This window comes from Stegodyphus dumicola, chromosome 9 (genome assembly GCF_044657685.1).
Source record: "Stegodyphus dumicola isolate Sdum_Otavi_A_Nest chromosome 9, ASM4465768v1".
In the NCBI taxonomy this organism is placed as follows: Eukaryota; Metazoa; Arthropoda; class Arachnida; order Araneae; family Eresidae; genus Stegodyphus; species Stegodyphus dumicola.
In genome coordinates this window covers 126,446,933-126,690,725 of record NC_140776.1, presented here as the reverse complement: position 1 = coordinate 126,690,725, position 243,793 = coordinate 126,446,933, and the positions used below count along the sequence as shown (strand labels likewise).

The 243,793-nt window shown below is 34.8% G+C and overlaps 3 protein-coding genes across 4 annotated transcripts; 2 read left to right on the top strand and 1 right to left on the bottom strand.

The window, feature by feature from the left end:
* Positions 1 to 21,239: 21,239 nt before the first annotated feature.
* On the top strand, positions 21,240 to 21,692 carry LOC146995479 (uncharacterized). Its single transcript, XM_085823122.1, has one exon. The coding sequence runs from the start codon at positions 21,240 to 21,242 to the stop codon at positions 21,690 to 21,692; it is 453 nt and encodes a 150-aa protein (XP_085679248.1).
* Positions 21,693 to 24,946: 3,254 nt separating this feature from the next.
* LOC118200100 (uncharacterized) lies at positions 24,947 to 93,529 on the bottom strand. Of its 2 annotated transcripts, none has more exons than XM_085824074.1 (6): positions 93,380 to 93,529; positions 77,767 to 77,888; positions 68,356 to 68,667; positions 62,261 to 63,022; positions 44,853 to 45,058; positions 24,947 to 34,994 (listed from the first exon to the last, which is right to left on the bottom strand). In XM_085824074.1, the coding sequence occupies exons 2-6, from the start codon at positions 77,797 to 77,799 to the stop codon at positions 34,871 to 34,873; spliced, it is 1,437 nt and encodes a 478-aa protein (XP_085680200.1). In that variant the 5' UTR covers positions 77,800 to 77,888; positions 93,380 to 93,529; the 3' UTR covers positions 24,947 to 34,870. The 2 variants fall into 2 exon arrangements, with proteins under 2 accessions (XP_085680200.1, XP_085680201.1); XM_085824075.1 differs by having other exon boundaries at positions 77,767 to 77,802; positions 93,380 to 93,496.
* A 1,509-nt stretch (positions 93,530 to 95,038) lies between these two features.
* Positions 95,039 to 151,362, top strand: LOC118199881 (mitochondrial-processing peptidase subunit alpha). The gene is made up of 13 exons (XM_085824073.1): positions 95,039 to 95,174; positions 114,372 to 114,589; positions 125,376 to 125,455; positions 126,337 to 126,419; positions 126,951 to 127,053; positions 129,971 to 130,063; positions 130,721 to 130,893; positions 132,430 to 132,535; positions 135,999 to 136,210; positions 138,953 to 139,043; positions 142,243 to 142,305; positions 150,779 to 150,923; positions 151,035 to 151,362. The coding sequence occupies exons 1-13, from the start codon at positions 95,113 to 95,115 to the stop codon at positions 151,202 to 151,204; spliced, it is 1,599 nt and encodes a 532-aa protein (XP_085680199.1). The 5' UTR covers positions 95,039 to 95,112; the 3' UTR covers positions 151,205 to 151,362.
* The last annotated feature ends 92,431 nt before the right edge of the window (positions 151,363 to 243,793 follow it).

Genomic DNA, 243,793 nt, shown 5'->3' with positions numbered 1-243,793 from the left:
AAAAAATGTATTGAGCAGAATATTTCGAGAGTTTGGAATGTGCTTGAGCGTCTAAAGGCTGCCATGTGTGGGCAGTCAAGAATGTAATGTAGGGCATCTGCCTCACTTCCCCTTGCCCCACTGACGCAGGTAATATTTCTCCTAAGGAACCTAGCGTAGTCGCTGGAAATTTGCCGTGACTGGAGTAAGCTTATAACAAAAAGGAGTCAGACTTGATCATTTTCAGACTAACCTTCGGGAAGATGTCGAAACGTCCTGTATCGCCTTCATTCTAGTTGTTCTGCCAAATTTGTATGAAAGTGCCTTTATGAACTTTTTGGCTATGGTTTCCGAGGCTGAAACCTCTATGCTGATAGTCGGTAATGATTTTACGAGCGAAAAACCGCTCTAACATTAAATTTTTTAAAATATAAACAGAAAATTGAATAAGTCGCTTCATCACACTCTATTGTCATTCACAAGCAAGGGAGTAAAAAATTTGAATTCGAAAGCTCATTAGGAAGTAGTTCAAAAATCGATGACAAAATTTTGAGCATAGCGACAAGAGCTTAATAAAAGCTTTAGTCAAGTAAATTTTCCCCTATGATATAATTTTATCAATATGCTGTAAATTCTATCCCTAGCTATGTTGTAAATGTGAATAAAAGTGTTGCAAACTACCAATCTGTTACTAAATCATTTCAAAACTAAAAATAGTCCAAGATTTATAAAGCACTCCAGAATCAGTCACCGTCGACTTCGTCAGATGAAAAAAAAAATAGTATCTTTTTTCGAAGTCATGGTTGGTTTGCGAGATTTCAACAAAGACATTCTTTACATAATCTCAGATTGAAAAGAGAAAGTGCATCTGCTGATTCGGATGCAACACAACAATATCCAGCAAAATTTGCCAAAATCATTGCCACTAACTCCTACACTTCTGATCAGATCTTCAATGATGACGAGTCCGGGTTGTTCTGGAAAAAAAAATACATGGAATAAACTATTTAGCTAAAGCCTGCAAATCAGCCTAGTGGTCATAAAGCGAAAAGTCGTATCATAAAGTTTTACTTTATTCTAACCAGTTATTTTTAGTCTGATTTTCCTGTTCCTCCTGATTTCAATTTCTTTCCTGAATGTAAATTTTGTGTGACGTATATGTAAATTTTAAATGTGTTTCAGAAGTAGTATTTAAGCTGCGTTTCAGGAGTCTACTCAGTTCCGATGTTTATGATGCGAGTTTAAGATTAGCTCTCTAGTTCGGTGTTTGACACCTTTCAGTTTATACTGGCATTCCTCGGCTCGGCTTTGCTGTGTGCAGTCGATTTAGCGTTAGTTTAAGTAAAGAAAACAGTCATTAGATTATCTTAATTTACTAGTGAATTCTACATTCTTATTTTTCTGTTACGTAGCCATAAGTAATGGTGATTTTTGAGCACGAAGTTTGTGCATCTGTTTTAATATAGACTTGATAAAAAGGTTATTTAAACCTTTCTTCTGCAGTAGACATAGCAAGAATTCGCTCTTAGTCTTCAACGTAGGGTTTAAGAGTGTATGCTCACAAAGAATACACGCAAACTCTACAAAATCTTTTGATATTTTTGAATATTTTATCTAGAGTAAAAACTCTTTTGTTCTGAATTTATTTCCGTACGGCAATTCAGAATCTAATTATCCTTCGCCTGCCTGGAAAATCCACCTGACTAATAAATATGACATATAAAATGATGTCTCAAGCGAGAAAATGTTGCCGTTAAAAATGTGCTGCGGGAGCGAATTGCCGTCTCCACTGCCCTCCCCGTAGCTATGCCACTGACTTAGGTATATCCCCGAAATATGATCATTACTAGCTCTACAAAGGGTGGAAATGATTGTGAACATCCGATATGAAACAAAACTGGAAAAGGGCTGAACACTAAGCCATATTGGGCTAATGTACAAATAAAAATGTCAACAAATCGCGTTTAAAAAGCTCCTCACTTGCAAAAGCCTAACTATGAGTATCGGAACAGGAAGCAATTTATGGTATAATAGCAAAATCAACTTAAAATGTGGAATTCCCATAACCTTATAGCATAAATCCCACAAAAAATAATATCACATTAATAGACATTTTATAAAGAAGTTAACATCGTCCTTTACAGATGATACTGATCGTGAAGAAGAAAAATTTCATAGAGTATTGATTAATAAATGTTCTTATAGGTAATAAAAAATAAAGCGTTTATCAACAATTTTAAAAGTCTCTAAATTCTGCAGAAGTCTAGAGTCTGTTACTTTAAAATAGGCACTTCAAGGACACCATTACCACTATCGTTATTGCTTGTCTGGCATCATCCTCGCGGCTTTAAGCAGATCGCCGTGGAAATAATGCCGAAGGCATTTGGTGAAATGAGAAGAGAGAAACGAAAGCCGGCTAAAGGCGAAAAATCAAAGGTGAGAAATTTTGCGATAATAAATATTAGTCATTTCAGTAAATTCAGAAATACAGTTGTAAAAAGAAAAATAAGACTTGATAATATGCCTAGACACATTATATACAAATAACATGGTGCAAAAATAAGGAATCTAGAATAAAAAAGGGATTAAAAACCTTAGAAAAGAAAAATCAGTGGGATTCGAGCTTCGAATCTGACGAGAGCGTAATCCATTGCACTACGAGAGTAGCTCAAGCTGGTTTGTGAAGCATATTGTATGGCAGTTTTTACCTATTCAAAACTATGTGATCGCAATTTAAAATATCGGAAATTCAGCAAAGTTGGACGTGAGCATGTTGGTTACGAAGTAATTTTTGGGTATTCTTGGAAGCCCTCTTCAATAGTCGTGATCCTAAGGTCAGCGTGGATAATGTTACTGCGGACGAACCAGGGTGTAACGTTCCCCTTCTCTAAAGAACACTTGGTCACCCACCCTAAAAAGCAGGGACAAAGAACCCTCTTCTCGCCGCCTCGGCCGGAAAAGGGGAGTGGACTTTTCCCCTGGTCGCATGTGGGAGTAAAGAGAAGATTGAGATGTGAAAGGGAAAAGAGCGGACGCTAGCTTGCGCGCTCTACTGTAATGAAAATGTATTTGAAAGTTTTTCTAAATTGTAATCTGTACATAGTTGTATATAAAGATAAATATTTAGCCTAGAACAGGTCTTGTTATTCGACGGAGATATGACTATGGTACAACTGTGGCAGCAGCGGTGGGATTTTAAAAGGCCCACTAGTCAAACGAAGAAGTGATGTTTGAATTGGACACTGTTGAGTAGAATCAGCCTGATTCTAAGAGGTTTTCAGTTTTGAAAGATTCATCCTGATTCAGTGAAGTTTTGACAGCACCCTCGAGATTCTGTGCAGTTTAGAAATCTGCTGAAGTTCTGATGTTGATCTACATAAGTTGACGGAACCAAAATCATCCTGATTTTCACGTCGCATGAATCACCCTGATTCCAGTTTCTTTCATCAAAAATCATCCTGATTTTTGTGTTGTAATCATACCAATTCTATTTCTTCGTTTGATCTAAGTGATATTTTAGAGAACCGCCACGGTTCTGCAAAACGAGTTTTTTTTCCATCAAAAATCATCGAGATTTTTGTGTTTTAATTTTCCAAATTTAGTTTCTTCGGTTGATCTAAGTGATAGTTTAGCGAACCGCCACGGTTCTGTACAACGAGTTTTCTTCATAAAAATCATCCTGATTTTCATGTTATAACGTTAAAGTCCATGTTGTGAAGGAAGAGTCAGCACGTTCTCCAGAAGTTGATCACATAAATTCTGTGTTTGTGGGAATCTTGTGATTCTGAAGATCGTGTGGAATAGATACAGTGTCAGTGAATCTTCATCTAACAAGCCATCAAACGGGTTAAGTACCTTGATTTTTACATTAAGGCAGTGACTTATCCTAAGTAGTTAATTTTGTTAAAAGTTGATACATTGTCTTCCTTGCTATGCATTTTAACTCGTAAGTATGTGTATGTTATGGTGTTAGTTCATAATGATTACTCATAACAATTTGCATAATTGTTGAAATAATAAGGTAGAAATTCAGTAGCATAGAAAATACTGAAAGTCTTTTTACTGTTGTTATTCGTTTGTCCTGTTTTAACATTTTTGAATGTAAGATCCAACAAAAATTAACTATGTTTGAAATTAATGTATATTGGTTATATTGTTATTTAACAGTATAAGAATTATTGACAATTTTATATTGTTTTTTTTTTTTTTTTTTTTTTTTTTTTTTTTCCCTTAATGTATAAGAAAACACATCAGCACTACTGTAGTTGTGAAAACTGAGATTTAGTAAATTAAGTACAGTTGAAATTTACTTAATTGGATTGTTACTGATGTTGGGTTTATTATGTACTAATTGTTATTGAAGCTGTGATTGAATTACTTACTGTTTTTATTAGTATGTACTCAGGTAAAAACTTACTAAAACTCAATGCATTAATTCTGTAAATGTTGCCATAGTGTGTATTAGATTTTAATAATATTAAGGAATTTCAAGCGTTTTGAAAATTGTAGCACTGAGTATACCGAATTCTTGTTATATTAAGATTCAGATCATTTACGATATTTGTAAAATCACTGTGCATTAATGGTTACTATTAATAATGATAATCTCAGTAGCATTGTATTTTTGATTAGTGTGCGATAATTCTAAGTACAGAAATTGAGTGTGGCACAAAGCTCAAAGACTTTGGTTAAAATGGCTTTCTTGGGAAAGGGAAAAAAGATTGACTTATATAACCTAGCGATAGAATTAGAAGAGGAGGCTACAATGAGTCTAAAGATTGTGAAGTTAAAATCTCTGATTCAAAAAAGTGCAGCGTATGACGAAGAGTTCATTAAGGGTGTCTTCGAGGGAATAGTAAATGATAGGTTGGAGGAGGAGAGACTTCGAGAAAAAGAGAGAGAGGAGAGACTTAGAGAACAAGAGAGAGAGAGAGGATTGCCGGGCTAGGGAGATAAGACAATTTGAATTAGAAAGGCTAAGGATCGAGGCAATGGGTAGATCGTCCCCTGCGGTATCGGAAAATTCAAGATCTAGTAGTAAGCAGTTTCATCGTGAGATACAAAAAATTATTCAAAAATTTGACTCGGATAGTGGAGATATTAGTTTGTATTTGACAATGTTTGAGAGACAAGCGAAGAGGTTTGGTATCGAGGAGAGTGACTGGGTAGCTTATTTGTTAGCACTATTGCCCATGGAAATCGTTCAACTTATATCTAAAGAACCCGAAGAAAAGGCTTGCGATTACATATATGTAAAGGCTTTGCTCTTAAAAAGATTCAAATTGAGCCCCGAAACATTCCGTCTTAAATTCATTCAGCATCAACGAAAATCAGATGAAACATGGAGGGATTTAAGTTTTGCTCTGAGAAATTATTTAGATGCATGGTTAAGCGGTCTGGAGATAACCGATTTCGAGAAACTAAAGGACTTGATGGCTACCGATCAAATGAAACGTCGAGTCGCCAGCGAAGTCAAGGAGCATCTCTTGGACGACTGGGTAAAAATTACTTCGGCAGCTAAGTTGCAAATGAAGACCCGCCGAAACAAAGCATTTGAAAAAAGAAAGGCTTCTAAGTGTTTCGAATGTGGCTCAGAAAATCACCTTAGGCCCCAGTGCCCAAAACTCATAAAGGATAAATCACCAGCCATGGTAAACAACGTATACCAATATAAAAGCGCAGAGGAATTGTTGTCTCCGTTTATCACGGACGCAAGAGTAAATGGTCATTCTATTAAAGTGCTGCGGGACAACGGAGCAAGCCTCGATTTGGTGAGTCGTAACTACATCACTCCGGAAATGTTTACGGGAGAAACAGTATGGGTGAGAAGTCCTTTGGATATGGAAGCGAAATGTCTACCATTAGCATGCGTAGAGCTTGAGATGAACGAAATTGGGCTAATCCAAACTCAATCCGCTATCGTTGGAGAGGATTTAGACAGAGGTATGTACGAGTATATTCTGAGAAATCAAACCGCAGGAAGATTGCAATCACTAGTTCCAAATTCCATAAACGCCGTAGAAACGTGGGCTATAGCTCGAAAGAAAAGTCAAAACCCACAGGAAGTGGCGGATCGGGTTTCGAGAAAAGCGACTTTTCGGGAAGACGGGGTGAGTGAGTCTCCCACTCCAATCGACCCTACCATGGGAACGGAAATTTTGCTACCGCAAGCCAAGAGCAGCGGGGGAGAAATTGCTCTAATAAAGACTGACCGAAGGACGTTTAGTGACTCCCAGAAAAGGTGTGAAACGTTAAAAGCGATTTACGACTCTATTAGTTCAAGAAATGGAAATCAATTATCGAAACATACTTACCGTATTGAGAACGATCTTTTGTTTCGAGCTCAAAGAGATCGTTATGGAAATGAGAAAAAAATGCTGGTAGTGCCAATAGAATTTCGGAAGAAAATCCAAGCATTATGCCACGAAGGAACTTCGGCTCATTTGGTGGTTACAAAATCGAAGGATAGTTTTTTACGATATTTTTTTTGGCCTGGTTGTTATAAGGAAATTGAAGATTACGTTCGTTCCTGTGACAAATGTCAACGAGCCGGTAGACCAAATGAAATTAAAAAAGCCCCTCTGAAACTAGTACCCGTCATTCAAGAAGTTTTTTCTAAATTAAACATTGATGCAGTAGGCCCTCTGTCGGTCAGTTCAACGGGAAAACATTGCCTAATAACAGCCATATGCTTGTCGTCTAAATACCCTGACGCTATTCCAGTGAGTGATGTGAGTTCAGTTTCTGTGACGGATGCCTTGATTAATATTTTTAGTCGTATGGGTTTTCCGAAAGAAATCCAATGTGATCTCGGAACGTCTTTCGTAAGTGCACTTACTACGGAATTTTTCGATAGGTTTGGGATTAAAGTTAGTCATAGTTCGGTTAGCCACCCCCAATTGAATCCGATTGAACGTTTTCATAGAACAATCAAACGATTCTTACGAGCTCTATGTCTGGAAGCTGGAGCGGATTGGGAAAAACACCTTCCCTCGGCGTTGTTTGCCTTAAGAACGGTAACCCATGAAAGCATCGAGTTTTCACTTGCCGAATTAGTGCATGGTAGGAATTTAAGGACACCCGAAACCTTATTATTTGAGCATTGTACGGAGAAGCAGCATGAAGAAAATCCAGTAACTGAATATGTTTTCGAATTGAATTAAAACGGTGTCAGGAGATCGCAGTGCAAAGAATGGAAGAACTGCAAATTAAACGTAAACTATGGTATGACAAGAACGCCGTGAAGCGTGAATTCAAAAAAGGGGATTTAGTGTTGGTTTTCGCTACATCGAAACCGAATAAACTGGCAGCCCAGTGTTTGGGGCCGGGAGTTATCGAAAGTAAAATATCGGATACAAATTACATTGTAAAAATGTCTGGAAAGAAGTCTCATATTTATCATGTAAATATGTTAAAACCCTATTATAAAAGACCTGAGGAAATCAATACTTTATCATCTGAAAGTAATGAAGAAGGCGTGGATCAAGAGGTAGATTTTCCGTATCTAGATCCAAATCCTAACATTTACGATTTCGAAGACATCATCCAATCTAGCAACTTAGAAGATCGGTTGGAACCTCGCCATGTAGATCAATTACGAGATTTACTAAAGAGATTTTCTAAAAACTTCTCTAAACAGCCGGGAATAACGGAATTAGTAGTGCATGACATTGAATTAATAAGCGACAAAACAGTCAGATCTAGACCCTATAAAGCATCCCTAAGGCAAACGGAAATTTTGAAAACGGAGATTCAGATGATGTTAGATTTGCACATAATGGAGGTAGGGGAATCGGACTACACTTCGCCTATGATTCTAGTGGAGGCGCCCGGGAAAGACCTGAGACCGTGTATAGATTACCGGTGCCTAAATGAAGTAATACGCACTGAGTTCTTCCCCCTGCCAAATATAGAGGAAAGAGTGGAGCTTGTTTCGTCTGCCAGGTATATAACACTTCTAGATTTGGCAAAAGGATACTGGCAAATTCCTCTAAGTCCAAGGGTCCAAAGATTGGCCGCTTTTGTCACGACATTTGGGACATATAGACCACTGCGTATGCCATTTGGGTTGAAAAACGCTCCTTACTTTTTCAGTAAGTTGATGGCTGAGTTATTAAAAGGGTGTGAAGGCTTTGCTGTCCCGTATTTGGACGATGTTGCTATTTTTGCCAATACTTGGGAAGATCATATGAAGCATTTAAATTGCGTTTTGGGAAAAATAACTGCGGCAAATTTGACCATTAAGCCGTCAAAATGTCGTTTTGCTCAAAACCATGTAACGTATCTGGGGCACATCGTAGGACAGGGAATCAGACGACCAGCTGAGGCAAAGGTTAAAGCAGTAGCTGATTATCCCACTCCGAAAACAAAAACTCAAATAAGGGCATTTTTAGGTTTGGTAGGTTATTACAGCAGGTATATTCCCATGTTTTCGGTTATAGCTTCTCCACTTACGAATGCCTTAAAGAGGAAAGCAAAGAAGGGGGAAATTCGTTGGACAAAGGAATGCGAAGACGCATTTATTCAGTTGAAGGAAAAATTAACGAAGGAACCTGTGTTACACGCACCAGATTTTAATTGAGAATTTATGGTGCAAACTGATGCATCCGATTTAGGGATGGGAGTGGTATTAACACAAATGGATGAGAACAAAACCGAACATCCCATCTTGTACTTAAGCAAGAAGTTTTCAGTGACGGAAGCTAAGTACAGCACAACTGAAAAAGAATGCGCATGTATAGTTTTTGTTGTAAAAAAAATTGCATTATTATTTGGACGGTCCAAAATTTACTATAATTACTGACCACAACCCCTTAGTTTGGTTAAAAACTAATGCAGGCTCTAATCCCAGGCTAATGCGGTGGGCGTTAGCCCTGTAGCCATATAATTTCCAAGTTATTCATCGAGCTGGGAAGAGCCATAAAAATGCTGACAGACTAAGAAGGTCTGCAACTTAAAAAAAAAAATGCTTGTATTTATCACTGTATTCTTTTGTGAATTTTATGCATTTTAATTGTGTCACTGGCCTTGATGTAATATCACGGTACTTTTATGTGATTTTTTTTTCTTATGTATGTGTGTAACTAACCCTTTATCTCTAATATACTTAAACATTTTGATGAGCAAAATGTTTCTTCGAAGGGGGAAGGAGCTGTAACGACGCTCTAAAGAACACTTGGTCACCCACCCTAAAAAGCAGGAACAGAGAATCCTCTTCTCGCCTCGGCCGGAAAAGGTGAGTGGACTTCCCCCCCTGGTCGCAGGTGGGAGTAAAGAGAAGATTGAGATGTGAAAGGGAAAAGAGCGGACGCTAGCTTGCGCGCTCTACTGTAATAAAAATGTATTTGAAAGTTTTTCTAAATTGTAATCTGTACATAGTTGTATATAAAGATAAATATTTAGCCTAAAACAGATCTTGTTATTCGACGGAGATACAACTATGTTACAAGGGTGAGTAAGAGATGATATGTAGAAACTTGCTTTGAAAGACTAAAATTTTTCTTTTTTCCGGCTTCGATCTGAAGTCCCCACCCATACCGGGGCAGCATACAAGACTTGACTGATAATGAAGCGACCTGAAGTTTCGTAATTTGGGCACCGCATGGAATCTCGAATGCTTTGAAATACGCCAGGCATCCGTCGGACGTTTGCGATAGCCATGAAGATGCACTATTTCAAAATGCTGAATGCATTTCAAAACTTCCGAGATTCCATGTCTTATGCCAAATTATGAAATGTCGGGCATCTTTATCAACAGGAAAGTCAAGACTTATTTTTATGGTCTTTAAATGTCAGTTTGCGATCATGATGAATTCCAACAAATTTTTCTCCCTACCTCTGATTAGCTGGAGGATAAAACAAACATGCAAGAATGACAACCAATAATGTGTGGGAAAACTCTTTATTTAGCGATAATTTATAATACACATAAACTTTCAGTTTCACAACAAGTGCTCAAAGTTCCGACCAGTCACCGTTATGCAGGCTTCACAAGGACAATGCATGGATTGACGAAACTTTTCAAAAATACCCTCCATCAAGCCGACATTTCATCTGTCACGGAGATTCTTGCAACGAAGTCGGTGTTACAGTTAACGGGTAGTGAACGTAGATTATGGCTTTCAAGGTCACCCACAAGAAAAAATCCAGGCTAGATAAATCGAGTGATTGTGATGACCATGAGACGAGTTCTCTATGTCTAACCCATTCCTGCGCAAAAGTATTGTTCAAGTAATCCCGTACGGGACGTGAAAAATGAGTTAGAGTCCCATTGTGCTGGTACCATATTGCACGCGGAACAGACGTAGTAGTAGCAGTAGTAACGGAGGAGGTGGGCACCATCCCTCTATCATTACGGTTAATCGGTTCTGCCCACGTCCGCCCTTGTCTAGTATTTATTAATAATTCGTAAATTTTTACATTGTCATATAGTGTGGCTGTTTACAAATAAAGTCCATACAATAATTGTATTCACATTATTAACATAACTTATTACATAAATTTTGGTTGGAGAATTTTCTCTAATGAATTTCTTTCTTTTGTAATTTTTCTTTATTTTTAAGCAGCCTATATATTATTTCTCTATTGTAGAGTTTCTCTTTTGTTATTTTCACCATTGCAAAATTTCTTTCATTTTGCTGTTCTTTCATGAATTTCTCAGTTTCAAGGTTTCTATTGTATTCCTCGTATTATTATACCTTATATATTGTGCTAATGTCTTCCAGAATAGTACTTTTTCTTTCCAAAGTTTTCGTCTTTTCCCTTTTGTATGTCACTGAATCCTGTCTCTCTTTCGTCACACCGAATTAACATGGGTATGCTTTCTTGTAACTTGTGTCAAGTTTATAATATCTTAATGACAACTTAACTACCAATGCATCATGTCTTCATAATCGCAAAAAGTCAGTATGTATTTTTCGTAATTTGAATGCATTTACATATTAAATGAATGTACACTTTAAATATAATATACACGATACTTTTTGCTAGAAATTAATCACTTTTTTCAAATTATGAGCACTGATATTATTTGCTTTACTCTATTATAGATTGCATTTATTACTTTACGCCTTTATTTATTATATTATTAAATCTTTATTATAACCTGTTATATGAAATTATATTACTTGACATACATCTGTGTCAAATTTCGTTAGGATATCCATTGTTTTTGTGATTTTTTGCACTGTGTACTTTTGTTTTACTAAGAATTTACTAAAAGCTTGAATATTTGTTGTTGGCATTTTAATATGAAAATCTTGAGTGAGTGGACAGTTAGTAATGTAATGTTTAGGCGTTCCCAGCTAGCCACAAATACAGGTACTTGTGTTTGGAATACCAAATCTTTCGAAATATTCGGGTAAAGGTCCGTGGCCTGAAACAAAGCGCACTAATTGTGGCTTTGCAATTAGTTGTTATAGGTTTATCTTGGCAAAGTGTTGATGTGTTCTTTTACCCGTTTCACTGCTATTCCATTCGCCTTGCCATTTTGATATGGCAATTGATATAAGATGCCTTTTTAAATGACAGGTTGGAAATGGGATATCTATGAATTCTGCGTCTTGTCCTACAGCAGCCACTTAGCCAGCTGGTCTACTGTTTCATTGCCGTATATCCCGGCATGACCTCTTATCCATTCAGAAGTTATTTTGAACGAAACATTAAGTTGTAAATCTTTCTGAATTTCTGCAATAATAGATGAAGTAGTTTTCGGATCTTTAATTGCGTAGAGTGTGAAAAGGCTGTCAGATTTTATATTATGTCTGCAATGTTCTTTACTGTATTTTATTGCTTTAATTATTGCCATCGCCTCGGCTTGGCACTATTATTTTTGTGAAGCTGACCCTTCCATTGGTGAATTATGATACCATTCCTGAAGTGTTACAAAAGCGCATCCAACATTCTCATTAATTTTAGGTCCATCAGTACAAACCTCATATTCTGTAGCAGGAAGAAGGTATTTATTATTTGTTTTGATTCGAATCCCTAATCCTTGTATTGATGGATGAGTTTCTAGGTGATTTGGCTGTCGTTCATAAACATATGGGGAGAATTGAATATCATTAAAATTAGCTAAGTGGTGCAGTGGTTTTACTTGCTGCATTGTGGCTTCTAGTTCTGTACTAATACGGAGTAGTATTAAACCGGCCAGGACATTATTGCATTTGAAGATGTTGTTGGAAAGGCTTTAGTTATATTTAAAGTAAATGGTCTCTGTAAACTCAGAAGATGTATAATTCTTCGCCCCTGCATTGGATATGCCCATATGGCGGCACAATATGTGACAATTTTTTCAATAACGATATGAAAATAAAAACCTTTCGGATATGTGGGTTCAATCGCCAATGCTGTCCTTGCATTTGACGTAGTTTAACTGTAATAACACTAGTACGTTTCTTGATTTCTAAAATATGGGGTATCCAATTCAGTTTTTTTGTCAAATGTGAATTCTAAATATTTAAGTTACAAAGGAACAGACGTAGGAACAGAACGTTTAAGGAACAGACGTAGAAACATTGTTGAGTAACTGGAACAGTATCTCCTCCAGAAAAATGCGATATTTTCGACCAACCGGTAGGGGTGGTAACAGATATGGCCCGATTAAATAATCACCAATAATACCCGGCCATACATTCACGGAAAACCGTCGTTCGGCAGTATATGGGTGCATACTTCGTGGGTTGTCGTGGCACCATACATAAAAACAATTTATTGATGGAAGATCCTTCGCGATAGAAAATAGCTTCATCCGTGAAAAGAATGCAGGATGGAAACGATGGATTTTGGTTGCATTTATTCAGATACTAATGCGCGAATTCCCCGCATCGAATATAATCCTCTAGCTGCAATGACTGGGCTCATTGCAAATGATATGCATCTAAACGCTGATGTGTAATACGCACAATACACTGTGTCAAGAAGTTGAAATACCACGGGCAATGGTTTGTGTGCTTGTACCAAGAACTTCTTTCACTCGATGCATATCTCATCTTCTAAAGCGTCTGTATATGTCATTCGTGGTTGCCTTGTATAATGCTTGCTCTTGCAGATTGTTGCGTATTCACAAAGGTTACAATGCAATTTCGTAAACATTCCGTTAATTAAATGTACGTCTTTTCGGGTACCGTTCGGCATACAACAGTGCCGCAGCCCATTCGTTAGAGTGAACTTCACCATAAACAATGTGCATGTCTGCCATTTCGACGTTCATAAATTGTTCCATGTTTTCTGTACGCAATCCGAACTTGAAGTAACTAACGCTACATTCCCACTGCAGCTCAAGCAGATAGATAATCAACGCCCTCAAACGTCCAAAACTGTAGATAGTAAGAAAAAGGCATGTAGCCAGAAAATTTCACTAAACTTCATTATCGGAAATATCATGATATATCTTAAGCTTATGGTCTTTAAATATCAATTTGCAATCACGATGCATTCATATTTTCTATTTTAATACCTCTGCGACAATCCTTAATATTCCCCTCGTCTCGTTAGGACTGCATTTCTGACCCTGCATTGCTATGGGATCCCGAGTCGTATAGGTGTACTCTACCCCTCCTAGAAGTTTCTCTAGTTTTAAATCACCCTATACAGGAACCGAATTAAGAATAAAAAGATGATCAAATTTCCCTCGTGGCTAAAATTGTACGACAACATAAATTTACGTGCCTTGCAACAGTAAATGGAGTTGCAGATTTCTAACAAATTCTTAATTTCAAGTTTCATAATTTTGTTTATGAGGGTATTTTATGGTCTTTCAGTTAACGCCTGAAGTTATTTGTAATGTGAAATGTCTTCGACTCAAGTTTCAGAAAGGGAAAAAATTTCTCATTTCTTCTTTAAAAGAAATTAACTATTCTTGAACATGGGTAATTAGGATGGATTGATTTAATTTGAAACTTTACAAAAGAGCTTCTAATTAAATTGCGTTCTAAGACAATAGGTAACGGCTGAATCAAGGCTGGCACCTATGCATTCCCGAAGGTATGTTCGCAAGCCCTTCCTAAGCTGTACTCCAATTGTGATAAACCCTCCAGCAGCCGAGATATACTGGTAGCACGGTCCGCAATTCGAATCCCGGCGAACGGCAGGCTGCATGGGCGTTTTCATGGTTTTCCCCAAGTGTAACGTATGTATGAGCCAGTTTCCCTTAAAAAATCTCTACGAAGGCATCTCTCCCTTTAGGTAGACAGCCCTTGAATGCTTTGCCATAACCAAACCAACTATGCTCCAATTTTGATGGTGACCCCGGAAAGCGGTCCGAGGCTCTCCCACTAATAGAAAGTACATTTGGCTTTCCGTGTATTTTGAATACTCCCTTGCAGCGCAAACGATACACACTTACAAACATCCATAGCTTCCACAGAATTCGAACCCAAGCCCATCGTTACGACAATCAGCATCACTAACCACTACATCGTCTGGGCGTTCTAAAATAACAAAAGGGTAAAGTCAAGATGCTTTTCTTCTCTAGACAAATATAATTTTCTTTTCGTTTCAGCCAGTTCTGCAACTTTAAGTGGACCAAACATTACATTATTGATGTAACCCAATTTGCATGAATTGACTACTTTTTCTGATCGGATAATCGCTAATATCAGAAAAATGCAGCCAATAAGAATTTTCTTTTAAATTTACGCTTATCGTCGGCCTTCTTTTAAATAGCAGGTACTCCACTGACGTCTTCCACACTTACTTAATATACACAGCTGGCTTCTGATTGGTCAAGAGAGAGCCATTTTTATTATTATTATAACCCTCTCTTTATGTTTTTTCAGAATTTTTTTTTTTTTTTTTTTTTTTTTTTTTTTTTTTTTTTTTTTATGCAGGGCCTTTTACTGCTGACAATGGGCGTCAGCTGAGAAGATGGTTCGTTGACAATGAAACAGGCAGTTAAAAAATGATTGCCATGAGTTATTTATCCCTTCTTTGAAGTCAGAATGAGGCCACGGTCGATAAAGGAGAAACTATGTGACATCAGGTACTCTTTGTTGTATTTCTGCAGACCCATTTTTGTTGTTATCTAGTGAAATGAGATACTAAATGGATTTAACTTTTCTTTAAAAAGCAGATAGAAATTTGTCGTTAAAAATAAAGCACAGTGTGACACTTCAAAAATTTTGAATTTGCGTTAAAGTTGGTAACAGTTTTTGTTCAGAAGACTCTAGCGGAGTCACAACTAATAGTACTTTGGATTAAATTTGACAGAGAACGTATCCTCTAAGGCGATTATCAAAATGTCTAACTTCCTTATTAAATTAAAAATCTTTTGTGTACTATGCAAATCAAGGTGACACATTTCCAACTCTTGTTATAACAAGAATATATTGGGGGAAAATAGTAGTTAAATCTTTTTTCAATATCTATTTTTATTACTCCCAGAGTATTATTATTTATCCTATAAGCTTGATTCAGTGGTTGTGATACAACATTCTAAAAGTTTCCTCTTAGTCATAAATCATTTGTACCACAGGAGTTTACATATTTTTAGACCAGATAACCATTTTTCTGGTCTATAACTCTACACCATGATTTCCATCAAAGAAGGGATGTTCGTAAAATTTTCAGGGATATTGATTTCCATTCGTCTTCCACTACTTTCCAAACTTTATCAATCATGGTGGGTTTGCTCTTAGAAAGAGCTCTTTTCAAGAGACCAAAGGCATAATACCTCACAGGTGAATAATCAGGGGACTTTGCAAGTGTACGTTGAAAAGATATATACGCAATACCTCAATCAGTCTTAATTTTTTTAAAGAATGCAGCGGTACTTTTCGAAGTATGACTTAGTGCTATATCTTAATACCGTAAATACCGTAAGTAAAACTTTCTTTTGACAGTACGTTGAGTTGATTTTTTCCCCACTCTTTTTTTATTTTTAATAACCCAGTATAAGAGAATCCTACGAAAATCATAAACCTCTTACCGAAACTTTCTTTGCACTAATGGAACCGCGTTTATACAATTCTTCCCCTCGGTTTTCGATAAGAAATAAACTTTTTTTTGTTGCATCATTTAGGTACGCCCATGCTTCATTAAAGGGTCACAATGTGTTTCCATTCATCTCTTGCTAAGTAGTTTTCATACGAAGTTCTACAAGTCTGCGTCGAGCCACATGCCGCGGCGAAAGCTAGTGAACACTGTTTTTTAGCTTTTTAAATTTGTAAATCTTGGTTTATCATTTTATTTATTGTGCCTACAGATGTATTTAAAGATTTTGCAATTGATTTCCGAGTAGGAGGATTTTCTGTCGTTACCATCGATTTAACTTGAGATACATTAGATACAGTATCTTTTTTGAGTATTAGTTCGTAATCTTCTTTCCATGCAGAAGAAATGATTGACTGTTTTTTCTTACCGATTTATAATGTTGCTTATTTTACTCTTAGAAATTTTGATGAAATTTCACAGGGTTTTTGAATTATAAAATAGGAACACAGTACAACTCCAATTATTCGAACTACGACTACCCGAATCGTTTTCAAAATTTAAGAAAATTACGATTAAATTAAGACTTATTAAGAGTGGCCACATGCAACTTCTCATTGTCAAGCGGATGCGCGACTTAGTTGCCTGAAAATGGATGAAAACAGTCAAACAGGTTACTTTGACAGAGATGTTCAGCAAGCAATGATTTTCAAGCATTTGTAAATATTGCACATTACGCTATATAATACATACGTAAAAGTGTGGCCTTTTCATTTTAATTAATTAAAAGCATTTTAAAAAAAAAATAGTTTTTACTTCCATTTTCAACATACAGTAATTAATCAAAGACACCTTTTTCGGAAAAAATACAATTACCCGAATTATTGATTATCCGAATAGGGTCCCGTCCCAACTGATTCGGATAATGGAAGTTCCACTGTACTTCTCTTCAAAAACCGCAAAAACATATCATTCAATCAACAACTTGTTTACATGCGTCACTTTGAAAGAAGAATAAATTTAAAAGTAGTACTAAAAAAATCCTTCTAAAATGTGTAAAAATCCTGTATATGCATTTTACATGGCGCAACCGACGGTAGAAAGGAACAAAAGAACGATTTTGCAGAGAAGTAATCGAAAAAATTTCACAATAATAATAAAAAAAATAAAAGTAGTTATTGGAATTAAAGCGGCGAAGATAACGAGAATGAAACAGGTTAGTGGGAATGCTCGAAATTTAGAGGTATCTGTAAACTCTCCTGCACGTAACAGAAGTGTTGTGTGTCACCAAATCCTGAAAAAGACGTGTCGTCAGGTTCTGCAGATGGACATAACTGTGCTACTCGATTTGGTAGGACTATTAAAAAAACTATTATTTAAAGTGTATAACCTTATTTTTGCTGAAAAGGAAGATGTCAACGTTGATCATCAAAGGTTTGTTGATTGTTGCTGTTACTGAGCAGGTCGGTGATATGCGGGACCCTCGGTGCAAGGCAGTATAGAAACAGGGTATGACCTTCATATGCAGTCTTGTAATGTTTCCTGATCAAATAGCTAATTGGCATATCTAGATTTAAGTAATGAAGCAATGGTTCCTTTCTATGGGGATATTTCGACCCTTCAATTCTGTATACAAGGTGTATCAGTACAGCGGTGACAAACTTTCAGGAGAGATAGAGTAAGCCTAGACGATGAGAATTCACATAGCCATGCATGGTCAGAAGCGCTTTCCTAGCGCGGTAGTGACGACACAAAAGCAAAACAAAGAAAGGACACAAACAGCGAGACCGAAAACGTTTCATTATGTTTAATACAGCAGAAAATAACAAATAAGAACAAAAACCAACAACGATCGTTATTACAGGTGGGTTTCGAAAGTACGACTCCGGACCGTGATGGACTCACTTCTCTGACGTATGGAAGATCTGCATCACGAATGGAAAATCGCATGGTAGATGCATGCATGACGCACGGGCCCTACTGTTGTATATTTTATACCTTCGAATGTCAGAAGATGCAATGATTAATGTGATTTCCTTTTTTTTTATTAGCTTGTGTTCGCCTCTCAGAGCGTTAAATGACGCCATCTATGTTTTGGGGCAATCTGCCAACTTTAAACTCTCTTCAGTTATAGAGTTGTAGTAATGTTAATCGCTGCTGCGTTGTGCTTGCTTACTTTTCCATTCTCTTAATAAACGCTGATATCCCTGCGATGAAGTTGTAATTCAATTTATGCTATATGTAACAGGTTATGGGCCCAGCAAATTAGGAGAAGTCTTTCATAAAGGCGTATAGTAATATTTTGAATCAGTATTTTGGATTAAAATTGATGAAAAGTGATTACTTCCGTTTTCTTCTTTCATCGTTAACGGTTACGTAATGACGACTATGGATTTAAACCGCGTCTGCATCGAAAAGCTGAATGACCGAAATTACTATACCTGGAATTTTAAACTGGAACTCTTGCTGATTAAAGAGAATTTATGAGATGTTATTATTACAGAACCTCCATCTCCAGTAAATGCAAAGTGGGTTTCGAAAGACGGAAAAGCTAGAGCAACTATAGGACTTTTATTGGAAGATAATTAATTAGGAACATATAAGAAAGTGAACGACTGCAAAAGAAGCATGGAACATTCTCAAACAGTACCATGAAAAGTCAACACTGTCCCGAAAGGTTGGGCTTTTGAAAAAGCTGTGTAATTTGCGGTACAGCAATAACGAACAAATGAGCAATCATCTAATGAAAACGGAAGCTATTGCGGATCAACTAGTAGCGCTAGATGAGCAAATTTCAGAACCTTTATTCGTTGCATTTATTTTAAGTAGCTAACCTGAAAATTATGCTACGTTAATAACAGTTTTAGAAACACGACCAGAAGCAGATTTAACTGTTGAATTGGTTAAAAATAAATTATTGGACGAGTATACTCGTCAAAACGAAAATAAAGAACTTGATACAGGAAGCGAGAACAAAGCTGTGAAGTCATATACTTCTTTAATGCGTAACATTCCAGCCGATAAAAATAAAGTACTTAATTGTTTCTTTTGTAAGAAGTTAGGGCATTTAAAGGCTGACTGCAGGAATGCGAAATGGAAGCTTAAGCACAATAAAAAGCAACAAGTCAATGCAACCTTGAATTCAAGTGACGTTAATGAAGCGAAACAAGTTTCTAATCATAATTGCTTTACAAGTGCGAATAATTTACATGGTTACTGGTGTATCGATTCTGGAGCCACCATTGATATGTGCAATGACAAAACTCTATTCAGCAGTTTTGATTGTAATTCTGTTCCCGAGCGAATAACATTAGCTAACGGATATACAGTGCTTAGTCAGGGAAAACGCAATTGCTTGGTAAAATATCAGAATAATCAAAATGAGGAAATGCAGATTACGATCAAAGATGTGCTTTTTGTTCCACAGCTATCTGGAAATTTATTATCCGTAAGCTGACTGATAATGGATATGAAGTGAACTTTAAAGGTGGAGAATGCCATATTGTGAACAATGATAATATAATAGCTTTCGGCTACATCAGAGGAGGTTTGTATGTTCTTAAGGAAAGTGAGCATGCTCTTAGTACGAAACAAGTCTATACCGAATGCATTCATGACTGGCATATAGAATTAGGTCACAGAAATCCTGCCGATATTTTAAGGATGTGCAATGAATCTAGGGCTGAATGTATTAATATTGCTCCCTGTTCTACTGTATTGATATGTGAGGATTGTATTGCTACCAAAGCATGCAGAGAACCATTTCCGAGAAAGTCTACTTCCCGAACCTCCGAGATACTCGATTTAGTGCATACAGATCTTTGTGAACCAATGCAAACTATAACTCCAGGTGGTGCATGATATATACTAACAATAATTGATGATAATAGTAGATACACTACAGTTTACCTTCTGAAGCACATAGAACAACGTATCGCACACTTCATTAAACAAGTATTAACATGGTTTGGGAAAGCACCAAAACGACTGATCAGATCGAGGAGGGGAATATACAAGCAACGACTTTGAAAAATTACTGAAAGAAAATGGAATAATACATGAGGAAAATGTTCCTTATTCTCCGTAACAGAATGAGATCGCTGAAAGAAAGAATCGTACATTAATTGAGATGACAAGAGCGACACTAAAAAGCTCTAATCTTCCAAACAAGTACTGGGGCGAAGGTATTATTACAGCAAACTACCTTCAAAACAGGTTGCCGACGAGAGAATTTAAAGTTACACCTTATGAAAAATGGCATAAAAGGAAATCATCATTAGCACATGTACAAGCATTCGGTACTCCAGCATATGTGCATATACCGAAAGAGAAGAGACAAAAACTTGACGACACGTCTGTTAAGCGAATCATGGTTGGATATGAAGAAGGAACAAAAGGTGTTATCGTTTGCTGGATACAAATACCGACAGTATTGTAATTAGTCGGGATGTGACATTTATACCAAAAGATCCCCATCCTAAGGATAAACAGGAGGATACAGAAAATCTAACTATTTTTAAAGATAATTCAGAAAAGGAGTATATCTCTGAAAATACAGAACTGAGGCGATCTCCTAGGCAAAACAAAGTTATACCGCCTGTGAAATATAATATTAGTTCATTCTCAGCACAGTCAGAGGAAGCAGCAGATCCAGCATGATATTATGAAGCTTGTTCGGGTGTCAATAAGGAAAAATGGAAACAAGCCATGCAGGAAGAGATTAATGCTTTAAAGACGGATGGCACATGGATTTTGACAAATGCACCTGAAGGGAAAACCATTATAGGCTGAAAATGGGTATACAAGTCCAAACGAGATTGCAAAGGAAAAGTATTTCGTTATAAAGCTAGACTGGTTGCTCAAGGATACCAGCAGAAATATGGTCATGACTATGATGAAGTATTTGCTCCGGTAGCCAAGCCAACTACTTTGAGAATGCTTCTTACTATAGCAGAAAAAAGAAAAATGGCAGTAAGACATTATGATATCCAATCAGCATATTTAAATGGAGATTTATCTCATGATATATGCATGAAGCAATCTCCTGAATTTGAAGAAGGTGAAAAAGTGTGTAAACTTGTAAAGAACTTATATGGACTCAAGCAAGGGGCAAATGAATGGAACAGAAAAACTTAATGAAATTATCTTAAGCAAAGAATTTGAACGAAGTGAAAATGATCCTTGTTTTTATACAAGACAGGATAAAGAAGGGTTTGTATAGATCACTGTACATGTGGATGATATGGTTGTTGCAGCAAGTACAGAGGATTCACTTGAAAATTTGTGAATATTTCTCAGCGAAAAATTTGGGAAATATTCATTACTATTTAGACATGCGTTTTCAACGTGACGACATGGGAATCTTCTACCTAGACCAATCAAGCTACATTTCGAGAAAGCTGAAACAGTATCACATGAACGATTGTAAAACATCTACGTTTCCTATTGATCTCGGATATTATAAGCAAAGGAAAGATTCAAAAGCGTACAATAAAGTTGCGGACTATAAAATTGCAATAGGATCTTTACTGTACCTAGCAGTCAATACTAAACCCGACATAGCAGCTGCTGTTTCCACCTTAGCCCGAAAGGCGTCAAAACCAACGGAAGCCGATTGGATCGAAGTCAAAAGGCTCTTCAGATATTTGAAGTTAACCAAAGAACTTCAATTTCGTCTGGGAAATATAAACGAGAAGGAAAACAATTCGTTATTATGTTGTGTGGATGCAGATTGGGAAAATGAGCCTACTGATAGGAAATCCAACTCCAGATATTTCTTTAAATAGCAAGGCAATGTATTTACATCGAAATGCAGAAAACAACCGTGTGTGACTTTGTCGTCAACCGAAGCAGAATTTATATCAATTGCCGAAGCAGCAAAGGAGGCAGTTTGGCTCAAGATTTCCATGAAACGGACACCAATTGCATTTTTTATGAGGATAACCAAAGTTGTATCAAGATGTTAAACAACGAACGAGACAGCGGAAGAACTAAACATATGGACACTAAATACCATTTAGTTAAGGATCTTATTAAAAGTAAAAATTACGAACTTCGACATCTGAGCACCGATGAAATGACTGCCGACATTTTAACAAAGCCATTAGGACCAAAGAACTAAAAGCTTTTAGGCAAAAACCTTGGATTATGTTAAAAGTGTAATTTCATATTATATGTTGATTTATTGTTTTTATGCGTCTTAAGGTAAGTTATTTTGCTTTACTAAAGATTAATCATTGAGAAGGGGTGTTGTATATTTTATACCTCCGAATGTCAGGTGATGCAATGATTACTGTGATTTCCTTTTCTTTATTACCTTGTGTTCACCTCTCAGAGCGTTATATGATGCCATCTATGTTTTTGGGCGATCTGCCAACTTTAAGCTCTGAACTTCAGTTATAGAGTTGTAGTAATGTTAATTGCTGCTGTATTGTGCTTGTTTACTTTTCCATTCTCCTAATAAACGCTGATATTCCTGCACTGAAGTTATAATTCAATTTATGTTATTTGTAACACCTGCATCACAGTCTGCGTCGTAATTTCAAAAACCCTTGATGATGATCGTTGTCTATTTATGTTGTTTTTTGTCTGTTTTATTGTACTTTGAATAATAAACATGGTTTCTCACTCCGGGCCTGTACTTTCTTTCTTGACTTTTGTGTCGACACTACCAGACCAGTAAAGCTTTGCCGACCATGCACTGCTATATGATTTCGCATCGTCTACCGGCAATCTCTCTCCTGAAAGTTCGACACCGCTGTACTGATACACCCTGTATATGTAGCCATAGTACGCCAATCTTCTCTACACGAGTCGTCCAAAAAGTTGGGTGAGAGTCTGCTTCGTTGATTTGGATCAGATTGTTAGTGACCATGAAATCAATTATGGTAATGGCTCCCTGCATCCTCTCTCCTACTTCCCCACTGAGAGTTTATGGCATTGTAGTCACCCAGAAATGTAGCATATATTGCTGGAAATGGTAATCCTTCCTCATATTAAATAAAAGCTTATTTTACAAAACCCCTTTTTAATTGTATCTTACTTTCTGCTTTTTTATTTCAATTACATGTTATCAATGATGTAATTTTTAGTCATTATTAAAAATTAAGCAATAAATTATGAAATAAGGGGAAAACTAATCATCATTCAGAGAATGACGAAATTGCTTTGAATATTAAGTTTCAGAAACTGGAAACGTTACAACGAGCATTTTACTTGAAGTAAAATAAACACGATAATTCGTCATTAAGTGCGCCACGATGGCAAATTCAGAATGTTGCTCAATTAATATTTTTTATCATTGTTTTAAAAGAAGGTAAAAACTTCTTTTGTAATCTGTGAACATTTCAAAACTCTATATCCTATACATTTTTAGAGGTTGATATTTCAAAATCATATACGTCAAATAGTCTTAAAAAAAAAGTGTAAGCGATTTTCAATAATTCGGAAACTAAGTTACAATTTTCATACAAGTCTCACTGAAAAGATTTTTATTACCACTGTATTCAACGGAGAAAACAGTAAAATTCTGATATGTTTAGTTCATTCGTTAAACGAAAATATATGCGCAAAATCGTTTAAACATTAAATTCAGAAAAAAAATCTAAATCGAATTTTGAAGAAAATCGCTTCGGCACACTGCATTAATATCCACAAGCAACATGTATAGAAAATTTGAACTCAATAGCTTAATCAGATAGGAAGTTGAAAATCGAGGACAAAATTTTACCCATAGTGAAACATCATAACTGAATTAAATAAAACAAGCTAACAGTATTTAATAACAGAGTTAAATTAAAAGTCAATATTTCGTACTGCATATAAATTGTAAGGAAACAATAATTTCACCATTCGGGTGAAAATGAGCAATGACGACAGTAAATCAAGGCAAAACACATGAAAGCTATCTGCCTAACGGCAAGAATGCTTCAAGAAAGACTTTCTGAGGGTTTGGATCTTAACCATACTTAAACAGTTTTAAGATTACTAATGAAAATTATTTGTATACTTTAAAAGTACTCAAATGTATTAAAATCAAAAACAAAATTTGATACTCGCAAATTTCCGTGTACCCCATTGAAGTTGATGGAGATCCGCCAAAAGTGTGTCAACAATTCTGGTGGAAGTTTGAAGAAACAGACTGCTCTTTACTTATTTAGATAACAACAGATTTCTTTATATTTCATTAGATAATCCACAAGCACAAGTTACGAATATGGCATATAATACTTATATAACTATAAGCTCAAGCTAAGATTGTCTGACCAAGAAATTTAATAAAACTAATGCAAATTATTCCAACGGTCAAAATTCTCTAATGAAATATTAAAAAAAAAAAAAAAAAAACTGTCGCCTTTTTTATGAGTCTGACACAAATTAAATCTAAGTGGTATAACACAGTTCCATGGTGTCTTTAACTGTGGCACTTGGATAAACCAGTCCTTGAACTTTTGAAATACTCCACTGCCTTCTATTCTGTTGAAGGTAGATCCCAAATGTTAATCCAATTTTCAAAACAACAAGAAATAGCAGTTAATTTATAACTTTCTTATAAAACCTAACCTGGATTACTGAAGATCTGAATTACAAAAATGAAAGCTAAGTTTTTATGAGTGTGTCATAACGTTCTGCTTATCCATTATTGGCAATAAAATTGCACTTCAGCAACATTGTCAAAAACAGTCAATGGCAAAATACTTAAGTACATTCAGTTTCATATGTTACAGTTAGTAAAGTTGTCAGTTAATTGGTTAAGGAAAAGCACACAATGGCTATCAGCCCAAAAGCAGAGATGGCTTTTTTGGGAAAATTTGGCTCGTATTTATGCTGCATGTACAGAAAACCATTATATATTACATCTCGTAGGATCATTTGGTTATATTTCTTTAATTTTTCACTTTAATTTTTTAATTCTTTAAATTTCTGTGATTTCTTATAGAAAACTCTTCTTTGAGGTGTTAAGACTGTAATATGAATTTTATCTGTATTTTTTGTTTAACTCATATCAACTTTTGTGCATTGTATGAAATACTTTGCAAAAGAACTCTGAAATTTTTATTTAAAATTTTACATTCACACCACTTTGACATAAAATTGCGAGGCTGCCATATATTACATTGAGTAAAACATAAAATTGTATAATGCTCACAATAACAAAAAGTACATGGCAAAGGTACAGCATTATAAGAACACAAAGTAGTGGTAAAAAAATGAGTTATGCAAACTACCTTTCAAGAGCACATGTACAACTGCTTAACTTCTACAGAAAATGGACAGATTATTCTTTTCCTTTATGTTAAAATTCTGAGATCTTTCAGCAATGATTTATTGGCTATACAGTCCTATAATCACAGTATCATTATTACATTAAAAAATCACAACTATTATTATAGTATTTCATCACTTTTTAATTTATCACATTTAAGATACCTGCTCAGCATTTGAAATTTGGTTTGTATGCAGTACTGAACTTTTAACTAGCTACATTTTAGTACGAAGAAAGAAAGGCATTTTCTTAAGGTAAAAGTATTAAAATGACAGATTCAATTTCAAATGAATTTGTTTTTTATATCTACAGATACATAAAAAAGTGAAACAAAAGGAAAACTAAATTTTAATAACAAATGTTGATGTGGCTTTACATAACTGTATGAAAAATGACAAGATGAAACTAAATATTTCATTACTTTTTAGTTTTTACAAAGATAATTTTTTCCTTCATTCAATGTGCACCAAACTCCAAACATCTGCACTAAGTGAAACTACAGATATTTTAATAATCTGGAAAATTTGGTTGTAGGCCAAATTGTCACTGCATTGTTATTAATGACCAGACACACTGAAAGGAACATATAATCTATAGCATTAATACAAACAATGAAACTATAAAAAGATGATCATTTAGTAGACTAGTTACAGCTATCAAAATGGATACATGATGACTGCTCAGTACGGCAGAAGAATGATTAACAATGCCCATTAATTCAGCTATTCCATCTGTGAGATTTCTGGCAAGTTTTAGATATTATGTGCAAGAGCAAAGGGTATTTTGATGAAATGGAAATGATAGGAAATTGTAAAACCCCTGCTGTAAGCAAGAAAGCCAAAACAAAATCACAGACTAGGACCAAACATTCAATGAGTGGTGAAATTAAATTGGCAAATGTCATTAGAAACTCTCAACAAAACTTTTAACAAACATTTAAAAATAATGCCCAAATGCTTGTTAAAAGTTTTTTCCAAGAGCCTGTACTTGGATTTCAAGAGCAAGCTGCAGCACATAAGCCGATGATTACTAAACTGAGCACAGCAGGCATTGATGTAAATTGTCTGTCCCTTCATAGGAGGTAATGGTGGCTGCCTATTAGGTGCCTCCATAATAAAATGACACTGCTTTCATCCTTAGTAGTGGCCAAAGCCTAAAATGGCTAGTACTCGCAGGAAAAAAAAAAAAAAACTGAACACTCACTGCTGATTATAGTAGTACATAGCATGTTGGTTGTCAATTCTAGAATGATGGAGCAACATCCAGAGTCAAAAATCATGTTACAAATTGTGAACTCTGATGGACATGTTTTGTATCTGATAAATACCTGATGGATGTTAGTTAGCATTTTGTATCTCAAACCTTGATAACAAAAAAACTACATGGCAATACCAACTATTTTATAGCAACAATTTTAAATTGGCCCTTATAATTTTCAACATGACAGTTAATCTATTCATGAAGTGAAAGCCATAACTGAATGAATTTGAAACCAGAATTCATTTGATAGCTTGGGTTAAAATCCTATTGCAATCTAATCTAATATCTCTGTTATGAGTCAGTGCATCAAATGAGAGAACCAAATCACATAATTGCAAGAAAGGCCTAAAATTAAATATAATTAATAACAAATAAATAAAAAGGCAAGACAAAACATATTTGAAATATTTTATCAATTTTTAGTGTTTACAATCAAGATATTTTTCTTCCTTCATTCAATGTGCACCAAATTCCAAATATCTGCACTACCTAAGACAAAAGCAACCAATACATGAACTATTTGTTGTGCTGCAGGAGGAACAGACAAAAATAGCTTCAGACTTCTACCAAAATTTAATAGTGAAGAAAGAACACCAGATCATATCTATTTAAGCTCTATGGGCATCTAGTCATTAATAGCAAAATAGTGCATGTATTAGAACCTAATTTAAATGAGAGAAACTTATTTTTTTATTATTTTGTTTACCTCAACAAAATTTAAAAAGAGTTGTTTATTTGCCCAAGCTCATGACTAATTTCTGCTTCAGCTAAAATACAGACACTATTTAAATATATTTAAAACACATTTGTTACATTATAATTTACATTTGAAATGTTAATTTATTACTTAAATATTCTGTCTGATGACCTCTCCTTCAAACTCTCAATCTATATTTTGATTTAAACAGCATTCTTAATTGTTAAGAAATGGTGTTTTGCTTTTTCATTTCACGATTTCAAGAGTTTCTCCACCATTTTAAGTCCACATTTAGCAATAAATGTCTCTAGCAGTCAAACTTCACAATTATTATAAGACCTATTAGTGAACATTGAAGAAAAAGGAACAAAAGACAAACTTAGCACCTAACCTTTACTTTTATTTTTTTTTAAACAAATATAGCGACTTGAATATAGACTAAAATGCACAAATATATGGCTATTTCAAGAAATTTAATGATAGACTTTGACAACTCTGTGGATATATTTGATTTAATACTTGTTTTAATATTTCTTAATTTCATTTTCTTCTAGATGAAATATTAACAACAATCATTAAATCCTATTCCAAAACATTCTTTGAATCTAAAACTAAATCTATGTTTTCTTCAGTTTAAAATTTTTAAAAAAAATTAATTTATTACTTTAATAACAGTCATTTAAATAAATCTGATGAATCATGAACAATTGCAATATACATCCATCTGGCCTCCAGTAAATGATTCTAATAATGATTTCTCTAGCATGTACTACAACAAGTCACAAGCCTAGGCAAATGGGAATAAAGATTATGCTTTTTCAGCTTGTAGATTTCTTCTTCACTGCCTACTGAAATATTCATTAAAGGCTAAACATAATCTTATATATGCTGTATTAACAGCAATTACCTTTCTTTTCTGCAAAACAAAATGCATAACTTATTTCTACAATAAAAAGGGTAACCGGTTTTCTAGGTTTAAAGTGCATTTTAACTTAACATACACTACTGTATTATACAGCATAAACAGCATTGTATCATCTTTCTATGCTACTTGAATTAATGAAAAAAATGCATAAATTTATTATAACATCAAATTACTAGTTCATTATGAAGGTAAGAAACTATTTTTATCTAAAAAGTTAAGCATTCTGACAATAAACCAGCAATAATTTGAGAATATAGCATATTTTTAATGTGTACAATAAAATAGAAAAATCCTGATAAAATGAATATTAAAAAATTATAACTAAATTCCTAATGGAGGGGGGATAAAATTTGATAATTTTTTTACTCTGGAAATAAAATTAATTCAGTAGTTAGCAAAGCAAAACTACGTCATTCATAAGAAAGTTTCAATTTTAGTAACATAAATATTAGTATTGTTCAAAGGAATCTTTTAAAACTTTATTAACTGTAATTTACTCATATATTTTTGTTAAACATCTTTAAATTTATGCAACACAATACTTTATTATTAAATTATTGTTTTCTTAGCAAAGAATCACATTTCATACACTGAAAAAGGATTAATTATAAGATGCACAAACAATACTTTGATAAATATTACACTTGAGGTTATATTAGTCAATATAATTGAAGAGATAATTATGTGAAGCATAGACAAGAAAATGAAAGAAAAATATAGCATAAAACACCAAATTTAAGTTTTTCTTCTATCCTTTCAGAGAACAAATACTGTTATCTGAAAACATTTTTACTTGCATGTATTTAGAATTAATTTGAGATAAAGCTCACTTTGGATATACATATATAAATATATATTTCTAAATAAAGGAAAAATATAGAAAAATTTCTGCTTAAAAGGAAAATCTCCAAAATGTGCAATATTGCACTATATAATGACACAAAAAACTCACATTTATTATCTTTCAGAGAATAATGGGTAAGGAAAAAAAAAATGTCATGCATGATAATTTTAAAATTCTACATTTTCATAGTCCTCATCCTCTCTTACTTTTATATACAAGACCATTTCTTTAACAGGGAAAACATTTTCAGTACTTTCTGATTATCCCCCCCCTCCCGGTTTCTACAAATGGCAAAACTGCCATATTTTTGGGTAATATACAAAAACAGCCAACTCATGCATACACACCTCAGCCAACACACACATTTCAGTGCAAGTGGATTTACATGCTTTATATTTAATCGTCATTTCATTCAATAATATTTACTGGTTATAAAAATTTAAATATCGACTACATAGATTTTTCTTTTTCTCCTAAAATGTCTAATTTCTAGGAAAATGCTTCAATTCAATATTAGTTATCAACAAAACAATACCTTTATGAGTTGCAAAGAAAGCCAAATGAAGATTTTTTGCAAATTTACAAAGAAGCCAATGAGTTGACTTTTCATGGGAGTGCAGATAATCAGAAAATACCATATTTTCTTATTATAATGCAATTTATAAATTGTTTACATATATAGCAAATCTATTAATGAGAAAAATGAATGTAGGAAATTAGGCAGATTCATACACTAGCAATTTTATATTCAACATTTTTTACAAGTTATAAAAATAAATGCAAATGATTTATTTTTATAAACTACCTTCATAATTTCTCTTGAATATTGGAACTCTGTTTTAATATATGTGTTATTTACAGCTAAAAATTATCTTCAAATTGTAAGGATTTTAAGTTTTACTAACGTTTATTTTATTTTAAAACTTTGCTATCCTATCTTATTTTCCATTTCGGGAAAGAATAAGCGCAATTAGATTTGTTTATGCAAATGAGGTTGTAAACTGTATAAGTATTTGAGTATATGGCTTTTAGACAACAGAGAGAGACTTCTCGCTGCCTTACCACGTGTGTGTGCTTTTCAGTCAGTTCCTGTCTACCTGTAAGGCCAGAACTTAGTCCTCACTGATATTTGAAGATGCATTGCAGTTTTTGCATTCTGCTCACTACATGCATAGTGTTAAAAAGACCAATCTTCATGTTACTACTCTCTGTAAAGCATTTAAGTTTAGTTCTTATTTAGTTTAGTTTGCTTCTTATTTTCTAAGTTTTAGTCCATAAATACTGGTCTCTGTATCCCGAAGTGAAGGAACGACTGTACGCTGTAAGAAATAAGGGGTAAATTTAACCCTTCTCTGTCGTATCTTCTACACACACACGAACACAGTCTTGAGTAAACTCCCTGTTTTTACTCAGAACTCTAGTTATGTTTCCAAAGGCAATTAATTAGAAGCAACAGCAGTCCTGACAAAATGAAATATTTAGAAAATAAAATTTTCTTCCTTTCTGAAATAAAGACATATTTTCAGTTTGAAAAATTACTTAGAATCTTTGCAAGTACATTCAACTGAGAATTTACAGTGAGAAAGGAATTTGAGTATAGAATTAAATCCAAAATTTCCAAGTGAATTATTATTTATCAACCCAATATTTGTAAGCCAGACAAATTCTCCTTGTTCAATTTTATCTCTAGCATGACTAAAAAACTTTCCAATTAAGCAAGATATTTTCAATAGCAAGATAACGATTTCAATCGCTTAACAAAAGAGAGAGAGAGAGAGAGATTTTAAGCAGGTTATTTTATATAATATAGCACCGAGTTCACACTTAATGTTTAAAAATATTCTACCATTACCAGTTTACTTGTTAAGAGGAACTGACTCCACATACATAAGGAGTTATTCAAATAATAAAAACTTATATGTAGGATTTGAGCTAATATGCAGTGAATTATGAGTACATTTTCTGGAGGAAGTGCAGAATATACAGAAAAGATCAAAACACTCATCCACACATACATAGATTTCAAAAACATTTAGCATTTAATACTTAACCTTCAGTTTTTTTTAACACTTCCTTTTACCTCCTGCATTATCATTATTGTTTCCAAATAGAAGTTTAAAATACCACAGCAAAAGACACCCAGTATTAAGGAATAAAATTTATTTCTAAAATGAGAAATTTAATATTTATAAATTTATTTTCCAAAATTTCCAAATGTTCTAAAAACTTATGCCTAGTTTTAATTAAATCTTTGTTTACATATAAAAAGAAGTACCAAATTGGGGGGGGGGAGAACTTCCATACTTCAATTACAAAGTGAGTGAGTTCTTATTTATCAAGATAATGCATTTCAGAGCTTATCAGCAATTTTAATTTACAGAATTTAACTGCATTAGTTATATGTAACTCATATTTAAAAAGTAAGTACCTTTTCTAATATATTAATATGCACAAAAAAGTGTATGTAGGATTTATAGTGAATTAAATTAGAAAAATACATTAAAAAATATTCATAAAATTTTAATTTATTTAACATAGTGATGATTTTTTTTGGGGGGGACAGCATAGCAAGCTGCCATCCTGTAAGGTAAGAGTTCAAATTTGAGCAAAGACACTGATGTTTGTAGTTCTTTATATCCTTTCTTGTTTGTATAATAGTGTTTTTCCACCTGTGGAGATGACCAACATTCTCAGTGAACATCATGACCAACATTCTCAGTGAAGCAATTGCTAAACAATCAATGGATATGGTCATTGGTTCCCCCAGAAATGCTACTTACATCAAGCATCATAAATTTCCTTAAATACCGATATAATTGTTCATTTATTTTTCAACAACAAAAAAAAAAACTAATTCCCACTTAGGGCTAAAATATTCTGCTTATCACTTAGGAGGTGACATTATAAATTTTAGATTACTAAAGTGTGTAAAGGGGAAATGCATCCTTTTTAAGTATGTTAAATGCAATATGCTGGGCAAAATAATAATTACATAACCATTTATAGGATAAAGAATCTTCAGTCAGAGTATTAAAGGGATATTAAAAGATTTAACATCAGACTGTGTTTATCTTTTTGGTATGCCATTCTTAATGTTAGGCTACCCTCATTTTGATGCATTTCAGACTTTTGGAGCAAAATTACAAAAACCATTATTTTTATAGTTTTCTAATTTATTCTGATAATTAACCCATGAAATGAGATTAAACTCCTTCAGCCCTTTAATTTCAGAGTTCTGTAAGATGTAAACCTATCTCTACGGATATCCATCAAAATGATGGGTAAACTAGTTTCATAGTTAATCGTAATAAACTGATTTCTTCATGAAATTATTTTCCTGGTGACAAATGTAAAATTAGTTAAAACAGAGATACTAAATAATTAAATGGAAATATCTTTTGATCATAATTCAATGAAAATATCTTTCGATAATTCAAACCCAATATCAATGCACCAGGTTCACCACAGCAAAGGATACATATATTCCATCTGTCAATTGTATGCACCTAAAGCATAAAGAGTTAGGGCCAAAATTAATGAACGATCTGCAGTCGCTCAATTAAAGTCAGTGTGTTATAACGTTTTAGAAAATGTTAGTATGAGTACAGATGATCGAGAAAAAATATTAAATTATTATTAGCAATATCATTACAGAATTAGAAGAAAGTACTAATTTTAACTTTATTCTGACTAAATTTCCTTTCTTAGTCATCTTGAGTAATTAAAGAAAAGATGCCAGAGAGAATAGTTAGTATCAGCGAAGATTGCTGTGGTAAGTCTGTTAAAACCAAAAACTACCATTAAAACTTTTTTTACACCAATAAAAACAACTACAAATTCATCAAATTGATGAATGTCAATAGCTCTAGTATTAAAATTTTAAACTTTTTAAACTGAATTAATAGTTCTTTTAAGAAAATATGTGATTTCCTATACCCTTCAATTTGACGGGTGTCTGTAAATAAAGGCATACAAAAATGACCGTAAACCTAGTGTTCAAACTTCCTAGAAATAACTTAAGAATAAATAATAATAATAATAACCTTTGACTGCTTATATTTATTCCCTCTTTAAAAAAGGGGGCTATCACATGCTTGTCTCCTTTCAAATGCATTGGCTTTTTTTTAATAAAACTAATATTATACTGAAGTTGATTTCTGCCTAATTTTAAACTTGAAACTGATGTCTTCTCTTAAGATATATTTCTTGAATTAATAAGTTCAATTACTGCAAAATACTCAAAGCAAATTGTTCAGATTTTATACAAATTATGATTGTATTTACTTGTTTTAATTTTGGCGGCCATTTTCTTCATGTTCGATTGAAAACTTCCAAGATATTAGATAAAATAAGTTGCTAAGAGGATGTTATGTGTAAAGTTTAGGATATAAATTTTCCAATTTTCACAGTGTAAATAATTATGCATAAAATTATTGATATCTGCAAGCAATATACAAATACTTTCCATAAGATTATGGCTATTATCTGACCAAAAATCAATTTTAGAACACAAATAAAACCCCAAAAAGACACCTCTTTGATATGCATATTAAATGTTTCATAATAAAATATAATTGTGAGCTATTTTAAGCCTGTACAAACTATAAATAATAAAATATATAGCTCTTGTTAAACTGTTTTAATGTTAAATTAATACTATATTCTTCAGCAATAATTAAATAAATAACTAAGTAAGAATATATTAACAAAAACATATAAATCCCATTTTAATCATAAATTTTACTTTAAATAAAATTATAACAGCTCTTAAAATAGTTTTGGGGGGTTAAATTTTGTTCTCTGACGCTTCTTACATTGGCTACTTCTCATATAACTACAAAGGTATTTAAGTTTCACTCTAAATCAAACCCTAACTAATAAAAAAGAGATAAAGGAAGAAAGAAAAAGGAAAAGTTATGCTGAATTTTTTTAACTTCTCCATAAATAAACAAATTTTTCAAAAAAAAAAAAAAAAAAAAACTATGAAAATAACATAGATATGATTTACTCTCAAACTAAAATTTAATTTTTTTTTTTTAAATTAAACTTTGAATTCGTAATTCACCCCAAGTCACTATTTAAAAAGAAAAAAGCATGAAAGCCAAATGAATAATCAGGAATTTTAAGTAGTTTGGTCCTACGTATTACTTAACTTATGTAAAATATTAGCCTATTTATCATTTGTATATGTAGTGCCTCAAAGAGGCTAACCAATATTTCAGTTAAAGTTTTGCAAAGCTTCAGACACAGCTAAAAAAATTCATGTTCCTATGGCCTTCACTGCTATTCAGAGCTGACATAAGAAAGACGAAAAGTAGAAAAAAAAAATATTAATTTTCCTTTGCTCGCTGGTTTAAATGTTAATAAAAATTATTATCTAGAAACAATAACGTAAATGAGAAAATATTTCCTCTTAACTGCCAGCTGAAAAGGGTGGAAATGGTACTTCTACGTTTTGTTCTTTAAGATGCCAGCTCCTGATTTTAATCTCTTAACTGTTTTTCAAAAGATCACCTTATTTACTGCAATGAATACATTAGTAACAAATAATTCCTGGCTTACTCGTTAGACGATGACACAGTAAACATCAAGTATCTCCAGATAGCAATTTTATTCTTATTAAAGATACTGATTAAAATTACTTCAATTATTTTCTTTATTCCAGAAAAAGTCACTTTGTCAGAAATAAATGTTTCATCAATAACCAACCCACTTAAGTAGTGGATTATCCTTTCAATACTGATTTAAATGCTATTTATATATCATGGCTTAATTAAAAACATTTAAAAGTGTACTACATTTATTCACAACATTTTAACAGGAAATCTTTTTGACAAAAAGGAAAAAAAAAATTACAGCAACATACATACAATATTTACACAAACTTTTTGCCATTTCAAAATAACTTCAATTGAAAACAAAAGATACACAAATATGAAATCATTCTCATGGAAACAAAGTTTTGGAACCCAATTAAGAAGAAGGAGTTTTATGACGGCGACGAACAGCACGTTTTTTCCTTCGAAGCTTCAGCCTGTAAGAGTCGGAACTTTTGGTGCATATTCTGGGAATACTTTTCTCTCTTACATCAGCTGATCTAAAAGTTAAATGTAAGTAAATAAAAGCAAAATCAAATTTTAAAACAATATTATAGTTGCCAACTTTGAAATCTCACAAAACCAGGAATTTTGGGCAGATTTTTGGGCTGCATGGTGAGGCCATTTAAAAACAAAGTCCAAAACGACTTGAATTCACTTCATGGTTAATTACTAAACTGTTTGTAATATTATTTTGATGTAAAGTATATTAATATTTAATTAGATATTCTATATTTTATGTTTTGGAGCTAATTTCATTTTGCAAGTTTCACACACTTTAGTACTGAGAAAATTCTGAACACGGAAGAAAAGCTCTTGCTTATCAAATTGCTTTTAAATATGATTAAATAAAATTAATGATTAATTTATATACTATTGTATAGATAAAGTTAGGAATATTAATTTTTATTAATACAGTAATATACACATTAATTATTAATTGTAGTAATATTAATTTTATCAATACAATAACTATTACATATATTGATGTAAAACAAAATTAAACACAAATATTAATACTGATTAAACACTGATGAATTTTCCTAAAATGTTCTACAAATGTCTTCAATAGATTAAGAAAGCCCATATCAAATAGAATTTAATAAGAAAAATTACACTCAGAATCACTAAGTTTTGGAGAATGCATCTGCACAACTTAAATTCTATTAATTCAATAAATTCCATCTATTGTCAGGAAACATTTCCCTTAGAAAAGGCCAAAAATTAAAAACTGGGAGATTTTTGTTCTAATGGGAATTTTATGATAAACTAGCAGAGTTGGCAGCTATGCAATATGAATGCTGCAAGAAAATAATATAACTATGCACTATAGTTCAACAATAATTGACATTTTAGTTCATGCTTATGTTAATATAATACAGTAGTACTTCATATAATGAATATAATCTATCTAAAGATATCACTTTTTCTGTAATACTATCATTAACTGTAAAGTTATTTTGGATAATGATTTTATAATTTTAAACTGTTACAGTGTCAAGTTCATAACCTCAAAACAGCATGAAAAATTTTCAAACAATAACGAACCGCCATCAATGTCGGAAACACATGAAATTTACTTATTTATTAGTTAAATTACACTAGAGATTTTCAGTATAATTTAGTGCAATACAGTCAACCCTTGCTGAGTGTGGAGTTATGAAACATGACTTTGCATATAACCATAATTTTAATTATTTCCACTTAATTTATCTAATACAATAATTTCGTTCATATGTGCCTCAGTGTTTATTTATCAACAGAGAATGCTTGTTGGTATCAGCTCTGGCCAGAAGTTGTCAACAATCTTAAAAGGATTCCCATCAGTTGAAAATGAAGCCAAAGAAATTACTGTAAAGGCCCTTTTTTTCGCGAGGCTTTAATTTTTGCGAGCCCGTCGTAATCGCAAAAATTCAAGCCTCGCAAAATACTTTTTTTTTGTCCACCTCAAATAATAATAAAAAATCAGAAATTTTTCACTTACCCAAAATTTAATGATTTATTGCACAGTAACAAGCTTTTTCTTGACAACTTTCTTTCTTATAACTATTTTTTGAAAATTATACTACTATATTTCTCGAATATAAAACAATAAAATTAACAGAAGGCAGCTCATTCACTTAGAATACTATTTATACCAGCTTCTTTGAAGCTTCAAAATTATCTCATGTTTGGCTTCAATACCATTAAATATGCGCACAAGCCAAGAAGCGTAAATAGGTTTTAGTTGTGATATTTGCAAGTCCACAGATTCTTTTTCCTCTAGAAATTGAAGCTCATCAGAATAGCACTCAATAAACTCATTCTTGAGCAAACACTTGAACTCGCCATTTACAGTTAAGTCCAAAGGTAAGAAGCGAGCATAAAAACTGGAATAATAATAATATTCCTCTTCTCTAGCTCAGTCGGAAAAAGAGGATCTTGGTGTGCCTTAAAAACATCGAACAATTCAACTTTCTCAACTTGAATTTTTCAACTTTCTCAACTTTACTTAGGTACTTTTGAAATTTTTCAATTTTCGGTTCTGTTCATATAAAATTCGCAAAATTTTCAGCTTGCGAAATCACCGATACATTCCTTTTCATGAAAATTATGGCCTGCAAAAATAAGGGTCTTTACAGTATTCATATTGCAAAAGCAACTGGTGGTGAAGGATTTTCAAATATGAAAGAAGAAGTCTAAGAATCAATCAAGAAATGACAAATAACTGGATAATCCTACAACACCAGCTGATATTGAAGATAAACACACTTTTAAATTACAAGAAATTAAATTATTTTAAAAGGCATACAAACCATCTGATTTCACAATGAAGACTGACCCAAATAAAGAAAAGGATAATTTATCATAGGCATTGAAAAACTGTACTCTTTACCGCAAAATTTTAAAGGTCCGAGTCAGTTATTGTCCCAAACAAAAATCAGTTTTTTAAAAAATAATTGTATCTAGTACTTATTAAGGAATAATAAAAACCATTTCAATTAATATTTATTTAATTTTTTCTCTTTTAATTACAACAGTATTTAGGTTTGTTTAAATCATGCATGCTCTTTAAATCTGAATTATACCTAATACATTTTTTCTACACGAAGTTAACTTTGCAACACATGATTTTGATGTATGCAAACTGTATTAATAATGCAATCTCTGTGTTCTGGTTTGCTGCATATTCTTAGATCTCCGTTTGAGAAAGACCAACCTGCCCTCTTGCACATTTCCCTTTAACCTTCTGGGGATCCCATTTTCCAGAAAGTGTCAAGTTAGTCCTCTCCTTATTCTTCAAAATAATCTTAAGGTAGTGCACATCATTGTTACTGAAATGATCTTCCATTCCATTACCTAGAATGTCACTACTCAATGGCAATGTAAATCTTTCAAATTTCAACCAAAAGTCACCCTTAGTCACCCTTTCAGATTGATGACTGCAGCAGTCACAGACCTCTCGTGTTTTCCTCCACCTCACCAGAAAATATTTCCCCTTGGTTTTCATTGCATTTCTGTTAAAGCAATGCTTGCAATTTTATAGTAGTTATACAATACAAATAAATATATTAACATTGCTTGTTCCTCTGCTGATTTCCTTACTTAAACACAGATACATTTCCTGCAATTGCTTCTGGCCTGGCCTACACAGAAACTAAAACAAAATATGTATTTAAAAAGTTAATAATGCGCAAAGATATTTTCTAGCAATCTGCACATTTTTCTATTCTGTGTGTGCACATATTATGTGAAGCACTACAGTATAGCAATTTATACAGATACCCTGATTTATTTAATTTTTTAAAACTGTTGTTTTGAATTTTTTAAGGTTCTTGAGAGTGATATGCAATAGTGTTAAATGTAGTTCCCTACCAAAGCTTGCTTAAGTTGAAAGCATAAGATTCAATGGGTGCTTTTCTTGAGTTTAACAAAACTGATGAAAATATCATGGCCGACTATGGCATGCTAGTAAAACCATATGATGAATAACAGACAAATTTACTTGACTGGAACAACATGAGCTTGCTTAATAGTTCATTTGGTGAGGCAGATACTTGGCGGCATAGTAAATTATCTGGGATACTGTACTAGATTTCTGTTACAACATAGTCTTCCATAGCTATACCACAATACAGGTTTCCATGCCTTGAAATTGCCATACCATGGAATCATTCATGGCTGCTAGCCACGTCAATAAGACATATCCAGAAGATACACAGTCTCACTTCATTCATTGTGAATTTTACCACAGGATTATATACTTTAACTTTTTCTGCTCAACACAACCACAAAGCTTCCTTTGTAATTCAGGATTTAGAAATTACACAACATTTAATTTAAAAAATTTTAATTACTATAGTTTTGCATAGCATACTACCTATTAAATTATACATATTTTTTGCTCCATTTCATTTCAACTTATTGCCTCAAATTTTATTAGAGGTGTATTTCTCATTCAATTAACTAGTTCTCACTTCACAGCAAGGCAAAAATATATAAAAACTCACAATAGCTTCATTAAAATTTGTAAAACACAGAAAAACATAAAACACCAATGCAGTTAAAAAAAAAAATTTACAATTAAAATTAGTTTCTATACAAAAACAAGCATATCAGCCAGCAGGCAGGAAGATACATTTTTTTTGGTGCACAAATTTGAAAGTTTACTTTTGGTCCCATTCAGAAAAAAGACACTGTAGTTGGTGCACAAACTCACTTATTTCACTATTCTACGAAGAGTTTCAAATGTAAACAATTGGTGCCCTTGCTAGGCTTACTATCACTTAAACTTTTAAATTGTTGATAATTCTACATGCATGCAGATTAACTAAAGGCATAAAATCCTTAACCAGAACATAACATAGTTCAATCACTTTCAAAGCAAAAAAATTAACAATTTACCAACGTATAAGAACAAAAAAAAAAAAAAAAAAGAGAGAGAGAGAGAGAGAGATCTCACTGAGCTGGGTAACAGTGGGTGTGTATATATACAGCCACTCTGTTGTATATATGTATGCACACAATAAAGGACTTTGCAATATTGATGGAGCAGAATGTAGAAATTTGAATCTGTAATGAAGAGCAAGAATTTCGATTACTTGGAATGCTAATCAATAATGAATAGGAAACTGGCAGCCGAGGCAGATTAAATCTTCATTTTATTTTCACTAAACATGTTCCAGCCACAGACAATTTGGCACATTATTTGTGCCTATTTCAAAATGTTTACATTTTTTATCGCTTTGCAGTAAGAAGAAAGCAGCAGACAGCGGTCCATCTAGGCCAGTGATCGTGAACCTATGGCACGCATGCCACAGTCGGACACAGAGCCTCATCAGCCGGCATGCAACTAAAATATTACTTCTTTTAATCAATAATCACAATAAAATGATACTATGTATTTTAAATAAGTGTTCTTGAACTTTTACTTACCGTAATTTCCGGAAGAAAGGTTACATCAGCGTAAACGTCGCACTCAAAAAAAAAAAAAAAAAAAAAAAATGGCGGGGAAAAAATTTAAATTACACAGAAACGCCAGCCACATCAGCGTAAACGCCGCAATAGATTAAATTGCGCGTGACATTGTCGTGGGTCACAGAGATGCAAAATCTCAACCTAAGTACTGATATATGACATATCAGTTAAGAAAAATGCATGAAATGAAACTAAAAAATAAATTAAAGGTAAGAAATGTGGAAAATATATTTACGTTCACATATATACTTATATTTACCCACTAAAGAAGTCTATATTTGTAATACTCAGACTATATTATAAAAAATGTTGCAACAACGAAATATTAAATTTGGATGACAAAAGGAAATTTTAAATTTTACTTACAAAAGGAATTACAGTAAACTGTACATCATATGAAGCCATCAAAATCTGATTCTTCGCTATCTGAATTGAAAAGATTTAGTAAATCCTGATCTAAATCCAAGTCTTCCAGATCGTCACATTCATACTCTTGGTTTAATCTCTTTATCTAAGAATATAATTTCAGCTTATTTGAACCCTGCTATTATTGACGATATGTTTTTACCAATTTCCACGTACTTCCTACCCACTTTGCAACTTCTTCATAAGATGCTCTACATATTTTACTGCCAGTCCATTGGTAATTGTTGCCCGACTGTTGCTCTAGTACACACAAACAATATTTTTTTCTTTTCATAAATCTGCTACACCAGCAAGGCCCTCCTTTGAAATCATTTATGTTCATTCATTTTGCTATAAATTTTGCTTGTAAGTGAATTTTTACAGTCGAAATTGCCATTCCCTTTCCTCGTTGCTCCTTTATCAAGTTTGCAAGGTCGTCCTCTAGATTCGGCCACCTTACACTACCATGTCTTTTGGCTCGTTTCTGTTGCGGCATATTTTTAAGAAGTCCTTTTTCAGTTCTCCAACGTCAAATACATCTCTCGTCCACTTCAAACTCTCGAGCTGCTGCTCTATTTCCAATTTGTTCAGCACGTGAAATTACATTAAAAGCAGTACAGCTTCTGCGCCGTTTAGGTGACATTTTCAAAAATTTTTCCGCTCCCTTCTTACTTAAAAACTATCCAACAAATACTTGTACCCAAACTGATGGGATCTGTATCTGGCAGAATGCCAAGAAAAATCGATTCATGCTGAAAGGGAAATACGTCAGAGTTCGTTATTGCGAGGCATGTGGAGTCGTATCCGCCTTTGAAAAAAATTGCAGAAAAGGCAGGGGTGGGGAGAGGATGGGTCCTGGAAGATTCATCGAATGGCAGAGGAGAGAGACTGTTCAAACTGATGAGAATGTTGATTTGAAAGGGGGAAGAATGTTATTGTTCTGAGATCATGTTTAGGATGAATAAGGCATGTAGGTACCCCCCCCCCATTCAAGGGAAAGAATGTAAACAAAATAACATCCGCAAAAAGCAACTAAGTGGTCTTTTGGTGGGAACAGCACCAGTCTATATACAATGACAAGGCCATCCAAACTATGTACAATGGCCATCATAGGAAATATTTTATTTTTAGTGCACCTAAACATTGCATGGGTAGAAATGGCACATCCACTGAAAATTTAAGTTTTAAACATGTAAACACTGCGGCGTTTCTTCCAGAAATCACAGTACTTATTGCATAATGCCACTGGCATAAGGCATAAGCCTAGATATAACATTTTCATATATCGCCATAGAAATGATATACAGTCAAAAGTCATTAATTCGGACACCCATAATCCGGAATGATCTATAATCTGGACCTCAAAGCTACAAACTTATAAGCGCATGCGTCCTTTACGGCTGCGCATATGCGTGTGCGCATGCGCATAATACGTTTACGCATGTGCATAATACGTTTACGCATGTGCGTTTAATGTATAACGGATGGTATAAGCTAAAATTATCTAATTATCTATTTCAGTTAATGTTGCAGATTGTGTTGTTCCTTAATCTTCGAACTAGATCCGGCTTATTATTTTTTGCAGACTGTTGGAGCAATTTTATAAAAGTAAGCTTGAACTTTCGATTATATCAAATAGAATTTCCGATGCTGGAGCTCCCAAAGAATCTACGAAGCGAAAGTATATTTCGATGCCCATAAAACAAAAAGTGGAATTGCTACAAAAAATGGATAAAGGCATATCCTTTGTTTCTCTAACCATTCCGAAATCTGTTTATCAATTTCACGCTGCTCTGCGGCGGAAGGGGGGAAACGCAGTGGCGCGCAACGAATTGGAAGTTGATCTGTCAGCAGTATCCTTATCTTCAGGGCAGATGTTTTTATTTTATTTGGCTTATAATTCCTTACTAAATGTAATACTTCATCTCGATGTACTCCGTCTTTGATATCATTTAAATCAAATTCCTTATCATCATAATTCGCTTCCGATAGTGCAGAAAATGACACAGAGGTTATTGAAAACAAAAACATTTCGATTGACAAATTAGTCGGTATTCTCGACACAGCAATTATAGGACTTGAACAGCGGAACTTTTAACTGAACAAGAAATAATGTCTGTTTATAGAATTAAAGAGAAAGTATTATCACATAAAACGAAGCAACATAAACAACTTACATTGAAAGAAATATTTAATAAAGTAAACAAATAAATATTAAGCTGCTTTTTTTTTTTTTTTTTTTTTTTTTTTTTTTAAATTTTGACACCCGTTAGATCATAATTGTTCTTTACTTCATAAATTACGGTTTCATATTTTTAATTTTAAAATTTCTGCATGCCATCTTACCAGATTTAAACTGATGATCTATAATCCAGAATTGCCGAAGTCCCGACGAGTTCGGATTAACGACTTTTGACTGTACATTTTTATTGGGCCAATTTATGACGTTTCAATTGTTTGGGCCAATCATATTACTTGTTACATGGGAAAGAATATGCCAAAGTTAAAACAGTTAATGTTTGCTAAACGAATTCAAATTTATTGCAGACTGCCGGCTGTAACAGACCTATTTAAGTGTAATTGAACTATTTTATTCACGCCATGAACTCATGAACTGTAACCGAACTATTTTATTTAAACGCCATCTCGTGGCGATATGAAAAAACGTCAGTCGACCTCCAGCCGCCATGATGATAGCTTACTATGTTATGTTATTCTCAATGTTTGATGTTCCATTTGGTATATGTTTCATTTTTTATGTATATTTCTTTTGTTTGTAACCGTTCCTGTGTGCTCTGTTAATAAATCCTTTTAAAGCTAGCCGGCATTAGTGTCTATTGAGGAACGGCTGCCCCAGCCGTTCCTCAATAGACACTAATGCCGGCTAGCTTTAAAAGGATTTATTAACAGAGCACACAGGAACGGTTACAAACAAAAGAAATATATATAAAAATGAAACATAAACGAAATGGAACATCAAACATTGAGAATAACATAACATAGTAAGCTATCATCATGGCGGCTGGAGGTCGACTGACGTTTTTTCATATCGCCACGAGATGGCGTTTAAATAAAATAGTTCGGTTACAGTTCATGAGTTCATGGCGTGAATAAAATAGTTCAATTACACTTAAATAGGTCTGTTACACGGCAAGTTTTAATACTTTCATTGTTAAATTTATTCCAGTTTTCTGATCTAAGCATTTTTAGGTAACTTATGAATAATTCTAATTTAATATCTTAAACGGAATGGCACGCAGCCCCAAAAAGGTTCACCACCACTGATCTAGGCCAAAGAGTAGGAAGCGAGTGTGTTATGTTCAGGATGAAATCTTAATTCAGAGAGAGTTAGTTTGGGCTCTCAATGCATTTTGATTGGATAATTAATATTGCTGTAAAATTATTATTGGCAGTTTTAGTTCCATTTACATCTTATGAATTATATAATAATCATATGACATGTATAAGTCTTGAATGATGCACAGCAAAGAGAGATTGCTATTTTTAGAAGAGATAAGGGAAATTAATTAACACTGCTAATTTATATTATAATTTATTTTTTAAATATTCTTTATTTTTCTTACATATGTGTGTGCATATATGTCATAAGTTCTTGTTCAAGGAAAGGACAGAGCACTGTCGATGCGTAATACCCAGATAAGATAGATCATCGATCCATATTGAAGAGGAAGAATTCTGATTGCGTAGTATGCTAATAATGTTGACTTGGTAATATCTAAAAAACGTGGCCATCGAGGCGGTTTTTAATTCCATTTTTATTTTCCGTTTGTGGCCACAGTTCACTTGGCACTCTAGTTGTGCCTATTCAAGAACATTTACCTTTTTAATACTGTTGCAATAGGTATAGAGCAGAATGAAACAGCGTCTAAGCAGCACAGAGGTAACAGCTGAACTGTATAGTTGTGCAAGATGGAAGGATACGAAGAGAAAGGTTTTGTTTTAAAGTTCTAGTTCCCAATTATTATGTCACCAGCGCTGTGCAGGCCATGCAAAATTGCATGACCTAGAAATGAAGTTATTCAGAGATGTTATTACGATTTTTAGACAGAGAGGAAGAATTAAAGTTTTACCGTTAGTTTAAATTATAATTTTGATCCACATATTGTTTATCTTACATATATATATTTGGTGCAACCATTTGCAACCAAGAAGGGAGGCGCACAGCTACAAGTTATAGCAGTTTAATATACAAAATTTCAACATTCTGAGGGTACTGGTTTTTGAGTTATGTGGGATTCAGTGGACGTCATGAAAAAATCTCTTCTGAATTCATTTTAAATCCATTTTAGAATTGTTTTGGAAAAAAACAGACCTTTATTCAGTCCATTCATACTAATGTTATGCAAAAATATCAGTCAAATAAATTCACTGAGTACTTTCACTGAAATGTGATACCCAAAATTTCTCACGGTTACAATACTTCCCTTACTTCGTACCAGGAAATAAAAATAAATAAAATGGGAATTTTTTTTTACCTTTCACTAGAGCTTGAAGATGATTCCTCTTCATTACAAACTCTGTTACTATTTGGAACAGCTGCAAATTCAGCCGACTCATTCGAGGAAGGCTCCGAACCATGCATTCGAAGATGGAATTTCAACAAAGATTCGGCACGAAAACGCTTCCCACATTGTTGGCAATTAAAAAATTGCTCTTCTACATCACTTTCAGCAGGATCATCCTGTAAACATAATTCAAAAAACAGAATTTAAAACCTTTTTTTAATTACATAAAAAAAATCTATGATTACACTAGAGAAATCTTATTTTAAATAGCCCAATCTTTTATCAAAGAAATCACACTTCATTTACTAATCATTTTCAGGGTTTGTACACATTTCTACACATGGAAATTAAGTACTTTTAAGGAACATTAATGAAAAAAATTAAGGACCTATCAGCAAATGGGAGCTGAATAAATTCAATCAACATATGTCTGAACTTAACTTTTGTAATAACACTCTATGAATAAAATAGATCCATAAGTAAGATGCATTCTTATTAAACATAATTTAATAAACCTAACTATAAAACAAATTTGAGAATAAAATCCACTCTATAAAATTTATCAAGTAACATTAACTATTTTACACGTATAATAGTTGGACATATTTGAAAGAAGATTAGTGACATTTCATCATCCCTTGATTTCCATCCCTTGGGTCGATAAAATGAGTACCAAGTTTGCTTGGGGACTAAACACTGGGGGTCCTGTGACCCAAGCTGACCACTTGTTCAGGGCATATGCTTATGCACCCCGGGAATCAAGAAAGCAGATTTCGCGACACTGCTGGCTTTGGCCCACTATGACTGTTGTGCCATTGAGTTTAGTTTTTAGGGACATTTTATTTATGTTAACTTATTGATTTTTTCTTTTATGTCTCATTTTGCCACACAGTCTAGAAGTTTATTAAATAGTATGTCAATTTTATGTCAAATGACATAAATTAAAATGAGAAATAAAATCATAATCAGCATGATTTATAACAGATGACTGGCTGTTGCCAGTGCTGCTGCTTGGCTAGAGAGAGATCTGTTGATCAGAACAAACCTGAAAGTCTAATGTAGGCATGGTTGGCAAGTTTTGATAGTTGTGCTTTGTCTGTCTGATGCAGTTAGTGTTGTAGCTTCATATGGAGTTTCTGGGATTGCAACCCAGTTAATATATTTTAAGGTTCCAATAAGCCACTAATGCACCAGAAGTGATAAGTAGTTTTGTATTATTTTAAGTCTCAACTAGATGCAAAGAATAAGTTTTACATTAATTTGTGAATAAGTTTTAATTTTTACGTTTTCATGCTGCCTCTTGTGACAACAGTAAGGATTAATAAAAGGCAATAACTTGCTTTAATATACAGAGATAACTTTTAAAGATGAGCAGTTAGTTACAAATAATTAAATTAGGTAGTTAAATACCCTTAGTCATTATAGATTTTACATGACCACTATTAAATTTTATTTATTTTTTAAAACATTTGTTAAAAAAGAATAATTAAAATCACAATTTAATAACATTTCACAGTTTAAAATACATGTAATTTATGACACTGATTCTTAAATGGTATTAGGATAATTCCACATTAAAAGTTACAAAACATTTATGTTTTGTAGCAACAACATACAACAAAATATTTTTATGTCTTTTTAATTTCAAGCCTTCCCAGACATTTTGGCTTAATTTGTATCAATTTTCTTCTCTTTAAACTGTTTCAAAACACAAAGCAATGTTCCTACTAGTTTCTGCATGCTTTTATCTTCTTACTTGCCAAACTTAACAGTGTACCTAACGTGGTTTTACTTGATCTGGTAAAAGTGAAATTGTATAAAACGTCTGATAGACATGAAGCAAATTATCACTATGTCTGAAAGTAACTATAAAGTCATATAAAGGATGGTGTTGAATATACAGACACATTTTTATGTTGACAAAATCAACTACAGCTTGTGCTGATGCATTTAAATAAGAACAGTCAAACTAAGAATGTGGACTAGCAATTAAAGACCATGCAATTTAATTTTAATCCAAGTTGGCTCAGTAACTCTATCATCGTAACAAATTTAAATGTTAGCAGCAATAATGCAAAGATGAATAATTACAAAATTATCAGAGCTGGCAGGAGCTAATGCAACATCTAAGAAGAAGGCAAAAACACTCTGTTTTATAATCCAAAAACCTCATTTTAAGGGGGCAAACACTTTTGTCTTATAATCCAAAAACCTTGTTTTTAAAAACTATCTGATTTACATTATGGTGAGACGATCCTCTTTATGCATTCAGTTTCTTTCTTCAATACATTTCCTCTTCACTTTAGAATTTTTGGAATTAATTAAAGATTTGTGTTATTCTAAAAACCCAAATGCATTTAGAATGTAAAGAAAAAGCTGAACATTCAGAATAAATATGAAATGATATATGGTAAGGGCTGGTTTCAAAGACGATGAGGGAGAATTTTAAAATTTAGTGACACACCAAGCAACAAAATCTAGAAATGGCAAAACATTTAGAATTTAGAACAGGTACTGGGAGCAGAATTTAGGAATCACTAAGCAGTATAATTTAGGAAGGCACTAGATAGCAGAATTTAGGATTCACAAAGATTGCATCAGGTGGGAAAATGCCTAGTGCCAGCCCTGTGTATGATCCATTGAGACATATCAGGTGAATCTTAAATTCTCGGTTTTCAATTTATTTATTAATTGAAAAATTCTTTTTTAAAAATGCCTGTTCATGCAAAAAGATTAGAAACATTTTTGATATTTTCCATACTTGTGTCTAGTGAAAAGTTCAGAAAAATAAAGGGAAGATAAACATGAAAAAGACTTCTAGTATCAGAAGCACAACATTCAAACATTATGTTTTCATTGTTTCTCCAAAAATTCTCCAAAATGTAAGGAATTCATCACAAACTTTTTGTGTTAATACAATCCATTCTGTGTTAATACAATGAAGACATTTTTTGTCACATTTTTCTGGACCCTTCTAGAATTCTGGGTCTGTAAATCTTGCCTTCAAATTCTTTTAAACTTTAAAAGTTGCAATATTTAAAAGAAAAATTAAGAATTAAAGAAAATTAAATTCTAAAGAAAAATTAGCCTTGCCATTTCTGTAAAAGAAAAAAGGACAGAAATATTTTGGAAAAAAAAAAAAAAAAAAATCTGTGGAAAAAGTGTAAAATCTATTAGAGAAAACTGATGCATATTCTTACAATTCTGAGACAATTACATAGGGAAAATTCTTACCATGAAGAAATTTAAAGGAATAAACTTTTAATTAATTGCATAGCTATTTTGCTTTTGCTATGAATTGTTTTGTAAACTGCACTTTATAGCATTTTAACCTTGTGTTTAACCTGTGTGTATTATGCACTATTATTAAATTCAATTTAATACTTACTGTGGCGACACACTGCCTTTCTGTGGCAACCCTAAAGAATTCGTCTGTCACGAGGATCACGTGCCCAGATGATGCATCATTACGTCTACGTCTGCTTTTCTGTTTGATAGTTAGTTGCACTTAAGATTTTGTAGAATTAGAAATGTCGTAAAAATAAATGTTGGTGTTTTTTAAAAAGTGTCGGCTCAGATTTTCGAACCTATGATTTACTTGTTAAGCAACAAATTTGGCGAGCCAGCCAGGATGAATGTCACAGGGTGACATTATCGATTTCGACACTTGATAATTTACGAAAATAAGAGAAGTTCCTAGGGGCAAACATGGATGATTTAGAAACACTAAAACAGAAGCGGAAAGCAATTAGGAGTGTATTTACGAAAACAGCTAATAAGTTAGATGAACTGATACGATCAGATTATCCGGATTCGGACGATTTAGAAATTTATTTAGATCAAATTTCAGAGAAGTATAAAACTTTACGAAATACGGATCACTCTTTTTTGGAACTTCTACAGAAAAAAGGCTGTACTGAAGAAGAATACGAAAGAGAATTTAGTGCAGCTCAAGAATATTACGATAAATTATCTACGTTGAAAGTAAAAGCCAACAGGAAAAAGGATAAGTGTTCACAGCCTTCTACTGGGTCAACGAATAGCGGTTCTTCATCAGGAATGGTTACAACCGCAAAACAGAAATTGCCAGAGATCGAACTGGTGAAGTTCGATGGAGACTCCCGAAAGTGGTTGACGTTTTGGACAAGGTTTAGTAAAATACATGAAGATACTCGCATCGACAAGAGAGACAAGTTTCATTATCTACTACAATCTACGAAACCTGAGACTGCGCCTAGAGCAATAGTGGAGAGTTTTCCTGCTACGGAAGAAAATTACGAAAAAGCCGTGGAGTATCTCAAAGAACGATTTGGAAACGAAAATGTTTTAATTCAAATTTATGTTAGAGAGCTATTAAAACTGGTAATCAATGACAAACAAAAGATAGACTTATTAACTCTTTATGACAAGTTGCAAACTCAACTACGCGCATTGGAAACACTCGGTTTAACTAAAGATAGTTTGCAGTTGTTTTATTTCCTTTAGTGGAATCAGCACTTCCTGCTGATTTAATACAAATTTGGGAAAGACAACGAGGTATGTCTCCTGAAACAACAGGTAAGAGTGATTTAGAGTCATTAATTGATTTTCTAAAAAGGGAAGTAGAAACTGAATTTAGAGTTAAACTTACCCGTGATGTTTTGGGTTCTGATAAAGTAAGTAATAAGAAAAATAAGTTTTTTGACATAAAACCTGTTGTTCCAACTACATGTGAACTAATTAATGCAAATAGTAGTAAGTGTAAAGATAATTTTCAAAAGTATAAAAAGTCTGATACTTGTATTTTTTGTGAAAAATCCCATTTGTTTGAAAGTTGTAAAGATGCATCTTTAATGAGTTTAGAATGTAAGAAAGATATTATTAAGAAAAAGAATGTTTGTTTTGTGTGCCTTAAGAAAAACCATAGAGCAAATCAGTGCATAGCTAAACATAGGTGTATCTTATGTAAAAATCGACATTTTGTGATTATGTGCCCTGATTTGCCTTCTAACAAAACAAAAAGTGTCACAAAGTTAGGGAATGAAGAAAACAAAACAGGCATTCTTAATAACTATGTTAAGGTATCAGATGTATATCTTCAAACTTTAATTGTAAAAATTCAGAATGGTTCTAAAGAAATGTTTGTACGAGCAATTTATGATAGTGGTTCTATGAAATCATATTTATGTAATGATGTTGCTCAAAGGTTAAATTGTAAGTGTATTGGTGAATCAAAAATTAAGCAATTTCTTTTTGGTGGAGTTGAGACTTCAGAAAATGTATATAAAAACTATGTTATTGAAGTAAGCAATATATATAGTAAATATAAGTGTAAATTAGAGGTACTTGGTCAAAACAAAATTTGTTCTGAAATTAAGCAACTCCCATCTGGTTCGTGGTTACGTGAACTTAAGTCACACGGTATCAAATTAAGTGATTTAGAAAATGGTACATATAAGGTAGATAAAGAGATAAAATTACTAATTGGTGCGGATTTTGCTGGTAAGTTGCTAACTGGAAAAATTGTTCGCCTTACGTGCGGCGTCAGCACGGTGCATACGCAATTAGGCTGGACTGTTATGGGTAAATTTACTGGCACTGAGCCAACTACGATAAATACTGCATCCCTCCTAATTTCTTCTCTGTTAGTGAAGGGTCAATGTATAAGTGATCTCTGGAAGTTAGATGTTTTGGGTATTGGTGAACCTTCCGTAAGTAAAACCAAAACTCAGTTACAGGAGGATACGCAAAAATATTTTGAAGAGACTCTTACGGTAAATTCAGAGGGAAGGTACGAAGTAGCATTACCTTGGGTGTTGGATAGCTCGCTTTTACCCGAAAACAAAGTGATAGCAGAAAAATGTCTTGTAAGTACTAAAAGGAAATTAATGACTACGAGAAATTTTGAAGCTTACGGAGACGTTTTCCAGAACTGGTTAGCACTCGGGATAATTGAAAAAGTACCGGATAAGAATAAATATAAGGGTGTACATTATTTACCTCATAGAGCAGTTGTTAAAGAAAATAGTAGCAGGAGTATAAGACCGGTGTTTAATGCAAGCTCTCATTCGCCTGATTACCCATCATTGAATGATTGTTTATCTACTGGACCAAATTTAATTGAAATTATACCTTCGATTCTTAATCGGTTTCGCAAGAATTACGTTGGTGTCACTTCAGATATAGAAAAAGCTTTCTTGCAAATATCTATAAGGGAAAAAGATCGAGACTTTTTGAGATTTATGTGGTTCAATAGGGATAATCAAGAACAAGTTAAACTGTATCGACATGGAAGGGTAGTTTTTGGTATTACGTGTAGTCCGTATTTATTGGCCGCTACAATATAATATCATTTGAGTGTAGTTCCCGAAAGCTTAAGTCATACAGCAGAGATTTTGAAAACATCCTTTTACGTAGATAACTGTGTGGCTAGTATGGATTCAGAAATAGAAATGAGAAAGTTTGTAAATGAATCACAAATAAATTTGGCTTCGGGTCATTTTAATTTAAGATTCTGGAAATCCAATATAAGAAGTGTTGTGCCAGAGGAAGATTCCTCCACGGAAGGAGATGTGTCTGTTTTGGGCCTTGTATGGCATACAGTTACAGATACCTTATCTTGCAAAATAAGTCAAGATATAAAATTGGATGACCCAGTCACTAAAAGACTAGTTTTAGCAGTAGCTCATCAGGTGTTTGACGTTATAGGGTATACGGCTCCTGTAATGTTGATTCCAAAACTAATTTTACAGGAAACTTGGAATTTAAGGCTTAAATGGGACGATGTTCTTCCCGATGAATTAACCAAAAAGTTTAGGTTTTGGCTTAAAACATTGTACTTGCTATCCAGTATCCAAATACCTAGATGGGTAGGTCTCAAATCTATTAATGAAGCTGTGAGTATACATCTATTTTGTGACAGTAGTAAAAGTGCGTATGGTGCATGCGTCTTTTTAAGAGTACAGACTGGCAAAAAGGTGAAGGTTAGTTTGATACACGCAAGATCGAGAGTAGCTCCTTTAAAACCTATTACGATTCCTCGATTAGAACTTCTTGCTTGTAATATTGGTTCTAGGTTATTGTCTTCAGTTGTTAATGATATTGGCCTACATGAAGTTCGTATTCATTGTTGGACTGACTCCTCGACGGCTTTAAGTTGGATACGGCGAAATCAACATTGGGGAGCATTCGTTTTTAATCGTGTACAGGAAATCAGGTCGTTGACCTTCCCCACTGTATGGCGACATGTCCCTGGTAGTCTCAATCCTGCTGACCTACTTTCTAGAGGTTGTTATGCAGATCAATTAATAGAACGAAAATGGTGGGAGGGACCTGATTGGTTACGGGAAGATGAGGCAAATTGGCCTAAATCTAATGATGAACCAGATGAGGATTTGGTTAATTCAGAAATACGTAAGACAGTTATTGTTATGTTGGCAAAGAGTGATAATTGTATTGGATGGTACTATAAGTATTTCTCATCATTTAAGAAAATTGTAAGAATGTTATTAATACAAAAAGAGTCGTTTAATGGTGAAACAGATGATAAGCTAAGATGACTCAGACCATTTGTCGATAGCCAGGGTCTAATAAGAGCTAAGTCTAATGTTGCTTATCGTGATGACTCTAGCAGCTTTAAGTTCCCCATCATATTACCTTCTGAGCATCCAGTAGTCAAATTATTGATATTAAGTGCACACAAAGATTTGTTGCACGCAGGTACTACATTATTGATGTTGCATTTAAGAGAAAGATACTGGATCTTAAAATCACGTAAAACTATAAGGAACTGTATAAGAAAATGTGTAACATGTCAGAGATTTAAGGCTAAAAGAGGTGAGACAGTCCTAGGCGTTTTACCAAATGATAGGGTTCGTGATTCAGCCATTTTTGAAATCGTAGGGTGTGATCTTGCAGGACCCTTGCATTTAAAGGATGGACGAAAATCGTATATTGTGCTCTTCACCTGTGCGGTTTATCGTGCTACCCATATGGAACTGGTTACTTCATTAACAACTGAATCATTTTTTCAAGCTTTAAGACGTTTTATCGCACGTCGTGGACGCCCTACCACCATATATTCCGATAATGGGAAAAATTTTGTTGGTGCAGAGAGAGTTCTGCAAACCATTGACTGGGACAGCCTCTGCTCTAAGGCTGCTGAAAAAAGAATACAATGGAAATTTAATCCTCCATCCGCCGCTTGGTGGGGTGGATGGTGGGAGCGATTAATACAAATTGTAAAACAAATATTAAGAAAAATTTTAGGTCGTGCTTCTCTTGGTTATGAAGAGTTACTCACCGTCTTGTGTGATTGTGAAAGAATTGTCAACTCAAGACCACTTACGTACGTGTCTGACGATATTGAAGATCCCTTGCCTTTAACTCCAGAAAAATTTCTGCATGAAACTCCACAGTCGGGTGTACCTGATATTGACAATGTGGACAAAGAAAAATTGAGTAGAAGAGCGAAGTATCTCCAGAGAATGAGAGAATTGTTAAGAGTGAGATTTCGCTCTGAGTATCTAGGGCAGTTAAGACAGCAGTCTACCAGAAATTACAAAAATAAACCTCTCTCTGTAGGAGAAATTGTCTTGCTGGAGGATCAAAATAAAAACCGTGCATATTGGAATTTAGCACGCGTTATTCGAGTGATCCCTGGTCGAGATGGCAACATAAGAGTTGCTCTTGTAAAAAGTAATAATTCAGAGTTCTTGAGACCAATACAGAGATTGTTTAGATTGGAACTGGATAATATAATAGATAATACTCAAAATGAGCAAGTTCCTTTCACCACCAGTAGTGGTAGAGTTGTAAAATCACGAATAATGTAATTTATGTCTTTGAATTATTATGATTAATTTTTGTGCTATTATTGTTGTATTATTCCTCAGTATTAATTTTGTTTTCAAGTAATATGATATAAGTATTAAGTAATTTTCTTTGTTGTATAACCATCATTTATATTGATGTAAGTTTTATGTTTTGAGTGTATAGCCATCCACTCAAAAGGTGGGAGAATTGTGGCGACACACTGCCTTTCTGTGGCAACCCTAAAGAATTCGTCTGTCACGAGGATCACGTGCCCAGATGATGCATCATTACGTCTACGTCTGCTTTTCTGTTTGATCTTTAGTTGCACTTAAGATTTTGTAGAATTAGAAATGTCGTGAAAATAAATGTTGGTGTTTTTTAAAAAGTGTCGGCTCAGATTTTCGAACCTATGATTTACTTGTTAAGCAACACTTACCATATAACAATTTTGAAAATTAAACTAACTCCCTACAATTTATGAAGCAGATAACATTAAATTAGGAACATAATTTCTTGAAAAACATGTATAAGTGTATTTTACACTAATAACAGTCACTATTTTAGAGATTTACATGATTATTATTTAACTTATTTGATATTTATTTAAACACAGTCAACTACTATTATAATCACAATGTAAGAACATTTTGCAGATTAAAATAACTGATTTGTAAACATACAATTTATTTCCTTGGTTTTTTGAAAGATACTAAAATAATAAATTGTACAATAAAAATACAAAACATTTGTGCTTTTTTTAAATCTGAAATCTTTTCAGCTATTTTAACATCTAATTTATTTATGTCTATTTCCTTTTCTTTAACTATTCTTCTAAGTTCATTTGCTTTGATAAACAAATCAACGTTCCTGAAGGTCTCAGCTTCATCTGCTAAAGCATCTACTTCTTCATTAATATCTTTAATGTCCCTTTGAAGAAATTTTTTCTTCTGCTTCATATAATCAATTTCTTCCTCAATAATATTTCTTTTCCTTTTTGAATTTTCAGATTTAGTTAAAGATTTTTGTTCTTCTAAATACTGCATATATTTAGACCTTGCAGAAGCTGCTGCTGATCTCATTTCTTTATTAATTTCGATATTAAGAACACCTCCAGAAAATTTTATGTAATCAAATACTGTGCGTTGAAAAATGTATGATGAGTCACTTAAATTTTCAATTTCAATTGCTTTATTTACAGAGAAGCCCCTTTCCACAGAGGCCTGTTCATGTAACAAGATAAGAATACATGTCACAGTGAATACTTGAATGAAAGTATACATTATATATATATATATATATATATATATACATATACATACAGTACAAAGTCCGAGATCTGGACATCCAATATCTGGAATGACCTAAAATCCGGACCTCAAAGCCACCACCAACCAATTTTTTAGGGCTTTTTTAAAGGGAAGGGGTATGCTTTACGCATGCGCATTAGATTTTTTTCCTCATCATAAAAAAAAAACATGCCGGAAATCCCGATTCTTAATCTCAGTTTGGCGCTAAATAAAATATCTCACTATTGAAGAAATAATTATTTTAGCATAAATTTGTATGATTAGTAACTTGACTCCATAGCTGCGTATCTGCTTGGCATAATCTCAAACCGAAACATTTGTTAATTTTACACCAACTAATATTTTATATCCTTGATGCCGAAATCGCGAATAATTATTTATTGTATTTTGCTTTCATCACCACATGTTTATCAACGGATGACAACTTGAGTGATGACTCATGCAGCGACGCCAAATAACAGAGTATTATCCGATTACAGATTTAAGTTTAATGCGCTAAAATGTTGACAAGGGGAGATTTAGCAAAAATTTCTTTCCTTATGCTAAAAATAGATTTTGTTAATGATACTCATAGGACAAACGATTATATTTAGTGCTATTTGAATTAAGAATAACTGATTTGTTATTCACATAAAGCCAGAACCAGCGTCAGAGCTCGCATGGCCGCACCAGGCGGCAGAATTTAGGGAAGTTAAACAGAAGTTTTTCATTGCGATGACAATGCCCAATCATCAATCAATTAACGGAGGGCGAAATCTGTAGTATGGTTCTAAATCCAGAAAATAACAGCTACCGATAGTGAAGAAAGTAACAGAGAGGTTACTGAACGAGAAAAAATTTTGATTGACAAGTTATTCGGAATTCTCGACACAGCAATTACAGGACTTGAACAATGGAACTTAATAACTGAACAAGAAATTATATGTCTATAGTATTAGTCTAAAGTATTAGCAGAGAAAACAAATCAAACAACTCACATTGAAAGAAATGTTTAATAAAGTAAACATATAAATATTAAGCTCTTTTCTTTTGTAAATTTTGATACCCTTTAAATCATAAATGCTTCACTATTTCATAAATCACGATTTCATATTTTCAATTTTATAATTTCTACGTGCCATCTTAGTAGATTTACAATGATCTAATATCCGGAAAAATCTCAAATCTGGGATCGCCAAAGTCCCGACGAGTCCAGACCTCGGACTTTGTATATATATATAATACGGAATGTATATTTTCAGTTAAACTTCTACCCAATAAATTTAGTAATTCATGAAAGTTAATTTTGCGTCTAGTTAATTCAGGAAAATTAGTTGTTTTCAGCTTTAAAAATATTAAAAAATTTTTAATTAGTTAGTTATTTTCAACTAATAATTGTATTGCCATTAGCAAAAATAATGCATTACTATCAACAGCATAGGATTAAACCAAATACTTAATTGTCTATTGAAGCTTCAAAACGTATTTCCGAACTTCACTTTTTCTCGGCTAGCGTTACCGAATTTGCCCTTGGCGACCTAAAATCGAAATGGAGCCAACAGATTTCCCGCGAAATCGATAACAGACCCTCTGTAGAAATAAACTCATAATCCCGATATCCCATACATATAGTATGTGCAAAAGAGAATAAACTCCGTAGAAAGTGATAAAAAATTAATTTATGGCTTAATTGAAACAAACACAGAAATTAAGCTAAGTAAAACCGTGTAAAAACAAATTGAAATGATGAAACGAAACTTAATTTTCATGTGAATTTTCAGCGCTGACTCTCCCATTCTAGAAATTTCAATTTGTTTCAGACAAAGACCACATTTAAGGATTGCCATCCATCAATATCCAGTCTTTGTAATCAGCTTGATGAAGCCACAGTTTATTGAAAATGCACTTTCCAGGCATCTCGATCCTATTGGCGTCGGAAGGATTGTGGCCTTCTAGGTTCGGATTGCTCTAATTTTGGCAAATATTTTCAGAACCCCTTCCCCCCCTTTTTTTTTTCTCGGGCACCTTCATCATTACTTTCGCCTGTTAAAGAACTTCCGGCTTCACGCTTTCGTCACAATCTCCCTAAATTTATGGATAACACCTGTTTCCAAGGTTCTTTAATATACTAAGGTTAGGCCAGGAACGGAAAAAGCGTGCCATTGGTTGCTGGTAGTGACGTCACCCGGGAGACAAGACGCATCGGCCGACGCGTCTGCTACATGATTTTGGTAATGGAAAAAATGTAAACTAAAGCAAAAAGATCATTTTATATGTGGTAGATACACCGGAAATACCGGGTATATACTTTCCAATTAAGTATTTTGTTAAAGAAAATGTTTATTTTATGCACAGAATTCGTACGAATGCTGAAAATAATTGTAAACATTAAATTCTTTTCGTAAAGGAAAGCATTAGAAAATGAAAAACGATATTTAAGTTAATTAAGGGAAATAAATATTGCAAAACAAGGTATTTTTGAATATTTTTTCGTAGTATTGTTTGCACTAAATAAATCTTGTTGAACAGAACACATGATGGCATAAGTGCTACGACGTAAAAACATAATCAAAAAGTATTATTCTGTTTATTTTCATTGCTCATGCACTTTTTTTTAATACAAATGAACTTTGACATTCCATGAGAAATATATGATCGTGATTTTCAGTTTAAATTACATATCTCAAGCAAAAATATACATAAAAAGATTTGACTTAACAAATTCATATTTAAATACCATAAAATTCTACAAATTTCTTAATATCCGTCATTATACTTTTAAATAGTATACTTATCACATTCTTTTTACAGTGAAAAGTCACTTCATACTGATTCACTTCAGATTTTAGCAGAAGTGCATATATTTTCAGTATAATCTAAAAGTACTCTTATAATCCCTTACACTCCCAAGATTTCTATATAACATTTATCCTGACGTGATTATTTGCTTTAGTAAATAATCTTCGATATTGGCATCCTATTCTTCCTTCCATACATTAAAAATGGAACAATAAAAATACATTTTCTTACACATATACGCACAATAATAATAATAATAAACTTGCCCTACATCTTAGTTTCGGCCCACCAACGGCCGAGCGGTAAAGTCGCTGAACACTGGTAGTTCGGTCCGAATCCCGCGAACGGGCTGGCTGCATGGGGTTTTTGTGGTTTTCCTCATGTGTAACGTGTATACGAGCCAGTTTCCCTGAGAAAGTCCTCCACAAAGGCATCACAGCTATTACGAAGATAGCCCTAGTGTGCTTTGCCATAATTAAATACAGACTGTACACAAATTAAATATTTTTAATTACTAATGTATTTTTATAAGGTTGTTTCTTAAAATACTTTTGTTATACTCGAAATATGTGTTCAATATTGAGTTATTTTTCTATCTCTTATAATTAAAAACAAGTTATATGGAATCAAAATTAAAACATATGCAGCAGTTAAATAACACTGAACAGAATATCTTACTTACTCTTTCGCTATTTTTATTCTAGCATTATACACAGATTTGTTTTCCTTCAGGTTCAAGCATGTGTAAGTTATATCAATTAAATTACATCACACATACCTGTATGCATCAGTTAAATAACACTGAAAGAAATATGTCACTCACTCATTCGATGTTTGCATCATAGTGAGGTCGAGAAATTGTTCTTTCCTCACGGTGAGGCATGTATCAGTTTACTTAGTTCGCAAAGCTTAACCCAGACGCTGCTTCAATACATAGAATTCCGTTTGGGATGTAAAGAAAGTAACCAAAACATGTGAATGAAGTTGGATACGCGAATTTATTAACTAATCATTCAGGTACTCAGTATTGGTAAACATGACATGAGTTTAAATATCTCACTACGATGTAAGTCTCATACAGAAAATGAAGATTTTGATAAAAAAATGATTTAAAATGAGAAATTTTTCAATTTAAATGTAAAATAGCAGTAAAATGAAAAATAAATGTAAAATTACATCACAGTTATGTATGAAAACTACATAAATTCATTAAAAAATAGTTATTTTATCTGGTTGTAAAGAGTGTTTTCCGCCAAAAAACGTATTAACGTGTATAATTCTGACACAACGCTATAGCACAATTTGCCACTTCCGCCTAGGTATAATAGCAAATTAACAACACAAATCAAATCAAACTGTTGATGCAACGAAAGTAAACAAACGCCAAGAACTAACGCTGTCACCCACATGACGTCATGCGTATGTGGCATAACTTTCTCCCTGCACTGCGCATCGCTCTTGGGCCCCCCCCTGACCTGTTTCGAAAGATTGGGTAAATAGCCAATCAGACACCGATACTTTCGTTTGAGTAGCTGTTTTTTTTTTTTTTTTTTTAAATTGTTTGCAACGCAAATCCGCCAACAGATTGGTTAAGAGCCATGCAATTTTAATTCCACGTTCATGAGAAATTGTAATTCACACTTAGAATGGCAATCATTAGAAATGATAAGAAATGTCAAATGAGCAAAATTAAGGACCGTTTATTCATTTTGGCCAAAATTAAGAACTTTTAAGGACCAAAAATCATTTTTGAAAAAATTAAGGACTTTTAAGGACCGTACGAACCCTGAATAAACATAAATTTGAAAATACTTTATTACTACTTCTAAATTCGAATTTTCCTCTCTTAGCAACTGTTTTCGCGAACAAAAAAAAAAGCAAAAAATCTCATTTAATTAGCATTTTATCCCAAATTAATTAAACAGTTCAAAAAGTTTCCAAATTTTTCCCTCGGAATTTCTTTTATAGAAGACCTATCATTTATATTATCTTATTTTATCATTAAGTAATACTTACCTTTAATGAGCAACATTCATATGCACAATTCAGAGCAATCACATCCATACATTCTGTACTATAAAGCTTATAACAAAGTATAGAAAATTGCCAAGACAAATACCAAACAATATGAAATGAAATCTGCAACTACAACACCTAAATTCGATGTTCTTGATGTAAAGCATTACGTCAAAGATTCATGAAATAAAGTAACATTAAACAATATCAATCAACTATACAGAAAAAACACATGACAAAGCAAAATTCAACCCTCCATGAAAAACTCTTGCACAATGGTGTAAATTTTATATCAAATGTTGTATATTTCAAAACTGATTAAAATAAACATCTCTTCTTCAGAAGTAGAAAATTTATAGCAGCAATGGAATAAAGAGCAACAAATGGAAAGGTACAGCCAAAAGAATGAATATACTGCAATCAAAGAAAGAAAAAAAAAAAAAAAAAAGGAAAGAAAGAAATTCAAGTTGAAATATTAGAATTTTGAATGCTTTTGAAAAAGCTTGCCTGTAATTAATGACATTAACACAGAGAAATTTTTGTGAGAGGTTTCAAGAAAATATTCACCAATTGAAGAATCTTCCCTCCCCCTCTCCAAAGTTACTTAGAAGCTTTCTGGGTAGTTTTTAACAGAAATGAAATCAAAATTCTGGTTAAGAGATCAATCACAATAAGATAATAAATATTTATTCATTTATTTTTGTCTAACTTACGATTCCTTTTCATGAGTCTATGGCAAAATTTTAGCTAGTTTGACACACATGACAGATCAAAGCAGTGAAAAGCAAAAATAAAATCACTGCTGAATTTTTTCTAACAATAAATCATAATGGAACTGCGGACGTCACCGGATAATGAAAAAGCATTATATTTCTGCAGAAATAAGGCATTTCATTTTTCTCAACAATAAGGAATGAAAAATTTGCATTCTATGAAGTTGTACTTCTTAATCGACTTTTGAGAGCAAAAATAAAATCACTGCTGAATTTTTTCTAAGAATGAATCATAATGGAACTGCAGATGTCACCGGATAATGAAAAAGCATTATATTTCTGCAGAAATAAGACATTTTTCTCAACAATAAGGAATGAAAAATTTGCATTCTATGAAGTTGTACTTCTTAATCGACCAAATTTTATGCAAATGCAATGTGAAAAATCCCAAGCAAAAGGTTATAATATGGGTCAGAAACTGGTTTGAAGATATGAAGATAGTCAAACTTCTTTTATAACAACTATTTACTTTATTTATCGTTGACCAGTGTGCAATGGCAAAGCTGTCCGCAATGCTGAATTTGTGCAATTAATGATTTTTTTTATTTTAAATACTGAAAACAGATTGTTATGTACACGGAAGGAACAGCACACAAAAAAAAAAAAAAAAAAAAAAATTACACAAGGCTTTCTTTAAACAATGCTTAATTACCCATGTTTCTTACTTTTTATATTTTACTGATTACTCTTTTACAGAATTCTTAGTGTGCCATTACTTTGGAAATGGCCCTTGCCTTTGCCTGCATTAGCTTGGCAAAAAATTAACCAGCAAGGAGTTTGTCACCTTTGGGTAGGGTAAAGACAATCAGAAAGCACCATTCTTTCTTATAAAGTACATAAAACTACATCAATATTGTGTTGCAGCAGAATCTAAATTATTCATTCTTCAACTATCCAAAATGCCATTTTGCCAAAACTGAATGCAAAGAAACATCCCCAATTACATGCTACAATTCAATCACTCTGAAAACTACTGATTGATTGCAGACAATTTTTTTAGCGATCACACATGTTGAATATTATTCCTAAAGAAAGAGATGAATGACTGTTTCTATCTTGAAGCAATATTTTACAGAAATTGGACAACAAAATACTTCAGAAGCACGGCATGATGCAATATGAAGATGGAATGATCTCATATCTTGCTTTGCCGCAACAATGATAACTTTATGTGAGCAAAATGATGTGTTAACATTACAAAATGTTTATTTTTCTAATTGATGCAATTTTTTTGTCTGCCACTGTACATTCCCCCTCTCCATGTTTTTAATCAGTTCACACATACTGAAATCACCTTATGGTTCTACTGTAATCACCTTACACTACCTAAAATCTGCAACAACTAATAATTTAGTGTTGCCTCTGGTTTTCCTAATAACAGCTAATATTTCACATCAATTTTCAGCATAAGATATACCTGCTGTATTCCAAACCATTTAATATGCAATTTCTGTAAGGTTTCATATGATAAAATACGGCTTCGCTTTTAAATGTTGGTGGGCTATTTATACATAATTTCTATTTCTGAGAAATATTTAAACAAAAGTAATATGTTTTAAAGAATTATGACAATTTAAGAATACATCACCAATCATACGTTTCAACATCTTAATCAATAAATTTAAAAACATAATATAAAAAAACCTGAATATCAAATAGCAAAAATATATTTTGCATCCTTATTAAGCAAAAATAATAAAAAGTGGCATACCTCTTCCAGTGTTATAACCTCATAAACTGGACGTTTCTCTCCCAAAACAATAACATCAGGTTCAGAATCATTTTCTGAACTATCTGTTCTCACATTTAGGTCCAAGACTTCAGGAGTATACTCGCAGTCAGATAATGATATGATTCTAGTTCCAACGCCAAAAATATTTAATTCCCTGCATTCCAGCTCATCATCCGAGCATCTTTCGGATGGCCATTCAGTGTTACTGTCATCACTACAAATCATCTTTGATGATGTCCCTGGTTTTGATTTCTTTACCGACACAGTACACAAATGACTACTCTGATTTTGAACAATGTCTTTTCCATGATGGCCAATTTCAGTTGCTGAATGTTTCTTGCGATTATTACTTTGTTTGTTGTTATTACTTTGCTTAACTTCACTAGTTCTATGAGAAATTAAAGTTGTATCTGGACTACAGAACTGCTGGTTATGGAGTGGTGTTGTCACGTGTTTTTTGGAATTGTTTGATTGTCTTTTCAAAGAATTTATAAATTCTTGAAACAGCAGTGACAAATCTTCCAATTCTCCTTCAGATAAAACACTATGGCCATTTTCACCACTTTGGGACACAAGGTTAGAATTGGCAACATTTTTGTTTAAAGCTTTACCTAGAAGATTATGAAGTTTTACAGATATATGTCTTTGCAAAGGACCTATATGGCGACCATTTAATGTGCTCTGCTGCGTAGTTTCATGCCCACTTTTTACGGAACGGCTCTGGTTACAATCAAAATCATTCTGAAAAATACAAAAATATACTTGTGGACTCATTACAAAGATACAAGTTTTAAAATGATCAACATATAAGATGAGTACATTAAAAAGAAAACTTGAATAAACAAAATTACGTGAAAATGCATAACAAAATAAGCAAGAAGATTAAAATTCAATTCAAATTCTAATTTATATTACCAAAATTATTTAGGAAGTGTTTTTCAAGCTACTATATTTGAGAATGCAACATATTTGCCCTTCTATTTTCAACATTTTTGCTGCAGATTCTAAACTCCTGAACATCAACAGACATTTTTAGGTTACATTTAAACTGTAAAATTTAAATATCAACAAAAAGAATGATACAAATTTTAATGAAACATGCTTGGTTTACAACACAAACATTACAAAAGATATAGTTCATTCCTAAAGCCTTTTTGCCATGTTTTTGATATTCCTCTTGAATGTGACAGTAGAAAATAAACATAAAATTAAAGAAAAACTGATGATGCAGGTAAAAAAAAAAAAAAAATTAATTAGTACAATCAACTTGTGGCTCAGTTTTAAAACCTTAACATAAAAACAACTTCAACATAAAAACTACATAATGGTCCTGATAGCAACAGATACAAAAATTCCAATAATTTAAACCTGTGTTTCAATGAAGCAAAACATTTTGTATTACAGTTTACTTATAATTTACAAACCTATTCATGTATGAGTTCATTAATGAAATACATAGTCAAAACAGCACAGAAATTTTACGTGTCTTCTTATATTTGATCTTTATGTGCTTATAGCTTTAAAAACTGTTTATAAATATAATTTTAAATAAATATTCTCACTTTCTTGATTGTAATCCATTTTTATTACTACTACAGAATGCATTACTAAGTACCAACTTTAAAAAAAAGATGAGAGACCCTATCACACACCTTAAATTACTGTCATATGTTCAGATGTTTGCCAGTACTGGTGCAATGAATAATAAGTACAGAATGCTTGCTCCCAATTAAGACAACTCAACATAAAATCCCTTCTTGAACTATACAGAATGTTTTCATTTGAAATCAGTGCCAAGACAATCTTATATATACCGAGATTATTACACTGCTTTTATGCAAGTTGCATTATATTTAAATTTTACACATTTTAGATCCAGAATGTGTATTAGAATACATGATAAATACAATTTACATCTGCATGCAGATGTGAGAGAAAGACAAAAAAATTTTAAAAGAGTCTAATGTAGGAGATAGAAAGTTTCTAGAAGACAGACAATCATTTAAGATCCAAGGATACAGTTCTTTTATTTTCAGTACACCATTTTTGCAATAAATACACCTAATTAAACTAGCACAAAAAATGTACCCACTATTCAGTAATTAAGAACTATACTTCTCTCAATAGTCATAACACTGCAACTGCAGAAAAAGAAACGGCAGACTACATGTTAGAAGGACAGATATAACAATTACAATAATGTGAAGATTGCTATGTTACTAATGGTAGACAGTGAAGTTACTTCAATGCTCAATGGAGTGAGATAGTTATTGGAGTAGTCAAACACAACAAGAATCAGTGTAATATTTGTAAATTTTGTAAGACTGGTTTTGATGATATTACCTACAGAAGCATCTTCCTCAGCTGCCTAAGTTAAACCATGGAAACTAGTCCTGGATAATTTGAATAATACGCTGATTCTTGTTGTTTGACTACTTAAATAATCATTGTTCAGCATGTTATTTTAATCTCAATTAGAGGGACATAGTATTGCTTAATTATTATTGGTTGACTCAAAAGTTTCAGTTTGGTAATAACTGGATAAAAGATTTTACTTTTGCATTAGCTATTATATCAGAGTAAGACTCATATCATACGGAATTTTGAAATTATGCAAACTACACATATTTATCCTACACAATTCACCATTTTTACAACAGAAAGCAGAAATAATGAAATTAAAAAAAGAAATTTCAGGAGCTGTAATAAAATAGAATTTCACAATACATAAATATAGGAAATCTCAAATTTTATTCCAAATATCACTTTTGATATACATATCCCATAATTCAATTGTCAACAGGTTGAATAGTCAATTAATCATTGTAAAATAGAATTTCACACTACATAAATATAAGAAATCTCAAATTTTATTCCAAATATACTTTTGATATACATATCCCATAATTCAATTGTTAGCAGGTTGAACAGTCAATTAATCATTGTTGAATGCAAAATGCAGCTGAATTCAATTAGAGTAGATGCTCTAAATTATTAGTAAATTATATATATATATATATATATATATATATCCAGTACAAAGTCCATAATCCAGACTCGTCGGGACTTCGATGATTCCGGATTATAGGTTTTTCCGGATTATAGATCATCAATTTAAATCTGGCATGATGGCATGCATAAATTATACAATTAAAAATATGAAACCATAATTTATGAAATAAACAGCAATTATGATCTAAAGGTTATCAAAATTTACAAAAAAAAGCTTAATATTCATTTGTTTAACTTTATTAAACACTTCTTTCAATGTAAGTTATTTAAGTTGCTTCATTTTTTGTGCTAATACTTTCTCTTTAATTCTATAAACAGACATAATTTCTTGTTCAGTTACAAAGTTCCACTGTTCAAGTCCTGTAATTGCTGTGTCAAGAATACTGACTAACTCGTCAATCGAAATTTTTTAGTTTTCAATAACCTCTCTGTCACTTTCTTCACTATCGGAAATGTGCATGCGTAAATGCATTATGCAGATGCATAAAGCATACACAAAAAAAAAAAAAAAAAAAATTTGTGGCTTTGGGGTCCGGATTATAGATTATTCCGGATAATGGACCTCCGGATTACGAACTTTGCTTTGTATATACAGTGGGTGATTGGTTAACGAACAGTTCGGACAGTAAACACTTTCAGGAAAGATTTTTGTGGTTGGAAAGCGAACACTTTCAGGAAAGACTTTTGTGTTTGGACAACAAACAATATTCAGATAACGAACCAAAAGTAATTCTAACGCCCGATACCAGTCCTCAATTCGTCCTGAAAATGGATGCCCGCGTGTGCTGACACGTCATCATTGGATGAGCACATGCACTGACTTGTCATAATTCATACTACGTCTTACAGTGAGGCAGCACCATATAACGCGTACCGTAGTGTGTGACGACACTTTGTCAATTGTTATGTCATAGTTGGTTTCTGTCCCTGTGATTTTAGTATGTGCTTTTATAAATGCCTTCTAAAAAAAACCTGAAAATCTGACAATATTATGGGACTTAAAAAGAGTGGAGTGTCAGGAACTGTGCTCATCATAAAAACCAAGCAAGAGATTATAACTAAAGTATAAAGTGGACAAAAAATGACTAATATTGCTTGGCAGTACGGCTAGAACAGGTCTACAGTATGCACAATCGTAGCTAAGAAAGATATCATCAAGAAGACTCAAGCCACTAAAGGAGTAACGAAAATTACATCTGAGAAGTAAAGAAGTGCCATCCAGGAAAAAATGGACAGTTTGCTTTTAGTTTGGATAAATGAAAGAAGAGATGAAAAGAGATGTAACTAGAATGGCCATCATTCAAGAGAAGGCTAGAGAAATTTTTGAGCAATTGAAAGAACAAACTCCAGGTTCGTCATCCGAAAATATAGAATTCAAGGCTACAGCTGGCTGGTTTGCAAAGTTTAAAAGGAGATCTGGCATTAAACATGCACGGTGAGTATGCTAGTGCAGATAAAGAAGTTGAGAGGTTCTGTCTCAAATTTCAAGAATTCACTGTAAAAGAAGGGTTCACAACAAATATTTAATTGTGATGAAACTGGTTTGTTTTGGAAGCACATGCCGAACCGTACCTACATCACGAAAGATGAGAAAAGTGTTCCTAGGCATAAACCCATGAAAGACCGATTGACGTTACTTTTGGTAGCTAACACTAGTGGTGATATGAAGCTCAAACCACTTTTCATTTATCACTCTGAGAATCCTAGAGCATTAAAAAAAATTCTATAATCAAGAGAAAACTGCCAGTGATGTGGAGATCGAATCAGAGGGCATGGGTCATGCAGGTTCTTTTCAAAGAGTGACTGTTTGAAGTTTGTGCCCCGAGCATCAAGGACTACCTTGATACCAATGACTTGCCATTGAAAGCATTGCTGCTATTGGACAATGCACCAGGGCACCCAAAGGACCTTGAAGATAATTTGCTGATAGACTTTACCTGGCTGAAAGTGCAGTTTTTACCTTCGAATACGACTCCACTGATTCAGCCAATGGATCAAGAGGTTATTGCAGGTTTCAAGAAATTGTATACTTATGCGCTGTTTTGAAGCATGCCAATTCTCCTCAAAAATTACTTTAAAAATGTTTTAGATAGAAAAATTTGACATTCTCGAAGCTATTCATCTTATTGAAAAGGCATGGTCAGAAATCATTCAACGACAGTTGGTTTCTGCCTGGCGAAAGCTGTGTCCATCCCTCGTTCAAGGAAATGGAGGTGATCACGTCCGTCTCCTTGAACACCCCTGAAATTATGGATGAAATTGTAACAACTGTGAGAGATCTGGAATTGGAGGTGAATGAGGATGACATTAAAGAGTTCATAATGGAACATGAAGGTGACTTGACGGCAGAAGAACTCCAAGAAATCTTGAATGAAGAACACCAAGAAACTCAGCGAAATGTGTTTCCTTCTGAAAAAGAGGAAGACAAAAGAGGAGCAATGCTGATATATGCCATTAAAGATCTTTTGAAGAAGTGGGAGGATGTCAGAGCAACGGTCTTAAAATGGCACCCAAACCAAGCTGATGTCAATAGGGTTGCTGATCTCTACAACGACATTGCTATCAATTCCTGAACGTCCTGAAGGAGAGAGGAAAAACAATCGACATTGGACATGTTCTTAAACGCCCCAAAAAAGGAAAAGGACTGACATATAGTAAAACTATATGTATGTATTATATTTGTAATAAATAAACTTACTAAGAAATTATACTTGTACATGACATTTTTTTAAATTTAATTTTTAGGATCTCCAGAATGAATTAATCGAATTCCCATTAACATATATGGTAAATCAGCGATCGGTTAACAAACAATTCGGATAGTGAACATAATCTTGGAATGGATTATGTTCGTTAACCGATCACCCATTGTATATTTTTCTTAGAATAGCTGAAGTAATTTTTCTTATAGTTGTCTCATCCTGAAATTATTTTAAAAAGCAGAAAATTCAATGCAATAAAATAACAACTAAATGACTAGCAGCTCACAGAGAAATATAGAAGGCATAAGAAAAAATTACATTTATTTCAATAACCAACAAGAGCTCTAATCCAGTACCTACCTGTATTTCAAATGCATGTGCTTCATTATTCTCTTTGTGTAGTAATTCTGTGATCTTTAATTTTGCAGAATTAATGAAATTCTGCAAGACAAGGCTTGTACTATCAGTAAAACTATTTTCAGCATCTACAGATGGAGTAACGGAAAAATCTGAAGAACCATCAAACAATGAAGATATGTCAGGTTTTTTGTCTTCGGTAAAATTACTCTTAGGCTCAGTGGCTATGCCTTCCAATAAAGTTTGCAACTTTGCAGCTATTTTTGAACGAAAGGCACTGGAAGTTGATACGATATCTGGTCTTTTTGTCAAAGGCTGCAAGAGAAAATTGCCCAAAATATAATATTCAACATTTTAACATAAAAAAAATAAATAAACATCAATACAAAGTGTAGCCATAAATACCTGAATTACTATAGAGTGCAAATTAATTGGATAAAGTGTTTTTTGCAGAATTTGAAGCTGGTGGCTAAATGACACTATCCAGGTCTCTCGAAGGAGTTTCATTTGCCTTAATGTCATCTGAATGCCTGCTTTTGACTACTGGCTTAGACAATAAATTATGATTATTGTACCATTTTTAAGCTTGGTTCTATGAGAAGAGGAATTTACTTTTGCATACTTCCTAAATACATTTTAAATCCATTCATTTTAGTATACTAAAAATGGATATAATAACTAAAAAGAGACAAAAGCTTACCACATTTCACCCAAGTCACACATCTATGATTGTAAGTAGTGACGGAAAATCTAGGGTTTTCTCGAATTCTGAGGTAACACAATAAACCTGGATCATTTTCTCAAAAAAAAAAAAAAAAAAAGCAAAAAGAAAACTCCAAAATCTGACCAATTTCGGCCTTTAAATAGCATAATTAATCCAACAAAAACTAGCAAAGACCTCAAAAGAGATATACTATCTATTGGTATTGATATTCATCCTTCAAATGTACAGAGTCTATTTCTCACTTGATTAGATGGCAAGAAAGCCAATTAAAAAACAGCTTTCAACATGTGAAATGAAGCAGAAACTATTACTAAGATAAAAAAATACAAATTTTAGATGATAAATGACTGGAAAAAGGTCAATTATAAGACTCATTTATTTATTTGCTCATGCTTACACATCTAACTCATTAAGATGAAGCAAGGGTGAACCAAAAAGGCCTCAACCTATCCACTAGACAGCAAAATATTCTGAGAAAGAAATGTTTTGGAGATTTTTCGGTGCAGATAGCAGTCTAGCTCCTACGGACAGAATGATGAATGCTGCTGAACAATTTGCAGATGAATTCATTGAACTCATTACTAGTGAACAATTATCTTCAGAACAAATTTTCAATGCTGATGAAACTGGTCTTTTCTGGCAATATGTACCGCGAAATACCTTGGCAACCTCTACAGAAAGGCTCCAACTGGTGTCAAAGATTCCAATAGAGTGCACAAATGCAGAAGTGCAAACTTTGCGTAATCGGAAAACATGCACGACCTCGAGCATTTAAAGCAGTAACAATTTTCCCCGTTATATATTGCGCAAATAAGAGAGCATAGAAGACACAAGCGTTGATGAATGATTGGTTTTTAAAATCCTTTTATACCCCCAGGCTCAGTGACATTTGGATTCGGTTGGTTTACCTGATGACTCAAAAATAGTCCTGATTGTTGACAACTGTTCGGCACATACTTCTTTAAGTTTTAGTGAAAGATAATGCATTTGTATTATTTTTCCCTCCAAATCATTCAGCCTATGGATATGGGAATAGTGCACGTGCTGAAATGCAAATATAAAGTAGCATTTTTAAAATCTATGTTAAATTTCTTGAATGGAATTACGGACTTTGCACTGTATAGTCTCGACTGAAAAAAAATGGGAATTCTTTTTTGGCATCCATCTTTTGTAGCCACCTTAGTGAGAATGTGGATTTGGCATATTTATGCACTGCCTAGAAACAATCTTTGCAGATGCAAGAAACAATCAATCAATGATCTAAATGGGTTTTTCCAAATTGCATTGTGTCAATATCGCACTTTTTCATTGTAAAATACTCATCGTGCTTACTATTTTGAATCTTCTGTCCAATATATATAATAAAATATATTTTATTTTTTATTGAAGTATTTGATGTTTTATCATAGAATCAAACAAAACTTCACTGGTGTGTTTGGCTGAAACATAATGAATTAAGGGCAGTCATTTCCAAAACTGAATTAGGAGAAGATTTAAATTGATTTTCTCATTAAATGCAAAATTTGCTGTTTGCCATTTGTAGTGGCCTTGGTAACAAAAAACTGCATCAGCAGAATTTAGACTTAAGAAAGTGCTATTTGTTACTAAATATTGTAAACACCCATGAAAACAAAACTGATTACGGTAAATGATAAATCGGAAATTCACTCTATTTCTCCATACCACAAGTTATTTAATATACACATACAGAAGGAATTTAATATTACTTTTTATTTATTATGATATTAAATACAATTTTGTCAGCAATTAGTTTAAAATAATAGCATAATCAAACAGAACTTATTTAACATATACATTAATTATCATACTTAATACAATTATATAAGCAATGTATTTAAAATAAAAACATATTATCAACATGCTGAATAATTCTATTTATTATTAAACCTATCAGAAAATTCTGTTTATCATTTTATTTAATATAATTTTCATAGCAAAAGCATCATAAATAGGCTAGAAAATTCATTTCTGAGGAAGACTTTCTGTGGCCACAGTTTGATAATTACTGCTAACAAAGCCTAAAACTTTAACTACACCTCCTTTTTCCATTGATGGAAGAATGAAAATAATAAATAGAATTAGCATTTTACAGTGAAAAATCACAATACTGACACAATTTGAAGGAGATTTTTCGGTGCAGATAGCAGTCTAGCTCCTACGGACAGAATGATGAATGCTGCTGAACAATTTGCAGATGAATTCATTGAACTCATTACTAGTGAACAATTATCTTCAGAACAAATTTTCAATGCTGATGAAACTGGTCTTTTCTGGCAATATGTACTGCGAAATACCTTGGCAACCTCTACAGAAAGGCTCCAACTGGTGTCAAAGATTCCAATAGAGTGCACGAATGCTGCAGGAATGCAGAAGTGCAAACTTTGCGTAATCGGAAAACATGCACGACCTCGAGCATTTAAAGCAGTAACAATTTTCCCCGTTATATATCGCGCAAATAAGAGAGCATAGAAGACACAAGCGTTGATGAATGATTGGTTTTTAAAATCCTTTTATACCCCCAGGCTCAGTGACATTTGGATTCGGTTGGTTTACCTGATGACTCAAAAATAGTCCTGATTGTTGACAACTGTTCGGCACATACTTCACTTTAAGTTTTAGTGAAAGATAATGCATTTGTATTATTTTTCCCTCCAAATCATTCAGCCTATGGATATGGGAATAGTGCACGTGCTGAAATGCAAATATAAAGTAGCATTTTTAAAATCTATGTTAAATTTCTTGAATGGAATTACGGACTTTGCACTGTATAGTCTCGACTGAAAAAAAATGGGAATTCTTTTTTGGCATCCATCTGATTATAAAAAAAAATGGGAATTTTTTTGGTACTTGTATTCTGCAGTGGCCTTGGTGAGAGAGATGCTTTGGCATATTTATGCACTGGCTAGAAACAAACAGCTGCCAACTTTCTTGCAAGAAAACACTACCTAAATTGCCAAGGAGTGTGAGCAAATGAAATACAAAAAAGCCATGAATGCTTTTTAGCTACACTTCCCTCTAAGAACTATGTCTACATACTTGTATATACTTGCATAAAGATTTGTTTTTTGGTTTCGAAGCAAAATTTTTACCTTTTATTCAACACTTTTACTTCCTTGTACGAAGTAAAAATGAAGTACTGTAATCGCAAAAATTTTCAGGCATTATATTTCAACGAAAATATCCATTTTGACCCCTCTTGAATGCAATTTAACAATGTTTTTGCATGATATCTGTACATAAGGACAGAATAAAAGACTCTTTTCCCCCAAAAAAAATTATAAAACTGATTTAAAATTAATTTTGAAGAGAATATTTTGTGGCGTCTGTACGTACGTATGTACATATCTCGCATAACTCAAAAACGAGTAGCCTCAGAACGTTTAAATTTTGTATATGAGATTGCTATAACATGGAGATGTGTACCTCGTGTTTTGGTTGCAATCGGCCGCACCAAACGTATATAAATATAAGTATATATATATATCCACTCTGTTACCCGGCTCTGTTTCTCAGTTTCTTTACTCTTATATGATTGTAAGTTGTGCATTTTTTGCTTTAAAAATTATTGAATTATCTTGTTCTTATCTTCTGGTTAAGGATTTTATGCCTTTAGTAAATCTGCATGCAATATATGTAAAGTTATCAACAATTTAAAAGTCAAAATCTTTTGTGCAATATGCTGCAAAATTAAGGAAATGAGAATATATTTATATATATATCCTCTCTGTTACCCGGCTCAGTTGATCTCAGTTTCTTTACTCTTATATGTTTGTAAATTGTAAATTTTTTGCTTTAAAAATGATTGAATTATGTTGTTCTTATCTTCTGGTTAAGGTTTTTATGCCTTTAGTAAATCTGTATGCAATATTTTTAGAATTATCAACAATTTTAAAGTTGTTTAAGTGCCGCTAAGCCTTTTTTTTATGGCGGCCATTGATTGTTTACATTTCAAACAGCAGACTAGTGGATTTGTTGCCAATCTAGAGAAACTTAGCTTCACAACAACAAAGATAATGCCTTCATTTATTATTGCCAATTAAATCATGCTTAATCCTTTCTGGAATTTTTTCGAGGAAATAAGTGTTTAAGATTTACTTCGTAATTTTTAATATAGATATTTTGAGCTTTTATGTATTTTTGCCTTGTCGGGAAGTGAGAACTGAATTAACAGAATGAGAAATACTGAATCGTCTGTAAAAAACTGTTTCTTTTTTGTTTTATTTGCTCAATTTCTTTCATACATCTTAAATTTATTATAGTACTTGAATACAACATGTGGCAGCGATTAGATAATTCTTCAAATGTTAATTATTTATATGCATTCTGAGCTTGAAAGACATCTTCAATCAAAAACTGAATCGACAACATATCTTTGTAGCTGAAAAAACTGAAAGCATCAACGTTAAATGCATGTTAAAGATAGGCCCTCTTCAGTGGAAATATACAACGTGCATGAAATGTCAGAAAATGAAATTGGTGGCATATTAGAACTTGCTAAATCAATCGGAGGCGAAGGTTTTGTGAACATGGCTATTGAGGGCATTCAAGATTTATTAGCAGAAGAAGAAATTGACAAAGATTTCATAGAAATGGCATCCGAAGCTGTAAATCAAATCAATTCTGAGGACACTACCACTGATGAAGATTGTGAAGTTAATAATTTAACATTAAAAAAAATTAAAAGAAGGCCTCTGCTTAGCTAAAAATCTTGAGTTACTTTTCTTGAGTGCAGACCCTTCTTCTAAAATAAGCCGAAAATTCAAAAGGTAGCTACAAAATTGTCTAGCTCTATATCGAGAAATTTAAAATGACCCGGTAAGAACTAGTAAGCAAAGTAAAATTTCAGATTTTTTAAAGAGGGAAGAAAACGCCAGAACTTTAAATGAACAAAGAAATTATGAAAGTGAAAGCGATCTCATTGCACTGAAAAAACGTTCTCTGTTTATTATACTGAACAATGACAACGAAAAAATTTATTAAACTTAAGTTGTGTTAAACTGAAATATGTAATATTTTTTGTTTTGTGTTGTACATATATATATTTTTTAATAAAAATTAAGTTGTTTATGTATAATTTAAAAAAATATTTGTTTTTAATAAGTTTTCGGATATAACACCCCTTTTTATACTGCCTCTAGGTATCATTTAACATGGCATTTTCTAGGAACCTATCTACCGTGTTATACGAGGGTTACTTGCACTTTAAATAATTTTCTTTTTTATATTATTTAAGAAGCATCATTTGTATGCTTGCAGTAAACTTTTTTCAGTACTTCTTTGTTATAGCAGCTCCAGAGATTGAATCAGCAATCAACCTAGATATCTTGGCCAGAATTTGGCTGCATGTTCTTATCTCACCATGCAAACATATATTAGCAATGGCTGTGTGTTCTTATACTTTGCCACATAATTGCATATTAACCCCATGTTGCATTTTTGCTCTCGACACATGTTCTTATACTATTCATTTTTATGAGGTTTTGAAACTCACATTGTTTATTTAAAAATATATTCTTTTTTATCACATTAACAATCTTTAATTTACCAAGTAATGAGGCAGATTGTGTATCTTCCCCCCTCCCAAGAAAGATATCTTTTACCTGACAAATAAGCATGCAAAAATGGCTGAAACATGACACTTTATGTTAACAACAAAACTATTTGGAGGTGCAGTGTTAAAAACTGCAAAAAGAAGAAGAGCCTCCATGCTGGAAATTAGTGCTATTAGATTTATGTTTCTTGGGCAGAGGACTGGACGTTCATGAAATGATGTAGGTATAAGGTATATCCTAGGTTTATAACAAACACTCTCTCATTCATATAAAGCTAATTTAAATTTTAAATTATGAAAATTCAATTGTATACAACTAAAGGATTAATTATTGCTGCGAACTAATTTGCAATATCATTAAAATTTAGAAAGCATATGTAAGCAAGTACCTAAAAACATGAAAAAATATTTTATAATCCAAAAAATTAATCCTAAAAATTTTTAAGAATTTTTTTCTAAATTAATTTGCATAAAGTCAATGAAGGAGCAAATCCCATGTCAAGATTCCTCCAATTTGTATTTAACACTCTTGCTGCGCATACCGCGATTTCCAGAAGTAGCAAAATTTGCGCAAATTTGTATTATTACCAGAGGAACAGCTAGCATTAGCTGAAGGGCTATTTGCTTTCTACACCATAAACCACAATCAAAGTTTTAGATCAATTAATTGTACGTCGCAAATGATCAAAACATTATACGACAAAAAATTTACATGTGCAAGGACAAAAACCAATTTGTAATGTTTTTTCACCATGTTCATTTTCACAATTTTAGAAAGAATTAGATTAAATGTACATTTATATCCATATATTATGCAAACCACCACAAACATATTCCATATATATATTCCAACCACAAAGATTTAAAATTATTTCCCACAATTGTTAGACTTTTCAATCCAGAAACAGGAATTAAAATTAAAATATTAGATTTTGTTTCAATGCCGGGTGAAACTTCATAAATAATTTTTGATTCAATAACTACTATTTTGTTTCAATAAGTAATATTATTGCCTATTGTGAAGATAACACTAACACAAATTTTGGTGGAAAAACTAGAAGAGGCATCAATAATGTTTTTAGGAAATTTAATGAATATTTGAACCAAAAAATTATTGGAGTAGGTTGTGCAGCACACATTCTACACAGTACTATTCAAACAGCATCTGAATTATTTCCAGTGGATCTTGAAAATATCATTGCAAAAATTTATTCGTATTTTTATAGATATATACTGTGCGTGTTGAAAGTTTGAAGCATTTTTGTGAAAGCGCAGAAATTGAATATAAAAAAGGAGATTTTATGGGAATATGTGGAAAAATCTTTTTAATTAGAATCCATTTTCCGAAAAATAATATTTGCGAAAAAGATCATTTTGATGAGGTGTCATTGGTAAAAAAAATATATTACTGAAAAAAAAATTAAATGTTGGTTGTCTTTTGGGTTGGCAGGAGTATGGTCAAAAATTGGGAGTCTCCCTAAATCCTAAGAGTTGGTAACTCTGTACTTTCCATCATGATTTCAATGGTAGAAGGGCTTTTCATAAAATTTCTAGGGCTATCTGGAAATTTTATGAAAAGCCCTTCTACAATGGGAATCACGATGCAAACTAAAGAGGCCAGGAAAAGGGATATCTGATCATAAATTTAAAATAAATATACAGTCAAAAGTCGTTAATTCGGACACTCATAATCCGGACCTCAAAGTTACAAACTTCCTGCGCATAAGACCTTTACAGCTGCGAATATGAGTGTGCGCGTGCGCAAAATACGTTTATGAATGCACGTTAATGTATAACGGACGGTATAAGCTAAGCTAAAATTATCTAATTCCGTTAATGTTGCAGATTGCATTGTTCCTTAATCTTCGAATTGGATTCGGCTTATTATTTTTTGCAGACTGTTAGAGCAATTTTATAAAAGTAAGCTTGAACTTTCGATTATGTCAAATAGAATTTCTGATATATATTTACTAATATGTAAAGGATCTACAAAGCGAAAGTATGTTTCGAAGTCCATTAAACAAAAAGTGGAATTGCTGCAAAAAAAATGGATAAAGGCATATCCTTTGTTTATCTAAATTTTAACGTTTGTTTATCTAAGCTTTGTTTATCTTTAACGCCACAGCGGCGAGCAATGAATTGGAAGTTGATCTGTCAACACTATCCTTATCTTCAGCCCAAATGTTTTTATTTTATTTGGCTTATTACTCTGTCTTTGATATGATTTAAATCAAATTCCTCGTCATTATAATTTGCTTCCGATAGCGAAGAAAGTGACAGAGGTTATTGAAACCAAAAAAAAATTTCGATTGAAAAATTAGGCGGTATTCTCGACACAGCAATTATAGGACTTGAACAGCGGAACTTTGTAACTGAAGAAGAAATTATGTCTGTTTATAGAATTAAAGAGAATGTATTATCACATAAAAACCAAAGCAACTTAAACAACTTACATTGAAAGAAATGTTTAATAAAGTAAACAAATAAATATTAAGCTTTTTTTTTTTTCTTTTTTTTTTTTTTTTTGTAAATTTTGATACCCTTTAGATCATAATTGTTCTTTATTTCATAAATTATGGTTTCATATTTTTTATTTTATAATTTCTGCATGCCATCTTACCAGATTTAAACTGATGATCTATAATCCTAAAAAATTGATAATCCGGAATCGCCGAAGTCCCGACGAGTCCGAATTAATGACTTTTGACTCTATATTGTTTTCATTTTAAACATTAATGAGGTGGCTACAAAATTATTCTACAAATGCGTAAACACTATCTCTCTGCCTGGCTAGGTGCACACGTGTTGATTATAGTATATTACTTACTTTTAGTAATTCACAAATCATAATGATCTCTAAATTGTTAACCGACAAATTATCACACAAATCCAGATAATAAATGGTACATAAATATAGTACAAGATTAGCTTCAAGAGGTCATGCTACTTAGAAGTTTAAAAAATAACACTTTGGATACAGAAATGAAAGTTTTATTCGAAAAATCCATTTAGAAAATATTTTACTACATTCACATCATAATTTCAAACAAGGGCAAAATTTTTTACCAAGAAAGATAAATCTACAGCAGAAAATACAAAATGCGTATAAAATTCCTACCTGATTATTATCATGGCCTCCTTTTCGCTTCATGGGCTAAAAAAAATAAAAACTAAATTTGGAGTTATGAATGATGTCAAAATTTCACATTATCATTGTGGATTCTTATGGACTAATCATACCTGCAAGAAAACAGAATGTAGTTTACAAAAACAATGTATTTAAAATAACTGATATACATTTCCAAATATTACATACAAGCATACATCATCTCCACAAGAACTTCATATAATATTTAAAGCTATGTTTTTATATTTTTTTACCTACAGAAATAAAATAGCATGAATATTATTAAGAATTTTGAGATACAAATTTAAAAAAAAATGAATTTAAATCACAGTCATATAAATATGAAGTTACGGGCTGATTATGATTAAAACCACACAATGTGTTCAAACATATCTAAATCAAACTTCCTAAATTTATAGCTAAAACAGTAGTTCTCACTCTTTTTTGTCCCAAGTACTCCTTTCACCACTACAAGATCATCTGCCCTCCTCCATATACATTTATTCAGATTTTGGTTATTTTTAAAATTTTTTCATAAGTCAAACAATAAAAAGTATAGAAAATATTGATAATTATCAAAACTTGAATTATACTAGTTTTTAATATTCATAAAGTAAAACTAAATACTTAACAGCTAATTAAAACGCTGACTGTATCTCCCACCCCAAAGCTAAGAGCTTCCCTCAGGTGAGAATCTTCCTTCCCAGTTCAAAAACATTGACCTAAAGTCATAAAAGGTAAAAGCATGTACATGGTAAAAAATTGTCAACAGACAAACAGAATTTACATCTTTAATGCAGCATGCACATAAAATCAATTCAGCAACAGGTATATTTTGGAAATTTTATTTCTTTTGGGGTTACAACAGCCTTATGAAATAAAAAATCATAATTTTTTCAATTAATTGCCATAGTTGATCACCAACTAAAAACTTATTTTATGTAATATCTTGCACGATCACTATAATTCTTCAATGGCTAGACAGCCAAGGATGGGCCTTTGCCTTCCTCAGAATCAAATTCCAAGCTCTTCTATCCCTGGCCATGTATATCCACTTGGCTATTTTTTAAATTCTTAAGTCTGTTTCCAAACAGTCGAGCCACCTAGGTTTCCCTCTTTTTTGGGTGCCGAATGGTCTGGCCGAGAAGATCTTTTTAGTTATTCGATTTTAATCCATTCTGCACAGGTGTTTGCCCATCTAATTCTCTGAATCCTTATATATTTTACTATATCTATTTCTTTAAAGGATTTATAGAGTTAAGAGTTAGTTCTTCTTCTCCAGATAATGTTGCATTTTATGCCACCACAAATACTTCTCAAAATTTTTCTTTCAAAGGCAGAAATGATACTTTTAGCTTTTTCTGTCGTTGTCCAGGTCTCAGCAGAGTACATGTCTGATTATTTTGTAAGTTAAAATCTTCGTTTTTTTGCTAGTAAAGTTAGACTTCAAGTATTTTTCGAGACCAAAAAAATATTGGTTAGCATCTGTGACTCTACTACAGATCTCGGGCATTAAATCATTGAGAGTATTAATTTCTGATCCTAAATATTTAAATTAGCTAACAGTTTCAAATTTGCAATTCCCAATTTCAAAATAGGGGCTGCTGTTATTACCACATGGCATGTATTTAGTTTTATTTTGGTTGATTGCTAGATGCAGTTTGTTGGCTGCAGCCTCTAGAAATGCAAAAGCCTCTCTAAGTGACTCGAGAGTGTGCGTGACTATGTCAATATCGTCAGCACACACAAAAATCTGAACAGACTTGTCAAAGATAACTATCTTGCATTACATTAACATGAGTATTAATGTTGGAGTCCTTTATGATTTTTTAGAGGGCAAGGTAAAAAGCAAGCAGGACAGTGCATCACCCTGTCTGAGCCCATTTGAAATAACAATAGGCTCAGAAAGATTTTCTGGATTTTAACCCTAAATTTTGTCTCAGTAAGAGTAATGGTGACCAAATTTATAAGTTTTTCAAATTCTCTCAGTATTGCAAATTCTCTCATAGCTTCAATTAAATATTTTCTGCTTACTGAATCGTAGGCAGTCTTAAAATCAAAAAAAAGGTGGTGCGTTGCAATGCCATATTCATTAGTTTTCTCCAAAATTTGCCTAATGTTAAAGATTTGTTATGCTGTAGATCTTCCTTTGCAGAAACCACATTGGTAATCACCTACAATATTTTCTATATAAGTTACTAGTCTACTAAAAAGTATATTGGAAAATAGTTTGTAGAAAACACAAAGGAGACCGATTCCCGTGTAGTTGAAACATTCCAAACTGTCTCCTTTTTTGTGTATAGGACAGATGATGCTCAGTTTCCAATCTTCAGATAAAACTTCTCGGTTCCAAACCGATTCGATGAGGTGGTGTATTTCCTCAATGTTTTGACCTGCAGCACTTTTAATAAGTTCTGAAGTAACTGAGTCAGGGCCTGTTATTTTTTAGTTTTTTAACTAATTCTCTAACTTCTGCCAAAGATGGTGGCGGGATACTATCGGTGTTTACAGAGGTAGTTGGGTAAGTTGAAGACCCTTCCAGTGTATGGTCATTCAACAAGTTACTAAAGTGCTCATTCCACCTGTGGAGTACCTCTTTTCTATCATTTAGAATGATGTTGTTTGTGTCTCTACAGGCAGTAGTTCCAGGCTTAAAATCTTTGTGGCCAAGATTAATTTCACAATAGAAAGCAAGGCTTTCATTGAACCCCCTCAGATGTTCAACATCCTTAAATAGGTCTTCGTGAAAAAGTCTTTTCTTAAGCCGATGGATCTCCTCCTATTTTCTAGATCTCTTATATTCCTCAACAGAGAGTTTTGAATGTCGCTTTTGAACCATATTTTTATAAGCAGCTCTTTTTACCTGTGTTACAAGGAAGATCACTGTAATTATTCTAGTAAATAACTGCTTCATACACATTTATGAATGATAAGTTTACTGCCCAAAAGGATTGCACTGGACCAGATTACGGCAAAACACTTGAGGCCTAAAAGAAAGGATACCTTTGTGGAGAACTTGAGAAACATTTGTGGAAACCAGTTTGTATCCATATTACACGTTATAAATACCAAGAAAAGTCCCAAGCAGCCACTGGATTTGAGCTCATGTCAAACTTCCAATGTTCAGCAATTTTAATGCTCAGCCATTGCTAGGCTCTAAAATGTGAAAAACTTCATTGCTTTTAGATACAATAGCCAGGAAACACAAAAACAATTTCTAACATGAATATTTTCTTCTTCCTTCAACTGTTAACACTATCTCTGAATGCTTTCATTATTCATATATTTCGTGATCATTTTTGCACACCCTATTACAACAGAAAATTTCTTCTTCTTGAAAGATGGTAATATATAATGAAACATCAACTTGAATTGTACCAAATAGAATCATGTGGCATCAGTGTCCAAGAAACAAAAACCCATTTGAAGCCATCTTAACTGCATCAGAATTCGCTTGTAAAAAGAAAATTACTGCAAGCAAGAAAAAAATACAAGTGTAATTTTGTTACATTTCATTTTCTCAACAATGTTTTTGTTGCACTGATGCATTTTTTGCTGAAGTCTTTTCACATCCTGCAATTTGTGCACGCCAATTTCATTGTGACTGGTTTAATATGAAAGTACCAAAATTTCTACTGTTATAACTAATCTGATCAACTGCAAATTATAACAATGTGGAAATCTTCCAACTCAGTGCTGCTTATTTACGAACTACGATCATCAGGGCCAGATAAAGAGTTTTAGAGGAGCTAAGCCTTAAAAAATTTTGGTGTACCCAGATTCATTTCTGCTTTCTAAGCATTGGTTTAAGTTCACTGTTCTGCAATAAAACTGGTAATGACCTTTTTGTGCTGCATCCTTCCTTGATACCTTAAGTATGCAATTATTTTGCTTATTTGACCATCATTATAAAATGATGAAAACAAAAATAAGCTGCACAAAATGTAAAATACTGAAACAAGTCGATAAAAATGACTATTTCTAGATTAAATACTTGGTACCAACTTTTAAACTGCTTTTTAGAAACATACTAGTTCCATGGCTTTTAATAACGAACTGAAGCAATACCTAATAAATATTTAAAACCCAACATAAGCATAAATCCGTGACAATGATATGAAGCTGAGCTATAGCACACAGAGGGTATTTACATATTTTTAGAATGATTTTGATGCCATTTAATTAATGTTTCAAAATAAAAAGTATATATTTTTTAATATTTGATCTGATAGCCTTTTTTCACAACTATATGTCTGCATTGCCATTTCCATGATAGAAGGTTTTTTATAAAATTTCCAGGGGTATTGATTTTCATTTCTCTTTCACTACTTCCCAGAATCCTTATATGGTGATGGGTTTGCATTTAGAAAGAGCTCTTCTTAAGAAACCAAACACACAATCGTACATAGGTGAAACATAAAGAGACTTTACAAGAATACACTGAAAATGTATATATGAAATACCTGTACCAGTCTTCATTTTTTCAAGGAATACAGTGTACTTTTCTAAGTATGGCTTGTTGCTTTGTCTTGATGAAGTTTCATTCTTTGAAAATCATTGGGATAGAGAAATGGAATTTCTTCCGTAAATACCAAATGTAAAACTTTCTCCTGATAATACATTGAGTTGATTTTAAGATTTTTTTTTCATTCTTCTTATTTTTAATTTCTCACCACAGAATCCTGCAACAATCATAAGCCCTTTGCTAGAATTTTTTATTTTTTATTTTTTTTATTTTATTTTATTTTTTTTTTTTTTTTTTTTTTTTTTTTTTGCATCGATGGAGTTTGTAATTTTTTCTCTTTGTTTTTGATAATATAAATACATCTTTTTTTATTGCACCCTTTTGGTAAACCCATGCATCATCAAGGGTCACAATGTATTTCCATTTATCTCCTGTTAAATAGTTTTCACACAAGGTTTTACAAATTGTTCTGTGTTGAGCCACATACCTCGACAAAAGCTAATAACCATAATATTTTTAGCTTTTTTAATCTGCAAATTTTGGTTTACTATTTTACCAAGAAGTACCCTAAAATACCAAAACTTACCTAAACTTAAAAACAAAAAATATACTTTTACCAAAACATTAAATTTTGTGGTACTTAAGTATTACTGCAACCACCTTGGTAGAAATCTCAAAAGCTAGAGAACACATCAAACTGTAACCACATATTTGGTAACCACATGCATAGCAATTACTCAAACCAAGTGCATGACAAATATTCAGTTTCAAACAATTGCCATTTTGGCACGCATTCTTTTTGTTGTATTCCAAGTGCCATCCACTTTTTCGAAAAATTACAATTATTTTGCATCATAAACTCGACTTGAAAATTTATGCTTGAAGGATTTTCCTATAATAGAAGAGAGGAGAAATTTCTGTAGGAATACACTATTTTGTCGCAAAATTGCTAAAGGAATAATGCTCCGAATTTTCTCAATACAATTGCTACGAAACTGCCACCATAACAAAAACCTATTTGCAACTAGGTTTACTTAAGCCTTTGGAATAATTGAAACTTAAAATATGTACATACTAATACGTATGTATGTAATATATATTTTTTTTATAATACAACCGTTTTTCTTCAAAATTCACCAAAGTGGTTGCAATAATACATGAGCACTAATTCTTATATACTTTTTCAATTGAGTTTTTCATTTAAAGTTCCTTCCTCTCCTAAAGGTTCTAATTATTTAATCATCAATTTTTTTCTTCTGAAATATTCCCTGGATAAGATGTCATATACGGTGCATGATACAAGTGGTCACCAAATGTGCCGATGTTTTGTGTTGGATGGTTTAGTTGAGATTTTTGTTTGTATGGCAACCCTTTTTACACAGAAACTTTTATGAGGAAGGTGGTTTCATTTCATCGGGATGGTTTTATGGTTACGCTTTGAATAATGGCATATAGTTCCATGAAGGATGTTGTGAAGAGATATCAGTCACATGTTTTAGAGTGTATTCAAACTAGATTTAGTTCAAGAAGATATGTTGTAGGAGTTATTAATGAAATATTTGTTCATGGTTGTCTTCATGCTAATAGAGGTGTATTTTTACAGTTTTTATGGGATAGAGGATTTTTGAAGCCGAACTTGACATGAGAGAAGTGCAGGTCTGACATGAAGATTCAGAAAAAATATTGTGTTTCTGATGGATTTGTGTAGATTTACTTAAGGTAAAGAACGTGGTTCTCGACGAAGTTTGGTTTTTCCTGCAGTAAGTTGACTTAAGAAGCAACTTTTATTGTAAAATTTCAAATTTTGAATCGTTAGAAGATGTCTGACTTAGCTAAGTCATGGCATTTTGGTGCACATGCTTTGTGTGATTGGCATATTTATTAATGAATGCATATTGGATTATATATGTGATATGTCTGTCCTTACAAATTTTTGTTTGAAATTAATATTTTGCTTTTTTGGGAACTATTTTGAATGTTAAGCGAATTTACTTTTTTATTGTTTTAATTTTGTAGAGTTATTTTAATTGTTGCATTGCTTTCATTTTTTTAAAATTTTTTAATTTATTTGTGTTGAAACTGTTTGGAATTTATTATTGATCTGTTAGTTTAAATTTCTCGTGAAACATTTTTGATGAGAAACTTCACGCCTAAACATACACTTAAATTTTTGTTTTTATTTCGGATTTATTTTGTACATGCGAAAACCACATATTTTCAGACATTTTAGGCTTTAAGTTTGAAATGTAAATAAAAAATTTAAATAAGCAAAATTGTGAAACTTTTTGCCAACCCAGTTTATATACGACAGCAGATCCTAAAAATTACAACATTTCATTTTTAAGCAATACCTATAAATAAAAACTTATTTCACATATACACTGGTTATCATAAATTAAGGAAAAATCACAAAAATAGTGATAATTCCCTCAAAAATAAGCCAAACCGTGTAAAATTTGAATATGTTGCCACGTAAGAGTAGCTGAGTAAAACTGTGATATGCAAATTAGTGGCACTGCTTTTGGAATAAGTCATCTGCGAGGAGCATAAAAGTCCATGTTTGAGAGCAAGCCCACATATTTCACTGTGAGCTTGACATCAGAAACCTGAGATAGCCAATCCGTAACAATGAACTCCAGGCATCATTTGCCTGCAGAACTGCGATGGAGAGCCATTGGGAGACTAGAGGCAGGACAAAGTCAAACAGAAGTGGCCAGATAGCTAAATGTGAATCCTTCTGTGGTTCATAGACTTTGGAGGTAATTTCAAACCACAGATTCGGCATCTAGGAGGTAGCCAAGTGCTACGACGAGCACCAATGACCGATATTTGACATTATGTGCACGCAGGAATAAAGCCGCTACTCCGACTCTTCTTAGATCCTCCCTTGCTGCAGCCACCGGAAGGTTCGTGTCAATGTCAACTGTGCGTAGAAGGCTTCACGAAGGTGGTCTGTATATGAGGCGACCAGCCATTTGTATGCCGCTCACGTCATGCCATAGGAGGGACCGTTTTCAGTGGGTACGACAACATGTCCACTGGACACCTGATCAATGGAGGGCGGTTCTCTTTACAGATGAGTCCAGATTTAGTCTAGAAAGCGATAGTAGGCGTTATTTGATATGAAGAGAACCTAGAACCTGTTATCATCTGTCAAACATCCTTGAAAGAGATGCATACGGAAGGGGCAGTGTCTGTGTTTGGGGTGGCATCTCTTTGGGTGGGTGCACAGACCTCCATGTCTTTCCAAGGGGAACCGTGAATACTCAGATTTATAGAGATGACATCTTTGATGTTTATGTGCGCCCATATGCTGGGGCAATAGGTGATGCTTTCCTGTTACAGGACAACAACGCAAGACCCCACAGGGCTCGCATCGTTGATGATTATCTTCAACAGGAAACAATTATGCGCATGGAGTGGCCAGCTCGATCCCTGGACTTGAATCCTATCGAGCACGTTTGGGATGCTCTAGGGAGACGTCTAGCTGCTCTCATTCCGCCCCCTCAGACCCTTGTTGCGCTTGCAACTGCTTTGCAAGAGCAACAGCTCTCGCTTCCTATGGAACTGATAATTGAAATGCATAATTGAAAGCATCACAAATCGCTGTATTGCTTCTAGAGGCAATCATATTCCATATTGAAGGTACTTTTCCTATAGCAAACTGACACCTTCGATTTATTCATTTTATACATGTGCTAATTTCTATACTACCATATTTGTCTGGTAATTTCTTTTTATGTTATTTGATACCTTATTATGTGTTGTATATTGTGGGTAAGTTTCATTAAATTCTACATGTAACTTTTTCAGTAATCGTGATTTTTCCTTAATTTATGATAACCAGTGTACATGAATGAAAGAGTTGGCCCATTTTCAAATTTTGCTTGCATATGCTGTCCCAAAAGGAAAGAAAGAAAATTCAAGATAAATTACTATTTAACTTTTTGAGACTGGGGCTTTGGTAGCAGGAAAAGCCTTGAAAGGACGGGGACTCTTGAACCGAATGCTTTCCCCCCTTTAAGAAATCGCCTCCTATTTGCAACAAAGATTATTGTGTGTAATTTAACTGATTCTCAGAGGGGTGCATCTATGTCGCAAAAGGAAGGGAAGTGTAGGGATTAGTGACCAGACTTCAAGATGCTTTTCGTCACTGAGGGAAAATTTCATATTACAGTTGTTCCGGATTGAGACTCCTGGGAAATGTGTAAACCTCCCTTGAAGAAAATGCCATTCTTTATAATATAGGACATTACTTTCATTTTTATAAAATTTTGGTTTGAATTTTACATTGCACTGCAAAACTACGTCTTTACTAAGTGCTTACAATAATTATCTCTATGATATCTTTATATTAATTTTATGTCAAAAAAATATTTCAACTATTTGATTATTTCCTTGGACAATTTAAAATTTAACCAATCTTTATCTGTCTTTTTTTTTTTTTTTCCCCTGTCAAATGTCCTTATAATTTTAAATTTGTTTTGGTATATATTATCAAATATAGCTATATCTTTGAACTTTCTTCCATACAGGGAATAATTAAAAAATAAATGCTTAAAGCTATAGAAATGATTCAAAATTAAAGTGCAGTGGAACTGTTAAGATTATGCTCTATAGGCGTAATGAAATTTTAATTTTACATTATTGTTCAAAATCTGCTTGATAACATACTGTTTAAGGAGGAAACTTTCAGCAAATTAGAATATAACAGGTTTAATTAAAAATAATTTTACTTTATTGTAGACTGTTAGTACTGCAATGTTCAACTACATAAGTGCTACTAATTAAAATTCAGTTCTTTTCAAAAATTAATGCATAATAAAACAGGTGCTCAAAAACTGTTTTTTAGAATATTTTAATTTGAAAAAAAAAAAAAAAACACTATTTAATCATGTACCATTTTATACTGTTTATTGACAATAAGTAAGTGATATATTTCAAGTATTAATAATAGAATGAATTTAAGTCATTAAAAATGACAAATTATTAGCCTGCAAACCCATAATTTAAAACGTAAATTCCATTTATCTTTTTTTTTTTCATTTGTCTAAAACTAAATTCTCAGCCTCACTAAGGGAACGTGTTCACTCGAGTATCATTAGGTAATTTCTTAGTGCAAAGAGTTTTTCAAATTGAAGGGAAAATTGTTTGCTATGCATAGCGTCTTCAAAAAATGTGAAACAAAAGTTACACGATAATTAGTTGTCTTCAATATTGTATTATGTTATTCTATATTATGCTACATAATTTAGCACATTAAGAGAAATTTCCAGATAATTTCAGGTGCCTGGTCAGCAAAATTCTCTCCTGTTTGAAATCGTTGTCGCATGTGAATTTTTCTATTTCCTCTATTGTTTAAACCAGTTCGTTTCAACTCCGGACTGTCTTTGTAACAGCTTTGACATCAACCATGGCGGCATATTTTATATGGTGGAATTTAAATTCTATGATATATTAGCGAGTATCTTTACTTGCAGTTACTCAAAAAATCTTCATTGTAAGGTCATGCGAAATCTATACTGACACAGCTGAATTAACTGTTCTTCTCTTTTTTATTGAAGATTTAGCAGCTATTCATTGGTTTCATTTACACCTTGGTCATTATGCTGTTGTATCGAAACTATTTCATATCTGAGTGCCCAAGGCATGCCCCCAGGAATTTGCCCTTGAACGTAGTTGCTGAGATATGTCTAATGAATGACAAAGTCATTCAATCACTTAAAAGGTTAAGGTTCAGAAATTCAGATGGGGAACATGTGTTGTCTTACAACAGTGATTTGTACATTATTTAAAAGCTTTTACATCCTGTTTTTATTCTCGGAGCTCAACAGACAGTGAAATTTCACAAATGCTACTATAATCCATTCTGAACATCTTACTTCAAAATTATTTGACCCTGAAATTGAGACACTGATGCGGAGGTACCTTTTAAAATAACAGTACATCAGTAAATCTGGAATCTAATGGCATGAGATGACCTTTCAAACTGATTGACTAGTTTTACTGTATTTTCAGGTTTCAGATTGAAATTGTAAAACTACTGTTGTTTCTTTGACCCAAAATTTATATTTATGTTCTTGTGATTTGTTTGAATAACAGTATAATCACAGTAAACTTCCATGTGTGAAGGTCACTTCAGCATAAACAGATATACATGGAAATAAAAACAGACAGCATAAACAGATATACATGGAAATAAAAACAGACAGAACTGTTAAGAATGAACTCATAAGAATGCAAGTACATGTTTTGTTTTGTTTTATACGGGCGCAGCCCTTCCGCCTGGTTATGCAAGTACATGTATACAAGTACATGGGAATTTATATTTGTTTATGGAAATGTATACCTACATATCCATGTAGTATGTAGTCTGCATTGATACAGAGGCTGTTCACACATTTTTTAGACGATTTTGGTAAGCGGTAATAAAAAATCGTTTGCTGCAAAAGAAGTAATTGCAGTTGTACTATGTTTTTAAAAGTCAAAATTATCGTCTGTGACTTGAAGTTTTGTTTTTATTCAAAATGGCGAATTTAACAAAGCGGTGGTTCGAAGGCTACATTTACGCTCTTTCCGAAGAGAAATATGCATACTCCGTTATCCAAAAACGATGTGAGAGTCATGGCTTTGTGATATCTAAAGCGTTGATAGGTAATATCATCAACAAGGAAGGAAAAAAACGTCAAATTGGAGCCTCAAGTGGGACAAAAATTCCAAACAAGTATTCAAGAAAAAAATGGACATCTTCGACTACTGCAAAGGTACGTTGTTTAATAATAAAAGAAAATCCCCCTAGTCAAAGGACAGTTGCAAAATCATTAAAATGCTCGGTGTCCACTGTAAACAAAATGATAAACGTTGATTTAAATCTTAAGAAAGCAAAAAAACGCAATGTGCATCGTCTTCTCCCAAAGCATATTGCTCAACGCAGGACACGCTGCAGAATTCTGTATCAGAAACACTTATCCAAAGAAAAATGGAAAACAACTGTCACAATAGATGAAGCATGGATGTATTTAAATGATTGTAACAAAAAAAGAGGCATTGGTAAAAGTATAGTTTAGGGTACCCCTTGGCGAAACTTGGCGATTTTTGGCGGTACATAGATACCGGTTTTGTGCAATTCTTTGACGCGTTATTTTGGCTTGCGAAGCGGCGAATTTTGCACCAAAAATCGCCGCTACACAAAGCCAAAATAACAAGACAAACAATTGCACAAACTCGGTATCCATGTACACATAGACTTATTTTCACTTTAAAAAAAATCCCCAAATTGCACAAAAATGGCATTGTGCACTCCTTTGACTTTATACATGTACACGTCGACCTATTTTCACATAAAAAAAAAATTCCCGAATTGCACAAAAATGGCATTGTGCACTCTTTTAACTTTATCCATGTACACGTTGACCTATTTTCACTTAAAAAAAAATCCCAAATTACACAAACTTGCATTGCGCCCTCCCTTTACTTTGTCCATGAACACATCGATATATTTTCACTTAAAAAGTCAAAGGAGCACCAAATTCTACAATATAGGCAAACAAAAAATACATTTTAAACCCAAAAATAAAATAACAAAAAAAAGTTAAAGCATGTTACACATTTAAGCACTACCAAAAGCAAATATTCACTTAGCACGATTTTCGAGTTTGCTTTGTACACCCAGAGCCACGTAAAATTCAAAATATCAATCATACTCAAATGACATTTTTCAAACCAGGTACTCTTTCTGATCGAATGCTTCATATAGTGACCATCTGAACCTTTCTTCCTACAAACCCATTCAAATCTATCTAAACAGTTTTTTACGTTCGACAAGACGACTAAACGGTTTTTACGTTCGACTAGATACAGGACACTTAAAATGGCTACTAAGTAAACCTTCATTTACACACTAGTCAATTAAAGCTCTTTTCCCCTTTCGCTCCAAATCGTACAGAAACATCAAATTAATCTTACTACATTCGGCCATTCTACCATCTAAAGAATCAAACCAACACACATCACAAAAACATTTACAAAACATCCCATGATTCAAAATTTCCCAGAATCATGCGCCCGATTACGTCACAGTAGGGTTTCCATAACATTCAACTACTCAGGCTACCATAAATAAAACAACAACTTGGAGATAAATCAAACAACAACTTCGCCATAATACAAGGGGTACCTTAAAGTCTACCCTACCCGAGCCATTTATTATCATAAAAGGGAAGAAAAAAATTTAAGTACACAGTTCAAAGAATCGAAAGAAAGTTTTTCTCAGGGATTCATGATTGTTGTTGGTTTTTCTTATAATGGAAAGTTAAAAATAAAGAGTGTGCAAAAAAATGACAAGATTAACTCCAAATATTATAAGGAACATATTTTATTGCCAATTTTTCTGAATGAAATACAATCGCTTTACCCAAAGTGCCATCAATCTGTGAGACTCCATCAGCACAAAGCTAGCAGTCACACACCAAAATCCACTGTAAACTTCCTAAAAGAAATGGAACAAAAAACTGAAATCATACCCTTCACTGATATCCCTACTAAATCTCCCGATGTGTCACTTATACCTCATATGGATTTTTGTGCTTTCGGACTTTTAAAACGTTGTCCCAAAACCCTAACAGGACTCTATTAGGAGGAATAGGATAGAATACCTCTTCTGCCACTTCAAAAGGCATTATTATCCTGTAAATTGCGGTGTCGAAAGATAGTTCAGAATAAAGGATGTTAAATAAAGCATTTAAAACATAATTTTATGTGATTTAGTTTTGTGAATACAATACACATCGTCTAAAAAATGTGTGAGCAGCCTCTGTATAATATGGTATAAGTGCAGATATGCACATAAAGCGGAAAGCATGCGTACCCTTAAATGGGAATAACGTATATACAGACACGTACATGTACACACACAGGCACACATATGCATTTATATGTATGTGTTTTAGGTGTGGATTTATGCATACATGTATTAAACATACAGATATATGTATGTGTATATATTTCATCATCAAGCTCTTGAAGAAGTTTTCGTATTTCTTCTTCAGTCAGATCTCTTTTCCTTTTTGGGCATATTGCTAGAAAAATGCGAAAATAATTCCTAAAAAACTTACGAAAATATACAATATTCTAAAGCAACGCAAGGTTCTATTTACAATTTACAAACGCAGTTATCGTGAATTCTGTAGCTATGTAGCTACAAGAACTAAAAGGAAAAAAATTGGGAAAAACCAGATTCTTAACACAAAAACCTTTGAAAGAGATAAGTGGTTATAACCCCAGGGATGTAAAATTTCACATTTCCCCCCACTCTTTCAGCCTGGAAAATGGGGGAAAAAGCCATGGCCACTAAAGTGGACAACCCCGTCCTTTCAAACAGAGGTTTCTATGGCCACTATAATGGCCATCCCGTCTTCAAAAGGTTAAAGTTTAATTTGAGCAATGCATTGCATAAAATGACTATAAATATACTTCTACAATTTAAAATATTAAAAAAAATTCAAATCAATAAAAAATAATTTGTCTTCCACTTCATCACTTCATTCATGCCTTGAGATTATTTTATCCCCAATTAGTTTGTAAATCTGCCTAAAGGGGAGACATACATATTCAAAGTAGTCAAGACTTAGCTTGAGTAGTTTATCTATATCATTGAATATGTACTGCCCCTTTTAGACAGATTTACAAACCAATTTTGGGTAAAATTATCTCAAGGTAACGGACTTGACATGAAATAGACGACAAGTTATTTGTCTATTGATTTAAGAAAAAAACTTCTGTAATTAATTTCTGTCATGAATATAACACATGAATAGCTCATATTTATAATAACTAAACTTTATTTTAAAAAATTAATTAGGTTACAAAATAAAGAGATAGTTGAAAGGGACAGACATTTTGCCTACGATCACACATTTTAAGATTTATATCTTAAAAATTTCAATTGATTTGTTACATTTTGAATTGTAGAAATTTTTTTATAGTCATCTTTATGCAATGCATTGCTCAAATTAAACTTTAAACATAATTTATCTTGAATTTTCGTTCTTTTCTTCTGGGACAGCATACGTAAGCAAAATTTGAAAATGGGCCAGTTATTTTATTAACATATGCAAAAGCACATTTCTCAAACAATTTACTGCTTACCTTATTTGAAATAATACTTAAATTACAAATAAGGATTTATACACTCAATACATATATAACACAAGTAAATACAACACAGTTTTAACACAAGACAGTTTTGCAAGTCTTCAATCATCAATTCACGATGCATTTTAAAATAAATTTAAGTATTTAACAGAATTTCAAATTATTGATCACTCTGAGCTTATTTCAAATGCAGAAAATTACATGAAACTTCATTAATTCTCACAATTATCTTTGTACCATTTTTGAAAAATGTAGACATGAAATCACAATTCAGTCTCATGGTATTTTACAAATCATTAATTAATTACTTTTAATTTAGATATTTCATTATGAAATTCAAGACTTATACGTTTTAAAATACATTATTTCTTCCATTTTTATGTTTACTTTTATATTTATTCTTTCCATTTTTATGGAAAAGCGATTAAAGAATAATAAACAACAGGGCATACGTACTATATGGACTTGTAAAGCAGTAAAAGCATACAAATTACGCATTTGTAGGAAGTGCATCTCGATACATCCATACAATAAATAACACGTAGTATTTTACGAAAAATAAATACAATAACTATGAAGAAAATAAAAGAAGCAAATTAAAAAGATAAAAGAATTTTAAATACATTTTATTACAGTTAGTATGCATAAATATACCATTTTTTCTCATTATATAATAGTTACATTATTATGAATATTTTTTCATAATTCATAATGTACATACGATAAATAGATGCAACAAGTACTCACATTCATAGTCTACATGTTTTTTAAAAAATTTTATATTAATCAACATGAATTCTTACACACTTTCAATAATGCAGATGAAATTTAAAGTTAAATTAAAATGCTATCTTCTCAAATGTGCACGGTATTCTACAGAACAAGAATTGATAAGAAATGCATTTATGCGTTTCTTTTCACATTTGGAAAACAACTGTGCATAAGCAAAACAGAAAGTTTCGAATTTAAATTGAAAGCATTGATTACCTTTCTAATTTATTATTAATTCCCTATAAAAACAAAAGAAAGTAAAGCTTTTCCTCAGAAAAAGAAACTGATTACGCTCAGGAACTTCGCCCCATCATTAAGAAAATACACAATAACAAGCTTCCTCTTCTTCGACAACGGTGATGAAAATAAAAATGCGAAGTTAATAGGCATTTGAAAATATCTTGCTATATTAATACATTAAATTTTGGTCTAAAATTCATTTCCCTTAAATGTTTTTGAATAGAAGTATGACTACGAATTGTAAAAATGAAATATAAATTATCTGTGTGACCAGCTCGAATCAATATTGAACACCAGTTTCTTGTAATGTAGTATCTACTATTTCTAAATTAAATTTTTAGAACTTAGTAGTTCTTAAGGCCTATAACCTCTTACGGACTTTTATCTGAATCTTTGGATATATTCTGTGGCAGAGATGCCCGAAAATATGAAGTAATGCGCACAGCACCAGACTACTGTTGTGAAATTAGGTTGTCCAGCTGGTGAAGCTGATGACACCGGACTCGCTGTCTGCCCAGTAGATCGCAAAAAACGACCCTTCTTCCTTCTCGACGGTGTCCAGACTAGAGAACCCGTGATAGCCACTTTAGATATCGATGGGCAATACGAACATGGACGAGTAGGACAGAGGCCCGGATTATTTTTGAAAAATCATTTACTATTTTTCTAGCGAAATTTAATCTTCATCTATTGAAATTTACACCCAGGAATTCTGCTTGGGTCCAGCTTATCCGGGCCCCTGGGCGCACTGCCCAATGGATAAACCTGCACTGCAACGGACTCTTTTATTGCTTGGAAGTTGTTTCTACTAGGTTTCACCTTTGACCTTTGGCTAGTAGCAGGATTCACCTTTGACTAGTAGCAGGATTCACCTTCATTAGATGATTCCATTCATTAAACCTTTCATTAGATGTTTTTGAAGGCGTAGATTTATCTGCTATATTGGATATATTTAGATTACGAACATTTGAAGTTATAATTTCAATATCTTAGGTCAATAATCAGAGGTTTACCTTGCTTCCTGGAAGCTGGGAAATAAATCCCTCGCTATCACTTTTCTGGCCTTTGCGCTTTCGAGCGGAATTCGGCTTAGCAACAGAAATATTCTGTTTAAGTGTATCAAGTCTCTCTGCTTCTTTCTCTTTCAATTCAAGCTCTTTAGCTAATCTTTCTTTCTCGATAACATTTAGAAAATCATCCCTTGTCGGGAGAAGGCGGAATATCAGAATGTCAAGGCTATTTGCAATCTCGCAATCTTAAAGAAAAGAGGTCACCAGCACGGTCAATTTGCTTGAAACCGGCAGCGTCCAGTGGCGTCGAGGCCCGCTTCATCCATCGCTTTTGCCGTTGTATCTCTTCATATTGCTGTTTCAGTTCGTAGAACGTCAAAATTAATCCACATCTGTCGTCACATTGCACAGGGGAACTTCATCCTGTTTTGGATCATTAATAACATCATTTTTGACCGAAATATCTATTGAATTTTCGTTCAAATCACAAAATTCTGTGGAATTTTGCTGAGTGGGTGGGAGCGTGTCTGCGAATTCGACACTCTGAATCTTAGCTAAATTCAAGGTTCTCTAAAATATCCTAACTTTTATATAAGTATTTTACTGATCTTAAGCTAAATTCTTCTGACAGAGGCTATTTAATTTTAAGTAAATTGTGAATGGCAACATCGTTTTCCCAAGTCACAAAAAGGCAAAGGCATGGCGGTATCGTTGTCTTGCAGTGTTTGTCTTAACTCTACATTGAAGCATTTTTTAACAAGGTATCAACCGTAAAATTGTGCAATATTGAAAATATATGAAAGCATGTTTTTTTAGTACATTATCTTAGAATACTTATTCGTATTGGGTATATTTAGATATCTTTAATTTATTTGTTGCAGTGATGATAGGTATGTTTTTACTGTTACTGTATGAAATTAGCTGATGATTTTTGTTAAAGTACAGTTCAGACTGTGAAAGTAAAATTTTAGAACGTCTTAACTTTCAGTTCCTCCTTTCATATTTTGATAAAGTCTTTGAAGCGGTCTAAAAATTCAGATGACTGCTTAAGGTTTGACAGTAAAATTATAAATTCTTGCTCTTTCTCCTTCTGAAGTATATATCAGATTTTATAATTATTGTTGCTTCAGAAAAGATCATTTGATGTTTAAATCTCAGGGCTGGAAATTAAAATGCCTTTTCTAGCGAAGGTGCTTTTAATAGGATTTTGTGATAACAGTAAAGAAAATTAAAATTTTAAATTGTGCATACTTGATGCAGTGTAATTTATCAAAAATATAAATTAGTACTCCCAACAACGTAGAAAACAATCTGCTGAGGAAATTAGCTTTCGTAGACAAGTACATGTAGAATTAAAAATTATCAGGTTTTTCATTTGACTTGTTTGCTAATTGCTTTATAATTTGTCTTCATTTTAGTTGACATTTCTTTCTATTAATATAATAGATCAGTGGGTACTACAGTCAAAAGTCCTTAATCCGGATTCGTAGGGACTTTGGCGACTCCGGATTATAGATCATCAGTTTAAATCTGGTAAGATGGTATGCAGAAATTATAAAATTAAAAATATGAAACCATAATGTATGAAATAAAGAACAATTCTGTTCTAAAGGGTATCAAAATTTACAAAAAAAAAAAAAAAAAAAGCTTAATATTTATTTGTTTACTTTATTAAACATTTCCTTCAATGTAAGTTGTTTAAGTTGCTTTGTTTTTTATGTGATATTACATTCTCTTTAATTCTATAAACAGACATAATTTCTTGTTCACTTACAAAGTTCCGCTGTTCAAGTTCTATAATTGCTGTGTCGAGAATACCGACTAATTTGTCAATCGAAATTTTTTCATTTTCAATAACCTCTGTCACTTTCTTCGCTATCGGAAGCGAATTATAATGACGAGGAATTTGATTTAAATCATATCAAAGACGGAATACATCGAGATGAAATACTACATTTAGTAAGGAATTATAAGCAAAATAAAATAAAAACATCTGCCCTGAAGATAAGGATAGTGCTGACAGATGAACCTCCAATTCATTGCACGCCGCGGCGTTAAAGATAAACAAAGTTTAGGCCTTTATCCATTTTTTGCAGCAATTCCACTTTTTGTTTAATGGACTTCGAAACATACTTTCGCTTTGTAGATCCTTTACATATTAGTAAGTATATATCAGAAATTCTATTTGACATAATTGAAAGTTCAAGCCTACTTTTATAAAATTGCTCTAACAGTCTGCAAAAAATAATAAGCCGAATCCAATTCAAAGATTAAGGAACAACGCAATCGGCAACATTAACTGAATTAGTTAATTTTAGGGTTGATCTTTACATTATGGTAACTTGGCGTTTTTTTTTTTTTTTGCGAAAATTTGCCAACCAACTCTCCTACAGCAACCCTCTATTTTTTTTTCCCCCCCGCCATTTTGTCTTCACGAAGTAAAGACATGTTTCTTTTCTTTTTATCTACTGAACACTTCTTCCAACAATCTACTAGCCGAATTACACTTATGCTAGAAATTTTATCTAACAAAACTGCTTAATCATGACAGATATTCACTGCAAAATTGGGAAAAAGTACACGATACCTTACTCCTTACGCGTTTTTCAAAATAACACATACACATAAACCATGTACACGCCACTGCTTTTTTCTCATAAATTAGAAAAATTTCACGAACATATGAAATTACCTGATCGCGAAAAAGTTTATACCCTTTCCAAATATGAACATTTCCACATATAAAATAAATAAAATATCCAAAAACTTTTACCTCTAAATCATCTATTATATTATACATGTCACCAACGAATTCATACCGCAAGCATTACAAATACTTAGTGTCAAATATTTAAATTATTTCCATGCACGTTTGCTTCAACTTAAATGTATACCAAATTCCTACAAACATAAAATTCACAAAATAACTATCATTTAATTAAAATATCACTAAACCATGTACATGTCGACTTATTTTTACTTAAAAAAACATCCCAGAATTGCACAAAAATGGCATTGCGCACACTTCACTATATCCATGTACACTGCTTTTTTCTCATAAATTAGAAAAATTTCACGAAAATGCATAACAATTTTCTGAATCTTGAAACCCGGTAAAAAGAACATATATGAAATTACCTTTTCATATATGTTCGCGAAAAAGTACATACCCTTACCAAATATGAACATTTCCCCGTATAAAATAAATAAAATATCCAAAAACTTTTACCTCTACATTATCTATTATATTACAAACGTCACTAACTAATTCATACCTTTACTTCATTACAAATGGTTACAAATACTTAATGTTAAATATTTAAATTATTTCCATGCATGTTTACGCAAATTACTTTACTTCCACCTTACATTTAGAACAATGCATAAAAATAATATCCTCAAATAATTAAAAATACTAACTTACCTATTATTCTTCAGAATCTTGATTACGTGTCCGATAAACTTTTCTTATTTCTCTTTCAGGATCTTTAAAATCGTACTTATAGTTCACACCAAGGTACCAGGTAAAATGAATAACTTAATAAAACATCTTTACTTCTATCTCGCACAACCTTAAAGAAACACTTATTACCCCTTTCAATCCCACTAAATATGCATTTTGAATTCACTTTAGTTAGGGCCATGGGATCCAAAAGTTAATGAACACTGTTTCACACAACACAGAATAAAGGCAAATACAAAATTTCCAGATTTTTTCCCGATTTCCCCCCTTTTCCGATTAAAGAACCGTAATTCGTCCATTAATATTACATGACATATCACATGATCTCTCATTTCGCTCACACAAAATAATGCGTAATCGGAACTGAGTACTGCTCACATTGTTACCGAAGTCCCAGGTAGTAACCTTTATCGCCTCCAAAATGTCGCCAAACTACCAGTTACCATATTGTAAAGATCAGCCAATTTTAGCTTACCTTATACTATCCGTTATATATTAAACGCGCATTCGTAAACGTACTTTGCGCATACGCATATTCCCAGCCGTAAAGGTCTTGCGTGCATGCGTCAATGAGACGCATGCGCAGAAAGTTCGTAGCTTTGAGGTCCGGATTATGGGTGTCCGAATTAACGACTTTTGACTGTATTCTATTAGAGCAGCATCAGTTAAAATGCAGCACTTTTTTTTTGCCAACAGTTGTTACTGACAACTTCTCTCCTTTGATACCGGTTTTACGGAAACCCATATATTTTCTGAAAACTTATGTCACAAGTAGAAAAACTGTGAAGTCCTAGGGGCAGATAGACTAGTGCTTAGGAGCCATTGGACCCATAAAGTGTGCATAGATAGATGTATTTCCGTAATGACTTCTCTATTTCTTGTATATTCATGCATTATCTGCTTCTGAAGTACCTGATGGTAAAGTTCTACAAAAAGGACTGGTACCTGAAGGATATATGGGAAAGATCCAGCCTCTGGATATTCATTTCTTCAGACGCTACAAGTGTTTTGTTTGTTACATAATGGACGCAATCATTATCGAGACTCAGAAGCACAATTAGCATCGATATAATTTTGTGGCCCTGCAGACTTTTCACTATATCAAGTTTAGCGATCGGACAACGAACCTGGAATGTGGATTGACCGATAGATTACTGCTTCGATTCATTGACAAATGATGAGCATGCAAAGTGTGAGGCTATTGCTCTTGTAAAAATGTGCCCAATGTTAAGAGTCTTTCTCCATGTCTCAATGTTTATTTCATGAATTGTACATTGATTGCCTCTTTTAATGGGTTTTGTTTGAAATCGTTAACAAGTCACATTTTCAACATCCCAACGTATATTGTTTTCTTTCAACGAGTTGTGTTTTTCTTTATATTGAGTTCTTAACATATAAGTACATGAAACGAGCGTTTCAGCAATGTTTGATGTCATGTTTCCAACGTTTTACTAATACTTTGTGGGTCCTATAGCTCTTAAAAGCTTTTCACTCTGCCCGTAAGATTTCATAGTTTTCCTACTTGTGACATAAGCTTTCAGAAACTATATGTGTTACTAGAGAACTGGTATCAAAGGTGAAAAAAATAACAAAACTAAATTCAGTCTAAACAGATACCATAAAATTACAAATGGCATTCAATATTGCAGAAACAATTTCAGTTGATGAATGTAACCGATGCCACATAAATTCTATCAAATGTGACTCTAAATGGTGGCCAGCTGTGCCCTGCTGACATTTATTTTGCCATTTAGCACTCCCCCATAGTCACTCCACAGTTTATTACCATCCAGTTTCAGGGTCTACAAAATTATAACTGTGATTTACAGTGAAATGTTCATACCCAGCATCTCTTAATTCCTCATTTTTATATCCTTCCCAGCAGTATGAAAATATAATGCTGTCATCCTTGTTGCTTTCCTGGCATAAACCCTCTAATACCCATCGTTTGAGAAAAACATGTCCAACATTGTTTTTTCTTTTTGTAAAAAGATTTTAAAGTAGTTATTCCAATCTATTGTCATATTATGACTGGATATCTAACTGAAGTTAGCAAAATTCAATTAATGTCGATTTTTGACACCACAGATAGATAAAACGAATGGCATTGAAGAAAGGAAGATGCGAGTCTTCAAACTGTGTTTTGGTTCTCAATCCTTTTTTCTTTCCATGGCAAGAACATACGTTCACAACACCATATAGGAGCTTTCCTCGTGTCAAAAGTTAAATTTATCGGATGATTTTGAGAACAACGTTTATTGCTATGAATTATTCCGTTGTTCTGAAAGAATTTTATGGCAGGCTTTTGGTCATTAGGTAATTGCCAAATTGTGTAATCCATCGTACTCAAAATATGGCAAAAAGTGATATTTCAAATGAGAACTAGAAATCTCGAGCCATGATATTTTAAATGTTAAATTCTCAAGCCACAAAATTTGGCCTGTTGTTATTGTAGCATTGTTTTCTATTCATTTTTAGCTTACGCCGCTCTAACGAAATAGTACCGATTAGTGTTTAAAATCGGTATAGCTTTTAAACATGGTATATGGAAAACAATTAAAAAGTGCTAACATATTTTCTTGTCGATTGTGAAAGTTGGTGGAGATACCACCAAACTTATGCGAGTCATACGAGTGTAAATTTGAAGGAAACGTATGCTCTTCTTTCAGTTAGATAATTAACAGGTACAAGTTACAATTGTAGCTTTGGTTGATCTTTACATTATGGTAACTTGGCGTCTTTTTGGCGCAAATTTGGCGACCAACTCTCCTACAGCAACCCTCTATTTTTTTTTCCGCCGCCATTTTGTCTTCACGAAGTAAAGACATGTTTCTTTTCTTTTTATCTACTGAACACTTCTTCCAACAATCTACTAGCCGAATTACACTTATGCTAGAAATTTTATCTAACAAAACTGCTTAATCATGACAAATATTCACTGCAAAATTGGGAAAAAGTGCACAATACCATACTCCTTACGCGTTTTTCAAAATAACACATACACATAAACCATGTACACGCCGACTTATTTTTACTTAAAAAAAATCCCAGAATTGCACAAAAATGGCATTGCGCACACTCTTCACTATATCCATGTACACTGCTTTTTTCTCATAAATTAGAAAAATTTCACGAAAATACATGACAATTTTCTCAATCTTTAAACCCGGTAAAAAGAACATATATGAAATTACCTGATTGCGAAAAAGTATTTACCCTTTCCAAATACAAACATTTCCACATATAAAATAAATAAAATATCCAAAAACTTTTACCTCTAAATCATCTATTACATTATACACGTCACCAACGAATTCATACCGCAAGCATTACAAATACTTAGTATCAAATATTTAAATTATTTCCATGCACGTTTACTTCAACTTAAACGTGTACCAAATTCCTACAAACATAAAATTCACAAAATCACTATCATTTAATTAAAATATCACTAAACCATGTACACGTCTACTTATTTTTACTTAAAAAAACATCCCAGAATTGCACAAAAATGGCATTGCGCACACTCTTCACTATATCCATGTACACTGCTTTTTTCTCATAAATTAGAAAAATTTCACGAAAATACATGACAATTTTCTCAATCTTTAAACCCGGTAAAAAGAACATATATGAAATTACCTGATCGCGAAAAAGTAATGAACATTTCTACATATAAAATAAATAAAATATCCAAAAACTTTTACCTCTAAATCATCTATTACATTATACACGTCACCAACGAATTCATACCGCAACCATTACAAATACTTATTGTCAGATATTTAAATTATTTCCATGCACGTTTACTTCAACTAAAACGTATACCAAATTCCTACAAACATAAAATTCACAAAATAACTATAATTTAATTAAAATATAATTAAATTCACAAACACTACTTAAAATATAAATGAGCACATACATAAATACCCATTTCGAATTCACTTTAGTTACGGCCATGGGATCCAAAAATTCACGAGCACTGTTTCACACAACACAGAATAAAGCAAAATACAAAATTTCAAGATTTTTTCCCGATTTCCCCCCTTTTCCGATTAAAGAACCGTAATTTGTCCATTAATATCACATGACATATCCCATGATCTCTCATTTCCCTCACACAAAATAATGCGTAATCGGAACTGAGTACTGCTCACATTATTACCAAAGTGCCAGGTAGTAACCTTTATCGCCTCCAAAATGTCGCCAAACTACCAGTTACCATATTGTAAAGATCAACCGTAGCTTTTATAAAAACTTAAATATAAGTTTGAGATTTGAAACTATTTGGTGAACAAATTCATTAAAACTTATGCCCACTATTCCGATGGCTAAAATTCCATTATGCCATTTAAAATAGTCGTTTTTTCTAGCTGGATGTAACATAAATTCCTTTATTTAAATATAAGGTCTAAGTATTTGTTATGTGGTTGTGTAGTGTTTTTTACTGTACCATTTTGTTAAACCCAGTCTTTCATTGTTTAGAGTTTGCGTGCTAGTATAATCAGTCCTGGGTAAAAGTATATTTTAGGGTACCCCTTGGCGATTGATTTTTTGCGGTACATGGATATTGAGTTTGTGCAATTCTTTGACTTAATATTTTGGCTTGCATAATGGCGATTTTTGCGGCAAAAAATCACCGCTACACAAAGCCAAAATGACAAGACAAAGAATTGCACAAACTCGGTACCCATGTGCACATCGATCAATTTTCACTTAAAAAAAAATCCCCGAATTGCACAAAAATGGCATTGCAGACTCCCTTGACTTTAGCCATGTACACGTCGACGTGTTTTCACTTGGGAAAAAATCCAAGAATTGCACAAACTTCCATTGAGCAGTCCCTTCACTTTGTTCATGTCCACTTTGATATATTTCACTTAAAAAGTCAAAGGAGCACTCACTTCTACACAGGCAAACAAAAAATACATAATCTCAATAAACTACATTTTAAACCAAACAATAAAATAACATAAAAAAGGTAAAACATGTTATTCATTTAAGCACTACAAAAAGCAAATATCGACTTACCCTATTTAGAAGTTGCTTCATCTTTAGTCTGTGGCACACAAAATTCCTTAACAGCATCCAAAAATTATCTGTACTTGAATCTGTATATTGGCGTTGCCACATCTGAACCCTTTTTTCTAAAAATCCATTTAAACGGTTTTTACGTTCGACTAAACGCATATCCTTCCTGCATACAGAACACTTATAATAGCTACTAAGTAAACCTTCATTTACAAACCAGTCAATTACTGCTCTTTTCCCCTTTCGTTCCAAATCTTACAGAAACTTCAAATTAGTTTTACTACATTCAGCCATTCTACCGTCTAAACAATAAAACCGACCTGCACCACAAAAGCGCTTACAAAGCCTCCCATGATTCAAAATTTCCCAGAATCATGCACCCGATTACGTCACAATAAAACTTCTATAACATTCAACTACTCAGGCTACCATAAATGAAACGGGTAGAGTAGATTTTAAGGTACCCCTTGTATTATGGCGAAGTTGTTGTTTGATTTATCGCCAAGTTGTTGTTTCATTTATGGTAGCCTGAGTAGTTGAATGTTATGGAAACCCTATTGTGACGTAATCAGGTGCATGATTCTGGGAAATTTTGAATCATGGGATGTTTTGTAAATTTTTTTGTGATGTGTGTTGGTTTGATTCTTTAGGCGGTAGAATGGCCGAATGTAGTAAGATTAATTTGATGTTTCTGTACGATTTGGAGCGAAAGGGAAAAAGTGCTTTAATTGACTAGTGTGTAAATGAAGGTTTACTTAGTAGCCATTTTAAGTGTCCTGTATGTAGGAAGGATATGTGTCTAGTTGAGCATAAAAACCGTTTAGATGGATTTGAATGGGTTTGTAGGAAGAAAGGTTCAGATGGTCACTATATGAAGCATTCGATCAGAAAGATTACCTGATTTGAAAAATGTCATTTGAGTACGATTGATATTTTGATTTTTACGTAACTCTGGGTGTACGAAGCAAATTCGAAAATCATGGTAAGTGAATATTTGCTTTTGGTAGTGCTTAAATGTATAACATGTTTTTCCTTTTTTATGTTATTTTATTGTTTGATTTAAAATGTATTTTATTGAGATTATGTATTTTTTTGTTTGCCTATATTGTAGAATTTGGTGCTCCTTTGACTTTTTAAGTGAAAGAAGCACCACATTTTGATGTGTCGATGTGTACATGGACAAAGTAAAGGGACTGCACAATGCAAGTTTGTGCAATTCTGGGACTTTTTTTTAAGTGAAAAAATGTTGATGTGTACATGGATAAAGTTAAGAGTGTGCAATGCCATTTTTGTGCAATTCGGAGATTTTTTTTTTAAGTGAAAATAAGTCGATGTGTACATGGATACCAAGTTTGTGCGATTGTTTGTCTTGTTATTTTGGCTTTGTGTAGCGGCGATTTTTCTAGAAAAATCGCCACTTTGCAACCCAAAATAATGAATCAAAGAATTGCACAAAATCGGTATCCATGTAGGGTAAAAAAAACATGGTTAGAGTAGACTGAAGGGGGGGGTACCTCTTGTATTATCGCGAAGTTGTTTCGTTTATCGCCAATTTGATGGTAACCTGAGTAGTTGAATGTTCCGTAAATATACTTTTACCTAGAATTGGGTGCTCCCTTGATTTTTTAAGTGAAAATGTATCGGTTAATCTTTGGGTTATGGTAACTTAGCCATTTTTGGCGAAAATTTGGCAACCAACCTTGCTAAAGCAACCTTCTACTTTTTTCTTCGCCGTCATTTTGTCTTCACGAAGTAAAGACAGGTTTCTTTTTTTTTATTTACTCAACATTTTTTCCAACAATCTGCTAGCCGAATTACGCTTATGCTAGAAATTTTATGGAACAAAAGTGCGTAATCATGACGAATATTAACTGCAAAATTGGGAGAAAGTGCAGAATCGTAAACTTCTTGCCGCATTTTTCAGAATGGCACATACACGGTAACCATGTACACATCGACCTATTTTTACTTAACCCAGAATTGCACAAAAATGGCATTGCGCACACTCTTGACTTTATCCATGTACACTACTTTTTTCTCATTAATTAGAAAAATTTGCACGAAAATGCAGAAAAATTTTGTGAATCTTTAAAGTCGGTAAAAAGGACATATAGTCAAAAGTCGTTAATTCAGACACCTATAATCCGGACATCAAAGCTACAAACATTCTACTCATGCGTCAACGTGATGCATGCGCGTAAGACCTTTACGGCTACGAATATGCATGTGCGCATGCGTGTTTAATGTATAACGGACGGTATAAGCTAAGCTAAAATTATCTAATTCAGTTAATGTTGCAGATTGCGTTGTTCCTTAATCTTCGAATTGGATTCGGCTTGTTATTTTTTGCAGACTGTTAGAACAATTTTATAAAAAAAAAAGCTTGAACTTTCGATTATGTCAAATAGAATTTCCTATATATATTTACTAATATGTAAAGGATCTACAAAGCGAAAGTATGTTTCGAAGTCCATTAAACAAAAGTGGAATTGCTGCAAAAAATGACCTAACCATTCCGAAATCTGTTTATCAGTTTCACGCTGCTCTGCGGCGGGGTGAGGGGATGCCGCGTCGCACAATGAATTGGAAGTTGATCTGTCTTCACTATCCTTATCTTCAGGGCAGATGTTTTCATTTTATTTGGCTTATAATACCTTACTAAATGTAGTATTTCATCTCGATGTATTCCGTGTTATATATATGATATGATTTAAATCAAATTCCTCATCATTATAATTTGCTTCCGATAGTGAAGAAAGTGACACGGAGGTTATTGAAAACGAAAAAATTTCGATTGACATATTAGTCGGTATTCTCGACACAGCAATTATAGGACTTGAACAGCGGAACTTTGTAACTGAACAAGAAATTATGTCTGTTTATAGAATTGAAGAGAAAGTATTATCAAATAAAACGAAGCAACTTAAACAACTTACATTGAAAGAAATGTTTAATAAAGTAAACAAATATTTTTTTTTTCTGTAAATTTTGATACCCTTTAGATCATAATTGTTCTTTATTTCATAAATTACAGTTTCATATTTTTAATTTTATAATTTCTGCATGCCATCTTACGAGATTTAAACTGATGATCTATAATCCGGAATAGCCGGAGTCCGGATTAACGACTTTTGACTGTATATGAAATTACCTGTTCGCGAAAAAGTATATACCCTTTCCAAGGATGAATATTTGCACGTATAAAATAAATAAAATATCCAAAAACTTTTCCCTCTAAATTATCTATTATAAACGTCACCTGTGAATTTATAGCACAAACATTAAAAATGGTTCCAAATACTTAGTGTCAAATATTTAAATTATTTCCATGCATGTTTACTTCTACTGAAACGTATTCCAAAATGCTACAAACATATAATTCACAAAATAATTATCATTTAATTAAAGTATAATTAAATTAAGAAACACTACTTAAAATATAAATAAACACATACATTAAATTAATAAAAATTAGCTTAAAATCTTAATTGCTTTAAACTAATTCATTGCTAATAAAAATTTTCCAATAATAGCATATTAATTTATTTATTTCTTATATTTAGAACAATGCATAAAAATAATATCCTCAAATGATTAAAAATACTAACTTACCTAATCTTCTACAGAATCTTGAGTGCATGGCGGATCACAAAATATCCATTTTCACCAGATTTCTTGAACCGCCATTCAAACTTATCTATAATATCCTTCCTTTCACACAATCTCATTTCATTCCCACATGTTGGAAATTCATACTTATCCACAATTAATCCTACACTCATACACCATTCAAGCAATTCTTTTGGACTATCAGATAAACGCAATAAAAATATCGAATTCACTTTAGATAATTCCATGGGATCCAAAAATTAAGCAACACTGTTTCACACAACACAGAATGAAGCTAAATACAAAATGCTATAAAGTACTGCAGATATTTTTCCAAATTTCCCCCCCTTTTCCGATTAAAGAGCTATTATTCGTCCATAAATGTCACGTGACATATCTCATGATCTCTCATTTCTCTCAGACAAAATAATCCATAATTGGAACTGGATACTTCTCACATTATTGCCAAAGTACTAGGTAGTAACCTTTATCGCCTATCAAAATGTCGCCAAACTGCCTGTTACCATATTCCAAAGATTAGCCAATGTATCGATGTGTACATGAAAAATACCAAGTTTGTGCAATTCTGTGATGTTATTTTTAACTCTTTCGCATCGAGAGACAACCAAATCTGTTTTCAACAAACATCGAAAATGCCCGTGTTTACGAATTTGTCTTGGAATAGTTTTCTTTCCCCCTGCGGTTTCATCCATTGTGTGCTGTTTCACCTTAGGGCCGGATTGCACCTGCGAAAGTCAATACCTTTCCGTATTTCTCCTTTATTTGCTTCAAAAGAATGATTGACATGTCTTTTAACAACTCGCGAAACCAATGAGCCATACACTAACGTGGAGGGGGAAGAACTAGGTAGAAAATAAACGAGGCGTTGGGGCGTTTTGCCGTTGCCCGAATGAACGGCCGTTACGGGTGGTTTTGATGCGAAAGAGTTAAGTGAAAATAGGTCAACATATACGTGGATAAAGTCAAGGGAGTGCGCAAAGAATTGCACAAACTCGGTATTTGTGTACCGCCAATTTTCACCAAGGGGTACCCAGAAATATACTTTTACCAAAGACATTTTATCTCCAGCACGCAGGACTGTGCATCAGAAATTCTTGAGATATGCTCGTTTTAAAATTATTTTGCAATATTGCTGGTGAATTGAATTTCATGGTTTAAGTGCAAAGAACATATTTAATAAATAAAGGTAACTCACAAAACGTTGAAAAAAACGTCCCTTTGGGCGTATTATAAAATTATTTTTTATTTATTTATTTTTTAATGCAAGAGAAAAAGAATTGATCTAGACGTTCCTTTTCAAAAAAATAATTGGTTTGCTGATAATGAGGGTTACATAAAACAAAAGCAAAGATCTTATGAGCTTTGTAACATACTTATTCATTAGTGGCACTAAGTTACATTGATTGCTGAAAACACCCGAGACATAAATACCAATTAAAATTTAAAAACTAAATATTTTTGCTCTGAGTACATTTGTGCTTGTTTTAATAAATCATAATAAAACTGTGGATTTTGCCAGTTGATAAAAAAGAAAGCATTGCATTCCAATACTTTTAAGTATTAAAGGAGAAAATGCCAAAATTCTTGAGACACCTTGAAACACTGTTTTCTAGTCCAATGGTCTAATTAGTCATCACTAATAAAATATTTCTATGATCTTAAGTTTCAGGACTCTTCCCCCCCCCCTAGATGGTCTCTTTAACAGATACAAGTTACAAGCAGTTAATAATTATCCATCCCATGCTGAACATTTCATTTTGGAAGTTCTCTGAGGTTGAGCCCTTTCTCCCAGTATGTGGATTTATAAAAATAATTCAAATCAAACAGTTTTACAGATGTTGTTTGAACATTTATGATCTTTTATGATATTTTATTATCTTTATTTATATCTAAGAGAAAAGTAAGTAATAAATACATAAAGAAACCTAATTAGAGACTGAAACTTGAAAAACAAAATTTTTATTCCCACCCTGCACTTTAGCTGCAGAATTGAAGTAAAATAAGCATAAAGGATATAAAGTTAAGAGTAAATCAAGTAGTAGTCAAGGCTATTCCTTCATAAATAATAATAATTGCAACTGTGTGTAAGGGGTATAACACAATATCTAAACAAATTAAAATAAGAATTTAGTAAAAAAGGAAGTATAAGTTTTTGTTACGTTTCCAAAAGATTCCAAAGGAAATTCCTTGAATAATTGTTTAGAAAAAGGACCAAGTTTATTAGAGTTGGTACCCAAACTGATAATGCAGTTTCGGAAACGTGCAATTCGCGTAACATCATACATCAAAAAAGCATTTTTACAGATCAGTTTGAATCCACAGAGTAGAGAATACAGTACAAAGTCTTTAATCTGGAATGATCTATAATTTATGGTCCTCAAAGCTACAAACTTTCTTCGCATGCGTAGTGTTTATGCATGCGCGTTTAATGTATAATGCACTGTATAAGCTAGGCTAAAATTATCTAATTATCTATTTCAGTTAATGTTGCAAATTGTGTTGTTCCTTAATCTTCTAATTGGATCCGGCTTATTATTTTTTGCAGACTGTTAGAGCAATTTTATAGAAAGTAAGCTTGAACTTTCAATTATGTCAAAAAGAGTTTCCAATTCTGAAACTGCCAAAGGGTCTACAAAGCGAAAGCATGTTTGGATGTCCATCAAATAAAAAGTGGAATTGCTGCCAAAAATGTATAAAGGCATGAAGAAAGTGGCAGAGAGGTTAGTGAAAACGAAAAAATTTCGATTGACAAGTTAATCAGTATTCTCTGCACAGCAATTACAAGACTTGAACAGCAGAACTTTGTAACTGAACAAGAAATTATGTCTGTTTATAGAATTAAAGAGAAAGTATTAGCACATAAAATAAAGCAACTTAAACAACTTACATTGAAAGAAATGTTTAATAAAGTAAACAAATAAATATTAAGCTTTTCTTTGTAAATTTTGATACTCTTTAGATCATAATTGCTCATTATTTCATAAATTACGGTTTCATATTTTTAATTTTATAATTTCTGCATGCCATCTTACCAGATTTCAATTGATGATCTATAATCCTGAAAAACCCCTAATCCGGAATCACCAAAGTCCCGACGAGTCCGGATTAAAGACTTTATACTGTATTTAAAATTTCTGTGGTGGAAGGGGTTATCAAGATGAGAAGGAATAATCACTCTCTGACTTTGTAGAGTAGTATTTGGTGCTTCTAGTCCATTTTTACTAGAAACAACTATAGCTTACCATCTAGAGAACAGATGAAAGGAAGCAAACAGCTTGTCGACTTAAAGAATCTTTTTATGTGGACAATTGTGTTACGAGTTTAAAAACTAAAGAAGAGGCAGGAAAATTTATTTTGAAGCTAAGGAGCTAATGTCTTCAGCACAATTCGAACTACGAGGTGGGTTACTTCTGAAAAAATTGTAGAAGAGACACGTGACAGATTCACTCCAATTCTAGGTCTCTCTTGGGACACTGAAACCAATGAACTTTTTTGTGGCAGTATGGTTGAAATTCCAGAAAGGGGTATTACTAAAAGAGTTGTGTTTATCAGCTTCTCAAAGATTATTTGACCCTATTGGGATAACATATCCCGTTTCATTGTTACCTAAAGTATTGCTTCAAAACATTTGGAAGAGGAAAATTAATTGGAACGATGTGTACTTTCAATAGATACATCAAATAGATTTTTAGCCTAGGTCAAGGAACTATCTTTACTGAAAGAATGTAAGATTCCACGGAGTATCGTCTCAGGTCTACACTGAATAAGTCTACACTGTTTCTGTGATGCCAGTGAAGTTTCCTATGCTTGTATTTTCTTACGTTCTGAATTTAATGAAAAGATTCCCATCAAGTTAGTAACGAGCAAGTCAAGAGTGGCACCTACCTAAGAGATTACAAATCCTAGATTAGAACTCTTGGGAGCTTTGATCTTGTCAAGATTATATAGTCAAGCCATAGATGGACTGGAACTGAAAGACAATACAGTGTATTTTTGGACTGATTCAACTGTTGCTTGAATCAAAAGAGAGAGTTCTTGGAATACATTTGTGGGAAACAGAGTCACAGAAATAAGAAAGAATACCAACTCGAATGATTGGCATTTTGTGCCAGGGCATATGAACCCAGCAGATTTGCCTTCAAGAGGTTCTGATGCTAAGACTTTAATGAAAAGCAAGTGGTGGGAAGGTCTAGAATAGTTATGGAAGTCACAAGAATTCTGGCCATTAAGTGAAAAACAAGTCATTGATGAAAATTTAGTTGCATCGATGGAGCATGGATCAGTTAACTTCATTGACAATTTACTTTATTTCTCGAAATATACGAAGATTCTTAGAATACTTGCCTGTATACTTTGTTTCATTAAAAATTGCCAACGAGAAGAAAAAAATTAAGAAAACTGAGCTGACTTACGAATAAGTTCAATCAGCAGAAAACTGCTAAAATTAATTCAACAGGAAAGTTTTGCCGGAAGGAAAATAAAAATCTTGAAGAACATGCAAACAGAGACGAAAATGATATTGTTTGACTCAGAACAAAGCTTCTCTTGGGAGATAAAGAGGAAAATTGCAAGTGTCCCATATTTTTGGCCAGAAGCCATGAGATTATTCATCGACTGGTAAGGCAAAAGCATTGGGAACTACAACATGCAGGACTTCGAAATCTGGTTGCCAATTTAAGAGAAGATTACTGGAGTATTTTGATCAATAGATTAGTGAAACAAGTTAACTCTAATTGTATTTCATGTAAAAGATTCAAAGCCAAACCTACAGAACCACCTTTTGTACCTCTTCCTAGGAACAGAATAAAAGCTGCTGCAGTTTTTGAAGTTTCAGGAATTGATCTCGCAGGCCCTTTGTATTTACATTAAGGCAAAAAGACATGGGTTGTACTTTTTACCCATGCCATTTATAGGGCTGTCCATCTTGAATTAGTCAATTCCCTGTCTACAGAAGTTTTTATTATGGCTTTAAGAAGATTCTTTGCTCGAAGAGGTAGAGTAAATATAATCTACACACACTGACAACGGTACAAACTTCATTGGTGCAAGCAATGCTCTAAAAAATTTATATTGGAATAAGATCATGTCGTTTTCCACTATCAAGAAAATCAAATCGAATTTTAACCCTCCAATAGCCACCTGGTGGGAGCGAATGATTAGAATGTTGAAAGAGATGCTAAGAGGAATTTTGGGCAGAAAAAGTTTTGACTATGAAAATAGTTGGAAATTATTATGTGACTGCGAAGCTACAATAAACTTTAGGCCACTTACATATATTGAAAACAATTCAGAAGGTTTAAAGCCATTAACTCCTGCTTGTTTCTTACAAAGTATTCCTAGCAGTGAAACAACTGATTTAGACGACATCACAGTAAAAGCCTAAATATAAGATTGCGTTTTGTACAAAATTAAGGCAGGATTTAAGAATCAGATTTTGGAATGAGTATTTAGCAATGTTGATTCATAAAGGTAAGAGTCAGGGAGGTTGTTCTCCTAGAAACTGATGGCAAGCGTATCAACTGGCCTTTAGGAATCATCACTGAAGTCTTTTTTGGAGCATATGGGCACTCAAGAGTTGCCAGAGTGAGAACAGCTGATGAAGAGAAGTTGAGACCATTCAAATACTTTATCTGTTAGAAAGCAACAGTTCGGAAAAGTTATCATTCATTGCTCAAAGGGATGAAAGTGCCTCTACGCCCTGCAGCTAATGATTCAGATTCCAGTGAAGATGATAATTCATCACCCAAAGTCACAGATTTTGTCACTAGAGTTGGTCGATGTGTTAAAATTCTCAATAGACTTGATTTGTAACTTTTGTTGCAATTTGTAGGTATCTTACAAATTGCAAGGTGAGAGGTTGTTTGAGTAATAACACCTACAACTCAATTCTGTTTAAGTTTTATGTTTTAAAATAAGCTGTATCATTCTTGTAAGTATAACTGCTTCTAAATTTTGAAAATATTTGCAATTATAGTGTTTTTTCATATTAAATCCATAGTTATTTTCGAAACCTTTAAAAATGGCCGCTACACAAAACCAAAAGGTTAGAGTAGATTTAAGGGTGCCCCTTGGATCATCGCCAAGTTGTTTCATTTATGGTAACTTGAGTAGTTGAATGTTATAGAAACCCTATTATGATGTGATTGATGGCAGTGAATTTGATGATGGGAAAATATTTGTTGGATGTCAGTTGGGAAGTATGTCACGTATTGTGTGCCGTAAAATGACTGCTGGTGGTAAAGTGGAGAGAGTAGAAAGTTTTTTTTTTTTTTTTTTTTTTTTTTTTTTAAGTGGTTGAGGACAAAATGAAGAAAAAAAACTTTATTGGATGTAATTGAACGGAATTATAAGTGTCCTATTTGTATGAAGGAAATGCATATACTCAAACGTAAAGATTGTTCAGATGGCTTTGAATGGATTTGTCACAAGAAAGGCTCAAATGCTCATCATATAAAGTGTTCCATTAGAAAGGGAACATGGTTTGAGGAAGTATTTGGATACTGTTAAGGAATTTTGTGTGCCACGGAATGAAGACATGAAAATGTCTAAATAAAATAAGTGGATATTTCCCTTGTGTAGTGCTTAGATGCTAAGGTGAATTTCCTTTTTTATGTTATTTCATTGTTTAATTTAAAATTTAGTTTATTGAGATTATATTTTTTTGTTTGGCTGTAGTGTAGAATTGGGTGCTCCTTTGACTTTTTAAGTGAAAATAGATCGATGTCTACATGGACAAAGTCAAGAGAGTATGCATTGCCTAGTTTATGCAGTTCTCAAATGTTTTTTTAAGTGAAAACAGGTCAATATATATGTGGATACCGAGTTTGTGCAATTCTTTGATTTGTTATTTTGGCTTTGTGTAGCGGCGACAAAAATCGCAACTACACAATGCTAAAATAACAAATCAAAGAATTGCACAAACTCGGTGTGCATGTACTGCCAAAAATCGCAAATTTTCGCCAAGGGGAACCCATAAGTATACTTTTACCAACCAAAATAACAAGTCAAAGAATTGTTGAAATGAAAATGTAATGCTGCCATTGATGTCAAGGTACACATATATATATTTACGTAAAATATCAGAGAATTGCACAAACTTGGCATTGCACACTCCCTTGACTTTGTTTATGTACACATCGATCATTTTCACTTAAACCATAGATGCATCACTGAAATAGAAATAAGGATACCCAAACAAACCAGCTTTCTAATGCTGCCAACAAGTTCAATACTTTTCAGTGGGGGAGGGGAAGCAGCTAATCAGAAAGTACCTTTTCTATTTTTTTATAAAAATATACAAGTAATAATTTTTTAGCATGTAATTTTTTAATAGAGTTTTGGATTTAGAATTAGAATCTGTACTTTCATGTAAATAAATGGTGTTTAAAGTTATTTTGCGATTAAAAAAAAAAAAAAAAAAAAAAAACTTTCCCGATATTTTTATCATTTAAAATGTATTTTTTTGTTGCTGATAAAATTCTCCAGTTTAGTAGGTTAACAGGTGTGCAGTATTTTTGTATCTGCAAAAACTAGAGAAATCAACTGTGGACTAATGCACTCTAAATTTTAATTGCTTAAAAAGTTACTTTTGATAGTAAGTTCAGTACTTTTTATGGGGCTGCAGTTAATCAGAAAGTATCTTTGTTATTTTTAAAAAAACTTTCCTTTCTGCATATTTATGTCTCATATAGTTGTCTTTGTCGTGTCCTTTATTATATGTGTCTAGTACTGAAATTTACTATTCAAGAAGAAATTTATACACATATGGGCAGTTTTCTGTTTTGTAGTTGTGGTTTATTTTTTCTTATGTATATTTCTTTTATATCTGTAGGGCAATTTCTAAAGGAAGTATTGTCCCAGTGTGTCGTTTAAGTCAGAATGTGGACAATGCTGTATGGAGAACATCTTTATCAGAACCACTGCCATCAGCACCAAAACCTATTTATGCTACAAGTGGAAACTTAAACTCGGAAACCAAAGTTGAAACTCTTTCAAATGGACTTCGAGTTGCATCTCAAAATAAATTCGGCCAGTCTTGCACTGTTGGAGGTATATTCCATTTTTTAAGATTAACAGCATTTGATAGACTTTTGATTAACTGGCTGACAATGTTTATGGTTAATCATATGTAATCTGACAGCAATTAAGAGCTCAAGAAACAGAAATAACATCTGTTATAATTAAGAGCAAATACAGTTAATAGTTTACCTGTATTTTTGAAGCATTTTAATAAACATAATTGCTAAGTTCATTTATATAAATACTAATGCTTGTAGTTCTACTGGAAAACTTCTAGATTTTTACCATATCTCCATTTAGATCACCAAATCTTCCAGTTCTTAATTTTTATCCTTTTCTAAAAAAAATAGTGTTACAGCGCTAAGTGAAATTAATGAAAATTAAATTGTAAACTTCTGATGATTTTCAGTATAATTAAAAAAAAAAATATTGGATCTTAATTGTCTGAATTTACTGTATTCATTTGCAGAACATTTTATGAAGATTTAATCAGTTAATATTTATATATAAATTTGTTTTATATGATTGAATGGTATATTACCAAGTTTATCCATATGATTACTACATACATTAATATTATTTTCATTGCATTTAAAGTGTTTTGTTAAATAAAAATTTTTCTTCCCAGCTTAGGATTTTCTCAGTACACGAAAATGTAATAAAGTTACAAAATCAAATTAGACAAAAAGCATAAAATTTAGAATATGTAATTGAATATTGATGTATTTTATGTCAGAATCACATTGTAAATAACTCTTGTAATTGAATAATGTGTCGTAAAGTTAATTTATATAAATTTGGAGTTGTTTAGAATAGCTTGGTGCATCATGCAAACCTCTTGGAAATTGCTGGTTTTTCATAGTTCCATTTAACCCTCTAAGCGGCAAGGCCGTACGGCCTAGAATATTTATTGTGATATGTGTAAGAACATATATATGTGTGCAATATTAAAATATGTCAACAAAATTAAGGCCATATATCAAAAGAAAACAAACCCAGGTATGAAATACCAGGAGAGTTTTTGCATTAAAATCAAAAAAATAATTTGTTCTCATAGTAGTTTTGGGAAATTTGTGTTTTCTTAGCAAAAACCCTGGCCGCCCAGAGGGTTAATCATATAAATTAAAACAACATTCAAATGTACTTCAGTAGAGAATGAGAAACAGAAGATTGATATAAATTTAACATAGTACCAACCTTGTGTTTGGAGTAGATTTAGTCAAAAGTTCTTATCGATTTTGAGTACAAATAGGTATAGATCCTTTTTCATCAGAAGCAAAGAAATCTGCAACAAAGGGAAAGCTACAATTGTATTTATACCATACAGGAGTAAAGGAGAAGGTAGCACCATCTATTGACAGAAGTAGTAATCAAAATTGGGGAAAAAAACATTGTTTTATAGTGACAGGTTTCTCTCTGTCTAGAACAGGGTTTCTTAAACTGCGCACACCCTTGACTTTATCTATGTACACATCAACCTATTTTTCACTTAAAAAGTAAAAGAAAATTGACAAAAATCCAATTGTTTTTACAATTGTAAAAAGTGACAAACAAATAAGTGAGCGATTCTGCACTTTACCGAGAATATTTTCAAAGAAAAGGCATCATTCATTATAGGAAATTACGTTTGACAACCAACGAGATGAAATTATGCTTTAGCCATAAGTCGGTAGCGAAATAGTGATGCAGGCATCCATTCAGTTATGTTTAGCAATTTTTATATAAATTATAATAATGATCTGAAATAGTTATTTACTCTTATGCTTCCATTTAGTCATGTTTAGCCTTTTTCATATAAATTATAATAATAGAAAAGTATGATATGAAATTAACCTTTCATCTAAATTAAAACATCAATCTTAGATAGTTATTTACTTTTATACTTCCTTTCTTGCTGCAATTATTAGGGTTGCCGCAATTATTTTTGGCAGCATTGGCATCAACAATAGTTTGGTGATTTTTTACGGCCCTCGAAACCGAATAGTACCCTTTTTTCTGTATTCCAAGTTTCAATGGATTTTATAAAAAAAACCATGGTATTTTTTCCCGTAAACTTGGTTTTAAAATTACACTTGTGAAATTTGCTGACAATTGAAGAAAACTGGGTAGAATATCTGCAGAAATACAGAATTTTGCCACAAAATCTCTGCTGGGAACATCAAAGAGATGCTTTTGGTAAACAGCCAGTGTTGCCAAGTTTTGCATGATGAGTCCTCAATTCTCTGATGTTAAATTTATAAATGAAACGGATTGTTGTGTACTTCGGGAAAAGAATATCGAAAAAAAAATTACAAAAAGATTTGGAGCAAATGTTATATAAGTGTTTTATGTTTTTAATGTATTATAAAATCCTTATTTAATAACCAAAATTTATACAGTCAAAAGTCTTTAATCCGGAATCGTCGGGACTTCAGCGATTCCAGATTATAGATCATCAGTTTAAATCTGGTAAGATGGCATGCAGAAATTATAAAATTAAAAATATGAAACCGTAATTTATAAAATAATGAGCAATTATGATCTAAAGGGTATCAAAATTTACAAAAAAAGAAGCTTAATATTTATTTGTTTACTTTATTAAACATTTCTTTCAATGTTCGCATGCGTAAAGCATACATTACGCATATCCGAAATTAGAAAATTGCAACCAGAAAACTATTTGATTTGTATTCGTGATATTTATAATGACGAGGAATTTGATTTAAATCATATCAAAGACGGAGTACATCGAGATGAAATACTGCATTTAGTAAGGAATTATAAGCCGAATAAAATAAAAACATCTGCCCTGAAGATAACGAAAGTGCTGACAGATCAACTTCCAGTTCATTGCGCGCCGCGACGTCCCCCTCCCATCCCCGCAGAGCAGCGTGAAATTGATAAACAGATTTCGGAACAGTTAGATAAATAAAGGATATGCCTTTATCCATTTATTGTACCAATTCCACTTTTTGTTTGATGGCCATCAAAACATACTTTCGTTTTGTAGATCCTTTGAGAGCTCCAGCATCGGAAATTCTATTTGACATAATCGAAAGTTCAAGCTTACTTTTATAAAATTGCTCTTACAGTCTGCAAAAAAAAAAAATAAGCCGGATCCAATTCGAAGATTAAGAACAACGCAATTATCAACATTATCTGAAATAGATAATTAGATAATTTTAGCTTATACCGTCCGTTATACATTAAACGCGCACGCGAAAACGTATTCTGCGCTCGCGCAGACGCATATGCGCACGCGTAAATGCCTATGCGCATGCGCAGAAAGATTTTAGCTTTGAGGTCCAGATTATAGATCATTCCGGATTATGGGTGTCCGAATTAATGACTTTTGACTGTATTTAAAATTGCTGAAATAGGTTGACCATTCATATGTTGATAATGTTTGTCGACCTGGATAAATAGCAATAGTTTGGGAATCTTTTTCAAAAATGTCGTGAAAAATCGCCAACTTGTACCTGATAAGTAACTTTTACCTGTTCATCTGTAAAAAATTGCATCAAGGTTATTGTATTAATATGTAAGTACCAGGAAATTAAGAACTTGCTGTTTAAAAAAATTTTAATGTCATTCATATTGAATGACAGTAGAAATTATTGTGAATTAAGTTTTTCACAATTTTTTTAATTGTTTTATTACCAGAGCATTTTCCATTCATTTAGCCCACTCAGTGTATATATTTCAATATATGAGATTTTTAATTTGTCCTGCATGCAGTCTGGAAAATAACCAGTTCTTACAGTGTTGCTTTTTGGCATGAAATAAAATCTGGAATAAATTTTTCAATTTATGACCTAGTTTCTTTAGGAAGAAAAATTGAAGAAAATTTTGTGTTTGAAATTAATATTTTACTTTCTTGGGAACTATTTTGAATTATAAATGAATTTACTTTTTTATTGTTTTAGTTTTGTAGAGAATTATTTTAAATGTTGCATAGCTTTAATTTTGTGTTGCTATTTTTTGTAATTTTTGAATTTATTTGTGTTGAAATTGTTTGGAATTTATCGTTGTTATTTTAGTTTATATTTGTTAAACATTTTTTATGAGAAACTTCACGTTTTTACTTTTCTAAATTTTTTGTTTTTATTTCGTTTTTTTAGCGTAAATCATGTGTGCAAAAACCGTGTTTTTTCAGTCATTTTAGGCTTCAAGTTTGAAATATAAGCAAAAAATTTAGATAAGTAAAATCGTAGAGTTTCTCCCCAAAAATGTTTGGTGAGAAAATTTTCACCAACCCAGTCTGTATATAACAGCTGTTCCAAACTAGGTAATTTATAAGCAGTTAATGTAATAATTGTGTATTATACGGTATTTTCCCATTTCACCAGCTCAAATCTCACCACGTAGACTTTTTGGCTACAATACACAGTATAAGTATACACAAATTTTAATAATGCTGCAGATGTTGCCAAGCAGACTTTATTGACAACAACACACAGTATACACATAAAAAAAAAAAAAAAAAAAAAAAAAAAAAAAAAAAAAAAGGTTAAAAGATGTTAGTTCTAAGAATTTTTTAGTCTCGAGACAAAGATTTTAATATCGTTTAAATTTTTTTCAAATGGGTCTTTCATTTTTATTTTGCTCTACCCCACAGTCTATATTTTTTGTGTGTCCGTTCCAATTTCCAGATCGAAACTTTTCACACCATTCATACTCTCTTGTACATGGCATTGTTTGTTCACCATACTGTGCTTGCAATCTTCTGAAAATCTCAGCTGGTTTAACTTTTTCCTTCACAAGAAATTTAATTGCACACAGCTGCTCCACAGACACACTGCTGGCCCCCATGATTGCATTGCATTCGCTGCAGCGGCTGTGTATGTGCCAAATACATCATGCCGGGCGTTAGTTACCTCGAAAAAGGAATACATTACGTCACCTGCAAGTTTCATCATGATCCGGCTATTCATCAGTTATTTACGTATGAAAATAACTGATGAATAGCCCAGTCAATAGTGAACGATCCTTTTATATATATAAATACCAACAAATAAAGAAATGTAAGGAAGGACTATTAATGCTTAAAAGACGGGTGACCAAAGAAACGGCCAGAGCTGCAGAGTCTCAAAAAGACAGCTGTGGTCAAAATTTCAGCAAGAGAAATTCTTTGCCCCCCACCACCACCACCACCACCAGTAAGGGTATGGAGAAAGTCCTTGTGCAGAAACCTTTCCCTGCCACTTGTTTGAAAAAAATCGCACTTCTCAACTATAGGCTTTCGTCAATTCCCTTTCATTTTCCCTCAACAGTGCAATGTTAGCTCGAGACAAAAACTTTCATTTGTGTTTCCCATGATTAACTTGCCCTCTAGAATTCTACATAAGTAACCTAACCATACTGATATGCATATGCATATGGTATATAAATATGCAAATGTGGTGTGCGTGCATATGCAACAGAAATGCGAATGTGTAGCATGTATGTTTGCTAATTGTGTATGCAAACAAATATATGCATATTATATGCACACGTGGATAAAAGCATAAGCATGTATGTATGTGTAAATGTCGTATATATGATAACTGTGTATATATACAGATGTATCTATATATTTGTATATATGTGTACATATATGCAAATGTGTGTATACATATAGTATATGAAAATCACATATTTAAATTTGAGTACTATATTAATTTATATTTTTTTTCGCATTCGGCATAGAAGTTTTATTCAAAAATACAAAGAGGCGAAACGTGATAATATTCCAATTATTGATTAATTCTATGGAAAGAGACTAATTTCCTTTATAAAGCCAAAACATTCTATGAGATCATCAAATAATTTCTCTTATATATTTGCTTTCTGTATTTCTTTTGTTATAAATATTTCCAAATGCAAAATGTAGCACGAAAGCAAAATGTGGGAAATGTATTAAATTATAGTTTTGCAGCAGTTATTAAAATTTAACTTTTAAACAGTCTCATTAAATTAGCATATGCTCTTCGTTTCCTAGAAGATAATCAAAATGAGAATTAATGATTAAAATATAAATACATATGTATGCTTTTGCTTCAACTTCTTTCTTATAAGAAATTGTACTCGTTTTGATAACAGTCGGGTCATACTTTCGGTCAATTGTCTATCACCTAATGGCATATCAGTGAAGTCGATATACACTGGTGATTCTCGAAGGTTCTATTCTCTGCTGCAGCTAAATAAAGCTTTTTTTTTCCTCCTTCATGTACACATGTACAACGAGCATATGGGTGAGTTTCACGCAGAACATCCTTACAAAAGCTCATCAGCGGCCAAGCGTTAAAAAGCCGCTGAACACTTCCCCCTAAAGCATCTTCCATGAAGCGCCTTTCCCTTTCTGTGTAGTGCCTAGTGGCGGAGCATATATTAAATAAATAATAATAAATATATTCCTTAATGATGTTATTTTTCCACATAGGTGAACAACAATAGCATAATTTAATAATTTTGTATAATCATACAGTCTAATTTCTGTATAGTATCTAATTTTATCTATATTATCTAATTTATATCTTATTTCATATTTTACTGAAAGACTGAATTACTTTTCCGCATAAGCCTTTTTTTTTTTTTTTTTTTTTAATTAAGAATGAAACTGTGGTAAATTAATAACGAGAAATGCTATTTTAATAACATTTGCAATTTCAGTATTCCTCACATTCTTATGCATAATGAAAATATGAGCTAAATTCCTGCAGGGGTGACTGAATAATTATCTGTTTATAGCTATTCTGGTCTCTATACATATACGCACATATAAATAAAAGTTGGAATATTTGCATTACGACCAAGGTACAAAGGGCTGTCTGCCCAAAGGGGAAGGGTTTCTGGAGGACTTTTTAAGGCAAATTGGTTGGTACTCATGTTATACATAACTCCACATACAGCTAGCTAGTTCACCGAAATGTGAACCGAACCTAGCTATCAGTGTTCATTGATTCACTTGACCTCTGGTGGGTCTATATAAATAAATGAATAAAGTTAATAAATTCATTTGAAATTTTAGAATATTAGTATTAATTTCGCCAATTTTTCAGTGTCGTCGAAAATGTATTTTGTTCTTTATATTTCCCCTTTTTATTGTAATTTTTGTATTTAATATTGCTGTTTGAAACATGCATTGAAATGAAATGAAAATATAATCAATAAAATCCTTTTTTTATAGTATAAGGGGAATATTTTTTTTTTAAACCCACACTAAAGAATAAAAAGAGCTTTTATCAGAAAAACGCAGGAAAGAACAGAATAATATAAATAATGTAATTGAAAGATGAAATACTTACGATATAATAGGGGGAATCAGTAAATTAAGAAGAAAAAAAAAAAGGACTGAATAAGGATACTAATGTAAAAGGTAAACAAAACTAATATCACTAAAATACAAGAGGATTTGTTGAATATATAAATAAGCTGTTACACAATATTTGTAACAAAATGAATGCGAATTGCCAATTTATGTGAGAAACAAATAGTTAAACATAATTTTCAAGTATAAATTAAAACTGTTAATCAGTACATGTAATTCTAAACTAAATTCAGTTTGAAAACAAATAAAGACTGATTAGACTATGTACTGATTTTAGGTGTATTTTAGGTATTTACTGCTAAGGCGTATTTTCATTACAACGCAAAGTCAAAAGTTAATATACCACCATTCAAAAATTACTTAGCTACGAATTCGTATCATCATATGCTTCCCTAATTTAGGGGAAAAAAAAATACTTTGTATTATTCTCTAGTCTCTTATTTGAGAATTAACAAAGGCAACCTCAAAGAAAAGTTTCAAAACAGTAGTAGTTTCCCTTTACAATGGCAGCTGAAATGGGGTGGAAATGAATTTCGTTACCCATCCTGGTTAACCTTTACATGGTTAAGAACCCTGTGCTTAGGCTGCAATTATTTAATTAAAGGTGAATACTCCTATTAAAATTCTAATATTTCAAATTAAATTAAGAAGGATAATAAAGAAGTAAGTAAAAGAATTACAGTTTGAAGACGAAATAAATTCCAATTACAAATTGGTAATTTTTAAGTAATATTTAAAAAATTTTTAATTTTAAGAAGCTTCAGAAAAATTTTTTACAGGTATTAAATAGTAAAAGTTAAATCGGCATATGGATATGCATATAAAGAAAATTACTTAAATATGAACAGTTGAAAAGGTAAGGAAACAATACTGACTCTTCAAGGGGAAAAAACAATGCATAAAAGTAGCTCAGACTACTTAAAAATATTTTTAAGAAAATTGAAATACTTTTTATATGTTTTTTTTTTTTTTTTTTTTTTTTCCTTTGATTAAACAAAAGAATTACGAATGTATGTAGGGGAAAAATCTGAGCATTTGAGACTCATTCGAAATTTCTTTTTAAAATTTAAGTTTTGAAAAAGCAGTTTAAAGTCTGAAATGGCTCAGAGGAATGAAACATGCATTCGGAACTCATTAAACAACTTGGTTTAAGCCTTCAAAACACGTTTCCTTTGACAAGTTCTGTTTGAAGCTTTTAACAGAAGAGATTAATTTTTAGGGCAATTTTTATTTTTATAATCTCATATTCTGTAGTTTTTAAAACTTTCTTTGAACAATTCTGTTTTTAATTGTGTCCTTCATTTGTGTTTGCTCAGTTTTTGTAACCATTTCCCGGAGAGAGAGAGATAGGTAGACCTTTATGTTTTTGGAACTAAATTTATATTTAATTTATGTTACGACTTTTAACTTCATTATCAGTTTATTATGATCTAGCAGCTTCAGCACGAAATCATCTTTTTTTAATTTGTTACTGCTTCAATTATATATATAATTGCACTATATATACATATTAAATATATATAGTGTAATTTTTATCATCATAGAAAACATCCAGCCACTATGACTCGGAGCCCTCTCATATTGTTGCATGAAGTAATTCTGTGAGGTGCCTGATGTTGAGAGCTTTTAATGAACTCCTATGGAGTATCAAAAATAAAAAGCATATAGAGGACCTTTAACCTCAGAGTACCCAAGAAACACGACATGGGAAGTGGATTACAAAGCATCTGTTTTGGTCATGGAGAAGTGTCAAGATGGCAAATTGAGGAAGAAGTGGAGATCACATGATAGGATGAAGTTAACATCTTAATCCATATTTTCCATTCCTTCCTCGTTAGGGCCTTGAAGGCCTTTGTTGAGATTGGTGTCCACAGGTTGGAGTTGGCTTGTAAGATTGTCAAGAATACCTACCAATAGGGTTTCTTGTTTGTTTTATTTGGGGGGAAGTCGGCATCTGTTAAAGTGTGCCATGAACGAATCTATTTCCAGCATAGCTGGCTTCTTAAAAATCTCAAATCAAAGCATCATGCCATCTTGATTGTCCAGTTTTTTTCATGAATATGCCCAAGAAATCCTCCGAGCAGCTTCTACTTTGGAAATGCCTTCTTTGTAAAAGGGAGTATGAGTAGTAACTGGGTATCATTAGTGCAGCATATCAGAATAACTGTGTAATGTGTCTTCTCATGCATACTTCTCTAGATGGTTTGGCCCATTTTTGATCGACAGTTTTGTTGGAAGGAACATCAAAGGTGAGTGTAACTAAATCCGTACTTACTATGTATCAAAGCTGAGTATTTTTTTTTATTGATTGCATAAGAATGAAACTTCAGAATTTTTTCCTCATAGGCATCGGGCATCTTTTAAGCAAGCATTGTTCTGTTCCTTAGATTCAAACCATTCCTCTTCACAAAATAGAAGCATTAGATGCATACGCTTTTAAAATCAGTTCTTTCTTCTGTCTTTTGACGTTCTTATTTGTTCTTTTTCATGTCCTCTGCAGTTCTTTTCCTTTGATCGATGGTGATTTTTGTTGAAACAGGTACACCAGTTTGCCTTTGGCTTTCAACTGTTTGAATTTTTCTTGACACTTGGCCTGCCTCACCTTTCTGTTTTGTTTTGCTGTCTTCATCCTTGGCATCTGTGAGAATTCATCTTTGTGCTTTCTCCTCAGTCCAATCATGGCAGCTGTAAGAGGAGATCCAAACTGTTTTGGTGCAGCTTTATTATTGCATTCCCGTGCAAATAAATTCCAAACTCAAATGCATCACTTTGAGTTTGAAATTTGTATGATATAAAATGTTTATATATATATATATATATATATATTCTTGAACATTTTTGCAAAGAAAAATCACTGGGGAGAATAATGCAAAAGTTTATTAAAATAACAATAGACTGCATCTAAGAGTATATCTCTATAAACATGAGTAGACTAATTTGGTAAATGATTGTTGTTCATAATGGTTACTTTATATATGCACTGTTGCTTGATAAATGTATGTATTTCTCTAATAAGATGTTGAAGTTTGTGGTGTTGCAAATTATGGGGATCTAATTTTTAAGGAATTGAATATTTTTTAACATGTAACTCCATGAGAAAAAAACCTATTTTAGGCAAAAAGGGATTCCTTGTACTTTGTGGACTGTAATTGCTTTTGTATATTTTTAAATTTAATTAAATATAAAAAAATAGGTTCTTGCTTTGTATCTTCTGTGTGTATAATTGTTTTCAAAATGTACATTTGATTTATTACTAGTTAAATACTGTATCTAAAAAGAATTAAAAAGAAATATATTTGGTTCTGGAATAAATTTAGTTAATTTAAATATTCAAGGAATGAGATCTAGAAAGTACAGAATTTTTCATTGATGTTAACTCGAGTAAATAAATTATTAGTTATATAAATGTAGATGTTATTTATGTGATTCTTTTATGTTGTTATTGCTTATTCCTCAGTGTTTTATTCACAGCATTATCTGTTTAAAAGTAATATGTTATATTCTAATTTGTGTGTATTTTCCTCTTAGTTGTGATTGATTCAGGTTCACGTTATGAAGTAGCTTATCCTAGTGGAATATCTCATTTTTTGGAAAAATTAGCCTTTAATGTAAGTATTTGTTATAGCATTTATGTTGATAATAATTAAGTTATGATCACTGTTGAATAACCTGTTACATTGATAAAGATGAGATCAATAAAAGCAATGAAAATATTCAGAATATGAACAGCAAATAGCTGTATGTTTAAATATTTCATCATCTTGAATAACTCTGTTTGTATTCCTTTCACTTATATTCTCAATATTTAAAGGGAGTAAAATAATATTAAACAAATATTGTTGTGTCTTTTCCAAGACTCTTCTTGAATGTAATTTTATGATTGCACATGTATTTAAATGTTGTGTTTAAATGGGTTAAACTTTTGCATTAAGTTTTTAAACAAAACCAGCACTTCAAAAGTCAAAATTATCTGGTTTTAAAAGAATATAAAGCTTATTGGTTTTGGTATTTAATTTTTGTATTTTATTCTGAGATTCCTTATCTATTTACCAGATATATATTACATTTCTATTTGTAAATTTTATTTGTAATATTACAGTGTACTATGCTAAAAATATTTCTTCATTATCGTCTGCCTATCCACTGATGGTGGTGATAGAAGTTTCTGTTGTCCATGTATTTTCGTATCAGCCATCGTGAGTGTTTTAAGACTAACTGATGATCAAAACTGCATTGTATATATATTTTTCTCCTACTCTCACAACATTTGGCTGGAATTATTTTCTGAAAATTTTAAAGGTTCTACTCTTTAAATAATTTTTTCAGACATATCTCAAATATTTTCATATCTGAATTTTAAATAATGGTTTTTTTAATTAATAATTTTCACTTCATAATTTAGAGTTTTGTAATGCAAAATTAAATATATTTGTGGATTTATTGTTTGAGTACTTCAGATGAATTGTATTAATTATTTATTTACTTTAAGTCTACAGCTGAATTTGAGGACAAAAATGCCATACTGCAAGAACTAGAAAAACATGGTGGTATATGTGATTGTCAGGGCAATAGGTAAGTAAAAAAAAAGCATTAAGTACTTGTCAGTTTTATTAGCAAACAAAGCACAATGGGAAAAATATTGTTGAATTTAGGTGCCATAGAAATTATTCCCCAAAGATCCTTTTTTCATTAACAGAATCATAATTGAAATATAAAAATATTTTTTTAAATACAGATTCCTACTTTAAGGAAAGTTGCATTCAAATTCATTTTCTCAGATTTTGGCAAAGTGTAAAATACCCTTTTCATGGAAGAATGCAATAGCTTTATTTTCACTGAATGGTCAATTCAAATTTGTCGGTATTTTAAATCTGGAAAGAAAGGAGAAGATTTCTTATGAATGAAGAAAATTGTTTCAGAGTAATTTTTATTGTTCAGTTTTGTGTGTACTGTATTGTTTGATGGATAACCAAAGTTGTCTATTAGTCATTCTGTGTTTGCTAGTAAAATTAATTGGTACCAAGTATTAAAATTAATTCTGTTTTTGTTAAAATGTATGTTTTTATAATTTTTTAATTTTCATAGTATTTTTTTTTTTAATAGGGATACTTTAATATATGCAGCCTCAGCTAATTCTAAAAGTTTAGATCCTGTAATAAAACTTTTGTCTGAAGCAGTTCTAAGGCCAAAGTTATCTGCTGAAGAGGTGAGAATTTAAAAAATTGTGTATCATCATCATAATTTTTATACTATTTTGAATACTAAGTAATTATTTGTAATTTCTCATGTATTTTGAAATGATGGGAAAACAGAAAGAAAATATTATGCATTGAAATCACATTTACTTGCATATTTTCACCCTGCAAGTTTTTTTTTTTTTTTTTAAGACATACTTTAGAAATTTGTGACATATTTATAATTTTCAGCTTCTCTCTGAATGTCCTCTTTCTTTTTTCTTACATATCTTTAAAATTTATTGCTTTTAACAGTAATAAGAATCTCCAGATTTCAGTTGCGTTGCTAAGCAAAATGTTACTATTTTACCTGTACAGTCAAAAGTCGTTAATTCGGACTCCCATAATCCGGACCTCAAAGCTACAAACTTTCTGCGCATGCGTCGCTTTGATGCACGCGCACAGGCGTTTACGCAGGCGCGTAAGACCTTTACGGCTGCAAATATGTGTGTGCATATGTGCGTTTAATATATAACGAACGGTATAAGCTAAGCTAAAATTATCTAATTCAGTTAATGTTGCAGATTGCGTTGTTCCTTAATCTTCAAATTGGATCCGGTTTATTGTTTTTTGCAGACTGTTAGAGCAACTTTATAGAAGTAAGCTTGAACTTTCGATTATGTCAAATAGAATTTCTGATATATATTTACTAATATGTAAAGGATTTACAAAGCCAAAGTATGTTTCGAAATCCGAAATCTGTTTATCAATTTCACGCTGCTCTGCGGCAGGGGGGGGGACGCCGTGGCGCGTAATGAATTGGAAGTTGATCTGTCATTACTATCCTTATCTTCACAGCAGATGTTTTTATTTTATTTGGCTTATAATTCCTTACTAAATGTAGTATTTCATGTCATGTACTCCGTCTTTGATATGATTTAAAGCAATTATAGGACTTGAACATCGGAACTTTGTAACTAAACAAGAAATTATGTCTGTTTAATAGAATTAAAGGGAAAGTATTATCACATGAAATGAAGCAAAATAAACAACTTATATTGAAAGAAATGTTTAATAAAGTAAACAAATAAATATTAAGCTTTTTTTTTTTTTTTTTTTTTTTTTTTTGTAAATTTTGATACCCTTTAGATCATAATTGTTCTTTATTTCATAAATTACGGTTTCATATTTTTAATTTTGTAATTTCTGCATGTCGTCTTACCAGATTTAAACGAATGATCTATAATCCGAAAAATCGATAATCTGGAATGGCCGAAGTCCCGACGAGTCCAGATTAACGACTTTTGACTGTATTGGGTCATGCCGTTAAGAATGCATGTTTTCCCCTCTCCGATTTAATTAAAATTTGGAGGGAAGGAATAAACAACACGTATCCACTTTCCATAAAAGAAACCTTCTTATTTGGTGCAATTTAATTTTAACAGTCCCCCCTTCAAAGCTAAATGACAGAGACATATTTTGCTTTATAAGTTTATTTAAATAATTATTAATAGGCATATTGATCCTGTAGATAATAAATAGACAGTAAGCACGAGGCTGTGATGATAGTGGTTCCAGAAATTCTGAGGGTGGAATTATTGCCTAGAAGATAAGCTTCTTTCTGGAAGATCTGTGAAGCTTGGCAAGAATATCCTTCAAAGGCTGGTGGAACAAAATCCCAGCATAATTTTTAAGAATTAGTAGAGAATGAAGGGCAGTATATCAGATTAAAAATTCAAAAATGAGGATTCCAAAAAATCCACGTTATTTATGGGATGACCTAATAATACAGTGTATGGATAGCAATATATAGACGGAAGTAAAAATAATTAAAGTCTGCATTTCCATTTCATATTTCTGGGGGACACACTACAAACTAATTTTGATTTAATAATAAAAACAATTAGATATACATGCAGTCATATAATACAATGAAATATTAATATTTATTTTAATATTTTATCCATAGACTGAGTAAGTCAAGTGGAATGTCATTGGCTTACCAGAATTGGGATTGAAGAAAATTTTAAAATATTGTTGGTTATATAATGTTAGTGTATGTTTCAGTCTGAACACTGTTTCCAGTTGTCTGTACCTTTGCTGCTAATGATACTTCTTCAGAATTGAAATTTCAAATATTATGTGGTTTATCCCTTTTCTGGTGCATGTAGCTATAGGAAAAATGCATTAAAACATGAAAAATTCTTCTTTTAATTATTGTAATTATCTTTAAAAAAATGGTACTTTTTGATTATTTGAATCCCCACAAAAAGTTACGAACTTGGTGGGGACTTTGAAAAGCATTCGTGATCTCATTGTTGACAAATTTTTCACCAAACTAATGCATGAAAGGCTGAAATGGGTAAGAGTTTCATACAAGAACAATCAATCAATAAAATTTAAAAAAGCAAGAAGTACTTACCCTTTTTCAATAAATTTTACTTTTTCCCACTGTTGTTCTCCCCATGTATGCAGCTATGTGTTTTTTGTTTTAAAAAATTCGAAGATTGCACGAATTCAACATCCATACATCAGTATTGCACATTGGCTAAAACAGATATGCTGCATGTGTACATGGGTTGCCAGATAAATTCTTTTTCGCAAGATTGTTGGTGTCATATAACTATTTTGTAGACATCCTGCTTTGTCTTGTAGATACTTTTCCACAACTTTTTGTCAGGGGTGCAGATAATCAGAAAGTCCCAAACTTTAAAAAAAAAAAAAAAAAAAAAAAAAAAAAAAAAAAAAAGTTTAATTTCTGCCTTTTAAATCAGCCTTAAAAATTATTTTTGCAAGGCAGAAATTTTACAATTTCTGAATTTAGTCAGAATTTTCTGAATTTTACAGTTTTAGAATTTCTGAATAAGTCTGAATTTGATTCTGTTGTGTGCTTATTAAAAATGTTTTAAAAGTTTGCATTTACAAAGTTTTTTATATATATATATAAAGGTTGATAGTGCTCGTCAGACGATACAGTTTGAATTAGAAGACTTGGAAATGAGACAAGATCAAGAACTTCTTTTATCAGAGATGATTCATGCTGTAAGTAATTAGAAATGCTGCATTTAGTCGCAATAGTAAAAAAAAAAAAAATTTCTTATTTCTATCTATCATATAAATAGCTTTCCTTTTTGATTAAAGAAATCGTTCTTTTAAACTTGATATTACATCATGATAATTTTTGTGCGATACACAAGTTGGGTTCCGCATTTGATTTGTAAAGCAAGTTTTGTTCAATTAAAAAAATTATTGCCATGAGTATCCTTAACAGATGTTAGCCTGTTTTATTTTATTTATGATTTCCCCCTCCGTAATTTTATTAATTTGAATAAAAGTGTTTAAGAATTACATGAATTAAATTTCCTAGAATCAAATTCCAGTTAATTATGTTGTTTGAGTAAGCAAAATAAAGCTGACCAATGAAAGAAATATTGTGTTAGCATAACACTGAATCCCCATGTTTGTTTAAAATTAAAGCTCATAATTTGTTATTCATTAGTTTTCTAAAATTCTCCCAGATTTTCCCATTTGGTAAGATTTTAAATAGTGTTGTGATAATCTTCTTTTTAAATTTAGTATAAGCTAATAATAATTTAGGCTAAAGTTTATTATGTACTTTTATGCTGGTGAAAATAGGGCTAAGTTGTTTACTTTTCTGTTTGAAATTAGCAGATTGTAATTTTTTATCTCTTGAACTAGGCTGCATATGAGAAAAATACATTGGGTCTTCCAAAACTGTGCCCAGCTGAAAATGTATTTCACATCGATAGAACTGTTTTATATACATATTTAAAATATCATTTTATACCCTCTCGAATGGTTATTGCTGGTGTTGGAATTGAACATGATGCTCTTGTTGAATCTTGTCAAAGGTAATCTTTTTTTATTATGTTTAATTTCAATGATGTAATTTTTCTTTCAATTACTAATATAAAAAATTGCTGATTTTTATTTTATGGAACTAAGTATTAACTTAAAATTGTAGTCTAATTTCTGCAGATTTTTGTAAATACCATATTTCTTTAATTTTGAATTCCCTTAAGTGGAATATAGCTAAAAATTATTTTTTAAACCATAGAGTTTGAAGCTCCCATTTATTCTAAGCAAATCATTTAATCCTAAGGCATTTTTCTAGGCCATTGAAAACATTGGTGATACAATATACCAGGTGATAAAAAAGTCAGTATAAATTTGAAAACTTAATAAATCACGGAATGATGTAGAATGACATTAAATTAGAATTGAATATTTAGAATGACATGGGGTTTTATTAGAAAAGCAATAATTAGCATAACAAATTAAGACAAAGCAAAGATGATGTTCTTTACAGGAAATGCTCAGTATGTTTACCATCACTCCTCAACAATAGCTGTAGTCAAGGAGTAATGTTGTGAACAGCACTGTAAAGCATGTCCGGAGTTATGGTGAGGCATTGCTGTCGGATGTTGTCTTTCAGCATCCCTAGAGATGTCGGTCGATCACGATACACTTGCGACTTCAGGTAACCCCAAAGCCAATAATCGCACGGACTGAGGTCTGGGGACCTGGGAGGCCAAGCATGACGAAAGTGGCGGCTGAGCACACGATCATCACCAAACGACGCACGCAAGAGATCTTTCACGCGTCTAGCAATATGGGGTGGAGCGCCATCCTGCATAAAAATCGTACGTTCCAGCAGGTGTTTATCAGCCAGGCTGGGGACGATGCGATTCTGTAACATATTGGCGTACCTCTCACCCGTCACGGTAGCAGTTACAAAACCAGACTCACACATTTCCTCGAAGAAAAAAGGCCCGATAACAGTAAACTTTTTTGGGTTTTAATAAAACCCCATGTCATTCTAAGTATGTGTGTCAATTTTTACCTCTCTATCTACATTATTCCATGATTTATTAAGTTTTCAAATTTATACTGACTTTTTGATCACCCAGTATTTTAAGTTAATACTATACTGTTTTTTCTGGAATTAATTTTTACCAGCTCTAAGATCCTTATTTTGCCAGTTTTGACACTAGAGTTTTTTTTTTTTTTTTTTTCCCCTTTTACCCTTGAAAGCTGTCAACTGAAAGTTGACCATCAGTAACTGATTTACAGTTGCTTTTTCAGATAATGTTTAAATTGTTTGTAGAACAGAATTTGAATTTTTTTATGAAAGCAAATTGTTGGGTGTTATGTGAAAAGAGCTCAGTTTTACGATTTGTATTCTAAAACACCTTTACTTAGAAGACAAATATTGTTTATAGGGAAGTTAACATGAAGGCAGAAGAGAAAATTTTTGAATCAAAGAAATATGGTCTTTGTGCAGATATTTAAACAATATTACTTTCATAATTAATTTATATCCAAATAATTTGAAGTTTGAATTTGTCTTGAGTATGCAAGTAAATTCTTAACTGAAAACTTTTTAGGCATTTTGTGGAAAATCCTCCCATATGGGAAACTGAAAATTTAGCTTCAGAAAAAGAAATACCTGTAGATAACTCTCTTGCTCAGTATACTGGAGGTATGGTAAAGGTAATGAAAAATTTCTTTATATTAGTAAACATATAAATTCAAAATTTTCATTTTGTGATATAAAAAAATTAGCAGCAAAATCCATAACAAGCTACTATAATAATACTTATACTCAAGTACATTAACAGTCAACAACATATATTTCTACCAAATGGAAATCATTTAGCTTCATAAACTGAAAACAAAATTATACTTATAACTATCAGTACTCAGTCTTAAATTCTAAATCTTCTTTGTTATAAAATCAGACATTATTACTAATCCAGTGAAATTTGATTAATTAGAATTAGCTATATTATTCTTAAAGATATGTAAATAAATGAAAAAAATCTAATGTGTACCTTATGACTTCCTTGTATGAAATATTAAACTGGACATATTTTTCCTGCATTTCATTTAAAACTTTTGAATTAAATTAAATCTACTTTATCAATAGCACATAAACTATGATAAAATTAATCCGCTTTTTAAAATTCACTATATTTATTTACCATAGCGATACTCTGGCGCTAGGTTCACGTAACAGCAATTGCATCTAATTTATTTTACAACTCAATGTAAAAAAGAGAAAAATCATTGGAAGAATTATCTAATCATTGCCACTTGTTCTATTCAAATATTATAATAAATCTAATATGATGTATGAGAGAAATTAAACAAATAAAAAATAATCAGTTTTTCACAGATGATTCAGCACTGCTTACCTAATGTGCATGTGCTACTCGTAAACATTGTTCTCTGTCCAAAACAGACTGCCGACAGTATTTTCTGCTAATATGAAACGCCTATTTCCTTGAATTTCATTATACATGTATTTCTCATTTAATTAATTCAGTTCTCATTTCGCGACGGGGCAAAAATAATAAAAACACAAAATATCTTCATTAAAAATTTAAAGATATGAAAAAACAAAAAACTCCAAATACAGTTAAAAAAAATTTTTAAGTAATTTTTACAATTAAAATTACAGTTTTTACGCAAAAACTAGCAATTTGGTCAGCAGCAAGAAGACAAATTTTTCAGTGCACAAAACTGAAAGTTTACTTTTAGTCTTACTCGGCAAAAAGACGCTGAAGGCGTAGAAACTGATTTAATTTGTTGTGGACACTAAGCTGAGTCAATATATGAGATAATTTAATAACTTAAATGATAATTCCAGAATGCATTAAGCATAATTTAATTTGCAATAATAAAAGAAGATGTTACTTTGTTGTTGCGAAGCTTTGTTTCTCTAGGTTGGCAACAAATCCACTATTCTGCTAAGTTTCAAATGTAAACAAATGTGGCTGCCATGGTAAAATAAAAATCAAGCTTAACCATACTTAAACAGCTTTTAAACTGTTGATAGTTCTACAACTATAACATTCAGGTTAACTAAAGGCATAAAAAACCTTAACCGGAAGATAAGAACAACATAATTCAATCATTTTTAAAGCAAAAGATGCAAAATTTTCAAACATGTAAGAGTAAAGACACTGAGCCGAGTAACAGAGTGGAATATATATGTATATACATATATTTATATACTTTTGGTATGGAATTGCAACCAAAAAGAGAGGTGTACATTTACATGCTATAGCAATTCCACATGCAAAATTTCTGTGTTCTGTGGCTATTCATTTTTGAGTTATGCGAGATACATACGTACATATAGACACATGAAAAATTCGCTTCTGAACCCATTTTAAATCAGTTTTATAATTCATTTAGGGAAAAAGAATCCTTTATTCTGTCTGTACATACAGATGTCACTCAAAAACATCATTAAATTGCATTGAGTAGCGATCAAAATGGATAATTTCGTTGAAATACGGTACCCTGAAATTTTCGTGATTATAATACTTCCTTTAATTTGTACAAGGAAGTAAAAATGCTTGATTTCAGAATATTTTTCTTTATCCCTTCTAAAAATTTTAATGGTTCCCATCTTATTCTTTCTTCTGTTAGCTTTACATGTTACAGGTATTAACCCTCTCAGCATTAAGGCCGGAAAATTCTGTACTGAAGGTTGCCTTCCACATTAATTATACATGAACTATAGCATGAAACTTGAATATTTACCTCTTTCTTGGCATTATAATACTGAGGCTAATTTTTTAAAATTTATTAATGGTTTGTTCCATTACCATAAAAGGTTGCTTTATTATAAAGTTTTAGGTTTTTTTTTTTTTTTTTTTTTTTTTTTTTTTTTTTTTTTTTAAGTGTGTGTGTGTGCATGTGCATCTTAGAAACATCCTTCAAAGAAGCCTTCCAAAATTCTTAGATGGTTGTGTTTGACCACCACGAAAGCAACCTTGGCTGGCATTCTGCCAAAAAACACTTAGAATCATTTAGGAAATTAATAAATAAAATTGTTAAATAGTGCGCAGCTGTATAGATAATGCGTTAAATGAATTCTCTCCAGATAGATGCATTTTACTACCATGGGAGGGAAAGTTCCCCTGATCATCCAGTTATCGCCTGCCTTCCATATTTTTAACTGATATTCGCAGAAATAAATGTTACGTTTTGTATTTTTTTGCAGTCTAGGAATCAGGGGGGGAGGAATTACAATGGTTTCTGCATTACAACAATTTCATTGCTTACTTTTAGAAATAAACTTTTAAAAAACAAGAAACTATATTCACTGGCAGAAATATTCTTTTTGTAGTAATAGTTATTTATTTTAGTATTGTAATTGCAATAATTTAATACAATGTTATAATTAAAAATTGTTATAATTATTTATTTAGCATTATATAATAATATTAATGTACGAAGCGTATTCAGAAACCAAGTACCGTTTTAAAAAAAAAATAGTAAAACAATTTTTTCGAATCCAATTTTATTTTTACATGAACATACATGTCTTAAACTATTTTTCAACATAATTTCCGCCAATGATCAAACACTTGTCATAGCGGGTGACCAGTTTTTGTATACCATCATCAAAGAAACTTCCCGCCAGTTTCGATAACCACGACTCCACAGCATTTTTTGTGTCATCGTCAGATCCAAAGCGCTTGCCAACAAGCTCGCGCTTCATGTGCAGGAACAAGTGATAGTTGGACGGCACCAAGTCCGGGCTGTATGGGCTGCATAAAACAATTTTTGTTTTTTACATACCTTCATGTGGGCTACAGACTTTTGCCATAGATGAAGCATAAGATTTTTAATTTATCTTTCAAATTTAATCATAATATGTAATTGCTGAATAAACTAAGGAATTTAAATGCTGTGAGCATAATCTTGCTTCTTAATAATTTAAATATTTATTTTTTAATAATACATCTGTTATAAATGAATTTCACTTTATAACATGTCGAGCTGGGGAATTTTTTATGAGCAATTGTAATTAATAAAACATTTTTTCTTACCATATGGTACATATCTGGTATAAAAATACTTGTTTTAATACTGTTCTAAAAATTGAATAAAAATTCTGAAATTGTTTTATTTCAATTTTTATTTTTATTTCTTAAAGCTGGAAAAGGATTTGTCAAATGTAAATTTAGGACCAACTCCAATGCCTGAACTTGCCCATTTTGTCTTGGGACTTGAAAGCTGTTCTCACCAAAGTCCAGATTTTATTCCTTTCTGTGTGTTGAACACAATGATGGGAGGTGGTGGCTCTTTTTCCGCTGGGGGACCTGGCAAAGGAATGTATACACGACTCTACACCAATGTTTTAAATAGGTTATTTTTTTTCTTCCATATCTAGAACTTTTATTTATTTCATTGATTCATAAATTATAGTTAATATTATAATGTCTGATTACAGATAACAGTCTATGTAAATAAATTTGAAATATGCTATATGTCGGTGGTCTCAAACTTGAATTGCACCCAGACCAAACACACAATCTGAAAACAACTGATGGGTCGGAAATTTTTTAGCAAAATTTTTAAACAATTTTTAAGAAAAAAAAATTGTGAACTTAATTTCAAATTTCATTTACTGAATATTTATCAAGAAATTGTACATGAATAAGCATAATAACAACATGAAGGGATAAAATCCAAATTTATTTTTATTTTCAAGCCAGACGGTTGGTACCTGCAAGAAATTTCTATTAGTGTTACTTCATTATTCAGGTATAGTTAGAGCGAATTATTAAATTTTAGACTGGCATTTATTTCATGGAATTTCAATATGTTGAATTGATTGCTAAGAACTTATTTTTAACTTCAATTGTAAATTTTTTTTAAAGCTGCATGGCCTGGCAAAGCTCCAAGTTAACCATGTTATCTTTTTTCCCTTCAGTATTAGTTGCATACTTAAGCTCGGTCCATAGTATGTAAAATTATAAGCATCCAGCATGAAATAGATATATTATTGAAATGTATTCACAAGCCACATAAAACTGCTTTTGGGGCCATGAATTTGAGACACGATCGTGATTTGCTTTGGGGGCCATGAGTTTGAGACGTGAGACATGATCATACCTGAAGTTATTCTCGTGTATTTTTTTCTAGTTCCTTATAACTTAAAAGGCAAATATAATAAATTGGAAAGAAAGCTATGATATAAAAATTTTCTAAAGAACTTGTAGGTTATTCTGTATCTGAGTGTGTCAAAAGTATTTTCAATTTAAAATGACATCTTACTACAGCATAAGAAAAGAACCATGTTTTAAATCAAAATAATTCAATGGTTCCCATTCCATCTCTTTATCTTTGTTCAATTCCATGGTAATATTACTTTTTATGCAAAAATATCATAAACAGTCTTTTTCTAGAGCATCAACAGAAACAAGGGACACTCAGAAAAGGATGCTGTAAACCAGTGGTCTCAAACTCAAATTACATGTAGGCCAAATCTGTAAACAGCTGGCACGGCAGATTTTGTTTAAAAATAAAAACTTTTTATCTAGAAAACAATATTTTAATTCAATTTTAAGTCTGGCTTACAAAATATTATCAAAACATACCTAAGCAATAATAATAACACAAAGAGAATTAAATTTAAATTATATTTATTTCCTATCATAAATCTTGGTACTTGTGAAACATTTTTGCTGGTTACACTTTGTAATTCAAATTTATTAACTACTAGATATTAAATTTTGAGACTGTCATTTATTTCAAGTAATTCTACTATATTTAATTAATCATTAAATAATTTATTTTAAATTGCACTAAAAATATTTTTAAAAAATTTGAAAACTTTCCAAGTGGGATAAAACTTGAGAATAAATGAGCTAATAACAAAAAGAGAATAACAAAAAGCTTTTTTATGTGTGTAAGCCATCATACTAAGAAAACTGAAAACTGATATGATGAACTGAGAAAAGAGTGAAAAGGTTTTAAAATGTATATCAGTCCTCGACAATGCATTGGGAGTTCTCAACATATGCAGCTTTTAAAAATTTTGCAATTTTGTTGTGTGGGGGGTAAGTGTGAAGAAAATTATGCTTAGCATTAAAGCTAAAAAGACTTGAAAAAAATCGGTTAGCATGAGTGAATGCAAAAGTAGACTGTAGACTCCGAGCTTAGCAAAAGCCTAAAAAAGTTTAACAAACCCTTTTGGGCCACTGTAAAAATCCATTTCATAATGGATTATTTGCTCAAAATTACCAAACACTGATCATAAACTTCATTTTGAATCATTTCTGTATGACAACAGGGAGGTTTGTGGATTTTCTATGATCTGCCCATTATTTTCACTTGTCTGCATTTCGTATGTAAATCCAGTTGTCATCATGTATCACTATATGTCTGAAAAACTGCTGATTCAAAGAACTGTCGTGCAGAGTTTTTCAAAGTTGCGCTTGTTGGTTTCTTTATTCCATGGTGAGTTCATAAGAAAGCTGCCCAAATTTTTGTCTGTTTTACAAAGCTTGGGCCTTAGGTGTCCATGGTCTTCTGTAAATCTTTCGGTACTGGTTGTGTTTAGCTGTGCTTCGTGTTTTTAAGGCATCATTATCAACGATTGATAGCCTACCATTTCTCATCTTAATTTGAGGCAAGTCTGTTGCCATGAAACCTAAGATGTTATTTTCTATCCTTTTACTCTGTAATGTTTATGAGCATCTTCTGTAGTCTTGAGGTTAAATTTAAAATAATGCCTCAGTGTAGGAAAAATTTCAATTTTTGTGTCTGGCAAAGTTAAAGCTAATCAGTATAATCAGCATTTGTATGTTAAGATGATACACTTCTTACATTAACAGACCTATATTTATTTATGTAAAAAGCTTAGTTATATATTAAAATATTTTTTTAAATGCTTTAGAAATAGTATGATAAAAGTTAATATGCAATTCTTTTTAAAGGATCCTGTTATTCATAAAAACTTCTGTAACCTTTAAGAACCGTTTTCCAAGTTCCAATAAATATATATTATTAAATCCAAGTATTAAATCCTTGATTAACAAATATTTTTCACATTTGATTATTCGATACCTGTTGTAATTAATTTTAATTCTGTGAATTTTACAGGCATCATTGGATGTACAGTGCTACTGCTATGAACCACGCTTATAATGATACTGGGCTCTTTTGCATTTCTGCAAGTGCACATCCATCTAAGGTAAATGTACTTTCAACTGCTGAATAATATGGAGTATTCTTAATTAATTTAAGTTCAGTACCAAAGTGCCTCTGTATCAGATGATATGGAATGCTATATAAAAAGCTATCTTCATGCTTAACTGAATACCACAAAACACATGAGAACTATTTTTGAAGGAAAGAGCTGCCTTCATGGAGGGCCTTATAAGGAAAACTTGCTGTTATTTTTGTTACGTATGGGAAAAAAATATGAAAATGCCCATGCAACCAGTATATTTACCATATTTTGAACCCAGATTGAAATAGCAGTGTTTAGCAACATTCATTTAATGTGTATAAATACAGTAAAGTTTCATAGATTAAGTGCAATGACATCATTGTTAGATAAATTAAACTATATGCTAAAAAAAAATATTGGTATGCTAAATTATACAGCTGAAATGTACTTTTTTTCTCCCTTTCTTATACATGTTCAAGTAAGGGATTATAGCATTCAAGCTTGATTTCCAAAAGATAAGAAGTACAGTAATTTTTTATTATTCTTATCATATAGCATTGCAAGAAATAATAAATGTATTGGAATGCTATTAAAAAATAATTTAGGCTGTTATATTTCACCATATCATAACTTATTCTCACTTGAAGCACTTATAAACTTTTTCTTTCATATATATGAGGTATTTTGAGTTGCTTTGAAGAACCATATATACGGAGTCATGACTGTATGTATGTATATATATATATATATATATATATATATGAGGTAGGATTCAAAAGTTCCCGGACTGAGTCTATAATGTAAAAAGTATTATGAATTAAATTGCAGAAACACATCCTCCTTCGAAATAAGATCCTTGTGCAGCAACACACTTTTGCTAGCGCCTGTAAATCGAAGTATGCCTGAAATCTATTTTTGGCCATGTCTTTTAATTCAGTGTGTGGCTGCACATTTAACTTCATCTGAAGATTGAAGCTGACGACTCTGCAAGCGTCTTGCCAGTTCAGGAAATAAGAAGAAATTGCAGGTGCAAGGAGTAAGGAAGATGAGGCAAAACATTCGTTTTCATTTTTCTAAGAAAGTCATTGACGAGTAGGGATTGGTAAGCTGGGGCATTGTCATGCAACAGCACCCATGCTCAGCCTTTGGTCTCTTCTTCAGGATCGACTCGTGTAAACAACGCAGGATTTCAACGTAGAGTTCTTTGTTCACAGTGCATCCTTCAGAAATAAATTCTAGATGTACAATGCCCTGGATATCGAAGAATACCTCTAGCGCGATCTTGGCGGAATTTCTGCTTCCATGGAGATTGTGGTAATTTCCACTTTCCCAATGCTCTCTTGATTTGTGGGTCGCACAAAAAACACCATTTCTTGTCTCCAGTAACAATTTTGCCAAGTAGGGAAGGATCTTTGTCAACAACCAAGATTAGGTCTCCCTCCATTTCCATTCAAATTCCCTTTTGGTTTTTGTTTAACATGCAGGGAACGATGTGTTGACACATCCTATGCATGTTAAATTCCTTAGTCAGTATCTGGTGACATGTGGCCTCTGATATCCCAACTGATTCTGCTATTTCGCAAATTGTTTGCTCTCTGTTCGCACGTACCGCTGCAGACACCTTTTTTATGTTTTCATCGGTGCATGAAGTCACGGAACGGCCACAGCATTTGTCATATTCAGCACTTTCCCTGCCTTCTCTTAAATGGCGATGCCACTCAAAAGTTTACATTCTTGATAATGTTTCACTTCCGAACACATGCTTCAACATTTCAAAAGTCTCTGTAGCACTCTTTCCCAAGCGAACACAAAATTTGATATTGATTCTCTGCTCAACTGTCTCCATTTCTTTTTATCACCGGTTACTAAATGCACTTGCCTACAGAAAAACCCTGCTGCAACAAGCTTTTGACCACGTGATGTGGGACAAACCACTTTTAGGAAAGGGGGAGAATGTAATAATACAAAAACGTTCTCATAGTTACACTACTGCAAAAACTTTTTTATGTTATAGACTCAAGCCGTAAACTTTTGAATTCTACAACATATGTATGTGGGAATGCGTAATGATATAATTTAGTTCCTTGCAGTAAATTGATATGAAATGAGTGCTTGGTTAGGAAAGACATTATTTTGCAGTCATGAATGCATTAAAATTAGAAGATCACTGAAAAAAGATGCAGAGAACTTTTGAAGAATCACAAAATCACGATAATCTAAATATCTCTTTATTATTTGTTGATTGCATTATGGCATGGCACATTACAATGGGGCCAATCTGCACCCTACAATTTTGATGATGACGCATTACATTTTTAACAGAAGCAGTTAAGCAGAAGTCATCCTTTAGCTAGGAAGTGTAGGCAGAGAAAGAGGGTAGTTGGATTGCAGTGGTATTTACAGTAAAATGTTTCATTAATCTGATTGGCTAAAACTTATAGGCAATGCAGAACTGTAAGAAGACATGATGCAGAATTAGTTTTCAGATATGACTCAGTTTCAAGAAAATTATTACTAGAGAAGAAGTACCCAAATTAAAAATGAGCAATTAAGAGACTTTTGAAATTATAATATTGATATACATATTTTTTTATCTTATATAAAATATAAAATGGCTGTAAATGAGTATTCGTTTTGAAACTAGATTTAACTGTCAGCGTTATTTGTCATGCAAAATGAAACCAGCATTATTTTTTAACCTTTAGCTCTGTGATCACTGAAAAATGTAGTGTAATAGCACCACAGTAGTTAAGTGCTGTTAAGAAAAGAGTGAAAATGGTGCTAGATAAAATTCTTCTCATAGCATATAAGGTACTTTGACTGACTGGAATTTTTGTCTTTTATTATTTTCAATTTATATTTAAGCAAATGTTTGTTTTTGATGAATATATGTGTGATAACTTTTATAATGTGTGCTGTCAAGACACAAGCTCCCATTTCTTTTTGGAGTTGGGAAATCATAATTAGGTCATAAAGTTTTGACAATTTTTATGCTCATTGATATTTTTAATTGTGTTAATGCATAGTATTTAGATATTCGTGTGTAGATTTATGTTAAATCAAATGTAATATATATACAGAAAGAGAGATTAATTATTCATTTATGCTGTGCTTTGCTTTTTCAAAAAATTTTAAAATGCCGCATTGTAAATTATGAATTAGTGTTTAATTTCAGATACATATGTGTTTAAATATACTTTTTTTTTTTTCCCCCGTACAGCTTAAGGATTTAGTTGATGTTATAGTGAGTGAATTTAAAAATATGATTGGACAAATATCTCATGTAAGTATAAAAGTGCTTTTATATACTTTTCTTACTTATTATCATTACAGTTGGTGTTCTTATTTATTACTCTACTAATGTAGCATCTTTATTTTACAAACAGAAAAGAAAAGAAAAAAAAAGTTAGTTCAGGTATTGAATAAAATTTAACTTTTGACCAAAAAATTACCACACCCAGTAATGCCATTTGTTAAACTATTAAATGATTAGGTATTAACATAATTGTGGTACGTTCATAATTATTTTATTATTTCTAGCAATTCTGAAACAATACTTCCACTGTTCTTGGTTTATTTATTTGAGCATACTGGGTATTTTTATGCTGGTGAAAATTTCAAAATTATTAATTTGAATTTAATGCTTTTAACTTATTTTATTGCAAAAGACAGCATTTAAAAAACAATCTAAAGAAAAGCCAAAAGATTTTTAGAAAAACAATTATCAAGAAATTTTCTTCTAGCTATCGTGGACCTTCAGTTTTTAATAGAGATTTTACTATTTCTGAATTGCAGGGACTATTGGACAAATGAAATGTAAAAAAAGTCCAGGCCCAGACGATATCCATATCGAATTTTTAAAGAATTTTGGCAAAAGCACCCTGAATGTCCTCCTGAAGCTCTATAATAAGAGTTGGAACTTGACTGTTCCTGCTGCCTGGAAAAAGGCCATCTTGATCCCACTTCTTAAAAAGAACAAACCACAGCAGGATTTGGACAGCTATAGACAAATTGCTTTAACTAGTGTGTTATCAAAGATAATGGAGAGAATGATTGTTTCCCGTCTTAAGTGGTACTTGGAAGCCAATGGTTTAATATCTTCCAAACAAGCGGGATTTAGAAATTACCATTCTACAAGTCAACAAGTTGTATTTTTAAGCCAGTCAATTAAAGATGCACTTGATGAATGAAATTTGGTACTGACTGTTTAAGTAGAATTTCCAAGCAGCTTATGATAACATTTGGAGGTTAAAGGCTGTTGTTAATAAACTTCAGACATTCGGTGTTAGCGGAAAAATATTCCTTTGGTTAAAACATTTCTTGACCCAATGTTTTTGTGCTACTTGTTATGGCACCAGCACTTCAAAATGTAAACAAGTTGAAACTGGTTTGCCTCAGGGCACAGTTATTAGCCCTACTCTCTTTAACATTTTTATTAACGACCTACCAGACATCTTAGAATCAGATTGAATCGTGAACACTGCCCTTTTTGCCGATGATCTTGTTGTATGGGCCATAGCTCAAAAAAAAAGATCAAGATGGTTTAAACTGAATCTTAAACTCTGCGCTCCAGAGACTTGAGGAGTGGTGTTCTGCTAATAATATGAGAGTTAATCAGGGGAAGACTACTTGTCAGTTTTTCTCACACAACAGACAACACTTTACTCCTAGACTAATGTATGAGAAGTCAGTTTTGTGGCAGACAAATCGTGCCACCTATCTTTGCTGTATTTGTAACAAGCGCCTAACCTGGAGAAAGTATGCAGAGCATGTAGTTGCTAAGTTGGAGCATATATTACCTATCCTTAAGCGCTTAGCTGGTGTTAAATGGGTTGTGGTAGAGAAACTTTCAACTCGACGTATAAAATGTATATTCGACCAATACTACATTATTGCTGTGAGATATTGATCTCGGCTACGCAAGATGTGATACGACGTCTGGAGGTCTTCCAAAATTAGGCACTGCACATTATAACCGGGGCTGTTAAAACGACTCCCATTCTGGCAATGCAGTTGGTATTGGCAAACCAACCAATGACAAACCTGATTCGGAAAAATGCTCTCATCCTTTTCCAGAGACTTATTCATCTACCGAGTAGCCCTCATTGGAGGAATTATGATTATAATAAACAACGAAATCTGAAGACACAAAGTGGCTTTCTGCAGTGTGGAACAATACAATCATTTAAGAACACTGAAACCTGCACTGCTGTTGTTGCTAAATTCGTTCGATTATAGCTTCCGTGATGTGTGGTTGGACCTGGAAATAAAAGTTGATAAGAAGGAAATGAGTCCAGAGCAAATAAGAACTATAGCTTTGGAAACAATTGAGCAATGTTTTTCGGCTGAGGAATGGATACATGTATATACGGATGGCTCTTTGACCGATAGGATTCAAGAAGTTGAAGTTTTTAGCAAGCTTTTCAGTTTCTACATACCTGTAGGGGCTTACTCCACTCACTTTGATAAAGTACTGAAAGCCATTCATGTAGCTCTCCAACAATTATCATTGAAACAGAGCTTGGTCAGGAGGGCTGTTATACTGTCTGATTCGACTTCAGCAATGCAGGCCATCTCCTCTTACCAAAAGTGTAAGAACACATGCGTTCAACAGTGTCAGGAAGTCATAAAAGAACTTTCCCACAAGATATCTTTTCAATGGGTATTTATGGGAATGAGATGGCAGATATTCTTGCGAAAAGGGGGCTACGGTTCTCCAAAAGTCAAAAACGAGTGCAATCCTCCATTCTATTAAACTTCTGACATCGCTAACACATCAAAAGACTTTTAGAGATTTTGCCACTCGGGCTAGTGAGGGCAACCCTTGGAGTGTTCTCTCATCAAACCTAGCTTTAGCTCCTGACTACCCGCGAACAGTTGTGGTTGCATCTTTTAGACTATTGACAGGACATGACTGTCTACAGAACCATTTACTTCACATTGGACTAGCTGATTTGCCATTGTGTGTTTTATGTAATAGTGGGTGGGCAATGACGGCAGAACGTTTGAAGCACTGACACATTTTTCTTGTAGACTTCAGCGCTATTTGCAAGGAAGGGGTTTAATGGCCTAATGGCCAACGTAGCTGGCATTTGACAAATAAATAAAATAATTAATATGAATTTAGAGATGGGGATAAATAAATTATGAACAGCTGCACACTTGAAATCAAAATTTTCATAGGATATATTAATAGAGCAAGTAAGCGTATATTTATAGACAAAGATGTGTTTTGTTATAGTTATTTAGTATAGTAGATGAAATGTGTACAAATTGTAAAGTTCGTGAAACTATGTTTCTGAAAAATAGTTGAACGAAGCAGTATATTTACTCCATAGGTTTTTCTTCCTAAATTCCAGTCTGCTGTGTTTTCTGTGTGAAATGACACGTACATGCAACTCTCTTCATGTGATGCAACAAAATGGGATTCATTGGATAAGCTAATCATCTTCTTTTGATTGGTACTTCAATACTGAGACTCTCAAATTCATTAAGAGAATTTTGTAAGTGAGACAGGATTTGGTTCATCAGCCAGGTGGTTTGTCTGAAGTTGTTTCTTCATACACAACAAAATTCAAAGCACTGTACTAGCAGTATTTTATCTTCATTAGTATCGTTAAAACTAGCATTGCATCAAAAGTAGTATATTATCCACAACTTACAAATTATGTTGCTGCATTCAGCTTTTAAATGCTTTTATTTGACTCTCCTTTGTTATAACCTTCCATACACCATTACAGTTATGCCTCCTGATAGCCTTCATCCTGTTTTCTTGTCATGCTTTCATTATACTGGAATGAGTGCATCTAGTCAGTTTCACTATGTGGGTTATTGAAGTATATAAATGTGTGTTATGAGGTATTGAAGTCAGGGTGGCGCAGGGAAATGGGAAATTTTAAAATAACGTCATTTCCACAAATAAATCCATAAAACTAGTAATTTATTAACGAAAGTGCATATATTCAGCCTGCCATTTATGATTTTACAATCAGAATGTCCAAAAGTGTCTCTTTACTTTTTAAAGATGACATCGGAAAGATGTGCTCCCATTCGGCATTCACACTCTAACAGCCTGTTATGAAAACTCTGGAATGCGTGGTGTAGCAAATCTTGGGGAATGGCACTGATTTCTTTTTCAGTGTTCTCCTTCAGTTCATGGATTGTTGCAGGAGGTGTACAGTACACCATGCCTTTAAGATGTCTCCACAGGAAGAAGTTGCACTCACTAAGATCAGGGGATCTTGGAGGCCATTCAATGTCACCGTTACGTGAAATAATGAGTCTTCCAAACAATTGACGAACTGCTGCCATCGATTGTCGAGCAGTGTGTGACATGGCTCCGTCCTGCTGAAGATGCATGCTGTCGAACGGAGCGGCGAGGAATTCTCTCGATTGCAGCTCTAACAGCTTCAATGTTCTCTGGGGTACCCTTGGAATGCCACCTGGAGGTTTCTTTTTCAAGGTAGATCCTGTTTCTTCACCCACGTCGTAATCGTATGCGCAGATGGGACACGTTTATGATGTCCAAGCTGGTAATGCTATCGAAATATTCTCTGCGCGGCAGTCGCACTATCACCATTTTTATAAAACGCTCTCACAGCTACTGCACATTCTGCACCAGTCCAATGATCCATGATTACTAAATGGCAATGCGGTCACAACAATTGTGCAAAGTTTCGAACAACTGCCGGTTCTGCAGTGCTGCCAACTGTAACGTTCAAAATTTCCCGTTTCCCTGCACCACCCTGTATTATTGTGGGTTACTGAAGTATAGCTCTTTTGGAAAGGTGTTAAGTCACTAGACATTTTCAGGCCCAGCCTGTCATTTTCAGCACCCTTAGCAGTTAGGGTAAATTGGCACAATTTGTTAACATAATAATAATTCAAAATAAAATATACATTGTTATTATTTGTTAAAAATATGTATAGTTATTATTTGTAAAATAACTTAGCCGATGACCTCTGAAAATCACTGTTGTAAGCATTTTGTCTTTGTCGTCTATGCTTGACTTAACCTCAAATTTACAGGATGACCCAAAAGGTCCGTTAACATTTGAAAATTCAATAATTCACTGAATTATGTAGATAGAGAGGTAGAAACTGACTTACACGCTTCAAATGTCATGAGATTTTATTGAAAGAAAAAAGAAAAGTGCATAAAACAGCCAGCAGATGATGCTTCGCATAACAAAAGCAATAATTAATATAACAATTGATTTTTAGCAAAGACTGTTCTTTGTAACAAATTTTCAGCATATCTGCCATCATTCATCAACAATACCTGTAGTCTAAGGACAGTGTTGTGAACAGCACTGTACAGCATATAGTGAGAAAGTGCCGTCATATGTTGTTTTTTAGCATCCCTAATGAGGTAGGATGATTGCGGTGACTTGCAATTTCAGGTACCCCACAACCAGTAATCACACAGATTGAGAACTGGGGACTTGAGAGGCCAGGCATGACAGAAGTGGTGGCTCAGCGCACAATTTTCACCAAATGATGTGTGCAACAGATCTTTCACATGTAGCAATATGGAGTGGAGCGTCATCCTGCATAGAAGTCATACCTTCCAATCAGCCAAACTATGGATGATGCAATTCTGTAACATATCAGTGCACCTCGCACCTTCACACTGGCAGTTTGAATAGCAGAACCGCACATTTTCTCAAAGGAAAAAAAGTATGATCACGATTGATGAGAGAAATCCACATCACACAGTGGCCAACACCCGGAGGCAAGGATAGAAAAGTGAAAAAGTCATGGAGGGACAAAGCACAAGACCTGGATCCTCCTCTCTCGAGGTGCCTTTCGTGGCTCTAGTAGCCTAGATTCTGAACCTCGTCCAAGTAGGCATAATCCCCACAGCCCCAGCCTGGCTTTATACAAAGTATGGGGCAGAGCTAACAACGCTTATGCAAGTAAAGAAAGTTATAAAAACAATGCTTAGACATATTTGCTTCTGGGCACCACTCCATCAGTCCAGATCACTAGTAATCATGAAGAGACTGATTGTCTCTCATTACAGCTCATTTCGTTTACAGTTCTCATGCGGCTCACAGACATTTGCTGCCCAGCGCCAATATGTTAGCCCCCCTTTTTTCCCCCAATAAAACCCCATGTTATTTCAAGCATGTGTATCAATTTTTTACCTCTACATTTTACTCTACATTTTTCATAAATTTTGAATTTTCAAAAATTTATGAATTTTTTAAATGTCCCCCGTCGCTTGTACTTGATCTCCAAATTCGGCAGTTGTGAGGTATTCGTTGCATCATCCAAATGAAAATGCACTTCATCTGCCCAGAGGATATTCCAGGGCCATTCTAATCAACCTCAAAGTGAACAAGAAACTGAATTGAGAACCAGAGTTAAGCATCAAAATCATGTCGAAGCAACCCCTACACTAATGAAAGTTTGTAAAGGTAATATCGGAGGATATTCCACAAGATCTTATGGACAGTTAAGCGTGGTCTATCCAGTGCCTCTGTTATACACCAAACACTGTCTCTAGCCTGAAAGTTTGAAGCTGTATCCTCCACAACCTGAAGCACAACCTCCTATACTTATCTCAGAAACAAGGTTTCTTCCACTTCCAGTATGAACAGAAAACTATCTCAGTTGTTCAAATTTCATTATCATTTTCTGAAGTTTTTAACATTCATTGGACTCTTAGAATCCCCTGCAAAACCAAAATTTCCGTAGAGCAACTGCTGCGGAATTGCTGTTTGGTAGAACAATTTTACTAACAAAGCACGATCTTGGAAACTTATCGTCTAACTGCGACCAACATGCACGTTGAAAACAAAGTCTCTATGAATGTTTCTAGGTTTTATAATAGTTGCTGCATGATGATGACAAAGATTTGCATTTTTACTACAGGTTTTCAAAGTAAAACGTGCTTTGGTGACACTATTTGTAACTAATTTTATTTTTCACTGAAAGAAATTCTCATCCCTTCATTAAGTCCACCATAACATTTCAATTTTCTGATCACTGGTTTCACTTGTAAGCAGCTTTGAAATAAAATTATTAATTATAGACATCCTGTATATAAATGCTTATTTCTTGTACAGAATTGTAGGAGTCTAGCAGTGTTTAAATTATAAAATTAGTCTAAATAGAATGTGAAAGTTGGGAAAATTTGTTCCTAGCAAGTCCAGTTTAGTCACCAAGCTGATATCATGTGGCAGTTTGTTGACAGATTTAGGAAAAATATTTGTGAAACTTTGTGATTAATTTTTCTCCAAGTTTCCAAAAACCCATGCCATATCATACACACATTAACCAATGAATTAGGAACCTTTGAGATTTTCATTTGAATGCGTGTTAGAATGAAGTATGCAAATTTCTTTATGGCATGGGTTTCACGTGGTTAAAATGCTAGTGTGAGAATGCTTTTCACAGCGAATGAAGTAGAATGGGAAAAACGACAGATCTTTCACCATTTGAAAAGGGGCTTAATGTTGGTGCTCGTTTATCAGGGGCCTCAATTTTGAAGACAGCAAATCTCACTTAATTCTCAAAAGCAGCTATGTCAAAGGATTTCAAAGGCTGAAATCTGTAGAAGATCTAACTGCGATTCAAGCACAGTTTCCCAAGAAAGCGACGTCTCCGACATATGTACGGCAAAACAGGGACTCTATTGTGCTTCGACTGACACAGATCATCAATGAAGAGATTTCAGCTCAAACCATGTGCAGAGGATAGGAATGCATAGTCAGGTCCCTGTGAGAAAACCACTCATTTCTGTCTGACATGTAAGAATTTGATTGCAGTGGTTTCAGGAAAGAAGACGCTGGACATCTGATGATTGGAAATGAGTAATGGGTCGGATGAATCGTGCTACACCTTGTAAGACGCTGAATTTGACGAGAACCCCTTGAATCCACCTTGCCTTACTCGCACAGTGCAAGGGTCTGGTGGGATTATTATGATATGGGGTATGTTCTGCTTGCATGGAAGTGAGGCTCTGGTGTTCCTCCAGGGTAAGCAAACAGCCATAAGTTACCTATATATGCTGGCAGATCAAGTGCACTGTGCAAAGTTGCATTTTAACCCTGATGGTGATGCATACTGCATGGGCAAAAATGCAACTGTACATTGTGGCAGAAGTGTTCAAAATTGGTTTGTTGAACATCAGTCTGTCTTCCTTCTCTGGCCACCACATAGTCCAGATTCCCTAGAAAATGTGTGGGATATGGTGGAAAGACGTATCCAACAGCACTCTCCTCTTCCATCTAATTTACAAGATCTAAAAAGCTGCATAGCCAATGTATGGTATTTTCTTCAGAAGCATGTAGACTTAATGCCTAAATGAATCAGAACAGTTATCTGTGGAAAAGTTGGACCAGTAAGTTATTGGCCAGTGTGTATATAAATTCAGCTCCAAAAGCTAGGGCACGTCAGTTGTTAATCAATTTTAAAAGGTAGCTAAATGGCATTTTAGAGTTTACGAATGATTCATGAAATTATAATGTTTCTCCTGCATTAATGAGTAATTGCTTAATTTCTGTGTTCTTGAACTGTTTGCAACTCTTGTGCTGTGTATCTTTATCTAATAAATTATCAATTTCTCCCTGCTCAAGTTATTATTCAAAGAGACAGCTATAAATGCATAGCCTGAAACAGTGTTATACTTACTACTGAATACTACTATGATTGCTAAAAATTTAGTTTTGAATCTGACAGAATTATGCATATTCCTTGAAATTTTCGCTAGATGCTTCTTTTTTTTTTTTTTTTTTTTTCCTTTCCAGTCTGAATTAGAACGTGCCAAGACTCAACTTCAATCAGTTCTTTTAATGAATTTAGAATCAAGGCCAGTCGTATTTGAAGATATTGGTCGTCAAGTGCTGGCTACTGGAACCAGAAAGGAGCCTGAATTCTTCATTGAGGAGATAGGTTGGTGTCTATAATTTTAGCAGTTTTTAATGCAGAAAATTTTACTGCAATTTCAGCTAAGCTTTTTTTTTTATTATTTTTTATTTTATAACTAGATTATTTTAATTTCAGCTAAAGTAACTTCTGATGATATTCATAACATTGCTACTCGTATGTTGAAAAACAAAGCTTCTGTGGCTGCTCTTGGAGATTTGAAGTATTTGCCTAGATTGAAAGAAATTGATGCGAGTCTCGTGAGCAAAGAAAAATTGCGAGCCCAGCGATTTTCATTGTTTTCATAGATTTCTCATTTCTTTGTATAGTGTATTTTAAAAGCTCAAGCTTCAAAGAAAAACTCGTATTTATATTCTGTATTTTTCCACTCATTCTCTAAAATTTAAACAGAAGTGATATGTAATTAATTGATGGCAATAAATTAAAAACTAATTATGTGATTTAACATTTTTTTGACTAATTCTTTTATACATTGCTGTAATTTTAAAAAATAAAGTATAAAAAATATTTAGAAATAATTAAAAAATCTAGCAATTTGAGAAAGTTTATGTTCTCATAAGGTTCATTTCTAATGAATTCTTTTACCATGCGTACATAGCACCTATCATTGTAAATGGCTACTATTGTTTCTGAAGGCAGTGTTGTATTTTAATACAAACAGATAAGAATTTAACACATGCTTAGACATATGCATAGCTGTATCGCGTATACCACACGTCAACTACATACCTACCTTACCTCTCAGCAAAAAGACTCATCCTGCCTACGTGACGCGAAGAACGGATCCTTGTATTAGCTCGCGGTCTAAAGTAAGTGTTGTCAGGATGTTTTCAAAACAAGAACAACGATGTTGGATAAAAATTGAATGTGCAAGATGTCGTACAGCACGACAGTGTCATCAAGGCCTTCAAGAGGCTTGTGGGGAATCTGCATTGTCTTACAGAACCGTAGCAAGATGGGTGAAAGCATTCAAGGAAGGACGCCCAAACGTGGCAGACATGCTGCGGCCAGGTCGTCCCGAGTGTCAGCGATGCAGACGTGCAAGCTGTTGCCGCACTAATGGACAGTGATCGGTGCCAAACGATTCGTCAGCTGGCCGTACATTAGCCCATACGACTGTGCTGCACATTCTGAAGGAACGCCTGTCCATAAGAAAAATTGCTTCACGATGGGTTCCACATCAATTGATGGAAATGCAGAAATGGCTACGATACGATGCTGCCCAAACCCACCTGGAGCGCTATGAGCGCGAAGGAGATGCTTTTTTACACCGTATCATTATGCTGGATGAGACTTGGGCCCGATCGTACCAGCCAGAACTGAAACGTCAATCAAATGAATGGCGTCATCACGGGTCACCACGACGTTTGAAATTTCGTCAGAACCCCAGCAATGTGAAAGTTATGGTGATTCTCGTGTACGACTGTGATGGTGTCATCCTAACGCATACCATTCCCCCACAGCAGACCGTCACTGCGCAGTTTTACTGCTCATTTTTGGAGCACAATCTCCGACCAGCTTTGAGAAAAAAACGGCGACACTTTCTGCAGAACGCTCCTCTCATTTTGCATGACAATGCTCGGCCGCATGCAGCGCAAGCTGTGACTGATTTGTTCAAGCGATGGGGCTGGGAAGTGCTTTACCATCCACCATACTCCCCAGATCTAAGCCCTTGTGACTATGACTTAATTCCTAAGATGAAGGAACCACTTCGTGGCACTCGCGTCCAAACTGTTCCTGAGATTCTTGCGGCAGTAGACCGGTCCATTCAAACTATCAACAAAACAGGCGCTGCTACAGGTATTCTGCGACTTCCACATTGTTGGAAACAGGTTGTACACAATGCTGGCGATTATATTGAAGGACTGTAAAACATGGTGACATGAATCACTTGTGTATTCCTTGTAAATAAATAGTTGCCACTATTAAAGTTTCAACCCTCATATATATTATGCGCACATATAATTACAAACCCACTATTCATAAGAATCATGATGTATGTACATATCCACAGATCAGAGGCATTGTCTTAGGGCATACGATGCTAATGTAATGTAATTATAACATGTTATGATTTTTATTGAGAAATTTCAATACTAGTTTCTATTCCGCTTCACTGTGATTTCTGGATATGTTTAATTATTACAGACAATGCAAAGTGGGCTAAGTTTTTTGGCTTGTAGACCACCAGCTGGATTATCTATCTTTAAAGAACTAGTTTAGCATATACTTGAGTATATAAAAACAGAAATAATTGGGAAGTTTAGAATAACTATGTTTTTGTGGAAATTTCAAGTGATAACCTACATTTCATTGGTGGTTACAACCTAATTTTTTCTCCCTCTAGATTCAACCATAGGGATGTTTTTGATCAAAATTGAAAAGGATTTGAATCATAGTTGTAAGTATCACCACTTATTCTCAGAATTTATGACCAACAATTGACCAATTGCATTCACCTATGTTTGTTCATGAGGTAATGTTAATAACTGCCTGTATGGTTAATTTTAAATAGTTCAAAATTCAAATTTTAAAATATATACAAAAATAATGTTACTTTCAAAAATGAAAAAGGAACAGTTTCTGCTTTATAATTGTTCAAGTCTCCTTTAAAAATTCATAAGTACCAAAAACGGAATAGCTATAACTGACGTATAGAATTTGTATTCATTATTTATTCTAGGTATTTATCATACAGATGAATATGAGTATATGCTTTTGCAAGTATATTTGGTCATAAATTTTGAACACCAGTTGTGACATTACAACTTTAATCTTATTCCTTTTGATTCAAAGATTGATATGAAAGAATTTTATCGTCCTCTTCTGTCCACTAACTTCTCAACTTCAGATAAGTGCTCACTTATGTCCAGAAAATTAGTATACAAAGGCTAATTTTCATAGATAAACTTTATTAGACAAAATTCTCATTAAAATTAATTATATTAAATAACATTATTTTGAACATGAATGCCACCATTATCCAATTACTTATCTAGGGACAAGGTTTTTGTATTTCCATGTCATACTAATTTCTACCTGCTGTTTTAGCAATTCTGTATTCTTCCATCTTTGAACCATCTCTCATTCTTAAGATGAAGAACCAACTGAAAACCGCAGAGCATTGAGTCTAGATTATATGATAGGTGATCATACGAAAATGAAATAACATGTTTAAATTATCTGGCTACTACCACTATGTGCATAACACTATCTACTACCCAGCGTATGATGTATCCTGTTATTATTGTTACCATTCTCACTTGTCTGACAAATGTCAGCACAAGTCCACAACATTCATGGCAAGGAATCGTATGTGTATGTCGTTGGCAAGGAGTCATATGTGTAAGCCTTATAGGTACTTCCACTTCTGATTTTGAAAGAGAGCAACCTGGGGGGGGGATGGGTCCAAGAGTGTCCCACCCCTCTTTTCCTACCACCAGCCTCTCGAGAGGACTTTTGTTTTGTTGTATATTTAGAGTGCCCCATGCTGCACGGACACTATGCATTTACAAACATCCATGTCTTCTCCGGTGTTTGAACATGTCCCCATCAGTATGGCACTCAGAGTCACTAACTACTATCCCAGTTTGGGTGGCATGGTGTATTCTTACTTTCCAGATATTCTTTGCCTTTAAATTCAAAACAAATAATTATTCTTATTTTCTTGCTTTTTTTTTAATTGTAATGTTTTCAGTATTCTTAAATTAAATTGTAAAATTAATTTTTATGAAGAAGGCTGGTTTCCTGTTTCAGTAAATTTAGTAAAATTCAATATCAGTGAAATTGGCCTTATAATTCTATGCTTTATGCCTCTCAGGTTAGGGCAGCCGACTGCAATATCAAAGGGCCCGGATCGAATCTCGGAGAAGATATGGTTGTGACTGTCCATCTCTTCATTGGAGGCAAAGGGGACCCACCTATTAGGTGCCTCCAAAATAAAGTGACCATTACTTCTGGCCTTAGTTGTGGACAAGCCAAAGTCAGCTGAGGGCCTGTCATTGGGTCGAATCTATTCTTTATTTAAGTCATCCTCAGACTTTTGTATTTTGCATAGCTCTTTTATAAATAAATAAAAACAATATATAGTTTAACAATATAGCTAAAGTAAAACACATAACGAATGTTATTTGTGTAAGATAAAATTCTAATTGTAATGTGTAATAGCCTTGAAATCTCATTTTAATTTGGCTATTTCCTCTTTCTATCCTAAAATAGTAAAATGTTTTCAGCTCACGTTCCTGTTACACACCACAGGGGGGGGTTGCAGATGAACACAGCTGAAATTACATATTTACAGTCGACAGATATTGTACGTATTAGAGAAGAAATAATTGCTTAATCTCGTTACCACTGAAAGGCTAACATGTAATTTGCTGCCTTTTTTATTTCAGTTGTAATGATTGAAATATGTAAAACATATACTCAAAATAATGAAACAACAGGTGCACCTGTCGCAGAACTTGTATTGCTTCATTATATTTATTATTTTGCAAATTATGCTTGATCTGTGACTATGCCATGAGGAGTCTGTTTTTCTAGAAAAAATCATCAACAGCAGCACTACTCTAAATTCCATTTATGTAAATAAATACATATTAAATTTTATATTTGTAAATTGCATACTTATTAAATATAAATGATTTAACAATTATTAAGCATACAAAAGGTTGCTTAAACAATTGAACACATCTTATGAAGTTATAGATCCATCCTGTTTAATATGGTGGTTGGTGGAGCTAGTTGGCATACCATTAGACCTGAGTTAGAACCCCAGGAAAGACATGAATGTTCATTACTGTCTGTCCCTCACATGCAGTTGTAATATTGATCACCTCTCGCAATATTCTTGGTGGTAAGATAGTTAAATTACCATCGGGTTTGGCTTATTCTGGCAAATGCTTAATGAGCAAGTATCTGGCCATTTGAAATAAAACTGTGCATATTTTTACATCCGTATGGTTTCATAATAGATTCATTGCACGTAAACCAATGATAGCTTGATAAAATTTTTCTCAAAAGGAACTCTTTACAATTCTGGAACTTCATAGATGTACTCGTACAGCTCTTCTCAGTATGCCAGACCATAGTTGGTACTTGCCACTTCAGACTACCAAGAAAATTTAAAAAGCCCCAGTGCATAAGCTTGCACAGTGGTCTCTCAGTGCTCTAAGCTAAACTTTAAACTAAATTGAAACATGATTCTGTCTCTGATCGTATGTAGTTTTTCCCTGGTCTCAGAAAAATTTCTACTACTTCATTTTCTCTAAATTGCTGGATGCCATATACAATTGCCAGTTATGTAAGGATAGGATCAAAATGTCGCCAATGTAAAACTATCCTCAGGCTAGTGCTATCTCACCATGATGCAGTATTGGCAAGATAGCCATTACCTCAATTTTAAATGGACTTCCTCCCAAAACCTTATTTTTCGAGCGAAGCTTTGCATTCTTGAGGCATTTCACATCACATTATACAAGAAATGCTACAATTTACATATGACTAAAATTATGTACATATATACAAAATTCATAACAGTATTTTAGTGGGTAATGAGCAAGATACTCGTACTTGTTTACTCTTGCACTTTTCATTAGTAGTTCAAATGATTCCAGTGGTTTGGTTAAGGCAGAGTTGTAAGTCAACTTCAGCATCCAGTGTCTCAACTTTTTTTTAATAAATAAAGATTTAAAAAAAAAAGTGTTGTCAGCTCATTGACTGTGTCAAAAGAAATCTCCAATTCTAAGCTTTTATTATATATCACAAAAAAGTTACTGCTCAGGAATACAAATTCCTCAAATCGAGAATCACCATGGTAATATCGTAAAAATTATGCTTGAGAACTTGAGAAGAAATGTGAAGCTAAGTTGAATTTACTATGCCGTATTTCATTATACAAATAATTAAGCAATGTAGGAAAGAAGATTTATTGTTTCATGTAGTGGGATGTTGCTTATAATTCTTTTAGCAAGAGAGGTTTTTCTGAGTTCTAAGTCAGAATTTTACATATCCATGTTGTTATATTTCTTATTATATTGATAAAGGGAAATGTACAAGGCATTTATTTTCTGTCAGTTTAAATCAAACAAGATATATGGGCAAAATCAACAGGAACATGCACATCTGCTGAATCTCAAATTTTTTCGTCAACTGTATTCCTAAATTAAAAAGCCACTACTACATTAATCATTTTATGCGTTTAAAGTAAAATTCTTTTGAGATGTGATGACTCTTTTTTAGAAACTACTTCAAATCAAAATTTGAGCATTAACTTGTACCTCATAGCTTCAAATTGGATTTATAACAAATGATCTACAAGTCAAATTTCAGGATGCTGCGACAGTATCAAAATGGTGCAGACGTCTATGTTGATGGTGCCCTGTCTGCAGGCAAGCCTCAACAACTTATTACACCCTGTAGTGCCATAACATCAACACATCATTAGTTATTGCAATAAGTTGAAAAAAACCTTCATTAGTTAATTTAACTATCTTCTCTTACTTAAAACTCTGTAAGAATGCAGAAATATAAATTATCTGTAATTTCAGATTTGGTCACATAGCATTACCTAAGCATCAGCCAATACATTCGAATCCTGCTTTTAGGTATAAGCTCTTATAATGAGGAAATTTCAGTTTTAAAAAAAAGTAAATTTGCATCAGAATAATGTTGAAGTTTGAAATAATTTCATAGCTATAAAATAAGATAACCTATATTTTCTATTAAAATTTGCACTTAAAATTCATTTCTAAATAACAAAAAAAAAAAAAAAAAAAAGAGAGAGAGATCTATAATATCCTGGCTGACCCAGACTAGGGTCTATCTAAACTAATTTCTATAATTCAGAAAGATTTAGATTATAGATATTTCAAGTTCTTAATCAACTTCGCTAATTCAGAGCACTGGCATATCTGCCTCAAAATTTGAAGAATAAGGTTATAGCATTTGAAAAATAAAATATGAAGTACAGTTAGTATTAAAAGAATGCAAACTGACAAAAGCATGTATGCAATTGAAGGCTATCACTAATTTTTTTAACAGAAATTTTATATTAAAACTATCAAGTTTTGAAAATATTTATGTACAGAAATGCTTTCTGCAAATAATGAAACTTTGGGCTTAAAATACTATACATCATGTTTCAAACATATCATTCGCACCAGTTAACTAACTTAGATGATGAATAAGCGACAGAAGTGAGCCTGTGGCAAACGGAAACCATATGATGATTAAATATTAGCCATAGTCTCATTAATAATCTTTGTCAGTTAAAAATGTTAAAGCAGCTTCATATGCAAATCGGTTTTTTGATGACACCCTACAGAAGGACCCCTGTGGTCGCGCACATGGTAAATATTCACATAGACAAACACTTATATAAATACACCATATTTCCTTGAATATAAAACTCTGTTTACATTTTAGGATAAATTCTTAAGAAATAAAATTGTAGTTGAATATTTATGTTGTTTTTTCAGTAATTCTGAGAAACAGATTCTTTCCAAATTTTCTTGACAGTAGACATAATTGCTCCGTGCGTACGAGTTCGTAGTAGATAGAATGCACAGAGAACCGATTATAGTGTTGATTTTTCCGATAATAATCCTATGTGCTGTATCTGACTTCGAATCTAAAATTTTCTGAAGAACACAAAAACCTTGTCTAAAACTTAAAGGTTTATTTAACTGGAACTTCAACACTGATGATAACTTAACATCACAAACAAAAACTTAACATCTTGGGTGGAAAAACTTCAAAGTGCTTTAAAGTAACAGCTATGCCGGCACGGTGAAGAACACTTTCCCTTAAAAGACAGAATCCATCTAGCCTTTTCGGCGTATATCTCCATTTCGCTGAATTCAGAACGGCCACGGCTGGAACTGGAATAGGACTGGATCAGGACCGGAACTGGACTGGAACAAGACGGGAACCGGAACAGGACTGGATCCGCAACAAGACGGGAACCGGAACAGGGCGGAAACCGGAATCTCTCATCCCCTGGCTTCTCCCCGGGCAGGTCTCTTCTGGCTTGAACTAAAAGGAACTGCGGTGCCACTAAGGAAAGTACCTCCTTTTATTGCCGGCGGTTGCCGTTACTACAGGCGACTTATGCAAATATTTAACATCCTTCCACCTAAGGGAAAAAAAAAAGAAAAAAAGTGAACTTTCACATCAAAGTAAAACAATGCCAAAGAGCCTTAATATGCCAGTCTGTCCGGCGGAGTTACAGTTCTACCAGATCGTGTTACAGGCCTGACAGATTTATCATCTATGTTGAGTTTAAGTTCAGACAACGAATCTTGTTTTTCATTCTGCAGCTTCACGGGTACATCATTTTGCGCTACCTCTAAAGGATACAGAGTTCGAACTGCTCTAAGCAAAATTCCATTTCGGGTCTTTACTCTTGCAAGTCGATTTATTCCATCAGGTCCTGGAAGTAGTTCTATGACACGACCAAGTTGCCAAAAAAGTCTTGTCACTACTACCGATCAAAACAATATCATCTAATTTAATAGTAACTTTCCTTTCAGCTCTTTTATGCGAAACCTTGAGAATTCCCAAATATTCTTTACGAAATCTATTTTTAAATGCTTCTCGTACAGTTTGAATATACTGAAATCTTCTTTGTAAATTACTTGATTTAATACCGTATTTTATATCCCGCAAACTACTAGTTCTAATTTCTTTTAAAAAGTCGGCAGGAGTTAAAGCTTTAAATTCAGGATCGGAAGGAATTACTGTCAACGGTCGGTCATTAAGAATCGCTTCACAGTCACACAGTATCGTGTACATTTCTTCATAATTTAAACAAGCATGTTTAAGAACTTTTTTAAGGACTTGCTTCATCATTCCGATCAGACGTTCCCACCAACCACCCCACCATGGAGCACCAGGGGGAATAAATTTCCATGTTATCCGCTCATTGGCTGCCTGCCGATTAATTTGTTCAAAATCTATTAATTTAAATGCATTTGAAGCTCCTACAAAATTAGTTCCATTATCACTGTACACAGTTGTGGGTTTACCTCTTCGTGACACGAACCGATGAAAAGCCTGAAGAAACACTTCTGTAGATAGAGAAGTCAGCAACTCCAAATGGACCGCTCTATAAACGGCGCATGTAAAAACACAAATCCATGCCTTTTCTTTGTTTCTCAATAATAAAGGACCACAAAGGTCTATACCCGTTACTTGAAATACTGCTGAATCATTTACTCGCTCTATTGGCGGTGGGGCTGATATGTGGTCAACAGGTGCAGCAGAATATCTCTTGCAAGTAATGCATTTACTCAAAACAGAACGCACCGTTCTTCTGCCAGATAACAACCAAAACCTTTCCCTTAAGGTATTCAGTATATATTGTACACCTGCATGTCCTTTCTTTTTATGTTCTTCCATAATTAAATTCCTTACTAATGGATGTTCTCCTGGTAATATTATAGGTGTTCTAAACTCTAACGTGTCATCTCTTCGAAACGCACCAGTTTTAATTCTTACAATTCCCGCATCATAAAATGGACTAAGAGTTCGTAAGCGTGCGTCTTCTATATCCTGAAACGATTCCGATTGAATCAAGCGAATAACAACCTTTTCTGCAAAATCAATTTCATCAACAGTGAGTTCACCTTTCCTTTTTTTTCTTATTTCTGCAATTAAAGAAAAATCGTTGAATCCAACAAACAACTCTAACTGTTTTTCGATAGCTAGAAAATCGCTCACTCAAACTAAACCTTTCAGTAGACACTAGAGATGAAACCACTGCCTTTTTTTCTCGCTGGCTATTTCCGCTTCATCAGTTATAAATTCGGCACTCGGCCAATTTTCTTGGGATTTTAAAAGCCAGCTCGGACCCTCGCACCATTTTGACCGGGAGAGTTGGCGAACTGAACACCCTCTACTTGGAAGATCTGCAGGGTTAAGGTGACCAGGTATATGCCTCCAATCCTCTACACGTGTCAAAAGCCTTATTTCCTGTACTCTATTTTCTACAAATGTCCCCCATTGTTCTTCCCTTTTTATCCATGCAAGGACAGTAGTTGAATCTGTCCAGAAAAATATACTTCTGGCCTCAAAGTCTTTCAGAACGTCTGCAGCAAGACGAGATGCAATAGTTGCTGCTAACAATTCTAATCTTACAATAGTAGTTTCCTTTTTACCACAAGGGGAAACTCTAGACCTAGCCTGAAGCAACTGGACTTTAACTGATTCAGGTTCTTCTACACGAATAAAAACTACTGCCGCATACGCTGCTTGACTGGCGTCACAAAAAACATGGATTGAACACTGTTTTGGCTGATATCGTATCCACCTTGGAATTTTAATGTTTTTCAAAAGAGAAATGTCTTTTACCCATTTCAAAAATTTACTTTTAATTTCGGTGTTAACTTCTTCGTCCCATTTTACTTTTGTTTCCCATGTACGCTGTAATAACATCTTAGGTAATATAAGGACTGGACATGTTATACCGATGGGATCAAATACTTTATGGGCTATTGCCAAAATACTTCTTTTCGTAACTTTCTCGAAACAAAGATTTTGTAAATTAGCAACATTTATTTGCAGAGTATCGCCTTTTCTTTCCCATAACAAACCTAATACATTCGCAATAGATTCTGTTTCTAAACTACAGTCGGTATATTCCCAACCCCGCAATTCAAATTTTCGCTCTGCCATAACATCTGAAGATACTTTCATGAAGCGCTGTAATTCATCTTCACTTCCAACACTTGTTACACAGTTATCAACATAGAAACTATTCATTAATTTAACAATAATGTTGGAAGGATATTTTTCATCTGCATCATTTTTCTCCAAAATTGAATTTAGGTGATATTGAATAACAGCTCCAAGTAAAAATGGACTACTGGTTACACCAAATACGACTCGACAATGACGAAAATGCTTCAAGCCATCTTCACCCTTTATCCAAAGAAATCGGAGGAAGTTTCTGTCACTAGAATTCAGGCCAACTTGTAGAAAGGCCTTACGAATATCAGAAATCACCCCTATTTTTTCTTGGCGAAATCTATTTAAGATTGTAGGAATAAATGAAATAAGGTTTAATCCCTTTTCAAGACAATCGTTGAGACTCGGACAACCCTTTACTTTAGACGAAGCGTCAAATACTGGCCGTAACTTCGTAGTACTATGTTCCTTAACAACATGTCTATGTGGCAACTAATGATGGGGTAAATCTAATTCATTTACGGGTACTTCCTCTATTATGCCCTCTTTGAGCCATTCTTGGAATATATTTTCATACTCTTGGCGAAGATTATCTATTTCAAGTTGCCTAATCGTACCGTGCAACCTTTTAAGCGATAACTCAAAATTATCCGACAGGGGAGGGTGCCCTTCCAACCAAGGCAAAGACACTACAAAGCGGTCATCTTCTATTTTTACAGTATCAAGAAAATGTTGCCTGGTAGCCTCATACAATTCCAATTTAGTCTTTTGTTCGGATGGGTCCGTAATACCAAGCGAGTCGAGGACCCATAAATCAGAAATACAAGCCTCTTTATTCAACATTGAAGTAACTAAGAATGTTGAACCTTTACTATTCAACTCCCCGGTTTTTCCCATAACCGTCCATCCTAACTTTGTTTCAATAGCTACAAGACCGTTTGAAATTTGTTTACGATTCCCCGTTAATAATCGTCCTGCAACATCGGCTCCTATTAAAATTTCTATAGGTCCTTCTAAACGATCTGTTAAACTTATTCCACAGTCAGCAAGCTCTTTAAGCCATATTCCTTGTCCAATAGAAGGTATACTATTACAAATAACAGGCTGACTCAACGCATCAAAATTACAACTGTACGAGCCAGACGTACTAGATAAATGAATTTTGTAAACTTTATGTTCACACAAACTGGTCGTTGTACCGCCAAATAATGCGTGGCTAAGGTATTCCTTTACCGTATACCTGTAACCCATATCTTGAGCTGCGCTTTGCAGAATATACGACCTTTGAGAACCAGTATCAATTATAGCTCGAGCCGAACGAGATTTTTTATCTCCTTTAATTATTACTCTTATTGTTTGCAGCAAAACTTTAGGAGACCTTGAAGAAATGTTGGCGAGTGTTTCAGCCTGATTTGGAGGCTGTTCCGTTGCCCTTGTCTCACTCATTTGTGAATGGCCCTTACATAGAAAAATATGATGCCTTTTCCCGCATGTAAAACAAACTGTTTTTAATCTACACCTCCTGACAGAATGTCCAGATTTCAGACACAGATAACAAGAGCGTGTCCTTTGGACCAAAACTTCTCTTTCTGACAATGATAAGTTACGCGCCTGAAAACATTCCGCAGAACCATGATTTATACTGGAACAAAATATGCAGCCTTTTCTAGCTTCATTAGAAGAAGTAAACAGTTCAGCTGCCGTAGGTTTTAAGTGAGGTTCTCTTATCTTTAAACCCGAATTCCCTTTCTTATTACCGTGAGCCAATCGATCGAAAACATTGAAAGATTTAGCTGCTAAAGAAATTCCTTCCTCACTTTCAACTTCACCGCGCAAGAAACATAAAAGGCGCTCAAGGTCAGATTCCCTTTCTCTTAACTGGGCGTTTTCACCGTTTAAACTTTCTGATCCTTTACGCGAAAACCTAAGTCTCTCTCAGGTTTTTAAGACTTCATTCGGCAATGCTGATTCTACCAATGGATATAATATCGCACAATGTTTGCCTCTATTTATTCCCAATATCTCCAAGGCTCTTAGATTAGATTCCAGTTCATCGTATAGTTTCCGCAAAGAGCGTGTACCTTGTTTTTGAATAACAAGGGTTAGCAAATCACGAATATAAATTTCCGTTAGTAATTCTTTGTTACCAAAACGCGTCTGCAATGCTTCGATTGCGCTCTTGTAACTATCGCCAGTTAGCGGAAAGCTTTTAACTATTTCCTCTGCAGGAGAATTCTTCTCCATAGCCTGTGCTAAATAAGCAAATTTATCATTATTATCTAATGTAGGATCTTTATCAATCTTTTGGAATTGCCCCCAAAATCCTAGCCATTTCTTCACGTTGCCGTCAAAGATAGGCAATTTAATCTTCGGATAATGTAACATTTTATTCTGAATAAAGGACGGATCAATTAAAGTTACATTCGGGGTTCCAGAAGTAAGATCTTTTACTTTACTTTCCAGAAGTCTCCACCTATCAAAATATAATTCAGATTCATCTATTTCCTTAATAAGTAAAGTCTCATCCGTAATTTCTTTAAACATTAATTCTCGTATTTTCATTTCAGTATCAAACAAAACTTTAGCTTTCTCGGCAATAACTTTTATTTTAATTAATTTTTCTTCCTGATTAAATTTAGTTTCTTCATTGTCAAATTCATTACAAGCTTTACTGAATAGTCTTCTATATTGAGTTCTTGCTAATTTTAAGGCTTCCATAATTCAAAAATAAAAAAGTCGCTTACCTTGCTGACAATATCCTGTCGCTTGATGCCAAATGTTGATTTTTCCGATAATAATCCTATGTGCTGTATCTGACTTCGAATCTAAAATTTTCTGAAGAACACAAAAACCTTGTCTAAAACTTAAAGGTTTATTTAACTGGAACTTCAACACTGATGAAAACTTAACATCACAAACAAAAACTTAACATCTTGGGTGGAAAAACTTCAAAGTGCTTTAAAGTAACAGCTATGCCGGCACGGTGAAGAACACTTTCCCTTAAAAGACAGAATCCATCTAGCCCTTTCGGCGTATATCTCCATTTCGCTGAATTCAGAACGACCACGGCTGGAACTGGAATAGGACTGGATCATGACCGGAACTGGACTGGAACAAGACGGGAACCGGAACAGGACTGGATCCGCAACAAGACGGGAACCGGAACAGGGCGGAAACCGGAATCTCTCATCCCCTGGCTTCTCCCCGGGCAGGTCTCTTCTGGCTCGACCTAAAAGGAACTGCGGTGCCACTAAGGAAAGCACCTCCTTTTATTGCCGGCGGTTGCCGTTACTACAGGCGACTTATGCAAATATTTAACAATAGCTTGATAAAATTTATTTTTACCAAAAGAAACACTTTACTCACATCTCATCTCACTATCTCAGGGCACTATTATTAGTTACACTTAAAACTACTAAGAACGTTAAAAAAGTACAACACAATCAATGTCTAAAAGGCGTCAAAAATTGTGTCTAAAAATTGTGTCAACACAATATCTAAAAGGCGAAGCGCTTACTGGTTATCTCAATACTCTGAACTAACAAGTAAGAACTACAAGGATTAATTATTTCCGAGTGCTTAGGGTTTAGTACCCTCTAACTCCACATCATAAAAATAAAAATATCATCTAGAATGAAGAAAGGATACGTAATAGACGGTAAGGAAAATTGTTAAAGAGGAAGTCAACATCAGAAGTTTAGGGAGAAAATATATATATATATTTTTTTTAAACGATTAAAGTTTAAAGAAAACGTTTTAGCGGGATTCGACCTCAAGACCTTTCAGCATTGAATCTAATAGGCAAATCACTAAACTACAAAAGAGGCAGTTTTTTTGTAATTAAAATTTTTTGTATTTTTTTAACATTAAGGCAACACAAAAATAAAAGCGATTAGAATTAATGTGTTTCTTGGTCACATGGATGTTAAATCGTAATGAATAGCAATATATATAGTAGCACGTGAAAATTGTCAAGGCATAATTTCGTCTGTACGAAATAATATATTAATGCGTGAAGCTCATAGATGAATCTAAGAGATAGTTTCATCTGGCGAAAGTAATGTTATAATAATGCTTAAAAATGATAGTTGGTTTGGAAGAGATGGTGTCCTTACTGGAAGATAGTTGAAATAGAGTCCGAACCATAGGGTGCAGCAACAAACGAGAACTAATGCTCTCTTCGTGCTTCTATAGTTTTTACCCGGCCGCCGACTTCCATTTCCCGAAATTACCGGAAGGCATGTACCTTTAAAGTTACTTACAGGACTTAATTAAAGTTACAATTGCAGTAATACTGGGACCGGAAAAAAGTCAGCAAATAGTCGCCAAGTTTGGCGATTTGAGGCAATTTATCGCCAAATTTGGAGATAAAAATTAGCCGGCGAGGCAATTTCTTGCCAATTTAGAACTACAATGTCGTTCAGAATGTTTAGAAGTTTGTAAGAGTAAGGACCGTTCCAAGGTGACTGTAGTTTAGGAGAAAGTTCTTCACACCTTGTCATCGTTGAATCGAAACTTGGAAGCTCTCGTGTCGTATCTGGTCTTCATTTGCGTCGCTAAGTTGACTCGCTTTCGTGCAAAACTGTACATCACTTCAAACCGTGAATGGAGATCTTCAATGTACTCCTTGTGAGATGAAGGCGCATCCGTAGGGCGACCAAATAAGAGATCACAAAATATTTCCAATATGGAGTGAGTTCCAGAAAGCCCAATATTGGTTTGTTTTAGGATAGCAGATCGAAGTAGGTAGGTTTCCTGTCTGAAGCTTCCATTAAGTCGGTTATAGGTAGAATGTTGTACTCTAGCAACTGGTCTTTCCTGACTTCTTTGTCACTTCACGGGTCTGGGTCAGACGATATTGAATACACAACTTGACGTACGACTGGATTAAGCAGCCTGTATTTCGCTTCCACTCTGGAAAAGTGTCGGCAGCTTTCTGAGCAAGGTCTTTTTGACAGGGCGTCGGCGTTTCCATGTTATGAACCATTCCTATGTCAGATAGTAATGTTATATTCTTGGAGTCTCTGTATCCATCGTGCTATTTGGCCTTCGGGATTCTTGAAATTTGAAAATTAAGTGAACGATGCATGATCTGTGCGAAGCAGGAATTTCTGCCGTAGAGTAATGGCGGAACTTTTTTTAACTATGTAGAGCAATTATATCCTGGTGGCATAGTAATTCCTCTCCATTTTAGATAGACACTTTCTTCAGTAGTGCACGACATGTTCTTGACCGTTTATTTCTTGGGACAAAACACCAACAACACTATAATTACTCGCATCCATGTCGAGAATAAAGGGTTTGTCAAACTGAGGATACGTCAGGTGTTCTTGTCTAAAACGGATGGAACTTATCATTGTAACTTCAAAGCTCTTAGCCAAGATATTATTTGTGGAAGTATACCACCAGTTGCTAATGGCGAGTGGATTCAAGAGCTTAAAGAGAACAATATATCCGTATGCGACGATAGTAATGGACCAATAGAAATACTTATTGGCGCTGACATTGCAGGCAAGTTGATGACCGAAGGATTTAAATTGCTTACTTCAGGCCTTGCTGCTATAGAAACAAAACTTGGTTGGACTCTTTTTGGGAAAAATGGTATGAGTGAGATCTCGGACAATTCCGCACTGCTCGTCACATCCATGTTGAATAAGGAAATATTGATATCCGATCTGTGGTCTCTAGATTCACTTGGAATTCTAGATCCATCAGAGAAGAAAAGTAAACTGGAACTTCAAGAAGAAGCAAGAGATCATTTCTTGTCCTACTGTAAAGGTGAACGAAGAGGGGTGATTTCAAGTCAGCTTGCCATGGCTTGATAACCATCTACCGTTAAAAGATAACTATGACTTAGCTGTAAAGATATTAGCTTCTACAGTAAAACGACTAAAAGCTGAGAAACTTTATGATGCTTATGGAGAAGTTTTTAGTGAATGGGAACAAGAAGGCATCATAGAAGAAGTACCAAAAAAGCGAAATTGATGTAACATGCCATTATCTACCACATCGACATGTAGTAAAAGAAAACAGTACTACACGAATCAGGCCAGTGTTTGATGCCTCGGCCAAACAAAAAGGATCCCATAGTCTCAATGATTTTCTAGAAAAAGGTCAGAATCTTATCGAACTGATTCCTTCAATTCTTCATAGATTCCGAATGAACAGAATAGGAGTTTCTGCAGATATACGAAAGCATTCTTACAAATAAGTCTCAACCCTAAGGATAAAGACTATCTAAGATTCTTATGGTATAGAACTGATGGAAAACTGAAGTATTACAGGCATTGTAGGATAGTATTCGGAGTTACAGGCAGCCCTTTCTTGCTAGTTTCTGTAACTCACCATCTTCTAGAATCCACTTCGAAACAACTAAATGGAAACCCAAAGTATAAAGTGGATATTATTGAGCAATTGAAGAAGAGTTTTTATGTAGATAATTGTTTAGCGAGTGTGAAAAATGATTTAGAATTGCAACAATTCATACAAGTTGCTTCAGATACTTTAGCTACAAGAAAGCTAGAATTACGTGGTGGGGAATATAGTGACCCAACAGATAATTCCTCTAGTACCACAAATGTATTAGGAATGATTTGGGAACGATGTGGAGATTACCTTTGCCTTAATATTACTAACATCACCTACAGTCTACCAGAAATTTTGTCTAAAAGAGAGATTTTAGCTACTACACACAAAATATTCGACCCTTTAGGAATAGCTTGCCCCGTAACTCTTGTGCCAAAACTTTTACTTCAGCACCTATGGGAAGTTAAGTTATCTTCGGACCAAGAAGTTGATTCAAATTCAAAATCACAATTTTGTAAATGGTTGAATGATTTGCAGTGTCTGGAAAGAATGAGAATACCAAGATGATTAAACTGTGATCGTGAGATTGAAAATATCTCACTTCATTTCTTCAGTGATGCGAGTAAACTTGCATATTCAGCTGTGGCCTTTGTTCGACTACAAACAAGAGATTCGGTTCAAGTTCATTTGGTGCAAGCTAAAGCGAGAGTTGCACCCAGCGGAAGGAAAAAGACAACATAGCTCGATTGGAACTTCTTGGAGCTACAATATGTGCACGTTTAGCATCCAGCATAATACCTGAATTTCAAGCTGATGATATTTGTTTTTGGACAGATTCGTCTACTGTGCTAGCTTAGATACAGAGAAAGGAAGTATGGGACATATTTGTTCACAACAGAATTAAGGAAATAAAGCAAGTGACTTCTATTGAATCCTGGAGGCACGTACCAGGATCACTGAATCCTGCTGATTTGCCCAGCAGAGGATGCTCTGCTTCTTATTTAATTAAATCCAGATGGTGGGAAGGACCTAAATGGCTATATTTATCACCTGAAAAATGACCAAAAGATTTTAGTGCTGATGAAGAAGAAATAGCTCTTGAGAAAAAGAAAAGGATTATTTCTTCCTTAATAAATCTTAATGCTAGTGAAATAGTTGCTACTAGATTCTCAAGTTATCGTAAGACAATCAGACTGGTAGCGTGGATGTGTCGTTTTGTTTACAACTGTAAACATCAAAACAAGAAAAAGGATGAACTTACTGTATCTGAGTTAAATGAAGCAGAGAATATCTTGATTCGTTTAATACAAAATGAGTCCTTTAATGGAATAGAAGATAAACGGATTTTAAGTCTTAATCCATTCATTGATTGTGGGATCATCAGAACTAAAACAGCAATATTTCAAAGAGAAGATACATCTGAGTTCAGAACTCCTGCTATTTTGCCAAGTGATCACCCTCTTATAAAAAGTTTAATAATGGAAGAACATAAGTTGAAAGGACATGGTGGAGTTTCTCACGTCCTAAATTCCTTAAGAAAAAGATTTTGGATATTAGCTGGAAGAAGAGTTGTGTCATCCGTTTTGAAAACTGTATAACCTGTAAGCGTTATTCAAACAAAAATGTTAACCCACCAGCGCCACCACTTCCTAGAGATCGGGTACAGGATGCCTCAGTATTTCAAATAACTGGCATAGATTATGCTGGACCTATATTTCTAAGAGACTACAAGAAGGCATGGATTTGCCTATTCACTTGCGCAGTGTAACCGTTGTGTTCATTTGGAACTGGTTACATCCTTAACGACAGATACATTTCTACAAGCGTTTCATCGTTTTTCTGCTAGACGTGGGAAGCCATCCATAATTTACACTGATAATGGAACAAATTTTGTTGGAGCATGCAATGCACTTGCTTCAATCGATTTCAATGAAACTGAAGTAAAAGGAGCTAATGAACGTATTATTTGGAAGTTCATTCCCCCAGGCGCTCCATGGTGGGGTGGCTGGTGGGAACGCCTCATAGGAATGATGAAAAGAATATTAAGAAAAGTTCTTGGGACAGCTTGCCTTAGTTATGGGGAAATGTGTAACGTTTTGTGTAACTGTGAAGCTATCCTAAATGATAGACCTTTAATAGTTGTATCGGCTGATTCAAGTCTCACTTCCATAACACTCGGAAATTTTTTACGAGAAATACAAAACTATTTAGTGCCAATTGTGAAACATGACTTCAATTCTAACTTTTATAAACGGAGATTGCGTTATATCCAAAATGTTAACCAGGCTTTCAAGAAAAGATTTCGCCAAGAATATCTGGGAACTTTGAAAACAACAAGCAAAAAATTCGCTAGAAGTTGTGAATTAAAAGAAGGAGACATTGTCTTAATTGGAAGCGATGACAAAAGGAGATTAAATTGGCCTCTTGGTAAAATCATACAATTATTTCCAGGTACCGACGGTGAAAGTCGACGAGCCAGAATTAAAGTGCAAAATGGAGAAGTCATAAGAGCTGTACAAAATCTTTATTCCTTGGAATTATCGACTGCCGAGGAACTTCCATCGAAATTCAGCGGAAGTCAACCATGCGAAAATTTTTCGGTAGAGCAAACTCCAATTGAGGATGCACCTGTAGAAACAAATAGAATAATCCATACCCATTTAAAATCGCCCACGATAACCAAATCAGGAAGGACAATTAGAGTTCGTCATCGATTGGACTTGTGAGAATAATGTTTAATTTTTTATTATTTTGCAATACTCAATCCCAAATTTCATACTGCAAGGTGGGAGGATGAACAATATTTTGACTCTAATATTTTCGTTTATAATATTTTCTAACTGCAGCTTCTGAGTAATATTGCACAAGCTTCAAGCAGATGTAATCGTTTTCTTTACAGGGTTTTTTTATTCATTATCTATTCATATTATTATTATCTATGTTTTTGTAAAAGTTTATTTTTCAGAGAATGGCAACATACTATGATGTTGTTCTTTTTTAGAGAGTTAAGGCAGTGCCTCCTAGATTCTATCTAGGAGGCACTGGAGTGTAAATTAGATTTTGTTTTTCATCATTTTGAGAGTATGAATAAAAGAACTATTTAATTATTGTAGAGTCTTAAATAACTAAAGAGATATAGATAGTTATTTTCGAGTAATAAATAGTTCTTGAGGTAACAAATTTGTTGAGAATTTTTGAACATCAGGATTAGAGCAGGTGTTAAAGGCTCCTTCAGTTTGCTCAATGCATCCTCACATTCTTTACTCCTTCACAAATCTCCTATAGCAGGTACAAAGCCCCAGAAAACTTCTCAGCTCATGGATATTTTCGAAACGTCTAGAATCTTTAACTACCAAAATTTTCTTGGATCCGTATACACATAATTTAGATTAGGCAGAACTTTAGAATGCCCTCCTTCAATATCTGAAATACTTTCTTAATATTTTCCAAATGTTTTCTAAGAGTTTTCCCGACGATGATGATGTTATAAGTACACCTCTTATGAATCCTCGGATCTACGTTGTATCAGTTGATACAACGTAATAAGATGTAGACAAAATCTTATTACTCCAAGGAATGTTTGACTGAACTACAAAAAATAAAAGGATTACCATATCAACACCAAATATAGTTATATTCACCAACTCAATAGTCAAAAACTCATCTTCTAATGTAGCAATCTTGCTTTTAAGCATGAAGAAAGGAGATGAGGACTTTGGCGAATGTTATTTCTTCCAGTTCGTGAGGATCTTCTGTTATTTTTAACAAATTGCATTCCAAAGATAAAAACTTTTGCCAAAAACGATAATACAATAATATGCAAATTAAACATTTATAATTATCAAAAATTTTTGTGAGTTACTAATTATTTACATTTTATGCCGTTACAATCTCATCCAAGTATATCATACAGGTTTGTTTGAAATACCTCTCAACACGGTCTCCATGAGGCCCATATCACACACAATTTTTCTACCTTGTTTATTATTGAAAGAAAGACGTGCGACTTTTTCCTTCCTTTCGAAAAAAATTCCAAGTTGTTTGTTTCAACCAATCAGCTATCAGCTTGTTTGCAATGGAGAACTAGTTTTCCCTGCGTTAACCCCAAAGCGGTCTATGGTGATTGGCTGTTGTGACAAAGCAGAAAAAATGTTCCAAGCAGTTGTTCTTCCGAAACAAACGGATGTGTGATAGTAGCTTAAGGCGTTCGAATTTTGCCAGCATGCCGCTCAACCGGTATAGTGTTTAATGTAGCTGACTGCCGTGCCGAAAGGCCCGAGTTCGAATACAGAAGAAGGCATAGATGTTTGTAAATGTACAATGTCGGTGCGGCAAGGCGGCACTCTAAATAGGCGGCGAGTCGAAAGTCCTCTCGTGTAGTTTGGTAGTTTGGTGAAAGGAGAGAGGGGTTTGAGACCCTCAGACACGTCCCCCCGGGGTGCTTTCCATCAAATTGGTGGTGGAATTGAGCTAAATCGCATTGTTCCCTGTAAGGTGTTCAAGCCTGTTGACAACGGCAGGCGTATTCTAGCGCTCCTTGTCGCATGTTCCTAAAACGTACTCGCCGTACCCCCTGCTGTGACAATGCTGAATCACTATTGGCTGACCGACTTGCTACGTAAAAAACGTCACTTGTTTGGTGACGTGACAAGCCGATTGCATGGATTCTGAACTGTTGTGAAAGTGTAATTTGTAGTTTGCTGTATAAGACGTAATAAATTTTGTATGCATATACAATTCTGAATTAATAATAAACCGCTAAAAGGTACAGCTGGTAAAGAATATAGAACACAAACCTTGGCACAGCTTTAGTATTAGTCCTTATTGGCGAGAAATTTGTTTGGCGACATTTTAGAGCGATAAATGAAAAATTATGATAACCTTGGTAACCCTAAACACTGAGCTTAAAACATGCCGCCATTTCTGTCCACGCATATTTAACGAATTTGGTAGGTATCGGAGCTTTGATGGCAGCAGGGATTAATTGCATGTTTTTCTTAAAGTTACTTTTGTGTTAGGAAAGCACAATATTTAAAATATTTTTTAAAAAGCCAAAATTTTAATAGTTAAAACTGGTGCTTTTAATATTACATCGCATGAGTCTTGACATTTTTTCATATGTCAACTCTGCATATTATAAACTCCACCCCCCCCAAGGAAAAAAAAACACATTTTCAGTAGCATGAGGTAAACTTTTGGTGTTTCCTTTGCTAAGAAGATCAAAATTACCATGGTCTAAAAATACTTATTTGCCTTATATTACAACTATAGGGATGTGTAATTGCATGAATCCATAGGTTCAAATCAGGACCAAAATCAGGTTTCATTATTGCTTTTATAACATTTTTATAATTTGTCTGACTATAAAAAATATAATGTTGCTTAGATTATGGAATATATTGCTTATAATTTAGAGTTCTCAAATTTTGTAAATCTTACAACCTAACAGCTGTATATGAATAACCTTCACTGGGTATTATTACTTCTACTTACATATTAAAATCTGTCCGCGTCTGTTTGTAACCTCATCTTCTCACGAACGGCTTGGTGTAGAGCTTAGTGGAAGGTACCGTTGGATTCAGAATTCCCGTATCTCGCCATATTGACCATTGGCATCTTCGTGCGACTTTAATTAGCCGAGATATTAATTAAAAACTCATTTTTCATTACGTTTTTGGCGTTTCTTTCGCTTTCTTTGTTGGGTTTTTCCCTATGAAAGGGATATTTCTCCCCGGCAAGGGGCGAAATTAAGGTACTGGAGCATTTTCGGTCATGCCGCTAATTAAGCTTCTAATTGGCCGATCGACTTGGGACAAATGGCATCCGTCATTTGAAGATCTGAGAATTAAAAATTTCGAAATTTCAAGAAAATTGGATGATTGGTTCCCAAATTACGAATTTTCCTTAATTAAACTAAATGAGTCGGAAAATTGCACCAAAAATACGTATCTCAAGATCTAACCGACCGATTTCTTTCAAATTTTGAATTTTGCACTTCCCGGATGCTCAAATGAACGTTAGCGTTGATTGTAAACTGTTTTGCTAATTAGGAGCCTAATTAGCAGGTACATTAAAAAAGCGCTACTACCTCTATCTCCCCTTCCTAACTCTTGGTTGACGGCCTTCGACTCGGAAAGCGACGGGTGTCGGAGGGGGAGATAGTATTCGCTCGACTGTTGAAATCGTCAAGGCCATTTGCGAGGGGTGAAATTAGCGTAGTGGCGCTTTTTTATTCATTATGCTAATTAATCATTTAATTTGCCAATCCATCTAGAACCAAGAGCATCCTTCATCTGACCATTCATCGGTTGTAAATTTCTAAATTTGGAGCCGATCGCATGATTGGTTCCCGAGATACAAAATTTTTCTGAATTTTTCTTAATTACAGAAATTGAGCCGGAAAAATGCACAAATATACGTAACGTTTCAAAGAATTAACGGATTTCGTTCAAATTTTGAATTTTGCACTTCCCGGATGCTCAAATAAAGGTTAGCGTTCATTGCAAACTCTTTTGCTAATTAGGAGCCTAATTAGCAGGTTCATTAAAAAAGCGCTACTACCTTTATCTCCCCTTCCTAACACTTGGTTGAGGGCCTTCGACTCGGAAAGCGACGGGTGTCGGGGGGGGCAAATGGTATCCGCTCGACTGTTGGAATCGTCAAGGCCATTCGCTGGGGTAAAAATTAGCGTAGTGGCGCTTTTTTTATTCATTATGCTAATTAATCATCTAATTTGCCAATCTATCTAGAACAAAGAGCATCCTTCATCTGACCATCCATCGGTTGTAAATTTCTAAATCTGGAGCTGATCGCATGATTAGTTCCCGAGATACAAAATTTTACTGAATTTTTCTTAATTACAGAAACTGAGCCGGAAAAATGCACAAAAATACGTAACTTTTCAAAGAATTAACGGATTTCGTTCAAATTTTGAATTTTGCACTTCCCGGATGATCAAATAAAGGTTAGCGTTCATTGTAAACTGTTTTGTTAATTAGGAGCCTAATTAGAAAGTTCATTAAAAAAGCGCTATTACCTTCTCTCCCCTTCCTAACTCTTGGTTGACGGCCTTCGACTCGAAAGCGACGTGTGTCGCTGAAGCGGAGATGGTTTCCGCTGGACTTTTGGAATCGTCAAGGCCATTCGCCATGGATAAAATTAAAGTAGTGGAGGATTTTTATTCATTATGCTAATAAATCTTCTAATTTGCCAATCTCTCTGGAACAAAGACCAAACCTCTTTTCGAAATCTGGCAATTATAAGATTGTAAATTTCGAGCCGATCGGACTGATAGTTGTTGAGATACGTATTTTTTGTGCATTTTTCGAAGAATTCGTGATTTTTGGATCTGAATAAGAAAAGCAACTCTGAATAATACAAATTAATATTTCTAATAGCTTAAATCAGCGTGCTCATTTGTGTTACTGAGCTACGTAATCATCCACTGCTTTTGTTATTATATGTAAGTTCATTTATATATATATATACTGTCGTATTTTTGGTAACAAAGGTTTCTGTTCGGTTAAAGCTAATATTATATTTTATTTTAAATAAGAAATTTTAATTGCAAAAAAATAAATATAAATATAAATAAACTATTTATTTAAATTCTGACTAATTATTTTTTCGTTCAGGGTTTTAAATTGAATTTCTGTTGCTTGAACATGGTATATGGAAAGTTTTCTTAATATAAATAATTATGGTTGATTAATTACATTAATATATATATTGATGCACTTTTGTGTGTGGTTACGTTGAAGTTTATCAAAAGGAGTTTTAATAACGAATCTACTGTTTGAATATTATACCCGAAAAGTTTTGCGGTTACACTTGGCAAAAAGCCTTTGCAGTAAAATCGCTGGACACTGGTACTTCAGTCCAAATTTCGAATCCCGGCAAACGGGTTTGCTCCATCAGTGTTTTCGTAATTTTGAGTATGAGTAGCGTGTATGCAGTATATTGTGAATGCATACGTAAATAAAGCGGGCGCAGCCCGCGCATACCGTTAAACACTGGTAGTTCTGTCCAGCTTTCGAATAAAGGCGATCGGGCTGGCTGCATGGGTATTTTCGTGATTTTAGGTATGTTTATCGTGTATGCAGTATTTTCTGGACTTATACGCGAATAAAGCGGGCGCAGTCCGCGCTGAACCCTGGTAGTTAAGTTCATCTTTCGAATTTCAACGAGCGGGCTGGCTGCATGTGTACTTTCGTGATTTTACGCATGTGTATCGTGTACGCAGTATCTTCTGGATGCATATATGAATAAAGCGGGCGCAGCCCGCGCAAAACCGCTGAACACTGATAGTTCAGTCCAACTTTCGAATACCCGTGGAAGGGCTGTCTGCATGGGTATTTTCCTGATTTTACGCATGTGTATCGTGTACGCAGTATCTTCTGGATGCATATATGAATAAAGCGTGCGCAGCCCGCGCAAAACTGCTGAACACTGATAGTTCAGTCCAACTTTCGAATACCCGTGAAAGGGCTGTCTGCATGGGTATTTTCCTGATTTTACGCATGTGTATGGTGTATGCAGTATCTTCTGGATGCATACGAGAAGAGACCGGGCGAAGCCCGCGCAAATCCGCTGAACGGTGGTAGTTCGATCCAACTTTCGAATCCCGGCGAACAGGCTGCCTCCATGTATGTTTTCATGAATTTCCGCATGTGTAACGTGTATGCGGTATCTTTTGGATGCTCGAGATTATATTTGGTACAACCGCCCATTATCGGCTGAGCGGTAAAGTCGCTGAACACTGGTAGTTCGGTCCAAATTTCAAATCCCGGCAAATGGGCTGGCTGCATGGATGTTTTCGTGATTTTCCACATGTGTATCGTGTATGCAGTATCTTCTAAATGCATACGTGAATAAAGCGGGCGCAACCCGCACAAAACCACTGAACACTGGTAGTTCGGTCCAGTTTTTGAATAACGGCGAACGGGCTGGCTGCAAGGGTACTTTCGTGATTTTACGCATGTGTGTCGTATATGCAGTATATTCTCAGGATGCATACTTTAATAAAGCGGGCGCAGCCCGCGCAAAACCGCTGAACACTGGTAGTTCGGTCCAACTTTCGAATCCCGGCCAGCCGGCTGGGTGCATGGGTGTTTTCGTGATTTTCCGCATGTGTAACGTGTATGCAGTATCTTCTCGATGCATACGTGTATAAAGCGGGAGAAGTCCGCGCAAAACCGCTGAACACTGGTAGTTCGGTCCAACTTTCTAATACCGGCTAAATTACAATGGGAAATTATGAAGATTAAGCAATGAAAAGTGGGCTTCAGCCCGCTCAGCTGGCGGGCGTGCCCGCTAGTGTACTTCTACTATATATTAAAATCTGTCCGCGTCTGTCTGTTTGTAACCTCATCTTCTCACGAACGGCTTGGTGTAGAGCTTAGTGGAAGGTACCGTTGGATTCAGAATTCCCGTACCTCGCCATATTGACCATTGGCATCTTCGTGCGACTTTAATCAGCCGAGATATTAATTAAAAACTCATTTTCCCTACGTTTTTGGCGTTTCTTTCGCTTTCTTTGTTGGGTTTTTCCCTATGAAAGGGATATTTCTCCGCGGCAAGGGGCGAAATTAAGGTACTGGAGCATTTTCGGTCATGCAGCTAATTAAGCTTCTAATTGGCCGATCGACTTGGGACAAACGGCATCCGTCATTTGAAGATCCGAGAATTACAAATTTCGAAATTTCAAGAAAATTGGATGATTGGTTCCCAAATTACGAATTTTCCTTAATTAAACTAAATGAGTCGGAAAATTGCACCAAAAATACGTATCTCAAGATCTAACCGACCGATTTCTTTCAAATTTTGAATTTTGCACTTCCCGGATGCTCAAATGAACGGTAGCGTTGATTGTAAACTGTTTTGCTAATTAGGAGCCTAATTAGCAGGTTCATTAAAAAAGCGCTACTACCTCTATCTCCTCTTCCTAACTCTTGGTTGACGGCCTTCGACTCGGAGAGCGACGGGTGTCGGAGGGGGAGATAGTATTCGCTCGACTGTTGAAATCGTCAAGGCCATTCCCGAGGGGTGAAATTAGCGTAGTGGCACATTTTTATTCATTATGCTAATTAATCATCTAATTTGCCAATCCATCTAGAACCAAGAGCATCCTTCATCTGACCATCCATCGGTTGTAAATTTCTAAATTTGGAGCCGATCGCATGATTGGTTCTCGAGATACAAAATTTTTCTGAATTTTTCTTAATTACAGAAATTGAGCCGGAAAATGCACAAAAATACGTAACTTTTCAAAGAATTAACGGATTTCGTTCAAATTTTGAATTTTGCACTTCCCGGATGCTCAAATAAAGGTTAGCGTTCATTGCAAACTCTTTTGCTAATTAGGAGCCTAATTAGAAGGTTCATTAAAAAAGCGCTACTACCTAACTCTTGGTTGAGGGCCTTCGACTCCAAAGGGACGGGTTTCGGGGAAGGGGAGATGTTTCCGCAGGACTGTTGGAATCGTCAAGGCCATTCGCCATGGATGAAATTAACGCAGTGGAGGATTTTTATTCATTAGGCTAATTAATCTTCTAATTTGCCAATCTCTCTGGAACAAAGACCAAACATCTTTTCAAAATCTGGCAATTATAAGATTGTAAATTTCGAGCCGATCGGACTAATAGTTGTTGAGATACGTATTTTTTGTGCATTTTTCGACAAATTCGTGATTTTTGGATCTGAATAAGAAAAGCAACTTTGAATAATACAAATTAATATTTCTAATAGCTTAAATCAGCGTGCTCATTTGTGTTACTGAGCTACGTAATCATTCACTGCTTTTGTTATTATATATAAATTCATTAATATATATACTGTCGTATTTTTGGTAACAAATGTTTCTGTTCGCATAAAGCTAATATTATATTTTATTTTAAATAAGAAATTTTAATTGCAAAAAAATAAATATAAATATAAATAAACTATTTATTTAAATTCTGACTAATTATTTTTTGTTCAGGGTTTTTAAATTGAATTTCTATTGCTTGAACATGCTATATGGAAAGTTTTCTTAATATAAATAATTATGGTTGATTAATTACATTAATATATATATTGATGCACTTTTGTGTGTGATTATGTTGAAGTTTATCAAAAGGAGATTTAATAACAAATCTACTGTTTGAATATTATACCCGAAAAGTTTTGCGGTTACACTTGGCAAAAAGCCTTTGCAGTAAAATCGCTGGACACTGGTACTTCAGTCCAAATTTCGAATCCCGGCAAACGGGTTTGCTCCATAAGTGTTTTCGTAATTTTGAGTATGAGTAACGTGTATGCAGTATATTGTGAATGCATACGTAAATAAAGCGGGCGCAGCCCGCGCATACCGCTAAACACTGGTAGTTCGGTCCAGCTTTCGAATAAAAGCGATCGGGCTGGCTGCATGGCTATTTTCGTGATTTTAGGTATGTTTATCGTGTATGCAGTATTTTCTGGACTTATACGCGAATAAAGCTTGCGCAGTCCGCGCTGAACCCTGGTAGTTAGGTTCATCTTTCGAATTCCAACGAGCGGGCTGGCTGCATGTGTACTTTTGTGATTTTACGCATGTGTATCGTGTACGCAGTATCTTCTGGATGCATATGTGAATAAAGCTGGCGAAGCCCGCGCAAACCCGCTGAACACTGGTAGTTCGGGCCAACTTTCGAATACCCGTTAAAGATATGTCTGTATGGGTATTTTCGTGATTTTACGCATGTGTATCGTGTATGCAATATCTTCTGGATGGATACGAGTATAGAGCAGGCGAAGCCCGCGCAAATTTGCTGGTCAGTGGTAGTTCGATCCAACTTTCGAATCCCGGTGAACGGGCTGCCTCCATGTATGTTTTCATGATTTTCCGCAACGTGTATGCAGTGTCTTTTGGATGCATACGCGAATAAAGCGGACGCAGCCCAGTTAAAATCCCTGAACACTGGTAGTTCGGACGAACTATGGAATAAAGGCCAACGGGCTGGCTCTATGGGTGTTTTCGTGATTTTCCGCATGTATATCTTGTAAGCAGTATCTTCTGAATGCAGACTTGACCAAAGCGGGCTCAGCCCGCGCAAAGCCGCTGAACACTGGTAGTTGGGACGAACTTTCAAATCCCGGTGAGTGGGCTGGCTGCGTGGGTGTTTTCGTGATTTTCCGCAAGTGTATAGTTTATGCAGTATTTTCTGGATGCATAGGTGAATAAAGCGGGCGCAGCCCGCTGAACACTGGTAGTTTGTTCTAACTTTCGAATACCCACGAAAGCGCTGGCTGCATGGGTGGTTCCGTGATTTTAGGCATATGTATCGTGTATGCAGTATATTCTGGTCACATACGTGAATAAAGTGGGCGCAGCACGCGTAAATCCGCTGAACACTTCTAGTTCGGTCCAACTTTCGAATACCGGCGAAATAAAGCCAGTTCCTTTTTAAATGTCCTCCACAAAGGCATCACACCCCTTATACTAGCGGGCTTGCCCGCTAGTCTATACTATTAAAATCTGTGTGCCTCTGTCTGTTTGTGTGTTTGTAACATCATCTCCTCGGGAACGGCTGGGTGTAGAGCTTAGCGGAAGGTACCGTTGGATTCAGAATTCCCGTGGCTCGCCGGATTGACCATCGGCATCTTCGTGCGACTTTAATTAGCCGAGATATTAATTAAAAACTGCTTTTTCCCCTACGTTTCCCTACGTTTTGCACTTTTTGGTCGGGTTTCCCCTATTTTAGGGATTTGGCCGAGTGCCAAATTCGTTTTTCTCGAATAACTACGGAACGGCTCCGAGTTGAGATTCGAAACGCATATCCCCGTATTCGAAAAAAGTCAACGAATCCGTCGATACCGGTCCCATCTTTGTACGACAATAATCGGCGGAGTTATTAATTAAAAACTGCGAAAACATTTCATTTTTCGGAGTGGCAACCGTCTCGGAATTAGCTGAGATAAAATTGCTTTTTCGAAAGCGCCGGGGGGATGACAATTGCTTCCGCTCGAGATTTGTGCTGGCGAAAGGTCACGTGTCAATTTCTTTTTTCTTAAATATCTATGGAACGGCGCTGAGTTGGAATTCGAGGCAGGTGTCTGCGGATTCCAAAAAATTCTACGAATCCAATGATACCATTCTCATCTTCGTAGGACGTTAATCAGCTGAGATATTAATTAAAAACTGTGAAAACGCTAATTTTCGGGCTCATTTTTCCGATTGCAACAGTTTCTTGAATCGCCGCAGATACAAATCAAGGTTATATTCTAAAGTTGAATAAAGCACGCGATTGCATGTTACCTAACTGTATTTTAAAAATATTTCGTTAATGTAGGCATTTTAAATAAACAGCTGCTTTTCACAATTTTTTTTTAATTTCAGGTTAGGATGATTGTCACGTTAATTCTTTTATTGATATTGAATAAAAGTTATTATATTACATTAAATTTAAATGATGACGTTCTTGAAGTTGTACAACTTTAATCAGCTGGGATATTAATTAAAAAATCTGAAAAAGCTATTTTTTAAAAATATGTTGTTATTTTTTTAATAATAAATTTGATTTTTTGGAATAATATATTTTTTTATGTTATTAGATACGTGCACTTAATTTAGATATTATCTTTTAATGCAAATGATATTTTAAATAAGTTCGCACCAATAAAAATTAAATTCACATTTTTTTTTTTTTTTTAGATTAAAGATTTTTCTTTGCTCCTTTGAGATGGTATACGGTAACTTTCGAATCCCGGTGAGCAGGCAGGCTACACTCATGTTTTTTGTGAATTTACGCATATTTGTTGTGTATGCAGTGTCTTCTTGATGCATAAATGAATAAAGCTGAACTCTGGTAGTTCGGTCCTAATTTCGAATCCCGGCGAACGGGCTGGGTCCATGGGTGTTTGCGTGATTTTACGCATGTGCCTCGTGTACGCAGCATCTTCTGGATGCATAAGTGAATAAAGCGGCCGAAATTCGCTCAAAACCTCTGATTACTGGTAGTTCGGTCCAACTTTCGAATCCAAGCGACCGTGTTGGCTCAATGTGTGTTTTCGGGATTTTTCGCATGTGTAACGTGTATGCGGTATCTTCTGCATGCATACTTGAATAAAGCGGGAGCAGCCCGCGCAAAACTACAGAACACTGGTAGTTCGGTCCAACTTTCGAATTCCGGGGTACTGTACATAAAATTTGGTCGCATACGTGAATACAGCGCGCGGATACCGGGTAAAACCGCTGAACACTGGTAGTTCGGTCAAACATTCGAATCTCTGCGAGCGGGCTGGCTGCATGGGTGTTTTCCTGATTTTCCGCATGTGTATAGTGTATAAAGTGATTTCTGGATGCATATGTGATAAAAGTGGGCGCAGCCTGCTCAAAACCTCTTAACGCTGGTAGTTCGATCCAACTTTCGGTGTCGGCGAACGAGCTGGCTCCCCGGGTGTTTTCTTGCTTTAACTCATGTGTATCGTTTATGCAGTATCCTCTCCATGCTTATGTGTATAAAGCGGGCGCAGCCCGGTCCACAAAATCGCTGAACACTGGTATTTCGGTCCTACTTTCGAATTCCGGGGTACTGTATATAAAATTTGGATGCATACGTGAATACAGGGCGCGGATACCGGGTAAAACCGCTGAACGCTGGTAGTTCGCTCAAACTTTCGAATCTCGGCGAGCGGGCTGGCTGCATGGGTGTTTTCGTGATTGTTCGCATGTGTATCGTTTATAAAGTATCTCATGGATGCATACGTGAATAAAGCGGGCACAGAATACTGGTAATGCGGTAATTTCGAATCCCGACGAACTGGCTGGCTCCATGGGTGTTTTCGTGATTTTACGCATGTGTATAGTGTATGGAGTATCTTCTGGGTGTATATGTGAATAAAGCGGGCAGAGCCCGCGCAAAGCCACATAACACTGGTAATTCGGTCCAACTTTCGAATACCGGCGAACAGGCAGGCTCCATGTTTGTTTTCGTGATTTTACGCATGTGTATCGTTTATGCACCATCTTCAGCATGCATACGTGAATAAAGCGGGCACAGCACGCGCAAAATCGCTGAAAAATTGTATTTCGGTCCAACTTTCGAATCGGCAGCGGGCTGGCTGGAGGGGTGTTTTCGTGATTTTACGCATGTGTACGGTGTACGCAGTATCTTTTGCATGCACACGTGAACACTGTTTTGGGCGGGCTCCCGCCCAAAAGCGCTGAACACTGGTATTTCGGTCCAAATTTCGAATAACCGCGAAAGGACTGGAAGCATGGGTGTTTTCGTGATTTTCCGCATATGTATAGTGTATGCGGTAACTTCTGGATGCATAGGTGAAAAAAGCGGGGGAAGCCCGCGGAATGCCGCTAAAAAATGGTAGTTCGGTTCAACTTTTCAATACCGGCCAAATTTAACATAGGATATCTTTTAAAAACGAACAATGATAAGCGGGCTTCAGCCCGCTCAGCTGGCGGGCTTGCCCGCTAGTCTATACTATTAAAATCTGTGTGCCTCTGTCTGTTTGTGTGTTTGTAACATCATCTCCTCGGGAACGGCTGGGTGTAGAGCTTAGCGGAAGGTACCGTTGGATTGAGAATGCCCGTGGCTCGCCGGATTGACCATCGGCATCTTCGTGCGACTTTAATTAGCCGAGATATTAATTAAAAACTGATTTTCTCCCTACATTTCCCTACGTTTTGCACTTTCTTTCACGGGTTTCCCCTATTTTAGGGATTTGGCCGAGTGCCAAATTCGTTTTTCTCGAATATCTGCGGAACGGCTCCGAGTTGCGATTCGAAACGCATATCCCCGTATTCGAAAAAAATCAACGAATCCATCGATACCGGTCCCATCTTCGTACGACAATAATCGGCGGAGTTATTAATTAAAAACTGCGAAAACAATAATTTCGGCACTCAGTCTTCCGAGTGGCAACAGTCTCGGCAGTCGTCGGAGATAAAAATGCTATGGGAACGCCAAGGCCGTTCGCCACTAACAAACTAAGAATAAAAAATTAAAATAACTTAAAGGAATAAACTGAAAAGCTAAAATAAAACTAAAAATAGAAACATTCTCTTCATTTAGTTGTCGTTAGTTGAATGTAGATTGGTTTATGCCCTTGATAAGTCGAGTAAATGACGTCATAGATAAAATAAAAAGTTTTGTTTCCCGGTCTGGCAACAGATCAAATAGAATCAAAAGTTTAGTTTCCTGGTTTGGCAACAAAAACTTTATTTACGAATTTTGGATTTGGAAGGAGACCGTCGCAATTTTTTCCAGCATTTCAAATTTCGTAAATATTCTTATTATTACTCATTGCACTTAATCTTTATTTCTTTTTACAGGATATTTGATTGTTTTTTGCATTTATATTTGTAGTTTTAGTAATTTAAAGTAGTATTTTAGACTTTTATATGCTCCTGTTAGTTTAGAACTTGAGAATTCTTCGGAACATTAACTTGGTGACTCTTTTTATATATTTAATTTATTATTTTGTATTTTTTTAAAGATCTATTCATTCGTGTTTTATATTTCTGTTATTGTTGGTCGATAAATTCCATTTACATTTTATATTTTTGACATTTTCCTGTGTGCGATAACAATTATCGTTTTAAGGCGATCGAATGTTCTATATTTTATAAGATTTGTTATTTTGTTAGGTTTGTTATTTGAATTTCAGAATTGATTTCAGAAGTTCCTAATTTATATTTGTATTTATACCTTTTATTTATTTTGTGTTTAGGTTTTCATTTTCTGTTTATATGCATTGTTCTCAGATTGACCTAATTATTAGAAATATTTTCATAATTTTTATCTGTGCTTGGAATTTTTCATAATATTACCCATATTATTTCTTATTTGCCAGCAATTTTTTAACAGGGAAGTTTTTGTTTTACATTTTTGATTTTTTAAAATTAATTTGCTCTTAAGTGGAAAATTTTTGATTTAGTCTAGGATTATTTTAAAATTTGTGTTGTATACATATAGAATGCATTAATTTTTTTTCCAGCAGTATTGGTTTAATGAGCAATTTTTTTCTTTCATCTGCGTAGTCAATTTTTTGAGTCGAGTTAATATTTTAGTAGTGCTTTTTTTAACGTACTGAAATGCCGAAACGGAAAAGAGGCATTACAGGAGATGCATCAAGAAGACGAAGAGCTGAAGCACAGAGTTTACGGCGAGCTGCAGAAAATGAAGAAGAAACTGCTGCGAGAATGAGCACACAAGCGCGTCGGCAAGCAAACCTACGCGCTCAAGAAACGGAAGAAGAAACCGCTACGAGACTCGGCAGGAAAGCTCAACATCAAGAAAATTTACGTGCTGCAGAAACGGAACAAGAAACCATTAGGAGACTCAGCAGGCAATCCCAATGTCAAGGAAATTTGCGTGCTCAAGAAAGTGAAGAAGAAACCAGTAGGAGGCACAGACTGGACTCTCATCGTCATCGTCAAGTTCGAGCGGAAGAGTCGGAAGAGGACGCTGCTACACGAAGAACGCGAGACGCTGCACGCCACAGACAAGTCCTATCCGAAGAAACAATGTCCGTACGAGAAGACAGGCTACGCATGAATGCAGCACAACGTTCACGCAGCACTCTTCACAATGCAGGAAGATGTGGACTCGAAGTTTATGTTGAGCAACACAGCGCCGGTTCAATGGAAGCTTCCTGCGATCTCTGCAACGGATTGTTCTTTACGGGAGAAAGGAATGCAAGAGGAAGATACATGCACTGCTGTAACAATGGGAAAATTGTCGAAGCTGAAAGAAGATATCCAGAAGAATGGCACAATTTAATGAATGGGAACCACCCGTTTTCTGAAGAGTTTTTTGCCAACATACGTACTTACAACTGCCTGCTCAGTTTTGCTTCATTGGGTGCCAATATAGAAATGCCTTCGGGTTCGGGTCCCTACTGCTTCAGGATTCACGGTGCCATATATCATCGAACGAGCCACCTTCATCCGCCTCATCCCGGTCAAGAACAGTATGCTCAGCTGTACATTTTAGATTCGGATCAAGCCCTCAGGCAGAGAATGAACATATTTGGAAATGTTGCCCTGAACGCCGAACTCCTGAGACAGTTGGACACAGTTTTAAGGAACGTTAATCCATATGCGGAAGCCTACAAGATGCTGAAGGAATTCGAAGAAGAAACTGTACGAGAGCAAGGTGCCGAAACTGCTGCGGATATCCGCATGTACATCAAGGGTGAAAGTGTTGCTGCAGGCGAGCACAGGGGACGTTACAATGCTCCGAAAGAAAATGAAGTTGCAGTCGTCTTCAAGAGTACGGACGGCGCTCCTCCATCGAAACCGAGACATCGTGATCCATCCGAGAGGTGGCGGTCTCATCAACATCAGTACCTTAAATCCCAACTTGGAACCCATGACGTACGTACTTTTCTTTCCTCACGGCGAGCAAGGATTCAGAGTCGGACAGCAATACACAGAGTTACAGTTTTACAGTCACAGGGTGTCCGTACGACGAGATTGCTACAACCCGATTTTGTATGGCCGGAAATTGTTTCAGCAGTATCTCGTGGATGCATACGTAAAAGTTGAAGGCAACAGGATTGCGTACCTCCGGAGCCATCAGACGAATCTGAGAGTGGAAACTTACATGGGTCTTGCCGATCACATTTACAGAGTTGGTCAAGAGACGGGCGTCCGCCCTGGAATACCGGTTATACTTACGTCAACGTTTATAGGAAGCCCTCGCTGCATGCAGCAAAACTATCAGGACTCGATGGCCATTGTGCGCGACTTTGGTAAACCGGATCTGTTTTTGACTTTCACGTGCAACCCTAAATGGCCGGAAATAACAGAAAACTTATTCCCAGGACAGAAGGCTCACGATCGCCCGGACATCGTTTCGAGGGTATTTGACCTGAAGAAAACGGCTTTGATGCAAGATTTGACAAAGAATCACATCTTAGGTGCGACCATTGCAGATATACACGTCATCGAATTTCAGAAGAGAGGATTGCCTCATATGCACCTTTTGTTGTTTTTAGCGGAAGAAGACAAAATAAGAGATGCAGAGTGCATCGACTCGCTGGTGTGTGCTGAACTTCCAGATGCTACTCGACATCCGGAGCTACACAACATTGTGAAGTCATCGATGATTCACGGACCCTGCGCTGAACTGAATAGAAACTCTCCCTGCATGAGTGATGGTGTATGTTCGAAAGGATTTCCGAAACCGTTTCAGGCAGAAACTAAAGAGAACGTGAATGGCTACCCACTCTACAGAAGAAGGGACGATGGAAACTTTATCGTGATCAAGGGTCATGCCATCGATAACAGATGGGTCGTTCCTTACAATCCGTATTTATCGAAAAAGTACAACGCCCACATAAACGTTGAAGTATGCAGCTCCATAAAATCGGTGAAGTATTTGTTCAAATACGTGTACAAGGGTCATGATGCAGCTAAAGTTGTTCTGGAAGAATCTGGAGATAGAACTTTAATGTGGGACGAGATCAAATGCTTCTTAAATGCAAGATACGTGTCTGCCCCTGAAGCAGCGTGGAGGCTGTTTGAAAAAAGAATGCATTCTAAGTCGCACTCCATCACACGACTACCAGTTCATTTGGAAAACCTGCAGCCCGTCTATTTTGCCGAATCCGAAGAAAGGAATGCTTTCCAAAGAGCTGCCGAGAAAAATACCATGCTCACCGGATGGTTTGAACTGAACAGGACAGTTCCCGAAGCGAATGGTTACCTGTATGCCGAAATTCCTAAACATTTCACCTGGAGGAATCATGCCTGGCAGACACGAGTTAGACTTGGAGATTACATCATTTCAAGAATGTATTCTGTTAGCCCGAAAGATGTTGAGCGTTTCCATCTGAGGTTGCTGCTGTGTCACGTTAAAGGAGCGAAGAGTTTTGCCGACTTAAGAACTTACGAAGGTGTGGAGTATTCAACGTTCAAGGAAGCCTGCCGTGCAAGGCATCTGCTGCAAGACGACGAAGAATGGAAAAATACTCTGGCAGAAGCATCAGCTTTTCAAATGCCACCGCAGCTAAGACAGCTTTTTTTGCTTCATCTGTGTTTTCTGCAACCCTGCGGAACCCGTCGCTTTGTGGAATGAATTCAAAGAGTCCCTTTCTGAAGATTTTGCGAGATCTTACTCCTTAGAAGACAGTTTCAGCCTTGCACTGAGAAGTATAGAAGACCAGTTAGAAGTGCACAATGTTTCGCTATGTTCTCTTGGTCTCCCGCAACCAACATTGACTGATGCTGTTTCTCTCGAAGTCCCGCAGTTCGATGTCCAGTATGAAAACGAACAAGCCGAAGTGTTGAACGGGATGTTGAATCCTGAACAGAAATTAGTTTACGACTCGGTTTTGGAAGCTGTACGAGATGAGAATCCTAACACACCGAAGACATTTTGTGTTAATGCGTTTGCCGGAGCTGGAAAAACTTTCCTTTTTAGGACGATCCTTCATGCTGTTCGAGGAATGGGCCACGTTGCCATTCCCGTTGCGTGGACAGGCATTGCTGCTGTGCTGTTGACCGGTGGAAGAACTGTACACTCTACTTTCAAGTTGCCCGTTCCACTTCTGGAAAATTCTTCGTGCCGTGTGAGACAAGATAGCGCTGAAGGAAGGTACTTGAAGACTGCGAAACTTTTCATATGGGATGAATGCACCATGACGCCTCATTACGCTTTGGAAGCTGTCGACAGATTGCTGAGAGACTTGACCGGACTGGATGTTCCTTTTGGCGGTAAAACCTTAGTTTTAGGAGGTGACTGGAGACAAACATTACCTGTTGTCGCACATGGAAACCGAACTTCTGCGATCGAGAGCTGCCTCAGGAACTCCTTTTTGTGGCCACATTTCAAACAATGCACGCTTTCCACCAATATGCGATTGAATCCGGAAGAACAAGAATTTTCAGAATGGCTTCTGCAGTTGGGAGACGGTCGTCTTAAAAATGACAGTGGCTTGGACGAAGACATTATCGAAATTCCAACTTTGTGTGTGGTCAACAGATCGATAGTAGAAGAAATGTTTGGCTGCGGTAATGAATTCGACTTACAAGACTTGGCCAGTAAAGCGATTTTATGTCCAAAGAACGAGGAAGCTCTGAAGCTTAATGAAGAAATTCTTTCCACGTTTCGAGGTCAAGTTTTCACGCACTACAGTGCAGACTCGGTTATTTGCGATGACGAAGAAGAACAAGAAACGTATCAGCTGGATTTCATCCACAGCCTGACGCCTTCTGGAATGCCACCTCATCGTCTGAATTTGAAAGTTGGAGTTATAGTTATGCTTCTACGAAATCTACATCCATCGGTTGGACTCTGCAACGGAACAAGGCTCATTGTGAAGAGAATTATGCCAAACGTTTTAGATTGTGAAGTCATCTCTGGACAGAATGCTGGATCGAGAGTTTTCATTCCACGTGTTGAACTTTCACCATCAGATTCAAACCTCCCCTTTCAGCTCAAGCGAAGACAGTTTCCCATCAGGCTTGCATTTTGTATGACTATTAATAAGTCACAGGGACAGACACTTAAGAAAGTTGGGATTTATTTACCGCAACCAGTTTTCAGTCACGGAATGCTTTACGTAGCTTTTTCAAGATGTTCGTCTATGAGGAATGTTCGTGTTTTAGTTAAAGACACCAAGAAGCAAGGCCGTTTGATGCCCGCATGTTCTAAAGTATTCACAAGAAATATTGTTTACAGGGAGGTTCTGCAGTAAAAAAGTTACTCGAGACATTGAAACAGTGAGATTTTTGCAACACAAAATGAAGTTAATCAAGCCAAAGCAAAAATGAAAAAGATTTGAGGTTTTTGGATGACTGGGATAAATTGAAGCAAGTCAAGATGAAGTTGAAACAGTTTGAGAATGATGCATTAGTCGGCTTTTATGTCTGTTGCTACAAAGTGGAATTTTGGAGTAGTTAGGCAATCGGAAGCTGTATTATTTTTTCAATGTTGTAAATATTTTTTATAAATTTTCCTTTTCAGGTCTACATACAATTGCGTTCATTAATTTTAAAACATTTTATGTATTTTTCTTTTTTAGGTATTTATGGAACTGATTTCAATCACATAAAAATATTTCTTTTTCAGGTGTATATAGAAATGATTTGATTCAAATTAAAATGTTTTTATACATTTCTTTTCAGATGTACATAGAACTTGTAAATACTTTTTTTCAGGTGTATATAGAACTGATTTCATTCAAATTAAAATGTTTTTCTTTTCAGGTGTACATAGAACATGTAAATTTTTGTAAATAATTTTTCTTATTCATTGCTTGCATTTTTGTAAACACATACAAATATATATATATCTTAATTGTGCGTGTGTGTATATATGTATATACAATTGCATCACTATATATATATATATATACATATTTATATATAGTGATGCAATTTTTTCTATGATTCTGTAACAGCAGACCAGGGAAGGGGCTGATACCTGGGAGAAAAAATAACCCCCTGGTCGATGAGGTTGCAGAGGAGACCTCAGGTGTCAGGCAGTTTATGCCGTCAAAAGCCCACCAATTTTTTCTGTTTACATTTTTTTTTTCTGTTCAAGTTTTTGTGTTTAATATAAACTTATAACTAAGAAATTATTATTATTATTATTATTTCTTTTCAGATAAATACGGATTGTAGCTCGCCCATCTGGCGTACTTACTCGGTAGATTTTAAAAATTATTTTCTGTTTTTCTTTGAACTATTGACGCAATAACTGATTTCATTCATATAAAATATTTTGTTTTGCATGATATTTAATATACTCAAGGGATAGGCCTGTAATGTCTTTCCCAAAGTTGTGTCTTTTATAGACATAGGTACAGTAAAATATTTTACGGGTTCACACGACTGACATTTTATGAAACGTTTGGAAAAGTTTCTGTGTGCTGCCCTACTGTGTTATCCAAAGAACAACAGTTGCAGTAGTTGATGATAATGTGTGTACAGCCCCAAATAATTGGAGACAAGGATATTTTGGAGTTTGTTCAAAGCTAAAAAAATATCATTGATGCAGATTCCGACAAAGAAAACGAAATGAATAATGCAGTTCTTGTGGATGATTTTGTTTCATTGATTTTTTATTAAATACATGCCTATATACATATCTGTGCAAATAAAACGTACTCTAATAAACTTAATTTTGTTGAAAATATGTTTTTTTTTTTTCATTATCCTTTAACACGAAAAAATTCTTCAGTCCCTTCGGTTTCGTGTTAATAATAATGAAAGTGAGAAAAACAATTTTAATCATAGATTTAAAATTATTTTTCTGTTTTTGATTTAAATACAAAATATTTCCACAAATTTCACACAGAAACTATTTTAGACACCAGCAAAGAATTGAGTGGGTGCAGCCCACCCATCTGCAATACTTACTCGGTAGATTTTAAAAATTATTTTCTGTTATTTATTTATTTTGAATGCGATAAAAACAGGCGACTAACTAATTTGGTTTATATGTATGTACATATATATTTTCAAATGTATATACAGGGGATATTGGACACATACAACACTATTGACACAATATGAACTATATCCACACAATGATGGAACAAGGTGTCCAGCAGATGCAAGACATGGGCATGATTCACATGATATTTGATATACTCGAGGGATAGGACTGTAATGAGCAAATGAGTTTGTTCCACAAAGTTGCGTCTTTTACAAACACCCAACATTCGAATCCCAGTGAATTGGGTGGCTGCATGGGTGTTTTTGTTATTTTCCCCATGCCACTTTCCTTTAAAAAGCCGACAAGAAGGCATCCCTCCCCTTAGGCAGATTGCACTCGAGTGCTTTGCCGTAGCTGAATACGCTACACCACTACATTACACACGGAAGTAAAAATGACACTTCCTGTGGTCGTTGCCTAATTATTCAAAATATTTTGATAATTGTTATCTGTTCTTAGAATTTCCATAGCATTGCACATATTATTATTTAACATTTTGTTATTTACCAGCAATTTTATAATCTGCAAGTTTTGGTTTTACAATTTTTGATTTTTTAAAATTAACACCTTCTTACACAATTTGCAAACGAGTTCAATAGCCAAACATTCCCTTTCATATTACATCTGAAGAACTGTTGTAGCATTATGCAACAAACATTTCGCTGTTCATTAAAATATAGGAACACTTTTCAATCAAATTTTGATTAGAATTTGATGTAGATTGAAAAGTTGTTTTCAACTCAGCTGCCTTTACACTCGCAGTTGTATTCACAATTGATTTTCACGCTGGACTTTTATCATTTGTCATATCCGCTAAATTTTAAGTGTCTGCAATTTTTTCTGCGGTAACAGCATCTACAAATGACCATCTGCCATGAATATTCTTCACACATGCACGAGTTTTATTTTAGAACCGCTGATGCTTTGGGTTTATGATACTACTTGCTAATAGTATGCATTATGATAGCATAAGTAAAAAAAAAATTTACCAGTATAATCAAAATAGAACAAATTCACGACTAAAATATTATCAAGAGTCTTAGAAGACCCTTCGAAGAACATTTTTAGAAGGTAAACAAAGATAACTGACGAAAACTGATCAGCTCGAAAACCCACGCTTGAAAAATGTAAACAAACGCCGCCGAAAGCAGTTACAGTTACGACTAAGATCAAAGGTTTGCTCGCAGTTAAAAGTATTACTTCCGAGCATGAAAAAATTGTAACATAATGCTTTTAAATGTTTTCTACTATTTTAAAGGCATTTAAATGCCAGTATATATTTACTGTTATGAAACATAATTACAAAAGAGATGTTAAGTATAAAATATATAGACAGCAGTTGGAGTTTACCAAAAAGAATTTAAATAAAGGAATTTTAACAACGAGTATACTGTTGGAATATCACACCCGAAAATTTTCGCGATTACACTTCGTACAAGCAGCTGAGCGGTAAAATCGCTGAACACTGGTAGTTCGGTCCAACTTTCTAATCCCGGCGAGCGGGCTGGCTGCATGTGTGTTTTCGTGGTTTTCCGCATGCAGTATCTTCTGCATGCATACGTTAACAAAGCGGGCGCAGCAAATGTAAAATCGCTGTACACTGGTAGTTAGGTTCAACTTTCGAATACCACGAAGGCATCCATCCCCTGAAGTAATGGGCTTCAGCCCGCTCAGCTGGCGGGCTTGCCCGCTAGTCTATCTATACTATTAAAATCTGTGTGCTTCTGTCTGTTTGTGTGTTTGTAACATCATCTTCTCAAGAACGGCTGGGTGTAGAGCTTAGCGGAAGGTACCGTTGGATTCAGAATTCCCGTGGCTCGCCATATTGACCATCGGCATCTTCGTGCGACTTTAATTAGCCGAGATATTAATTAAAAACTGCTTTTTACCCTACGTTTCCCTACGTTTTGCACTTCCTTTCACCCGTTTTCCCAGTTTTAGGGATTTGGCCGAGTGCCAAATTCGTTTTTCTCGAATAACTTGGGAACGGCGCCGAGTTGGAATTCGAAACGCATATCTCCGGATTCGAAAAAAATCAACAAATCCATCGATACCGGTCCTATCTTCGTACGACAAAAATCCGCGGAGTTATTAATTAAAAACTGCGAAAACAATAATTTCGGTTCTCAGTCTTCCGAGTGGCAACAGTCTCGGCAGTCGTCGGAGATAAAAATGCTATGGGAACGCCAAGGCCGTTCGCCACTAACAAACTAAGAATAAAAAATTAAAATAACTTAAAGGAATAAACTGAAAAGCTAAAATAAAACTAAAAATAGAAACATTCTCTTCATTTAGTTGTCGTTAGTTGAATGTAGATTGGTTTATGCCCTTGATAAGTCGAGTAAATGACGTCATAGATAAAATAAAAAGTTTTGTTTCCCGGTCTGGCAACAGATCAAATAGAATCAAAAGTTTAGTTTCCTGGTTTGGCAACAAAAAATTTATTTACGAATTTTGGATTTGGAAGGAGACCGTCGCAATTTTTTCCAGCATTTCAAATTTCGTAAATATTCTTATTATTACTCATTGCACTTAATCTTTATTTCTTTTTACAGGATATTTGATTGTTTTTTGCATTTATATTTGTAGTTTTAGTAATTTAAAGTAGTATTTTAGACTTTTATATGCTCCTGTTAGTTTAGAACTTGAGAATTCTTCGGAACATTAACTTGGTGACTCTTTTTATATATTTAATTTATTATTTTGTATTTTTTTAAAGATCTATTCATTCGTGTTTTATATTTCTGTTATTGTTGGTCGATAAATTGCATTTACATTTTATATTTTTGACATTTTCCTGTGTGCGATAACAATTATCGTTTTAAGGCGATCGAATGTTCTATATTTTATTAGATTTGTTATTTTGTTAGGTTTGTTATTTGAATTTCAGAATTGATTTCAGAAGTTCCTAATTTATATTTGTATTTATACCTTTTATTTATTTTGTGTTTAGGTTTTCATTTTCTGTTTATATGCATTGTTCTCAGATTGACCTAATTATTAGAAATATTTTCATAATTTTTATCTGTGCTTGGAATTTTTCATAATATTACCCATATTATTTCTTATTTGCCAGCAATTTTTTAACAGGGAAGTTTTTGTTTTACATTTTTGATTTTTTAAAATTAATTTGCTCTTAAGTGGAAAATTTTTCATTTAGTCTAGGATTATTTTAAAATTTGTGTTGTATACATATAGAATGCATTAATTTTTTTTCCAGCAGTATTGGTTTAATGAGCAATTTTTTTCTTTCATCTGCGTAGTCAATTTTTTGAGTCGAGTTAATATTTTAGTAGTGCTTTTTTTAACGTACTGAAATGCCGAAACGGAAATGAGGCATTACAGGAGATGCATCAAGAAGACGAAGAGCTGAAGCACAGAGTTTACGGCGAGCTGCAGAAAATGAAGAAGAAACTGCTGCGAGAATGAGCACACAAGCGCGTCGGCAAGCAAACCTACGCGCTCAAGAAACGGAAGAAGAAACCGCTACGAGACTCGGCAGGAAAGCTCAACATCAAGAAAATTTACGTGCTGCAGAAACGGAACAAGAAACCATTAGGAGACTCAGCAGGCAATCCCAATGTCAAGGAAATTTGCGTGCTCAAGAAAGTGAAGAAGAAACCAGTAGGAGGCACAGACTGGACTCTCATCGTCATCGTCAAGTTCGAGCGGAAGAGTCGGAAGAGGACGCTGCTACACGAAGAACGCGAGACGCTGCACGCCACAGACAAGTCCTATCCGAAGAAACAATGTCCGTACGAGAAGACAGGCTACGCATGAATGCAGCACAACGTTCACGCAGCACTCTTCACAATGCAGGAAGATGTGGACTCGAAGTTTATGTTGAGCAACACAGCGCCGGTTCAATGGAAGCTTCCTGCGATCTCTGCAACGGATTGTTCTTTACGGGAGAAAGGAATGCAAGAGGAAGATACATGCACTGCTGTAACAATGGGAAAATTGTCGAAGCTGAAAGAAGATATCCAGAAGAATGGCACAATTTAATGAATGGGAACCACCCGTTTTCTGAAGAGTTTTTTGCCAACATACGTACTTACAACTGCCTGCTCAGTTTTGCTTCATTGGGTGCCAATATAGAAATGCCTTCGGGTTCGGGTCCCTACTGCTTCAGGATTCACGGTGCCATATATCATCGAACGAGCCACCTTCATCCGCCTCATCCCGGTCAAGAACAGTATGCTCAGCTGTACATTTTAGATTCGGATCAAGCCCTCAGGCAGAGAATGAACATATTTGGAAATGTTGCCCTGAACGCCGAACTCCTGAGACAGTTGGACACAGTTTTAAGGAACGTTAATCCATATGCGGAAGCCTACAAGATGCTGAAGGAATTCGAAGAAGAAACTGTACGAGAGCAAGGTGCCGAAACTGCTGCGGATATCCGCATGTACATCAAGGGTGAAAGTGTTGCTGCAGGCGAGCACAGGGGACGTTACAATGCTCCGAAAGAAAATGAAGTTGCAGTCGTCTTCAAGAGTACGGACGGCGCTCCTCCATCGAAACCGAGACATCGTGATCCATCCGAGAGGTGGCGGTCTCATCAACATCAGTACCTTAAATCCCAACTTGGAACCCATGACGTACGTACTTTTCTTTCCTCACGGCGAGCAAGGATTCAGAGTCGGACAGCAATACACAGAGTTACAGTTTTACAGTCACAGGGTGTCCGTACGACGAGATTGCTACAACCCGATTTTGTATGGCCGGAAATTGTTTCAGCAGTATCTCGTGGATGCATACGTAAAAGTTGAAGGCAACAGGATTGCGTACCTCCGGAGCCATCAGACGAATCTGAGAGTGGAAACTTACATGGGTCTTGCCGATCACATTTACAGAGTTGGTCAAGAGACGGGCGTCCGCCCTGGAATACCGGTTATACTTCCGTCAACGTTTATAGGAAGCCCTCGCTGCATGCAGCAAAACTATCAGGACTCGATGGCCATTGTGCGCGACTTTGGTAAACCGGATCTGTTTTTGACTTTCACGTGCAACCCTAAATGGCCGGAAATAACAGAAAACTTATTCCCAGGACAGAAGGCTCACGATCGCCCGGACATCGTTTCGAGGGTATTTGACCTGAAGAAAACGGCTTTGATGCAAGATTTGACAAAGAATCACATCTTAGGTGCGACCATTGCAGATATACACGTCATCGAATTTCAGAAGAGAGGATTGCCTCATATGCACCTTTTGTTGTTTTTAGCGGAAGAAGACAAAATAAGAGATGCAGAGTGCATCGACTCGCTGGTGTGTGCTGAACTTCCAGATGCTACTCGACATCCGGAGCTACACAACATTGTGAAGTCATCGATGATTCACGGACCCTGCGGTGAACTGAATAGAAACTCTCCCTGCATGAGTGATGGTGTATGTTCGAAAGGATTTCCGAAACCGTTTCAGGCAGAAACTAAAGAGAACGTGAATGGCTACCCACTCTACAGAAGAAGGGACGATGGAAACTTTATCGTGATCAAGGGTCATGCCATCGATAACAGATGGGTCGTTCCTTACAATCCGTATTTATCGAAAAAGTACAACGCCCACATAAACGTTGAAGTATGCAGCTCCATAAAATCGGTGAAGTATTTGTTCAAATACGTGTACAAGGGTCATGATGCAGCTAAAGTTGTTCTGGAAGAATCTGGAGATAGAACTTTAATGTGGGACGAGATCAAATGCTTCTTAAATGCAAGATACGTGTCTGCCCCTGAAGCAGCGTGGAGGCTGTTTGAAAAAAGAATGCATTCTAAGTCGCACTCCATCACACGACTACCAGTTCATTTGGAAAACCTGCAGCCCGTCTATTTTGCCGAATCCGAAGAAAGGAATGCTTTCCAAAGAGCTGCCGAGAAAAATACCATGCTCACCGGATGGTTTGAACTGAACAGGACAGTTCCCGAAGCGAATGGTTACCTGTATGCCGAAATTCCTAAACATTTCACCTGGAGGAATCATGCCTGGCAGACACGAGTTAGACTTGGAGATTACATCATTTCAAGAATGTATTCTGTTAGCCCGAAAGATGTTGAGCGTTTCCATCTGAGGTTGCTGCTGTGTCACGTTAAAGGAGCGAAGAGTTTTGCCGACTTAAGAACTTACGAAGGTGTGGAGTATTCAACGTTCAAGGAAGCCTGCCGTGCAAGGCATCTGCTGCAAGACGACGAAGAATGGAAAAATACTCTGGCAGAAGCATCAGCTTTTCAAATGCCACCGCAGCTAAGACAGCTTTTTTGCTTCATCTGTGTTTTCTGCAACCCTGCGGAACCCGTCGCTTTGTGGAATGAATTCAAAGAGTCCCTTTCTGAAGATTTTGCGAGATCTTACTCCTTAGAAGACAGTTTCAGCCTTGCACTGAGAAGTATAGAAGACCAGTTAGAAGTGCACAATGTTTCGCTATGTTCTCTTGGTCTCCCGCAACCAACATTGACTGATGCTGTTTCTCTCGAAGTCCCGCAGTTCGATGTCCAGTATGAAAACGAACAAGCCGAAGTGTTGAACGGGATGTTGAATCCTGAACAGAAATTAGTTTACGACTCGGTTTTGGAAGCTGTACGAGATGAGAATCCTAACACACCGAAGACATTTTGTGTTAATGCGTTTGCCGGAGCTGGAAAAACTTTCCTTTTTAGGACGATCCTTCATGCTGTTCGAGGAATGGGCCACGTTGCCATTCCCGTTGCGTGGACAGGCATTGCTGCTGTGCTGTTGACCGGTGGAAGAACTGTACACTCTACTTTCAAGTTGCCCGTTCCACTTCTGGAAAATTCTTCGTGCCGTGTGAGACAAGATAGCGCTGAAGGAAGGTACTTGAAGACTGCGAAACTTTTCATATGGGATGAATGCACCATGACGCCTCATTACGCTTTGGAAGCTGTCGACAGATTGCTGAGAGACTTGACCGGACTGGATGTTCCTTTTGGCGGTAAAACCTTAGTTTTAGGAGGTGACTGGAGACAAACATTACCTGTTGTCGCACATGGAAACCGAACTTCTGCGATCGAGAGCTGCCTCAGGAACTCCTTTTTGTGGCCACATTTCAAACAATGCACGCTTTCCACCAATATGCGATTGAATCCGGAAGAACAAGAATTTTCAGAATGGCTTCTGCAGTTGGGAGACGGTCGTCTTAAAAATGACAGTGGCTTGGACGAAGACATTATCGAAATTCCAACTTTGTGTGTGGTCAACAGATCGATAGTAGAAGAAATGTTTGGCTGCGGTAATGAATTCGACTTACAAGACTTGGCCAGTAAAGCGATTTTATGTCCAAAGAACGAGGAAGCTCTGAAGCTTAATGAAGAAATTCTTTCCACGTTTCGAGGTCAAGTTTTCACGCACTACAGTGCAGACTCGGTTATTTGCGATGACGAAGAAGAACAAGAAACGTATCAGCTGGATTTCATCCACAGCCTGACGCCTTCTGGAATGCCACCACATCGTCTGAATTTGAAAGTTGGAGTTATAGTTATGCTTCTACGAAATCTACATCCATCGGTTGGACTCTGCAACGGAACAAGGCTCATTGTGAAGAGAATTATGCCAAACGTTTTAGATTGTGAAGTCATCTCTGGACAGAATGCTGGATCGAGAGTTTTCATTCCACGTGTTGAACTTTCACCATCAGATTCAAACCTCCCCTTTCAGCTCAAGCGAAGACAGTTTCCCATCAGGCTTGCATTTTGTATGACTATTAATAAGTCACAGGGACAGACACTTAAGAAAGTTGGGATTTATTTACCGCAACCAGTTTTCAGTCACGGAATGCTTTACGTAGCTTTTTCAAGATGTTCGTCTATGAGGAATGTTCGTGTTTTAGTTAAAGACACCAAGAAGCAAGGCCGTTTGATGCCCGCATGTTCTAAAGTATTCACAAGAAATATTGTTTACAGGGAGGTTCTGCAGTAAAAAAGTTACTCGAGACATTGAAACAGTGAGATTTTTGCAACACAAAATGAAGTTAATCAAGCCAAAGCAAAAATGAAAAAGATTTGAGGTTTTTGGATGACTGGGATAAATTGAAGCAAGTCAAGATGAAGTTGAAACAGTTTGAGAATGATGCATTAGTCGGCTTTTATGTCTGTTGCTACAAAGTGGAATTTTGGAGTAGTTAGGCAATCGGAAGCTGTATTATTTTTTCAATGTTGTAAATATTTTTTATAAATTTTCCTTTTCAGGTCTACATACAATTGCGTTCATTAATTTTAAAACATTTTATGTATTTTTCTTTTTTAGGTATTTATGGAACTGATTTCAATCACATAAAAATATTTCTTTTTCAGGTGTATATAGAAATGATTTGATTCAAATTAAAATGTTTTTATACATTTCTTTTCAGATGTACATAGAACTTGTAAATACTTTTTTTCAGGTGTATATAGAACTGATTTCATTCAAATTAAAATGTTTTTCTTTTCAGGTGTACATAGAACATGTAAATTTTTGTAAATAATTTTCTTATTCATTGCTTGCATTTTTGTAAACACATACAAATATATATATATCTTAATTGTGCGTGTGTGTATATATGTATATACAATTGCATCACTATATATATATATATATATACATATTTATATATAGTGATGCAATTTTTTCTATGATTCTGTAACAGCAGACCAGGGAAGGGGCTGATACCTGGGAGAAAAAATAACCCCCTGGTCGATGAGGTTGCAGAGGAGACCTCAGGTGTCAGGCAGTTTATGCCGTCAAAAGCCCACCAATTTTTTCTGTTTACATTTTTTTTTTCTGTTCAAGTTTTTGTGTTTAATATAAACTTATAACTAAGAAATTATTATTATTATTATTATTTCTTTTCAGATAAATACGGATTGTAGCTCGCCCATCTGGCGTACTTACTCGGTAGATTTTAAAAATTATTTTCTGTTTTTCTTTGAACTATTGACGCAATAACTGATTTCATTCATATAAAATATTTTGTTTTGCATGATATTTAATATACTCAAGGGATAGGCCTGTAATGTCTTTCCCAAAGTTGTGTCTTTTATAGACATAGGTACAGTAAAATATTTTACGGGTTCACACGACTGACATTTTATGAAACGTTTTGAAAAGTTTCTGTGTGCTGCCCTACTGTGTTATCCAAAGAACAACAGTTGCAGTAGTTGATGATAATGTGTGTACAGCCCCAAATAATTGGAGACAAGGATATTTTGGAGTTTGTTCAAAGCTAAAAAAATATCATTGATGCAGATTCCGACAAAGAAAACGAAATGAATAATGCAGTTCTTGTGGATGATTTTGTTTCATTGATTTTTTATTAAATACATGCCTATATACATATCTGTGCAAATAAAACGTACTCTAATAAACTTAATTTTGTGGAAAATATATATTTTTTTTCATTATCCTTTAACACGAAAAAATTCTTCAGTCCCTTCGGTTTCGTGTTAATAATAATGAAAGTGAGAAAAACAATTTTAATCATAGATTTAAAATTATTTTTCTGTTTTTGATTTAAATACAAAATATTTCCACAAATTTCACACAGAAACTATTTTAGACACCAGCAAAGAATTGAGTGGGTGCAGCCCACCCATCTGCAATACTTACTCGGTAGATTTTAAAAATTATTTTCTGCTATTTATTTATTTTGAATGCGATAAAAACAGGCGACTAACTAATTTGGTTTATATGTATGTACATATATATTTTCAAATGTATATACAGGGGATATTGGACACATACAACACTATTGACACAATATGAGCTATATCCACACAATGATGGAACAAGGTGTGCAGCAGATGCAAGACATGGGCATGATTCACATGATATTTGATATACTCGAGGGATACGACTGTAATGAGCAAATGAGTTTGTTTCACAAAGTTGCGTCTTTTACAAACACCCAACATTCGAATCCCAGTGAATGGGGTGGCTGCATGGGTGTTTTTGTTATTTTCCCCATGCCACTTTCCTTTAAAAAGCCGACAAGAGGGCATCCCTCCCCTTAGGCAGATTGCACTCGAGTGCTTTGCCGTAGCTGAATACGCTACACCACTACATTACACACGAAAGTAAAAATGACACTTCCTGTGGTCGTTGCCTAATTATTCAAAATATTTTGATAATTGTTATCTGTTCTTAGAATTTCCATAGCATTGCACATATTATTATTTAACATTCTGTTATTTACCATAATATTATGTTATTATATATATCTGTTATTTTTATCTATACTATTAAAATCTGTGTGCTTCTGTCTGTTTGTGTGTTTGTAACATCATCTTCTCAAGAACGGCTGGGTGTAGAGCTTAGCGGAAGGTACCGTTGGATTCAGAATTCCCGTGGCTCGCCATATTGACCATCGGCATCTTCGTGCGACTTTAATTAGCCGAGATATTAATTAAAAACTGCTTTTTACCCTACGTTTCCCTACGTTTTGCACTTCCTTTCACCCGTTTTCCCAGTTTTAGGGATTTGGCCGAGTGCCAAATTCGTTTTTCTCGAATAACTTGGGAACGGCGCCGAGTTGGAATTCGAAACGCATATCTCCGGATTCGAAAAAAATCAACAAATCCATCGATACCGGTCCTATCTTCGTACGACAAAAATCCGCGGAGTTATTAATTAAAAACTGCGAAAACAATAATTTCGGCTCTCAGTCTTCCGAGTGGCAACAGTCTCGGCAGTCGTCGGAGATAAAAATGCTATGGGAACGCCAAGGCCGTTCGCCACTAACAAACTAAGAATAAAAAATTAAAATAACTTAAAGGAATAAACTGAAAAGCTAAAATAAAACTAAAAATAGAAACATTCTCTTCATTTAGTTGTCGTTAGTTGAATGTAGATTGGTTTATGCCCTTGATAAGTCGAGTAAATGACGTCATAGATAAAATAAAAAGTTTTGTTTCCCGGTCTGGCAACAGATCAAATAGAATCAAAAGTTTAGTTTCCTGGTTTGGCAACAAAAAATTTATTTACGAATTTTGGATTTGGAAGGAGACCGTCGCAATTTTTTCCAGCATTTCAAATTTCGTAAATATTCTTATTATTACTCATTGCACTTAATCTTTATTTCTTTTTACAGGATATTTGATTGTTTTTTGCATTTATATTTGTAGTTTTAGTAATTTAAAGTAGTATTTTAGACTTTTATATGCTCCTGTTAGTTTAGAACTTGAGAATTCTTCGGAACATTAACTTGGTGACTCTTTTTATATATTTAATTTATTATTTTGTATTTTTTTAAAGATCTATTCATTCGTGTTTTATATTTCTGTTATTGTTGGTCGATAAATTGCATTTACATTTTATATTTTTGACATTTTCCTGTGTGCGATAACAATTATCGTTTTAAGGCGATCGAATGTTCTATATTTTATTAGATTTGTTATTTTGTTAGGTTTGTTATTTGAATTTCAGAATTGATTTCAGAAGTTCCTAATTTATATTTGTATTTATACCTTTTATTTATTTTGTGTTTAGGTTTTCATTTTCTGTTTATATGCATTGTTCTCAGATTGACCTAATTATTAGAAATATTTTCATAATTTTTATCTGTGCTTGGAATTTTTCATAATATTACCCATATTATTTCTTATTTGCCAGCAATTTTTTAACAGGGAAGTTTTTGTTTTACATTTTTGATTTTTTAAAATTAATTTGCTCTTAAGTGGAAAATTTTTCATTTAGTCTAGGATTATTTTAAAATTTGTGTTGTATACATATAGAATGCATTAATTTTTTTTCCAGCAGTATTGGTTTAATGAGCAATTTTTTTCTTTCATCTGCGTAGTCAATTTTTTGAGTCGAGTTAATATTTTAGTAGTGCTTTTTTTAACGTACTGAAATGCCGAAACGGAAATGAGGCATTACAGGAGATGCATCAAGAAGACGAAGAGCTGAAGCACAGAGTTTACGGCGAGCTGCAGAAAATGAAGAAGAAACTGCTGCGAGAATGAGCACACAAGCGCGTCGGCAAGCAAACCTACGCGCTCAAGAAACGGAAGAAGAAACCGCTACGAGACTCGGCAGGAAAGCTCCACATCAAGAAAATTTACGTGCTGCAGAAACGGAACAAGAAACCATTAGGAGACTCAGCAGGCAATCCCAATGTCAAGGAAATTTGCGTGCTCAAGAAAGTGAAGAAGAAACCAGTAGGAGGCACAGACTGGACTCTCATCGTCATCGTCAAGTTCGAGCGGAAGAGTCGGAAGAGGACGCTGCTACACGAAGAACGCGAGACGCTGCACGCCACAGACAAGTCCTATCCGAAGAAACAATGTCCGTACGAGAAGACAGGCTACGCATGAATGCAGCACAACGTTCACGCAGCACTCTTCACAATGCAGGAAGATGTGGACTCGAAGTTTATGTTGAGCAACACAGCGCCGGTTCAATGGAAGCTTCCTGCGATCTCTGCAACGGATTGTTCTTTACGGGAGAAAGGAATGCAAGAGGAAGATACATGCACTGCTGTAACAATGGGAAAATTGTCGAAGCTGAAAGAAGATATCCAGAAGAATGGCACAATTTAATGAATGGGAACCACCCGTTTTCTGAAGAGTTTTTTGCCAACATACGTACTTACAACTGCCTGCTCAGTTTTGCTTCATTGGGTGCCAATATAGAAATGCCTTCGGGTTCGGGTCCCTACTGCTTCAGGATTCACGGTGCCATATATCATCGAACGAGCCACCTTCATCCGCCTCATCCCGGTCAAGAACAGTATGCTCAGCTGTACATTTTAGATTCGGATCAAGCCCTCAGGCAGAGAATGAACATATTTGGAAATGTTGCCCTGAACGCCGAACTCCTGAGACAGTTGGACACAGTTTTAAGGAACGTTAATCCATATGCGGAAGCCTACAAGATGCTGAAGGAATTCGAAGAAGAAACTGTACGAGAGCAAGGTGCCGAAACTGCTGCGGATATCCGCATGTACATCAAGGGTGAAAGTGTTGCTGCAGGCGAGCACAGGGGACGTTACAATGCTCCGAAAGAAAATGAAGTTGCAGTCGTCTTCAAGAGTACGGACGGCGCTCCTCCATCGAAACCGAGACATCGTGATCCATCCGAGAGGTGGCGGTCTCATCAACATCAGTACCTTAAATCCCAACTTGGAACCCATGACGTACGTACTTTTCTTTCCTCACGGCGAGCAAGGATTCAGAGTCGGACAGCAATACACAGAGTTACAGTTTTACAGTCACAGGGTGTCCGTACGACGAGATTGCTACAACCCGATTTTGTATGGCCGGAAATTGTTTCAGCAGTATCTCGTGGATGCATACGTAAAAGTTGAAGGCAACAGGATTGCGTACCTCCGGAGCCATCAGACGAATCTGAGAGTGGAAACTTACATGGGTCTTGCCGATCACATTTACAGAGTTGGTCAAGAGACGGGCGTCCGCCCTGGAATACCGGTTATACTTACGTCAACGTTTATAGGAAGCCCTCGCTGCATGCAGCAAAACTATCAGGACTCGATGGCCATTGTGCGCGACTTTGGTAAACCGGATCTGTTTTTGACTTTCACGTGCAACCCTAAATGGCCGGAAATAACAGAAAACTTATTCCCAGGACAGAAGGCTCACGATCGCCCGGACATCGTTTCGAGGGTATTTGACCTGAAGAAAACGGCTTTGATGCAAGATTTGACAAAGAATCACATCTTAGGTGCGACCATTGCAGATATACACGTCATCGAATTTCAGAAGAGAGGATTGCCTCATATGCACCTTTTGTTGTTTTTAGCGGAAGAAGACAAAATAAGAGATGCAGAGTGCATCGACTCGCTGGTGTGTGCTGAACTTCCAGATGCTACTCGACATCCGGAGCTACACAACATTGTGAAGTCATCGATGATTCACGGACCCTGCGGTGAACTGAATAGAAACTCTCCCTGCATGAGTGATGGTGTATGTTCGAAAGGATTTCCGAAACCGTTTCAGGCAGAAACTAAAGAGAACGTGAATGGCTACCCACTCTACAGAAGAAGGGACGATGGAAACTTTATCGTGATCAAGGGTCATGCCATCGATAACAGATGGGTCGTTCCTTACAATCCGTATTTATCGAAAAAGTACAACGCCCACATAAACGTTGAAGTATGCAGCTCCATAAAATCGGTGAAGTATTTGTTCAAATACGTGTACAAGGGTCATGATGCAGCTAAAGTTGTTCTGGAAGAATCTGGAGATAGAACTTTAATGTGGGACGAGATCAAATGCTTCTTAAATGCAAGATACGTGTCTGCCCCTGAAGCAGCGTGGAGGCTGTTTGAAAAAAGAATGCATTCTAAGTCGCACTCCATCACACGACTACCAGTTCATTTGGAAAACCTGCAGCCCGTCTATTTTGCCGAATCCGAAGAAAGGAATGCTTTCCAAAGAGCTGCCGAGAAAAATACCATGCTCACCGGATGGTTTGAACTGAACAGGACAGTTCCCGAAGCGAATGGTTACCTGTATGCCGAAATTCCTAAACATTTCACCTGGAGGAATCATGCCTGGCAGACACGAGTTAGACTTGGAGATTACATCATTTCAAGAATGTATTCTGTTAGCCCGAAAGATGTTGAGCGTTTCCATCTGAGGTTGCTGCTGTGTCACGTTAAAGGAGCGAAGAGTTTTGCCGACTTAAGAACTTACGAAGGTGTGGAGTATTCAACGTTCAAGGAAGCCTGCCGTGCAAGGCATCTGCTGCAAGACGACGAAGAATGGAAAACTACTCTGGCAGAAGCATCAGCTTTTCAAATGCCACCGCAGCTAAGACAGCTTTTTTGCTTCATCTGTGTTTTCTGCAACCCTGCGGAACCCGTCGCTTTGTGGAATGAATTCAAAGAGTCCCTTTCTGAAGATTTTGCGAGATCTTACTCCTTAGAAGACAGTTTCAGCCTTGCACTGAGAAGTATAGAAGACCAGTTAGAAGTGCACAATGTTTCGCTATGTTCTCTTGGTCTCCCGCAACCAACATTGACTGATGCTGTTTCTCTCGAAGTCCCGCAGTTCGATGTCCAGTATGAAAACGAACAAGCCGAAGTGTTGAACGGGATGTTGAATCCTGAACAGAAATTAGTTTACGACTCGGTTTTGGAAGCTGTACGAGATGAGAATCCTAACACACCGAAGACATTTTGTGTTAATGCGTTTGCCGGAGCTGGAAAAACTTTCCTTTTTAGGACGATCCTTCATGCTGTTCGAGGAATGGGCCACGTTGCCATTCCCGTTGCGTGGACAGGCATTGCTGCTGTGCTGTTGACCGGTGGAAGAACTGTACACTCTACTTTCAAGTTGCCCGTTCCACTTCTGGAAAATTCTTCGTGCCGTGTGAGACAAGATAGCGCTGAAGGAAGGTACTTGAAGACTGCGAAACTTTTCATATGGGATGAATGCACCATGACGCCTCATTACGCTTTGGAAGCTGTCGACAGATTGCTGAGAGACTTGACCGGACTGGATGTTCCTTTTGGCGGTAAAACCTTAGTTTTAGGAGGTGACTGGAGACAAACATTACCTGTTGTCGCACATGGAAACCGAACTTCTGCGATCGAGAGCTGCCTCAGGAACTCCTTTTTGTGGCCACATTTCAAACAATGCACGCTTTCCACCAATATGCGATTGAATCCGGAAGAACAAGAATTTTCAGAATGGCTTCTGCAGTTGGGAGACGGTCGTCTTAAAAATGACAGTGGCTTGGACGAAGACATTATCGAAATTCCAACTTTGTGTGTGGTCAACAGATCGATAGTAGAAGAAATGTTTGGCTGCGGTAATGAATTCGACTTACAAGACTTGGCCAGTAAAGCGATTTTATGTCCAAAGAACGAGGAAGCTCTGAAGCTTAATGAAGAAATTCTTTCCACGTTTCGAGGTCAAGTTTTCACGCACTACAGTGCAGACTCGGTTATTTGCGATGACGAAGAAGAACAAGAAACGTATCAGCTGGATTTCATCCACAGCCTGACGCCTTCTGGAATGCCACCACATCGTCTGAATTTGAAAGTTGGAGTTATAGTTATGCTTCTACGAAATCTACATCCATCGGTTGGACTCTGCAACGGAACAAGGCTCATTGTGAAGAGAATTATGCCAAACGTTTTAGATTGTGAAGTCATCTCTGGACAGAATGCTGGATCGAGAGTTTTCATTCCACGTGTTGAACTTTCACCATCAGATTCAAACCTCCCCTTTCAGCTCAAGCGAAGACAGTTTCCCATCAGGCTTGCATTTTGTATGACTATTAATAAGTCACAGGGACAGACACTGAAGAAAGTTGGGATTTATTTACCGCAACCAGTTTTCAGTCACGGAATGCTTTACGTAGCTTTTTCAAGATGTTCGTCTATGAGGAATGTTCGTGTTTTAGTTAAAGACACCAAGAAGCAAGGCCGTTTGATGCCCGCATGTTCTAAAGTATTCACAAGAAATATTGTTTACAGGGAGGTTCTGCAGTAAAAAAGTTACTCGAGACATTGAAACAGTGAGATTTTTGCAACACAAAATGAAGTTAATCAAGCCAAAGCAAAAATGAAAAAGATTTGAGGTTTTTGGATGACTGGGATAAATTGAAGCAAGTCAAGATGAAGTTGAAACAGTTTGAGAATGATGCATTAGTCGGCTTTTATGTCTGTTGCTACAAAGTGGAATTTTGGAGTAGTTAGGCAATCGGAAGCTGTATTATTTTTTCAATGTTGTAAATATTTTTTATAAATTTTCCTTTTCAGGTCTACATACAATTGCGTTCATTAATTTTAAAACATTTTATGTATTTTTCTTTTTTAGGTATTTATGGAACTGATTTCAATCACATAAAAATATTTCTTTTTCAGGTGTATATAGAAATGATTTGATTCAAATTAAAATGTTTTTATACATTTCTTTTCAGATGTACATAGAACTTGTAAATACTTTTTTTCAGGTGTATATAGAACTGATTTCATTCAAATTAAAATGTTTTTCTTTTCAGGTGTACATAGAACATGTAAATTTTTGTAAATAATTTTCTTATTCATTGCTTGCATTTTTGTAAACACATACAAATATATATATATATCTTAATTGTGCGTGTGTGTATATATGTATATACAATTGCATCACTATATATATATATATATACATATTTATATATAGTGATGCAATTTTTTCTATGATTCTGTAACAGCAGACCAGGGAAGGGGCTGATACCTGGGAGAAAAAATAACCCCCTGGTCGATGAGGTTGCAGAGGAGACCTCAGGTGTCAGGCAGTTTATGCCGTCAAAAGCCCACCAATTTTTTCTGTTTACATTTTTTTTTTCTGTTCAAGTTTTTGTGTTTAATATAAACTTATAACTAAGAAATTATTATTATTATTATTATTTCTTTTCAGATAAATACGGATTGTAGCTCGCCCATCTGGCGTACTTACTCGGTAGATTTTAAAAATTATTTTCTGTTTTTCTTTGAACTATTGACGCAATAACTGATTTCATTCATATAAAATATTTTGTTTGGCATGATATTTAATATACTCAAGGGATAGGCCTGTAATGTCTTTCCCAAAGTTGTGTCTTTTATAGACATACGTACAGTAAAATATTTTACGGGTTCACACGACTGACATTTTATGAAAGTTTGGAAAAGTTTCTGTGTGCTGCCCTACTGTGTTATCCAAAGAACAACAGTTGCAGTAGTTGATGATAATGTGTGTACAGCCCCAAATAATTCGAGACAAGGATATTTTGGAGTTTGTTCAAAGCTAAAAAAATATCATTGATGCAGATTCCGACAAAGAAAACGAAATGAATAATGCAGTTCTTGTGGATGATTTTGTTTCATTGATTTTTTATTAAATACATGCCTATATACATATCTGTGCAAATAAAACGTACTCTAATAAACTTAATTTCGTTGAAAATATTTTTTTTTTTTTTTTTTTTTTTTTTTTTTTTTTTTTTCATTATCCTTTAACACGAAAAAATTCTTCAGTCCCTTCGGTTTCGTGTTAATAATAATGAAAGTGAGAAAAACAATTTTAATCATAGATTTAAAATTATTTTTCTGTTTTTGATTTAAATACAAAATATTTCCACAAATTTCACACAGAAACTATTTTAGACACCAGCAAAGAATTGAGCGGGTGCAGCCCACCCATCTGCAATACTTACTCGGTAGATTTTAAAAATTATTTTCTGCTATTTATTTATTTTGAATGCGATAAAAACAGGCGACTAACTAATTTGGTTTATATGTATGTACATATATATTTTCAAATGTATATACAGGGGATATTGGACGCATACAACACTATTGACACAATATGAGCTATATCCACACAATGATGGAACAAGGTGTGCAGCAGATGCAAGACATGGGCATGATTCACATGATATTTGATATACTCGAGGGATAGGACTGTAATGAGCAAATGAGTTTGTTCCACAAAGTTGCGTCTTTTACAAACACCCAACATTCGAATCCCAGTGAATGGGGTGGCTGCATGGGTGTTTTTGTTATTTTCCCCATGCCACTTTCCTTTAAAAAGCCGACAAGAAGGCATCCCTCCCCTTAGGCAGATTGCACTCGAGTGCTTTGCCGTAGCTGAATACGCTACACCACTACATTACACACGGAAGTAAAAATGACACTTCCTGTGGTCGTTGCCTAATTATTCAAAATATTTTGATAATTGTTATCTGTTCTTAGAATTTCCATAGCATTGCACATATTATTATTTAACATTCTGTTATTTACCAGCAATTTTATAATCTGCAAGTTTTGGTTTTACAATTTTTGATTTTTTAAAATTAACACCTTCTTACACAATTTGCAAACGAGTTCAATAGCCAAACATTCCCTTTCATATTACATCTGAAGAACTGTTGTAGCATTATGCAACAAACATTTCGCTGTTCATTAAAATATAGGAACACTTTTCAATCAAATTTTGATTAGAATTTGATGTAGATTGAAAAGTTGTTTTCAACTCAGCTGCCTTTACACTCGCAGTTGTATTCACAATTGATTTTCACGCTGGACTTTTATCATTTGTCATATCCGCTAAATTTTAAGTGTCTGCAATTTTTTCTGCGGTAACAGCATCTACAAATGACCATCTGCCATGAATATTCTTCACACATGCACGAGTTTTATTTTAGAACCGCTGATGCTTTGGGTTTATGATACTACTTGCTAATAGTATGCATTATGATAGCATAAGTAAAAAAAAAAATTTACCAGTATAATCAAAATAGAACAAATTCACGACTAAAATATTATCAAGAGTCTTAGAAGACCCTTCGAAGAACATTTTTAGAAGGTAAACAAAGATAACTGAGGAAAACTGATCAGCTCGAAAACCCACGCTTGAAAAATGTAAACAAACGCCGCCGAAAGCAGTTACAGTTACGACTAAGATCAAAGGTTTGCTCGCAGTTAAAAGTATTACTTCCGAGCATGAAAAAATTGTAACATAATGCTTTTAAATGTTTTCTACTATTTTAAAGGCATTTAAATGCCAGTATATATTTACTGTTATGAAACATAATTACAAAAGAGATGTTAAGTATAAAATATATAGACAGCAGTTGGAGTTTACCAAAAAGAATTTAAATAAAGGAATTTTAACAACGAGTATACTGTTGGAATATCACTCCCTAAAATTTTCGCGATTACACTTCGTACAAGCAGCTGAGCGGTAAAATCGCTGAACACTGGTAGTTCGGTCCAACTTTCTAATCCCGGCGAGCGGGCTGGCTGCATGTGTGTTTTCGTGGTTTTCCGCATGCAGTATCTTCTGCATGCATACGTTAACAAAGCGGGCGCAGCAAATGTAAAATCGCTGTACACTGGTAGTTAGGTTCAAATTTCGAATACCACGAAGGCATCCATCCCCTGAAGTAATGGGCTTCAGCCCGCTCAGCTGGCGGGCTTGCCCGCTAGTCTATACTATTAAAATCTGTGAGCGTGTGTCTGTGTGTTTGTGTGTTTGTAACATCATCTCCTCGGGAACGGCTGGGTGTAGAGCTTAGCGGAAGGTACCGTTGGATTCGGAATTCCCGTGGCTCGCCATATTGACCATCGGCATCTTCGTGCGACTTTAATTAGCCGAGATATTAATTAAAAACTGCTTTTTCCCCTACGTTTCCCTACGTTTTGCACTTTCTTTCACGGGTTTCCCCTATTTTAGGGATTTGGCCGAGTGCCAAATTCGTTTTTCTGGAATATCTCGGGAACGGAGAAGAGTTGGACTTCGAAACGCATATCACCGTATTCGAAAAAAATCAACAAATCCATCGATACCGGTCCCATCTTCGTACGACAATAATCAGCGGAATTATTAATTAAAAACTGCGAAAACAATAATTTCGGCACTCAGTCTTCCGAGTGGCAACAGTCTCGGCAGTCGTCGGAGATAAAAATGCTATGAGAACGCCAAGGCCGTTCGCCACTAACAAACTAAGAATAAAAAATTAAAATAACTTAAAGGAATAAACTGAAAAGCTAAAATAAAACTAAAAATAGAAACATTCTCTTCCTTTAGTTGTCGTTAGTTGAATGTAGATTGGTTTATGCCCTTGATAAGTCGAGTAAATGACGTCATAGATAAAATAAAAAGTTTTGTTTCCCGGTCTGGCAACAGATCAAATAGAATCAAAAGTTTAGTTTCCTGGTTTGGCAACAAAAAATTTATTTACGAATTTTGGATTTGGAAGGAGACCGTCGCAATTTTTTCCAGCATTTCAAATTTCGTAAATATTCTTATTATTACTCATTGCACTTAATCTTTATTTCTTTTTACAGGATATTTGATTGTTTTTTGCATTTATATTTGTAGTTTTAGTAATTTAAAGTAGTATTTTAGACTTTTATATGCTCCTGTTAGTTTAGAACTTGAGAATTCTTCGGAACATTAACTTGGTGACTCTTTTTATATATTTAATGTATAATTTTGTATTTTTTAAAAGATCTATTCATTCGTGTTTTATATTTCTGTTATTGTTGGTCGATAAATTGCATTTACATTTTATATTTTTGACATTTTCCTGTGTGCGATAACAATTATCGTTTTAAGGCGATCGAATGTTCTATATTTTATTAGATTTGTTATTTTGTTAGGTTTGTTATTTGAATTTCAGAATTGATTTCAGAAGTTCCTAATTTATATTTGTATTTATACCTTTTATTTATTTTGTGTTTAGGTTTTCATTTTCTATTTATGTGCATTGTTCTCAGATTGACCTAATTATTAGAAATATTTTCATAATTTTTATCTGTGCTTGGAATTTTTCATAATATTACCCATATTATTTCTTATTTGCCAGCAATTTTTTTAACAGGGAAGTTTTTGTTTTACATTTTTGATTTTTTAAAATTAATTTGCTCTTAAGTGGAAAATTTTTCATTTAGTCTAGGATTATTTTAAAATTTGTGTTGTATACATATAGAATGCATTAATTTTTTTTCCAGCAGTATTGGTTTAATGAGCAATTTTTTTCTTTCATCTGCGTAGTCAACTTTTTGAGTCGAGTTAATATTTTAGTAGTGCTTTTTTTAACGTACTGAAATGCCGAAACGGAAAAGAGGCATTACAGGAGATGCATCAAGAAGACGAAGAGCTGAAGCACAGAGTTTACGGCGAGCTGCAGAAAATGAAGAAGAAACTGCTGCGAGACTGAGCACGCAAACCTACGCGCTCAAGAAACGGAAGAAGAAACCGCTACGAGACTCGGCAGGAAAGCTCAACATCAAGAAAATTTACGTGCTGCAGAAACGGAACAAGAAACCATTAGGAGACTCAGCAGGCAATCCCAATGTCAAGAAAATTTGCGTGCTCAAGAAAGTGAAGAAGAAACCAGTAGGAGGCACAGACTGGACTCTCATCGTCATCGTCAAGTTCGAGCGGAAGAGTCGGAAGAGGACGCTGCTACACGAAGAACGCGAGACGCTGCACGCCACAGACAAGTCCTATCCGAAGAAACAATGTCCGTACGAGAAGACAGGCTACGCATGAATGCAGCACAACGTTCACGCAGCACTCTTCACAATGCAGGAAGATGTGGACTCGAAGTTTATGTTGAGCAACACAGCGCCGGTTCAATGGAAGCTTCCTGCGATCTCTGCAACGGATTGTTCTTTACGGGAGAAAGGAATGCAAGAGGAAGATACATGCACTGCTGTAACAATGGGAAAATTGTCGAAGCTGAAAGAAGATATCCAGAAGAATGGCACAATTTAATGAATGGGAACCACCCGTTTTCTGAAGAGTTTTTTGCCAACATACGTACTTACAACTGCCTGCTCAGTTTTGCTTCATTGGGTGCCAATATAGAAATGCCTTCGGGTTCGGGTCCCTACTGCTTCAGGATTCACGGTGCCATATATCATCGAACGAGCCACCTTCATCCGCCTCATCCCGGTCAAGAACAGTATGCTCAGCTGTACATTTTAGATTCGGATCAAGCCCTCAGGCAGAGAATGAACATATTTGGAAATGTTGCCCTGAACGCCGAACTCCTGAGACAGTTGGACACAGTTTTAAGGAACGTTAATCCATATGCGGAAGCCTACAAGATGCTGAAGGAATTCGAAGAAGAAACTGTACGAGAGCAAGGTGCCGAAACTGCTGCGGATATCCGCATGTACATCAAGGGTGAAAGTGTTGCTGCAGGCGAGCCAAGGGGCGTTACAATGCTCCGAAAGAAAATGAAGTTGCAGTCGTCTTCAAGAGTACGGACGGCGCTCCTCCATCGAAACCGAGACATCGTGATCCATCCGAGAGGTGGCGGTCTCATCAACATCAGTACCTTAAATCCCAACTTGGAACCCATGACGTACGTTCTTTTCTTTCCTCACGGCGAGCAAGGATTCAGAGTCGGACAGCAATACACAGAGTTACAGTTTTACAGTCACAGGGTGTCCGTACGACGAGATTGCTACAACCCGATTTTGTATGGCCGGAAATTGTTTCAGCAGTATCTCGTGGATGCATACGTAAAAGTTGAAGGCAACAGGATTGCGTACCTCCGGAGCCATCAGACGAATCTGAGAGTGGAAACTTACATGGGTCTTGCCGATCACATTTACAGTGTTGGTCAAGAGACGGGCGTCCGCCCTGGAATACCGGTTATACTTACGTCAACGTTTATAGGAAGCCCTCGCTGCATGCAGCAAAACTATCAGGACTCGATGGCCATTGTGCGCGACTTTGGTAAACCGGATCTGTTTTTGACTTTCACGTGCAACCCTAAATGGCCGGAAATAACAGAAAACTTATTCCCAGGACAGAAGGCTCACGATCGCCCGGACATCGTTTCGAGGGTATTTGACCTGAAGAAAACGGCTTTGATGCAAGATTTGACAAAGAATCACATCTTAGGTGCGACCATTGCAGATATACACGTCATCGAATTTCAGAAGAGAGGATTGCCTCATATGCACCTTTTGTTGTTTTTAGCGGAAGAAGACAAAATAAGAGATGCAGAGTGCATCGACTCGCTGGTGTGTGCTGAACTTCCAGATGCTACTCGACATCCGGAGCTACACAACATTGTGAAGTCATCGATGATTCACGGACCCTGCGGTGAACTGAATAGAAACTCTCCCTGCATGAGTGATGGTGTATGTTCGAAAGGATTTCCGAAACCGTTTCAGGCAGAAACTAAAGAGAACGTGAATGGCTACCCACTCTACAGAAGAAGGGACGATGGAAACTTTATCGTGATCAAGGGTCATGCCATCGATAACAGATGGGTCGTTCCTTACAATCCGTATTTATCGAAAAAGTACAACGCCCACATAAACGTTGAAGTATGCAGCTCCATAAAATCGGTGAAGTATTTGTTCAAATACGTGTACAAAGGTCATGATGCAGCTAAAGTTGTTCTGGAAGAATCTGGAGATAAAACTTTAATGTGGGACGAGATCAAATGCTTCTTAAATGCAAGATACGTGTCTGCCCCTGAAGCAGCGTGGAGGCTGTTTGAAAAAAGAATGCATTCTAAGTCGCACTCCATCATACGACTACCGATTCATTTGGAAAACCTGCAGCCCGTCTATTTTGCCGAATCCGAAGAAAGGAATGCTTTCCAGAGAGCTGCCGAGAAAAATACCATGCTCACCGGATGGTTTGAACTGAACAGGACAGTTCCCGAAGCGAATGGTTACCTGTATGCCGAAATTCCTAAACATTTCACCTGGAGGAATCATGCCTGGCAGACACGAGTTAGACTTGGAGATTACATCATTTCAAGAATGTATTCTGTTAGCCCGAAAGATGTTGAGCGTTTCCATCTGAGGTTGCTGCTGTGTCACGTTAAAGGAGCGAAGAGTTTTGCCGACTTAAGAACTTACGAAGGTGTGGAGTATTCAACGTTCAAGGAAGCCTGCCGTGCAAGGCATCTGCTGCAAGACGACGAAGAATGGAAAAATACTCTGGCAGAAGCATCAGCTTTTCAAATGCCACCGCAGCTAAGACAGCTTTTTTGCTTCATCTGTGTTTTCTGCAACCCTGCGGAACCCGTCGCTTTGTGGAATGAATTCAAAGAGTCCCTTTCTGAAGATTTTGCGAGATCTTACTCCTTAGAAGACAGTTTCAGCCTTGCACTGAGAAGTATAGAAGACCAGTTAGAAGTGCACAATGTTTCGCTATGTTCTCTTGGTCTCCCGCAACCAACATTGACTGATGCTGTTTCTCTCGAAGTCCCGCAGATCGATGTCCAGTATGAAAACGAACAAGCCGAAGTGTTGAACGGGATGTTGAATCCTGAACAGAAATTAGTTTACGACTTGGTTTTGGAAGCTGTACGAGATGAGAATCCTAACACACCGAAGACAGTTTGTGTTAATGCGTTTGCCGGAGCTGGAAAAACTTTCCTTTTTAGGACGATCCTTCATGCTGTTCGAGGAATGGGCCACGTTGCCATTCCCGTTGCGTGGACAGGCATTGCTGCTGTGCTGTTGACCGGTGGAAGAACTGTACACTCTACTTTCAAGTTGCCCGTTCCACTTCTGGAAAATTCTTCGTGCCGTGTGAGACAAGATAGCGCTGAAGGAAGGTACTTGAAGACTGCGAAACTTTTCATATGGGATGAATGCACCATGACGCCTCATTACGCTTTGGAAGCTGTCGACAGATTGCTGAGAGACTTGACCGGACTGGATGTTCCTTTTGGCGGTAAAACCTTAGTTTTAGGAGGTGACTGGAGACAAACATTACCTGTTGTCGCACATGGAAACCGAACTTCTGCGATCGAGAGCTGCCTCAGGAACTCCTTTTTGTGGCCACATTTCAAACAATGCACGCTTTCCACCAATATGCGATTGAATCCGGAAGAACAAGAATTTTCAGAATGGCTTCTGCAGTTGGGAGACGGTCGTCTTAAAAATGACAGTGGCTTGGACGAAGACATTATCGAAATTCCATCTTTCTGTGTGGTCAACAGATCGATAGTAGAAGAAATGTTTGGCTGCGGTAATGAATTCGACTTACAAGACTTGGCCAGTAAAGCGATTTTATGTCCAAAGAACGAGGAAGCTCTGAAGCTTAATGAAGAAATTCTTTCCACGTTTCCAGGTCAAGTTTTCACGCACTACAGTGCAGACTCGGTTATTTGCGATGACGAAGAAGAACAAGAAACGTATCAGCTGGATTTCATCCACAGCCTGACGCCTTCTGGAATGCCACCTCATCGTCTGAATTTGAAAGTTGGAGTTATAGTTATGCTTCTACGAAATCTATCGGTTGGACTCTGCAACGGAACAAGGCTCATTGTGAAGAGAATTATGCCAAACGTTTTAGATTGTGAAGTCATCTCTGGACAGAATGCTGGATCGAGAGTTTTCATTCCACGTGTTGAACTTTCACCATCAGATTCAAACCTCCCCTTTCAGCTCAAGCGAAGACAGTTTCCCATCAGGCTTGCATTTTGTATGACTATTAATAAGTCACAGGGACAGACACTTAAGAAAGTTGGGATTTATTTACCGCAACCAGTTTTCAGTCATGGAATGCTTTACGTAGCTTTTTCAAGATGTTCGTCTATGAGGAATGTTCGTGTTTTAGTGAAAGACACCAAGAAGCAAGGCCGTTTGATGCCCGCATGTTCTAAAGTATTCACAAGAAATATTGTTTACAGGGAGGTTCTGCAGTAAAAAAGTTACTCGAGACATTGAAACAGTGAGATTTTTGCAACACAAAAAAGTTAATCAAGCCAAAGCAAAAATGAAAAAGATTTGAGGTTTTTGGATGACTGGGATAAATTGAAGCAAGTCAAGATGAAGTTGAAACAGTTTGAGAATGATGCATTAGTCGGCTTTTATGTCTGTTGCTACAAAGTGGAATTTTGGAGTAGTTAGGCAATCGGAAGCTGTATTATTTTTTCAATGTTGTAAATATTTTTTATAAATTTTCCTTTTCAGGTCTACATACAATTGCGTTCATTAATTTTAAAACATTTTATGTATTTTTCTTTTTTAGGTATTTATGGAACTGATTTCAATCACATAAAAATATTTCTTTTTCAGGTGTATATAGAAATGATTTGATTTAAATTAAAATGTTTTTATACATTTCTTTTCAGATGTACATAGAACTTGTAAATACTTTTTTTCAGGTGTATATAGAACTGATTTCATTCAAATTAAAATGTTTTTCTTTTCAGGTGTACATAGAACATGTAAATTTTTGTAAATAATTTTTCTTATTCATTGCTTGCATTTTTGTAAACACATACAAATATATATATATCTTAATTGTGCGTGTGTGTATATATGTATATACAATTGCATCACTATATATATATATATATACATATTTATATATAGTGATGCAATTTTTTCTATGATTCTGTAACAGCAGACCAGGAAAGGGGCTGATACCTGGGAGAAAAAATAACCCCCTGGTCGATGAGGTTGCAGAGGAGACCCCAGGTGTCAGGCAGTTTATGCCGTCAAAAGCCCACCAATTTTTTCTGTTTACATTTTTTTTTTCTGTTCAAGTTTTTGTGTTTAATATAAACTTATAACTAAGAAATTATTATTATTATTATTATTTCTTTTCAGATAAATACGGATTATAGCTCGCCCATCTGGCGTACTTACTCGGTAGATTTTAAAAATTATTTTCTGTTTTTCTTTAAACTATTGACGCAATAACTGATTTCATTCATATAAAATATTTTGTTTGGCATGATATTTAATATACTCAAGGGATAGGCCTGTAATGTCTTTCCCAAAGTTGTGTCTTTTATAGACATAGGTACAGTAAAATATTTTACGGGTTCACACGACTGACATTTTATGAAAGTTTGGAAAAGTTTCTGTGTGCTGCCCTACTGTGTTATCCAAAGAACAACAGTTGCAGTAGTTGATGATAATGTGTGTACAGCCCCAAATAATTCGAGACAAGGATATTTTGGAGTTTGTTCAAAGCTAAAAAAATATCATTGATGCAGATTCCGACAAAGAAAACGAAATGAATAATGCAGTTCTTGTGGATGATTTTGTTTCATTGATTTTTTATTAAATACATGCCTATATACATATCTGTGCAAATAAAACGTACTCTAATAAACTTAATTTCGTTGAAAATATTTTTTTTTTTTTTTTTTTTTTTTTTTTTTTTTTTTTTTTTCATTATCCTTTAACACGAAAAAATTCTTCAGTCCCTTCGGTTTCGTGTTAATAATAATGAAAGTGAGAAAAACAATTTTAATCATAGATTTAAAATTATTTTTCTGTTTTTGATTTAAATACAAAATATTTCCACAAATTTCACACAGAAACTATTTTAGACACCAGCAAAGAATTGAGTGGGTGCAGCCCACCCATCTGCAATACTTAATCGGTAGATTTTAAAAATTATTTTCTGCTATTTATTTATTTTGAATGCGATAAAAACAGGCGACTAACTAATTTGGTTTATATGTATGTACATATATATTTTCAAATGTATATACAGGGGATATTGGACACATACAACACTATTGACACAATATGAGCTATATCCACACAATGATGGAACAAGGTGTGCAGCAGATGCAAGACATGGGCATGATTCACATGATATTTGATATACTCGAGGGATAGGACTGTAATGAGCAAATGAGTTTGTTCCACAAAGTTGCGTCTTTTACAAACACCCAACATTCGAATCCCAGTGAATGGGGTGGCTGCATGGGTGTTTTTGTTATTTTCCCCATGCCACTTTCCTTTAAAAAGCCGACAAGAAGGCATCCCTCCCCTTAGGCAGATTGCACTCGAGTGCTTTGCCGTAGCTGAATACGCTACACCACTACATTACACACGGAAGTAAAAATGACACTTCCTGTGGTCGTTGCCTAATTATTCAAAATATTTTGATAATTGTTATCTGTTCTTAGAATTTCCATAGCATTGCACATATTATTATTTAACATTCTGTTATTTACCAGCAATTTTATAATCTGCAAGTTTTGGTTTTACAATTTTTGATTTTTTAAAATTAACACCTTCTTACACAATTTGCAAACGAGTTCAATAGCCAAACATTCCCTTTCATATTACATCTGAAGAACTGTTGTAGCATTATGCAACAAACATTTCGCTGTTCATTAAAATATAGGAACACTTTTCAATCAAATTTTGATTAGAATTTGATGTAGATTGAAAAGTTGTTTTCAACTCAGCTGCCTTTACACTCGCAGTTGTATTCACAATTGATTTTCACGCTGGACTTTTATCATTTGTCATATCCGCTAAATTTTAAGTGTCTGCAATTTTTTCTGCGGTAACAGCATCTACAAATGACCATCTGCCATGAATATTCTTCACACATGCACGAGTTTTATTTTAGAACCGCTGATGCTTTGGGTTTATGATACTACTTGCTAATAGTATGCATTATGATAGCATAAGTAAAAAAAAAATTTACCAGTATAATCAAAATAGAACAAATTCACGACTAAAATATTATCAAGAGTCTTAGAAGACCCTTCGAAGAACATTTTTAGAAGGTAAACAGAGATAACTGAGGAAAACTGATCAGCTCGAAAACCCACGCTTGAAAAATGTAAACAAACGCCGCCGAAAGCAGTTACAGTTACGACTAAGATCAAAGGTTTGCTCGCAGTTAAAAGTATTACTTCCGAGCATGAAAAAATTGTAACATAATGCTTTTAAATGTTTTCTACTATTTTAAAGGCATTTAAATGCCAGTATATATTTACTGTTATGAAACATAATTACAAAAGAGATGTTAAGTATAAAATATATAGACAGCAGTTGGAGTTTACCAAAAAGAATTTAAATAAAGGAATTTTAACAACGAGTATACTGTTGGAATATCACTCCCGAAAATTTTCGCGATTACACTTCGTACAAGCAGCTGAGCGGTAAAATCGCTGAACACTGGTAGTTCGGTCCAACTTTCTAATCCCGGCGAGCGGGCTGGCTGCATGTGTGTTTTCGTGGTTTTCCGCATGCAGTATCTTCTGCATGCATACGTTAACAAAGCGGGCGCAGCAAATGTAAAATCGCTGTACACTGGTAGTTAGGTTCAACTTTCGAATACCACGAAGGCATCCATCCCCTGAAGTAATGGGCTTCAGCCCGCTCAGCTGGCGGGCTTGCCCGCTAGTCTATACTATTAAAATCTGTGAGCGTGTGTCTGTGTGTTTGTGTGTTTGTAACATCATCTCCTCGGGAACGGCTGGGTGTAGAGCTTAGCGGAAGGTACCGTTGGATTCGGAATTCCCGTGGCTCGCCATATTGACCATCGGCATCTTCGTGCGACTTTAATTAGCCGAGATATTAATTAAAAACTCATTTTCCCCTACGTTTTTGGCATTTCTTTCGCTTTCTTTGTTGGGTTTTTCCCTATTGAAGGGACATTTCTCCGCGGGAAGGGGCGAAATTAAGGTACTGGAGCATTTTCAGTCATGTCGCTAATTAAGCGTCTAATTGGCCGATCGACTTGGGACCAACGGCATTCGTCGTTTGAAGATCCGCGAATTAAAAATTTCGAAATTTCAAGAAAATTGGATGATTGGTTCCCAAATTACGAATTTTCCTTAATTAAACTAAATCAGTCGGAAAAATGCACCAAAAATACGTATCTCCAGATCTAACCGAGGGATTTTTTTCAAATTTTGAATTTTGCACTTCCCGGATGCTCAAATGAACGTTAGCGTTGATTGTAAACTGTTTTGCTAATTAGGAGCCTAATTAGCAGGTTCATTAAAAAAGCGCTACTACCTTTATCTCCCCTTCCTAACTCTTGGTTGAGGGCCTTCGACTCGGAAAGCGACGGGTGTCGGGGGGGGCAAATGGTATCCGCTCGACTGTTGGAATCTTCAAGGCCATTCGCTGGGGTAAAAATTAGCGTAGTGGCGCTTTTTTTATTCATTATGCTAATTAATCATCTAATTTGCCAATCTATCTAGAACAAAGAGCATCCTTCATCTGACCATCCATCGGTTGTAAATTTCTAAATTTAGAGCTGATCGCATGATTAGTTCCCGAGATACAAAATTTTACTGAATTTTTCTTAATTACAGAAACTGAGCCGGAAAAATGCACAAAAATACGTAACTTTTCAAAGAATTAACGGATTTCGTTCAAATTTTGAATTTTGCACTTCCCGGATGCTCAAATAAAGGTTGGCGTTCATTGTAAACTGTTTTGCTAATTAGGAGCCTAATTAGAAGGTTCATTAAAAAAGCGCTACTACCTTATCTACCCTTCCTAACTCTTGGTTGACGGCCTTCGACTCGCAAGCGACGCGTGTCCGGGAAGGGGAGATGGTTTCCGCAGGACTGTTGGAATCGTCAAGGCCATTCGCCATGGATGAAATTAACGCAGTGGAGGATTTTTATTCATTATGCTAATTAGTTTTCTAATTTGCCAATCTGTTTGGAACAAAGACCAAACCTCTTTTCAAAATCTGGCAATTATAAGTTTGTAAATTTCGAGCCGATCGGACTGATAGTTGCCGAGATACGTATATTTTGTGCATTTTCCAAACAATTTGTGATTTTTGGATCTGAATAAGAAAAGCAACTTTGAATAATACAAATTAATATTTCTAATAGCTTAAATCAGCCTGCTCATTTGTTTTACAGAGCTACGTAATCATTCACTGCTTTTGTTATTATATATAAGTTTATTAATATCTATATATTTTTGTATTTTTGGTAACAAAGGTTTCTGTTCGCATAAAGCTAATATTAAATTTAATTTTAATTAAGAAAATTTAATTGCAAAAAAATAAATATAAGTATAAATAAACTATTTATTTAAATTCTGACTAATTATTTTTTCTTCAGGGTTTTTAAATTGAATTTCTATTGGTCCGTGGGTGTTTGCGGGATTTTACGCGTATGCATAATTGAATAAAGCGGTCGAACTTCGCGCAAATCCGCTGAACACTGGTAGTTCGGTTCAACTTTCGAATCTCGGCTAACGGGCTAGCTGTATCGGTGTTTTCGTGATATTCCGCATGTGTATAGTGTAGGCAGTATTTTCTGGATGCATATGCAAGTAAAGCGGGCGCAGTCCACGCAGAACCGCTGAGCACTGGTAGTTTGGTCCTACTTTCGAATCCCGGAAATCGGGCTGGGTCCATGGGTGTTTGCGGGATTTTACGCATGTGTACCGTGTATGCAGTATCTTCTGGATGAATTGGTGAATAAAGCGGATGAATCCCGCGAAAAAACGTTGAATGCTGTTAATTCGGTCCAACTTACGAATCCCGGCTAGCGGGTTGGCTGATTGCGTGTTTTCGTGATTTTAGGCATGTGTATCGTATACGGAGTATCTGCTGGATGAATACGTGAATAAAGCGGGCGTAACCCGGTCAAAACCGTTGAACGATGGTAGTTCGGTCCAACTTTGAATCCCAGCCAACACGCTGACTCTATGTGTGTTTCAGTGATTTTCCGCATGTGTAACGTGTATGCATTATCTTCTGGATGCGCACGGGAATAAAGCAGGGGGAACAAGCTCAAAACCCCTGAACACTGGTAGTTCGGTCCAACTTTCGAATACCGGCGAAATTACAATGGACATTGAACAATGAACATTGAACAATGAAAAGCGGGCTTGCCCGCTAGTCTATACTATTAAAATCTGTGCGCGTCTGTTTGTTTGTTTGTTTGTAACATCATCTTCTCAAGAACGGCTGGGTGCAGAGCTTAGCGGAAGGTACCGTTGGATTCGTCAGATCCTTGGAAGCCATTTTGACCATTGGCATCTTCGTGCGATTATAATTAGCCGAGATATTAATTAAAAACTAATTTTCTCCCTACTTTCCCTACGTTTTTCACTTTCTTACTCGAGTTTTCCCTATTTTAGGGATTTGGCTACATGCTAAATTTGTTTTCCTCGAATATCTCCGGAACGGCGCCGAGTTGGAATTCGAAACGCATATCACCGGATGCCAAAAAAATCAGCGAATCCGTCGATACCGGTCCCATCTTCGTACGACAATAATCGGCGGAGTTATTAATTAAAAACTGCGAAAACGTTATTTCATTTTTCGGAGTGGCAACAGTCTCCGAGTTAGCTGAGATAAAATTGCTTTTTCGAAAGCGCAGGGGGGGGGGGGATATTGCTCCCACTCGAGATTTGTGCTGGCGAAAGGTCACGTGTCAATTTCTTTTTTTTTCCAAATATCTTTGGAACCGGGTCGAGTTGGAATTCGAGAGAGGTATCGCCGGATTGCAAAAAATTCTCGGAATCCATTGATACCATTCTCATCTTCGTACGCCTTTAATCAGCTGAGATATTAATTAAAAACTGTGAAAATGCTAATTTTCACCCTCATCTTTCGGAGTGGCTACAGTTTCTTGAACCGCTAGAGATAAAAATCAAGGTTATATTCTGAAGTTTTAATAAAACACGCGATTTCATGTTACCTCACGGTGTATTGAAAATATTTCGTTAATGTCAGCATTTTAAACTAACATTCTTTTAATTTCAGGTTTTTATAATTTCCACGATATGTTATTGCCACGTTAGTTCTTTTATTACCATTGAGTAAAAGTTGTTATATTACATTAAATTTAAATGCTGACGTTCTTGAAGTTCTACAATTTGAATTAGCTGAGATATTAATTAAATAAACCTGAATGCGGTGTTTTTTTAAATATGTTATTATTTAATAATAAATTAATTTTTTCGAATAATATATTTTTTCATGGTTATAGATACGTCCACGCGATTGCATGTTATCTCACTGTATTTTGAAAATATTTCGTTAATATAGGTATTGTAAATAAACAGCTGCTTTATGCAATTTTTTTTTTATTTCAGGTTAGGTTAATTGCCACGATATGTTATTGCCACGTTATTTCAATTTATTTTTGATTTTTATTTTAGATTAAACATTTTCTATGCAGATATTTAAACAAAAAGTTAAAATTACTAGATTTTTTTTAGATTAAAAATTTTCTATGCAGATATTTAAAGAAGAAGTTGAAATTACTATGTAAACTACTAATTTAAATTTTCACTAAAAAAAAAAAATATTTTCATTCAGGGATTTAAATTGAATATGTTTTTCTTGGAGATGGTATATGAAAACCTTTCTTATTATAATTAATTATGAATTATTAATTGCATTAATGTATATATTGATACAGTTTTGCGTGTGATCATATTGAAGTTTATAAAATAAAAAGAATTTTAATAACGAATCTACTGTTTGAATAATAAATGCGAAAATTTACGCGATTACACTTTCTACAACGGCCCATTTAGCGGCTGAGCGGTAAAGTCACTGAACACTGGTAGTTAGGTCAAGTTTCGAATCCCGGCGAACGGCCTGGCTGCATGGGTGTTTTCGTGATTTTCCGGTTGTGTATAGTGTATGCTGTATCTTCTGGATGCATACGTGAATAAAGCGGGCGCAGCCCGATCAAAACAGGTAAACACTGGTAGTTTGGTCTAACTTTCGAATACCGGCGAACACGGGCTGGCTCCATGAGTATTTTCGTGATTTTCTGCATGTGTAACGTGTATGCAGTATCTTATGCATGCATATGTTAATAAAGCGGGCGCGGCTCAGGTAAAATCGATGTACACTGGTAGTTTGGTCCAACTTTGGAATCCCGCTGAACGTGATGCTTCCATAGATTTTTTCGTGATTTTACTCATGTGTATTGTGTATGCGGTTATCTCCTGTATGCATAAGCGGATAAAGCGGGCGCAGCCCGCCCAAAACCGCTGAACACTGGCAGTTCCATCCAATTTTCGAATCCAGACGAACAGGCCGGCACCATGTGTGTTCACGTGATTTTACGCATGTGTAATGTGTATGCAGTACCTTATGGATTCATTTATGAATAAGGCAGACGCAGCACGCACAAAACCGTTGCACACTGGTGGTTTGGTCAAACTTTCGAATACCAGCGAAAGGGCTGCCTGTATGAATGTTTTCGTGATTTTCCGGATGTGTAACGTTTATGAAGTATCTTGTGGATGCATACGTGAATAAAGTGGGTGGAGAACACTGGTAGTTCGGACGAAATTTCAAATCCAATCCTACGGGCTGGGTCCATGAGTTTTTTCGTGATTTTCCGCATGTTTATCGAGTAAGCAGTATCTTCTGAATACATACGTGACCAAAGCGGGCGCAGCCCACGAAAAACCGCTGAACACTGGTAGTTCGGTCCAACTTTCGAATTCCGGCGAGCGGGCTGGCTGCATGAGTGTTTTCGTGATTTCCGCATGTGTATCGTGTATACAGTGTCTTCAGGATGCATATGTGAATAAAGCGGGCGCAGCAAGCGCAAAACCGATCAACACTGGTATTTCGGTCCAACTTTCGATCCCGGGGAACGGGCTGGCTGAATGCGTGTTTACGTGATTTTCCGCATGTGTAAGGTGTATGCAGTACCGTATGGATGCATACGGGAATAAACCGGTTAAAATCGCCAGAAACTGGTAGTTCGGTCCAACTTTCGAATGTAGGCGAATTTGAACATGGGAATTCTTTTAAAAACGAACAATGATAAGCAGGCTTCAGCCCGCTTAGCTGGCGGGCTTGCCCGCTAGTCTATACTATTAAAATCTGTGTGCCTCTGTCTGTTTGTGTGTTTGTAACATCATCTCCTCGGGAACGGCTGGGTGTAGAGCTTAGCGGAAGGTACCGTTGGATTGAGAATGCCCGTGGCTCGCCGGATTGACCATCGGCATCTTCGTGCGACTTTAATTAGCCGAGATATTAATTAAAAACTGATTTTCTCCCTACATTTCCCTACGTTTTGCACTTTCTTTCACGGGTTTCCCCTATTTTAGGGATTTGGCCGAGTGCCAAATTCGTTTTTCTCGAATATCTGCGGAACGGCTCCGAGTTGCGATTCGAAACGCATATCCCCGTATTCGAAAAAAATCAACGAATCCATCGATACCGGTCCCATCTTCGTACGACAATAATCGGCGGAGTTATTAATTAAAAACTGCGAAAACAATAATTTCGGCACTCAGTCTTCCGAGTGGCAACAGTCTCGGCAGTCGTCGGAGATAAAAATGCTATGGGAACGCCAAGGCCGTTCGCCACTAACAAACTAAGAATAAAAAATTAAAATAACTTAAAGGAATAAACTGAAAAGCTAAAATAAAACTAAAAATAGAAACATTCTCTTCATTTAGTTGTCGTTAGTTGAATGTAGATTGGTTTATGCCCTTGATAAGTCCAGTAAATGACGTCATAGATAAAATAAAAAGTTTTGTTTCCCGGTCTGGCAACAGATCAAATAGAATCAAAAGTTTAGTTTCCTGGTTTGGCAACAAAAACTTTATTTACGAATTTTGGATTTGGAAGGAGACCGTCGCAATTTTTTCCAGCATTTCAAATTTCGTAAATATTCTTATTATTACTCATTGCACTTAATCTTTATTTCTTTTTACAGGATATTTGATTGTTTTTTGCATTTATATTTGTAGTTTTAGTAATTTAAAGTAGTATTTTAGACTTTTATATGCTCCTGTTAGTTTAGAACTTGAGAATTCTTCGGAACATTAACTTGGTGAATCTTTTTATATATTTAATTTATTATTTTGTATTTTTTTAAAGATCTATTCATTCGTGTTTTATATTTCTGTTATTGTTGGTCGATAAATTGCATTTACATTTTATATTTTTGACATTTTCCTGTGTGCGATAACAATTATCGTTTTAAGGCGATCGAATGTTCTATATTTTATTAGATTTGTTATTTTGTTAGGTTTGTTATTTGAATTTCAGAATTGATTTCAGAAGTTCCTAATTTATATTTGTATTTATACCTTTTATTTATTTTGTGTTTAGGTTTTCATTTTCTGTTTATATGCATTGTTCTCAGATTGACCTAATTATTAGAAATATTTTCATAATTTTTATCTGTGCTTGGAATTTTTCATAATATTACCCATATTATTTCTTATTTGCCAGCAATTTTTTAACAGGGAAGTTTTTGTTTTACATTTTTGATTTTTTAAAATTAATTTGCTCTTAAGTGGAAAATTTTTCATTTAGTCTAGGATTATTTTAAAATTTGTGTTGTATACATATAGAATGCATTAATTTTTTTTCCAGCAGTATTGGTTTAATGAGCAATTTTTTTCTTTCATCTGCGTAGTCAATTTTTTGAGTCGAGTTAATATTTTAGTAGTGCTTTTTTTAACGTACTGAAATGCCGAAACGGAAAAGAGGCATTACAGGAGATGCATCAAGAAGACGAAGAGCTGAAGCACAGAGTTTACGGCGAGCTGCAGAAAATGAAGAAGAAACTGCTGCGAGAATGAGCACACAAGCGCGTCGGCAAGCAAACCTACGCGCTCAAGAAACGGAAGAAGAAACCGCTACGAGACTCGGCAGGAAAGCTCAACATCAAGAAAATTTACGTGCTGCAGAAACGGAACAAGAAACCATTAGGAGACTCAGCAGGCAATCCCAATGTCAAGGAAATTTGCGTGCTCAAGAAAGTGAAGAAGAAACCAGTAGGAGGCACAGACTGGACTCTCATCGTCATCGTCAAGTTCGAGCGGAAGAGTCGGAAGAGGACGCTGCTACACGAAGAACGCGAGACGCTGCACGCCACAGACAAGTCCTATCCGAAGAAACAATGTCCGTACGAGAAGACAGGCTACGCATGAATGCAGCACAACGTTCACGCAGCACTCTTCACAATGCAGGAAGATGTGGACTCGAAGTTTATGTTGAGCAACACAGCGCCGGTTCAATGGAAGCTTCCTGCGATCTCTGCAACGGATTGTTCTTTACGGGAGAAAGGAATGCAAGAGGAAGATACATGCACTGCTGTAACAATGGGAAAATTGTCGAAGCTGAAAGAAGATATCCAGAAGAATGGCACAATTTAATGAATGGGAACCACCCGTTTTCTGAAGAGTTTTTTGCCAACATACGTACTTACAACTGCCTGCTCAGTTTTGCTTCATTGGGTGCCAATATAGAAATGCCTTCGGGTTCGGGTCCCTACTGCTTCAGGATTCACGGTGCCATATATCATCGAACGAGCCACCTTCATCCGCCTCATCCCGGTCAAGAACAGTATGCTCAGCTGTACATTTTAGATTCGGATCAAGCCCTCAGGCAGAGAATGAACATATTTGGAAATGTTGCCCTGAACGCCGAACTCCTGAGACAGTTGGACACAGTTTTAAGGAACGTTAATCCATATGCGGAAGCCTACAAGATGCTGAAGGAATTCGAAGAAGAAACTGTACGAGAGCAAGGTGCCGAAACTGCTGCGGATATCCGCATGTACATCAAGGGTGAAAGTGTTGCTGCAGGCGAGCACAGGGGACGTTACAATGCTCCGAAAGAAAATGAAGTTGCAGTCGTGTTCAAGAGTACGGACGGCGCTCCTCCATCGAAACCGAGACATCGTGATCCATCCGAGAGGTGGCGGTCTCATCAACATCAGTACCTTAAATCCCAACTTGGAACCCATGACGTACGTACTTTTCTTTCCTCACGGCGAGCAAGGATTCAGAGTCGGACAGCAATACACAGAGTTACAGTTTTACAGTCACAGGGTGTCCGTACGACGAGATTGCTACAACCCGATTTTGTATGGCCGGAAATTGTTTCAGCAGTATCTCGTGGATGCATACGTAAAAGTTGAAGGCAACAGGATTGCGTACCTCCGGAGCCATCAGACGAATCTGAGAGTGGAAACTTACATGGGTCTTGCCGATCACATTTACAGAGTTGGTCAAGAGACGGGCGTCCGCCCTGGAATACCGGTTATACTTCCGTCAACGTTTATAGGAAGCCCTCGCTGCATGCAGCAAAACTATCAGGACTCGATGGCCATTGTGCGCGACTTTGGTAAACCGGATCTGTTTTTGACTTTCACGTGCAACCCTAAATGGCCGGAAATAACAGAAAACTTATTCCCAGGACAGAAGGCTCACGATCGCCCGGACATCGTTTCGAGGGTATTTGACCTGAAGAAAACGGCTTTGATGCAAGATTTGACAAAGAATCACATCTTAGGTGCGACCATTGCAGATATACACGTCATCGAATTTCAGAAGAGAGGATTGCCTCATATGCACCTTTTGTTGTTTTTAGCGGAAGAAGACAAAATAAGAGATGCAGAGTGCATCGACTCGCTGGTGTGTGCTGAACTTCCAGATGCTACTCGACATCCGGAGCTACACAACATTGTGAAGTCATCGATGATTCACGGACCCTGCGGTGAACTGAATAGAAACTCTCCCTGCATGAGTGATGGTGTATGTTCGAAAGGATTTCCGAAACCGTTTCAGGCAGAAACTAAAGAGAACGTGAATGGCTACCCACTCTACAGAAGAAGGGACGATGGAAACTTTATCGTGATCAAGGGTCATGCCATCGATAACAGATGGGTCGTTCCTTACAATCCGTATTTATCGAAAAAGTACAACGCCCACATAAACGTTGAAGTATGCAGCTCCATAAAATCGGTGAAGTATTTGTTCAAATACGTGTACAAGGGTCATGATGCAGCTAAAGTTGTTCTGGAAGAATCTGGAGATAGAACTTTAATGTGGGACGAGATCAAATGCTTCTTAAATGCAAGATACGTGTCTGCCCCTGAAGCAGCGTGGAGGCTGTTTGAAAAAAGAATGCATTCTAAGTCGCACTCCATCACACGACTACCAGTTCATTTGGAAAACCTGCAGCCCGTCTATTTTGCCGAATCCGAAGAAAGGAATGCTTTCCAAAGAGCTGCCGAGAAAAATACCATGCTCACCGGATGGTTTGAACTGAACAGGACAGTTCCCGAAGCGAATGGTTACCTGTATGCCGAAATTCCTAAACATTTCACCTGGAGGAATCATGCCTGGCAGACACGAGTTAGACTTGGAGATTACATCATTTCAAGAATGTATTCTGTTAGCCCGAAAGATGTTGAGCGTTTCCATCTGAGGTTGCTGCTGTGTCACGTTAAAGGAGCGAAGAGTTTTGCCGACTTAAGAACTTACGAAGGTGTGGAGTATTCAACGTTCAAGGAAGCCTGCCGTGCAAGGCATCTGCTGCAAGACGACGAAGAATGGAAAAATACTCTGGCAGAAGCATCAGCTTTTCAAATGCCACCGCAGCTAAGACAGCTTTTTTTGCTTCATCTGTGTTTTCTGCAACCCTGCGGAACCCGTCGCTTTGTGGAATGAATTCAAAGAGTCCCTTTCTGAAGATTCTGCGAGATCTTACTCCTTAGAAGACAGTTTCAGCCTTGCACTGAGAAGTATAGAAGACCAGTTAGAAGTGCACAATGTTTCGCTATGTTCTCTTGGTCTCCCGCAACCAACATTGACTGATGCTGTTTCTCTCGAAGTCCCGCAGTTCGATGTCCAGTATGAAAACGAACAAGCCGAAGTGTTGAACGGGATGTTGAATCCTGAACAGAAATTAGTTTACGACTCGGTTTTGGAAGCTGTACGAGATGAGAATCCTAACACACCGAAGACATTTTGTGTTAATGCGTTTGCCGGAGCTGGAAAAACTTTCCTTTTTAGGACGATCCTTCATGCTGTTCGAGGAATGGGCCACGTTGCCATTCCCGTTGCGTGGACAGGCATTGCTGCTGTGCTGTTGACCGGTGGAAGAACTGTACACTCTACTTTCAAGTTGCCCGTTCCACTTCTGGAAAATTCTTCGTGCCGTGTGAGACAAGATAGCGCTGAAGGAAGGTACTTGAAGACTGCGAAACTTTTCATATGGGATGAATGCACCATGACGCCTCATTACGCTTTGGAAGCTGTCGACAGATTGCTGAGAGACTTGACCGGACTGGATGTTCCTTTTGGCGGTAAAACCTTAGTTTTAGGAGGTGACTGGAGACAAACATTACCTGTTGTCGCACATGGAAACCGAACTTCTGCGATCGAGAGCTGCCTCAGGAACTCCTTTTTGTGGCCACATTTCAAACAATGCACGCTTTCCACCAATATGCGATTGAATCCGGAAGAACAAGAATTTTCAGAATGGCTTCTGCAGTTGGGAGACGGTCGTCTTAAAAATGACAGTGGCTTGGACGAAGACATTATCGAAATTCCAACTTTGTGTGTGGTCAACAGATCGATAGTAGAAGAAATGTTTGGCTGCGGTAATGAATTCGACTTACAAGACTTGGCCAGTAAAGCGATTTTATGTCCAAAGAACGAGGAAGCTCTGAAGCTTAATGAAGAAATTCTTTCCACGTTTCGAGGTCAAGTTTTCACGCACTACAGTGCAGACTCGGTTATTTGCGATGACGAAGAAGAACAAGAAACGTATCAGCTGGATTTCATCCACAGCCTGACGCCTTCTGGAATGCCACCTCATCGTCTGAATTTGAAAGTTGGAGTTATAGTTATGCTTCTACGAAATCTACATCCATCGGTTGGACTCTGCAACGGAACAAGGCTCATTGTGAAGAGAATTATGCCAAACGTTTTAGATTGTGAAGTCATCTCTGGACAGAATGCTGGATCGAGAGTTTTCATTCCACGTGTTGAACTTTCACCATCAGATTCAAACCTCCCCTTTCAGCTCAAGCGAAGACAGTTTCCCATCAGGCTTGCATTTTGTATGACTATTAATAAGTCACAGGGACAGACACTTAAGAAAGTTGGGATTTATTTACCGCAACCAGTTTTCAGTCACGGAATGCTTTACGTAGCTTTTTCAAGATGTTCGTCTATGAGGAATGTTCGTGTTTTAGTTAAAGACACCAAGAAGCAAGGCCGTTTGATGCCCGCATGTTCTAAAGTATTCACAAGAAATATTGTTTACAGGGAGGTTCTGCAGTAAAAAAGTTACTCGAGACATTGAAACAGTGAGATTTTTGCAACACAAAATGAAGTTAATCAAGCCAAAGCAAAAATGAAAAAGATTTGAGGTTTTTGGATGACTGGGATAAATTGAAGCAAGTCAAGATGAAGTTGAAACAGTTTGAGAATGATGCATTAGTCGGCTTTTATGTCTGTTGCTACAAAGTGGAATTTTGGAGTAGTTAGGCAATCGGAAGCTGTATTATTTTTTCAATGTTGTAAATATTTTTTATAAATTTTCCTTTTCAGGTCTACATACAATTGCGTTCATTAATTTTAAAACATTTTATGTATTTTTCTTTTTTAGGTATTTATGGAACTGATTTCAATCACATAAAAATATTTCTTTTTCAGGTGTATATAGAAATGATTTGATTCAAATTAAAATGTTTTTATACATTTCTTTTCAGATGTACATAGAACTTGTAAATACTTTTTTTCAGGTGTATATAGAACTGATTTCATTCAAATTAAAATGTTTTTCTTTTCAGGTGTACATAGAACATGTAAATTTTTGTAAATAATTTTTCTTATTCATTGCTTGCATTTTTGTAAACACATACAAATATATATATATCTTAATTGTGCGTGTGTGTATATATGTATATACAATTGCATCACTATATATATATATATATACATATTTATATATAGTGATGCAATTTTTTCTATGATTCTGTAACAGCAGACCAGGGAAGGGGCTGATACCTGGGAGAAAAAATAACCCCCTGGTCGATGAGGTTGCAGAGGAGACCTCAGGTGTCAGGCAGTTTATGCCGTCAAAAGCCCACCAATTTTTTCTGTTTACATTTTTTTTTTCTGTTCAAGTTTTTGTGTTTAATATAAACTTATAACTAAGAAATTATTATTATTATTATTATTTCTTTTCAGATAAATACGGATTGTAGCTCGCCCATCTGGCGTACTTACTCGGTAGATTTTAAAAATTATTTTCTGTTTTTCTTTGAACTATTGACGCAATAACTGATTTCATTCATATAAAATATTTTGTTTTGCATGATATTTAATATACTCAAGGGATAGGCCTGTAATGTCTTTCCCAAAGTTGTGTCTTTTATAGACATAGGTACAGTAAAATATTTTACGGGTTCACACGACTGACATTTTATGAAACGTTTTGAAAAGTTTCTGTGTGCTGCCCTACTGTGTTATCCAAAGAACAACAGTTGCAGTAGTTGATGATAATGTGTGTACAGCCCCAAATAATTGGAGACAAGGATATTTTGGAGTTTGTTCAAAGCTAAAAAAATATCATTGATGCAGATTCCGACAAAGAAAACGAAATGAATAATGCAGTTCTTGTGGATGATTTTGTTTCATTGATTTTTTATTAAATACATGCCTATATACATATCTGTGCAAATAAAACGTACTCTAATAAACTTAATTTTGTTGAAAATATGTTTTTTTTTTTTCATTATCCTTTAACACGAAAAAATTCTTCAGTCCCTTCGGTTTCGTGTTAATAATAATGAAAGTGAGAAAAACAATTTTAATCATAGATTTAAAATTATTTTTCTGTTTTTGATTTAAATACAAAATATTTCCACAAATTTCACACAGAAACTATTTTAGACACCAGCAAAGAATTGAGTGGGTGCAGCCCACCCATCTGCAATACTTACTCGGTAGATTTTAAAAATTATTTTCTGTTATTTATTTATTTTGAATGCGATAAAAACAGGCGACTAACTAATTTGGTTTATATGTATGTACATATATATTTTCAAATGTATATACAGGGGATATTGGACACATACAACACTATTGACACAATATGAACTATATCCACACAATGATGGAACAAGGTGTCCAGCAGATGCAAGACATGGGCATGATTCACATGATATTTGATATACTCGAGGGATAGGACTGTAATGAGCAAATGAGTTTGTTCCACAAAGTTGCGTCTTTTACAAACACCCAACATTCGAATCCCAGTGAATGGGGTGGCTGCATGGGTGTTTTTGTTATTTTCCCCATGCCACTTTCCTTTAAAAAGCCGACAAGAAGGCATCCCTCCCCTTAGGCAGATTGCACTCGAGTGCTTTGCCGTAGCTGAATACGCTACACCACTACATTACACACGGAAGTAAAAATGACACTTCCTGTGGTCGTTGCCTAATTATTCAAAATATTTTGATAATTGTTATCTGTTCTTAGAATTTCCATAGCATTGCACATATTATTATTTAACATTTTGTTATTTACCAGCAATTTTATAATCTGCAAGTTTTGGTTTTACAATTTTTGATTTTTTAAAATTAACACCTTCTTACACAATTTGCAAACGAGTTCAATAGCCAAACATTCCCTTTCATATTACATCTGAAGAACTGTTGTAGCATTATGCAACAAACATTTCGCTGTTCATTAAAATATAGGAACACTTTTCAATCAAATTTTGATTAGAATTTGATGTAGATTGAAAAGTTGTTTTCAACTCAGCTGCCTTTACACTCGCAGTTGTATTCACAATTGATTTTCACGCTGGACTTTTATCATTTGTCATATCCGCTAAATTTTAAGTGTCTGCAATTTTTTCTGCGGTAACAGCATCTACAAATGACCATCTCCCATGAATATTCTTCACACATGCACGAGTTTTATTTTAGAACCGCTGATGCTTTGGGTTTATGATACTACTTGCTAATAGTATGCATTATGATAGCATAAGTAAAAAAAAAATTTACCAGTATAATCAAAATAGAACAAATTCACGACTAAAATATTATCAAGAGTCTTAGAAGACCCTTCGAAGAACATTTTTAGAAGGTAAACAAAGATAACTGACGAAAACTGATCAGCTCGAAAACCCACGCTTGAAAAATGTAAACAAACGCCGCCGAAAGCAGTTACAGTTACGACTAAGATCAAAGGTTTGCTCGCAGTTAAAAGTATTACTTCCGAGCATGAAAAAATTGTAACATAATGCTTTTAAATGTTTTCTACTATTTTAAAGGCATTTAAATGCCAGTATATATTTACTGTTATGAAACATAATTACAAAAGAGATGTTAAGTATAAAATATATAGACAGCAGTTGGAGTTTACCAAAAAGAATTTAAATAAAGGAATTTTAACAACGAGTATACTGTTGGAATATCACACCCGAAAATTTTCGCGATTACACTTCGTACAAGCAGCTGAGCGGTAAAATCGCTGAACACTGGTAGTTCGGTCCAACTTTCTAATCCCGGCGAGCGGGCTGGCTGCATGTGTGTTTTCGTGGTTTTCCGCATGCAGTATCTTCTGCATGCATACGTTAACAAAGCGGGCGCAGCAAATGTAAAATCGCTGTACACTGGTAGTTAGGTTCAACTTTCGAATACCACGAAGGCATCCATCCCCTGAAGTAATGGGCTTCAGCCCGCTCAGCTGGCGGGCTTGCCCGCTAGTTTATATTAAAATCTGTGCGCGTCTGTTTGTTTGTTTGTAACCTCATCTTCTCCGAAACGGCTGGGTGTAGAGCTTAGCGGAGCATACCGTTGGATTCAGGACGTCCGTAGCTCGCCATTTTGGCCATTCGCATCTTCGTGCGACTTTAATTAGCAAAGATGGTAATTAGCCCGAAAAATGCACAAAAAATCGGTATCTCCGGAACTTACCGGCCGATTTCTTTGAAATTTTGAATTTTAAACCCGCGAGATGATGAAACGACGGATGGAATTGATTCTGCACTGATTTGCGAATTAGGAGCCTAATTAACAGGGTAATTAAAGACGCCCTAATACCCCTTTTTCTTTCCTTCCAATATCTTTGTGGACAGGCTGGGATTCGAAGGCGACGGGTTTTGAGGGGTTGCAGCTGTATCCGTTTTCCAGTTGGAATCGTCAAGGCCATTAGCGGGGGACGAAATTAACGTAGTGGAGAATTTTTATTCATTATGCTAATTACTCTTCTAATTTGCCAATCTCTCTGGCATAAAGACCAAACCTCTTTTCAAAATTTGGCAATTATAAGATTGTAAATTGCGAGCCGATCACTGTCGGTTGCCGAGATACGTATTTTTTGTGCATTTTTCGAACAATTCGTGATTTTTGGATCTGAATAAGAAAAGCAACTTTGAGTAATACAAATTAATATGTCTAATAGCTTAAATCAGCGTGCTCATTTCTGTTACTGAGCTACGTAATCAGTCACTGCTTTTGTTATTATATATAAGTGCATTAATATAATGTCTCTGTTCGCATAAAGCTAATATTAAATTAAATTTTAATTGCAAAAAATAATAATTAAACTATTTATTTAAATTCTGATTAAATTTTTTTTCGTTCAAGGTTTTAAATTGAATTTCTGTTGCTCGGATATGGTATATGGAAAGTTTTCTTATTATAAATAATTATGATTGATTAATTACATTAATATACGTATTGATGCACCTTTGTGATTATGTTAAAGTTTATCAAAAGGAATTTTAATAACAAATCTACTGTTTGAATATAATACCCGAAAATTTTTGCGATTACACTTGGCAAAAAGCCTGAGCTGTAAAATCGCTGAACACTGGTAGTTCAGTCCAATTTTCGAATTTCGGCGAACGGGCTGGCTCCATAGGTGCTTTCGTAATCTTCCGTATGTGTAACGTATATGCAGTATATTGTGGATGCATACGTAAATAAAGCGGGCGCAGCCCGCGCAAAGTGCTAAACACTGGTAGTTCGGTCCAGCTTTCGAATAAAGGCGATCGGGCTGGCTGCATGGGTGTTTTTGTGATTTATCATGTATGCAGTATTTTCTGGACGTATACGCGAATAATGGGTGTTTTCGTGATTTTACACATGTGTATCCTGTATGCAGAATCTTCTGGAAGCCTACGTGAATAAAGCGGGCGCAGCCCGAGCAAAAGCGCTGAACTCTGGTAGTTCGGTCTAACTTTCGAATACCCGCGAAAGGGCTGGCTGCATGGGTGTTTTGTGATTTTAGGCATGTGTATTGTGTATGCAGTATCTAATAGACGGATACGTAAATAAAGCGGGGGCAGCCCTCTCAAATCCGCTGAACACTGGTAGTTCGGTCCATGTTTCGAATCCGAGAGAGCGGGCTGGCTGCATGGGTGTTTTCGTGATTTTCTGCATGTGTATCGTGTATGCAGTGTCTTCTGGATGCATATGTGAATAAAGCGGGCGCAGCCAGCACAAAACCGATGAACACTGGTAGTTCGGTCCAACTTACGATCCCGGCGAACGGGCTGGCTCCATGGGTGTTTTCTTGCTTTTACGCATGTGTATCGTTTATGCAGTATCTTCTCCATACATAGGTGAACAAAGCGGACGCAGACTGCTCAAAATTCCAATAGTTCGGTTCAACTTTCGAATAACGGCGAGTTCGGTTCAACTTTCGAATAACGGCGAAATTACAATGGAAACTCATGAACATTGAACAATGAAAAGCGGGCTTCAGCCCGCTCAGCTGGCGGGCTTGCCCGCTAGTATTACTTTTATTAATAGTATGTTGACATAACAGTCGACTTTTTATTTTAAATTTTATGCAAATTTTCTACATTACTTAAACATTTTATCTAACAGAAATCTTCATTTTTTGTAATAAAAACTCTATAATAAAAGTAAGAGTACAATTTATACATAAAAATTTGACTACATGGCAAGCACTTAGATACTGATTTCAGTGTCTTTAAATGTTATTATTATAAAGTTTAGATATATTCTTATTAAGTTAGGATATACTTTTATTCTATTATAAAGTTTAGATGAACAGAAGGCACACTTTGTGCTTACGACTCAGTCAACCACTTGTGGCAAGATAACTTATGATAACAATTAAGTTCAAATGTAAAATTTAAATTCAAATAAATGTGTAGCCAAAGGCTACACAAATCAATTTAATGCAAAGTTGGTTAAAAACTTAACCGGCATGGAATTCAACTATCAGCAATTATAATGCAAGCCTGAAGACTACAAATCTTATCTTATCTAGCAACCTAGTAATATGGCCTCGAAAGGCAAAACATGGTTTGTTTTGAAACTAAAGTAACAAACTAAAAACTTCATTTAGATTCTGGTGAGAAAACGGATGGAGGAAATTGACAGTAAAGATCCCAAGCATAAAATAACTCTGGTTACAAAATAAAGGAACGCTACAATATACTTTGTTCCCTGATTAATTATTCACTACATGAAATAGTGTAATGCATTTTTGTTTGCATCATATACAAATTATTTATTTTATTTAAATGCTTTCCAAAACTGAACAGGTTTTTTCAAACATATTGACCATATTTTTCGACCTATAGATGCAACACTTCTTCACTTCAGAAGTAAGATTTAGAATTAAGAAATAAGAAAATAAGAGAGAATCATGAATAGAAAATAAATACATGTGCTGGCTAGCAGAAGAAGGATACCTTCATAAAGTACTTTTTAAGAGAAACTGGCTCAGATTCACATTACATGTACGGAAAACTACAAAAACTCCCATAGCCAGCCTGAACTACCACTGTTCAGTGGCTATCACTCCACCACTAGTGGATTCCAATGACTGTTCGAATTTTTCACAGAAATCATCATCATTTATGATGATTGTTGTATTATTACCATTGGTACAAAATTTACTCATTATAATAATTTAATTTTAGCTTTTAAATTATAATCATAAATTACTTCTAATAAATTAAGGGATTAAAAAATGCACACTTCTTAATATTTTTACCATTTAAAAAATTTAATCATAAAAAATATTTCTAACACTGGTACAAAACTTGCCCATTATAATTTAATTTGATTTCCTTCATTTTGAAATATTTTTTTATTTTCTTTTAAAAACAGAATCTAAGAAACTAAAGTAACTAAAGTAACATTAGTTTGAAATGCATTTATTAACCTTTTGTAAATTTCATTATTCATAAACATAAAAATTAACCTTTTGTAAATTTCAAATATTAGCTAAGTACTAATATAATAAAATATAAATATTAACTAACTACTTAAAATATTAATGTTTAATACATTAATATTATATTCTGTAATTTAAAATATTAACCTTTTGTAAATTTCATTACTCATAACATAATAATTGCTATAAATTCATTTACTGTAGTGTTTCAAGAATTTATCATAGCAGTTCTAGAAATGTTGAAAATTAGAGAAAGACTGTTTATTCTGATTAAGAGTTTATTTTTTAGGATTGTTATTTAGTCTAGATCGGGTTTTGTTGACAATCCGCCATTTTTTTTCCGATCTTCAAAGCCGGGTCTACCTTGGCGACCAACGTTTGTCGCCAAATCAAAAAATCGCCAAAAGGACCAATACTAAAGCTGTTCCCAAACCTTTTCAGACATAACGCTTGAAGTATTTTATTTGGACGGCATAAGATATGTTTACTAGGAAGACAAATTTCGGCAAACAAAATATATAATTATAAAAAAAAAATTTCGTTACCGGAGCATAAAAGTATTTATTATTGTACTTTAGATTTTCAAATATCAGAGGTTGTGATATAATGTAAGAGAATTTTGATTTAACATTAGAGATTCAATTTTGAGGGAGTTGGAGCTTGGCATGAAGGGATTTTTTTATTTATTTTTTAATAAAACAAGATTGGTTTTGTATTTTTGAAAATTTTTGACAGAACAGTTTAATCTTTTAATATTTCATTGGTATGTTAATATTTTCTGGAACTAAAATTAAAAAATGGAGGACTGTTAATATTTGCAGTAATAACCGATATTCTGAAAAAAAAATATTGTTTTCGATTATTTAAAAATATAGAGCAACTTCTGATGATGTCTGTCTTTTAAAAAGGTACAAAAAGGCAAACTAGAACACTACTTTGTCATTGTCACAAGTATAGTATCAAAAAACATTGTTTCAGTTTTGGATGTGGGTATTCAGTTGCATACTAATTTATGTGAATCGCAGGAAAAAAATAAGCATTCAAAAACTTGGAAATGGTCATTATGGTATTTCTAGGCAAAGTTTGGCATGGTGAATTAATAATTTCAAAAAGTTGTGTAGTGGCTTTGTCATTCGGAAAGCACTTTGCAAGGTTGGAATGTGCTCAGAATATCATGGTATGCCTTGAATAATAAGAAGAAATGCTTACCAGCAAGGGTCAGAATTCAATAGAGCCAGGATTGTTGCCTATAGAGTGTGTGGATTATCGTTCTGTGATATCGCCTGTTGCACTAGTCGACATCCAACCACTGTTAAGCGAATATGGCATGTATGGAATGCTGTGGATTATACTGAACGGCATGCAGGATCTCATTGCCGTCCCATGATTAATATCCGAAAGGACAGGCATATTGTGAGGTCAGCCCTCCAAATTTACAACCACATCACAGACCATTAGTCAGAAAACGGGCATATTTGCAGCATGCCCAATATCTGCTCGTACGGTATGTCAACGTTTGCATCAGCATGGACTATCAGCACAGTGTCCATTACTTTAGCTTTCCTTAACAATGCAGCACAGAGAAAGATGGCTACTGTGGTGTGTCCAACAACAAAGCTGGATATAGGAGGCGTACAATGTCGTCTTTTCAGACGAGTCCCGTTTCTGTGTGCATTATTCTGATGATCGTATAAGTGTCTAGAGGCTCCAAGGAGACCGCACATCGCCTGGTTGCATTCAGTATCAGCATAAGAACCCTAATGTGATGATATAGGCAGCCACTGAGCACATGGCACACACATCTTTAGTTCGGATCGATGGTAATTTGAATGCCAGATCGGTACATTTGTGACATCTTACATCCAGGGGTTGTGCCCTATCTTTGAGGCCTGCCAAATGCAATCTTCCAACAGGATAATTCAAGACCACATGTTGCACATTGTGTTCTGACCTTCCTCGGTATGCAGTGCATTTGATTGCTGCCCTGGCCTGTACGGTCTCCAGATCTGTCACCCATTGAAAATACCTGCTCGTGGTTTGCTGAGGACTGGCCTAGCAACCCTCTCCATCTAATACGATTGATGAAGTGTGGCATGGACTTGAATCAGAATGGAATGAGATGCCGATTTCTGTCATTCAAGTGAAATTCTACTCAGTGCCTAACTGGATAAGGGCCGTTTTTAGCTGCCAGGTGGAGCAGTTGTTTCGAGTGATTTCGCACCTTTGTAAACCCCCAAGCTGCTTACAAATTTAATCATTTTATCTTCATGCCATACTATTTATGCACAACAAATATTTTTTTTATTTGCTTTCCTTCATGCTATAGCAATTTTAATGGCTATTAGTGTATTATTGATTAACAGTTATCTAAGAGACTTCAAGAGTAAGTACTTTACATAGTTTATAAAACTATTGCATATTTCTGTATAAAAAATTATTGATGCAGGATAGATAGCGCCTAAAGACTTCATGCAGCCATCAATGGAGTTGACAACACATTCATATTACAGTCAAAAGTCGTTAATCCGGACTCGTCGGGACTTCGGCGATTCCGGATTATCGATTTTTCCGGATTATAGATCATCAGTTTAAATCTGGTAGGATGGCATGCAGAAATTACAAAATTAAAAATATGAAACTGTAATTTATGAAATAAAGAACAATTATGATCTAAAGGGTATCAAAATTTACAAAAAGAAAAAGCTTAATATTTATTTGTTTACTTTATTAAACATTTCTTTCAATGTAAGTTGCTTCGTTTCATGTGATAATACTTTCTCTTTAATTCTATTAAACAGACATAATTTCTTGTTTAGTTACAAAGTTCCGCTGTTCAAGTCCTATAATTTGCTGTGTTGAGAATACCGACTAATTTGTCAATCGAAATGTTTTCGTTTTCAATAACCTCTGGGTCACTTTCTTCACTATCGGAAGCGAACTATAATGACGAGGAACTTGATTTAAATCATATCAAAGACGCCAATACTACACTTAGTAAGGAATTATAAGCCAAATAAAATAAAAACATCTGCCCTGAAGATAAGGATAGTGCTGACAGATCAACTTCCAATCCGCGGCGTGAAATTGATAAACAGATTTCGGATTTCAAAACATACTCTCGCTTTGTAGATACAAATTACATATTAGTAAATATATATCGGAAATTCTATTTGACATAATCGAAAGTTCAAGCTTACTTTTATGAAATTGCTCTAACAGTCTGCAAAAAATAATAAGCCGGATCCAATTCGAAGATTAAGGAACAACGCAATCTGCAACATTAACTGAATTAGATAATTTTAGCTTAGCTTATACCTCCATTACACATTAAACGCGCATGCGCACAAACATATTCGCAGCCGTAAAGGTCTTACGCGCACTCTTAAACGCCTGTGCGCATGCGTGAACGCGACGCATGCGCAGAACGTTTGTAGCTTTGAGGTCCGGATTATAGATCATTCCGGATTATGGGTGTCCGAATTAACGACTTTTGACTGTAGTTGATTTTCTTTCATACTTTTCCCAACCACCAGTAGATTGCAAATAAAAAACAAAGTGACTTACAATTACAACATAGCCAAACTGTCCTGAAGTAAACATTAACAATATATACAAAGCCAAAATAATTATATTCGCATAATATGTGCATGACACTTTGTTACTAATAAATATCAGAGTGTCTTGGATCAAATTAATATTTGAATATATATTAATTAGGGATATCTTTGAAGATATAATTAATAGCATCATTACAACAAGGTAAAGTATAGTAAAACCACCCACTACTAGACAGTTACAGGATTGCTATATATGTATACAGTGGTTCTCTGCTTCGAAATCAGGAACTCTCTATTTAATGGGGTATATCTGATAATGTGAAGTGTGCATTGCTGGAGGCTCGACTTATATTATCATCATGTTGGGAAAATATTTTGCATCATGACATAATTTATGTGCATGATAAGATACATAAAACTGTTTTGAGTGATATCAGCTGTAAATTTAGAAAGACACTTGTAAAACCACCCACTACTAGACAGTTACAGGATTGCTATATATGTGTACAGTGGTTCTCTGCTTCGAAATCAGGAACTCTCTATTTAATGGGGTATATCTGATAATGTGAAGTGTGCATTGCTGGAGGCTCGACTTATATTATCATCATGTTGGGAAAATATTTTGCATCATGACATAATTTATGTGCATGATAAGATACATAAAACTGTTTTGAGTGATATCAGCTGTAAATTTAGAAAGACACTTGGTACACTCCCTTATTAAAGTGGCTTTTCCATAGGTCTTAGGCATTGTTTAAGATTACATAAAGCAGTCAAGTTGATTCA

Bases quoted from the DNA above. Each gene is read 5' to 3' on its own strand.
- LOC146995479 (XM_085823122.1), top strand. From the start codon at position 21,240: ATGCGTTTTCAACGTGACGACATGGGAATCTTCTACCTAGACCAATCA.
- LOC118200100 (XM_085824074.1), bottom strand. From the start codon at position 77,799: ATGAAGCGAAAAGGAGGCCATGATAATAATCAG. The intron at 68,668-77,766 runs GTAGGAATTTTA...TTTCTCTTGCAG, and splicing joins GAGGCCATGATAATAATCAG to CCTTTGACAAAAAGACCAGA. The intron at 63,023-68,355 runs GTAGGTACTGGA...TGTATTTTTCAG, and splicing joins CACATGCATTTGAAATACAG to AATGATTTTGATTGTAACCA.
- LOC118199881 (XM_085824073.1), top strand. From the start codon at position 95,113: ATGGCGGTATCGTTGTCTTGCAGTGTTTGTCTTAACTCTACATTGAAG. The intron at 126,420-126,950 runs GTAAGTAAAAAA...TTTTTTTAATAG, and splicing joins TGTGATTGTCAGGGCAATAG to GGATACTTTAATATATGCAG. The intron at 150,924-151,034 runs GTTGGTGTCTAT...TTTTAATTTCAG, and splicing joins ATTCTTCATTGAGGAGATAG to CTAAAGTAACTTCTGATGAT.